This window comes from Nicotiana tomentosiformis, chromosome 7, assembly GCF_000390325.3.
Source record: "Nicotiana tomentosiformis chromosome 7, ASM39032v3, whole genome shotgun sequence".
NCBI classification, from domain to species: Eukaryota; Viridiplantae; Streptophyta; class Magnoliopsida; order Solanales; family Solanaceae; genus Nicotiana; species Nicotiana tomentosiformis.
Window position 1 is genome coordinate 34,278,494 of NC_090818.1, and position 288,358 is coordinate 34,566,851.

Here is a 288,358-nt window from a genome sequence, read left to right on the forward strand (position 1 = left end):
TATGAACATCAGAGGCCAGGAGGATTGCTTCAGAGACTTGAAATTTAGGAGCGGAAGTGGGAGCGTATTACCATGGACTTTGTAGTTGGGCTCCCACGGACTTTGAGAAAGTTTGATGCTGTTTGGGTGATAGTGGATCGGTTGACCAAATCCGCGCATTTTATTCCAGTTGGTACTAATTATTCTTTGGAATAGTTGGCTGAGATTTATATCCGCGAGATTGTTCGCCAACATGGTGTGCCGGTGTCCATCATTTCAGATCGGGGCACGCAGTTTACATCACAGTTTTGGAGAGCAGTGCAGCGAGAATTGGGCACACAGGTTCAGTTGAGTACAACATTTCACCCTCAGACAGACGGACAGTCCGAGCACACTATTCAAATATTGGAGGATATGCTACGCGCTTGTGTAATTGATTTTGGAGGTTCTTGAGATAAATTCCTGCCACTTGCGGAGTTTTCTGACAATAACAGCTACCAGTCGAGTATACAGATGGCTCCATATGAGGCATTATATGGGAGACGGTGTTGATATCCGGTTGGTTGGTTTGAGCCGGGTGAGGTTAGACTATTGAGTACTGACTTGGTTCAGGACGCTTTAGAGAAGGTCAAAGTAATTTAGGAATGGCTTCTCACGGTGCAGTCTAGGCAGAAGGGTTATGCCGACAGAAAGGTCCGCGATGTTACTTACATGGTTGGGGAGAAGGTTCTGCTCAAGATTTCACCCATGAAGGGTGTGTTGAGGTTCGGGAAGAAAGGCAAGTTAAGCCCTCAGTATATTAGGCCTTTGGAGATACTTAATAAAATTGGAGAGATGGCTTATGAACTTGCTTTGCCACCTAGTCTATCAGGTATTCATCCAGTGTTCCATGTATCCATGCTCCGAAAGTATGTCGGGGATCCATCTCATATTCTGGATTTCAGTACAGTATAGCTGGGTGATAATTTGACTTACGGTGTAGAGCCGGTGGCTATTTTAGAACGACAGGTTCGAAAGTTGAGGTCAAAGAGCATAGCATCAGTGAAGGTGCAGTGGAGAGACCAGCCAGCCGGAGAAGCTACTTGGGAGATTGAACAGGAGCTGCGGAGAAAATATCCACACTTATTTGAGACTCCAAGTATTGTTCTAAACCCGTTCGAGGACGAACTTTTGTTTAAGAGGGGGAGAATGTAACGACCCGGTCGGTCATTTTGAGTGTTATAACCCCGTTCCCCCATTTACTGTTCAATTTATGCTATATAGTTGTTTTATGACTTACCGGATTAGTTGGTTCGGGTCCGGAAAGAATTCGGAATGATATGAGACACTTATTCTCATAATTGAAAATTTAAGTTAGAAAACTGGACCGGATATGGACCTTGTCACACCTCCTTTTTTCCGAGGGGATAGGGGATAGGGAGTTTTTCCAATTTAAGTGATATTATTCGAAATGAGATTATTTATTTATTCAGTGTCGCCACTTGGAATAATTTATGGTGTCCCAAGTCACCGATTTATTTTAGAATCCCAAATCGATGAAATTTGACTCTTATTTATGGTCTGCGAACACAGAAGACCGGGTAAGGAATTCTGTTAACCCGAAAGAAGGTGTGAGGCACTCCCGAGTTTCGTGGTTTTAGCACGGTCCCTCAACTATTAATAATTGGCCTAGTTATCTGATTTAATACATGTTTTAAACCTATATGTGCATTTTTATTCCTTTTAACCGCTTTTAATTATTTATGAAACTTATTTGAACAAGTCGCGATGTCGTAAACTCATTTGTTTTTGTATATATTGTGAATCGCGTCACGTGAAATGCACCCGCGATTTACAACATGTTTATTTTTATTATTATTCGAAGTTAAAGTCAAGTCGCGTGAAACGCGCACTTGAGTTAGGATTTACGTATCGTGACCATGCCACGAGAACCATACCCATAGTACGATGATTTATTAATCGCGCCTAAAGCAACTAGCACGTGTTCATAATTTATTTTTCCTTACGGGTTTGAGATCCGTGTAAGGTCAAGAGCTATGGAAATCAATTGTGAAAAATGAGTCAGCTTTTGCTCTTACTAAATTGGGCATGACGGAAACTATTTTGGATCAGATAAATTAAATTGGATTGTAGTACAATTGGCCCTTTAAAGCCAATTAATGAGTATGCCTAGTTACTAGTTCATCAAGCTACTCCCCTATCAATTAGTCAATTCCAATAGTACATGTTTCATTTAGAAAAGCCCAACCACCGAGCCCAATCATTATTTTTTTTAAGTCCAAACCTCATTTTTCAATTTCAACTAGTAGACATAGATTTTATCCCTAAAGTTCAAACATTCTCTACGTGCCCAAAAATCATGTTTTTTTATCAATCTTCATGTTAATCATCAAGAAAATAGCAAAATTTAACAAAGCTAATAAGACCTAACAATTAATATAGAAAAAAAAAATTCCAATCTTCATGAATCTAAATAAGATCAAATTATATATTCAAGCATAATATCTTAATAAAACAATGATGAGAGAAATGGACCTTTACAAGATTGTTTTGAAGCTCGGACAATGGACAGGGATGTAAATGGAGCCTCGACCAAAATCGACAAATGGAGCTCGAACTCGACGACTCAACTTTGGAGCTGTTGTTTTCTATACAAAAGGGGACTGTTTCGCTGGGTTTTTGGCTCGTTTTTGTGGTGCTTTTTATCTTGGTTTCTAGTTGGTTTGGCGCTGGAGTTTAGGTGATGAATTACTGGATTTTTCGAAAGAAAGCCGAAGAAAGAATGACACGAGTAGAAATTCCCTTATCCTAGAAGAAGAAAAATAAATTTCTCTCAATTCCCTCCTCCCCCTTTTCTTTTCTCCTTCTCCCCCCCTTTTTGCCCTCACATTTCTCTTCTATTTATAGAAAAAATTTCAGAATTTTCAGATTCTATTTTTATTTATTTATTTTTATTTTTTTATTTTTAATTAAAAAGAATTTTCACTTCCCATTTTCTTATTTTTTTAAAAAATAATTTCCCACTTTCCTTTACTTTTATTTTTTAATTTCTCACTTTTTTTACTCTTCGTTTTTTATTTTTCACTTATTTTACTTTTTTTTTTAATTTCCACTTACTTTTACTTTTATTAAAAAAAAATCAGATACCATTACTTTTATTTTTTAATTCTAAATTTATTTTAGTTTTCATTTTTTTTAAATTTCCACATTCTTTTACTTTTAATTTTTTAATTTTTCACTTTTTTTACTTTTTTTATTAAACAATTTCTACCTACTTTTACTTTTACTTTTTAATTTTATATTTCTACTTTTACTATTTTTTAATTCCCATCCGCAATTTAAAAATAATAATAATAATAATAAATTTATTTAGTTTTGGTTTTTTAATTCATTTTATTTTAAAATAAAGATAAAAATAAAAATAAAAATAATACTAATAGTAATAATTGACCTTTTAGATTATTATTAATTTTTACCCTATATAAAAAAATGTAACAAAATTCTTTTACCCTAAAAAAAGGTAACAAAGCTAAAAAATATATATATTAAATTTCTTAAAATATTTACATAGTAGAAGGTGATAAAAATTCAAATATAGTCAAAAATTAGGTGCTCACAGCTTCCCCTCTTTGCTTGGAAACATGAAGAGTTTATAGGCAAAGACTAGGTGAGCCATGTGACTAATTTGTTACCAAACCATTATTCAAAAGAAAAAGAAATAAAAGATAGGGTGCAACCGAGTCCTGGTTTTGGACAGCCTACATATCCCGGGTTATAGGGGAATCAGGTTGTTGTAGTTCAAGGAGAATGGTGGAATGATGAGTTGAGGAGTCGGGTGAGGTTCCTTCGAGGCTCCGGTCCGCTGTCCTGCTATTATATCAAAATAAAAAAGAAACTAAACAAGCCTTTGAGTTATGAGTTACAAGATTCCTATCTATAAGTCTTCTGAAACTTGATCTTGAGTCTTGACTGGTTCTTCATGCAGACTCTGATCTAAACCTTGATGCTCACTAGCTGTGGGTTCCAGTTCATTGTTCCATAACTTCTTCTAATCAAACCGAGACTCCAATGCTTGTGGCTTCAGTCATGTCTTGAGCATTCCACATCTTTTCAACTGCTGTTGCATTTTGGATTCACTTATTTTTTTCTTTTCTTTTATTCTGAATTGAGACTTCTTCTTTTGGTCATCTCGAACACTGTACCTCGAGGTAAAACCTACTCAAACACCAAAACAAACAAACGAACGAAATTTTCTGCCCCAGTTTGCACTGGGAAAATTTTATGAGTTATTGTAATAAAATTCTAATCTACTTCTTTATTGAAAGCAATAAAAGGTTGGGAGTGGTGTACCCCAAAAAAGTCCCTTTTTTTTTGGATGGTGTTCCTTTATTGTCAAAAGTATATCTCAACTAAGGACTAGTGTACCTTATATTGGGGAAATGTAGCTAGGGAGTGGGATACCCTATATTGGCAAATATATCAAGGAGTGGTGTACCTTGCATTTAAGATAAAATTAACTAGGGAGTGGAGACCCTATATTGGAATGGAGACCACGGAGTGGAGACCCTATGTCTAAAATAACATCAACTAGGGAGTGGAGGCCCTATGTTGGAAAAGAGACTAGGGAGTGGAGACCCTATGTCCAAAATAACATCAACTAGGGAGTGGAGACCCTATGTCCAAAAATCATCAACTAGGGAGTGGAGACCTTATGTTGGAAAAGAGACTAGGGAGTGGAGACCCTATGTCCAAAAATCATCAACTAGGGAGTAGAGACCCTATGTATAAAAATCATCAACTAGGGAGTGGAGACCCTATGTTGGAAAAGCGACTAGGGAGTGGAGACCCTATGTCTAAATATATCAACTAGGGAGTGGAGACTCTATGTTGGAAAAAGAGACTAGTGAGTGGATACCCTATATCTAAAATAACATCAACTAGGGAGTGGAGACCTTATGTTGGAAAAGAGACTAGGGAGTGGAGACCCTATGTCTATAATAACATCAACTATGGAGTAGAGACCCTATATTGGAAAAGAGACTAGGGAGTAGAGACCCTATGTCTAAAATAACATCAACCGGGGAGTGGAGACCCTATGTACAAAATAATATCAACTAGGGAGTGGAGACCCTATGTACAAAATAACATCAACTAGGGAGTGGAGACCCTATGTTGGAAAAGAGACTAGGGAGTGGAGACCCTATGTCCAAAAATCATCAACTAGGAAGTGGAGACCCTTATGTTGGAAAAGAGACTAGGGAGCGGAGACCCTATGTCCAAAAATCATCAACTAGGGAGTGGAGACCCTATGTCCAAAAATCATCAAATAGGGAGTGGAGACCCTATGTTAGAAAAGCGACTAGGGAGTGGAGACCCTATGTCTAAAAATCATCAACTAGGGAGTGGAGACCCTATGTCGGAAAAGCGACTAGGGAGTGGAGACCCTATGTCTAAATATATCAACTAGGGAGTGGAGACCCTATGTTGGAAAAGAAAACTAGGGAGTGGATACCCTATATCTAAAATAATATCAACTAGGGAGTAGAAACCCTATGTTGGAAAAGAGACTAGGGAGTGGAGACCATATGTCTAAAATAACATCAACTAGGGAGTGGAGACCCTATGTTGGAAAAGAGACTAGGGAGTGGAGACCCTATGTCTAAAATATCATCAACTAGGGAGTACCCTATGTTGGAAAAGTGACTAGGGAGTAGAGACACTATGTCTAAAAATCATTAACTAGGGAGTGGAGACCCTATGTTGGTAAAGCGACTAGGGAGTGGAGAACCTATGTCTAAATATATCAACTAGGGAGTGGAGACCCTATGTTGGAAAAGCGATTAGGTAGTGGAGATCCTATACTGCCGTGATTTTGAACTTTTTTTCTTTTCTTTTTTTTTTCATCATCATTTTTTTTCTTTTTTATTTCAGAGAATGAGTAAATGCGGGAAAAAGGTTTTGGAGGAGACTTCCCTTTTGGAGTAGTTGCTGCAAAACTGTTTCTAGCCTTTGCGCAATTTCGTTTTGGTTGCACCTGCTTCTTGCAAGGTAGCTTTTGGATTGCAGCTGTTTCCTATTTTTTTCAAACAAAGAAATATTTGTCAATTTGAAACGGTAGTTGGTTTTGTGGCCTTGATTGTTTCAGTCACTTGGTCTCGGCCCTTTCAGCTACAACTGGTTGTTTCCTGAATATCGATTGCATTTCTAACCTCGGAGAACCTCTGGCTTTTCTGGACTTTGCCATGATGGTTAGTCACGTGGGACTTAACCTTTTCAACTTTTATTTTGCCCTTTGTGGGCATTTGACTTTGAATTTCTTCTTTCAAGAGTTTTTGATTTCGAAACATCGGCCAACATGGCTAGTTGGAGTCAGCTTGATGCCCCTGCCGAGATTTGGTGCCTTTTCTTTTGCATACTGGTTTGTATCAAGTGAGAACCCTGTAAATCAGTCCTGCCTTCCCTTCTTTGTCTTAGTTTTGGAACAGAGTTAAACCAAAAAGGATTCAAAGAAAAGCAAATAATGGAATGGACAAATGAATTTAGACAAGAGGTATCCCTTTCGGGGAAAAGAAAGAAGGACTTATCTGGAGTATATACGGACTTCAATGAACATGACATGCCTCTTGTACTAGATGCTTGATTTGTGTAAACCGTCCAACTCTCAGAAATTCAGCACAACCCTTGCCTTGAGACTTAGAAACTTTGCCCAGGACTGTGTTGATGCCAGTGATTGTGAGGATCCTCTTTTCGATCAGTGGCGCCCTTTGCGGGTTTTCACCATCTGGCCTCTCTCATTTCTCTTCTCAACATCACCTTATAGTGCTCTTTGCGAGTTTTCACTAACAAGACTCTCTCATTTTCGAATTTCTCTGCTTACCATCGCCTTACGGTGCCCGTGAGGGTTTTCACCGATAAGACTCTCTCATTTTATTTCTCTCATTTTGTTGTATCAGATCCGGGTAACTGTATCCTCTTATTTTGAATCTCTTTGCCGATTGGTCGGAAGGACTTGAAAAGGATTTGGATTTAATTACAACTTTGGAACCTTTCAGACAAAACCATCGCCAAACCATTATAACATCTGCCCCAGTTTCACTTTAGGGGGAATTTGGGTTTTTGTTTTGGTGTGGATGAACCCCAGAGAGAGGCTTCCTACATATCCTTTCGGAATCAAGTCGAACGTAGTTCAAGGAACTTTATTTATTTTTTTTATCTTTTTTTTTCCTTTTCGGTAGTAACTTCCAGGTTCCAAAGAGGGTGATCAAAGAAAGAAAAAAAAAGGAACTGGCTCAAAGGGTTTGCAAGGCTGGCAGTATTTGGGTAGCAAGAATGAAAGCCTTCCTCTTGACCGCATCTACATTGACAGTTGTTTTGGGGTCATTTCCTTCAATGTCTCCCAAGTACAACGCTCCTTTCGGCAACAGTTTTCTTATAATGTAAGAACCTTTCCAATTTGGAGAAAATTTTCCTTTTGCTTCCTCATGATGCGGGAAAATACGTCTCAGAATGAGTTGCCCCACTTCGAATTTCCTGGGCCGCACTTTCTTGTTGTAGGCACGGGCCATTCTTTGTTGGTACAACTGCCCGTGGCAAACTGCAGCCATTCGCTTTTCATCAATCATAGTTAATTTTTCCAACCGGGCCTTGAACCATTCATCATCCTCGATCTTGGCTTTAACAATGATCCGAAGAGAGGGAATTTCAACTTCTGCAGGTATTACGGCTTCAATGCCATAAACCCAATAAGTAAGGCATAGCCCCAACTGATGTGTGCACGGTTGTGCGATATCCCAATAATGTGAAAGGCAGCTTTTCATGCCACTGTCTAGAACTTTGAATCATTTTCCTGAGGATCTTCTTGATATTCTTATTTGCAGCTTCAACAACGCCATTAGCTTTGGGCCGATAAGGGGTAGAATTACGATGCGTAATCTTAAATTGTTCGCATACCTCCCTCATCAAGTAGTTGTTCAGATTTGCAGCATTGTCTGTAATGATAGTTTTAGGAATACCAAAATGACAAATAATGTTGGAATGCACGAAGTCCACCACCGCTTTCTTGGTGACGGCTTTGAAAGTGACTGCTTCAACCAACTTTGTGAAATAATCAATGGCAACCAAGATGAATATGTGCCCATTTGAAGATTTCGACTCAATTGGCCCAATGACATCCATACCTCAAGCAATGAACGGCCAAGGTGCTGACATAGGATGCAACTCTGAAGGCGGTGCATGAATCAGGTCACTGTGTATCTGACACTGATGACACTTCCGGACAAAACTAAAGCAATCCTTTTCCATGGTCATCCAGTAATAACCTGCCCGAATGATTTTCTTTGAAAGGACATATCCATTCATGTGAGGTCCACGTACTCCCGAATGCACTTTGTTCATGATCTTTTCAGCTTCTAGGGCATCTACACACCTCAAAAGATTCAGATCTGGAGTTCTTTTGTACAAGATTTCTCCGCTCAAGAAGAAACCGTTGGTAAGCCTTCAAATGGTTCTCTTTTGGTCTCCACTAGCCTGCTCGGGATATTTCTTTGTTTTCAAAAACCTTTTGATATCATGATGGCTTAACATCTGGTTCTATTTCAATTGTATTACAATAACCATACGTTTCTCGAATTTGGATTTCCAGCGGGTCAATATGGACATTGCCCGGATACGGCAGCATTGAGGCCAAAGTAGCTAATGCATCAGCTAACTCATTGTGGAATCGAGGAATATACCTGAACTCGATGGAATTGAATCATTTGCTAAGATCTTCCATATTTTGCCTATATGGGATAAGCTTGATATCTCGAGTTTCCCATTCACCTTGGGCTTGCCGAATGATCAAATCTGAATCTCCCATGATTAACAATTCTTCCACATCCAGATCAACTGCCATATTCATGCCCATAATGCAGGCTTTTTACTCAGCGGTGTTGTTGGTACAGAAGAACCGAAGATGGGTTGTGGCCGGAAAGTGCTGACCGGTGGGCAAAACCAAAATTGCCCCAATCCCGACATCTTTTGCATTTACAGCTCCATCAAAGAACATTTTCCAAGCATTGGTGTCTTCTGGAATTACTTCAACTGAATTTACTTCCTCGTCTGGAAAGTAAGTACTTAGGGGTTGGTATTCATCATCAACCGAGTTCTCAGCTAAATGATCCGCCAAGGCTTAAGCTTTCATCGTTGTACGGGTGACGTAGACAATGTCGAATTCAGTGAGCAGGATTTGCCATTTTGTTAACCTTCCCGTGGGCATTGGTTTCTGGAATATGTACTTTAGAGGATCCATTCTAGTTATGAGATATGTGGTGTAGGCCAAAAGATAATGTCTGAGCTTATGGGCGACCCAAGTTAGGGCGCAACAAGTTCTTTCCAACAAAGTATACTTGGCTTCATAAATGGTAAATTTCTTGCTCAAGTAGTATATGGCCTTCTCTCTCTTCCCGGTCACATCATGTTGCCCCAGGACACAGCCAAAGGAATTTTCCAAGACTGTCAGATACAAGAACAAAGGTCTTCCTGGCTCGAGTGGAACCAATACTGGCAGATTTGACAGATATTCTTTGATCTTATCAAAAGCCTCTTGACATTCATCTTTCCATTTGATCGCTGCATCTTTCTTCAACAACTTAAATATGGGCTCACACGTGGTAGTAAGTTGAGTAATGAACCTGCTGATGTAATTCAATCTCCTTAGCAAACTCATGACCTCTTTCTTGGTTCTCGGAGGTGGCAAATCCCAAATAGACTTTATCTTTGTTGGATCTAACTCAATACCCCTCCGGCTGACTATAAACCCCAGAAGTTTCCCATATGGAACTCTGAATGCACATTTGGCTGGATTCAATTTCAAGTCATACATGCGCAGACGCTCAAAGAACTTTCTCAGATCTCCCACATGGCCTTCTTGTGTTCTGGATTTAATGATCACATCATCCACATACACCTCAATTTCCCGGTGCATCATGTCATGGAAGATGGCAGTCATGGCACTCATGTAAGTTGCCCCGGCATTTTTCAAACCGAATGGCATGACTCTGTAACAATAAGTGCCCCACGGCATGGTGAAAGCCATCTTTTCTGCGTCGTCCTCATCCATCAGAACCTGGTGGTACCCAGCATAACAATCCACGAAAGACTGTATCTCATGTTTAGTACAGTTGTCAACAAGAATATGAATGTTTGGAAGTGGAAAGTTGTCCTTGGGACTTACTTTATTTAAATCCCGATAATCAACACACACTCGGGTTTTCCCATCTTTCTTCGGCACTGGGACCACATTAGCCAACCACGTGATGTATCGGACCACCCGAATCACACCAGCTTTTAATTGTTTGGTGACTTTTTCTTTGATCTTATCACTGATTTCCGTTTTAAACTTTCTTTGCTTTTGTTGTACGGGTGGGTAACCGGGATAAGTTGGCAATTTATGTACTACCAAATCAACGCTCAAACCTAGCATATCATCATAGGACCATGCAAACACATCCTTGAAATCAAACAAAAGTTAGATCAATGCATCCCTAGTTCTTTCATCGGCGTGAATGCTTATCATGGTTTCTCAGGCCTCTTCTGGACTGCCCAAATTAACTAGCTCAGTTTCATTTAAGTTTGGCTTAGGCTTATTCTCAAATTGTTCCAATTCTCGATTTATTTCCCTAAAAGCCTCATCTTCATCATATTCTGGATCTTGATTCATTATTTCATAGTTAGATAGTGTTTTAGGATCTGGGCATGACGTCCGCAAGCATGTCATGTTATTTAAGTCCGCATTATTAGAACTGAAAAGGAAAAGATAAGAAAAATAGAAAAATTAGAATAAAGAAAAAGGAAACATCCATTGACGATGAAATATTGATTTCATTTCATTGAATTGAAGATAATAGGGTTTACATCGAAATCAAAAGACAATAAAATAAAAACATTCGATTTACACCCTGAAATAACTCGTAATGTAAAAAAAATGGCAAGACTGGACTACCGGGATTCCCGCCTGACAGGGAATGGGGTAGCTTTCCAATTCTGAAGCTTGGCATTTGGCCCCATGTATAACACCTCAGCAGTGCTCGTTCTTTCTTCCGGATGGACCACGTGGGACTCATACAGCATTTGTTTCATGGCTTCACAAATATCCTCAATCTCTTTGGCCATGAAGGCCTCTTCTTCCTCTTCTTCTTCTACATATTTGGGATCAATAAATGACTTGGCGAGATGCAGAACGGGCTGAGGTAGGACCCACCTATTTTTCTTACGCTCATCAGCCCATTTTCTATCGGCCTCTGTAGCTTGGAAACCTATGCCGAAGAACTACTCATTGGCAATTAAAGTAACGGGCTCTATGATGCCTTATAGAGATACCCCGAGCCCCTTTCCGAGCTTGTACCCATGTTTAATCCTTTCAGCGGCGACCATGACCGAGGCATTAGATAAGCAAGGTTGAGGGAATGGGGCCCCTTCTTTGCATTGGTCGGCGACCACAATTTCGAAGGCTTGGTAGACAATGTGCTCACTTCCTTCTCTAGCTTCGAGACATGGGACTGAAGGGTCCCTGTAAATGGAATGTTCATCCTCCTCGTGGACAACAATTTCTTGGTTTTCATGTTCAAATTTGACCATTTGATGAAGAGTGGAGGGCACAGCTCCTGCAGCGTGATTCCATGGTCTTTCTAGGAGAAAATTATATGAAGTATCCATGTCCAGAACCTGGAAAGTTACTTCGAAATCCACAGGGCCAATGGTCAAAATCAAATCAATTTCCCTTATTGTGTCTCGCTTGACACCATCAAAAGCGCGCACATAGACATTGTTTGGTCGAATTCTTTCTGTTCCAATTTTCATCCTCTGGAGCATTGAGAGAGGGCAAATGTCGACCTCAGACCCTCCATCTAGCATGACTCTCTTCATATAATAACCTTCGCATTTGACAGTCAAGTGAAGGGCTTTGTTGTCGGCGGCTCCCTCTTGGGGCAAATCATCACGGCTGAAGGAAATCCTATTAACTTCAAAGAATCGTTCAGCCATTCTCTCCAGTTGTTCAATTGAAGTTTCAACCGGGACATATGCCTCATTCAATGTTTTCAATAGTACATTCTGATGTTCATTTGTGCTAATAAAAAGAGATAAAAGTGAAACCTGGGAAGGAGTCTTCCTGAGCTGGTCAATTATTGCATATTCCGAAGTTTTCATTTTTCGGAAAAACTCTTTTGCTTCCTCAGCGCTCACAGGCTTCTTGGGCGGAAATCGTTTATCCTTGCTCAGTTTTAATTTCTTTTTCTCTTCTGGGTTGTGGTACTTCCTAGGTTGGTTCATTTCGTTTACCTCTCCCATAATCTTTTTCCCCTTGTAAGTAACCATTGTTTTGCTCTAATTCCAGGGGACTGATGTGGGGTCTCTCATAGGGCTCTGTGGTGAGCGGCTAATAACCACAGGCTCAGTCAGCCTTGGTGAAATTACCGGATTACCGGCCCCCGCGCCACATAAGTCCCTTTTGGCACATACAACTTTGGCACATTTAGCGTGACTTTCCTCTGCTCAAATAGTTTGAAGTGTTGAACATGAATTGTTCTTTCCTTGGGGCCCTAGGAACATAGAGAATTGCGTCCTTAACAGGTCCTACCCCAGTATATGTTTCCATAGCTTTTTATGCAACTTGAGGAGTTGGAGTGATTTTCTTCTCATTTCTGGCTTGTTTCGCCGCCGCTTTAGATCTTGCCTCTAAATCGGCAATGTCGATGATAGCTTTCAAAGCTGGATAAAACTCTTTATCATCACAAATCATTCCAATGACCGGCCTGTTGTTGTGAGCCGGTAATGAATTGTTAGTCATATTGGGGACTTCCTCGTCCCTCAGCACCACTCGTTTTTGTTCTATCAAATTCTCAACGGCCCTCTTGAGAGTCCAACAATCCTCCATATCATGACCCTCTGCCCCCAAATTATAGGCACACCTGGTACCGGGCTGGTATGATGGAGATTCCGGATTTTGCCGGTTTGGAGGCACAAGTTGCAATAGACCCATCTGGACTAATTTTGGAAACAGGCTAGAGTAGGACTCACCAATAGGGGTGAGGTCATTTCTCCTAGGATGCTCACAGGGGCGTGTATTATGTTGGTAATTGTTTTGTGGGGGACGGGGGTTATATGGAGCTTGGTAAGGATGGTTATTTCTGGGAAGTGGAGCTCGGTTTTGGTTGTAGTGTTGTTGTGGCCATGTATAAAGTTGGGCATTCATCACCGCATAGGGAGGTGGTGCCACGGCATATGCTGCATCTTGATGTGGGTAGTAGTGTTGTGGGATTCTGGAAGGTAGGTAAGAATGATCGTGGGATCGATGGGGGCCTCTCAAACCTGAAGCCATCATGACTCCTTCTTCCCTCTTCTTTCGATTTGCTAAACCTCCCGAGCCGTTCTGGATGGCTTGGGAGGTGGCTCTCAAAGCAGATTGACTTATGATTCGGCCAGTTTCAGGCCATTTTCTACTATTTCTCCGATTTTTATGGCCTCTACAAAAGGTTTGCCCATGGCAAACATCATGTTTTGAAAGTAATCGGCCTCTTGGGCATGCAAGAAAACATTGACCATTTCTGTCTCATCCATAGGCGGTTTCACTCTGACTTCTTGCTCACGCCACTTGATAGCATATTCACGGAAGCTTTCCGTGGTTTTCTTCTTGAAATTGGTCAGAGAATTCCTATCTGGAGCTATATCAACATTGTATTGAAATTGCCTGACAAAATCTCGGGCCAAGTCATCCCATATATGCCAATGGGAGATGTCATGGTCTATGTACCATTCTGACGCAATTCCCGTCAAGCTCTCCCAGAAATAGGCCATCAAAAGTTCTTCTTTTCCACCTGCCCCTCTCAGCTGATTGCAATATCTTTTCAAATGAGCGATCGGGTCTCCGTGCCCGTCGTACTTTTCGAATTTTGGCATTTTAAAGCCAACGGGCAAAATGAACATGAGGAAAGATGCACAGATCGGAGTAGGAGACACTCTTTTGGCCACTCAGGCCTTGCATGTTCTTCAGACTTTGTTCGAGGCTTTTCATCTTCCGAACCATCTCTTCTTACTCGGGGTTTCTCATGGCTCTTTCCTGTTCCATAGGAGACTCAAACTACGGGTGCTGAGGGTAAGAGTTTGAGGTAACATGAGCGTTGTCTAGCTGAAATTGCGGGACTTGAAAAGTGAAAGGTGAAGGCTCGAAGCATGGCCTGGGAATTGTTGGTTGTGCCATAGTAGAGACTGGTGGTGCAGTGAAAAATGTAGAAGGTACCCCTGAAAACGGTGCTTGGGGGCGAACCTCAGAAGGCATACCGGTGAAATTGGCCGATATAGTGGGGTACCCAAACGGGATGAATGGGTTAGTTACGGGGATGGGGACATTGGAGGTTCCACTCGTCCTAGGAAGCAGTTCAGGAAATCCGGGGATTATACTGGGCGGTTCATTGCCATTAGACCAAGCGTCCCACATTTCTAACATGCGGATGCGCAGCCTCCTATTTTCTTCAGCGGCTGCGGACTCTGACTGTGGAATAGCCGATACCGGACTATCCTCAGGCTCAATAATTGGTAGATGACTTTCGGAGTCCATAAGAACACTGCCTTTAGATCTCGTGAAGTAAGGATGGAAAGCCAGATTACCACAAAACCAACCACCTAAACAGGACCTTTGATATTTGCACACACAACAACATGGTTAGTTTGAGATATTTAACAGATAAGGAATCGCATATTGGGGATGCAATGCACTTAAACAGTTAAATATTTCTAAATGTCTTTGCAACGGCTGTATATTTCATCCCGGCTTTACTATCTCTTTTCTCAAATTTCGAATCCTGATTTCTTTTTTCTTCCCTTATTGATGTTTTCGCTCTTTTCTTTTTCACTCTTTTTTCTTTCTTGTTCACTCAGTTTTCCTTCTTTTTCTCTCTTTTTCTTTATTTTTCACTCAGATTTTCTATAGCTACGATCGAATCCGATGGGGATTGCCTACGTATCATGACACCATATGAATCAGATCATTACGTAGTTCAGGAAATAAATGCAGAATAAAAGAAAAGAAAATTTTGGTTTTTTTTCAATATTTCATTAAATAAAATCTTTTTGGGATTTTCTATTACAAAGACTTTGGAAATACTGACGATTAAACATACATACTCAAAATAGAAAAAACAGATTTGAAAAGGTAAAATACAGACTCAAAGCCAAATATAATTAAAAAAACAAAAATCAGGAATACATAAGAGCCTCCAATACTACCCTGGGGGCCCGCGGTACATCAGTTGGTCTCGACGCGGGCCTGCGTGTAATCTCTTCTTGAAGGTACTCTAAATCATTCATCACCTGACGAGCAAAAGTCATCACAGAAGCAAAGAACATGGACCTGGTCATATCTTCGCATTCATGGCATTTCATTATGACATAATCAACGATTTCTTTAATCCTCATTCTAATGACGCCCTTTTCTCGGAGCACGAGTCTAATTTGCTGAGACCGGGCCTCCAACACCTGCGTGGCCATATGGTTTTGGTCTTGCAATTGTTGTATGTCCTCTTCTAATCGGGAAATCAATGTATAGTAATGCTCTCTTTCAGCTTTGAAATCCTTTGTCTGTTGGACCATTTTATTTTCGAGATTAGTCAGCTTTTCCCTTAAGATCGCGAACCCTCTATCATACTTTTTCTTTAAAAGCTTAACACACCTTGTCCATTCTTCTGCATTATTCGCCAATTTTGCCCAAGCTTTTGCCAATTCATCCCTGGCCATTGTCAAATCAACCCCATAATCATGAACTTTCCGCCTCAGATTGCTTATGAGTCTTTCATCTTTTTCGCTTCTTACCGGGTTTTCAGTGACTATTTTCATTTTCTGAATCTGAGCTCGGAGGGCTTCATTTTCTCGGGCCAACATTTTCTTTTCTCCTTCATCCTCGGCAGCCTGCAAACTACTGTTAAATTTGAGGTTTTTGATTTGATCCACTAGCTTGCTTATGGTGGTCCGGTATTCTTTCTCTTTAGCTAACCAACCCCACTGTTCTCGCGCTCCATCGGTGAATTGTTGGACATGGGGTCTTTTGGCGGGCTGTTCTGTCTCTTGATCGACTTAAACTCTCTTACCATACCAGGCTGTGTATTTAGATTCTACTTCACCCGAAGAAAAATCCTGTACTTGAGTCTGTGGCTCCAGAAACCTACATTGGTGCCAAATCTGGCGAACCTTTTCTTCTGGGAATGCGGCTTTTAGGCATAGTTCAATAACCTGTGGACTCAAATCTTCATCATAAGGGACTGATTGGTATCTCCCCAATTGGCATAGGACCCGATGCGAAGCATATGGCTGAATACTTCGAAGTCCCATCAATAAAAACAAAAAGCACACTCCGGCAGACATGTAAATAACCTCATTGACCGAGAGCCAACTGAAAGTCCACTCAATTCGATTTGCGGTCAAAGAACCCAAATAAGCAAACCAAGCCTCAGTACCCTCTGGTAACTCATGACCGTTTACCCGATTTTCGTATTCTTTAATGCAATCGAGTTCGGTCAGACCATAGTTCATGTACCTCTGGCGATGGCAAAGATGTTCCACCAGCCACATTTGCAAAAGCAAGTTGCAACCCTCAAAGAACTTTGTCCCAGCTCGACGGGCGGTTAGAGCTCGATATATTTCTGCGAGAATCATCGGTATAAGAGTGACGTTGGCCTTTCTGACTATAAAGTCGGTCATTCCTGCAAGTCCCAACTCTATATGTTTGTCAATTCTTAGGCATATCAGAGTGCCTAAAATGCAACTACGAAGGCTAAACCTCTACATGCTTCCCATTTGATTTTATTTCCCTGATGACTCAAACCAGTATCCGGAGCCTCAAATCCTCGGGGATCCCCATACCGGCTGTATAAGAAATGAAATGTTCAAAATCCTTTGGCCAAATTTCCATCTTTAACCTGCCGGCTAATGCTCAGAAGGTCCAAAAACTTATGAGGGATTACAGGTCTTGGTGCTACTAGATATCGGTGCCTGAGATTCCCGTCAAGACCAACATAACCTGCCATCTCCTCTAGTAAAGGGGTCAACTCAAAATCAGAGAAGTGGAAAACATTGTGCGTCGGGTCCCAAAACGGTATCAAAGCTTCAATTATATCAACCCTTGGTTTTATTTTCAGAAGCCCGGTGAGCCCACCTAAAGCCTTTGTCACATAACGCTTGCTGATCTCCCCTAGGTCATTCCACCACATGTAGAGTCCCAGTGGAATCTCATCTACGACCCGAAAAGGTACATTCTCAACAGTGCTCATTCTGCACACAAATTGAGGACAAAGATCAAAGCCGACACATTTTCCAAAAACACAAAGTGGTTAATTTTAAAAATCCAAATCAGTAAATTTCGTAACAAAAAGGTTTTTTTTCTTGCAAATACGGCCCTTCAGCACTTGAGGAAAGTTTTTAGGGTTGTTTCTGCCAACTGAGGTTAGTTATAGGAGAAAATACTGACTTGGGTTTACATTGTGGCTATTCTTGTGAAAACAGCCTTCCGACGCTCCAGGAGAATGTTTTAAGGCTATTTTGACAAGAACGGCCCTCGGTGATGATCATGTTTCAAAAGGTTCTTATTTTGGTTAGTTTTGAAAAAATATGGCCGGACCTGATAGGGGTTGTCTACGTATGTCACATCTGGTGAGAATCAGACCCGCGTAGTTAGGTAGGTTTTGGCACAATAGGAAAATACGACTTATTTTGAAAATGACTTTTTTTTCAAAATTTCGGCAGAGTTTCAGTACTTTTCAAATACCTGGATTTTCAAAACCAGGTAAATTTTTTTTTCTTACCTCACTCTTTGTTTTTTCTTGGTTCCCATTCCCTATTCTAGAAGCCAGTCAACATGCAAGCCGAAACAAACATATGCACAAGTAGCATGTAAAATGCATCAGGATGGTCTTTTATATTGGGTAAACCTGTCCTAGACGGACCCAACCCCTATGTTAAGTCCCCAAAGTCAAATGCACGTGATGCAAATAAACGTTCCTACTAGGGATCCGGCATGAGGCTATATTATTCTAGGTTTAGATCCTGGGTGTGTTATTCTAGACCTGGCTTACCCGAGCGGACAACTCGAGCTGAAGTGGGGCAGCGTACCGGGAATACAGAAGCTTTACCGGCTTTGCAACTTGTCCGATCCTCGTTCTAAAATTAGGGTATTACTCGAATAGAAAAGAAGCCACACGAAGCGCACGCTTCCCAGAAGATTTAGAAGACTCAGAGAGAATAAGGGTTTTCGTAACAGTTTATATACAGTTCACGGCAATATCAAAGCGGTAAAGAGCAGCAATTAGCACATTAGGCTCAAACACGTAAAAAATCAGATAATACACAAAAACCAAGTATAAAAGTCATCTAAGCTCGAATTCTGAACCCTGAACCAGAAGTTCTGGGTTCGTTTCCCCAGCAGAGTCGCCAGAGCTGTCACACCTCCTTTTTCCCGAGGGGATAGGAGATAGGGAGTTTTTTCAATTTAAGTGACATTATTCGAAATGAGATTATTTATTTATTCAGAGTCGCCACTTGGAATAATTTATGGTGTCCCAAGTCACCGATTTATTTTAGAATCCCAAATCGAGGAAATTTGACTCTTATTTATGGTCTGCGAACACAGAAGACCGGGTAAGGAATTTTGTTAACCCGAGAGAAGGTGTGAGGCATTCCCGAGTTCCGTGGTTTTAGCACGGTCGCTCAACTATTAATAATTAGCCTAGTTATCTGATTTAATACATGTTTTAAACCTATATGTGCATTTTTATTCCTTTTAACCGCTTTTAATTATTTATGGAACTTATTTGAACATGTCGCGATGTCGCAAACTCATTTGTTTTTGTACATATTGCAAATCACGTCACGTGAAACGTACCCGCGATTTACAACATGTTTATTTTTATTATTATTCGAAATTGAAGTCAAGTCGCGTGAAACGCGCACTTGAGTTGGGGTTTACGTATCGTGACCATGCCACGAGAACCATACCCATAGTCACGATGATTTATTAATCGCGCCTAAAGTAACTAGCACGTGTTCATGATTTGTTTTTCCTTACGGGTTTGAGATCTGTGTAAGGTCAAGAGCTATAGAAATCAATTGTGGAAAATGGGTCAGCTTTTGCTCTTACTAAATTGGGCCTCACAGAAAATATTTTGGACCAGATAAATTAAATTGGATTGTAGTACAATTGGCCTTTGAAAGCTAATTAATGAGTATGCCCAGTTACTAGTTTATCAAGCTACTCCCCTATCAATTAGTCAATTGATGTAGTACATGTTTCATTAACCAAAGCCCAACCACCGAGCCCAATCATTATTTTTTTTTAAAGTCCAAACCTCATTTTTCAATTTCAACTAGCAGACATAGATTTTATCCCCAAAGTTCAAACATTCACTACGTGCCCAAAAATCATGTTTTTATCAATCTTCATATTAATCATCAAGAAAGTAGCAAAATTTAACAAAGCTAATGAGACCTAACAATTAATGCAGAAAAAAAAACATTACAATCTTCATGAATCTAAATAAGATCAAATTATATATTCAAGCATAATATCTTAATAAAATAATGATGAGAGAAATGGACCTTTACAAGACTATTTTGAAGCTCGGGCAATGGACAAGAATGTAAATGGAGCCTCAACCAAAATCGACAAATGGAGCTCGAACTCGACGACTCAACTTTGGAGCTGTTGTATTCTATACAAAAGGGGACTGTTTCGCTGGATTTTCGGCTTGTATTTGTGATGCTTTTTAGCCTGGTTTCTAGTTGGTTAGGGGCTGGAGTTTAGGTGATTAATTGCTGAATTTTTCGAAAGAAAGCCGAAGAAAGAATGACACGAGTAGAAATTCCCTTATCCAAGAAGAATAAAAAAAATTCTCTCAATTCCCTCCTTCCTCTTTTTTTTCGCCTTCTCCCCCCCTTTTTTCCCTCACATTTCTCTTCTATTTATAGAAAAAATTTCGGAATTTTTAGATTTTATTTTTATTTTTATTATTTTTTAATTAAAAAGAATTTTCACTTCCCATTTTTCTTATTTTTTAAAAAATAATTCCCCACTTTTATTTACTTTTATTTTTTAATTTCTCAATTTTTTTACTTTTAATATATTTAAAATCCCACTTTTTTTACTTTTCTTTTTTTATTTTCAACTTATTTTACTTTTCTTTTCTTTTTTAAATTTCCACTTACTTTTACTTTTATTAAAAAAAAATCCGATACCATTACTTTTATTTTTTAATTCCTACTTTATTTTACTTTTCATTTTTTTAAATTTCCACATTCTTTTACTTTTAGTGTTTTAATTTTCCACTTTCTTTTACTTTTTTTTATTAAACAATTTCTACCTACTTTTACTTTTACTTTTTAATTTTATATTTCTAATTTTACTATTTTTTAATTCCCATCCGAAATTTACAATAAATAAATAAATAATAATAATAATAAAAAATTTATTTATTTTCGGTTTTTTAATTCATTTTATTTAAAAATAAAGATAAAAATAAAAATAAAAATAATACTAATAGTAATAATTGACCTTTTAAATTATTATTAATTTTTACCCTGTATAAAAAAAATGTAACAAAGCTAAAAAGAATGTATATATATTAAATTTCTGAAAATATTTACATAGTAGAAGGTGATAAAAATTCAAATATAGTCAAAAATTAGGTGCTCACAGACCTATGTGTAAACGACCTCGGATTAGAGTTTTTATGATTCCAATAGATCCGTATGGTAATTTTGGGCTTAGGAGCGTGTTCGGAATATTATTTGGAGGTCCGTAGTGGAATTAGGCTTGAAATGCCGAAAGTTTAATTTTTGGGAAGTTTGACCGGGAGGTTGACTTTTTGATATCGGGGTCGAAATTTGATTCCGAAAATTTGAGTACCTCTGTTATTTTATTTATGACTTGTGTGCAAAATTTGAGGTCAATCGGACGTGATTTGATAGGTTTCGGCGTTGTTTGTAGAAATAAAAAGTTTCAAAGTTCATAAGGCTTGAATCTATGTTTAATTCATATTTTTAGTATTGTTGGATGTGATTTGTAGACTCGACTAAGTTTGTATGATGTTTTAGGACCTGTTGGTATATTTGGTTGAGGTCCCGAGGGCCTCGGGTGAGTTTCAGATGGTTAACGGATCAAAAGGTGGACAAACATAGTTGCTGCAATTTCCTTGTGCTGCAATTTTCGTCTCCCAGAATCGAGCCCAGAATCTGCCAGAAATCGAGCCCACGATCGAAGCCATGATCGAGCTCAGGGTCGAGGGCCACGATTGAAGCCATGATCGAGCCCAGGGTCAAGGGCCATGACTAAAAGTAGGGTCGAAGACATGATCAAAGACATGATCGAAGGCCAAGGTCGAGGGCCATGATCGAGGACCAGGATAGAAGCCACGATCGAGTCCTGGGATCGAGGCCCAGGATCGAGGACCTCGATTGAAGGCCAAGATCGAGGTAGAATCGAGGCTGTCTAGGCAGAATTATAAAAGCAGGGACTTCGTCCCATTCGCCATTTTTGATAAATTGGAGCTTGAGGAGAGGCGATTTTTGGTAGATTTTCAAGGAAAAACTTGAGGTAAGTCCCTTGTGATCATTTCTACTCCATAATATTGAATTATCATTGAATAATCCGACTAGATTACGTGATTTTGAGGTGTAAATCGGAGATTAGAACTTAGAAATTTGGAAATAAGATTTGTAGATTTGAGGGTTGAGTTGAGGTCGGATTTTGGTAAAATTGATATGGGTAGACTCGTGATTGAATGGGCTTTCAGATTTTGTAACTTTTGTCGGGTTCCGAGACGTGGGCCCCACGAGCGATTTTTGAGCTAAATTTCAGATTTTTATGGAAAATTAGTATTTTCTTATGGAATTAATTCCAATGAATTTTATTGACTGAAACGAATTATTTATGGCTAGATTCGAGGCGTTTGGAGACAAATTCATGAGGAAAGGACATTGCAGAATAAGAATTTCACGGCTTGAGGTAAGTAACAGTTATAAATCTGGTCCTGAGGGTATGAAACCCCGGATTTGTGTCATGTGATTATTTTAGAGGTGACGCACATGCTAGGTGATGGGCGTGTGGGCATGCACCGAGGGGATTGTGACTTGATATGTCCCGTGAAATTGTAAAGTTGAATAATTTGTTGTTAGATATATGCTCTCTATGTGTTGAAGAAATTTGACTATAAATCATATTAGAAATCATGCTTAGGCTATGTGATAGTACTGTTGGGACCCACAGAGGATACGTACTTATTGATTTATTTGCTAATTTCTATCTTGTGCTCAGTTATGATTTTACTTGCGTATCATACCTCAGTCTTCCTTGATATTTGTTGATGCATTATGTTATCTTTGTTTGGGCTGATCTTTGTGATTTCTGAGAGCCCGAGAGACTAGAGAGGTTGAGGACTGAGTAAGGCTGAGGGCCTGTCGGTGAGGTAAGGATATTATGGCATGTGAGTTGTCCGTGCTGGATATTATAGCACCTGAGTTGTCCGTGCAGCACGTGATTTGTCCGTGCAAATTATGGCGCTTAGGCTGTAGAAGCCCCTCCGGAGTTTGTACACCCCCAGTGAGCGCGGGTACCCATTGAGTGTGAGTGCTGAGGACTGAGAGCCAAGTGATGAGTTGAGTGACTATTGCCTGCGAGGCTGTACTTGCTTTGTATTTGTTGTTGCACTTGGTTGCTATCTGTCATTGCTGTGAAATCTCTGAAAGATTTTATATCCGAATTATATGAAATTGAGCTGTATAAAATTGATTTGACTTAAACTGCCAGATTTGAAAGCATGTCTATTCTTTGTTGGAATTACTGAAAGTTAACTATAACTGTGTAGCTCGTCATTATCTTCAGTTCCTTAGTTATTGTTGTTACTTGATGAGTTGGCTGTACTCATACTACACCCTGCACTTCGTGTGCAGATTCAGGTGTTCCCGGACATAGCGGGTATTGATCCTTTCGTGCAGTTGACTTTCAAGAGATTTTGAGGTAGCTGGCGTGTTCCGCAGACCTTGTCTCTCCTCCTCTATCTCCTTGTTTACTGTATTTGGTCTCAGACTATTATAGACCATATTTTTCAGACTTGTATTCATATTAGGCGCTCATGTACTCAGTGACACCAGGTTTTGGGGAGTGTTCGTATCAGTATTTGTGGAATTTTGTATTGTATTAAATTATTGTATTTTCAAACTTAAGAGAAATTGTGGTTTATCGAGATTATTGGCTTGCCTAGTACCGAGATATGCGCCATCACGATAGGTTGGGATTTTGGGTCGTGACAAGTTGGTATCACACAGCTAAATGTAATATTTCAGTTGCGAATGCTCCAAATAGAATAATGTCCATGATGGACATAATATATAGAATGCATGAAGCGTAATGGACTAATCGGTTCCAAAGATAAAAGTCATTGAAGAAGGAGAGGAATAAATATTCAAGATAGTCATAATTAGGAAGCAAATGATCTATAAGAGCATCACGACATAACACTTTATAAGGCCTCATGGGTGAGGCTCAGGTACCTGAAACTAATGAGATCACGATAAGTTATGTCTTTATTGAGTGATGATAGAACCGATGTAAAATGATTTGTAACGACCCGACCGGTCTTTTTGAGTACTAATACCCTGTTCCCCCATTTACTTCTCAATTTGTGCTTTATAGTTGTTATTTGACTTGTCGGGGTAATTGGTTCGGGTCTGGGGAGGTTTAGGAATGAATTGGAACACTTAGTTCCAAGGTTTAAAACTTAAGTTGAAATAGTTGGTCGGAAATTGACTTATGTGTAAACGACCCCGGAATAGAGTTTTAATGATTCCAATAGCTCTGTGTGGTGATTTTAGACTTAGGAGCGTGTCCAGAAAATTATTTGGAAGCTTGTAGCTAAATTAGGCTTGAAATGGCGAAAATACGAAGTTTAAGTTTGGATGTTTGACCGGGGAGTTGAGTTTTTGATATCAGGGTCGGAATCCAGTTCTGAAAATTATCATAGGTCCGTTATGTTATTTATGACTTGTGTGCAAAATTTGAGGTCAATCGGACTTGATTCGATAGGTTTCGGCATCGAATGTAGAAATTGAAATTTCTTAGTTTCGTTAAGCTTGAATTTGGGTATGATTCGTGGTTTTGGTGTTGTGTGATGTGATTTGATGTTTCAACTAAGTTCGTTTGATGTTTTAGGACTTGTTGGTGTATTTTATTGACTTCCTGAGGGTCTCGGGTGAGTTTCAGATGATTAACGGATAAATTCGGACTTCGAACAAAATTGGAAACCTTCTGCCATCTGATGCAATCGCACTTGCGGAAATTGGCTCGCAGGTGCGAGCTCGCAGAAGCGAGCATGGAATTGTAGAAGCGTGTGGTCTGTGGATAAGTACGAAATGTTGCATAAGCACGACCGTAGAAGCGACAACCTAGTTGCAGATGCGGCCTGGGCTAGGATTATACTGGACCACAGAAGCGGATATTTTTTCGCAGAAGTGGACTCTTGTCCGCAGAATCGAGAACGGTGCATAAGCGGGAGGAAAATCTGCATAAGCGCTTGCATAGAAGAGGTTAAAATTCCGCAGGTGCGGAACCTATGGGCAGTGTACAAAAATGGAGGGGTCCGAGATTTTCTCATTTTTAAACATTCCAAACACGGGTTGAGGCAATATTTAAGAGAGAATTCACGGGAAAACTTGAGATAAATCACTTATGATCATTGTTAGTCAATAATATTTGATTAACATTGAGTATTTCGACTAGATTACGTGTTTTTGTGGTGAAATTAGAAGAATTGGGCCAAGGAATTTCAAAATAAGAATTTACGATTTGGAGGTCGAGTTGATGTCGGAATTTAGTAATCTTGGTATGGTCGGCCTCGTGGTTGAATGAGCGTTCATATTTTATAAATTTTTTCAAGTTCCGAGACATGTGCCCCACGAACGATTTTTTAATGAAATTTTGAATTTCGTTGGAAAATTAGTATTTTCATATGGAATTAATTCCTATAATTTGTATTGACTGAATCGAATTATTTGTGACTAGATTCGAGGCATTTGGAGACCAATTCGTGAGGCAAAGGCATAGCAGAATAAAGAATTACACGGTTTGAGGTAAGTAACAGTTCTAAATTTAGTCCTGAGGGTATGAAACCCCGGATTCTATGGTATGTGATTGGTTTTGAGGTGATGCACATGCTAGGTGACGGGCGCGTGGGCTTGCACCGTAGTAATTGTGACTTGATCAATTCCATGGATCTGCGTAGTTGAATAATCTATTGTTATCAGTACATTTTTCACGTATTAGAGAAATCGAACTATAAATCATGTTTGAAACATGTGTTGACACTGTAGGGACCCATATAGGTCGTGTACATGTTGAATTATCTGCTAAATTGATATTTTATACTCAGTCATAGTTTATATGTATATCATATCTCTGTCTTTATTGTTCCTTGTTGATACACTGCATCATTTCTGTTTGGGCTGATTTTCATGATTACTGAGAGCCTGAGAGACTGGAGAGGCTGAGTGAGGCCGAGGGCCTGATTGTGAGATATTTATACTATGGCATGTGAGTTGTCCGTGCGGATCCAGATATATATACTATGGCACGTGAGTTGTCAGTTCAGCACGTGAGTTGTCCGTGCAGATCCAGATATTTATACTATGGCACGTGAGTTGTCCGTGCAGCATATGAGTTGTCCGTGTGGATCCAGATATTATACTAGCATATGAGTTATCCGTGTAGCACGTGAGTTGTCCGTGCGGATTATAGCACTTGGGCTGAAGGAGCCCCTCCGGAGTCTGTACACACCCCCAGTGAGCGCAAGTACCTACTGAGTGCGAATGCCGAGTGTTGAGCGAGTGGAATGAATGAGTGATTGTTGCTCGTAGAGGATGCATTGATTTCATTATTGTTGTACTACATTTGTCATATATCACTATTTTGGAAATTTTTGAGAGATATTATATATGTTTTAGTTGAACTTGACATGAAATTATTGTTTTGGCCTTAAATGTTGAACTTGAAAGCATGCATACCTTCTTATGTTGGAAATTACTGTAATTGGACTTAGTTGTGAAGCTCGTCACTACTTTTAGTTCTTTATTTAGTATTGTTACTTGCTGAGTTGGTTGTACTCATACTACACCATGCACTTCGTGTGCAGATCCAGGTGTTCCCAGACACAGTGGGTGTTGATTACTTCGCGCAGTTGATTTTCCGAAGATTCCGAGGTAGCTGTCGGTGTTTAGCAGACCTTGTCTCTCTTTCCTTTCAGTTGATTGTACTGTTCTATATTTTCTATACAGTGTTTTATTAGTCGGACTATGTTATCATTTAGCTTCTCATGTACTCTGTGACACCGGGTTTTGGGAGTGTATTTTATATCAGTATGTGTAGGGGTTTTCTATTAAATTTACACATTATGTTTTCAAACGTAAAAGAAAATTATTGTTTATTGAGATTGTCGGCTTGCCTAGTACCACGATAGGCGCCATCACGATAGGATAGGATTTTGGATCGTGACAAGTTGGTATCAAAGCCTAGGTTACTTAGGTCTCACGAGTCATGAGCAGGTTTAGTCGAGTCTTGCGGATTGATATGGAGACGTCTGTACTTATCTTCGAGAGGCTGTCGAACCCTTAGGAAAATTTCACTTTCTTGTATTCTGTCTTGCGAATTTGTTGATTCCAGAAATTAATTTTATGATATTCTATTTTCTCACATATGGTGAGGACACGTACTACTGGATTGGATGGTCAGCCACCAGTGCCACCAGTTAGGGCCGCAAAAAGTCGGGGCCGAGGTAGAGGTCGGGGTATAGCTACATCAGTTGGAGCAGCACCTGTAGCACCTCCAGTTTCTCCAGCTCAGGAGTAGATTCTAGATATAGTTGAGCCAGTGGGACCAGTTCAGGCCCGAGTTGTGCCCATTGTAGTTCCATACCTCCAAGAGGCTTTGGCTTAGATATTGACAGTTTGCACTGGCCTTGCTCAGGTGGTTTCGGCTCAGGCCGCACTAGCCACTTCGCAGTCGGGGGGGAGGTACTCATACCCATGTTACCCGTACTCCAGAGCAGGTAGTGTAGGGACTTCAGATACCGGGGGAACTACCAGCCCAGCCGGTTGCAGCTTCTAAGGCCCTGGTAGTCCCCATTATGGCAGATGATGAGCAAAGGAGACTTGAGAGATTTGGCAGGCTTCGACCTCCATCATTTAGCGATGATGAGTCAGAGGATGCTCAGGGTTTTCTAGATAAGTGCCAGTAGATGTTTCGGACAGCAGGTATTCTGGAGACCAGTGGGGTCTCGTTCACCACTTTTCAGTTTTCTAGGGCTGCCTTTAGATGGTGGGAGGCTTATGAGAGGCGCAGGCCGGTCGGTGCAGCACCACTTACATGGCAAGAGTTTTTCGTTCTCTTTTTGGAGAAGTTCGTGTCGCAGACTCGTAGGCAGGAGCTGTGCAGACAGTTTGAGCAGCTTCGGCAGGATGGCATGTCTGTGACCCAGTAAGAGATGAGGTTTTCTGAGTTGGCTTGTCACACAGTTTGCTTGGTTCCCACTGATAGGGAAAGGATTATGAGGTTTATTGATGGCCTCGCGTATTAGCTACGGTTGCCTCGAGGTGGTTGACATTGCTCGGTAGATAGAGGTGGTCCAAAGCCAGGAGCATGGTGTGAGGGAGAACAAGAGGCCTCGAGGTTTGGGCGGTTTTGGTGGGGTACCTTCTGGGGATGTCCTACCACAACAGGGGTCACTCTTATAGGCACGCTCAGACGACTCGTCCATCTCATCACGGTGCATCAGCTAGCCACGGTTCTTACAGTGCTCACTCAGGCCAGTCTTCATTCAGTGCACTACTAGCACAGAGTTCTCACCATGCCTCGTCGACTCAGGCTTCTACGGGTAATTTATCGGGTTATTAGGAGCAGTAGTTTCGTCAGAGGAGGAGTTGTTTCGAGTGCGGAGAATTTGGTCATATCAAGAGAGATTGTCCTAGGTTGTTGAGTGGTGCTCGACAGCAGAGTTCTGGGCTAATGGCACCAACACCAGCAATTACACCACCCACCCAGCCAACTCGGGGTGGGGCTCAGTCAGCTAGGGGTCACCCAAGAGGAGAAAGGCCGATCATGTGGCGGTCAGGCCCGATTCTATGTTTTTCCTGTCATGCCAGATGTTGTTTCTTCAGATGCAGTAATCACAGGTATTGTCTCAGTGTGCCACAGGTAAGCCCTTAGTTTCACTCATTATCTGGATATGCCCCGTGAGTCCTTCATTTCACTAGTTTGTGTATCTACGCTGGTGGACGATACCATTACTGTGAACCGTGTGTATGGGTCGTGTGTGGTAACTATTGGGGGGTCTGGAGACTAGAGTTGATAGTTTATTGCTCACTATGGTTGATTTCGATGTAATCTTGGGTATGAATTAGTTGTCTTCATGTCATGCTATTCTGGATTGTCACGCAAAATCCGTGACGTTGGCGATGCCGGGGTTGCCAAAGGTCGAATGGAGAGGTTCTCTAAATTATGTTCCCAGCAGGGTAATTTCTTATTTGAAGGCCCAACGTATGGTTGGGAAGGGGTGTTTGTCATATTTGGCCTTTGTGAGAGATGTTGATGCAGACACTCCTACTATTGATTTAGTTCTGGTAGTGCGAGCTTTACCAGATGTATTTCCTGTAGACCTGCCGGGTATGCCACCCGACAGGGATATTGATTTTGGTATTGACTTGGTGCCGGGCACTCAACCTATTTCTATTCCTCCGTATCGTATGGCACCAGCTGAATTGAAAAAATTAAAAGAGAAACTTTAGGAACTTCTTGATAAGGGGTTTATTAGGCCTAGTGTGTCGCCTTGGGGTGCACCGATTCTGTTTGTGAAAAAGAAAGATGGTACTATGCGGATGTGCATCGACTACAGGCAGTTGAACAAAGTTACGATCAAGAAAAAGTATACTTTACCGCGTATTGATGATTTATTTGACCAACTTCAGGGAGCGAGGGTATTTTCCAAAATTGATTTGAGATCTGGGTATCACCAGTTGAAAATTTGGGATTCAGATATTCTAAAGATGGCATTCAGAACTCGTTATGGTCACAATGAATTTCTCGTGATGTCGTTTGGGCTGACGAACACCCCATCAACTGACACGACCCAAACCAATGGGCCATGACGAGTTCCCGAGCCTACCTGTCTTACACCCCTAAGCATACGTCTAAGATAAAACATGAAATAAGTGTAGGAAATGCATAATGTCTGGCACTAAACTACTAATTGTGTGAATAACATACGCGAGAAAATGTGCCCAAAAGACATATATATATATATATATATATATATATATATATATATATATATATATATATATATATATAGAATATGGTAGGGCGAGCCAACAAGGCCACATACTATCCAACTATACATTACTGTCTATAGACCTCTAATAGAGTGTACATCTGTATAAAGGACGGGACTGGGCCCCGCCATACCCATATATCTATACAAACATATCGTACCAAAACCCAAAAGTAACTCTGGATCAAATGGAGCACACCAACTCTCGTTGAGCAAGGATCCTAAGAAGGGGGGGCGTCAGCCTGTCTACCTGTACCTGTGGACATGAAATGCAGGCCCCAGGAAATAGGGGCTTCAGTACGAATAATGTACCGAGTATGTAAAGCATGAAAATCAGTACATAGAAGACATAAAGGAAGTATGGAGTAAAGGAATCCGCCTGTAAGCCTAAATAACTTTGTGAATCCAGAAATATTTATAATGTTATGCATATGCATCAGAAGACCAAGAACATAGGCACCCCTAGTGCTTTTATGAATAGAGGCATTTATGAAAGTTGTGTGTTTGCTCGTTTCATTTGTATCATTGGGATCATGCCAAAAGGAAAGAAGGGATAACCTTAACATACTTGAGCTGATTCTCTTAACAATACATCTAACCAACGTCTTTTGCGATAAAACACGTAATGGCGGATCGAAGTAGGGAAAAATACATATGATATTCTTGAGAAAGATTGTACCGTACTCCCTTAGAATTTACAACTCACGTTGCTATAGCATTATGTAGTTTCGTATGAATTCTTTTGTGGCTCCTTCCGTTACATAGCAAAACATAAACATCACACTTTAATGATGTAGGAAGATTTCTTATCATTGTGGTTTGTGGGCCCCGCTTTTGTGGATTACTTTGCCAAAAATCCCCTAAATATGCCACCTAGCCATATAAGCCAAAGATTCACTATTTGGTCTTATCAAATATAACCCCTTGCTGCCATGTGGGGGTGATGTTTCCACCAAATACTTATCCATCAATTTTTAATTAATTTGTTAACTTCCCACTAAAATCAATAATTAAGCCCTTACCAATATAATTAGGTACTATCCTAATTTACTTAAAATACTAATCACTTTTAACATATTTTATATACCTTACTATCATGGTCATGTGGTACATTGTATGGCACTAGTTCATAAATACGGGATATTATTTCTTGGACCATATTTTATCCCAAATTGTCAAACTTCAACTAAACTCATTTTCTTCGATTTGTTTACCCTCTAACGTTCACGATACTTACTTATCACCTATTATAAACAACATAATTACCTATATCCTCAAAATTAATCCCATTCCTGAGCTTATGTTGATCAACTTACGACGAAACTTTAACGTACAAAAATGCGAAATGTAACATCCTTCCCCCCTTACAAACATTCATTCTTGAATTTTAACTCTTAGAGACTTGCGAAAATTTTGCCAAAGTCTCTTCTGTAAACTGAACTACTTACTACCAACCTACCATGCAGCAAACCAACTAATATAAGGCCATAAAGGGTCATATTCATCAACAGCAACAATGGCCTCACACGACCAACGACAATAACTAACACGAGAATCCATACACGCACCTTAAGGCTGTGATGTCTCAGTCGGATCCTCCTATGGAAGAGGAAACAAGTGAGGATACCTAGACTTCATGTCTTCTTAATCTTCACAAGTCATTTCTTCCACATTATTGTTTCTCCAAAGTACTTTCACCGAAGCTACGTCTTTACTCCTCAATCTCCGATACATTTATGGAGCATAAACACATGAAAGACTGGATGTACAGACTCCAAGTCAGAAGGCAAGTCTAACTCATATGCTACCTGGCCTACCTTGCGTATGATCTTATATGGTCCAATGTACCGAGGGCTAGGTTTTCCTTTCTTACCGAACCTCATAATGCCTTTCATTGGTGATACCTGTAGGAATATCCAATCATCAACCTGAAACTCCAAGTCTCGTTGTCGATTATCCACATAAGACTTCTGACGGCTTTGAGCTGCTAATAGCCTTTCCTGTATAAGCTTAATCTTCTCAATTGCATGTTGTACAACTCTAGTCCTACTAACTTAGTTTCCCCAACATCGAAACATCCTATAGGCAACCTACACTTTCGTCCGTAAAGAGCTTCGTATGGATCCATCTGAATACTGAAATGATAGCTATTATTATACGCGAACTCAATAAGCAGCAAATGATCATTCTAGCTACCCTTGAAGTCTATCACACAAGACCGTAACATATCCTCAAGTTTCTAAATAGTACGCTCAGCCTATCCATCTATTTGGCGATGAAATATTGTACTAAGACTTACCTGAGTCCCCAATCCTTTTTGGAAGGACCTCTAGAAATTAGTTGTAAGTTGAGCACCTCTATTCGAGATAATAGATATAGGTAAACCATGAAGTCGTACTATCTCCTTAATGTAAAGCCTTGCATAATCCTCTGTTGAATACGTAGTCCCAACAGGCAAAAAATGGGCTGATTTTGTAAGTCTATCAACAATCGCACATATAGAATCGAACTTACACTGGGTACGAGGTTAGCCTATGATGAAATCCATATTAATTACTTCTCACTTCCAAGTCGGAATCTCTATAGCCTGCAATAATCCACCGGGTTTTTTATGCTCAATCTTAACCTACTGGCAGTTTGGGCACTGAACAACAAACTCCGCTATATCATTTTTCATTCCGTCCTACCAATATATTTCCTTGATATCATGATACATCTTTGTTGCTCCTGGATGAATAGAATAACTAGAATAGTGAGTCTCTTCCATAACCTGCCGACGCAACCCTGCAACATTAGGGACACATAATCATCCTCGATATCTGAGGACCCCATCTCCTGTAATCTCAAATGGTGTCTTCTCTTTCTGAGGGGATGTATCTCTGTAATGAGCTAACACATGATCCTCGTACTAGCGTCCCTTCACTTCAATTACTAGAGAGGATGTCATCGTGTTATGAATAGTAACTCCAGCATCACCTGAGTCCAGTAATTAAACTCTAAGACTAGCTAGATGATGAATCTCATGGACTATCCCATTCTTCTATGGTTGTAAATATGATAGGCTACCCATAGATGTACTACTGAGGGCATCGACTACTACATTAGCCTTCCCGGATGGTATAAAATATCAACGTCATAGTCTTTCAGTAGCTCTAACCATCTCCTTTGGCGTAAATTCAATTCCTTTTGCTTGAAGATATATTGAAGGCTCTTATGATCTGTATAGATATCAACATGAATGCCATACAAATAGTGCCTCCACATCTTTAGTGCATGAATCACCGCGGCTAACTCTAAATCGTGGGTCGGGTAATTCTTCTCGTGCTTTCTTAGTTGTCTAGAAGCATAAGCTTCAACCTTACCATGCTGCATCAGTACACAACCTAATCCAACGCCCGAAGCATCACAATAGATAGCATAACCATCGGTTCCCTCTATGAGTATTAGAACCGGTGATGAAGTTAATCTGCCCTTCAATGCCTGGAAACTCCGCTCGCAAGCATCAGTCCATTGAAACTTAGCTCCCTTCTGAGTCAACTTTGTCAATGGTGCTGAAAGAGAAGTTATCCCTCTACAAATCTCGTGTAATAACCTACCAAACCGAGGAAGCTACGAACCTCTATCGGTGTCGTAGGTCTAGGCCAAGTCTTCACTGCCTCAATCTTTTGGGTATCAACTCGGATACCCTCATCTGAAATAATATGCCCAAGGAAAGTTAAAGAATTCAACCAGAATTCACATTTAGAGAGTTTTGCATACAACTTCTCTTTTTGTAGAACTCTGAGCATCGTACGCAAATGATCTGCATGCTCAGCCTCTAAACGGGAATAAACCAATATATCATCGATAAATACAATAATGAAAAGATCTAGAAAGGGTCTGAACACATGGTTCATCAAGTCCATGAATATTGTTGGGGCATTGGTCAAACCGAATGACATAACACGAAACTCAAAGTTCCAATCGATCAAGGTAAGTTGTTAATGATGTTTTGGGTTGATTATTACTCAATATACAGACATACAATAAGGTGGAACCTAGATCAATCAATACATATACATCATATGAGGAGACTGATAATATACTTGTAGCAACATCAGGTGACTGATCATGTCGACCTGCTAATGCATAAATGTGGTTTTGAGGACCGCTTGAGCTAGATGCTCTACCTCTGCCTCTACTACGGCCCATTGGTGCTTGTGAACCTTGCCCAAGGGGTCGGACTGATGATGACGAACCAGCTATAGATCCCGCTGGCTGAACTATGCTTGCACCACCTCTCGTCGGACAATCTCTCATAACGTGTCTTGGATAACCACAAGTATAACAAACATCCAACCCCATAAGGCACTTCCCGGCATGCTGCTTACCACACTGAGCACATCGTTGCAAGGGCGGCCTCATCTGACTTGACTCACCCCTATACGGAGAACTAGAGGCCCTGGAGTTTTGACTAGGCCCTAAATATGTGGAATGATCAAATCTCCTATCGGCAAACTGAGGGGATGCATTAGCCGATGGTTGGGCTGGATACCTTGGGTATTATTGTCTCTGACTACCTCGAAACTCACCAGAAGGAACCAAAGATCTCTCTCTTACTCTGGCCCCTATCATGCTCATGATCGGCCCTCTACTTCTGCTTCTTCTTACGCTCTTCTACACCCTGAGCGTATGCCTGAATACAAGAAATATCCATGCATGGCTGAAGTGAGACCGACATATAGTCGTTAAGCAGGTGCGGCTCCAACCCCATCACCAACTGGTGAACCCGATCCTCCATACTATCTATAATAGTTGGAGCATACCTAGCCAAAGAATCAAACTGAAGGTTGTACTCCCGAACACTCATATTACCCTGCCGAAGGGTCTAGAACCTCTCAACTCTGGCCCGTCTAAGTTCTGGTAGCAGATAATAATGAAGAAAAGCCTCTGTAAACTCCTGCCATACGGCTGGAGTGGTAAACTCGTACCAATTAACTACGACATCACGAAGTCTATGGAAGCTAGCTCAACTTACTCAGTCGTAGTGGCCTTCATCACCCTTAAATTCCTCTGTATCCTATCGATAAATACCTGAGGGTCCTCGTTTGGATCTACTCAAGTGAATACCGGAGGGTCCAAATTAATGAATTCACAAACCCTCGCACTGATGGCCCTACCTGCATGACCAATACCTACTTCCTGACCCCAAGATTGTGCGGCTACTAATCAAGTCAATAGTTGGATAGCATATCTCATCTACTAACCTGGTGCATCTGGCTAAGGAGCTGGGTGTATAGGGGAAGGCGTTGGAACTGGTGCCCCTCGGAGCTCCTCTAGAGAGGGCGGGGTATGTGAAGTCTAAGATGGAATCTCACTATGAGACTCTCCCCGAGCCCTGGTAACTCATGGCGCTCGACTAGTAGTCTTAACAGCCACGGACTTGCCCTTCTGGGCTGCTGTAGCCTTTGGAGGTATCGCTGAAAACATAACATATAGTTAGGAAAATGAATCCTTATATCGCACGATCTAAGATAAGAAGAGAGGATAACATCATATATGTCATGTAGCCTCATGTTTATAAATGTGGTGCATAACACACTCATAAACAAGACTATACTAGACACGATCTGTAGACAACCATAGGACAGAACTGCTCGGATACCACTTTTTTCATGACCCAAACCGATGGGCCTTGACGAGTGTGCGAGCTTACCTGTCAAACACCCTTAAGCAAACATCTAAGATAAAACATGAAATAATGTAGGGAATGCATAGTGTCTGGCAGTAAACTACTGAATTGTGTGAATAACATATGCGAGAAAACGTGACTAAAAGACATATGTACATATATATACGAAATACGATAGGGCGAGCCAACAAGGCCACATACTATCCGACTTTGCATGACTGTCTACAAAACTCTAATAGAGTGTACATTTGTATAAAGGTCAGGACTGGGCCTCGTCATACATATATATGTATATAAACATATCGTACCAAAACCCAAAAGCAACTTCAGATCAAATGGAGCCCACCAATTCTCGCTGAGCAAAGATCCTAAGAAGGGGGACCGTCAGCCAGTCTACCTGCACCTACGGGCATGAAATGCAGGTCCCGGGAAATAAGGGCATCAGTACGAATAATGTATCGAGTATGTAAGGCATGAAAATTAGTACATAGAAGACATAAAAGAAGTATGGAGTAAAGGAACCTGCCTGTAAGCCTAAATAACTTTGTGAATCTTGAAATATTTATAATGCCATGCATGTGCATATAAATGTCATATCATGCATAGGTATATGTGTACATAACGTCATCAAGTCTCTGAGGGTATCCCATCATATCATCTCGGCCTCAATGGGCAAAATCATCCAACTGATCGGGTGGTGCTGCGTATATAACGTCGTAACCTTTCCTCATATCCCATATATATATATATATATATATATATATATATATATATATATATATATATATATATAATATGTGTGTGTGTGTATGTGTTTGTGTATGTGTGTGTACTTATTTAATGCCATTTGGTCATGGGTCAATGTACATGTATAAATGAATATATATATATATATATATATAATATGTGTGTGTGTGTGTGTGTTTGTGTATGTGTGTGTACTTATATAATGCCATTTGGTCATGGGTCAATGTACATGTATAAATGAATGCAATGAAAAGTAAGTCAATAAGATCTCTCGGAATGTCATAAAATCAATATGCCTTCGGATAAATTTCATTAACTACATATTTTTTTGAGACCCATGAACAAAAGATATAATAATAAGACACATGGGGAATCAAGAACATAGGCATCCTTAGTGCTTCTATGAATAGAGGCATTTATGAAAGTTGTGCATTTGCTCGTTTAATTTGTATCATAGGGATCATGCCAAAAAGAAAGAAGGGATAGCCTTAACATACCTGAGCCGATTCTCTTAATAATCCCTCTAACCCACGTCTTTTGCGATAAAACACATAACGGCATATCGAAGTAGGGAAAAATACATATGATATTCTTGAAAAAGATTGTACCGTACTCCCTTAGAATTTGCAACTCACGCTACTATAGCATTATGTAGTTTCATATGAATTCTTTTGTGGATCCATCCGTTACTTAGCAAATCATAAACATCACACTTTAATGATATATGAAGATTTCTTATCATTGTGGTTTGTGGGCCCCACTTTTGTGGATTACTTTGCCAAAAATCCCCTAAATATGCCACCTTGCCACATAAGCCAAAGAGTCACTATTTGGTCTTAGCAAATATAACCCCTTACTGCCATGTGGGGGTGATGTTTCCACCAAATACTTATCCATTAATTTCTAATTAATCTGTTAACTTACCACTAAAATCAATAATCAACCCTTTACCAACATAATTAGGTATTATCCTAACTTACTTAAAATACTAATCACTTTTAACATACTTTATATACCTTACTATCATGGTCATATGGTAAATTGTATGGCACTAGTCCATAAATACGGGATATTATAGCTTGGACCGTATTTTATCCCAAATTATTAAACATCAATGAAACTCATTTTCTTCGATTTGTTTACCCTCTAACCTTCACGACACGTACTTATCACCTGTTATAAATAATATAATTACCTATATCCTCAAAATTAATCTCATTCCCGAGCTTACGTTGATCAACTTACGACGAAACTTTAATGTACGAAAATGCAAAATGTAACAGCAACATTTATGCACTTGATGAATAGTGTATTCCAGCCATATCTTGATTCATTTTTTGTAGTATTTATTGATGATATTATGGTGTACTCACGTAGCCAGGAGGGGCATGCACAACACTTGGGTATTGTATTGCAGATGCTGAGAGATGAGAGACTTTATGCCAAATTCTCTAAGTGTGAGTTCTGGCTTAGTTCGATGGAATTCTTGGGACACATAGTGTCCAGTGAAGGGATTAAGGTGGATCCGAAGAAAATAGAGATAGTTCAGAGTTGGCCTAGGCCATCTTTAGCTACTGAGATTCGGAGTTTTCTCGATTTTGCCGGTTATTATCGTCGCTTTGTGGAGGGTTTCTCATCTATTGCACCGCCTTTGACTAAATTGACCCAGAAAGGTGCTCCGTTCAGAAGGTTGGATGAGTGTGAAGAGAGATTTCAGAAGCTCAATATAGCTTTGAGTACAGCCCCAGTATTGGTGTTGCCTACAGGTTCAGGGTCTTATACTGTGTATTATGATGCGTCACGTATTGGTCTCGGCATATTGCTGATGCAAGATGGTAGGGTGATTGCCTATGCGTCCAGATAATTAAATGTAGATGAGAAGAATTATCCGGTCCACGACCTTGAGTTAGCAGCTATTGTTCATGTCTTGAAGATTTGGCGGCATTATTTGTACGGTGTCCATTGTGAGGTTTATACTAATCAATGGAGTCTACATCATCTGTTTAAATAAAAGGATCTTAATTGCGACAGCGGAGGTGGTTAGAGTTGTTGAAGGATTATGATATCACCATTCTCTATCATCCCGGAAAGGCCAATATGGTGGTCGATGCCTTGAGTCGTAAGGCGGAGAGTTTGGGCAGCTTAGCATACTTACCAATAGCAGAGAGGCCTTTAGACTTGGATGTTCAGGCCTTGGCCAACCAGTTTGTCAGATTGGATATTTCCGAGGCGAGCCGAGTTTTGGCTTCTGTGGTTTCTCAGTCTTCTCTTTATGATCGTATCAGAGAACGTCAGTATGATGACCCCCATCTGTTTGTCATTAAGGACACGGTTTAGCACGGTGATGCCAAAGAGGTCACTATTGGGGATGACGGTGTATTACAGATGCAGGGCAAGCTATGTATGCCTAATGTAGATGGTTTGCGGGAGTTGATTCTCAGGGGCTCACAGTTCATGGTACTCCATTCATCTAGGTGTTGCGAAGATATATCAGGATTTGAGGCAGCACTATTGGTTGAGGCGAATGAAGAAAGATATAGTTGGGCTTGTAGCTCAGTGTTTAAATTGTCAATAGGTACGAGCATCAGAGGACGGGCGGATTGCTTCAGAGACTTGAAATTTCGGAGTGGAAGTGAGAGCATATTACCATGGACTTCGTAGTTGGGCTCCCATGGACTTTGAGAAAGTTTGATGTTGTTTGGGTGATTGTAGATCGGTTGACCAAGTTCGCGCATTTTATTCCAGTTGGTACTACTTATTCTTCGGAGCGGCTGGATAAAATTTATATCCGCGAGATTTTTCGCCTACATGGCGTGCCAGTGTCCATCATTTCAGATCGGGGCACGTATTTTACATCACAGTTTCGGAGAGCAGTGCAGCAAGAATTAGGTACACAGGTTCAGTTGAGTACATCATTTCACCCTCATACGGACGGACAGTCCGAGCACACTATTCAAATATTGGAGGATATGCTACGCGCTTATGTCATTGATTTTGGGGGTTCTTGGGATCTATTTCTACCACTCGCGGGGTTTACTTACAATAATAGCTACCAATCGAGCATTCAGATGGCTCCGTATGAGGCTTTATATGGGAGACAGTGTCGGCCTCCGGTGGGTTAGTTTGAGTTGGGTGAGGCTAGGCTATTGGGTACTGATTTGGTTTAGAATGCTTTGGAGAAGGTTAAATTGATTCAGGAGCGGCTTCGCACGGTAGAGTCTAAACAGAAGAGTTATGCAGACAGGAAGGTTCGTGATGTTACTTACATGGTTGGGGAGAAGGTTTTGCTAAAGATTTCACCCATGAAGGGTGTGTTGAGGTTTGGGAAGAAGGGCAAGTTGAGCCCTAGGTATATTGGGCATTTTGAAATACTTAAGAAGATTAGAGAGGTGGCTTATGAACTTGCATTGCCGCCTAATCTATCGAGTGTTCATCTAGTGTTTCATATATCTATGCTCTGGAAGTATGTCGGGGATGCGTCTCATGTTTTGGATTTCAGCACAGTGCAATTGGATGGTAATTTGACTTATGATATGGAGCCGGTGGCCATTTGATACTGGCAGGTTCGAAAGTTAAGATCAAAGAACATAGCTTTAGTGAAAGTGCAGTGGAGAGTCTAGCCAGTCGGAGAAGCTACTTGGGAGATTGAGCAGGATATGCGGAGAAATTATCCAGACCTATTTGAGGTTCCAGGTATGATTCTAATGTGTTCGAGGATGAACATTTGTTTAAGAGGGAGAGAATGTAACGATTCGGTCGGTCGTTTTGAGTACTACAATGTCGTTCCCCTATTTACTGCTCAATTTTTGCTTTATAGTTGTATAAGACTTGGTGGGGTAATTGGTTCGGGTCCAGGGAGGTTTTGGAATGAATTGGAATACTTAGTTCCAAGGTTTAAAGCTTAAGTTAAAATAGTTGACCGGAGGTTGACTTATGTGTAAATGACCTCGGAATAGGGTTTTAATGATTCCAATAGCACTGTATGGTGATTTTAGACTTAGGAGCGTGTCCGAAAAATTATTTGGAAGCTTGTAGCTAAATTAGGCTTGAAATGGCGAAAATACGAAGTTTAAGTTTGGATGTTTGACCGGGGAGTTGAATTTTTGATAACGGGGTTGGAATCTAGTTTTGAAAATTGTCATAGGTCCGTTATGTCATTTATGACTTTTGTGCAAAATTTGAGGTCAATCGGACTTGATTCGATAGGTTTCAGCATCGAATGTAGAAGTTGGAATTTCTTAGTTTCGTTAAGCTTGGGTTGGGGAATGATTCGTGGTTTGGTGCTGTTTGATGTGATTTGAGGTTTCGACTAAGTTCGTATGATGTTTTAGGACTTGTTGGTGTATTTGGTTGAGGTCCCGAGGGTCTCAAGTGAGTTTCGGATGGCTAACGGATCAAATTCGGACTTAGAACAAAACTGGAAACATTCTGCGCCATCTGATGCAATCGCACCTACGGAAATTGGCTCGCATGTGTGAGCTCGCAGAAGCGAGCTTGGAATCGCAGAAGCGTGTGGTCCGCAAATGCGGACAAAATGTCACAAAAGCGCGACCGTAGAAGCGACAACCTGGTCGTAGATGCGACCTGGGCTAGGAGTGCACTGGTCCGCAGAAGCGAGAATGGCGCAGAAGCGGGAGGAAAAACCGCATAAGCGATTAAAATTCCGCATGTGCGGAACCTCTGGGCAGTCTACAAAAACAGAGGGGTCCGAGATTTTCTCCTTTTTAGACATTCCAAACACGGGTTGAGGCGATTTTTCAGAGAGAATTCACGGGAAAACTTGAGGTAAGTCACTTATGATCATTGTTAGTCAATAATATTAGATAATCATTGAGTATTTCGACTAGATTGCGTGTTTTGTGGTGAAATAAGAGGAATTGGCCCTAGGAATTTCAAAAAAAGAATTTACGATTTGGAGGTCGAGTTGATGTAGGAATTTAGTAGTCTTGGTATGGTTGGACTCGTGGTTGAATGAGCGTTCATATTTTGTAACTTTTGTCGAGTTCTGAGACATGGGCCCCATGGATGATTTTTGAGTGCAATTTCGGATTTTATTGGAAAATTAGTATTTTTATATGGAATTAAGTCCTATAGTTTGCATTGACTGAATCAAATTATTTGTGACAAGATTCAAGACATTTGGAGGCCGATTTGCGAGGCAAAGGCATAGCAGAATAAAGAATTACACGGTTTGAGGTAAGTAACAGTTCTAAATTTGGTCCTGAGGGTATGAAACCCCGGATTTTGTGATGTGTGATTGTTTTTGAGGTGACACACATGCTAGGTGACGGGCATGTGGGCGTGCACAGTAGGAATTGTGACTTGATCAATTCCATGGATCTGCGTAGTTGAATAATCTGTTGTTATCAGTACATTTTTCCACGTATTAGAGAAATCGAACTATAAATCATGTTTAAACCATGTGTTGACACTGTAGCCCATAGAGGTCGTGTATATGTTGAATTATCTGCTAAATTATTATTTTGTACTCGGTCACAGTTTATTTGCATATCATATCTCAGTCTCTATTGTTCCTTGTTAATACATTGCATCATTTCTGTTTGGACTGATTTTCATGATTACTGAGAGCCCGAGAGACTGGAGAGATTGATGACTGAGTGAGGTCGAGGGCCTGATTGTGAGATATTTATACTATGGCACGTGAGTTGTCCGTGAAACACGTGAGTTATCTGTGCGGATCCAGATATATATACTATGGCACGTGAGCTGTCCGTGCAACACGTGAGTTGTCTGTGCGGATCCAGATATGTATACTATGGCACATAGGTTTTTCGTGCAGTACGTGAGTTGTCCGTGTAGATCTAGATATTATACTAGCACGTGAGTTGTCCGTGCAGCACGCGAGTTGTCCGTGCGAATTATAGCGCTTGGGCTGAAGGAGCCCCTATGGAGTCTGTACACATCCCCAGTGAGCGCAGGTACCTACTGAGTGCAAGTGTTGAGTGTTGAGCGAGTGGAAGGACTGAGTGACTGTTGCTATGAGAGAGTGCATTGATTTCATTATTGTTGTTCTACAATTGTCATATATTACTGATTTAGAAATTTTTGAGAGATATTATCTATGTTTCAGTTGAACTTGACATGAAATTACTATTTTGGCCTTAAATGTTGAACTTGAAAGCATGCATACTTTCTTATGTTGGAAATTACTGTAATTGGACTTAGTTATGAAGCCCGTCACTACTTTCAGTTCTTTATTTAGTAATGTTACTTGCTGAGTTGGTTGTACTCATACTACACCCTGTACTTCGTGTGCAAATCCAGGTATTTTCGGATACAGTGGGTGTTGATTTTTTCGTGCAATTGATTTTCCAGAGATTCCGAGGTAGATGTCAGTGTTTCGCAGACCTTGTCTCTATTTCCTTTCAGTTGATTGTACTGTTCTATATTTTCTAGACAGTGTTTTATCAGTCAGACTATGTTATCATTTAGATGCTCATGTACTCAGTGACACCGGGTTTTGGGAGTGTATTTTATATCAATATGTGTGGAGTTTTTCTATTAAATTTACACATTATGTTTTCAAACTTAAAGGAAATTGTAGTTTATTGAGATTGTCGACTTGCCTAATACCACGATATGCGCTATCATGACAGGATAGGATTTTGGGTCGTGACATGATCGTCGACGATATTGTTGATATAATGTAGCGCTCAATTTTATTAATATGTACGAGGATCTTGAGCTCAAATCTGTCATAGAATATTGACAAATAAATGATTGGTCAATAAAAAATATGCAATCAAGATTGACTTCACTTGAAAAACGTGAAGTTTTGGACTGATAGTCCCAATACCTAAAAGTATAAAGCCAGTGGGATGACACAAGATATTTTGTAAATATCCTAGCATTGATTATATGGAAACATGTTCTCTTATGGTGGACATAGTTGCTTTCAGATTTTAGTCTGGCAATACCTGAAAAATTTGATATGCGTATATAAAAATCATTGAAGGATTTAAACTATTCTGAAACATATCAAGGTTTCCAAGAAATATATTAAATAAAGTTTCGGCAAATCCTTATGTGGATTAAAGCAATCATGGCGTACATGTTTTATTTTTGTATCTAGTGCAATTGGTACACTAATGTATCTTGCTAAAACCATGAGTATAATAATATGCTTGCAAAATATAATTTTACTCATATGTGGAGATAGTGAAATATGATTAGTGTTATATTGCAAAAGGAATCCTTGATATAGATTTGTTTATTCTAACAAATAATGTCAAGATTTTGTTGGTTTTGCAAATACAGACATTTCTTGAAGATCGTTCTTCTAATAATCTATTTGCACGTGAGGGTACTACTATATTATGATATTCGACAAGACAATCAATTATTGATACTTATTCAAGTCATGCCAAGATACTAACAACTAATAAAGCAAGTACCTCAACACACAATGAATGTGTGATTTTTCTTTGAAAAAGAAGATTTCAATAATATTGAAGACAATGCTGCTTGCTTATCTCAATTGGAAGAAGGATACATTGAAAGCGACAAAATAAAGCATATTTCACCAAAGTTCTTTTTCAAACATGATCTTCGACAGATTGATGATACAGATGGTCAACAAATTTATTTGATTGATAATTTGGCGGATCTGTTCAATGAATCATTACCGATCTAAACATTTGAGAAGTTGGTATACGGGATTGGAATGCGTCATTTCCGAAAAGTAAAGTGATGTTTTCATCAGGGGGTAAGATACGCGCTGCACTCTTTTTTCCTTAGCTGAGATTTTATCCCACTGGGCTTTCCTAGCAAGTTTTTAACGAGACAACAAACAATGCGTATTACATATATGTGTACTCTCTTTCCTTCACTAAGATTTTTTCTTAGTAAGGTTTTAACGTGCACATTATCTATAGGCATCCATGGGGGAGTGTTATGAAATATTATATTATGTAGTGGATGTCTATAACTCCTAAAGAAGTTACTCCCACTACTCTTCTACATTAACCTCCCACTACTTCTTACCATTATGATTGTAACTCCTACACATCCATAACCTACTCCATGATCTTCCTTCATGATCTCAATAGTTAATACCATGTTCATGGAATCCCTTTGTATAATTACCTAAATATCATCATATAAATAGAGGGTTTGGACATCACATTATACACACATGAATACATGGAAGAAATAAGAATCTATCATCTCTTGCTTCCTACATTCTTGTCTATTTTCTTGATATTATTACTTTGAGTTAAATTTCTTAAATGATGAAATTGTAATTCAAGTATATTTACATGTTATCCTACGGCTCATGATTTGCTTATAATTCTCAAGAGTCAAGAGAAGCAAAAGTAAATAATAAAATACGGTAGCTCAATACAACGTTGTTGATGGTGGTTACAGGCTTCGGGTGATGTTTGGCATGATTGTTGCGTCTCTAGCAGTAATGTCTATAGTCATCTTCAATTGTGGAGAGTCCGGTGAGGACAAGCACAAGTCTCACACTGCTCATAAAGCTTTGCGGGTGGAGGTGGATGTTAAACATCTCAAGGGAGGACATATATATGGGCGGGGGGGGGGGGGGGGGGGGGGATAAAACCACTATTTACTCGGTTCACTTGCTTATCTTTCACTTAATTGTTGTGTTTGTGTCTTCTGTCATTAAAAGGCTATGAATTGCACTTTACTTTCTGTGTATCGACTTACTTTTTATTTGGGAAACGTTTGAGTTTAGTTCTCGCAGCTATGTTTTTAGTGGGGACATTCTGCCATTCTCATACTTTCCTGTCTAAACTCATGGTAAGACAAGAAAGTTTAATTATTTTCTGCATTAAATCGTAGTTATTCAATCAAATCTCTAGATCCTTCAAACACTCTATTTTTATTAAAACAAAAAGATGTATATAACTTGACTTGTTGCTTAAAGATTCTATTTATACTTGTTAAAACAAAAAGATGTATGGGCAATCAAAGATTCTTTCTCATATGGAGTCACTGCATCAAAGAAGCGTCCGCAATTGACTCAAAATTTTGCTTCTTTCCAGCATTGCACACCAAAACTTCTGAGATGAGTTAATGACTCGAAATAACTGGAATTTTGATGAGACAAGTATTTTGTTCGAGGATGGCCTTATTCTTATTGATTGACAACTTACAAAGAATTGTATGTTTTACGTACAAAAGAATATATGAACAGGAAGAAATAGTAAAACACAAATACAAGTATAGGAAGAGCATATGAATGACCAAATCAGTTGTATTCCTAAAAATACAAGTAGTTGGAGGAATCTGGACAGTTACTGGTGACTCTAAAGAGTATAGCTCGAGCTTCAACAATTGAACGAGGGGGCTCAATATCCTTCTCTTGTAGAGCATTTCCTTGCAATCTTTGCATTTGAGAAGCAAATATGTCATCCAGAATCTGTAAATTGAACCATGCTGAATATCATCAAGAAATATTTGCATAAATATTACATTATACATACTGAAATTTAGCTCCACTTACCCCAAGAGCATGGTAAAAACCACTATACCACACTCGGTTCTCTTTTCTTCCTTCTAAGAATTTCAGTATGATCTAGCATAAGAAAAAAGAACAAAACGCCATTGACTTAAAGGGAAAAGAAAAAGGTAAAATAATTAGTGTAGTTGAATAGCTCAAATTTGAGATGGTCACTAGATAAACCAACCTGTCCCATTTTGTCCCAAAATCCACGGCAGATTGCAACAAATATTCCAACTCCGGGTTCTAGCCTGGTGGGACTTAGGGTCGATCTTCAGTCCTTTATTTCCATGTTCTGAATCTGACCTACCATGTCGTAGGCGAGCTCGATATCGACCGTTTACAGATAGTCCCCTCATTTTTCGGAGAGTAGACGACGAGAAACGACATGAGCTTCCGGCTCTTACTTCGATACCCCGCGACAGAAACGACAAAACAAATGAAACGTCTCGCCAGTCAAGTCTTAATCGCCTTAAATGCATGTCAGCCACCGGTCGACCATTACTAGATGTGAACCGTCACTGAAATACTATAAATACATCTTTCTTTGTTAATTCGAACCGTACATTCAGACCTTCTACCCTCGTACCTTTAAAATTTCAATACTTTCTAACAGTTATACTTTGGTTATTTGAGATCCTTTGTGAGAACCCTTGTTCATTTCCATCTCAAGACATCAAGTGTACCCCTTTAACTTCCTCTTTTTCCTCTTTTTCCTATTTTTCCTCCATTTTTAAAGAAATGGCGAAGACTTCAAAAACCGTTCACCAAAAAGAAATTCCCTCTACCTCTCAGCCGGCTACTCAGGAGACCGTTTCGCGTACTGCTGTCGAGGAACCAGTAGCGGAACCCACATTGAAAATCTTTGTCCCTGGAGGTTGCTCGGTAACCGCCGATTTCAAGGTTGAAAAACCTTCCCCCGTACAAGGCCGATGTGAGGAGGTCTCGAGATACATATGCTCGATCACTGAAGAAGTCCTTCCTATGGTCAAAAAGAATTGCAATTGGGTTGAGAAGTACGTGGTGGTTCCCGGACCACATCAAGGGATACTTAAGTGTTTACACTTATCACTTTACACTGGGCCCATTGGATTAGGTCATCATCGACTTCTACAGAATTCATCCCTCATTCGTGTTTACACTTATGTCTCGGTCAAATTCACCCCTCATTCTGGAGGATCATGATCCTTCTTCGATTCTTCATGAGCAAGATCGATGGATGCTCGTTCACCGTCGACCACCTCATGCGCCTATGCAGTACCCGAATCTTTCGGGGGGGTGGGCTGATAAAGCTCGCGCGTCGGGCCAGTAAAGCCCCGTTCTCGAGTATTGATGATGATCAGGATCAAGGCTGGCTAGGCCGTTTCATCCTAGTGAGGACCTCAGACTTGATCCCAGCCAAGCGTACGCCGTTCTCCGAGAAGTGGAATATATCACGTAAATAAAATTTTGTTTTCAAAATCTTATTTTACGTTTTGTTTCCTTCCTTCTTATTGGTGCTTTGAGGTGGTGCAGCTATCGCTCAGGTCCCGAATGCATTCCCTCGACTCAAGGAGTGGGTCGAGGGCATTGTGTTACAAAGGCCATATTCCAAGAGATCATGGCACAAACTTTCGAAGGTTCGGTGGGAGGCCCGTTCTCATGGTGAGATTCCTTTCCCGAGTAAGTAATATTTGGGTTCCTCTTGTGTCATTAAGATCTCACTTGTTTCATTTCCTTTTGCAGGTTTATCCAAGGATGTCACATTGAGGCCTTCATCCCGTGGTGAGAACTTCCCCGCCGATTCCCCTGCTCTGAGACAGGGTGGTGAGAAGAAAAGAAAGAGAACTCCGAGTTCTCCGAGCTCGGAGAAGAAGAAACTAAGGAGAAGGTTGGTGCGCAAATCGAAAGAAAGCACAAGCGCTCGAGCACTATCTTCGGATTCACCCTATCGGTTGAGGGACGAATCAAAAGACTAAGGTGAAGCCTTCGATCTAATGGCCCGCATGTCATCGCAACCCGAAGAGCAAGGGGCCTCCAAACCAGAGAGAGGCGAGGCCGATTTTCCTCAAGTTAGGGAGGCCGACGAGCAGGTCGTGGCCGAAGCTTCTTGGGATGTGGGCAATGCCCCAAAGGAAGTACATGGTGTTATAGACATCACCGGGTTGCCCTCGTTCACCGAGTCTATGTATAACGAGGCTCAGACGGTAAAGGAACATCCCATCGAGGGGGCCCACAGAGCAGAAGACCCCTTCTGCGGTGTTTTTGATGGCGTGGATTCTACCGCCACGGAGGATGTCACAGGGTTGGGTGACTTGGAGGTGCCAAATAAAAGTCCATCTTCGGGAACAAGCGGGCCTTCCTCAAGCCCAAAACTGATCAACCGATTCCCAGCTCCGAGTGTGGATCCTGACCGGAAGCGATCGATCGTCATCTCCATTCCGGAGGATGCCTGGGTCCTCTCTGCCCCCGTAGGGGTGGCTAGCTACCTTTGGTGTCTGGTGACTGAGGAAGACCAAGCTAAGATGGCCGAGGTAGACGCGCCATGCATGTTCAATGAAGCATAACAAGCGCTAAGCCGGGTAACTTCAAATATCTCTTGATGACTGTAATTTGTACTTAGACTAATTTTTAGATGGTCCTAACATTTTTCTTTGTGTCTGCAGGCCTCGGTGCTCCATCATAAAACATTTCTTCGATATCGGGACGAGCTGAACCAACTTGAAGCAGAGGTCCGAGGGCTCACTGATAAGAGAGATACTTACAAATTTCTCAGTGAGTAGCATGAAGGGGAGGCTAAGAACCTCCGAGACGAGCTGGAGATGGATCAGAAGCAGCATGCCGACCTGGTCAATCATGTAAAAATGTTTGAGGTTAGTGTCGATGACCTAGACTCGGTGACTAATGGTCATAATCCGCAGGTCCAATAGAAAATTGATCGGATCGACCAACTTCAAGCTGAGATAGATGTTATCAAGGCCGAAACCGATGAATGGAGAGGTAGGATTGACCGTCTGACCTCAGAAAAGGAGATTGCTCGGGCGCAGCTAACTTCAGCTGAGACCCAACTTCGAGAAACAAAGGAAAAGGCTGAGATGCAGGCCAAAAGGGTTGAGGAGCTCCAGTCTTAACTAAGTGTGTCCGTCTCTGATCGAGAAAATCTTACCAAGGAGCTTAAAATGGCCAAGTCGGTGGTCTTGGTCATTAAAGCCGATGCCGATGAGATGGTGGCCCAATATAAGGCCAATGCCAAGGCGGCCCAGGATTGAATGAAGGATATCATCGATAAAATCCCGAAGGGAGGCCCTTGAGGAGATTCATGCTCGGGGTTTCGACTTGTCGACCGAAATCGAGAGTGCTAAAGGGCTCAAATCCCAGGCCAAGAAGTTGGCTTATCCCGAGGATGAAGAAGGCTCCGAGGATTCGAGCGGATCCGAGGGTGGAGGAGACTTCGAAGACCCTAGCGATGAGGAGAGCTCCGGAGAAGACCAGGCCGTTTATGTGCCTTGTACAATTTTCTTTGGTTTTTGTATTTTTGTACTTTTGTACTTTTTTGTCAAGGTCGTTTGGCCTTTGTAAAGACTATATGTATATATAATACTAGACTTCCTTTTCCCTTCGACAATTTCTGAGTTTTGTTTTCCTTTTCTTTATTCTTTATGTTTGCAAAGATCGAAATGCCTAAGCATGAAATAATTAAATCATGTTCGGAGGTTCGAACAAGCCTTGCCTTCGATATTATTTTGTTTAAGGCATCTTAGGGGTTCTGTATGACCAGAACCTTTCCCTAAAGTACTTATAATTTTTTAGATTAGAGTTTGTCGAGTGTAGCCTTTAGAACCGGTTAAGAAATTTTTCAAGGCCTTGTTTTTTGGTTACGCGTCTCGGACGTCTTTGAGCCGTTTTAATATGACTGTAGCCGTTTAGTTTGGGTGTTTCCAAGTGGACTTGTCACCTCGAGTTATCCGGACTTGCCTAAGATAATAGTCCCTGAATGGGGATGGCCATAGCCTTTAAGGTTCAGGCGCTGCCTAATAGGTCTTGTGCCCCCGGGCTGTCCGAGTTTGTTTCCGCATGGCAGTCCCCTAGTGGGAGTGATCATTTGAACTCGAATAAAGGCGGCCCTTGGGTTCGATACCTTTAGGGGATCAAATGTAAGAAATTCAAAAAGAAAAGAAATTTTTTCAGGGACAAGATGTTTATCCGCAAGGTAAAGACTTTCTTTTATTTCTGTGCGTAATATATACGATTACACATGTGTACAAACTTTATGTCAGGGTTCTAGCAATCTATGTGGGAACGGTTCATTTGACCGTTTGGCCCTCACAGTAAATCCTATCGATCAAACCGAGACCATTCAATCGTAAAGTGTCTTTCCTTGCTAAAGTCGTTATCCTAGGGTAATGCCCCCAGTGTTCGGGGCCGATCATAGAGAGGACTCAAATACTGTTGTCGTGATCTTCGATACTAGTTCGTAACCGGCTTTTGATTCTAAGTTAGCATGATTTACTGTTTCCTCGTTAAAAACCTTACCGGAAAACCCATTTGGGACAAAACCAGTTCAAGGAAAAAAAAGTGCAGCGCGGGCTTTCAGGCCTAAAAATTGTATCGTTCTTTGATGGTTGCCTGCAAGTGTTAGTTCGAAATGCAAATAATTAAAAGGAATGAATAGAGTTGTACTTTAGCAGTAGTATTGCCTCAAGTGAGTTATGTTCCAGTTGTTCGGTAGTTGTTCACCGTTCATTGCTCCGAGTTTGTATGATCACTTTTCGGTGATCTCGATAATTTGATATGGCCCTTCCCAGATCGGCCCCAGCTTCCCTTTGTTCAGGTTTTAGGTGCTTAGTGTGACCTTCCTTAACACTAAGTCCCCGACATTGAAGTGTCGAAGGTTGGCCCTTCGATTATAATACCTCTCGATCCGCTGTTTTTGGGCGGCTAATCGGACAAGGGAGGCTTCGCGCCTTTCATCTAATAGCTCCATGTTCGTGTTCATGGCCTCGTCGTTTGATTCCTTGGTTGCATATTGGAACCTGAGACTTGGTTCTCCGACTTCAACCAGTATTAGAGCTTGGGCGCCGTAAACCAGCGAGAACGGGGTGGCCTCGGTACTGGACTTCGAGGTCGTATAGTATGCCCATAGGACTTCAGGCAGGATTTCCTTCCATTTTCCTTTGGCGTCAGTTAACCTCTTTTTGAGGTTTTTGAGTATGGTTTTGTTGGTCGATTCTGCTTGTCCGTTTCCACTAGGGTGGTAGGGTGTTGATAGGATCCTTTTGATCTTATGGTCTTCGAGAAACTTGCTTTCTTTGCTGCCGATGAATTGTTTCTCGTTGTCGCACACGATCTCGGCCGACATTCCAAACCGGCATATGATGTGGTCCCAGATGAAATTGATGACTTTCCTTTCCCTGACCTTCTCGTATGCTTGGGCTTTCAAACATTTAGAAAAATAGTCAGTCATAAATAATATAAATTGAGCCTTACTGGGAGCCCATGGAAGGGGGCCAGCGATGTCTATTCCCCACTTCATGAACGGCCATGGTGACAAAACTGAATGCATCAGCTGCCCGGGTTGATGAATCATCTGAGCATGTCTTTGACATTCATCACATTTTTGTATGAACTCCTTCGCGTCCTTTTCCATGTCGATCCAGTTGTAGCCGCCTCTAATTACCTTTCGAACCAATGATTCAGCGCCTGAATGATTTCTGCAGGTGCCTTCGTGTATTTTCCTCAGAACATACTTGGTATCTCTTTGTCCTAGACATATCGCGAGTAGGCCATCGAATGTTCTACTGAACAAGGTTTCGTCTTTGGACAAGCTAAATCGGGCTGCCTTCGTATGTAGGGACCTCAATTCTTTTAGATCCGAGGGCGGTTTTTTGGTCTTTAGATATTCTATATATTTGTTTCTCCAGTCCCAAGTCAGGCTCATTGAGTCTTTCTCGGCGTGGCCTTCTTCCACTACCGATCTCATGAGTTGTACGACTGCCCCCGAGTTGAACGCATCGTCCTCGACCGCCGACCTTAGGTTAGCAAGGGTATCGGCCTCACTATTTTGATCATGAGGTACGTGTTGTAGAGTCCCCTCCTTGAATCGATATAATGTTACCTGTAACTTATCCATGTACCTTTGCATTCGTTCCTCTCTAACCTCGAACATCCCATTAACTTGGTTCACCACAAGGAGGTAATCTCACTTAGCTTCGATTACCTCCGTCCCCAAGCTTTTGGCTAGTTCGAGACCTGCAATCATGGCCTCATATTCGGCCTCGTTGTTATTCAATTTTGCAGTCCTAATAGATTATCTTACTACATTTCCTGTTGGCGGCTCAATACGATGCCAAGTACTAACCTTTTTGCATTTGAGGCACCATCCGTAAAGAGGGTCTATATCCCCGAAGAAGTCCCCAAGTTTACCAACAACTCTCTTTCGACTTCCGATATTAGGGCCGGCGTAAAATCTGCCACAGAGTCTGCTAAAATTTGAGATATAATGGCGATTCGACGTCGAGATTCAATATCGTACCTGCTGATTTCCATGATCTATTTAGCCAATCGTCCCGAGAGCTCGGGTTTATGCATTATATTTCCCAATGGGTAAGCAGTCACGACACATATAAGATGACATTGAAAATATGATTTTAGCTTCCTCGAGGCGCTTAGCAAAGCGGGCGCCAATTGTTCTAGGTGAGGGTACCTAGTTTTGGCCTTACCTAGAGTCCTGCTAACATACTAAATAGAAAATTGCATACCTTGCTCTTCCCGGACCAGGACTCCACTTACCGCTATCTCCGATACAGTCAAGTACAGGTATAGTTATTCTTCTGTCTTCGGCGTGTGAAGCAGCTACGGGCTCGATAGATACCGCTTGAGTTCCTCCAAGGCCTGTTGGCACTCCAGGGTCTATGAGAAGTTATTCTTCTTCTTCAATAGTGAGAAGAATCGATGGCTCTTATCGGAGAACCTCGAGATGAATCGCCCCAGGGCGGCTATGCATCCAATTAATCTTTGCATGGCCTTCACGTTGTCCACAACCGTGATATCTTCAATGGATTTGATCTTGTCAGGGTTGATCTCGATTCCATCGTTGGATACCATGAATCCAAGGAATTTACCTGATCCAACTCCGAACGCACACTTCTCCGGGTTCAGTTTCATATTGTATTTCTTCAGTATGTTGAAGGTTTTCTTCAAATGTTTTAAATGGTCCTCTTCTCGCAGGGACTTAACCAACATATCATCAATATAAACCTCCATTGATTTTCCTATTTGTTCCCCGAACATCTGATTTACTAGGTATTGGTAAGTGGCACCGGCGTTTTTTAATTCGAACGACATTACGTTATAGCAGTACATACCGTACTTTGTGATGAAGGAGGTTTTTTCTTGATTGTCCTGGTTCATCCGTATTTGGTTGTACCCGTAGTAGGCATTGAGAAAACTGAGGATCTCGTGGCTAACTGTGGCATCAATCATGCGATCGATGTTGAGCAGAGGGAAGGAGTCCTTGGGATATGCCTTATTCAAATTCTTATATTCTACACATATTCTTAATTTATTCCTTTTTTTAGGGACTACCACTACATTCCTTTTTTTAGATACCTCGTCCTTGATGAAAGCATGTTTGACCTCGGACTAAGGTCTCCTCTTTTGCTTGACCGGGTGGAACTTCGAGTCCAGGCTTATCTTGTGAGTGGTTATCTCCGGCGAGATCCCTATCATATCAAGGTGGGGCCAAGCAAAACAATCTTTGTTAGCTATAAGAAATTGGATGAGGTTTTTCCTCAGCTCGGGGATTAACCCGATACCAAGGTATACCATTCGATCTGGGTTTGGTTAATACCAATCGGTCCAGTTCCTCGACCGTTGATTTTATGGTGTCTGAATCGTCGGGGACTACGAAAGATCTGCCTCGTTCCTCCGATCCTGTCGATGATTACTATTTGGCCCCTCTTTTGACCATCCAACTCGGGTCCTCCGATGTTGAGAGTGTGGATGCCGGAATCAACTCATCAACCGCGAATATCTCCTTGATGGCTGGTTGTTCCCCATAAATTGTTTTGACTCCTCCGAGTGTTGGGACTTTCAGCACCTAGTGCATTGTCGAGGGTATTGCCCTCATGTTGTGAATCCATGGTCTCCCGAACAAAGCGTTGTATCTCATATCCCCTTCTATTATATAGAACTTGGCTTCCTGTATGGTTCCGGCGATGTTAACCGGTAATGTTATCTTCCCTTTAGTGGTCTCGCATGCCATGTTGAACCCGTTCAGGACTCAGGCCGCAGGTACGATCTGATCTTGTAGGCTGAGTTATTCTACGACCCTTGATCTGATGATGTTGGCTGAGCTACCTGGATCAATTAACACACGCTTAATTCGAGATTTATTTATGAGTACCGATATTATCAGTGCATCGTTGTGGGGCTACACTATCCCCTCATCATCTTCGTCATTGAAAGACAAGATTCCTTCCCGTACGTAATACCGAGTCCGTTTTTTCCTTATGATGGATACTTTGGTGCGCTTTAGCATCGGACCCAAGGGAATATCGACTCCACCAATAATCACGCTTATGACATGCTGAGGCTCTTCCTACTCGGTCTATTTATTAGAATCCATGTTCCTGAAGTGGTTCTTCGCCCGATCACTCAGGAATTCGTGGAGATGCCCGTTGTTGAACAGTCGGACCACCTCTTCCCTTAGTTGTCGGCAGTCTTCTGTTCTGTGGCCATGAGTTCTATGATATTTGGATATTAGGTTGGGATCCCTTTGGGATGGATCGGACTGTAAAGATCTAGGCTACTTGGTATCTTTGATGCGCCTGATGGAAGATACGATAGCGGCGACATCGATGTTAAACTTGTATTCCGATAATCTTGGTACTTCTTTAGGCCTGTCGAAGATGTTTTTGCTCATGAGTCCCCAGTTGCTCTGACCTCGATCCCTTCTCCTTACGTTTCTCATAGAGTTCCGTCCGGACCCACTGCTTCTTCGGTCCCTATTGTACGGCTGATACCGATCCCTGTTTGATCTCGGTTCACGATCGATGTCTCACTTGACTCTATCGATGGTTCTGATGGGATATACAGACCCGGAAGGGGCCCCAAGCTGATCATCATCGACCCTGATCTTCGATTGATACCTGTTATGGAAATCGGCGTAAGTGACAACTGGATATTCCACCAAGTTTTGTTTTAACTACTGTGAAGCCAACGAGCTCTGAATGTTGAGTCCTTGGGTGAAAGTCTGAACGACCCAATCATCAGCGACCGGTGGCAGGTCCATCCGTTTCATTTGAAACCGTTACACGAATTATCTAAGCATCTCATTATCCTTCTCTTTTACTTTAAAAAGGTCCTACTTCCTAGTCTCGACCTTGATAGCCCTGGCATGTGCTTTCATGAAAGAATCTGCAAGCATAGCAAATGAGTCAATAGAATTATGAAGTAAGTTGTAATACCATATCATAGCTCCTTTTGACAGGGTCTCTCCGATCGTTTTCAACAAGACAAACTCGATCTCAGCATCCTCCAAGTCGTTCCTTTTGATGGAATATGTGTAGGAAGTAACATGCTCGTTTGGGTCGGTCGTTCAATTGTACTTAGCAATCTCGGGCATGCAAAACTTCTTAGGGATCGGCTTTGGAGCCGCGCTCGGAGGAAAAGGTTTTTGCACGAACTTTTTGGAATCCAGTCCTTTCAATATCGCTGGCGCGCCTAGGATTTGGTCGACCCTGAAATTATAGATTTCTATCTTTTTATCATTAGCTTCAATTTTCTTCTCCCCTGATTCCACCAGTTTTGTCAGTTCTTCGAGTATCTTTATGATCTCAGGGTTAGTCCCCAATTCGTTTTCATTTGACCACTATGCGACCAGTTCATCCCTACGGGTGACTTCCCGGGACGGATGAGGTTCAATTTTACTCGGTGCGCGGTTCTGTAACTGAGCTATCGCCGCCTGTTGAGCCTGTAATATTTTGAAGATCATCCGTAAATTGATCCCGTCTCCTCCAATCTTTTGTGTATTTTGAGTTGCCGATCGGGCTCTACCACGGATGCTATTCTCGGGACCGGTAGACAGATTTGCGTTGATAGCCACATGTGAATTAGCATCAATCGGGTCCGCGACCGGAATTTCGATGGGATCAACGAGTGGTACCTCGTCACTGGGCACTATGTTGTTATTTTCACTGTGTTGGCCGAACTCATTGTCAACATGTAGGGGTATTGATTGAGAGTTCGACATTTCGAGCTTTAACTTGAAATTAGAGACACTTTAAAGAATAAGTGTAAAGTAGTGTATGTTACGGAAATTTGTATCAAATAACCACTATTATCATTAGCCCCACGGTGGGCGCCAAACTGTTTACCCTCAAAATCGGATAACAATTAAATTTGTAAGTATTTTTAAGGATACGTGGATTAACTTGAAAGAAAGTGATAAATTAAGTTGCAATTGAAATAATTAATGATAAAGTAAATTCAAACCACACGAATTGGACAGTTTCAATCTCGGAAGGTTAGCCACCCTCGAGCCAGACGCACTTTGAGCAGTATCTCGCTACAGAAGAACAACAACTTAAAGAGAAAAATAATAATTTATTGCTTTAGAATGTGTGTTACCATGTTCTAAATGAATTATCAGACCCCTTTTATATAGTAGAAGAGTCCTACTTTGGGTACAATTTTATAAAAGGTAAAAAATCTCTTGATTTGCTGATTGCCAGTTCCTCATTGATACGTGCCAAGATTCCTGCCGCAATATCCGACCGGTCACGGATATTTCGGTCTTCTATTATGCTAACAATGTTTCTTTGAGATCGTTCGGGGCTAGGATCGATTTCGGGATCACGGCCTCGATATTCTCGAAGGCGGGCATTCCAATCTCGGGTTCTAGCTTGATGGGACTTGGGGTCGATCTTTAGTCCTTTATTGCCATGTACCGAACCTGACCTACCATGTCGTAGGCGAGCTCGATTTCGACGTATACAAAAAGAAAAGTGAAAAGTCTAGCAAATTTCCCACTATCGATCGATTAGACTATTTCTAGAGAAACCAGCAATCGAAGTCTGAAAGTTACTTTCCAGGAAATTAAATATGTAACGCGGGAGAAAGATCATATTCGTAGTTGAAGCATAGAGCTCAAGCAACTTATAAAAACTATGACCAAATCAAAGTCGGTCTTTTGGATAAACTTGCAACTCTGTTGAACATGGCTAGAAGCCACACATGGTCAACTCATACGAAAAGTTTACAACCAATCACAAAAGGCCGCTTAAAGGCTATATATACATGTTGAGATATTGTTTCTTCAGAGAATTAATTAATTAAAGTCTAAACAGAAATATGGCACGATTAATCTATGGTGTGGGAGATGGTGGCTCAGCAATTGAGGGTTCGGGTCTTATGATAATGGTGGGAATGGTGGTTGTGTCTATTTTGATGATATCAATGGTCATTTTTGCTTGCGGAGACTCGTCGAACGGCCGCAAGAAGAGCCATTGGGTCAGCGGTGGGCATAACGGTGGGGGAGGCGGCTGCGGTGGCGATGGTGGTGGGGGAGGCGGCTGTGGAGGCGGTGGTGACGGTGGCGGTGGTGGAGGCGGCTGTGGAGGCGGTGGCGGTGGTGGAGGCGGCTGTGGAGGCGGTGGAGGCGGCTGTGGCGGATGCTGAGTTAGTCAATAATTCCTATGGTTGTGGAGTCATATTGCAATAGCTTATCTTTTGGCTCGTGTAGTCTGTAGATAAGAGGCCAAGTAATTCTTTTGAGAATATTAACTCTGCATGCATGGACTATCCAAGAAACATTATCACTATTTCTAGATCGTAAAAGTTATTGTTGTAAAACTTTGTATTGTAACTGTTTCAACTGTTTCAATTTAGACGAGGTAGTTTGATTTGGCATAAGTAAAAAAAGAAGATTTTTAAAACTTGTGGTCTAAAAAGTTTAAAGGGTAAAAGTTTTGTGGTGTCATGACATTTGTGTAGTTATAAAAATTTCTCATTAAGGGTAAAATGGATAAAATGAATAGTTTAAAATTAAATTATTTCTAAATTTAAAAATATGTCATTTATTTTGGAACAGACTAAAAAAAAATATCTGATCTGTTTGAAATGGAGTGAATAGTTAATAAAGTGGAGACACATTAATTTGTTTAAGATAATTTCTAGCGCTTCTTTAAGTTAATTATGTCTTCTTCTTGGTGATGCTTTATCTCCTGCTCCCAACATTTCAATTTATTTCAACATAGTATGATTCAGTATAGAGTTTAAAAAGAAAATGAATTTATGTGGCTATAAAATATTTGAAACTTATGTCATAAAAACTTTTCATTAAGGGTAAAGTGAGTAAAATAAAAAGTTTAAGAAAATTGAAATATATCTTTGTTTTGAAAAAGAAAATATTATACTCATTAAGGGTAAAGTGGGTAAAAGAAGGTTTTCTCTTATATACTCCCTCCGTTTCAATTTATATGAACTCATTTGACTGGACACGGAGTTTAAGAAAAGAGAGAAGACTTTTAAACTTGTAGTGTAAAATGAGGCACATATATTTTGTGTGGCTATAAATCATTGCATAAAGGTAAATTGTTTCCAAATAAGGAAAGAAGTCATTCTTTTTGGCACGGACTAAAAAGAAAATAGGTTCACATAAATTGAAACGGATGGAGTATTTAACATTGATCGGGCATTTTAAATTTTAATTAAAACCAAGGCCACCCTCGTCTAAACCTTGACTACTAGTCAAAATTTGCTACGAGTATCTATATATATATATATATATATATATATATATATATATATATATATAAAGTTAGGAATACACAAGGTAATGTGGCACCTCTCTATAGCTAGCTTTGGTATTTATCTTTTTTGTCAATATTTTGACATTTTCCTCTTAATTTCCCCTTAAAATATTTGTTGAAATACAAACGACACTCTTTTAGTTTCTATATTTAAATGTTTTTCATTAAGTTCTTTGTTATTACAAGACTTTAAATGCATATACGTTACAGTATAACCGAAGAAGGCAAAAGCTTGTATCAGTTACATTTGGAGCATTTGATATTGTCTTCTACTTTATTTATATATTCATATATTTTGCAAGTTTTCAGTTAAATTTGTTGGCAAATTTCATGACTTATGTGAGCATCCATGGGAAAGAAATTGTGATAATTTTACTACGTATCTTTTGGATTCTCAGTTCTCATATGCACCAATGAAATACAAGATAAAGATCTCTACTTCTTGAAAATTTTATGTGGTTTTCGACAAAAATAAGTGTTGTTATTTTGGCTTAGTACTTATTTTTATTTTGTCCCTCCTCTTATATAATTCTGTGTCTTCTTGGTAAAATATGATTGGGATAGCGAACCAAAAGCTATGGAACTTGGGTGTGGGTCTTTTGTCGAAATGGAATGGCTTTTCTTTCTCTTTTTATTTTGTTTATCCGAAAAACGGATAGAGTTGAATTTGTACGTAGTTCTAAGGATATATGATATAACTTGATACAAACCGTAGGGACAAATAGAAATATCGAATATGGATTGTAAAGAATGCGATATAAACAAGATAGAAAATGATTTTTAGGACTCAGCACAATGGATCAATTAATGAAGCTTAAAAGAATATTTTTTGAGTATGGAAGAATATGGTGCTTGAATTACAATGTAAGTAAAACCTTGGTCCTTACAGAAATAATAACCATGCCCTTTATAGTAGAGGGGTCTTACTTTAGATATAATTAAAAATACATAGTGGGAGACCCATGTTAAATCAGTTTTTTCATAATTCATGCCAAGATTCTCTCCTCTAGTGGGATTGCAACGGCTCTTGTCTATGAGCTCGATATTGACTCGAGCTCTCGATCTTGACTTGAGCCCGATTCTGACTTGGATCCTTGAATTGATTCTGGGTCAATGTTGGTCGGTCTCTGAATCATAAGCTCGATAACTTTACTTTGCATCATAGTTCGACTTGGATTCGAGCTTGATATTGATATCGAGCTCGACATTGATCGGTACCTCGGGCTCGAAGCTTGTTTATACCATCTTCGGAACCCATCTCGAAGTCTTACTTCGAACCATTATATTTTGACCTCGATCAATCGTACGAATGCCGAAATCTATTTCGACCGTATACAGATAGTCCCTTCATTTCTCGAGAAAGATATGGTGAGAAACGATATGATTTTTCAACGGCTCGATCGGATTATAAGCTGATGTTTACATTGGGCTCGACCATAACGCACGTGATAGCTGTCCCATCGATTTAGTTTTTCAAGGCATTTAATGCATGACAGACGGTGGTCGGCCACCGCTGATAATGAACCGCCATTGCTTTAACCTATAAATAGCCCTGCCTTTTATCATTTACCACTTTTACATCTTCAATCTTTCAAATTTCCCAAGTTGTTTTTCATACCCTCTTGAGTTTGTTCGCCAATCTGTGATTCCTCTTTGCAAAAGCCCTTCTTCAAAATTACCAAATCTTTGTCATTTTCTTCTATTCTTGACCTTCAAATTCGAAAATGGCAAAAACATCACAAACTATTCCTCAGAAACAGAAAGCTTCATCTTCACAACCTGCCACCGATGAAACACCGGTAGAGCCACGGCCTAAGGAGCGCGTTCCTGGGGCGTGTGTTCTTACCTCCTATTTTAAGGTCGATAAAGGCTCGTCGGTTCTTGTCCGATGTGAGCCAGTATCAATGTACATGTGTTCGATGACCGAGAGGCACCTCAAACAGCTGAAAAACGATTGCAATTGGGAGGGTAAAGAAATAATAATCCCTTCTTCTGACGAAGATATCACCACTTGCGTGAAAGAGTTTTTAAGTATGTATACTTACCCTTTCATGTTAGGTCCCCTCGATTCTGTTATTATTGACTTCTGTCGTCAATATCAAATAACCCTAGGTTAGGTCCATCCTTCTTTTTGGCAAATCGTTATTTTGATTCGGTACTTTGTCAACAAAATTGAGGGTATGCCGTTCACCCTCGACCACATCATCCGATTGTACCATCCTTGCCTTTTTCGAGGAGGGTTAATAAAACTTCAACGTCGGGCTACCAAGGATCTGTTCTCGAGCATTGATGAGGACATGGATCGAGGCTGAATGGTCAGGTTCATTCGAGTAAGGACATCGGACCTGATTCCGACTGAAAAGATGCCTTTTCCCTAGGAGTGAAATATGAAACGTAAGTGTGATTCCGCTGTTACTTCCTCCCATTTTGCCCTTTCATTTCTTTTCTCACCGATATTCCTCTTTCTGTGATGCAACGGTTCCCTGGATGCCCGGAGCAATTCTCGATCTCAAGAACTGGGTACGAGCTTTGGCTTCGACCTCCACATACTCCGAGCGCTCATGGCGCAATTTGTTAAAGGGCCGATGGGAGGCAAAAATCACGGTAAGCCCCTTTCTCGTACCTTTCGGTAGTTCGAACGAGACGCTTTCCATATACTTTAATAAAAATTTTCCATATGTATGTGTGGGCAAAGATGCGGTTTTGAGACCCTCGTCCATCATGGAAGAGGCTTCGGCCTCTGTCCCAAAGACGGTGAAAGATAATAAGAGGAAAAGAGCCTCCGTTCCTGAAAATCCAAAACCGAAGAAGAGGACGGCTCGTAAGCCGAGCAAGAATACCATTCCTTTGACCATAGAATCAGTTATGCGTCTAAGGGATGGAGACAAAGAAGAAGAAAATGATTAGTCTGCGCTGGCGGCCCGGACGAAGAAGACCACTGATGTTCCACAGGCAACTGGATCAATGGAGGTTCATAAGGCTCCGCTTAGAACTGAGGATATATCAGTTAAGGATTCGGGCACAGTCCCCGAGTTGTTGGAGATCGAAGATGCTTCCCATCGAAGCCAATAGATGGAGGATATCTCTAAAGGGGCTCTCCTCGAATCTCTTCGAACCGAAGAGAATGCTGCAAGTGATTCACTTGGGGCAGTAGCAATCAAGGACTCGCCCACCATCACTGGTTTTTCCGCAGGGGCGATTCGGGAAGCCCAAGCTTTGGGGGCCCTCGAACTAGATAGGCCTCATGATGGAGAGGATTATTTTTGTGACCTGTTTACCGGTGTCGAGGACGTTGCCGGTACAAGTGGCGCATCAGACCTTTTTCACGGGGTGCAGCGGGCTATGAATCAGGTAAGCCTTAAATTATTTTGTTGGTATTACTTTAATGTTCTCTTTTCTTTTCTAACTTAATTTCTTCTTTTTTTGCAGGCCGAGGCAGCTCATCGACAAGCATGTTCTCGGTCCCGAGCCGAGCTACGTCGATATGAGGCTTAACTTCAACGAGTTACTGAGGAGAGGAACTCCCTTAAACTCCTCTTAGGGAAAAGGGCAGAGGAAATAAAAGACCTCCGAGTTGAGTTGGCCAAGGCTCACCAAGATCAAACCGATCTGTCCGAGCAGGTAATGATACTTTTAAAAGCCTATGGGCTTGATACCGGAATGATGGCTAATTGTTTGGTCTCATAGCTGCAGCAGAAAATCGAGATGATCGGGAAACTCCGTGAAGAAGTCGATGAGATAAGAGTGGAGTCTTTTAAGTGGAAAGAAGGAATGGACCACTTTGCTACAGAGAAAGAAACTGCTCGAGCCCAATTTTCATCGGCCGAAAACCAACTTCAGAAAATGAAGGAGAAAATCTTGGTCAAAGTAAGAAGAATAGAGGAGCTCGAGGTTTGGTTGGCCTTTGAACTTGCTAAGGCCGAATCTGACGCCGAAAACGTAAAGGCCGATGCGGATGCACTCGTGGCCGTCTATCGGGCAGATGCTGAAGCTGCCCAGTTCCAAGCAAGAGAGTCAGCCAAGACCGCCGATACTTGAGCACATTGGGTCACTGAACTTACTAAGTGCCGATCTTGGAGGGAGAACCTCGAGGAGATCCATGATCGAGGTTTCGACCTCCCTAAAGAGATAAAAAGGGCCAAAGAACTCGAAGCCGATGCTGAAACCTTGGTTTCCGATGACGACGATGATGATAATGATAATGATGGGAGTAAGAGCAGGTCTAAGAACGGGGGGGAGCCCGATAGAGAAGAGACCGCTCCTGGGGATAACCAGGAAGCTTAGTCCTTAATTTTTATGTTGTAATCAATCATGTAAAAAAAATTGTATAAATAAAAAAATATCCCTTTTTGCAGACTTGCTTCTATTTTGTTTCCTGTCTTGTGAAGATTTTATTCACGTCTTATGAATATTTTTACAAGGATTTAGGCAACTTAATTAAGTTTGGACTTAGTAGCCTTTATAACCGAGTGAGCCCTTACTCAAACTTGAAATAAGGTAGCTCATATGCTTAGTAGTCGAGTTGAGTGATTGTTTGAACATAGGCTTACTCAAACTTGAAGTTATGTAGCCCTTAGGCTTATTAGTTGGGTGAGTGATTCGAACTTGAAGTAATATATCCCGTAGGCATAATGATCGAGTGAGTGCTTGCTTGAACTTGAAATAAAAATAGCTCGTAAGTTTAGTAGTCGAGTGAATGATTCGAACTCGAAGTAACGTAGCCCATAGGCATAATGGTCGAGTGAATGCTTGCTCGAACTAGAAATAAAAGTAGCCCGTAGGTTTAGTAGTCGAGTGAATGATTCGAACTCGAAGTAATGTAGCCCATAGGCGTAATGGTCGAGTGAGTGCTTGCTTGAACTCGAAATAAAAGTAGCATGTAGGCTTAGTAGTCGAGTGAATGATTCGAACTCGAAGTAATGTAGCCCATAGGCGTAATGATCGGGTGAGTGCTTGCTAGAACTCGAAATAGAAGTAGCCTGTAGGCTTAGTAGTCGAGTGAATGATTCGAACTCGAAGTAATGTAGCCCGTAGGCGTGATGATCGAGTGAGTGCTTGCTCGAACTCAATCCTGTTTGCATAATAAATCTCGAAATAGAGGAACTTTTCTTGGATATAAGATATCGGTAAAGAAGAGAACTTTCTTTGCAAGTCATTATACATGTTTTCATGTTTTGCGTCAGGGCTCAGGCCAATTACATGAGCATGGTTCGTTTTGACCATTTGACTTTTAGAGCTTCTCCTATTGGAACTATAATGTTATGAAATAACTTTCTTGCATCAGAACTTGATATATTTGAGGGCTAATGCCCCCCAGTATTCGAGGTTGATTGTAAAGAGGCATCGGATACTGTCGAATTGTTTCTAAGTTTAGCACGCTCATTGGTTTCCACATTAAAAACCTTGCCGAAAAACCATTTGGGATAAAACTAGTCTAAGGGAAAAAGAGTGCAACGCGTGCATTCAGACCTAGGGCTTCGTGTTGAAGGATCCATCCTAGCTCCTGATCGGACTCCTGCAGGGGTTAGTTTCGAAATGTAAATGAATATGGGAGGATCGTACCTTAGCAGTAGTATCGTTTTAGGTGCGACACATTCCAATTGCTTGATAGTTGTTTGTCGTTTATAATACCGAGCTTGTATGATCCTTTTCCGACGTTTTCGAGAACCTGATACGGTACTTCCCAGTTCGGTCCTAGTTTTCCTTCGTTTGGATTTCGGGTACTAAGTCCCCAATTTTAAAATGGCGAAGCTTGGTTCTTTGATTATAGTATCTTTCGATTCGCTACTTTTGGGCGGCCAATTGGATGAGAGCAACTTCTCATTTTTCATCCGATAATTCGAGGTTAGTGTTCATAGCCTCGTTATTTGACTCTTCTGTTGTATACCAAAACCTGGCACTGGGTTCCCCAACTTCGACTGGAATCAAGGCTTTGGAGCCATATACTAAGGAGAACGGGGTCGCCCCCATACTAGATTTTGATGTTGTTCGATATGCCCAAAGAACTTCGGGTAGGATTTCTCTCCATTTTCCTTTAGCGTAGTTCGGCATCTTCTTTAGGTTTTGAATGATAGTTTTGTTTGTTGATTCGGCTTGTCCGTTCCCACTGTGGTGATACGATGTTGATAATATCCTCTTTATTTTGTGATCTTCGAGGAATTTCGTCACTTTGCTGCCAACAAATTATTTCATATTGTCACACACTATTTCGGCGAGTATCCCGAATCAACATACGATATGATCCCAGATAAAGTCTATAACCTCTTTCTCTCTTACTTTTGCGAAAGCCTGTGCTTCAACCCATTTAGAGAAATAGTCAGTCATAAATAAAATGAATTTAGCTTTACCTGGGGTCGATGGCAGAGAGCCGACGATATCCATTCCCCATTTCATGAATGGCCATGGGGATAGGACTGAGTGAAGTTGCTCTCCGGGTTGATGGATCATTGGTGCAAACCTTTGACATTTATCACATTTTCGAACAAACTCCTTTGCATCTTTGCCCATATCGATCCAATAATATCCTTCCCTGATTACTTTTCGGACTAATGAATCGGCACCGGAGTGATTCCCACAAGTACCCTCGTGCACCTTACGTAGGATGTAATCGGTGTCTCCCGAACCTAAGCATAGTGCCAATGGCCCATCGAATGTCATTCGGTATAGCATTCCGTCTGTAGTTAACGTGAATTGAGCAGCTTTGGTTCGTAGGGCCCTCGAATCTTTAGGGTCCGACGGGAGCTTTCCATTCTTTAAGTATTCAATATACTTATTTCTCCAATCCCAGGTTAAGCTCATAGAATTTATCTCGGCATGACCTTCGACCACGGATCTCATGAGTCAAACGACAGTCCCCAAGCTTAACTCACCTTCCTCGACCGATGATCCCAAATTCGCAAGTGCATCAGCCTCACTGTTTTGCTCTCGTGGAACATACTATAAAGTCCATTCTTTGAAATGGCTCAAAGTGACCTATAGTTTGTCCAAATACCTTTGCATTCTATCTTCTCGAACTTCAAAGATTTTGTTTACTTGATTTACCACTAGCAAAGAATCACACTTGGCTTCAATGACTTCTGCTCCCAATCTTTTAGCTAGCTCGAGACCTGCAATCATGGCCTCATACTCGGCCTCGTTGTTATTCAACCTGGTAGTTTTGATAGATTGCCTAATAGTGTTACCCGTGGGTGGCTTTAAAATGATGCCTAGCCCGAACCCCTTCACGTTCGAAGCCCCGTCCATAAAAAGGGTCCATACCCCCAATGACGTACCCGATTTCAATAAGAGTTCTTTTTCGACTTCGGGTACGAGGGTTGGCATGAAATCGGCCACGAAGGCTGCTAAAATTTGAGACTTGATGGTCGTACGGGGTTGATATTCGATATCGTACCCACTGAGCCCATTTGGCCAATCGGCCTGATAGTTCGGGCTTGTGCAAAATATTACGAAGCGGGTAAGTGGTTAATACACATATGGGGTGACATTGAAAGTATGGTCTTAGCTTCCTAGAGGCGCTTATCAGTGCAAGTGCCAATTCTTCTAGGTGCAGATATCTAGTTTCTGCTTCTCCTAAGGTCCGACTTATATAATAAATGGGAAATTGCGTACCTTGCTCTTCTCGAACTAGGACACCGCTTACCACGATCTCTGACACTGCCAAGTACAAGCAAAGTTTTTTGTCTATTTTTGGAGTATGAGGTAGTGGTGGGCTCGATAGATATCGTTTTAATTCCTCTAATGCCTGTTGGCATTCCGGGGTCCAAGCGAAATCATTCTTCTTTTTGAGTAGAGAGAAAAATTTGTGACTTTGATCTGACGATCTCGAAATGAATCGGCCCAAAGCTGCAATCTGTCCCGTTAGCCTCTGTACGGATTTCACGCTGTCCACGATGGTGATGTCTTCGATGGCCTTGATTTTATCGGGGTTAATCTCGATCCCCCGATTTGACACCATGAAGCCGAGGAACTTGTCCGAACTGACCCCGAAAGCACGTTTCTCGGGGTTGAACTTCATGTTGTATTTTCTTAAATTCTCGAATGTTTCCTGCAAATGGGTCAAATGGTCCTCTCCGCGCAGGGACTTAACTAGCATGTCATCAATATAAACTTCCATCGAATTAACTATTTATTCTTCGAACATTTTATTTACTAGATGTTGGTAAGTAGCTACTGCATTTTTTAGCCCTAAAGGGTATCACATTATAACAATATGTTTCATATTTGGTGACAAATGAAGTCTTTTCCTGGTTTTCCGGGTTCATCTGGATTTGATTATACCCGGAATAGGCATCGAGAAAAGTAAGGATCTCGTGGCCGGCCGTGGCATCGATCATGCGATCGATGTTGGGCAGCGAAAGGAATATTTGGGGCATGCTTTGTTCAAATCCTTATAATCTACACACATTCTAAGTTTGTGCCCTTTTAGGCACTACAACTACATTGGCTAATCATTCGGGATATTTCACCTCCCGAATGGACCCTATCTTGAGAAGTTTGGTTACTTCGTCCTTTATGAATGCGTGTTTAACCTCAGACTGGGGTCTTCTCTTTTTCTTCACCGGTCTAAACCTAGGGTCCAAGATTAGCTGATGCATCGTTATGTCCGATGAGATCCCTGTTATATCTAAATGGGACCAAGCAAAGCAATCAATGTTATAGATAAGAAATTGAATAAGTTTTTTCCTGAGTTCGAGGGTCAACCCCGTTCCCAGGTATACCTTCCGTTCGGGCCAGTGCTCGATTAGTGTGACTTGCTCCAATTCCTCAATCGTTGATTTGGTAGCGTCGGAATCATCGGGAATCACGAAGGATCGAGGAATCCTCTGATCATCATCTTCTTCGATCTTCTGATTATCTGGTCGGGTTAAAGCCGATGTCTGTGATTGCTATTTGGTATCTCGTTCCACTTTTGAGCCCGATCCCTTTACTGGCGAAGGCGAGGATATTGGATTCCCTTCCTCGACGGCGAACATTTCTCTTGCGGCCGGTTGTTCTCCGTACACTATTTTGACTCCTCCCGATGTTGGGAATTTAAGGACCTGGTGTAGGGTCGAAGGTACAACTCTCATGTTGTGGATCCATGGCCTTCCAAAAAGGGCGTTGTACCTCATGTCGCCTTCGATTACGTGGAACTTTGTTTCTTGGATGGTCCCAGCCACGTTTGTCGGTAGAACTATCTCACCTTTGGTGGTTTTACATGCCGTATTGAATCCGTTTAGAACCAGGGTTACAGGTACGACCTGGTCCTGTAAACCGAGTTGTTCTATGACCTTCAATCTAATGATGTTGGCCGAGCTACCTGGATCAATTAGCACACGCTTAAATTTAGTTTTATTCATAAGTACGGATATTACCAGTGCATCTTTATGAGGTTGTATGACTCCTTCTGCATCTTCATCATTGAAGGACAAAGTTCCTATGGGTGTGTACTCCTGAGTTCGAGACCGCTTTTCTCTCACAATCGATGTCTTAGTGCGTTTAAGCACCGGTCCCTGACGGGTATCGGTGCCGCCGACGATCATGTGAATAACGTATTGTGGTTCTTCTTGTTCGCTTTGGTTGCCGAAATTCCTATTTTTAAAATGGTTCTTTGCCCTATCGCTCAAAAATTCTCGAAGGTGACCTTTGTTGAATAACCGGGCTACATCCTCTATTAGTTGCCCGCAATCTTCCATTCTGTGGCAATAAGTGCCATGATATTCGCACATTTGATTGGGATTCCTCTGGGAAGGATCGGTCTGCATGGGTCGAGGCCATTTAGTGTCTTTGATGCGTCCGATAGCCGAAATGATGGCGGATGCATCGATGCTGAAGTTGTACTCCGATAACCGAGGCGCTTCCTTAGGTCCGAGAGGCCTTTCGAACTTACCTCTTTTCATCATCCCTCGTGATCCTTGACCTCGATCACTTCTTTTGTTATTTTTTCCGGGGTTATGTCTCGATTCACCGATTCTGTGATCCGTTATACGGTCGGTATCTATCCTTGATCGGTTCTTGTTCTCGATTAATATCCCTTCGAGCAGCGGGTTCTGACCCCAACTGATCATCTTCGACCCTAATTTTTGATTGGTACCGATTATGCACGTCGGCCCACGTAATGGCTGGGTATTCGATCAGATTATGCTTCAACCTCCTTGAAGCCGTCGAATTTCGTTCGTTCAAACCTTGAGTGAAAGCCTGAACAACCCAATCATCTGTGACTAGTGGCAGATCCATTCGTTCCATTTGAAAACGAGATATGAACTCCCTTAGCATCTCGTTATCCTTTTGTCTTACCTTGAAGAGGTCCGATTTCCTTGTTGCGACTTTTATGGCGCCGGCATGTGCTTTCACAAAAGAATCTGCTAACATGGCGAACGAGTCAATGGAATTTGGTAGTAGGTTGTGATACCAAATCATTACTCCCTTCGAGAGGCTCTCCGAATTTTTTTAACAACACAGATTCGATTTCATCATCTTCTAAATCATTGCCTTTGATGGCACATGTGTAAGAAGTGACGTGCTCGTTGAGGTCGGTCGGTCATTTGGTTATATTTGGGAATCTCGGACATACGGAATTTTTTGGGGATTGGTTTTGGGGCTGCGCTCGAGGGAAAAGGTTTTTGCACAAATTGTTTTGAATCAAACCCTTTTATCATTAGTGGAGCTCCTGGGATCTGATCGACCCTGGAGTTATATGTTTCTACTTTTTTATCGTTGGCTTCGAGTCGCTTTGTGAGCTCCTCGAGTAATTTAGCAATTTCAGGAGTAGTCCCCGATTCTTGCTCGTTTGACTTCACTATGGCTGGCTTCATTCTGCGGGTGATTTCTCGAGGTGGATTGGGCTCCGGCCTGCTCTGTAGCTGGGTTTGGCTCTGCAACTGAGCTATTGCCGCCTGTTGAGCTTGCAACATTTCAAAAATCATACGCAAGCTGACGCCGTTTTCCTCGATGTTATGGGTATCTCGAGCTGCAGATCAAGTGCCACCATGAATGCTATTTTCGGGTTCAGAATGTAGGTTCGCCTCAATGGACACATGCAAATTGATATCTATCGGCACTTCGATTCTAGCTCCGACGGCATTGACAAGCGGTCTTTCGGTACTAGGTGTCAAGTTATTCTTCTCATCTTGAAGACCGGCTTCGTTGTCGATTGGTGAGGCCATTGATTGGTAGTTAGTCGTTGCTAATCCGAAATCCAAAATATTTTCGGAAACAAGCGCAAAACACAACGGTGTGTTTTTGCAGATTTGTATCAAATAACCACTGTTATCCATTTGATTGGTAGTTAGTCGTTGCTAATCCGAAATCTCGTTATCCTTTTAGTCGTTGTTGTTTACCCGAAAAACGGATAGAGTTGTATTTGTACGTAATTCTAAGGATATATGATATAACTTAATACAAATCATAGGGACAAATAGAAATATCGAATATGGATTGTAAAGAATGCGATATAAACAAGGTAGAAAATAATTTTTAGGACTCAGCACAATGGATCAATTAATGAAGCTTAAAAGAACAATTTTTGAGTATGGAAGAATATGGTGCTTGAATTACAATATAAGTAAAAACTTGGTCCTTACAGAAATAATAACCATGCCCTTTATAGTAGAGGGACCTTACTTTAGATATAATTAAAAATACATAGTGGGAGGCTCATGATAAATCAGTTTTTCAATAATTCCTGTCAAGATTCTCTCCTCTAGTGGGATTGCAACGGCTCTTGTCTATGAGCTCTTGACTTGAGCCCGATTCTCACTTGGATCCTTGAATTGATTCGGGGTCAATGTTGGTCGGTCTCTGAATCATAAGCTCGATAACTTTACTTTGCATCATAGTTCGACTTGGATTCTAGCTTGATAATAATATCGAGCTCGACATTGATCGGTACCTCAGGGCTCGAAGCTTGTTTATACCATCTTCGGAACCCATCTCGAAGTCTTACTTCGATCCATTATGTTTTGACCTCGATCAATCATACGAAGGCCGAAATCTATTTCGACCGTATACATATTTATTATTTATCGTGAATGGGGGAATCATTACACATAGTATGCCCGATGAGCGTATTTTTTTGTTTTATGCCCCGTAACTCTTCCTCAGCCAGGCTTAGGCAGAATAGCAGAGCAAGTATTAGTAGCATAACAAAAAAGCAACCTATTTTGCCTCGCTCAAAATTGACTGGTTAAATATTTTCATCGTTGAATTTTTTTGATTGTTTCATGACATGTTTACTTGCATCTACGTAATTGTGTTTCCTGTTGGAGCAAATTGCAGGACCTGCAAGGACAATGCATCTCTGCCCAATACTGCGGAGGGAGTTAAAAGAGATGTTCTGAAAATTACGGTCTATATCTAGACCACTATCTTTATTTCCTTTATAATCTATACAACTATGCCACTTAGGAGTTAAGGTCTAACGGCGCTAGACAATGAGATTATATTGCACTCAGCTGTCTCTGGCTCTCTGCTACATCGTCCATCCTTTTATATATATTTTATAAAATTCAATCATTCAATTTTCATATTTTGTGTCATTTCTGTTTTTGCAAAATTTATCATAGTAGTATTGCAGTGATACAATATTCAACAAAATAAAAGAAATTTTCAATATTCATAAGAGTTACCCAGAAATATACTATGTCTTAAGGAAAAGAGATCTAGAACATAATTGTATTATTGTACCTTTGTTTGGCTATTCGTACATTGCAACAAATGATTCGTGTTAATTTCATGATCTTGGTATTCATGTCTAGTGTTGATTAGGTATTAATGTCTACACATTTATGTTACTTATCAACAATAAAAAGTTTTTTCTGTATTTTTTTCTCTTTAAAGTAAATTTATAATTTGTTATTTATTATTTTACGTACGCGAGTAAGTTCACTAGTCTATATATATATATATATATATATTAGAAGGCCCTAAGCTCGGTGATGTGGCACTCTCAATAAACAGCAATTGAATTTTCCAGGCTCCATGTTTTTTCCGGCAATTTCAAACTGAAATTACAAAAAATAAAATAAAAACGCTTCGCATATTCTTCGGGCACCGCTTCTTCGCATCAAACAAACCTCATCTAAACTTTCAACTGCGCTTCCACTTTCCCTTCTTCCCGCGCCGCTTCTTCCTACCAAACAAACCCTCTTTAAATTTTCAATTCCGTTTCCCCTGCTCCAATTTACCCAGACCTAACAAACCCTTCTTTAAATTTACAATTCCCTTTCCCCTATTCAAATTCCCCCAGCCCTCTTAATTAGTGAATTAATTTCTATCAACTCAACTACATCTCCCTTCTTTGCCTTATTTCTGATTTGCAAGTGTTCTATCTATTCCGACAAAAAAGTTTATTTCCTTCGACGCCAATGAAGACATCTGAAGAACACCGCCCCCCAAACTGTTTCAGAGAAAAGTGATATTCGCTCCATAATTCCCGGTCTGTAATCCTTTTACAGTTATTTATCATTTATGCATTATTCTTACATATTTGCCTCTTACTAACTTCTATGGAACCTAATCTAATTGTATAGGTCTGGGCAAACAAGGATGTGAAAACACACACAAATAAGATTGAGGAACAGTCCGAACCTTCTTCGCATTTATGTTTTCCCTAAGAAATTATAACGTCACTATTCTTTGATACTATAATTTCTCCCCTAATCAAAAATTAAGGATGTAAAGAATATAACCAATCGTTGTTTACTCTTCCTCCTATTTCATTCACGCCACATCAAATCCCATCTTTTACTCCTAAATGTTCTGATGTATTTCTACCTTCCTTTTTGGATGCAAGCAATAATGAACACTCAACACTTAAACACAACTTTTGCTATCTTAGTGGTTGCTCAGAAGATCTTTATTCAATTGTTCTGTTTTAATACCTTTTGTTCGTCGTATGATACCACTGAATGTCATATTGGAATCCTTCTCATCATTCTGAACTGGACGAAAAATTATAATATATCATTTTTGTTCTTACTACTAAATCTCATCACATGATTCAGAGGCATATGATAATGTTGCTTTTCCACTTGGTAATATATGTCAGCTTCATCGGGACTGTATTGACTCATCAATCCAGGTTTTTCCTTTTCAAAATCCCTAACTTTTATTTTTAATGCATTCATGTGCCTTTAGGACACATATATATTTAGGGTCTGCTTAAATTTATGCATAAAATAGTATGGAACCTGCAATTATTTTTTGCTCATCAACCAGAAGAATTCTTATATCTATGGACAAAATCTATATCTACAAATGTTGTTTATATATAATTTAGTGTTATGGATTTTAGACTCTATTAGATTCTTATTATAGCCTTGGATTTTGGTATTGCATATTAGTTCAACTTCCTGTTACTTCTCTTCCTTCAAAACTCATTCATTCGAAAACAATATCTATAAAAAAGTTTGGTGATATGATGTGTAGATTATATTAGATATTCACCGTCACCGTATAAATTACTATTGGATAGTTGTTCAACTTCCTCCTCTGTTAGTAATTTCTACTTTATACTTTTAAAGCTTCCCACGTAACTACCCGAGTTACTGGAACATTGTAAGTTCAAACCACATTTTGCTCATTTTGGATCTACATTTGAGTGTTTATTGCTCATCATGTTGTTAATTACTTGACTTAATTACCTTATGACTAAATAGGATATCTTTCTCCATAATACGCCAATGGTGGACATTTAACTCGGAAATCAGATATTTATAGGTTCAGAGTTTTATTGCTAGAAATAGCCTAGACAAACCAAAATCCGCAATTTTGGGTGTAAAATTCTGATCAACAAGTATATCGTTGGCATTAGTATCTCTGCATACAATGTGGGGATTCACTTCTTCATGTAGATATGAAAGTCCCTTTGCTATTCCTTTTGAATTTCTCTCCTAACTGCCCATGTAAATTTACTTCTGTATTGCTCTTCCCGTGCTTGTCAAAACAATCAATTTAGGCCATCTCATTGTGATAGGAATCTTCCAAAAATTAAATATGAGAGATATATTAAAGAATGTGTTTTAAGTTATGTATACTATTAGCGTAACAAATTTCACACTACCGAATCTTTTACGCTGACAGTATATAAAACTGAAACTGTTTTAAAAAAATATAACCTATCAAAGATTGTGTTAGACTATTGTTTTCCCTGTAATCATAGACTAAGAGTCTGTTGGTCAATATCCTATGAGGGTGACAAGATTTTCATGTCTAATATCAGACAATGCAGCTATAAATTCCCTTTCACCTCACATTGTTTCTAATTCAATTGATAGAACCTTTACAGCCACACTGCTTCCATCTTCAACCCGACTCTTTTCAAGAAAAAAACCCAATGAACATTGGAAACGAATGCAGTCGGGAAAAAATAGCCATCCCCCTCTCCCCCAAATCCATGGTTATAGTTGGAGTCGGTTATATGAATCCTCCATATTCATGTCATTTCATTTATGCCTTCAGCTAACATATATTTTTAGAGTCTGCTGAAATTCATACATAAAATTGTATGGAACCTGCAATTATTTTTCGCTCATCAAACGGAAGAATGCTGATATCCATAGACAAAATCTATATCTACAAATGTTGTTTATATATAATTTAGTATTATGGAGTTTAGACTCTATTAGATTCTTATTATAGGCTTGGATTTTGGTATTGCATAGTAGTTTAACTTCCTGTTACTTCTCTTCCTTCAAAACTCACGCATTCGAAAATGCTATCTATACAATTTGTTAGTGTTATGGAGTTTAGACTATTCGATTCTTATTATAGGCTTGGATTTTGGTATTGCATAGTAGTTCAACTTCCTGTTACTTTTCTTCCTTCAAAACTCACGCATTCGAAAACACAATCTATAAAATTTGAAAAAAATTGATAATATGATGTTTAGACTATATTAGATATTCACCGTAACCGTATAAATTACTATTGGATAGTCATTCAACTTCCTTCTCTGTTAGAATTTCTACTTTACACTTTTATGTTCTACTTTAAGCAATATATGCATTAAACATAGAAACTGATATTCTTCCATTAAACCAGCAATTATTGATTTCCTACCTTCTTTCTGTAGAATTAAATCTTTTCCTTTCTATTGGTTTCCTTTTCTTTTGACATATGCAAAACCTGGTTCACAATATGTGATTTTCCCTCAATTATGCTGTTAAAAACTTGATTTTTTCATGCTCTACTCTTTTGTGTACAGCTTTAAGATCAACATATGCATTTAACACAACAGTTGAAGCGTAATGATCCGAAAAATACTTTTAGTTCCAGCAATATTAGACCTATCAGGAAATCTATTTTACCGATTTTCTCATCTCTTGCCATTTTGTCGTATGTAAGCGTTCTTTGTCTTCCATCAAAAGGCACGCCCTCTCTTTACTCCTTCAAAGGCCACGCCTCTTCTTCTACATCTTAATTTAAACCAAACGTTGACTATTGTTCCTTTTATTTCCTACACCCCACAATAAATCCCATCTTTCTTCCTTGATTATTTTTTACTCTGCTCTATGATGTGTTCGTTAGCTATCTCTGTTACGGATAATACCGAAGTATTTATTTATACTCTTAAATTGATGTGTGAACCCCATAATAAATTCCATCTTTCTTCCTTTAATTATTTTTACCCTGCTCTATGATGTGTTTGTTAGCTATCTCTCTTACGGATAATGATGATAAGCTTTTTTAATTACTAACCACATAAAACACCTCAATTTAACAGGTGCCTTAGAGTTCCAGATTTGTTTCCATGTCCATGAGTAGGTTAGTTAGCATCTTTAGGATATAGAGTAGTATCATCTTACTGTGTAGATGACATTTCCCTTCCTTTTCCATATCATTTAATCTTCTCTATTACTGTAACCTTGGAGTGAGGAGAGGATGATATAAAACTCTAAAATTCTATCCAGTTCCCAGTCATTTAAATTCCTTTTGAATATGATACTCCAAGAATTACCTTTCCTGTTGCATGCAACTGTGAGATAAATATCCTTTGCAAGTAATAAAGAGTACTGGAAACTTATTCCCTGAGAGGTGAATGGCCCAGCCAATTGTCCTACCAGAAAGAGACCTTTCTTCCATTGCCAATGAAAATTTTAATTTTGTGCAAGCCTCTTTTTTGTCTCACAACTTTGTAGTCCCAGAATTTTGTGGATCCAAATGTGCAAGATATATGTGAGATAAAAAGAGGTCTCACACAACTAATGATAGTTGTGCAATAAAAAAAACTTGATTTTTTCATGCTCTACTCTTTTGTGTTCAGCTTTAAGATCGACATATGCATTTAACACAACAGTTGAAGCCTAATGATCCGAAAAATACTTTTAGTTCTAGCAATATTAGACCTATCAGGAAATCTATTTTACCAATTTTCTCATATCTTGTCATTTTGTCGTATGTAAGCGTTCTTTGTCTTCCATCAAAAGGCACACCCTCCCTTTACTCCTTCAAAGGCCACACCTCTTCTTCTTCATCTTAATTTAAACCAAACGTTGACCACTGTTCCTCTTATTTTCTACACCCCACAATAAATCCCATCTTTCTTCCTTGATTATTTTTTACTCTGCTCTATGATATGTTCGTTAGCTATCTCTCTTACGGATAATGCCGAAGTATTTATTTATACTCTTAAATTGATGTGTGAACCCCACAATAAATCCCATCTTTCTTCCTTTAATTATTTTTTACCCTGTTCTATGATGTGTTCATTAGCTATCTCTCTTACGGATAATGCCAAAGTGGTTATTTATATTCTTAAATTGATGTGTGAATATAGAAAACTATAATACTGGTGTTCATAAGATTAGCAAAACCTTATACTTCTTCAATTCCAGTAGCACTTGCGAACTAATTTTTTCTCATCTTTTGTTTGTACCAACTGTAATCCCATCCGGATCCTTTAACCATGAATCCCAAATTGTGGTATTGTTGTAAATTGAAATGATCAGGTGAATATATGCTTTTCCTTGGCAATATTTTAAAGACTTTTTCCTGCTCTATTCAAATGTGTTGTGCTTGAAGATCGACATATGCATTAAACTTATGGTTTTTTCTGTGCTTATTGGATTGATTTTGCTTAGTCTTTATAAGCTTCCATTTGTTCCACGCATTTTCACTCACAAACTTCTTTTCCTACATGACCTTAGCAACCGGAGAACTCGACATCCCTTCACTTTCGGGCAATGAAATCACTGTCTCCTCGTCATTAAATGAGTCAAGTTCAGATTTTGACTCGATAACCTTTTTCGCCTTGCCCTTTCCCTTCACCTCAGCTACTTTCCACTTCTTAGCCGGTGGTGGCTTCGAAGATCCCTCTCTAATTTGGAGCGGAATCTCTCTTGGCCTAGACGGTCGTGATTGACGTGCCCTTATCTTTGTTTGTGCAGGCTGCTCAGTGCTCAGATTGGTGGCCTCAGTGTCCACCGCGGAAGTTCCAGTCTTTTCCTTATCATGCTTAGACTTTGTTCGTGCCTCTGTATTACAGGTTCTGCTAAAGAATATGAAGTTTTCACATATTTGAGTTATAGGGAAATCTCACAAATGCGGATTGAATATTTTATAAATAAACAAGTACAACTGAGAGCTGACATATATAAAGGAGTTTTACCAGATCATTCATGCAAAGAATGAGTTCAAATATATTTCTGTATGTAAAAATTTTCTATATGTTATTGTCTTTGTGACTTTTGAATCCAACAATGACTCCGGATATATTTATATATACAAAGATATTACATATGTTATTACATTTATGTATTTTGAATTAGATTGTTGCAGATAATTATATTGTTGAGGTAGGATTTTATTTGTTTCAATAGGTTTCCACAATTAACATTACGTTTATCACAGTTACAAGTACACCTGAATCTGTTTCCATATATTTGAGGTTGCGGATTAAATATTTTAAAGTTAAACAAGTTAGAACTGATACCTGACATATTTATAGGAGGTTACTAGATAATTCATGCAAAGAATGACTAGAATATATTTATTATATCATTTTTAAGCGCTAGAAATTAACGTTAACCAACAAATTTCTGATGCAACACCCATTGATTGTTTGATCTCATTTTCCGCATATGCTGAAAGATTGACATAAAGGGAAAAAATTGAAGTGCAAAAGAAGTTGACAATTAAAGGTACAATTTTAACTCTCCACCCCCAGCATATGAAGATTTTCACTTCTACCGACCTTCCCCGTGTGCCATCTCTATCATGATTCCCAGAAAACTGTAGATGGCTAACTTTTCGGTATTATGTAGTTGTCAACGGACAACCTATCTTTCTTACCTTCGGTGGTTTATTGCTATTTATTTCTATAAAAAATACAAATTATAATCAACTATAAAAGAGTTGGAATACTGATACCATATTTTCATTGGGAATAGTTGGATGATATACTTAATTCTTTGCAGTGAGATGACGATTTTGTAAACTTTTATATTTACTTTTACAATGGTGTGAAGGAACGAGGATTCATTTACAATTAAAAATATTACATCGGAAGCTTCAAAGATTACATGGGAAAGTGGATTGCCAATGTGATATGACAGCTCTCTATGACCATCAATTGAATATATCTTTTATCTCCAATTTTTTTTAAATCTTACCATTCATTCTTATAATTCACTATATTTAACACCCCACAACATCTCTAATCTCTTGTATCTAATCTCTTATCTCTATCTGTAATAATTAATAAATAAAAGCCCAACCAGATTGCCTAATGAGCCCCAAATATCCGTTTGTCTTAAAAAGCCCAACTATATCCGTTTGGTTGTCGCTATGAAACGGTTCCTTCATATATTCATATACGGAAAGTTAAACGACATAACGATGCCCTCTTCATCCTCATGTGCAAAACCTGCCTCCGTTATAGTGGCTTTTCTAAAGGGTTGTAACTTTCCAATTAACCGTTGCCATCGTTTAAATTTGTTAACCGAATCCTTTATATAAAAGCCACGCACACCATTGTCCTTAAACAATTTCTGCTATCCTTCTTAAACTCATCCTAAAACTGTTATATACAATATGGCGTATTCTCTTCTTACAGAATTGAATAGTACTAGAGACGATTGGACCGTGAGGGTTAGAGTTTGCCGGAAATGGAATTCTATTAATTTCAAGAGAAACAGAGAACTAATGAGTACAGACATGATCCTTATAGATGAAGAGGTAGTACATGTGTCTTACTCTTTTTTAATTAATATGCATTTGTAATTATTAATTTTGAAAACACTAACTGTTTTTCCTCCACCAGGAAACTTTGATACATGCTACAATCAACAAGAATTTAGTAAATAAGTACAAGAATTTGCTCAGTGAAGGATCAGTCTATGTTATTAAGAACTTCAAAGTTAGTGAGGCTTCTGGTGTATATAGACCAGTGACAAGTACTTTTAAAATTTCTTTCTTCCTGACAACTGCACTCCAGGAACTACGAGAAGGTATTGTTAGTATTCCTATAAATGGATTCCAGTTTATAAAACCCGACATGATCGACTCAAGGCTGAACAATAACACCGTGCTATCAGGTATACTGATTACGATTAATGTTTGCTGCTATATTTTCCGCAATAGCAATGTAATTATGAAATGACTACTTCTTTCAATTTGATATTGTAGATGTGGTTGGTTGTTTAGCTGCCATCGGTGACATGGAGAGTGTTGGAAGCAAGTGGAAAAAAAGGGACATCCAAGTTATAACTGATTAGTAAGCCACTTATCTTATTTTAAGTTCCTTTAGTTCGTTAACTTCCTAAAACCAGATTTATTGTGTGTACTTTTATTTTGTTATCCAAGTTGTTTATCCATATATCTTTAGATTACATATTAGATGGATCATATGGATTGTTACTCAATTAAATTTTGTTTCATCTTTTTCCCTGTATAGTTCTGCAAAATCAAAAATAACTTTGTGGGAAGAATTTGGAGAGAAGTTCGAACCATTTCTATACAACGACTCTGGCCCATACGTTGTCATAGTTACTTCTACAGCAGTTAAACAATTCCGTGGTAATTTTTTCCGTTTACTGTTCATTGCTATGTAATTTATTATTGATATTCTGAATTTATATTAAAGTTTGTTTTAAAATTGCATTCGCTATTAACAGGTGAGGTTACTTTCGCCACGACATATGCAAGCAAAATATATGTAAATCTAGAAATAGATTATATAACAACTTTGATTCAAAAGTTTGGTGCCACATTTCTTGGTGTACAAACTATCGGGAGCTCTAATGTCAATAACATTCCCATTGAGGAAGAGATGTTTATGAACAGGATGAACATTACTGAGTTGTTGGAGTCCGACTGGAGCGCCGATATACATGTTATTTCCCTATTTCTACTTCTTTGTAATTAAAATTCCAATTCTTCAAGATGCTTCTACTAATTAGAGTTTTTTATATGCTAGAAATACATTGTTACTGTGAGGGGCAACATTACAGAAATAGATAATTATTTTGATTGGTACTACATTTCATGCAACTCGTATTCGAAGAAGATTGTACCTTCAAATGGTGTCTATACATGTCACTTTTGTGCGAAAGAATGCAAGTTTCCTTTGGTGAAGTAAGGAAGCAACTAACAATGTAAATTTGATTATACTGTCGTTTATTTTAACTGATTGTATAATCATAGGTACAAAATACACGTCAAAGTAAATGACAAAACTGGAAAGACTACTCTGGTTCTATTTAATGCTGTAGCGGAGAAGCTCCTTGATACATCCGCCCACAAGTTGTTCAATAGGCTGTCATTGGAAAGCAATAATGTACCTCCACAAATCCAAAGCCTTTGCGGCAAGGAATTTATTTTCAAGCTACGATTAAACAATTACAATCTTAAAGAGGGGCTTGAAAATTATACGGTATCCAAGTTGTTCATTCCAGATGAGAATCTGGAATTGCAATACACAACAAGGAAAGAACAAAAGGTATTGTGATATAGATTATTTTAAATGGTAATCCAGATGTATATGTACATTGAAAGTATGCTTTATTTTTGTTTGTTATGCAGGGGAAAAAGAAGGTTGAGGATAACATTGAAACAAACGTTTTGTCGAAGGAAAGGTAAATTTCTTTACTGTTTTATTTAGCAAACTTTCAACTACAAAAGAAATTAGCATATTTAATAGATATGTAAATTATATTTCTTCTGAAAACTATTCAGGAATCTACTAATGTCTCTTTGGAGGACTTTGAAGACTCTCTAGAAGATCCACATGTCAATGACGGTGTTAACTGTAGGGGGAGAAGAACTTCATTAAGAAAGATTAGAAAGAGAAGAAACCTAATCATAAATGACGATGAAGTTATCGAGCAAACAACCAAAAAAAGCAAAAAGTAGAGTGTTTATTTGTTGGTTTTAGAACTTTTGATGTTGTTTAAGAGTAGGCAAAATTATTGTATCCTTTTGTGCTTTTCAGTATTAATGTAGAAATTGATCTATTGTTGCAGTTGTTTTTTGCTTAACTTATTGATGTAAACGTGTTTCAGAATAGTATTGTCTCCATGTTATGTCATTGTTCGAATTTAACTTTTAATATATGATCTTTTTTTCCCATATTGTTGTTATTACAAAACTGCATGAGAATCTAACCTTACATCATGAAATAACCACTGAGAAAAAAACTTGCAATAAAAAAGCAAGAACAAAGCGTACTAAAATAAGAAACACACCTTCTCTTTCGTTGTTCATGTGTATCTTTTTCAAATTTCCCCTATTCTAATTCCTGTTGTCGTACAACTTGAATGTAAGGTAAAAACTATGGAATATTAAAAGTTGTACTTCTAATGATTTGGAAACTTTACTAGCATATGTATATGGTTATTACTATGGAATGAAAGGAACTAAATATGTCTTCGACGCAAAAAAAAGAGAGTATATATGTGAGTTTTAAGTACAACAGTCATTGATTCAGCAATTTTATGTATGTTATCAACATGACATAGATACCTTTAGATACAAAAAACACTTATCAATTCAAATGACTTATTTTCCTTATTCTCTGGAAGGAAGCAAATTGAACGCATTCAGTAGCAAAAATCTACAACAATGTATTTTCTAATATAGGATTTTTTACTTTATTGAGCAATTCTTGCCTTTCTTGGGATTGCACCAAAAGGTACAGTTGATCTGCACAAGATGTTGTTCGTGACTGCTGATTATTTGTCTAAACGTGGTGAGAAAGGCATTTTTTCTCCTAAGCATATGATTCTCTGCAGAAAATCTGAAGAGTATGATGTGTAGACAGTATCACAGTTTGGCATACTTTGAAGAAAAATGTTCCCGCTTTGGTTGGAACATTTTAAGTGAAAGTTACATAAATACAAAATTACGTCAAACATTTTGAGTTTCATTTACTCATATAGGTAGTAGTTTCACCAACAACGCTAATTTATTTTCTTGCATCTATCATGTCACTACTTTTGCTGTTATTTTTTATTTTCATGAATTCTTGTATTTCCAAGCGCAAAGTGGTTTCTAAATAAATTTGGTCATATTTGGCCAATGCTAGCATTTCCGTATACTCTTACTTCACTACTCATTTGATTGAAATGTTTATCGAAATGTCGGCTCCATACTTTTACAATAAACTGATTGCAGATTTTATTTTTTTTAGCGTTTTGTTAATTGCAGAAAGATAAATAGTGACATAAGAAACAAGAGCGTATTTTTTTCAGGCAAGTTTCTGTTGTTATATACAATCCTTACTTTCAAGATTTAAATTTTCTAAATATCTTTTGCCATTCCTATCTTTACCGTCTTTCCACTGTTTCACCAATTGAGAAAGGACAAAAGAGAAATGGAAAAAACAGAACAACACATGTTGAAATCTCTTTCTTTAGCAGGATGCAGACATCTTTTGATCAATATGAAACTTAAGTTACTGTCTACCCTGTTAAGATTTCCGTCTGGTGATCTCTTTTTTAAAAACTTGGGCATCACTTTGATGAACTTGGGTTTATTACATCATGTTAACTTGCTTAAAAGCTGGAAACTAAACCATGTGAGTAAGAGTTTTATTTCAAATATTTTGGTTTACATTTCCATTTGCCATTGTTCTCTGCCATTCATTCACATATTTTCATAAGTTTTAACACACTCTTATCAAACAGAAGTTCTAACACCATCTCCTTTTCGCTAACCCACGAAGGTTGCTTCTTACTTGTATTCGCTGGATAATACCTAACCTTTATTTTCCAAATAAATACAGTATTAAATTTAATATTAATTAAATATTTATGAAACACCCAAATATTATATACAACAGTAGATGGTGATTCAGAGAAACATCACACAACTTCTCCCTGGCAGTTACTTTCTTGCAGAAAATCAATAACGGCTATCTCCTATTTTATACACTTCACACTTACTTTTATCTTTCCACCGATTCCCCAATGGTTGTCTCCTATTATATTCTTCACATTTCCTTTTCCCTCAATTATTTTGCGAGACAAACTCGATATCCTCCTTCTACTTTGGTTCAAACTCATGATAGCCATCTCTTCCTAATTCGCTAACCATTCAAACATCAATTCATTTTTTCCTGCTAAAAATTGAAAAAGGACAGCAGCAAAGAAGGAAAAGTTGAATTAGTATTTCAGAAAACATAAAGAAGAACACTTCACTTTTGTTAACATCATATGCTTAGTGTGTTTTACTTTACGTTGGCTTCCGAAATTTTCATTTTTGTTTTATTTGAAATACATTTATGTGATCAAAATTTTTATCTTTACGCAAGGTGTTTCTTCCTTTCTTTTGTTAGGCAGTCAGTCATTTCTTCATCGAAATTTTTATTTTTGTTCTATTTGAAATACATTTATGTGATTACAATTTTTAATTTTATGCAAGGTGTTTCTTTCTTTCTTTTGTTAAGCAGCCAGTCATTTCTTCGTCTCTTCTTAGATTTTATTACTTTGACTATTTACAAAGAAAGAATTGTTTGGATTTGCTCAAGTATAAACTGGGTATAATCCTTATTTATCATTTTGCCTTGGCATACTCTTGAGAATCTGTTTGCATTGAATATATCAACGCCACAAATGCAATTAATTTTCCGGAAATATCATATTTTACCTGTTAATAATAGCAATTACAAATTGTTCAAGATTACATGCTACATAGTCCTTATTGTCAATATTCCATTGTGTTTTTTTTGCACTGAATAATTTGATTTGCACATCCCATAACCATCTTTGTGACCTATTTGTTTTTAATATCTGACTTCACCAAACATTTCAAATTTTAATATATTCAATTTTTTCAATACTTTATAACAGGTTTAATGGAATTGGTATCTGCTATTGTTAAAAAAATTAATGTTTCAACGAATGTTCAGCCGGAAATTACACTACTGCGGCAGCTTCTACCAGTTTTAGCTCGACAAGAGAGGATGCTTAAAATAAAACTGAAGAGATATGCAACAACAGTTCGATGTAACCAGAAGAATGATGAATTGGTTGATATTAAAAAACGCAGATATCATTATGCCAGATTGAAGCGGAAGGTCGTATTAATTCAAAAGAAATATGCCAATCAGCCACAAAAGAAAATACTCCTGCTACTACGATTTGTGAAACGATTCACAAAATTGATGAAGTTACGACACTGCATAAGGAGACACATGTTCACTCAACAAAATGGTATGTTGTTACTCATCAAGATATCTCTCTTAACGATAATGCCTAAGTGGTTATTTATACTCTTAAATTGATGTGTGAATATAGAAAACTAGAATAGTGGTGTTCATAAGATTAGCAGGACCTTATGATGCTTCAATTCCAGTAGCACCATTGAACAAATTATGTCTCTTCTTTGGTTTGTACATAATCTAATCCCATCTGGATCCTTTCACCATGAATCCCAAATTGTGGTATTGTTGTACATCTAAATATTCTACGCATATTTGCTTTCGCGAAGCGACATCTCTTGCAGTTCGCATCTTACTTTATATACTAAAGAATAGTTGTAAATACATTGCAGGAGACCTATGTATCCTGCGACATCATACACCAAAAGACGAAGCAAATGAAGTATCGGTTTATATGTGTTCTCAAAGCAGTAGAACTATACAAAACAATCTTCAACATACAGGTACACATTATTGGGTACAATACAGGTACATATTTTTTGTTTGTTACGAAATTTTCAAACATAACAAAAGCAGGAGTTAAAGGGTAAAAGGCACATTATTATCTGTGCATAACATGTTCAAAGATATCATACTAAAATACTATAGAAAACAGTAAGTCTCCTGATATGGAAACACAAAGGGGAAAACAATTCTATACAATTTCTGCTTAAATAAACTAAATCCTACTTCAAAAGTACCAAATTGGAACAAATGTTGCATGTTGCTCAACTTAGCAGAAAATGCAATCAACGGGCTTCAGTTTGAATGTCCAGTGTTCTTTGCAATATAAATTGTCCTTGGTACACGAAAAGACTTGCTGGTGTGGCTATATAAATCCTCATTATCCATTTCACTCATTTCGGACCTGTTTCAATCCAATACTCAATAACATGGAGGTCTTTAACATTAGAGGTTCTCTGCACTTTCTACTGACATACAAATCTTAAATGACTTCAAAGACAGCTCGCAAACTCCTAATATATCTGCAAGACATATCAATAACATTAGACTTGAAAGACAATTCATATTGATATTGAAATTTCTATTTGGCAGGTCATAATACAACAAGTTGAAATTTTGGACCTCCTACAAACACCTGCTAATATTGTGGTGCCATTTTATGGTATGAAGAACGGACAAAAAAAACTAAACAGACAACACGGCCAAAATTCTCATTTTGTTGTATGGAAGGCCGTGTAAGACTACCGTTAATGAGCCAACCCCCGCCCTATCTCAAATATCTTTTAAGCACAGATTCTGGACAACTTGGTATCAGTTTTCGAAAAAATATCAGAGTTTATAACTCTATGTTCGCATTTACATCTATGGGAGGCCGAGTTGACAGAAGCATCAATCGTTCAAAGGGCCCATATGTTTTCAGGATGAGTGGTCAAAATTATCATCACATTGGCTCTCTGTTGCCGGAAAGTGGGAAAAAACCACAGTTTGCCCAGCTCTATATATATGATACTGAAAATGAGATACATAACAGAATGAATAGTCTGCTCCGTAAAGAAGTTGATCCTAAAATTGTTCAGGGCTTATCTGAAATGCCGGACGAGCATAATATTTTGGCAAAAACATTTCGAATGGCAAGGGATAGATATAAACAACATCCTGAATCTGTTTTTCGTCTACGGCTCCTATCTGATAGGACAAGAGATGGCCGACAATACATTATACCCACAACTTCTGAAGTTACGGGATTAATAATTGGTGATCTTACTGATGAAAATTTCCAGCGAGATGTTATAGTAGAACATCGGAAAAACGGACTTCAAAGAATCACAGATTTACACCCAAGTTTCATGTCTATGACTTACCCATTAATACACCCATATGGTGAAGATGGATATAGGCTTGGAATTCTTTTGACAGATGTAATCAACAAAACTTTCGCGAGAGAACAGTTGACAATGAGACAGTTCTACTGCTTCAGGATACAACAAAGACTTAACGAAGCGCACACTCTTCTACAAGCTGGTAGACTATTGCAGCAGTACATCGTGGATGGTTACATGGCAATTGGACAAGAGAGCGATGACAGCCGGGTTGATATCATATGCAGAGTTTTTCAAATAAAATTGTTCCAGCTAATGCAAGATCTAAAAAAGAAGCAGCCTTTTGGAAAAATAATTGCATGTAAGTAAACTCATTCAGTACATAATGCACACATTACTAATATCATAAATATGCATGAAAGAAGAGTTAGTAACAAGTCTTTTTAATGTTAGTAATTCTCATTGTTATGAAAACTATAATTTCTTAGTTTATATATCCTAAAGGCTAAATGTTTTAACAAGTTCGTCATAATCCAACAACTTAGTCGTACATAATTTTAATATACATGGCATTCACATCAATGTGTTCATCCGACTTTTGTAACAATATAATGCAGCGTGCATATGTGGGATAGTAAAGGATCTTGAAAAACTAAGCAAGAAAAATATTTAAACTGTTAATGATGCTATTTTCACAAAATCGAATCAGACGATTTTAGAAAATTCTATTATGAAATGTATTTATATGCATGTATAGAAGTTCTATTAGACTTATATTTGATAACTTTAAAAAAAATACATAGATGGCAAGTGAAAGCAAAAGAACCAAGGAATAACTACTAAGTTAGAAGGAAGTTACATAACTCTTTAGGAGCGATGATATTCGCAGGTACCTAATCGAGTTGGCGAGCACACAACGATACCAACTACCCCACCCCAGTCTGAATAGCAAGCCTAGCTACAAATCCAAGCATGAAAAATTATTTCACCACTAATACATAATTATAGGACTTAATAACAGAAGAGAATAGATTATTTAGAGTATATATTCATATACCATCCTAAGCTATAAGCCCACCATTAACCAGGATTGGCAATGGAGTAATTGTCAAGAGCCACTAAATGTCCTGCCAATGTTCAGATAAGAATCCTTGACGTATCATACATTTGTTGAGATTACTTTTTTTCTAGCACAAATGCACAGACAACAGTTTTTATTCTTATCACCAAATCCTTTTTATCATAGCAGATTGAATCTCAATCTTAATCCACGTGAACTTTTAATACTGAAAAACATAGAATAATTGCATAGTATAGCGTCTGCATATGTTGGCAAAAGAATGTCTATTGCATATCTTTTCTACCTGCATCCTAACCATAACCTTATACTATCCATTTACAGGTTTATATACAATTGAGTTTCATAAAAGAGGTTTACCTCATGCGCATATATTGCTATTCCTGCATCCCACATGAAAAAGCCCCTCCGCAGATCATATTGATAGAATAATAGCAGCAGAAATACCTGATTTGAAAGTTGATCCTAACGGTTATAATGCTGTTAAGAACTTTATGATGCATGGACCTTGCGGAGAACTGAATCCACATTGCCCATGTATGAGGCAAGGAAAGTGCACGAAGCATTTTCCGAAGAAATTCAATGATCGGACAACTTTTGATTCACATGGATTTCCTATTTATCGGAGAAGGAACACAGGTGTTCAAGTCAAGAAAAATGGTGCCAACTTAGACAATAGATATGTTGTCCCTTACAATAGGAATTTGCTTGTCAAATATGATGCACATATAAATGTCGAATTATGCAATTACTCAAGGTCTGTGAAGTACCTGTTCAAGTATGTCCATAAAGGGTCTGATAGAGCAACTTCAACTATAGAATCTACCAATACTGGTGCAGAAAATGATGAGATAAAAAAATATCTAGACTACAGATACATATCAGCTACAGAAGCTTGCTGGAGGATCTTTAAATTTGACATACATTATAGAAAGCCGTCAGTTGAGCGTTTGCCTTTCCATTTACAGGGAAAAAATACAATAATATTCGAAGAAGAAAAGTGAGTAGAAAGCGTGCTTAGCATACCGGACATAGAAAAAACAAAATTCACAGAATGGTTTGAGGCGAACAAAAGAAATGATGATGCACGAGAGCTGAAATATTCTGATTTTCCTACGCGTTGGGTCTGGAATGCAAAAGACAAAACTTGGAATATAAGGCAAAGTAGGAAGGCAGTTGGTAGAATTTACTTCGCACATCCTGCAAGTGGGGAACGTTTTTATATGAGAATTTTGCTTAACTTTGTGAAAGGAAGCATTTCCTTTGAAAGCATCAGAACAATAAATGGAGTGGAGTATAAAAATTATAGAGATGCATTCTACGCGTTAGGATTATTAGATGATGATAAAGAGTGGAATGACTGCTTAGTTGAGGCTGCACTTTGGGCGACAGGAAATGAATTGAGTCATCTATTTGTAACGATACTTATTCACTGCCAGGTATCTGATTCACCAAATTTTGGAAGAACAACTGTGGAATTTTATCAGACGATATAACATCATTGCAGAGCAAGAGATTTCAATTGAAAAATTTACAGTTAGCTGAAAACCAAGTAAAAGCATACACGTTATTTTAGATTGAAACCATCCTATTAAAGATGGGAAAAAGTTTGAAAGACATAGATGGAATGCCACTTCCAGATTCTGCATTACTGCGAGATGTGGTGTCACGACCCAAAATTTTACCACAGGCGTCGTGATGGCACCTAGTCTCTAAGACTAAGTAAGCCGATTTCAACGATATTTTTGAAGCCATTTTTTTTAAAGTAATCAAAACTAACAGCGGAAATAATTATGATATACAACCTCCCAAGACTGGTAGTACTGAGTCACGAACTCTAACTGGATACACAGAATGATCACGAGGACCGAATATACAATATTGTTTGATTACAAGTTAACAGTACAATGAAATGAAAAGACTCCAAGTGACTGCGACGACCAAGCAGCTCTAACTTGAATCCTTATGATCCCGCTTTAACTCCGCTCAAGTCCGTTATCTTCAATACATGACTCTGCACAAAAATGTGCAGAAGTGTAGTATGAGTACGCCACGGTCGGTACACGGTAAGTATCAAGACTAACCTCAATGGAGTAGAGATGAGGTACACTCAAGACACTCACTAGTCTAATAATTTGTGCAATATAATATACAAAATAATAGGAAACAAATAATAATAAGGGCAGAATAAAGCAATCAGTTATATGTACAACAGACAACAAGAATACCATTAATATCACTCAATAATTAATAAACACAATTACACCTAATTAAATCAAGTCTTTCAAATAAATGTCTTTCACATATAATTCTTCTAGATAACTCTCTTCTAAATATAATTTTCTAAAATAATTATTTTTCAAATATAATTCTTTCAACAAATCTTTTCAAATATAATTTTTTCAAATACAATTCTTTCATATAATACTTTCTAAGTAAAAATCCTTCCAAATAAATATTTTGAATATAATTCTTTTAATTAAAAAGTCACCATGTGACACCTCATTTCATAATCATAAAAATACGGGTCTCAGCCCATTTTCATATTTTCACGGCACCTAGTGCCCATAATTAAATTATCATATTTTTCCGGCACCTCGTGCCCTCATTTTATCTCACAACTGCACGGACAATTCACGTGCCAAATATCATTACCATTTCATCACAGCACCTCGTGCCCACATTTCATATCACAACTGCACGGATAATTCACGTGCCAAATATCATCATTATTTACTCACGGCATCTCGTGCCAACATTTTAATTTATAATCCGCCTGGCAATAGCCACAGGTTCTCAATTTCAACATAAAACAGATTGTTATCAATTTACTATCAACAAGACCAATTGCACAAGGCATAAAATTAAACACAAGAAAAATCACAACATCACATACAATTCATCAACACCACAACCACACATCATCACATATCGTCCCTGACAATAGCCACCATTATCGCTCATATTGCCACCCTTATCACTCCTATAGCCACCCTTATCGCTCAGTCCAGACAATATCAATAGCCACCCTTATCGCTCTTATTGCCACCCTTATCGCTCCTACAACTACCCTTATCTCTCCGCCCAGACAATATTCCAAAAAATACAACAACAGTGAAATGCCGCCCTTATAACCACATAATATCAACGGTGAAATGCCACTCTTATCTCCCCAAAATAACAACTCACACAACACAACAATTTACACGGAAAATTATCACAGCAACATAACAAAAATCAATTCATATCACAATTTGCCCAATGGCCACAACCAAATTCCAAAGCTACAACCAAGTCAATTAATTTCACAACAAATAGCCAAAAGCTCCAAACAATGCGTACAACACCCAAAAATAATCAATAGAGATAGAAATTACTCAACATAAAGCAAAGTCTTCATTAAAATTAAATTTTTAATAATTATATAAACACCTCTTCTTAAGCCCATTTTATTAAATGTTTGCAGAGGGGAAAATCCAAAATGAAATTAAATTCCAATAATTATCAAACCAGCAAATTCACAAAATTTCATAAATAATCAAATAACAATCATATCAAATTGCCATATAACAACAAAGTTAACAACAAGGATTTAGGCACGACAAGTAGATGATTAAATATATGCCAACAATTATCCAATTTACTACACAATATGCTCAAGACTTTAACTCAATAAAATTTGCACATAAAAACCAAGTACGTACTTGTCACCTCGCGTACATGGTTTTCAATTACACAAATTATACATAAGACTCAATGCCTAAGGGGAAACTCCCCCACTCGAGGTTAAGCAAGACACTTACCTCGACTTGCTCCAATTTAAATCAAGTAGTATGCCTTTTTCTCGATTTTTTCAACTCCGATCGACTCGAATCTAGTCATAATTAATTCGATACAGTCAACAAAAATTATAGAATCAATTCCATAAGAAAATACTACATTTTTCAATAAAAATCTGAAATTAACTCAAACATTCACACGTGGGCCCACGTCTCGGAATCCGGTGAAAGTTACAAAATACGAACATCCATTCACTCACGAGTTCAACCATACTAAAATTATCAAATTCCGATATCATTGCGTCCCTCAAATCGTGATTTTTTATTTTGAAAGTTTTCTTCAAAACTAACATTTTCCTCAATTCAAAACACAAATTAAATGATAAAAATAAAGATAAAAATCGTGGAATATATTAAATACTAAGTGAAGAACAGTTACCCAATTGAATATCTTGAAAAACCCACCAAGAATCGCTCAAAACCGAGCTCTATAAGTCAAAATGTGATAAAAATGGCCTAACCCTCGATTTGGAAATCTTATATTCTGCCCAGGTGATTGTGCATCGCGAATTCGGAGAAAGGATTGCGTTCGTGAAGAAGAAAAATGAACTGCCCAGTTGTGCTTCGCGAACTCACTGACGGGCTAACTCACTGAACCTGATAGCATATTCTGACACTGTCATAGTGCCCTGACGCAACCGTTCAAACTCTGCGCGCCACGCATCTCTGAGAGTCTGGGGAACAATCTCTTTCAAGAATATTTCCGAAAATTGAGCCCAAGTTGGTGGTGTGGCATCAGCTGGTCTACCTTCTTCATAGATTTTCCACCACCGATACGCTGCGCCTGACAGTTGAAATGTAGTAAAGGCAATTCCGCTCACCTCCACAATACCCATGGTGTGGAGAATACGGTGACAATTTTCCAAAAATTCTTAGGCATCCTCTGTAGTTGTGCCACTGAAAGTAGGTGGATTATACCTCTTACACCTTTCAAGTCTTTTTTGTTCTTCTTCTGATGCCTCGGGCCTGACCTCAAGTCGAACCGGAATAACAGGTTGTACCGGTACTAAACCTGGAACCTGACCAACACGAACCTACTGCTCTAGAGTTGTGATAGGAGTCTGATCTACTCCACCAATCTGCGGAATGTTTGGTGCAACAGAGATCAATCCCGCCTGAGTTAATGTACCAAACATACTGAGGAACTGTGCTAAGGTCTCCTGAAGTCCGGGGGTAACAACAGGTGCTTCTGGTACCTGTCCCTCAACTGGAGCTACTAGTGGCTCCTCAACTGTTGTTTTGACAGGTGCTCTAGTCGCAGCACATGCCCTTCCTCAACCTCTACCTCGGCCTCTACCTCGGCCCTGGCCTCTTGCAGCCCTAGCAGTATGTGCGGATGCCTGCTCAGCTAACCCAGCAGTACGTGTCCTCACCATCTGTGAGAGAATGGAGATACAAAGGTTCAAATTCCAAATTAAACAAATTCCGCACGACAGGAATGAAAGAAATGAAAATTTTCTAACAGTTCTGTAGCCTCTCGAAGATAAGTACAGACGTCTCCGTACCGATTCGCAAGACTCTACTAGACTCGTACGTGACTCATAGAACCTATAAACCTAGAGCTCTTATTCCAACTTGTCACGACCCAAAATCCCACCACAGGCGTCGTGATGGCACCTAGTCTCTAACACTAGGTAAGCCGATTTCAATTACATTTTTGAAGCCATTGTTTTTTTAAAGTCATCAAAACTTAAAATGGAAATAATTACGATATACAACCTCCCAAGACTGGTAGTACTGAGTCACGAACTCTAACTAGATAGATAGAATGATCACGAGGACCGAATATACAATACTGTTTGATTACAAGTTAACAGTATAATAAAATGAAAAGACTACAAGGGACTGCGACGACCAAGCAGCTCTACCTTGAATCCTTACGATCCCGCTTTAACTCCGCTCAAGTCCGTTATCTTCAATACCTGGCTCTGCACAAAAATGTGCAGAAGTGTAGTATGAGTACGCCATGGTCGGTACCCAGTAAGTATCAAGACTAACCTCAATGGAGTAGAGACGAGGTACAGTCAGGACACTCACTAGTCTAATAATCTGTGCAATATAATATACAAAATAATAGAAAACAAATAATAATAATAAGGGCAGGATAAAGCAACCAGTTATATTCACAACAAACAACAAGAATACCATTAATATCACTCCACAATTAATAAACACAATTACACCCAATTAAATCAAGTCTTTCAAATAAATATCTTTCACATATAATTCTTCCAGATAACTCTCTTTTAAATATAATTTTCTCAAATAATTATTTTTCAAATATAATTCTTTCAATAAATCTTTTCAAATATAATTTTCTCAAATAAATATCTTTCAAATACAATTCTTTCATATAATACTTTCTAAGTAAATATCCTTCCAAATAAATATTTTGAATATAATTCTTTCAATTATAAAGTCACCATGTGACACCTCATTTCATAATCATAAAAATACGGGTCTCAACCCATTTTCATATTTCCACGGCACCTGTTACCTCGTGCCCTCATTTCATCTCACAACTGCACGAACAATTCACGTGCCAAATATCATTACCATTTCATCACAGCACCTCGTGCCCACATTTTATATCACAACTGCACGGACAACTCACGTGCCAAATATCAACATTATTTACTCACGACATCTCGTGCCCACATTTCAATTTATAATCCACCTGACAATAGCCACAAGTTCTCAATTTCAACATAAAACAAATTGTTATCAATTTAATATCAACAAGACCAATTGCACAAGGCATAAAAATAAACACAAGAAAAGTCACAATATTACATAAAAATCATCAACACCACAACCCCACATCATCACATATCGTCCCTGCCAATAGCCACCCTTATCGCTCCTATTGCCACCCTTATCACTCTTATAGCCACCCTTATCGCTCTGCCCAGACAATATCAATTGCTACCCTTATCGCTCTTATTGCCACCCTTATCGCTCCTAAAACCACCCCTATCGCTCCGCCCAGAAAATATTCCAACAAACACAATAACAGTAAAATGCCACCCTTATAACCACATAATATCAACGGTGAAATGCCACTCTTATCTCCCCAAAATAAAAGCTCACACAACACAACAATTTACACGGGAAATTATCACAGCAACATAACAAAAATCAATTCATATCACAATTTTTCCAATGGCCACAACCAAATTTCAAAGCTACAACCAAGTCAATTAATTTCACAACAAATAACCAAAAGCTCCACACAATGCGTACAACATCCAAAAACAATCAATAGAGGTAGAAATTACTCAACATAAAGCAAAGTCTTCATAAAAATCAAATTTTCAATAATTATATAAACACCTCTTCTTAAGCTCATTTAATTAATTGTTTGCAGAGGGAAAAATTCAAAATGAAATTAAATTCCAATAATTATCAAACCAGCAAATTCACGAAATTTCATAAATAATAAAATAACAATCACATCAAATTGTCATATAACAACAAAGTCAACAACAAGAATTTAGGCACGACAAGTAGATGATTAAATATATGCCAACAATTATCCAATTTACTACACAATATGCTCAAGACTTTAACTCAATAAAATTTGCACATATAAACCAAGTACGTACTCGTCACCTCGCGTACATGATTTTCAATTACACAAATTACACATAAAACTCAATGCCTAAGGGGAAATTCCCCCACTCGAGGTTAAGTAAGAGACTTACCTCGACTTGCTCCAATTTAAATCAAGTAGTATGCCTTTTTCTCGATTTTTCCAACCCCGATTGACTCGAATCTGGCCATAATTAATTCTATACAGTCAACAAAAATTATAGAATCAATTCCATAAGAAAGTACTACATTTTTCAATAAAAATCTGGAATTAACTCAAAATTTTGCTTGTGGGGCCCACGCCTCGGAATCCGGCGAAAGTTACGAAATACGAACACTCATTCACTCACGAGTTCAACCATACTAAAATCATCAAATTCCGATATCATTTCATCCCTCAAATCATGATTTTCTATTTTGAAAGTTTTCTTCAAAACCAACATTTTCCTCAACTCAAAACACAAATTAAATGATAAAAATGAAGATACAAATCGTGGAATATATTAAATACTAAGTGAAGAACACTTACCCAATTGAATTGCTTGAAAAACCAACCAAGAATCGCTCAAACCCGAGCTCTATAAGTCAAAATGTGATAAAAATGGCCTAACCCTCGATTTGGAAATCTTATATTCTGCCCAGGTGATTGTGCATCGCGAACGAGGAGAAAGGATCGCGTTCGCGAAGAAGAAAAATGAACTGCCCAGTTGTGCTTCGCGAATGCGGAGAGGGAAAATCGAATGGCCCACCTCTGACTTACGCGAACACGAGCAAAGGGCCGCTCACGCGAAGAATAAGAACAGGAAACCTTCGCGAACGCGAAGAAGAAACATGAGGCTGCCATGAAGAGCTTCGCGAACGCGGGTGCTAATCGCGAACGCGGTGGAGGAAAAGACAAACCTTCGCGAACGCGATGGGCTGAACGCGAACGCGAAGAAGAAGTATAAGGTGGTCAGCAGTAACACTTCGCGAACGCGAAGAAGAACACCAGAAAACAGAAACAACAGTTCAAACAATAGAAGGAAATGGTCTGTAGCCCATCCGAAATACACCCGAGGCCCTCGAGACCCCATCTATACATACCAACAAGTTCCACAACCTAACATGGACTTGCTCGAGGTCTCAAATCACATCAAATAATGCCGAAAATATAAATCGCACCACGAATCAAACTTATGAACTTCGAAAACTCGTGCCGAAACCTATCAAAGCAACCCAGAATGATGTCAAATTTTGCAGGCACGTCTCAAATGAAATAACGGAGCTATTCCAACTCTCGAAATCATATTCCAACTATGATATCAAAAAGTCAACCCCCCTGTCAAACTTTCCAAAATTTTGAGTTTTGCCATTTCAAGCTTAGTTCCACTACGGACCTCTAAATAATTTTCCAGACACGCTCCCAAATCCAAAATTATCATACGGAGCTAACGGAACCGACGAAACTCCATTTCGGAGTCGTCCTCACACAGTTCCGACTACGGTCAGAATCCTAAGACTTAAGCTTCCTTTTTAGGGACTAAGTATCCCAAATCACTCTGAATCATCCGTAAATCAAACTCGACCACACACGCGGGTCATAATACATATTGTGAGGCTAATCGAGACCTTAAGTCACTGAACGGGACGTAAATTCTTAAAACGATAAGTCGGGTCGTTACATGTGGGAAAGCGTATGCTCAATTAGGAGCTAGACTATGACAAAGAGGAGCTAAATATACTGCATGACAAAGCATTCGCTCTCTTAAATGATTGCCAAAAGTGAGCTTATGATACAATAATAACATCAGTTGAGAATGAACAAGGACGATTATTTTTTATAAATGGACATGGTGGTACTAGAAAGACATTTGTGTGGAATACATTAATTTCAAAGCTCATATCACAATCAAAAATAGTTCTTCCCGTTGCTACTTCTCGAATAGCAACTTTGTTATTACCAAATGGTTGGAACGCTCGTTCATGCTTCTATATTCCTTTGGACGTTACTGTAGAGTCCATTTGTGAAATAAAATAAGGCACCCAGTTAGCTGAACATCTCAACAGAACTTCTTTAATCATTTGGGATGAAGCCCCAATGGCAAATAAGTTATGTTTTGAAGCATTAGATAAGACGTTGAGAGATATCCTGCGGGTGAGGTATGAAAATAGCTCTAACAAACCTTTTGGAGGCCTTACAGTCGTATGTGGTGGTGATTTTCGCCAGATATTACCTGTTATTCTAAAGGTTACCCGAGCTGATATTATTGATGAATCACTAAACTCCTCTTATTTGTGGCCATTTTTCACAATATATGAATTGAAGAAAAATATGCGACTATGCAATGGAAAAGTAAGAGATTACGAGGCTGATAAAATTGCTACTTTTGACAAATGGTTGCTACAGGTTGTGTAATATGGCCAAATTTTCATGACATTTTCCATGACATAATATCCATTATAACAAATTTGTAGTTCATGACATTTTCAATGACATAATATCCATTATAACAAATTTGTGGATCATGATATTTGTCATGACATAATATCCATTATTAGGACAAGGATTTCTTGCTATAAATAGAGGAGTTTCTCCTCATTTGTAAGCACACCAATTCAAGAGCTTTTCACTCTTGTCTTTCTTTCTCCTTCTTTATTTTATTATAGAGTATTTTGTAAGAGAGTGAGTGTTGGGAAACACTTGTGTGAACCCTTTCTTTGGAGTGATCTTGCGAGGTTATTCTCTTGGGGTATTTGGGATTAATTAGAGTATTTACTCTAATTTTGTACTCTTTTTTGTACTCTTGTTGGTATAGTGAAATTGCTCCTCTCTGCTGATGGACGTAGGTCACCTTGACCGAACCACGTTAAATTTGTGTCTTCTTTATATTCTTTAATTGTCGTTATTATCAACTTTCATTGTCTTTGTTATTGTCATTATACCGTTGTTTGGATAAATTTCGCACTACCCGAGTTCTCGATCCTAACAAATTGGTATTAGAGCCAGATCTAACCGGGTTAGTTTAAATAGCCAAAATGACTCTAACAAAGTCTTATGTTGAGAAATTTGACCGAAGTGCAAACTTCGAAATGTGGCAATTAAAGATGGAAGCTATCCTAATTCAGGATGGCTTAGATTTGGCATTGCAAGGAAAGGAGAAGATGCCGGATAAAATGACGGACGAGAAATTTGCCGTCATAGACAAAAAGGCAAAAGCAGGTATTATTTTAAATCTTTCAAATGAGGTTTTGCGTGAAGTTATAGCAGAAAGCTCAGCCAAAGGCATATGGGAAAAGCTTAAAACCCTATATATGAAAAGAACAGTAGAAAACAGGCTTTACCTAAAGCAAAAACTCTACACTTTTCGTATGGCTGAAGGTACTTCTATACTTACTCATCCTGATACTTTTGATTCTCTTCTTATGGATTTAAGTAACATAGATGCTGGTATCAAAGATGAGGATCAAGTTGTGTTATTGCTTGTTTCCTTACCCCTGTCGTTTAAACATATAAGAGATACTATGTTTTTTGGAAAGGATAATATCTCTTATAAAGATATCAAATCTATTTTGAAATCAAAAGAACAAATAGATAGAGATATTACTGGGGAAACTAGTAGGAACCAAAGGGAAGGCTTATTCATAAGAGGTAGATCCAATAAGAAAGATTCAAGTAGTGAGAAACCTAAATCAAGGTCAAAATCCAGATACAGAAATGTCATGTGCAAATATTGTCATAAGAAATGTCACATTATTTCTGAATGCTTTAAATTGAAAAACAAAGAAAAGCATACAGAAAAAAATATTGAACACAAAAATACTGACACTGCCGAAGCAAGTGTAGCTGCTGATGAGACTCAGGGAACTATTTTTTAGCAACTAATAATAGTTTCAAATCTAATAATGAGTGGATTTTAGATTCGGGTTGTTCTTATCATATGTATCCCAGTCGGAATTTATTTACCACATATGAATCTATTGGAGGTGGAGTTGTCTTGATGGGAAATAATGCTGCCTGCAAAGTTATTGGAAAAGGTACAGTCCGAATCAAAATGCACGATGGTGTGGTGAGAACTCTCACCGATGTTAGACATGTTCCTGACTTGAAGAAAAATCTCATCTCTTTGGGCACTCTAGAATCTCTTGGGTGCAAGTACACAGGTGAAGGTGGAATTTTGCAAATTTCTCATGGTGCTCTTGTGATCATGAAAGCACGGAGATCTGGTACGTTGTATACTCTTTTGGGATCTACTGTTACAGGTGCTGCTATAGTTTCAATATCGGATAAATCAGATTCTGACATCACCAAATTGTGGCATATGCGATTGGGGCATATGGGTGAAAAAGGTCTTTCCATCCTCAGCAAAAGAGGTCTCTTATGTGGCCAAAGTACCGAAAATATGGAGTTCTGTGAACATTGTGTGTCCGGGAAGCAGAAAATAGTCAGCTTCAAATCTCCAGCGATTCATAGACCAAAAGGTACTTTGGATTACATTCATTCAGATCTTTGGGGTCCTTCATGTACCCAATCAAAAGGTGGTGCCAGGTATATGTTAACTTTCATTGATGATTATTCAAGAAAAGTTTGGGTTTATTTCCTGAAAAATATAAATGATGTTTTCTTAAATTACAAACAATCGAAAATTTTGATTGAGAAGCAAACAGGAAAACAGGTTAAGCGGCTTAGAACAGATAATGGCTTGGAATTTTGTAATGATGAATTCAACGAATTTTGCAAGAATGAAGGAATTTCTCGACATCGTACTGTGAGAATGAAACCTCAGCAAAATGGTGTGGCAGAAAGGATGAATAGAACTCTTCTGGAAAGGGCTCGTTGCATGATTTCAAATGCTGGATTGACAAATGCCTTTTGGGCAGAAGCTATCTCTACAGCTTGTTATATTGTCAACCGTGCTGCTTCTGCACCTTTGAACTTTAAGACTCTAGAGGAAGTGTGGTCAGGTACTCCTGCTAATTATTCTGATTTAAAGATATTTGATTGCCCTGCATACATGCATGTAAATGATGGAAAATTAGAGCCAAGGGCTAAAAAGTGCATTTTCCTTGGGTATGCATCTGGGGTGAAAGGATACCGACTATGGTATTCTGATCCCATGGCACCAAAATTTATAATTAGCAGAGATGTAACCTTTGATGAATCCTCTATGTTACATTCTATAAAAGAGTCTTCTAGTTCTTATGATACAGATAATAAGGAAAGTGTACACAAAACCAGGTGGAGATTGAGATTGGCATTCTTTCTGAGCCAAGCTCATCAACTTTGGAGCAAAATACAGTTAAAACTCCTGAAGTTGAGACAGAAGCTGAAATTCCTGAAGTTGAGACAGAAGCTGAAATTCCTGAAGTTGAGACTCCTGAAGTTGAACCAGAAGGAGAGGATTATTCTATAGCCAAACATAGACCGAGAAGAGAAGGTAAACAACCATTAAGGTTTGGAGATTATGTTGCATTCGCTTTTTCAGTTGCACAGGAAACTGAAGAAATTGGAGAACCATCAAAATATTGAGAAGCAGTTTCTGGTGCTGACTCATCCAAGTGGTTGATTGCAATGAATGAATAAATTGAGTCTCTCCACAATAATGGTACTTGGTCTCTTGTGATGCCGCCATCAGGAAAAAGAATTGTTGGTTGCAAATGGGTCTTCAAGAAAAAGGATGGCATTCCAAGGGTTGAAGATGTGAGGTATAAGGCATGATTAGTTGCAAAGGGCTATAGTCAGGTACAAGGAGTTGATTTTTATGATATTTTCTCACCTGTTGTTAAACATAGATCTATTCGTGTCTTGCTTGCCTTCGTTGCCATGTATGATTTGGAATTAGAACAACTTGATGTTAAGACAGCTTTCTTACATGGAGAACTTGAGGAACAAATATACATGCATCAACCCGAAGGATTTGGAATTGAAGGAAAAGAAGATCATGTTTGTTTGTTGAAGAAATCCTTATACGGATTAAAGTAGTGTCCAAGACAATGGTATAAAAGGTTTGATTCCTTTATGTTGGGTCATGATTATTCGAGGAGCATGTATGATAGTTGTGTTTACTTCCGGAAGTTAAATGATGGTTCAATTGTGTACCTATTATTATATGTTGATGACATGCTCATTGCTGCTAAGGATTTAACAGAAATTCACAATTTGAAAAGTGAGCTGAAAAGTGAATTTGAGATGAAAGATATGGGAGCAGCTAAGAAAATCCTTGGCATGGAGATCAAAAGAGATCAGAAAGCCAACAAGCTATTCCTGACCCAGAAGAATTACTTGGAGAAAGTCTTGGAGAGGTTTGGCATGAAAGATGAAGAAGAGAGGTACATGGCACAGGTTCCTTATTCCAGTGCAGTCGGCAGTATTATGTATGCAATGGTTTGTACACGTCCAGACAATTCACAATCAGTGAGCTTGGTAAGCCGGTATATGGCTTGCCCTAGTAAAGCACATTGGCATGCTGTGAAATGGATTCTCAGATACTTGCGAGGTACTTCAAACATATGTTTGGAGTTTGGGAGAAATACTAACACTTTGGTTGATTTTGTAGACTCAGATTATGCAGGTGATCTTGACAAAAGAAGATCACTGACAGGCTATGTATTTTGCATCGGTGGTTGCGCTATTAGTTCGAAAGCTACATTACAACATGTAGTAGCTTTATCTACTACCGAATCAGAATATATGGCAGTGGCCGAGGTGACCAAAGAAGCTTTATGGTTCAAGGGTCTATTTGCGGAACTCAGTTTACACCAAAGTGGTATTACCATTTTCTGTGATCGTCAAAGTGCCATTCACTTAACTAAAGATCAAATGTATCATGAGAGGACAAAGCACATTGATATAAAATATCATTTCATTCGAGAAACCATTGCTGAAAGAAAAGTCTGTGTTCAGAAGATCAACACTAGAGACAATCCTACTGACATGTTCACAAAACCTCTTTCAGTGTCCAAGTTCAAGCTTTGCCTGAACTTGATTGGCATTTATGAAGAATGATTTTGCCCATTGGGGTTTTTGCGGAGAAGATGGAGCAAATTTACTATATATAAGCCAAAATTAGGCCAAGGTGGAGATTTGTAATATGGCCAAATTTTTATGACATTTGCCATGACATAATATCCATTATAATAAATTTGTGGTTCATGACATTTGCCATGACATAATATCCATTATAACAAATTTGTGGATCATGATATTTGTCATGACATAATATCTATTATTAGACCAAGGATTTCTTGCTATAAATAGAGGAGTTTCTCCTTATTTGTAAGCACACCAATTCAAGAGCTTTTGTAACGACCCGGCCGGTCGTTTCGAGAGTTATAATCCCGTTTTCCCAATTTCTACTTCTTTTTGTGTTATTCAGCTATATTATGTTATATCAGGTTAGTTGGTTCGGGACCAGAGTGGTTTCAGAGTGAATTGAGACACTTAGTCTCTTAAGTAGAAACTTAAGTTGGAAGAGGCCAACCGGATGTTGACCTATGTGTAAACGATCTCGGATTTGAATTTTGATGGTGCCGTTATCTTTGTTAGGTGATTTTGGACTTAGGAGTGCAACCGGAATATGATTTGGAGATCCGTGGTAGAATTAGGCTTGAATTGGTGAAATTATAATTTAGCGATTTCAGTCGGTAGTGGAAAATTTGATATCGGGGTCGGAATGGAATTCTGAAAGTTGGAGTAGGTTCGTAGTGTCATTTATGACGTGTGTGCAACATTTGAGACCATTTGTACGTGGTTTAGTTGGTTTCGGCATCCGAGGGCAATTTAGTGTTTGGATGTTGTTTTGAGTGATTCGAATGTTCGACTAAGTTTGTATGCTGATGTATGACTTGTTGGTATTTTTGGTTGAGGTCCCAAGGGCCTCGGGGTGATTCCGGGTGGTTAACGGATTTGTCGAAGTTCGACTTTGCAGCTGGAGCTGCTGCTTCTGTTATTTCCACACCTGCGGAAGAAAGGGTCGCAGGTACGAGGCCGCGGGTACGCATGTGGAGTGCGCAGGTGCGGGCGATGCTGGGCCAAGGCTGGGAATGCAGGTGCGAAGAATTGTCCGCATCTGTGAGCCCGCAGGTGTGAGGCCTTGAGCGCAGATGCGGAGATGAGGAGTTTGGGCTGATTTCGCAGATGCGAGTCCGCAGGTGCGAAGAAGGTGTCCGTAGGTGCAGAAGCTGGGTGATTAAGTGAGTTGCGGAGGTGCGGCTTCTTGGACCGTAGGTGCGGTCACGCGGGTGCGAGAAAATGGCCGCAGGTGAGAAAAACCTGGGCAGAAACCATAAATAGAACCCTTCGCGAATTTGGTTCATTTCCACCATTTCTATTCGGTTTTTGGAGCTTTTAGGAGAGATTTGAAGAGGGAATCAAGGGGATTTCGTTGAGATAAGTTACTTGAGCGCTAATATATGGTGATTTTTCGTTGTTTAATCATGGTAATTAGTGAAAATGAGGGGTTAGGGCTTGGAATTTTTGGAGAGTAATTTAAGGATTTGAAGGATCAAACGATGTCGGATTTTGATGAATTTGGTGTAGCTAGACTCGTGAGTGAATGAGCTTTCTAGTTTTGTAAATTTTGTCAGATTTTGAGACGTGGGCCTGGGTGCTGGGTTTGAGTCAATTTCGGGTTTTGGTCTAATTTTGCAGTTTTTCTTGTGGAATTCATTCCATTAGCGCGTATTGATGGTATTGTACTGATTGTGAATAGATTCGGAGCATTTGGGGGCCAAGTCAAGAAGCAAGAGCATTGCGGGTTAGAGATTTGACCGGTTTGAGGTAAGTAACGATTCTAAATCTAGTCTTGATGGTATGAAACCCAGGATTTCGTATCATTCTACTATTTTGAAGTGACGCACATGCTAGGTGACGGATGTGTGGGCGTGCACTGTTGGGGATTTGTGACTTGGTTCGTCCCGTAGCAACTGTAAAGTTGCATACTTTGTTGAAACTTCATGATACTTATAAGTTTTAGAAAGAGTTTTTTGTAAATTGGGTTGAATGCCATGTTTGGGCCTTGCGCCAATGCTGTTTTGACCCTTAGGGGCTTTTTCTTACTATCCTCTCATTGTTTTCAATTGAAAATTTATACTCAGTCATGTTTATACTTGTTTACCACATAACTCAGTTTTATGAATCTATTTTGATGCATATAAATGTTTTGGGCCGAATGCCCTGTTTTACTAAAATGCCCGAGGGGCTTAAGAGGTTTATGACTGAGTGAGGACGAGGGCCTGATTTTTTAGGATGAGTGTGGATCGGGGCTGCCCGCCTGCAGCATACTTTATTATTATAGCACGTGAGTTGTCCATGCAGATTATTAGCGCTTGGGCTGAATGAGCCCTCCGGAGTCTGTACACACCCCCAGTGAGCGCAGGTACCTACTGAGTGCGAGTGCCAAGTGCCGAGTGCTGAGTGACTGGGAGGCATGAGTGATTGTGAGGTATGCCCTAGTGGCAAAAGTGATTGTGAGGTATGCCCGAGTGGCAAGAGTGATTGTGAGGTATGCCCGAGTGGCACGAGTGACTATGAGGTTTGCCCGAGGGGCTGTATATGAGTGATATTTTGCCCGAGGGGCTGTTTATGATTTCATCATTTTTGCTCACCTTTGCATTGAGCCTTTGTTTGAAAACTGTTGGAAAAATATCTATTAATGATTTTTACTGGAACCGGGTTTAAACGAGATAATTTGATTCAAACACTGATTTATAAAGCATGTTGTACTTTACTAAGATTTCATGATATGAACGTTATATGCTTTATTGCTCATCACTACTGCTCAGTTTTTATTTATTGTTTTTACTTAGTGAGTTGGCTTACTCACGTTACTCCCTGCACCTTGTGTGCAGATTCAGGTGTAGCTGGACGCGGTAGCGGTTATAGAGTGTTCTGGTTGCAGATTTTTCTTGGAGATAGCAAGGTAGCTATTTGGCGATCACATCCCCTGCTCTTCTCCCTCTTATCTTCCTCTAGTTGTATTTAGCTATTTTCTAGGCTGACTTACCCTTGATATTGTTAGACAGATTGTAGTAGATGCTCATGACTAGTGACACCCCGATCTCGGGCTTTTTCTTTTCCGCACTTCTATTTTTCTTTGATTTGAACTCTTTAAATGGAGGTTTTATGTTAAATAACCTTGAAATTATCTTTGAAATGAAATATCGATTTGTTTTGGAAATGAGTCGTCTTGCCTAGTTCCATGATAGGCGCCATCACGACAGAGGTTAGTTTGGGTCGTGACAGATTGGTATCAAAGCCTAGGTTACATAGGTCTCACGAGTCATGAGCGGGTTTAGTAGAGTCTTGCGGATCGGTACGGAGACGTCTGTACTTATCTTCAGGATGCTGCATAACCTTTAGGAAACTTCACATTCTTGAATTCTTGTCGTCCGAATTTGTTGATTCTAGTAACTAAACATCTGTTATTTCATTCTCTCACAGATGGTGAGGACTCGTGCTACTGGTCAGGAGGGCCAACCACCAGTACCACCAGCCAGGGCTGTGAGAGGCTGAGGCCGTGGTAGAGGCCATGGTAGAGGCAGAGGTGCAGCCCGTACAGCTGTTGGGGCAGTACCTGCAGATCCACCGGTTGTCCCAGATTAGGACCAGGTTCCAGTTGTTGATGCACCAACTCAGGCACCACCTGTGCCTATTGTGATTCCAGGCCTTCAGGAGGCCCTAGCTCAAATTCGGATAGCGTGTACTGGCCTTGCTCAGGCGGTCTCTATTTCGATGGCCGCAGCCACTTCTCAGGCCAGGGGAGGCACTCAGACTCCCGTCGCTCGCACACCCAAGCAGGTTATTCAGGGACTTTAGACACCAGAGGCACCACCAGCCACAACCGATTGCTGTTGCTCAGGATTATGTGGTTCCTGCTATGCCTGAGGATGATCAGCATAGGTTGGAGAGGTTTGGGAGACTTCAGCCACCACCTTTCAGTGGCACAGAGAGAGAGGATGCTCGGAACTTTTTGAACAAACGTCAGAGGATACTCCGTACTGCTGGTATTTTGGAGACTTGTGGGGTCTCATTCACTACCTTTCAGTTTTCTGGGCTGCACTCAAATGGTGGGAGACTTACGAGAGGCGTAGGCTTGTTGGCGCAGCACGTCTTACTTGGCAGCAGTTCTCTGTGGTCTTTTTGGAGAGGTTCGTGCCTCGATCCCGCAGAGAGGAGCCGCGTAGACAGTTTGAGCCGCTTCGCCACGGCGATATGTCTGTGACACAGTATGAGATGCGATTCTCTGAGTTGGCCTATCATGCTATCTGGTAATTCCGCAAACGACGCCGAAACCTACCAAACCACGTCCAATAGACCTCAAATTTTGCACACAAGTCATATTCAATATTACGGACCTACTCCAACTTCCGAAATCGGAATCCGACCCCGATATCAAAAAGTCAACCCCCCGGTCAAACTTCCCAAAAATTCGACTTTCGCCATTTCAAGCCTAAATTAGCTACAAACCTCAAATTCACAGTTTGGGCACGCTTCTAAGTTCAAAATCACCCAACGGAGCTAACAAAACCGACGGAACTCCATTCCGGAGTCGTCTTCACATACTTTCGACTACGGTGAAAATTCTAAGACTTAAGTTTTTGTATTAGGGACTAAGTGTCCTGAAACACTACGAAACCAAAACAAGAATTCCCAACAAGTCACATAAGCAGAAACAGATACGGGGAATGCATTAAATAGGGGATCAGGGCTAATACGCTCAAAACGACCGGCTGGGTCATTACAATTTGCACGGCCACACCCTTCGTGCATTTATATTTTTCTCACTGTGCATACATATAACAGTACCAACTAGGTGGGAGAAATGCCAATAACAATAAAAGAAATAAAGTGGAGGCACATAGGAAGCAACAACGACTACAAGTCACATAGAAAACATAGGTGCACAATAACATCTCAAGATAAAGGCGTGAATGTATACATAATAAAACGATATCACAATATAATGTATGTCTCTTGTCCTCGCCTGCACGGAAACACCCTTCTTTCCATGAATATATGATAATATAAAAATAATGGCACGGCATCACCCTTCGTGCTTTTACTCTCATCCTCACCTGATAGTATAAATGAAATGGCACGGCATCACCCTTCGTGCTTTTACACTCTCAATGGCACGACATCACCCTTCGTGCTTTACACTCTCAAATGGCATGGCATCACCCTTCGTGCTTTACACTCTCCCTCACATGATAATATAATTCAAATGGCACGGCATCACCCTTTGTGCTTTACACTCTTCCTTACCAAGAACATGTATATCATTAACAAGCAAGGTAGGAAGCATAAATAACATCAAGGAGAGTGTTTAAATCACAATACAATACAACAATTCATATCACAATTTGCCACTGACCACAACCAAATTCCAAATATGTACCAGAATCAATAAATTTCTCAACAAATAGCTCAAGGCTCCACACAACGTATATAAAACCTCAAAACAATCAACAAAGGTGAAAAATACTCAGTATAGGGTAACGCCTTCATTAATCTAAATTCTTGATAATTATATTAACTCCTCAATTTAAACTTATTTAATAAATATTTGCAGATAAGTATTCCATCATGAATTTAATTCCAAGAAAAATATCAAGTCAACAAACACACGGAATTCACATAAAATCCAAGTGACAATAACACCAAATTATTATATAAAATACAAACTCGACAAATAAGGAATGGGGCGTGATAATTCAAGGATTTACCAAATGCCAACAATTATCCAATTTAATACATAAAAATGCCTAAAACTTTAAACTAATAAAATTTTCACATATAAGCCTGAGTATGTACTCGTCACCTCGCGTACATGACTTCCAATCACACAATTTCCACATAAGACTCAATGCCTAATGGGTAATTCCCCCACTCAAGGTTAGGCAAGATACTTATCTTTTTGAAGTTAGGCCGATATTCCAAAATATCCTTCTTACTTGAATTGACCTTCGGACAGCTCAAATCTATCCAAATTAATTGTATAACTTCATTAAAATTCATCGAAAATAATTTCGGATAATAAAACACCAACTTAAAATTTTATTCTAAAACCTCAGCGCAGGGCCCGCTCCTCGGAACCCGACAAAAGTTTTACGAAATCCGAACACCATTCCGATACGAGTTCAACCATACCAATTTTATCGAATTCCAATAACAAATCGTCCTCCAAATCTTCAATTTTCGTTTTTGGAAGATTTTGCCAAAATCTTGATTTCTTCCATTTAAATCCAAAATAAATGATGAATAAAACCATAGATTCATGAAACATAATCACTTTAGGATATAGAACACTTACCCCAACCAAGCTTGTGAAAACTCCTTCCAGAATCGCCCAAATTCGAGCTCCAAAAATATGATGACCCAAAATCATCATCTTTAATTTAAACGTTCATTTCTGTGTTCTATGAAGATATTGAGAGCTTACCTGTTATGAGTTATGTATCACCTGAATAGTTGATGTTAATGGCGTTCCTGTTCTAGTAATATATTGCTTGTGATGCCACTGTCAGTATTGTTTTCATGTTGTGTTAGGTTGATTGGACTATGTATGTGTTGTTAAGATTGGTTTATGAGATTCTCTGGCAGGTGGATAGGCCCAGTTACAAAGGAAACTCTGGCGAAATTTTTGAAAATTTTGGGAGTTAGTAAAAATTCGAAAAATTAAAATAGGTGAAAGAAGAGATAAGTTATGTTATGTGTTTGGGGGCGGACTCTACTTCTCATTTGAGGACAATTAATATTATGGATACCAATTGGATATGATAACAAGTGTACGATGTATATTATAAGCGATGTGAAGTCTAAGGAGAGGCCTAAGTCTAAGTCAAGTTTCATAATAGACAAAAGTTTCAAATAGGTACGCATAAGATCAAACTTTGAACGATCATATATACCTATATAAAAGGAATTATATGATGATCTACCTATCAAATGAAAGGCCTTCGAGTCTAGGTTCTAACGCTTTAAACCGTTTGTCATTTGGATACTCTTACAATAAGTTATGACCAAATTGCCAAAGGCTGCAAAAATGCAATTATGCGACCGCAGACCCGATTTCGGAGGGTTAATTTTTTTTAATTTCATAACCCGGCCCCATTTTGATATATAGACTTAGGGGCTTAATTTGGGGTAATTATCTGATGATTTTAGAGAGAAGTGAGAGTGTTTTAGAGAGAGAAAGAAGCTCAAGTGCTTTGTTCATCAAAAATCTCGTTCAAGCTTTGAAATCCAACAAGGAATTATCACAAGATCTTTCACCCAAGAGGTAAGGTTCTAACTCCTACTCTTCAATTTCGAGTTTGGGTAAAGATGGGTGATTGTGAGTGTGATTCTTGCATGTGAGAGTATTAGTTATACATGCTTGTACCAATAAGGTTATGGGAAGATTGTTGAGTTCAAATGGGTAAAGATTGGATTGAAAATGGTATAAATCTTCAAACAAAACTTTAATTGAGGATTTGAAAGCCAATCCGATGTCGGAATTCGATAATTTTTATATGGTTGAACTCGTATCGGAACGGGTGTTCTAATTCCTATAATTTTTTCGGGATTCGAGGTGTGGGTCCCACTGTTAGTTTTTTAAATAAATTTTGGATTTTTATCCAGAAAATTTATAAATTCATATGGAATTAATTCGCGAGGCAAGGGTTTATTGAATTCTTGAATTTGGTTGCAAAGTGAGGTAAGTGTCGTGGTTAACCTTGACTTGAGGGAGTAGGACTTATTTGTCTATTTGCTACGTGATTTAATGTGCGGGTACAACGTATATATGAGGTGACGAGTACTTATGCGTTGTGGTTGAGTCAAAGCATGCGGGTGGAATTTATTTATTATGAATAATTGCCTATTTAATTAAGATATTCTTGTTTAAGTTTATTATTGATTATTTGATCATTATTCATGAAATTATTATTCATTTAATTATTGTTGAATATTTTGGAAGGTAAAGTCGGTATTCTGGTATTGAATTGATTGATAAGTGCATATCCCCGCATTTAAATACTCTTCCAAATTTATATTATTATTTTCATGGTAAGGAAGAGTGTAAAAGCACGAAGGGTGATGCCGTACCATTTTTATTATTTATAATATCATTGTCATGGTAAAGAAGAGTGTAAAAGCACGAAGGGTGTTGCCGTGCCATTTATGAGTGTAAAAGCACGAAGGGTGTTGCCGTGCCATTTGTGAGTATAAAAGCACGAAGGGTGATATCGCGTCATTTTCATAAAGTGTAAAAGCACGAAGGGTGATGCCGTACCAAATGAGAGTAAAAGCACGAAGGGTGGTGCCGTGCCATTTTCATATTATCAATTGCTCATTTTATTGTTGATAAATTAAATGGTTGCTAAGTGATACATCTCTTGGTGAAATTATTATATCATTCCCCTTCGCATGTTCCCTCCCAGTTTATAAATGGTTATTTACGTGTCTTGTCATAGCCTCGTCACTACTTCGTCGAGGTTAGGCTCGGCACTTACCAGTACATGAGGTCGGTTGTACTGATATTACACTCTGCACTTCTTGTAAAGATTTCGGAGTTAGTCCCAACGGCGTACTGTAGAATTGCCCGGATACAGCTACCAGTGGAGACTTGAGGTATAACTGCATAGCTTTCGCAGTTCTGAAATCTCCTTCTATATTATCTCAGTTGTGTATTATATTTCAAACACCTTGAATTTTATTCAGACTTTTATTTGTATTATTCTAGAAGCGCGTGCGCTTGTGACTCCAGTTCTGGGATGGTATTTAGATATCGCGATTATTATGGATTATTCACTTTATTTCAGACTTTATTTCCGCATATGTTTTCTTGTTATTAATTAATTTAATTTTTTTTGTTAAAATGGCTAATTATATTCTAACTTTGGCTTACCTAGCAAGTGAAATGTTAGGCGCCATCACGGTCCCGAAGGTGGTAATTTCGGGTCGTGACAAAAAATCCCAATCGAAAATGGTAGAAAATGGGGCAAAATCCCATTTACAGAACTTAAGTTCTGTTTGCCCAGGTTTTTACCTTATGCGATCACGTACATTGCTTCGCGATTGCGAAGCACATTTTTAGGCTGCCCGGCTTTTGCTCTACGCGAACGCGGCAGTGCTCTCGCGAACGCGAAGCACAGTTTCTTAGCCTTCCACGTTCGCGGACTACCTTGTGCGATCGCGTAGTACAAATGTTTGTGCTTCAGCTTCTTCCTTATTCCTTCTTCACTAACGCGACTTGGCCCTCGCGTTCGCGGTGACTTAGTTACTGCAACTGTGTGATCGCGGACCTCACTATGCGATCGCATAGTACAAATTCATCCGTGACCATTAAGCCTTCGCGATCGCGGACACAGTCACGCGATCGCATAGAAGGAAACCAGTAGCAGCAGGTTCAGCAGTTTCATGGTTCTGAAATGCGTCGATCATGATCTGAATTACACCCGAGCCCTCGGGGTTCCAAACCATATATGTACACCAGTCCAAAAACTTAATACGAATTCGCTCACGCAATCAAAATACCAAAATAACATCTAGAACTACGAATCGGACACCAAATCAAATAAAATTTTAAAGAAAATTTTAGAATTTCTATTTTAACAACCGGACGTCTGAATCACGTTAACCAGCTTCGTTTCTCACCAAATTTGGCAGACAAGTCATAAATATAGTAATGGAGCTATACCAATTTCCGGAATCAAAATCCGACCTCGTTATCAAAAATTTCACCTTCAGTCAAAATTTTCAAAATCTTCTATTTTTCAACTTTTGTCAAAATGCGTCGAATTGCCCTACAGACTTCCAAATCCAAATTCGGACACACGCCTAAGTCCGAAATCACCATACGAATCTATTGACATCATCAAAGTTCCATTCCGGGATCGTTTTCTCAAAAGTCAACTCTCTGGTCAACTCTTTCTATTTAAGCTTATAAATAGGAATTGTTCTTTTAATTTAATTCTGAATCTTCCGAAAAATCAAACTCGACCACACCCGCAGGTCATAATACATATTACGAAGCTGCTCGAGACCTTAAGTCACTGAACAGGGCGTTAATTCTTAAAACGATAAGTCAAGTCGTTACAATGAGCTTCTAAGATTAGAAATTGCAAAGCTGGTATAAAATAAATACATCTTTTGTTCGAAATGTACATACACAGATTTTTATAAATCTAAGGCTACCATGAACAAGAGGAAGTTACGACCGGAATCCAGGTGTGTCTTCAAATCCAGCTCCCGTTGATCACAGCAACATCAACATCCAATATATGCACGCAAGGTGCAGAAGTGTAGTATGAGTACAACCGACCCCATATACTCAATAAGTAATAAACCTAACCTTAGGTTGAAAGTAGTGACGAGCTGGAACACAGGTCGCGGTCCAACACCAATAGCCAACAACAGTTCATAACAACATAATGGAAGTAATAAAAGAAGTAGCTTAGAGATAAAATGCTCAGCTCGTTCACAGTTCCAGAAAATAAACATTTTCTTTTCAAGTATATCAGTGAAAACCCAAATCTTTCCGAAATCACTAAAATATGAGTACATTTTGTAAAACTGTAATTTTTTTCCCAAACTTTCAACAGGTAAATATTTCATTTTCAAATGGCATAAGGAAAATATCTCTATGCCTACATGTCAATGAGTATGTGAAGTCATGAATGACGCAATATCCTATAGCATGAGAAAAATGCATCTCTATGCCTGTATGTCAAGTGTGCATGTCAATGAGATGCAACTCAGTGATAAAACCATGTGCATACTCTCAGTATATCAATTCACTCAATCCTCCCAATCACACAGTCCTTACAGTTACTAAATCCTCCCAATCGCTCGGCACTCAGCACTCGCACTCAGTAGGTACCTGCGCTTACTGGGGTGTGTATAGACTCTGGATGGACTCTTTTAGCCCAAGCGCTATAATCTGCACGGACAACTCACATGCTGCACGGATAACTCACGTGCTATAGTATCAATATCTTGATCCGCACGGACAACTCACGTGCTATAGTATCAATATCTTGATCCGCACGGAAAACTCACGTGCTATAGTATCAATAACCTCAAAATCAGGCCATCGACCTCACTTAGTCATCAATCTCTCCAATCTTTCGGGCTCACAATATCATGAAACTAACCCAAAATGATGATATGATGTATCAATAAATAACAACAGAGACTGAGATATTATATGCAACGAATGAATATGACTGAGTATGAAATTACAGTTTTAACATATAATTCAACAGCAGAAATGACCTTAGTGGGTCCCAATAATACCAACATTTGCCTAAGCATGATTTCTAATATGAGTCACAACTTAGTTTCTCTAACACATAAAAATACATGGAAAGATACTGGTTAATTGACTATACAGCTCTACGAAATCAACCGAGTCTCCATTTCTAGTGCACGCCCACACGCCTGTCACCTAGCATGTGCGTCACCTCCAGACAATTCACATAACACGTATAATCAGGGTTCATACCCTCAGCTCCAAGATTAGAGATGTTACTTACCTCGAATAAGCCGAATCCAATATCGAGCAAGCTAAACAATGCTCCACAAATTCCATTCTGCGCATATCAACTTCTGAACGACTCGAATCTAGTCACAATTAATTTCAGTCCACACAAATTATAGGAATTAATTCCATATCAAAATACTAATTTTCCCACAAAATCTGAAATTTCACTCAAACATCGCCCGTGGAGCCCACATCTCGGAACCCGACAAAAGTTATAAAATATGAACGCCCATTCAACCACGAGTTCAATTATATAAATTTTACTCAAATCTGACATCAACTCAACCCTCAAATCTTCAAATTAAACCAAGAGGGTTTTTCTAAATTTTTCAACTTAATTCATCAATTAAATGTTAAAAACAACTATGGATTCGGGTAATTTGACCAAAATTGAGTTAAGAACACTTACCCCATTATTTTCTTTGAAAGTTTCCCGAAAATCGCCTCTTCCCGAGCTCCAATTTGTCAAAAATGGAAAATGGGACAAAGTCCCAACTTCAAAACTTAAAGTTTCTGCCTATGCTTTTCTTCTTCGCGAACGCGGCCCTTGCCTCACGTTCGCGGAGCACAAAACATATGCTGCCATAATTTCCTCCTTCGCGTTCGTGACCTCCTTGTCGCGTTCGCGAAGCATTCCGATCTCTGTCCTACGCGTTCGCGATCCACGAGCTGCGTTCTCAAAGGCTTAACGCCAGGCAGGCCCCCAGCTCCCCTTCCTCTTCGCGTTCGTGATAGCTCACTCACGTTCACGTAGGCTTGCCCAACCTCTGCTCTGCGTTCGCGTCTACTGCATCGCGTTCGCGATGGGATAATTCCCAGCACCCCAAAATCCTTCTCCGCAAACGCATGACACCCTTCGCGTTCGTGAAGAACAACACTAGACACCAGCTCTGGCAGTTGCAAAATAAGGAAAAATGGTCCGAAACCACTACGAATCACACCCGAGGCCCTCGGGACCTCAACCAAACATACCAACAAGTCCCAAAATATCATACGAACTTAGTCAAAACCTCAAATCATATCAAACAACGCTAAAACATCGAATCATACATTCGATTTCAAGTCCAATTCAAGTTTAACGAAACTAAGAAATTCCAACTTCTACATTCGATGTCGAAACCTATCGAATCAAGTTCGATTGACCTTAAATTTTGCACACAAGTCATAAATGACATAACAGACCTATAAAAAGTTTTAGAACGTGATTCTGACCCCGATATCAAAAAGTCAACTCCCCGGTCTCACTTTCAACTTAAACTTTCTATTTTTTTCCATTTCAAGTCTAATTTAACTAGGGCTTCTAAATAATTTTTCGGGCACACTCCTAAGTCCAAAATCACCATACGAAACTATTGAAATCATCAAAACTCTATTTCGGAGTCGTTTACACATAAGTCAATATCCGGTCAACCTTTTCAACTTAAACTTTCATCCTTGAGACTAAGTGTATTAATTCATTCTGAAACCTCACCGGACCCAAACCAATTACCCTGGCAAGTCACATAACAGTTGTAAAGCAAAAATTGAGCAGCAAATGGGGGAAGGGGTTGTAATACTCAAAATGATTGACCGGATCATTACAGATAAGGTCGAGAATGGTTAGTAAAACCAGATAACTTGGTCTATATAGACATGCAATATTTTCATGGATTACTATCAATTATCAAAGATAATGGTAGATATTTCAAAATGGAAGTGAAAGCGAGTCTTGAAAATTTTTCAAACATGCTGACGTTCTATACAGTACACTAATTAATTGACCAATGTTAGGATGGGGGATCTGGGTAGTGCAAAATTTAGTCAAACAGCGTTATAATAAAAATAATAAAGACAATGCAAGTTGATAACAATGACAATTAAAGCAAATAAAGAAGGCACAAATTTCATGTGGTTCGATCAATGTGATCTGCATCTATAAGCAGAGAGAAGCAAATTCACTATACCAATAATAGTACAAAAGAGAGTACAAAATTAGAGTAAATACTCTAATTAATACCAAATACCCTCGAGAGAATAACCTCACAAGATTAATCAAAAGAAAGAGTTCACATAAGTATTTCCCAACACTCAACTCTCAGAATTACTCTTAATATATAGATAAAGGGTTTGAGAAAGACAAAGAACGGGAAACTTGAAGGTGTGTTCCCATGGTGAAAGGTACATCCTATTTATAGGAATTTGTGGCTAAGACTTGGCTATAATGAGATAACAAGTCTTAATTCACATGAAAGAGAATTGGTTAACAAGGCCTTAAATGAAAAGATAAAAAGGAAGGTCTGTTACGAAATATTATATTATGTAGTGAATGTATATAACTCCTAAAAAGGTTACTCCCATTACTCTTCTCCATTAACCTCTCACTACTTCTTACCATTATGATTGTAACTCCCACACCTCCATAACCTCATCCACGATCATCCCCCTTGATCTCAATAGTTAATACCATGTTCATGGAATCCCTTTGTATTACATAAATATCATCCTATAAATAGAGATTTTGGGTATCACATTGTACACACTTGAATACATGGAAGAAATAAGAATCTCTCATCTCGTTATCTTTATATTCTTATCTATTTTCTTGTTTTATATTATTGTTTTGAACTAAGTTTCTTAACACGTTATCAGCACGACTTCTCCAATTTTACTAAAGTTAAATTTCACTTCTTGCAAGTGATTTATGGGATGTTCACCAAGAATACTTTTACTTTTTAAATGACAAACTGGAATCATACAGTACATAGCAGGGATGGACAAGTTTTTCCACGAAAGTCTAGTATGTACTAAACAATTGCTACACTAACATGGTACATATATTCTCTTGATAGTATTGTGGTAAATCTTTCTTTCTCTAGAGATCCGGGGAGGTATAATCTTTATATACTTCTTGGTTCACTCATACCTCTATATGTCATATTTGATTTAGCAAATGAGCATGTAATAATTACTCTCTCTCTTTGAGTTTTTATGAAATTAACATGACAAATAGATTTGAGCAAAATAGTTTCAATCTGGTAAAGTGACTTACTAATTTATAATATTTATGTTACATGAATATGTTGGTGTACCATATTACTTGTTGGAATATAAATCGCATGTAAGCTTTCTAGAAATATATATATATATATATATATATATATATATATATATATATATATATATATATATATATATATATATATATGCTTAGATATTTATATTATTTCATGAAAAGATATTCTTTTGAACCCTCAGTTATATCTAGCCAAACTTTGCAAAGCTTTAAATATATTTTGTTCATGCTGGATGAATATTTTTGTTATTTTCTACAATTGTATGCATAATACAAGTGATCATTTTTTCTTTTAACAAACTTTTGATTGATTTTATGCATGCTAACTGATTTAATTTGCTCAGGTGTGTAAAAATACTTTCAAACATTCTGTCAGTTAACGTTATTAATTACAATTCATTGGAGCGAAAAATAATCAAGTCACGGTATATGTATTTATTATTTCTAACTTAGTTATTTTCTGTGATAATGATTATGGCTTGAAAGTGAGATCTAACATGCTTTGGCTTATTATGTCATTAGTTAAGGGTAAGACAATGGACACAAGTCCCAACACACCACGAGGGTAAGACATCGAGTTAAAGTCCTGATGCATTATGATGATAAGACGTTAGGTTTGAGTCCCAACATATTATGACATAACATGCCTTTATATGGGTAAGGCATTGGGTTTGAGTCTCAACATATTATGGCATAACATGCATTTATATGGGTAAGAAATTGGGTTTGAGCTCCAATGCACCATATTGATAATATAATGATGACTAATGAAAATAATATAATTTTCATGAAAAAGCATGAAGTTTGTCCCACTTTATTTGCTTCATTCTTGAAGTAAATGTGATAGTGATGCATAATAAGTCTAAATAGAGATAAGTGGTTGACCAATGAACGTGGGCGTGCCAAAGATTAAAATAATAATAGTCATCATTATAATAATTATAAAATGGAGAACAACAAGGGTTCTCAAAATTATCCTTCAAAGGCGAAGGAAATGTGTATCAATATGATTTGTAAATATGAGGCACGTTCAGATGATTATGGTTCATTCTATAAAAATGTGACTTGTGATAAGCATTGTAAATGCAAACTCATTCCCAAAAGTGAATGTGAAAATATATATTGATACAAATTATGCATAAGAATGTGATTATGCATGATTGAATAAATACTACAACTCACCTCTACGGGGGGTTTGAGAGAAAGACAGATAATAAACATTATTGTGTGGTTACATGAATACTTCATTGGTCGCGTACATGTGGTACGCCAAAAATATTTTGCCATGCCTTATAAATAATTATTAAAGGCAAAATTAAAGCAAGAATTTTTTTTGCTTCTGATGATTTTGACCATGACAATTATTATGATATGATTTTCTCCGTAAATGAGACATTCACCATATGAATAGTGTGACAAAAGATCTTATAGTACAAAATCAGTTAAGAGCTCTAGAAGAACTAATTTGTTACTATCCGCATGAATAAAATTGTTCATGACATTGATTTTGTAATAAGTCGCAAAAAACCTTTTTTTAGTTTCAAAGATATTAGTCAAAGTGGTTGAGATATTGAGACTATAAATGAAGGGAAGATTGAATATATTCATATTACTATAATCATACCGGATAAATATAAAAGGTTACTCGACTTTTCATCTATTTGTACTACACATGTATAAGCATGATGATAGAGTCACATACCACAAGTAAACTAAAGGTTTACTGAAACAAATATCAGTTGGCATGACTGGTTGGTCATTCCGATTCAATTATGATGCAAAAATTAATTGAGAATTTACATTGGCATATATTGAAGAAATACAAGATTCTTCAAGAATTCTCTTGTGCTGCTTATTCTAATGATATACCAGCTAATGTTGGAATTGAATCCCTTGATTTCTGGAACGAATAAAAAGTGATATATATATATATATATATATATATATATATATATATATATATATATACACACCCAGTCACCTGCCATATGGACCGTTTACTATTATATGATTTTAATAGATGTATCTATTATATGGTCACATATGCGTTAGTTAACAACTTACAGTTTGGATTTTTCCAGGTTGCTTGATCAAATTATTAGAGCACAGTTCTAGAATGTAAATTGTGATGATAATGTTGGTTTAAATCCAAGTTGGATTAGAAGAAATTGTATGCCTCCAATTATAGCTAAACTATTGGTTATGAGAATAAAACTCCCAAAAAGAAATTTGGTATGAGGTATATTATTTAATATACAACAACACTTGTACGCATCTAGCCAAGAAGTTAAGATAAATTCTCCTTATCACAATTGGTTCAGGGTCAAGAACAAAATAATTTTTATCTAAAAATATGGTTGTGCTATATGATTTAATTAGCCAACCATAATGCACAAAGATGGGTCCCCAAAGAAGGTTGGGATATGTGTTGATGATCCCAACATTAGGGGGAGAAAATGGGCAGCTGAAAAAGTGATACGTGGAATGAATTATTATGAGTACATCTAGATCCTCGTACAATAAAATGTGAACTTGAAATTCAAGTGATAATTCATTTGTAAAATATTACCGCGGGCATTTGCTAACCCAAAGCTAAATGTAATATTTCTGTTGTGAATGCTCCAAATAGAATAAAGTCCATGATGGACATAGTCTGAAGAATGCATGAAGCGTAATAGAATAATCGGTTCCAAAGATAAAAACCATTGAAGAAGGAGATGAGCAATTGTTCAAGATGGTCATAATTAGGAGGCAAATACTCTATAAGAGCACCACGACATAACACTTTATAAGACCTCATGGGAGAGGCTCAGGTACCTGAAACTAATGAGATCTCGATAAGTTATGTCTTTATTGAGTGATGATAGAACCGATGTAAAATGATCTTTAACGAGCCGGCCGGTCGTTTTGAGTACTATAACCTTGTTCCTCTATTTACTGCTCAATTTGTGCTTTACAGTTGTTATATTACTTGTTGGGGTAATTGGTTCGGGTCCGGGGAGATTTTGGAATGAATTGGAACACTTTGTTCCAAGGTTTAAAGCTTAAGTTAAAATAGTTGACCGGAGGTTGACTTATATGTAAACGACCTTGGAATAGAGTTTTGATGATTCTAATAGCTCCGTATGGTGATTTTTAACTTAGGAGCATGTTCGAAAAATTATTTAAAAGCATGTAGCTAAATTATGCTTGAAATGGCGAAAATAGGAAGTTTAAGTTTGGATGTTTGACCGCGGAGTTGACTTTTTGATATCGAGGTCGGAATCTAGTTCTAAAAATTGTCATAGGTCCATTATGTCATTTATGACGTGTGTGCAAAATTTGAGGTCAATCGGACTTGATTCGATAGGTTTCGGCATCGAATGTAGAAGTTGAAATTTCTTAGTTTCGTTAAGCTTGAATGGGGGTATGATTCGTGATTTTGGCATTGTTTGATTTGATTTGAGGTTTCGACTAAGTTCGTGTGATGTTGTAAGACTTGTTGGTGTATTTAGCTGAGGTCCCGAGGGTCTCGGGTGAGTTTCGGATGGTTAACGATCAAATTCGGACATAGAACAAAATTGGAAACCTTCTACCATCTGATACAATCACACTTGCGGAAATTGGCTCGCAGGTGCGAGCTCGCAGAAGTGAGCCTAGAATCGCAGAAGCGTGTGGTTCGCAGACGCGGACAAAATGTCGCAGAAGCGCGATAGCAGAAGCGACAACCAGGTCGCAGATGCGGCCTGGGCTAGGAGTGGACTGGACCGCAGAAGCGGACTCTTGTCCACAGAAGCGAGAATGGCGCAGAAGCGGGAGGAAAAACTGCAGAAGTGGTTAAAATTCCGCAGGTGCGAAACATCTAGGCAGTGTACAAAAACAGAGGGGTCCGAAATTTTCTCATTTTTAGACATTCCAAACACGGGTTGAGGCGATTCTTCAGAGATAATTCACGGGAAAACTTGAGGCAAGTCACTTATGATCATTATTAGTCAATAATATTAGATTATCATTTAGTATTTCGACTAGATTACGTGTTGTTGTGGTAAAATTAGAGGAATTGGGCCTAGGGATTTCAAAATAAGAATTTACGATTTGGAGGTCGAGTTGATGTTGGAATTTGGTAATTTTGATATGGTTGGACTCGTGGTTGAATGGGCGTTCATATTTTGTAATATTTTTCGAGTTCCAAGACATGGGCCCCAGGGACGATTTTTGAGTGCAATTTTAGATTTTGTTGGAAAATTAGTACTTTCATATGGAATTAATTCCTATAATTTGTATTGACTGAATCAAATTATTTGTGACTAGATTTGAGGCATTTGGAGGACGATTGACAAGGTAAAGGCATAGAAGAATAAAGAATTACACGGTTTGAGGTAAGTAACAGTTCTAAATTTGGTCCTGAGAGTATGAAACCCTGAATTCTGTGATATGTGATTGGTTTTGAGGTGACACACATGCTAGTAGCGGGTGTGTGGGCGTGCACCATAGGAATTGTGACTTGATCAATTCCATGGATCTGCGTAGTTGAGTAATCTGTTGTTATCCGTACATTTTTTCACGTATTAGAGAAATCAAACTATAAATCATGTTTAAACCATGTGTTGACACTGTAGGGACTTACAGAGGTCGTGTACATGCTGAATTATCTGCTAAATTATTATTTTGTACTCAGTCACAGTTTATTTGCATATCATATCTCAGACTCTATTGTTCCTTGTTGATACATTGCATCATTTCTGTTTGTACTGATTTTCATGATTATTGAGAGCCCGAGAGACTAGAAAGATTGATGACTGAGTGAGGCCGAGGACCTGATTGTGAGATATTTATACTATGGCACGTGAGTTATCCATGCAGCACGCGAGTTGTCCGTGCGGATCCAGATATATATATATAATATGGCACGCGAGTTGTCCGTGTAGCACACGAGTTGTCCGTACGGATTCAGATATTTATATTATGTCACGTGAGTTGTCTGTGCAGCACGTGAGTTATCCGTGCGGATCCAAATATTATACTAGCACGTGAGTTGTCCGTGCAGCATGAGAGTTGTCCGTGAGAATTATAACGCTTGAGTTGAAGGAGCCCCTCTGGAGTCTGTGCACACCCCTAGTGAGTGCAGGTACCTACTGAGTGCGAGTGTCGAGTGCTAAGCGAGTGAAAGGACTGAGTGACTATTACTCTGAGAGGATGCATTGATTTCATTATTATTGTACTACAGTTGTCATATATCACTGTTTGGAAATTTCTCAAAGATATTATCCATGTTTCAGTTGAACTTGACATGAAATTACTGTTTTGGCCTTAAATGTTGAACTTGAAAGCATGCCTACCTTCTTATGTTGGAAATTACTGTAATTGGACTTAGCTGTGAAGCTCGTCACTACTTCAGTTCTTTATTTAGTATTGTTACTTGCTGAGTTGGTTGTACTCATACTACACCCTGCATTTCGCGTGCAGATCCTGGTGTTCCTGGACACAGTGGGTATTGATTTCTTCGCGCAGTTGATTTTTCGGAGATTCCGAGGTAGCTGTTGGTGTTTCGCAGACCTTGTCTCTTTTTCCTTTCAGTTGATTGTATTGTTCTATATTTTCTAGATAGTGTTTTACCAGTGAGACTATATTATTATTTAGATGCTCATGTAGTCAGTGACACCAGATTTTGGGAGTGTATTCTATATCAGTATGTGTGGGGGTTTTTTATTAAATTTACACATTATGCTTTCAAACTTAAAGAAAATTGTAGTTTATTGAGATTGTCGGCATGCCTAGTACCATGATAGGCGCCATCACGACGGGATATGATTTTGGGTCGTGACAAGTTGGTATGAGAGCCTAGGTTACATAGGTCTCACGAGTCATGAGCAGGTTTAGTAGAGTCTTGCGGATCGGTACAGAGACATCTGTACTTATCTTCGAGAGGTTGTCGAACCCTTAGAAAAATTTCACTTTCTTGTATTCTGTCGTACGAATTTTTTGAACGGGGAAACTAAATTTCTGATATTCTATTCTCTCACAGATGGTGAGGACACGTACTACTGGATCAGACGGTCAGCCACTAGTGCAACCAGTTAGGGCCGCGAGAGGCCGGGGCCGTGGTAGAGGTCGGATTGTAGCTCGTACAGTAGTTGAAGAAGCACCTGTAGCACCACCAGTTTCTCCAGCTCAGGAGCAGATTCCAGATATAGTTGAGCCGACGGGACCAACTCAGGCCCCAGCTATGCCCATTGTGATTCTAGGCCTTTAGGAAGTTTTGGCCTAGATATTGATAGTTTGCACTGGCCTTGCTGAGGTAGTTTCGGCTGAGGCCACACCAACCACTTCTCAGGCCGGGGGAGGTACTCATACCCCTGTTGCCCGTACTCCAGAGAAGGTAGTGTAGGGACTTCAGATACCGAGGCACTACTAACCCAGTCAGTTGCAGCTTCTCAGGCCCCGGTAGTCCCCGTTATGGCAGATGATGAGCAGAGGAGACTTGATAGATTTGGGAGGCTTCGACCTCCATCATTTAGCGGTGCTAAGTTAGAGGATGCTCAGGGTTTTCTGGATAAGTACTAGTGGATGCTTCGGACAACATGTATTCTGGAGATCGGTGGGGTCTCGTTCACTTCTTTTCAGTTTTCTAGGGCTGCCTTTAGATGGTGGGAGGTTTATGAGAGGCACATGCCGGTCGGTGCAGCACCACTTACATGGAAGGAGTTTTTCGTTCTCTTTTTGGAGAAGTTCGTGCCGCAGTCTCGCATGGAGGAGCTGCGCAGATAGTTTGAGCAACTTCGGTAGGATGGCATGTATATGACCCAATACGAGATGAGGTTTTCTGAGTTCGCTCGTCATGCAGTTTGGTTGGTTCCCACTGATAAAGAGAGGATTAGGAGGTTCATTGATGGCCTCGTGTATCAGTTGCGGTTGCTTATGACTTGGGAGAGGGTATTTGGTGCCACTTTTGACGAGGTGGTTGACATTGCTCGGCAGATAGAGGTGGTCCATAGCCAGGAGCGTGGTGAGAGGGAGGCCAAGAGGCCTCGAGGTTCGGGCAGTTTTGGTGGGGTACCTTCTGAGGGGCTGTCCTACCACAACAGGGGTCGCCCTTATAAGCCCGCCCAGACGACTCGTCTAACTCATCGTAGTGTATCAGCTAGCCACGGTTCTTACAGTGCTCACTCAGGCCAATTGCCATTCAGTGCACTACTAGCGCAGAGTTCTCACCATGACTCGTCCGCTCAGGCTTCTACAGGTAATTCCTCGGGTTATCAGGAGCAGCAGTTCCATCAGAGGAGGGGTTGTTTCGAGTGCGGAGAATTTGGTCATATCAAGAGAGATTGTCCTAGGTTGTTGAGTGGTGCTCCACAGCATAGTTCTCGGCCGATGGCACCAGTAGTTACACCACCCGCCCATCCAGCTCGGGGTGGGGCTCAGTCATCTAGGGGTCTCCCAAGAGGTGGAGGCCGATCAGGTGGTAGTCAGGCCCGATTTTATGCTTTTCCTTCCAGGCCAGATGTTGTTACTTCAGATGCAGTGGTCACGGGTATTGTCTTAGTGTGACAAAGGAAGCTTCTATATTATTTGACCCTAGTTCCACTTATTCGTATGTATATTCGTACTTTACTCATTATCTGGATATGCCCGTGAGTCCTTAGTTTCACCTGTTCGTGTATCTACGCCAGTGGGCAATACCATTATTGTGGACCGTGTGTATCGGTTGTGTGTGGTAACTATTGGGGCTCTAGAAACTAGAGTTGATCTTTTATTGCTCAGTATGGTTGATTTCAATGTAATCTTGGGCATGGATTAGTTGTCTTCATGTCATGCTATTCTGTACTATCAAGCAAGAACCGTGATGATGGCGATGCCGGGGTTGCCAAAGGTCGAATTGAGAGGTTCTCTAGATTATGTTCCCAGCAGGGTAATTTCTTTTTTGAAGGCCCAACGTATGGTTGGGAAGGGGTGTTTGTCATATTTGGCCTTTGTGAGAGATGTTGATGCAGACACTCCTACTATTGATTCAGTACTGGTAGTGCGAGACTTTTCAGATGTATTTCCTGCAGAATACCCGATAGGGATATTGATTTCAGAATTGACTCAGTGTCGGGCACTCAGCCCATTTCTATTCTTCTGTATCGTATGGCACCAGCTGAATTGAAAGAATTAAAAGAGCAACTTAAGGAACTTCTTGATAAGGGGTTTATTAGGCCAAGTGTGTCACCTTGGGGTGTGATAAGTAGGGAATTTGACTACTTATTTGCACTCTTTTACTTTCATTTTAGCTCAAAATTGCATAAAGGTATTCTCGAAAACTGATGAAATGTGCTTTCTTGCATGAGTGTTGGAATATGAGTTAAAGAGATGAAAATCAACTCAAGAAGGAGTAATTGTGGACAAGGACCAAAACAAAGCTAAAAGGGCAAAATGCGGACCGCACAATATTGAGTGCGGCCGCAGAACATGAGGAAGCCTCTAACAAAATTTCTATGCAAAGTGCGGACCGCATAATTATTGTGCGGCCGCAGAAGATGAGGTTCAGAGAGATGGATTCTGGGGTCATGAAGAAGTGCGGACCGCACCATTATTGTGCAGCCATAGAATCAAAAGTGCGGTCGCACTCAGAAATGTGCGGTCCGTATAAATCTTGCATGTCAAAGCTAAAACTCGAGAGTGAGGTCGCACTCAGAAATGTGCGGTCCGCAGAAGTCTTTCATGTCAAAGCTAAAATTCGAGAGTGCGGCCGCACTCAGAAATCTGCGGACCACGAAATTTGAAGAAGTGCGGCTGCAACCCAGAATTGTGCGGCCACAGAAGTCCATCCTGTCAAGCTAGTGTCAAAGTACGGACCGCACACATAATTGTGCAGCCGCAAAATCTCCGCAGGGACAATTTTGTCCGATAATTTCAGTTGGGTATAAATAGCTCTTTTTGTCAAATTTAGGTTAAGCAGAGAATACCTGAGAATAGATAGTCGTTTTCTTTATTGATTTGGGTAACATTGTTATCATTTTAACATTAGATTTGCTTTCCCTAATCATCTATTATGAGTTTTATCTTAGTTTCTTTTTTAATTTCTTCATTTTCTATGAGTAGCTAAACTCTTAGCTAGGGCTGTGACCCAACCCTAGTATGGGTACTTAATGGGTGATTGATTTAGGGCTTATTTGTAACAACCCGACTTGCCGTTTTAAAATTTATGCCACGTACAACGACTTAAAGTCCCAAACAACTTTGTAATACGTATTATGACTTGCGTGTGTGGTTGAGTTTGGTTTCCGGACGATTTGGGATCAAATTGGGAGAACATTTCTTATTTAAGAAGCTTAAAAGAAAAAAGTTGACCAGAGAGTCGACTTTTGAGCAAACAACTCCGGAATGGAATTTTTATGATTTCAACAGCTCCGTATGGTGATTTTGGACTTAGGAGTGTATCCGGATATTTATTTGGAAGTCCGTAGTTGATTTTGGCTTGAAATGACGAAAGTCGGAAATGGAAGGTTTGGAAGTTTGATCGGTAGTCGACTTTATTGATATCGGGGTCGGAATCTAGTTATGAAAATTTTGATAGGTCAGTTATGTCATTTATGACTTGCGTGCAAAATATGAGGTCAATCGGACTTGATTTGCTATGTTTCGGCATCGAACCTAGAATGTTTCGACATCAATTCTTCAAAAATACGTGGTATCACATTACAAAAATGAGCTCAAAATTCAGTTTTGATTAAATCATTAGATCCTTATTGAAATTTCAGAGCCATAGCAAAAAGAATCGTCGAATTCGAACATTGTATGAGAGAGTTATGCCTTTTTTCGTGTCAGGAACTATTTTCCGTCGCCGTCAGCTAACCCTGGCAAGTGGGCCGGCCCGGGACCGCGGCCCATATGGGTAGTGGGCCTAAACGGTCCTAACCGTTTAAGACCGGGACCGGGGGAGGTGGGCCTGACAAGTGGGTCGGTCCTTTGCGCGAGGCCCGCGAGACCAGGCCGTTTGGGACCGGGACCGGACCGGTCCTAGCGGGCCTAAACGGTCCCAACGGCTCTAATTTTAAAAAAAACAAATCTGCACGTTGGGGCATTTAAAATGTAGTTGTTTCCTCTGCCAAAGTAGCTATTGGCTATTTACAAAATAGCCATTTAACCCCCTCCCCCAAACTTTGTTTTAACCCCAAACTTTTTATAATTATACTTTTTCCTTACTTTCAACTATAAATACCTCCTCATTTTTTTATTTTTCTCACAAAATCATCAATCTCTCTCTTATTTTCATCTATAATTGCTTACTTTATTGTTACAATTTATGAAAAATTGTGAAGTTGGTGAATTGAAGTCTTCAAGTCTTTAACGATAATTAATTTTCAACAAGTTGTTCGTCAATTCGGTAAACTCGTTCCCACTCTTAAGTTCTAATAATGTAGTTTTGTTTGTTTTATTTACTTTGTATTTCTTGATTAATTAAGATGGCTTATTCTTTAAAAAATATGTTTAGTAAAAATAAGGGAAAATCCAAGAGTGGTGAATCTAGTGGCCAATCTGTTCCTCCTCCACTTCCCCGGCTCCCCAACCCAAACCTGTTACCCGTCCTACACCTGCTATTCTTAATAGAGATAATAGTTTATTATAATTTACCGAGAGTCAATTTTTCCATAATATTGCACCCAGTGAACAACTAAACCATGAATATATGAATGCTCTTTATGGTAATCCAACTATTGATGAAAATGATGATAAAGAAATAGAGTTTGATGAAACGCAGCCGGATGACGATACACCCACTAGTCCTGCTCCTAAATTAACCCAACTAATAATAATCCACTAGTCCCTATTCCCCCTATTTATGGTGTTGCTGTCTTGTTAAATCCTACTATGAAATTAGGAGGTCCTCAATTTTGGTATGAAACTATTTATAATGGTTTAGCACTTGAAGATGAGGAGTTGTCTAAACTTTCGGACGCAATGCCTCAATAAAAATAAACGTTCAAACTATTTACAATGCTTGTCAAGTTGCATTAGATCATGCTAGACCAAATGTTCCAATTCCTTCTTCTTCTAGTTCTCAATCATCTAAAAGAACTGCGGGAGTAAGAGCACTTAGTGCTTGGGCGGGGTTCAGGGATTCTCAAAGTTCTAGTACTAGTGATTTTTTACAACTAAATGAGCTTGAAGTTTATTTGTCACAGGGAATTGAGGAAGTGAATCCTGACGGCTCCTTTAATATTTTGGAATGGTGGAAGGACAAAGAAAAACACTTTCTGATTCTTTCAAGGATGGCCCGAGACATTTTAACTATTCAAGCTTCAACAGTGGCATCAGAAAGCGCTTTCAGTCAAGCAAGACTTCAACTCGGTGATTATAGAGCGTCTATGAGGGAGAGCTTGAGAAAATCAGTACTTTTCAGAGATTGGATCTGTTCGGAAAGAAGAAATTTTGAACTTGTTGAATCACAACCAGAGGTAGACGAAGCTTACGAAGAAATGCTAGCTGAACTTGTGGAGGATGCTGCTTCGTCCGGAAGCGGTAATGACCAAGCTTCTTTTCCACCACCACCAACGGAAATTCCTCCGGACCTTGAAGGATTTATGAAATTTGTAAGAGATACCATGTAACTTGTATGAACAAAAATTAATATGTAACTTGTATTTTGGCATATCTTGATTAGTTTCTTTCTCTTCTCAATGGTGGTATTAGCACCTTGTTGTGCTCATTCCATAGGGGGGAGGAATACTAAGAAAGATATTGCCATATTTTTTTTGATGCTATAATAAAATTATAACGCATTGCTTTGAACATCTGATTATAATATTTTTGTCTTTAAATTTGAATTAAAATATTTAGGTCACAATTCTATAATATAATTTACAAGGAATTGCCTTAGATATTTTTATTACCATTTTTTCTCTCTAACTTCAATAAAATTTAAAAAAAAAATAGAAAGTATTTGTTGGGCCCACTTAGGACAGGCCCATGAAGCCGACTTAGGACCGGGCCCGGCCCACATGCCAGCCTTACCGTCAGCGCCCAGGGCAGCGTAGGGCTCTAGCCCTGGCGCTGGGATGCTTAAGGGTTCCGGAAACAGCACCACAGGCAGCGCCCCACGCCACCTGTGGCACCCGAACAGTAAAACCCCATAAAACGGGGAGTTTTGCCATTTTTACTCATTTTTGAGTTTGGGGAGCTCGGTTTAGGCAATCTTTGGGCGATTGTTACGGAAAAATATTGGTGTAAGTGTTCCTTATCCTATATTGATTATATTTTATGATTCCATACTTATTTACATCATGAATCCGTGAATTTATGCAAGAAAAATCAGATTTTTATAAAATCTTCCAAAAATGTAAAATGAAGATTTGAAGTTCAATCCGATGTCAGAATTCGATAATTTTTATATGGTTGGACTCGTGGTTGAATGGGATATTTTGTAACTTTTTTAGGGTTTCGTGACGTGGGCCCCACTATTGATTTTTGAATTAATTGCGGATTTATATTGTGAAATTTAGCAAATTCATATGGAATTATTTCCTACGATTCATGTTGAGTATATTGAATTGTTTGTGACTAGATTTGAAGCTTTTGGACACGAATTAGCGAGGCAAAGGTTTATTAGAATCTTGATATTGGTTGGAAAATGAGGTAAGTATCTTGCCTAACCTTAAGTGGGGGAATTACCCCTTAGGCATTGAGTCTTATGTGAAAATTGTGTACTTGAAAATTATGTACGCGAGGTGACGTGTACGTACTTGCTTTATATGTGCAAATTATATCGGTTGAAATTCGTAGACGCCCTTATGTATTAAATTGGAAAATTGTTGGAACTTAGTAAATCTTTGATTTGTCATGCCTCATTTCTTGTTTGTCGAATTTGTATTTTATATGATAATTTGGTGTTATTGTCACTTGGATTTTTATGTGAATTCCATGTGTTTTTAATTTGATATTTCTTGGAAATAATCACATTATGAATTTTTCATCTGCAAATAATTAATTAAATAAGTTTAAATTGAGGCATTTATATATTTATCAAAAGGTTGGATTAAAGAAGGTGTTGTCCTGTGATGAGTTATCTTCCCGTCCTTGTGGTTATTTTTGAGATTTTATATACATTGTGTTGAGCCATGAACTATCTATTGTGAAATTAATTGACTTTATTGTACCTTTGGAATGGTTGTGGCCTACGAGCAATACGAGTTGATGATGTTGTGCTGTAGTGATAATATTTTGTGTGAATTTTGTGTGATTTGGGTTACTGTTATGTGGCTATAAGGGTGGCATTCCATTGTTGACATTATACGGGCATAAGGGTGGCATTTCACTATTGTTATGTGTGTTGGGATATTGTCTGGGTGGAGTGATAAAGGAGACTATTAAACGGAGCGATAAGGGAGGATATTATAAGAGCGATAAGGGTGGCTATTGATATTGTCAAGGCGGAGGGATATGGGAGGTTATTATAGGAGTGATAAGGGTAGCTATAGGAGAGATAAGGGTGGCTATTATAAGGGATGATATGTGATGATGTGAGGTTATTGTGTTGTTAATTTTTATGCGATGATGTGGGGTTATTGCGTTGGAAATTTTCATGTGATGTTGTGATTTTCCTTGTGTTTATTTTATATATTATGCAGCTTATCTTGTTGTTTCGGTAAACTTGATAATAGTCTGATCTATGTTGAAATTGTGAGCCTGTGGCTATTGCCGGGCGGATTAGGTTATTGGCATGTGAACTGTCCGTTCAGATGTGATATGAAATATGGGCACGAGGTGCCAGGGAAATATAATGATTATGTTATTGGCATGTGAAGTATCCGTGCAAATGTGAAATAAAATGCAGGCACGAGGTTCCAGGGAACTATACTGATTATATTATTGGCACGTGAGTTGTCTGTGCGGTTATGAAAGAAATATGGGCATGAGGTGCTGGAAAAATATGATGATTTTTATTATTGGCACGTGAGTTATCCGTGCGGTTTTGATAGAAATATGGGCACAAGGTGCCATGGAAATATGAAAGTGGGTTGAGACCCGTGTTACGACAATATGAAAGTGGGCTGAGACCGTGTCTTATGATTATGAAATGAGGTGTCACAGAGTAAATTTTATTTGAAAGATATTTACTTGAAAGAATTTTATATTCGAAAGATATTTATTTGAAAGAATTTTATATTCGAAAGATATTTATTTGAAAGAAATATATTCGGAAGGTATTTATTCGAAAGAATTATATGTGAAAGATTTATATATGAAGGACCTGTTTAATTGGTTGTACTTGTGTTCTTTATTCGTTTGAGCAATAATTCTGGTGTTCTTGTTGCTTTGTTGTTTATATCACTGGGTGATTTTTGTTGCTATCACTGCTAGTTGTTTTTCAGTACTATTATATACTATTATTTTGCATATGTTATTTGACTAGTGAGTGTCTTGACTGTACCTCGTCACTACTCTACCGAGGTTAGTCTTGATACTTACTGGGTACTGACTGTGGTGTACTCATACTACACTTCTGCACATTTTTGTGCAGAGCCAAGTATTGGAGATATCGAATTCGGACAGAGATTAGAGTGTGATCGCAAGGATTCAAGGTAGAGCTGCTTGGTCGTCGCAGTCCCTTGGAGTCTTTCCATTTTATTGTACTGTCAACTCTTATTCGAACAGTGTTGTATATTCGATCCTTGAGATCACTGCATGTATTCAGTTAAAGTTTGTGACTCAGTATTACCAGTCTTGGGAGGTTGTTACATTTGTTTTTCCGCTTTTAGTTTCGACACTTGAATTGTTTCAAAAACAAAATGGCTCGAAATGTAATTGTAATCGGCTTACCTAGTCTTTAAGACTAGGTGCCATAACGACGCTTTTGGTGGGATTTTTGGGTCGTGACAAATTGGTATCAGAGCCCTAGGTTCATAGGTTCTACGAGTCACGAACGAGTCTAGTAGAGTCTTATTGATCGGTACGGAGACGTCTGTACTTATCTTCGAGAGGCTACAGAACAGTTAGGAAATTTCCACTTCTTCCATTCCTGTCTTGCGGAATTTGTTGATCTTGGAATTTGAGCCGTTGTATCTCTATTCCCTCACAAATTGTGAGGACACGTTCTACCGGCTCAATTAAGAAGACACCCGTGCATACTGCTAGGGCCGCAAGAGGTAGAGGCCGAGGTAGAGGCCGAGAAAGAGCACGTGCTGCGACTAGAGAACCTATCAAAGCAGCAGTTGAGGAGCCGCCAGTAGCTCTAGTTGGGGGACAGGTACCAGAAGCACCTATTGTTACCCCCGAACTTCAGGATGCTTTAGCATAGTTCTTGAATATGTTTGGTACATTAACTCAGACAGGATTGATCTCTGTTGCACCAAATATTTCACAGATTGGGGGAGTAACTCAGACTCCTACCACCCGCACTCCAGAGCAGCGGGTTCACATTGGTCAGGTTTCAGGTGTAGTACCTGTACAACCTATTATTCCGGTTCAGCCTGAGGTCAGGCTAGAGGCATCAGAAGAAGAACAAAAGAGACTTGAAAGGTTTAAGAGGTATAGTCCACCTACTTTCAGTGGCACAACTACAGAGGATGCCCAGGGATTTTTAGAAAAGTGTCATCGTATTCTTCGCACCATGGGTATTGTGGAAGTGAGCGGAGTTGCCTTTACTACATTTCAGTTGTCAGGCACAGCGTATCAGTGGTGGCAAATCTATGAAGAAGGTAGACCAGCCAATGCAACACCACCAACTTGGGCTCAATTTTCGGAAATGTTTTTGAAATAATTTGTTCCCCAGACTCTCCAGGATGCATGGCGCACAGATTTTGAATGGTAGCATCAGGTCACCATGACGGTGTCAAAATATGCTATTAGGTTCAGTGAGTTAGCCCGACACGCACCTATCTTGGTTCCTACAGTCAGAGAGCAGGTCTGTAGATTCATTGAGGGGCTCGATTATGATCTTAAAATATGCATGGCTTGAGAGTTGCAAACTGATACTCCATTTCAACAAGTAGTGGAGATTGCGAGGAGGATTGAGGGTGTTCTAGGTGAGGAAAGGGAGTCTAAGGAGTCTAAAAGATCTCGAAGCTTAGGAGGGTTCAGTGGATTTTACTCTTCTGTTATGACCCATTATGGTGGAGGCTCGAGCAGTCGTCCAGCTCAGTCCACACATCAAATTACTCGAGGTGCTCCAGTAAGATCTTATAGTACACCACCGACACGAAATTCTTACAGTGGTTATTCCAATTATCCGGCATAGACTCAGTACGAGTAGCCGCGACCTCAGAGGGGTTGTTATGAGTGTGGTGATATTAGACACATCATGAGAGATTGTCCTAGACTTGGGAGGGGTGAATTTCATCAGAACACTCAGGCTACGGGCCCCAATGCAGCTACTACCCCACGTGCATAACTAGTTAGGGGTGGAGGACAGGCGGGTAGAGGGCACCCTAGAGGGAGAGGCCAGCCCGTTGATATGTTTATTATGGTGTGGCCGGGGCCACCATACCATATGGTGTCGTTACAGGTACGATCCCGAATTGTTATAAAGGGATTTCTCTCCTTAATTTAATTCGGTTCTGAATATTGAGGCGAGTCCTCATATTATGCCTCGCTTATGGGTGAGCTTCATAATATTGTGACCCACTTATATGTCTATACCTGTCGAGAGATTTGATGATGTTAGGCTGTGTCTATCATTTTCATTTTGTACACTATTGAGGACTATAAGTCCAAAAGTGGCTTTCTATTACTCTCTATAGTGGGTTTTGATGTGATTTCGGAATAATTGATTTTAATTTTATGAATTATATGCCCTATTGGTATGGGGGCTCATTATGTGTTTTGAAAATTATTTACAGAATTTATTGAAAAGAAGAAAGAAAGGAAATGGAAAATTTTTGTAGGCACAATGTGCAAAATACTTGTGATTCAGAACTGAGGACGAGATCCTCGCATTTTAATATGATTTGATATGTTTAAACTGGGCTACGAGCCGCGGTGGAAGTTATATAAGGAAGAGATCCTTATGATGAAAATTTATGTGTTTAAATTCTCCTTTGTGAAACTAAATTTGTACTATAGTACTTATAGGGAGTCATGCCTGTGAGGTTTATTTGAAAATTCTAGTATGAATTTCTCTGTGCATAATTTGCCATATTTGTGTTGTAATTATCGCATTTTAGCCTACGAGGTAAGTGCACAAGTGGCGTTAAATATGACTCGTTAATTTGGGTAAATAATTATGAGGTCTTCATGCCTCGTGTCTCGTTGTTAGTAAAGTGGAGGTTTGAAATGAGATGTTGTTAACATGAGGTTAATTGGCGATGTTGTAATCGATTATGAACAACTATTAAGACCAGAGATGTGGTTATGGGCATACATATTATGTGCTTCATGTCTAGATATCATTATGATAATGCAGTGCTTATAATGCTGAGATTAGTGTTATTGATATATACATTATGGTGCTTTGTTGGGTTGTGGATATATTGTTAGGAGTTGTTTTGGTGTTACTCTGGCAGGTGGATAGGCCCAATTACAGGGGGGACTCTGCCGAAATTTCTGAAAATTTTGGGAGTTAGTAAAATTTGGGTTATTGAGACGTGCGAAAGAAGAGATATGTTATATTATGTGTTTGAGGGCGGATTCTACTTCTCATTCAAGGGCGAATGATCCTAAGTGGTGTAGAATGTAATACCCCAAAAACAATTTGAAGTACTTCAGCACTATAATGAAAGTTGATGTGTGCGTAGGCACGAGTTGCTATAGCCAGTTGAGACTAATGTCACGTGTTAATGTGAAAATCAGGCCTTTTGAAAATGTTTGGAGTGTAAGAAATTAGTTTTAAAGTTTATAAGTATGGATGAAACAAGTAATCTTCAACTGAGATGGCGTTGTCGGGTCCATATTAAATTTGCGGTGACGTAGAATCACCCGCAAGTGATGTGTGTAAGAATGCAATCAGTAATTTAATGTCCTCAGAATAATTCTTGGCACGTTTGAGGACGAACGTATGTTTAAGAGGGGGAGAATGTAATAACCCGACTTGTCATTTTAAGAATTTACGCCCCGTACAATGACTTAAGGTCCCGAACAACTTCGTAATACGTATTATGACTTGCGTGTGTGGTTGAGTTTGGTTTTCGGACAATTTGGGATCAAATTGGGAGAACATTTCTTATTTAAGAAGCTTAAAAGAAAAGAGTTGACCAGAGAGTCGACTTTTGAGCAAACGACTCTGAAATGAAATTTTTATGATTCCAATAGTTCCGTATAGTGATTTTGGACTTAGGAGTGTGTCCGGATATTTATTTGGAAGTCCGTAGTTGATTTTGGCTTGAAATGGCGAAAGTTGAAAATAGAAGGTTTGGAAGTTTGACTGGGAGTCGACTTTATTGATATCGGGGTCGTCCAAAGTACCCATGCTAATAGTCTAGAACTTGCCCCGAATATTTTTCTAGGCGAAATTCTAAGTTTGGCTTGGCTTGAGAAATGATTGTAGGCTCTCCTTGATCCAATTTGAAATCTTCCATAGCCTACCAATGTGATATCCTTAGTCAACCCATTTGAGCCTAAGCCCTTTTTCATTTAATAACGTTACAAGCTTGTAACCCGTTTATAATATCCCTCTCTTGGCACCCGATCTTTCCTTGTCATTCTCGAGAAACAATTGGCTAAAACATAAGTTTGGGGGAGAGACGAGGAGATGAAAGTGATATAAAGGTACAAAGAAGAGGAAAGAAATGAATAAAAGGGAAGGCAAAGAAAAGAAAGAAAGAACAAAATAAAAAATGCCAAAAAGAAAGTGAATAAAGTAAAGAGTTGAAGGGATTCAAAGAAAAACAAGGATGAAAGACATGGAGTAAATAAAGAAGGAGAAAATGAATATCATAACAAAGAAAGAGACGTTAAGTCTCTCTAGTTCCCCTGAGGAAAAAGAAAATGACTCAAAAAGTCGACAAAGTATGAACCAAAAAGAGAAAATAGAGTGCTTATGGAAAGATGATAATCCAACAAATCGTTCTTTAGTCCAAAAGCCTTTATTACATCCCGAAAAAGCCCTACATGATTTCAAGTCGAGTGAGTTTATATTAATGGTGATTTACATGAGGGGCAAGCATATGGTACTCAGAGCCGTACTTGTGAAATTCTTTTGAGAAAGATGAGCAAACTTTTCACAATCCTTGAATTGAGTGTTACATTCTAAAGTGAGATACGCTAACGGAGAGTAGAGGAGGAGGAGTTTGGGATCCACAGTGACCTACATGAAAGAGCGAGCTTCCTTGATGAATAAAGTCAATTGTTGATGCTCTAGTGTCACATTAGAACTATTGTACTTAAAAAGTCAAATCATTGTATTGTTGATAATTCATAAATGTGGTGGATAATTGTTGGTCCCAATTTATGTGTGTTTGATTCACCTTAGGCTAGCTGAAATAGCTCTTTTCTTGTGGAGGTGGGAATTACCTTATTTGCTTGAGGACAAGCAAAAGCTTAAGTTTGGGGGAGTTGATAAGTAGGGATTTTGACTACTTATTTGCACTCTTTTACTTTCATTTTAGCTCAAAATTGCTTTAAGGTTTTCTTGAAAACTGATGAAATGTGCTTTCTTGCGGGAGTGTTGAAATATGAGTCAAAGAGATGAAAATCAACTCAAGAAGGTGTAATTTTGGACAAGGACCAAAATAAAGCTAAAAGGGCAAAATGCGGACCGCACAATATTGAGTGCGGCTGCAGAACATGAGGAAGCCTCTGACAAAATTTCTATGCAAAGTGCGGACCGCACAATTATTCTGCGGCCGCAAAAGATGAGGTTCAGAGAGATGGATTCTGGGGTCATGAAGAAGTGTGGACCGCATCATTATTGTGCGGCCGCAGAATCAAAAGTGTGGCCGCACTCAGAAATGTGCGGTCCGCAGAAGTCTTGCATGTCAAAGCTAAAACTCAAGAGTGCGGCCGCACTCAGAAATGTGCGGTCCGCAGAAGTCTTGCATGTCAAAGCTAAAATTCGAGAGTGCGGCCGCACTCAGAAATGTGTTGACCACGGAATTTGAAGAAGTGCGGCCGCAACCCAGAATTGTGTGGCCGCAGAAGTCCATCATGTCAAGCTAGAGTCCAAGTGCGGACCGCACACATAATTGTGAGGCTGCAGAATCTCCGCAGCCTCACAATTATGTGTGCGGGTGCAGAATCTCCGCAAGGACAATTTTGTCCGATAATTTCAGCTGGATATAAATAGCTTTTTTTTTTCAAATTTAGGTTAAGCAGAGAACACCTAAGAATAGATAGCCGTTTTTATTTATTGTTTTGGGTAACTTTGTAATAGTTTCTCATTTTAACATCAGATTTTCTTCCCTTAATCATCTATTATGAGTTTTATCTTAGTTTCTTCTTTAATTTCTTCATTTTCTATGAGTAGCTAAACCCTTAGCTAGGGTTGTGACCCAATCCTAGTATGGCTACTTAATGGGTGATTGATTTAGGGCTTATTTATGATTGGGTATATGATATTTAGCCTAGTTCTTGCTTGAATTTGAGAATTGATGGTTGCAACTATTGATTCATGCCTAATTGACTTAGTCTCTACCTTAGGAAGAGAGACTAAGTCTAGAAAAACTTTGCTAATAAGAAATTGGGGTGAACTCAAGAAAGTGATAACCCCAATAAAAGGGTCGAATCTAGAGATAGTAAGACCCGACTTGAGCATCTATCACTTGTTTTGTGAAATACCCATTTGGACTTGAGAAAGCCAAATTGGGTAAAATCACTCAAACTACCGAGAGGTATAGAGTGAGTAATCGTGTGTGATTTCTATATTTTATCCCGACCAACCAAACATGCCCTAAAGCTCTCAATCTGTTATGTAACCAACTAGGTGGAAGTTACAACCCTAGATCTTTTATAACCTGAAAAACAACAATACCAAAAACATTGTCTCTTAGCTTTACAATTACAGCGTTAGCATAAGATTTAGGAGTAGAAAAGAAACAACCCAATATGTGAAAGTGCAATCTTGGGCATGTCATATACTTAGACTAGGTATATACCTAATCCAACATAAAGCTCTCTGTGGAATCGACCGCGACTCGCATTGGGTATTTATAATTGCATTGACCTCCTCACAATCCCAATTAGTGGTGTAAGTTTGGGCGACATCAATTTTTGGTTGCGGCCGCACTTCTTCAAATTCTGTGGTCCGCACATTTCTGAGTGCGTCCGCACTCTGGAATTTTAGCTTTGACATGCAAGACTTCTGCGGACCGCACATTTTTGAGTGGGGTCGCACTCTCGAGTTTTAGCTTTGACATGCAAGACTTCTGTGGACCGCACATTTCTGAGTGCGGCTGCACTTTTGATTCTGCAGCCGCACAATAATGGTGCGGTCCGCACTTCTTTATGACCCCAGAATCCATCTCTCTGAAGCTCATCTTATGCGGCTGTACAATTCTGGGTTGCGGTCGCACTTCTTCAAATTCCGCGGTCCGCATATTTTTGAGTGCAGCCGCACTCTCAAATTTTAGCTTTGACATGCAAGACTTCTGCGGACCGCACATTTCTGAGTGTTGCTGCACTCTGGAGTTTTAGCTTTGACATGCAAGATTTCTGCGGACCGCACATTTCTGAGTGCGGCCGCACTTTTGATTCTGCGGCCGCACAATAATGGTGCGGTTCGCACTTCTTTATGACCCCAGAATCCATCTCTCAAGAGGCGTACACCCAGCAATTCGGGGCGTACGCCCGGGCGTTTGAGGCGTAAGCCCCAGAGACTTTTTCAAATTAAAATAAATTTGTTGAATAAGTCCTTAATATAATACCCAAATTCTCAAAAGTCGGTTTGGTAATTACTCAAAAGTTTTAAAAAGGAACTAAAATGTATTAAATTTAAAAGTCGACCATTTTTATTGATTGAAGCCCTAAATCATGGTCTTTTCCAATTTTTTATCTTCTCCGCTAGTCTGCTAATATCTCCCAAAAGCAACAAATATTCAATTTTTTTACAAATACAAAGAGAATTCCATTCTCCTTCATAGATGCAAGTTCAAAGTTCAAATTGCAGGTTAGCCATCCTTTTTATTCCTCCATGTAGAAAACTTTATTCTTTTCGACTCAAGTTACTTGTGCTTCTAAGTAGCGTATAATAGATTGTTTTGACTAGTTTTTTGTGGGGATGAATCACATACACACACACACACATATATATATATATATATATATATACACACACACACACACACACATCACATATTTATAGTTTTCTTCAATTTTTATGCAATTTTACATGTTTATAAATATTTAATGTAATTATATTATTTTATAAAATATTAAAAAATAAATACATATGGGGCTTACGCCCAGCCTCGGGGCTTACTCCCCACTGAGGCATTTGTAAAATACCTCACCTTACGCCCACGCCTTTTAAAATACTGGATTGGATATTTTCGAGTCAAGCCGAGTTTTGGCTTGTGTGGTTTCTCAGTCTTCTCTTTATGATCGTATCAGAGAACGCCAGTATGATGACCCCCATCTGCTTGTCCTTAAGGACACGGTTCAGCACGGTGATGCCAATGGGTCACTATTGGGGATAACAGTGTATTACGGATGCAGGGCAGGCTATGTGTGCCTAATGTAGATAGTTTACGTGAGTTGATTCTCCAGGAGGCTCACAGTTCGCGGTACTCCATTCATCCAGGTGCCGCGAAGATGTATCAGGATTTGAGGCAGCACTATTGGTGGAGGCGAATGAAGAAAGATATAATTGGGTTTGTAGCTAGGTTTTTAAATTGTCAACAGGTGAAATACGAGCATCAGAGACCAGGCGGATTGCTTCAGAGACTTGATATTCCAGAGTGGAAGTTGGAGCGTATTACCATGGACTTCGTAGTTGGGCTCCCATGGACATTGAGAAAGTTTGATATTGTTTGGGTGATTGTAGATCGGTTGACCAAATCCGCACATTTTATTCCAGTTGGTACTACTTATTCCTCGGAGCGGTTGGCTGAGATTTATATCCACAAGATTGTTCGCTTACACGGTGTTCCAGTGTCCATCATTTCGGATCGGGACACGCAGTTTACATCACAGTTTTGGAGAGCAGTGCAGCGAGAATTAGGTACACAGGTTCAGTTGAGTACAATATTTCACCCTCAGATGGACGGACAGTCCGAGCGCACTATTCAGATATTGGAGGATATACTACGTGCTTGTGTCATTGGTTTTGGGTTTCTTGGGATCCGTTTCTGCCACTCGCGGAGTTTGCTTACAATAACAGCTACCAATCGAGCATTCAGATGGCTCTGTATGTGGCTTTATATGGTAGACGGTGTCGGTCTCCGGTGGGTTGGTTTGAGCCGGATGAAGCTAGGCTATTTGGTACTGACTTAGTTCAGGATTCTTTGGAGAAGGTTAAATTGATTCAGGAGCGGCTTCGCACTGCACAATCTAGACAGAAGAGTTATGTCGACAGGAAGGTTCGTGATGTTGCTTACATGGTTTGGGAGAAGGTTCTGCTCACGATTTCACCCATGAAGGGTGTGTTGAGGTTCGGGAAGAAGGGCAAGTTGAGCCTTAGGTATATTGGGCCTTTTGAAATACTTAAGAAGATTGGATATGTTGCTTATGAACTTGCATTGTCGCCTAGTCTATCGAGTGTTCATCTAGTGATTCATGTATCTATGCTTCGAAAGTATGTCGGGGATCCGTCTCATGTTTTGGATTTCAGCACAGTGTAGTTGGATGGTAATTTTACTTATGATGTGGAGCCGATGGCCATTTTAGACCGACAAGTTCGAAAATTGAGATCAAAGAACATAGCTTCAGTGAAAGTGCAGTGCAGAGGCCAGCCATTCGGAGAAGCTAACTGGGAGATTGAGCGGGAGAATAGAGCAAATATCCACACCTATTTGGGACTCCAGGTATGATTCTAACCCGTTCGAGGACGAACGTTTGTTTAAGAGGAGGAGAAAGTAACGACCCGATCGGTCGTTTTGAGTACTACAACCCTGTTCTCCCATTTACTGCTCAATTTGTGCCTTACATTTGTTATGTGACTTGCCGGGGTAATTGGTTCGGGTCCGGGGAGGTTTTGGAATGAATTGGAACACTTAGTTTCAATGTTTAAAGTTTAAGTTGAAATAGTTGACCGGAGGTTGACTTATGTGTAAACGACCCCGGAATAGAGTTTTGATGATTCCAATAGCTCTATATGGTGATTTTAGATTTAGGCGCGTGTCCGGAAAATTATTTGAAAGCATGTAGCTAAATTAGGCCTGAAATAGCGAAAATAGGAAGTTTAAGTTTAGAAGTTTGATCGGGGAGTTGACTTTTTGATATCGGGGTCAGAATCTAGTTCTGAAAATTGTCATAGGTCTGTTATGTCATTTATGACTTGTGTGCAAAATTTGAGGTCAATCGGACTTGATTCGATAGGTTTCGGCATCGAATGTAGAAGTTGGAATTTCTTAGTTTCGTTAAGCTTGAATTGGGGTATGATTCGCGGTTTTGGCATTGTTTGATGTGATTTGAGATTTTGACTAAGTTCGTATGATGTTTTAGGACTTGTTGGAGTATTTGATTGAAGTCCCGAGGGTCTCGGGTGAGTTTCGTATGGTGAACGGATCAAATTCGGACTTAGAACAAAATTAGAAACCTTCTGCCATCTGATGCAATCGCACCTACGGAAATTGGATCGCAAGTGCGAGCTCGCAGAAGCGAGCCTGGAATCGCAGAAGCATGTGGTCTGCAGACGCGGATGAAATGTCGCAAAAGCGCAACCGCAGAAGCAACAACCTGGTCGCAGATGCGGCCTAGGCTAGGAGTGCATTGGACCGCAGAAGCGGACTCTTGTCCGCAGAAGCGAGAATGGCCCAGAAGCGGGAGAAAAAATTGCAAAAGTGGTTGCGCAGAAGCGGTTAAAATTTCGCAGGTGCGGAACCTCTGGGCAGTGTATAAAAATAAAGGGGTCCGAGATTTTCTCATTTCTAGACATTCCAAACACGGGTTGAGGCGATTTTTCAGAGAGAATTCACAGGAAAACTTAAGTTAAGTCGGTTAAGTCACTTATAATCATTGTTAGTCAATAATATTGGATTATCATTGAGTATTTAGACTAGATTACGTATTTTTGTAGTAAAATTAGAGTTTGGTTGAGGTCATGGGAAAACCTAAGTATTTCGACTAGATTACATGTTGGTGTATTTGGTTGAGGTCATGGGAAAACCTAGGGATTTCAAAATAAGAATTTACGATTTGGGGGTCGAGTCGATGTCGGAATTTTATAATTTTGGTATGGTTGGACTCGTGGTTGAATGAGCATTCATATTTTGTAATGTTTTTCAAGTTCCAAGACATGGGGCCCACGAACGATTTTTGAGTGCAATTTCAGATTTTGTTGGAAAATTAGTATTTTCATATGGAATTAATTCCTATAATTTGTATTGACTGAATTGAATTATTTGTGACTAGATTCGAATCATTTGGAGGCCGATTCGCGAGGCAAAGGCATAGAAGAATAAAGAATTACATGGTTTGAGGTAAGTAATCTAAATTTGGTCCTGAGGGTATGAAACCCTGGATTCTGTGATATGTGATTGGTTTTGAGGTGACGCACATGCTAGGTGACGGGCGTGTGGGCGTGCACCGTAGGAATTATGACTTGATCAATTCCATGGATTTGCGTAGTTGAATAATCTATTGTTATCAGTACATTTTTCCACGTATTAGAGAAATCGAACTAAAAATCATGTTTAAACCATGTGTTGACACTGTAGAGACCCACAGAGGTCGTGTACATATTGAATTATCTGCTAAATTATTATTTTGTACTCAGTCATAATTTATTTATATATCATATCTCAGTCTCTATTGTTCCTTGTTGATACATTGCATCATTTCTGTTTGGGCTGATTTTCATGATTACTGAACTGAGTGAGGCCGAGGGCCTGATTGTGAGATATTTATACTATGGCACGTAAGTTGACCGTGCAGCACGTGAGTTGTCCATACAGATCCAGATATATACTATGGCACGTGAGTTATCCGTGTGGATCGAGATATTTATACTATGGCACGTGAGTTGTCCGTGCAACATGTGAGTTGTCCGTGCAAATCCAGATATTATACTAGCACATGAGTTGTCCGTGCAGCACGCGAGTTGTCCGTGCAGCACGCGAGTTGTCCATGCGGATTATAGCACTTAGGCTGAAGAAGCCCCTCCGGAGTCTGTACACACCCCAGTGAGCATAGGTACCTACTGAGTGCGAGTGCCGAGTGTTGAGCGAGTGGAAGGACTGAGTGACTGTTGCTCTGAGAGGATGCATTGATTTCATTATTGTTGTACTACAATTGTCATATATCACTGTTTTAGAAATGTTTGAGATATATTATCTATGTTTCAATTGAACTTGACATGAAATTTCTATTTTGGCCTTAAATGTTTAACTAGAAAGCATTCCTACCTTCTTATGTTAGAAATTACTGTAATTGTACTTAGTAGTGAAGCTCGTGACTACTTTTAATTCTTTATTTAGTATTATTACTTGCTGAGTTGGTTATACTCATACTATACCCTGTACTTCGCGTGCAGATCCAGGTGTTTTCGGATACATTGGGTGTTGATTTCTTCGCACAATTGATTTTTCGGAGATTCCAAGGTAGCCGCCGGTGTTTCGCAAACCTTGTCTCTCTTTCCTTTCAGTTGATTCTACTATTCTATATTTTCTAGACAGTGTTTTATCAGTCAGACTATGTTATCATCTAGATGCTCATGTACTCAGTGACACCGGATTTTGGATGTGTATTTTATATCAGTATGTGTGGGGGTTTTCTATTAAATTTACACATTATGTTTTCAAACTTAAAGGAAATTATAGTTTATTGAGATTGCCGGCTTGCCTAGTACCACGATGGCGTCATCACGATAGGATAGGATTTTGGGTCGTGACAAGATCGTCGATGATATTGTTGGTATAATATAGCGCTCAATTTTATTAATATTGACGAGGATCTTGAGCTCAAATCTGTCATAGAATATTGATAAATAAATGATTGGTCAATGAAAAATATACAATCAAGATTGACTTCACTTGAAAAACGTGAAGTTTTGGACTGATAGTCCCAACACCTAAAAGTATAAAGCCAGTGGGGTGACACAAGATATTTTGTAAATGTCCTGGCATTGATTATATGAAAACATGTTCTCTTATGGTGGATACAATTGCTTTCAGATTTTAGTCTGGCAATACCTAAAAATTTTCATATGCTTATATAAAAATCATTGAAGGATTTAAACTGTTCTGAAACATATTAAGGTTTTCAAAAAATATATTAAATAAAGCTTCGGTAAATCCTTATGTGGATTACACCAATCATGGCGTACATGATTTATTTTTGTATCTAGTGCAATTGGTGCACTAATGTATCTTGCTAGAACCATGAGTATAACAATATGCTTGCAAAATATAGTTTTACTCATATGTGGAGATACTGAAATACGATTAATGTTATATTGCAAAAGGAATCCTTGATAGAGATTTGTTTATTCTAACAAATATTGTCAAGATTTTACTGGTTTTGCAAATATAGGCATTTCTTGAAGTTCGTTCTTCTAACAATCTATTTGCACATGAGGGTACTACTATATTATGATATTCGACAAGACAGTCAATTATTAATATTTATTCAAGTCATGCCAAGATACTAGCAACTAATAAAGCAAGTACCTCAACACACAATGAATGTGTGATTTTTCTTTGACAAAGAAGATTTCAATAATATTGAACACAATGATGCTTGCTTATCTCAATTGGAAGAAGGATACATTGAAAGCGACAAAATAAAGCATATTTCACCAAAAAAAAATTCAAACATGATCTTCGACAGATTGATGATACAGATGGTCAACAAATTTATTTGATTGATAATTTGGTGGATCTATTCAATGAATCATTACCGACCTCAACATTTGAGAAGCTGGTATACGGGATTAGAATGAGTCATTTTCGAAAAGTAAAGTGATGTTTTCATCGGGGGGTAAGATACGAGCTGTACTCTTTTTTTCTTAGCTGAGGTTTTATCCCAATGGGTTTTCCTAGCAAGGTTTTTAAAGAGGCAACAATCAATGCGTATTACATATATGTGTACTCTTTTTCCTTTACTAAGATTTTTTTCTTAGTAAGGTTTTAACGAGGCACATTATCTATAGACATATATGGGGGAGTGTTATGAAATATTATATTATGTAGTGGATGTCTATAACTCCTAAAGAAGTTACTACCACTACTCTTGTACATTAACCTCCCACTATTTTCTTACCATTATGATTGTAAAGTCTCACACCTCCATAACTTCCTCTATGATCTTCCCTCATTATCTCAATAGTTAATACCATGTTCATGGAATCCCTTTGTATAATTACCTAAATATCATCCTATAAATAGAGGGTTTGGATATCACATTGTACACACTTGAATACATGGAAGAAATAAGAATCCGTCATCTCTTGCTCCCTACATTCTTGTCTATTTTCTTGATATTATTACTTTAAGCTAAATTTCTTAACAAGATCATGTTTTACAACCAACGGAAATGACCCCATGTAATTCAACTATATTTACATGTTATCCTACGGCTCTTGATTTGCTTATAATTCTCAAGAGTGAAGAGAAGCAAAAGTAAATAATAAAATATGGTGGTTCAATACAACGTTGTTGATGGTGGTTACAGGCTTCGGGTGATGTATGGCATGATTGTTGCGTCTCTAGCAGTAATGTCTATAGTCATCTTCAATTGTGGAGAGTCCGGTGAGGACAAGCACAAGTCTCACACTGCTCATAACGCTGAAACTCATGGTGCTACAGCTGCTGCTTTGAACACCGCCGGCATCGTATATTCTGCTAGCGCTGCGGGTGGAGGTGGAGGTCGAGCTGGATGTTAAACATCTCAAGGGAAGACGTATATATATATAGGGGGGAGGGGGGATAAAACTACTATTTACTCGATTCACTTGCTTATCTTTCACTTAATTGTTGTGTTTGTGTCTTCTGTCATTAAATGGCTATGAATTGCACATTACTTTCTGTGTATCGACTGTTGAGGTTTTTGTTTTTAAGATGAAATAGTCTTAAAATGAGGGTGAATGGGAAATGGAAGGAAAATGAAATTTTTGAGTAAAATTATAAGTTTTCTCCTCTTGACAATGAGACATTGTCCCATATTGAAAGAGGAAGAGATTTTTGGTGGGTATATATATAATTGCTCTTCTTGTAACTCTTAAAGAGTTAAGAAGAAAGCAAGCCTCGCGCCGTCGCCGTCGTCGTCGCTCGGCTTCGGCTTCGGATTCGGATTTGGTCAAATGATTTTTTTGGACCAAATTTATTTGTTAATAGTAAATATTAACGTAAGATTATCCGCATTTGTAACGGATATTTTTCAATCCGTGTATTGACCACAAGGCAGCCGCCTAATGCTCTTCCCACCATGATTGTGCTTGCTCCACAAACAAGCTAATGCTTGCTCCACCATGGAGGGTGGACGATTGTTCTTCTTCAACACTGGCTGCTATATATATGTGCAGCAGCTATTGAAGAAAGACACACAACACACAAGACACAAACTGAAATCGCTCAACAGATTTGGCTATACATTGCACTCCTTCCTCTCAGCATTTCCATACGATTTTCTGAGTTTCTACTCCCTCGTTCTGCATTGTTTTTAACTTCAAACAAAGCAACTGTAAGTGTGATTTGCTACCGAACTTTGTGTTCGCTGAAACACTGGGGTTTGAAGTACTGCTACACCAGTGTGTGATTCGTTCTATCCTAGGAGAAAATAATCCATTACCTTGGGTACTAGGGGGGATTAAATTCCTTAAGGAAACACTGTGAATTCAGTGGGCTCGAATTAATTACTGTTTTATTACGATAACTTATATTTTGCAGAATTATTATTTACAAATACAGCAATATTGGCGGGACTAACAATCTTAAGAAATTTAATATTTATTTCTGTATTTGTGTTATTCTTATTATTCTGCAAACTAAAACCTTTGTGGTTTTGTGTACTCCCGTTTTGGAGAGTAAAGCCTTTGTGGCGATTTATTGGAGATTAAAATCTACGTGATTTTTACTCCTATTTGAAAACGTGTATTAAACGTTTGTTTGTGTCATTTTTTTTAACAAAAAAAATGACGACTGAAAGCAAAAACCAAGTTGTTCCGATGGTGACTGCCAACGCATCGACAAGCCGAACACCGGCGTTGGCACCGGCAGAAAAACCTGAAAAATTTTTCGGGATTGATTTCAAGCGCTGGCAGCAGAAGATATTCTTCTACTTAACTACGTTATGTCTACAGAAGTTCATCAAGGAAGATGTTCTTGATCTGCCAGATAAAACTCCAGAGAATAAATGCGTTGTTGATAAGTTCTGGATTGCCACAAAACTTGTGAGGGGAAGCCATTCTTACGGTTAATCGAATATTAAATCGAGTGCCCCATAGCAAAACACAATCCATTCCATATGAAAAATAGAAAGGAAGGAAGCCCAACTTGAATTATTTTAAAGTATGGGGGTGTTTGGCAAAAGTGCAAGTTCCTAAACCCAAAAGGGTAAAGATAGGACCGAAAACCATTGATTGTGTTTTCATAGGATATGCGACAAATAGTAAAGCATATCGATTTCTGGTTCATAAATCAGAAAATTCCGACATTTATAATAATACGGTTATAGAATCAGATAATGCTGAGTTTTTTGAAAATATATATCCGTATAAAAAAGAATATGAGTCGTTTGGTGAAGGATCTAAATGACCTCGGGAAGAAACAAAAGAAAGTACATGTAATCAGGAGAATCCAAGACGTAGTAAACGTCAAAGAACGTCTACTTCATTTGGACTAGATTTAGTAACTTTCTTATTGGAAAATGATCCTCAAACATTTAAAGAAGCTATGACTTCTTCGGAATCATTGTTTTGAAAAGAGGCAGTCAATAGTGAAATAGAATCCATATTAAACAACCATACATGGGAATTGGTTGATCTTCCTCCTGGAAATAAACCTTTGGGTTCTAAATGGATTTTTAAGAGAAAAATCAAAGATGATGGCACTATTGATAAATTCAAGGCAAGACTCGTAGTCAAAGGGTATAGACAACGAGAAGGTCTAGACTACTTTGATACATACTCTCCAGTTACAAGAATTACGTCCATACGGATGTTAGTAGCATTAGCTGCAGTGTATGGTCTTGAAATTCATCAAATGGATGTTAAGAAGGCCTTCTTAAATGGAGAGTTGGAGGAAGAAATTTACATGGAACAACCTGAAGGGTTTGTGGTTCCAGGTAAAGAAAAGAAGGTATGTAGACTTGTTAAGTCTCTTTACGGACTAAAACAAGCACCCAAACAATGGCATGCGAAATTTGACCAAACAATATTGTAAAATGGTTTTAAGATAAATGAATGTGATAAATGTGTGTACATTAAAAATGTTCCAAATCACATAGTCATTGTTTGCCTATATGTGGATGATATGCTGATAATGAGTAATGACATTGCCAACATAAATGCTACTAAGCGTATGCTCAATAGCAAGTTTGATATGAAAGACTTGGGAGTTGCTGATTTAATTCTGGGAATTAAGATCCATAAGACTCCTCAAGGTCTGGCATTGTCACAATCTCATTATATTAAGACAGTACTTGAAAAATTCAAGCACTTGGGCTTTAAAGTTGCAAAGACTCCAATTGACGTGAATCTTGCATTAGCAAAGAATAAAGGCCAAAGCATATCACAATTGGATTATGCTCGTGTGTTGGGATGCTTAATGTATATCATGAATTGTACACGACCAGATATAGCTTGTGCTATAAGTAAACTGAGTCGATATACGAGCAATCCAGGCCAATCTCATTGGATGGCAATGAAACGAGTTTTGGGATATTTAGAACATACCCAGAACTTTGAATTGCACTACAGTAATTTCCCTGCGGTGATTGAGGGATACTGTGATGCAAATTGGATCACCGGTTCAACTGATTCTAAGTCCACAAGTGGATATGTATTCACTATTGGTGGAGGAGCGGTATCTTGGAAGTCGTCCAAACAAACATGTATTGCCCGCTCTACAATGGAGGCTGAATTCATAGCCTTAGATAAAGCCGGTGAAGAAGCTGAATGGCTCCGGAATTTCTTGGAAGACATTCCATTTTGGCCCAAACCGTTGGCACCAATATGCATACATTGTGATAGTCAAGCGCCAATTGGAAGGGCTGGGAGCGTTATGTATAACGGTAAATCTCGTCATATACGACGAAGACATAAAATCATTAGGCAATTACTCTCTAGAGGAATTATCACGATTGACTATGTAAAGTCAAGTGATAATGTGTCGGATCCACTTACAAAAGGCCTAACTAGAGAGGTAGTTGAGAAATCGTCAAGGGGAATGGGGCTATGGCCGAGAATAAGTCATTGTGGCGGTAACTCTACCTAGAAGACTGGAGATCCCAAGATCTAGGTTCAAGGAGATCAAACAAAGTCATTAATGACGGTTCAACATTGTCAAATAAAATTTTAGTCCGTTCTCGTGATGAGACAATGTTCAGTACCAAGGATAAAGCATTAAGGCTTTTTAATGATTTCTAAATTTGATACGGGGTATATCAAATAGTGTATCTACAGGATGACACGTTTAGGAATCACCTATGTAAGTGTGAAGTGTTAGCCGCTTCAAGGAGAACTTTGTAAGGCCAGTTCTCTACGCACTTATGAAACCAGGCGGTGTTCATGGCTGAAACGAACACAACAATGAGAACCAAAGACGGTTAAGGGTTGATTGTGTGACTTATGGTTGTCTAGGTATACACCAAAGATCGACGGTTCAAAGATATCAAATCTACCGATTGACCGAGTATATCCGACATAAGTTTACTACGGAAAGTTCAAAGGGAAACCTACTTATCCAGATGCGATTAATCCTTGCTTGTAAATCACACAGTTTTTCCATGCATACTTCCGTGATATAGCCATTCCCCATTCATGTGGGGGATTGTTGAGGTTTTTGTTTTTAAGATGAAATAGTCTTAAAATGAGGGTGAATGGGAAATAGAAGGAAAATGAAATTTTTGAGTAAAATTTTAAGTTTCCCCCTCTTGACAATGAGACATTGTCCCATATTGGAAGAGGAAGAGATTTTTGGTGGGTATATATATAATTGCTCTTCTTGTAGCTCTTAAAGAGTTAAGAAGAAAGCAAGTCTCGCGCCGTCGTCGTCGTCGCTCGCTCGACTCGGCTTCGGCTACGGCTACGGCTTCGGCTTCGGCTTCGGATTCGGATTCGGATTTGGATTTGGTCAGATGATCGATTGATTGATTAATTTTTTGGACCAAATTTATTTGTTAATAGTAAATATTAACGTAAGATTATCCGCATTTGTAACGGATATTTTCCAATCCGTGTATTGACTACAAGGCAGCCGCCTAATGCTCTTCCCACCATGATTGTGCTTGCTCCACAAACAAGCTAATGCTTGCTCCACCATGGAGGGTGGACGATTGTTCTTCTTCAACACTGGCTGCTATATATATGTGCAGCAACTGTTGAAGAAAGACACACAACACATAAGACACAAACTGAAATCGCTCAACAGATTTGGCTATACATTGCACTCCTTCCTCTCAGCATTTCCATACGATTTTCTGAGTTTCTACTCCCCCGTTCTGCATTGTTTTTAACTTCAAACAAAGCAACTGTAAGTGTGATTTGCTACCGAACTTTGTGTTCGCTGAAACACTGGGGTTTGAAGTACCGCTACACCAGTGTGTGATTCGTTCTATCCTGGGAGGAAATAATCCATTACCTTGGGTACTAGGAGGGGATTAAATTCCTTAAGGAAACACTGTGAATTCAGTGGGCTCGAATTAATTACTGTTTCATTACGATAACTTATATTTTGCAGAATTATTATTTACAAATACAGCAATATTGGCGGGACTAACAATCTTAAGGAATTTAATATTTATTTCTGTATTTGTGTTATTCTTATTATTCTGCAAACTAAAACCTTTGTGGTTTTGTGTACTCCCGTTTTGGAGAGTAAAGCCTTTGTGGCGATTTGTTGGAGATTAAAATCTACGTGGTTTTTACTCCTGTTTGAAAACGTGTATTAAACGTTTGTTTGTGTCATTTTTTTTAACAGAAAAAATGACGACTGAAAGCGAAAACCAAGCTATTCCGATGGTGACTGCCAACGCATCGACAAGCCGAACACCGGCGTTGGCACCGGCAGAAAAACCCGGAAAATTTTTCGGGATTGATTTCAAGCGCTGGCAGCAGAAGATGTTCTTCTACTTAACTACGTTATGTCTACAGAAGTTCATCAAGGAAGATGTTCCTGATCTGCCAGATAAAACTCCAGAGAATGAACGCTTTCTCGTGATTGAAGCGTGGAAGCATTCTGATTTTTTATGCAAGAATTATATTCTTAGCGGACTGGATGATAATCTGTATAATGTATACAGTAGCGTGGAGACGTCAAAAGAATTGTGGAATGCGCTTGAAAAGAAATATAAAACTGAAGATGCCGGGATGAAGAAATTCGTTGCCGCAAAATTTTTGGACTACAAAATGGTAGATAGCAAGTCTGTTATTACCCAAGTCCAGGAATTGCAAGTGATTATTCATGATCTACTTGCTGAAGGTCTTGTCATCAACGAAGCATTCCAAGTAGCAGCAATGATTAAGAAGTTGCCTCCGTTGTGGAAGGACTTCAAAAATTATTTGAAACACAAACGAAAGGAAATGTCCCTTGAAGATCTCATTGTTCGGTTGAGAATCGAAGAGGACAATAAAGCTGCTGAAAGGAGAGGCCGTAGAAATTCAACAATAATGGGAGCAAATATTGTTGAAGATAACAAAAAGAGAAAGAAGGCTTCTGGTCCGAAATACAACCCAAGCAAGAAGTGGTTCAGTGGAAACTGCTACAACTGTGGGAAAACCGGACACAAATCTACGGAGTGTCATGCTCCGAAGAAAGACAAGAAAAGGGGTCAAGCAAACATGGTAGTAAACCATGATGATGTTGATAACTTGTGTGCCATGCTTTCTGAATGTAACTTGGTGGGAAATCCTAAACTGTGGTGGTTTGATTCAGGAGCCACTCGCCATGTTTGTGCAGTTAGAAGAAGCTTTTGCTACTTATGCTCCTGCTGGACCCGGAGAGACAGTTTATATAGGAAATGCTTCAACAGCAAAAGTTGAAGGATATGGGAAGATATTTCTGAAAATGACTTCTGGCAAGGTCATGACTTTGAACAATGTCCTTCATGTTCCCGAAATGAGAAATAATTTAGTCTCTACTGGACTTCTTGTTAAGCACGGTTTTAAGTGCATTTTTGTGTCCAACAAGGTTGTCATTAGTAAGAATGAAATATTTGTAGGAAAAGGTTATCTCACTGAGGGCCTTTTCAATCTGAATGTAATGGTTGTGGAAAACAATAATAATATTTCAGCTTCTTCTTACTTACTTGAGTCAAATGATTTATGGTATGTACGTTTGGGTCATGTCAATTATAAAACCTTGCGGAAAATGATTAACTTGGAAGTACTGCCCAAGTTTGAATGCGAAAAATTAAAATGTCAAACATGTGTGGAATCTAAGTATGTTAAATATCCTTATAAGTCAGTTGAAAGGAATTCAAATCCTTTAGACTTAATTCACACAGATATTTGTGACATGAAGTCAATACCATCTCGCGGTGGAAAGAAGTATTTCATAACTTTTATTGACGATTGTATTCGATATTGCTATGTTTACTTACTGAATAGTAAAGATGAAGCAATAGACGTATTCAGGCAATACAAAAATGAAGTTGAAACGCAACTTAACAAGAAAGTAAAAATGATAAGAAGTGATAGGGGTGGTGAATATGAATCTCCTTTTGAAGAAATATGTTTAGAATATGGAATTATTCATCAAACAACAGCCCCTTACACGCCCTAATCTAATGGGATTGCGGAAAGAGAATCGCACATTAAAGGAGATGATGAATGCGTTGTTGATAAGTTTTGGATTGCCACAAAACTTGGGGGGAAGCCATTCTTACAGCTAATCGAATATTAAATCGAGTGCCCCATAGCAAAACACAATCCATTCCATATGAAAAATGGAAACGAAGGAAGCCCAACTTGAATTATTTTAAAGTGTGGGAGTGTTTGGCAAAAGTGCAAGTTCCTAAACCCAAAAGGGTAAAGATAGGACCGAAAACCATTGATTGTGTTTTCATAGGATATGCGACAAATAGTAAAGCATATCGATTTCTGGTTCATAAATCAGAAAATCCCGACATTCATAATAATACGGTTATAGAATCAGATAATGCTGAGTTTTTTGAAAATATATATCCGTATAAAAAAGAATGTGAGTCGTTTGGTGAAGGATCTAAACGACCTCGGGAAGAAACAAAAGAAAGTACATGTAATCAGGAGAATCCAAAACGTAGTAAACGTCAAAGAACGTCTACTTCATTTGGACCAGATTTTGTAACTTTCTTATTGGAAAATGATCCTCAAACATTTAAAGAAGCTATGACTTCTTCGGAATCATTGTTTTGGAAAGAGGCAGTCAATAGTGAAATAGAATCCATATTAAACAACCATACATGGGAATTGGTTGATCTTCCTCCTGGAAATAAACCTTTGGGTTCTAAATGGATTTTTAAGAGAAAAATCAAAGATGATGGCACTATTGATAAATTCAAGGCAAGACTCGTAGTCAAAGGGTATAGACAACGAGAAGGTCTAGACTACTTTGATACATACTCTCCAGTTACAAGAATTACGTCCATACGGATGTTAGTAGCATTAGCTGCAGTGTATGGTCTTGAAATTCATCAAATGGATGTTAAGAAGGCCTTCTTAAATGGAGAGTTGGAGGAAGAAATTTACATGGAACAACCTGAAGGGTTTGTGGTTCCAGGTAAAGAAAAGAAGGTATGTAGACTTGTTAAGTCTCTTTACGGACTAAAACAAGCACCCAAACAATGGCATGCGAAATTTGACCAAACAATGTTGTCAAATGGTTTTAAGATAAATGAATGTGATAAATGTGTGTACATTAAAAATGTTCCAAATCACATAGTCATTGTTTGCCTATATGTGGATGATATGCTGATAATGAGTAATGACATTGCCAACATAAATGCTACTAAGCGTATGCTCAATAGCAAGTTTGATATGAAAGACTTGGGAGTTGCTGATTTAATTCTGGGAATTAAGATCCATAAGACTCCTCAAGGTCTGGCATTGTCACAATCTCATTATATTAAGACAGTACTTGAAAAATTCAAGCACTTGGGCTTTAAAGTTGCAAAGACTCCAATTGACGTGAATCTTTCATTAGCAAAGAATAAAGGCCAAAGCATATCACAATTAGATTATGCTTGTGTGTTGGGATGCTTAATGTATATCATGAATTGTACACGACCAGATATAGCTTGTGCTATAAGTAAACTGAGTCGATATACGAGCAATCCAGGCCAATCTCATTGGATGGCAATGAAACGAGTTTTGGGATATTTAGAACATACCCAAAACTTTGAATTGCACTACAGTAATTTCCCTGCGGTGATTGAGGGATACTGTGATGCAAATTGGATCACCGGTTCAACTGATTCTAAGTCCACAAGTGGATATGTATTCACTATTGGTGGAGGAGCGGTATCTTGGAAGTCGTCCAAACAAACATGTATTGCCCGCTCTACAATGGAGGCTGAATTCATAGCCTTAGATAAAGCCGGTGAAGAAGCTGAATGGCTCCGGAATTTCTTGGAAGACATTCCATTTTGGCCCAAACCGTTGGCACCAATATGCATACATTGTGATAGTCAAGCGGCAATTGGAAGGGCTGGGAGCGTTATGTATAACGGTAAATCTCGTCATATACGACGAAGACATAAAACCGTTAGGCAATTACTCTCTAGAGGAATTATCACGATTGACTATGTAAAGTCAAGTGATAATGTGTCGGATCCACTTACAAAAGGCCTAACTAGAGAGGTAGTTGAGAAATCATCAAGGGGAATGGGGCTATGGCCGAGAACAAGTCATTGTGGCGGTAACTCTACCTAGAAGACTGGAGATCCCAAGATCTAGGTTCAAGGAGATCAAACAAAGTCATTAATGACGGTTCAACATTGTCAAATAAAATTTTAGTCCGTTCTCGTGATGAGACAATGTTCAGTACCAAGGATAAAGCATTAAGGCTTTTTAATGATTTCTAAATTTGATACGGGGTATATCAAATAGTGTATCTACAGGATGACACGTTTAGGAATCACCTATGTAAGTGTGAAGTGTTAGCCGCTTCAAGGAGAACTTTGTAAGGCCAGTTCTCTACGCACTTATAAAATCAGGCGGTGTTCATGGCTGAAACGAACACAACAATGAGAACCAAAGACGGTTAAGGGTTGATTGTGTGACTTATGGTTGTCTAGGTATACACCAAAGATCGACGGTTCAAAGATATCAAATCTACCGATTGACCGAGTATATCCGACATAAGTTTACTACGGAAAGTTCAAAGGGAAACCTACTTATCCAGATGCGATTAATCCTTGCTTGTAAATCACACAGTTTTTCCATGCATACTTCCGTGATATAGCCATTCCCCATTCATGTGGGGGATTGTTGAGGTTTTTGTTTTTAAGATGAAATAGTCTTAAAATGAGGGTGAATGGGAAATAGAAGGAAAATGAAATTTTTGAGTAAAATTTTAAGTTTCCCCCTCTTGACAATGAGACATTGTCCCATATTGGAAGAGGAAGAGATTTTTGGTGGGTATATATATAATTGCTCTTCTTGTAGCTCTTAAAGAGTTAAGAAGAAAGCAAGTCTCGCGCCGTCGTCGTCGTCGCTCGCTCGGCTCGGCTTCGGCTACGGCTACGGCTTCGGCTTCGGATTCGGATTCGGATTTGGATTTGGTCAGATGATCGATTGATTGATTAATTTTTTGGACCAAATTTATTTGTTAATAGTAAATATTAACGTAAGATTATCCGCATTTGTAACGGATATTTTTCAATCCGTGTATTGACCACAAGGCAGCCGCCTAATGCTCTTCCCACCATGATTGTGCTTGCTCCACAAACAAGCTAATGCTTGCTCCACCATGGAGGGTGGACGATTGTTCTTCTTCAACACTGGCTGTTATATATATGTGCAGCAGCTGTTGAAGAAAGACACACAACACACAAGACACAAACTGAAATCGCTCAACAGATTTGGCTATACATTGCACTCCTTTCTCTCAGCATTTCCATATGATTTTCTGAGTTTCTACTCCCTCGTTCTGCATTGTTTTTAACTTCAAATAAAGCAACTGTAAGTGTGATTTGCTACCGAACTTTGTGTTCGCTGAAACACTGGGGTTTGAAGTACCGCTACACCAGTGTGTGATTCGTTCTATCCTGGGAGGAAATAATCCATTACCTTGGGTACTAGGAGGGGATTAAATTCCTTAAGGAAACAGTGTGGATTCAGTGGGCTCGAATTAATTACCGTTTCATTACGATAACTTATATTTTGCAGAATTATTATTTACTAATACAGCAATATTGGCGGGACTAACATCGACTTGCTTTTTATTTGGGGAACGTTTGAGTTTAGTTCTCGCAGCTATGTTTTTAGTGGGGACATTCTGCCATTCTCATACTTTCCTGTCTAAACTCATGGCAAGACAAGAAAGTTTAATTATTTTCTGCATTAAATCGTAGTTATTCAATCAAATTTCTAGATCCTTCAAACACTCTATTTTTACTTGTTAAAACAAAAAGATGTATATAACTTGACTTGTTTCTTAAAGATTCTATTTATACTTGTTAAAACAAAAAGATGTATAGGCAATCAAAGATTCTTTCTCATATGGAGTCACTGCATCAGAGAAGCGTCCACAATTGACTCAAAATTTTGCTTCTTTCCAGCATTGCACACCAAAACTTCTGAGATGAGTTAATGACTTGAAATAACTGAAATTTGATGAGACGAGTATTTTGTTCGAGGATGGCTTTATTTTATTGATTGACAACTTACAAAGAATTGGATGTTTTACATACAAAAGAATATATGAACAGGAAGAAATAGTAGAGCACAAACACAAGTATACGAGACCAAATCAGTTGTATTCCTAGAAATACAAGTAGTTGGAGGAATCTGGACAGTTACTGGTGTCTCTACAGAGTATAGCTCGAGCTTCAACAATTGAACGAGGGGGCTCAATATCCTTCTCTTGTAGAGCATTTCCTTGCAATCTTTGCATTTGGGAAGCAAATATATCATCCAGAATCTGTAAATCAAACCATGCTGAATATGTCATCAAGAAATATTTGCATAAATATTACATTATATATACTGAATTTTAGCTCCACTTACCCCAAGAGCATGGTAAGAACCACTATACCACACTCGGTTCTCTTTTCTTCCTTCTAAAAATTTCAGTATGATCTAGCATAATAAGAAAAAATAACAAAATGCCATTAACTCAAGGGTAAAAAGAAAAAAAGGTTAATTAATCGTTGTAGTGAATAGCTCATATTTGAGATGGTCACTAGATAAACCAACCTGTCCCATTTTGTCCCAAAATCCACGGCAGATTGCAACAAATATTCCACTCGTAAAAACTTCTTTCAAGTTGCTTATGGAATCTGAGAGTTGTGAATTCAACAATTGCATTCTTTCACGGATTTCAGCCTCCCCATCTGCTTCCTTCGTTTCCTCCAAAATCCTTTGCAAACGTGTGCAACGATTTGCTTGCATCTGTTATCACATGGAGAAAAAGGTGAACCTCATTCCATGAATTAATGTTCCAATAAATAGTCGTGATTGATTGACAGTGAACGCATTAGATATCACATGGAGTAAACACATCACACATGGTTTACTCTCACCAATAAATAGCTAAATATGAGATAGTAGTTGCTTATCACATGGAGTAAACACATCACACATGGTTTACTCTCACCAATAAATAGCTAAATATGAGATAGTAGTTGCTTATCACATGGAGTAAACACATCACACATGGTTTACTCTCACCAATAAATAGCTAAATATGAGATAGTAGTTGCTTACATTAGTAGCAAGCTTGATTATTATTGCTTGCATGTAGTTTTTGTATTTAGTCCTCAGCAATACCGTAACTCCATTCAGTTGCTCCCCGAAAGTGGACTTCTTCTCTCCATTCGCTGGTAGATAGGATGCCCATGACTTCAATATGTCTTCTAGTTGACAGTGTAGAACGTCTAGAATTCTCTTGATTGTGTTCAAGAAAGTGCCCAACTGTCCAAAAAAAGCCCCAGCATATTTAGTTAGTTATGCTTCCTCTGCATTTGTGTGTATTAGCAGCTTATGCATCTCTTTGTTATGACACTAAATAACCTGTCCATCTATTACTAGCACTTACCTGATTAGGAATGCTATAGAGAGTAGTTGATTGCCTTCTTGCTAATTTCTGAACTTGCATGCCGAGCTTCTTTGGAATGCTATCCTTCAGTGGGGTCAAGATATCATTGTACTGTTTCTCTATGGCTTTTATAATTGCTCTTTCTACATTAGCAACAGCCTGTGATATCAACAGAAAGCTTTAATCAGCAAATGGAAGGGGTTCTCAGTTATTTATACATTTGCACAGCCATGAAACAGCATCAAGCATCTGTCTATATGTTTCCATGGATATGAAAATAGAGCTTACATTCTCCAAAATGACGGTGTACTGAGGCCAACGGTTGATTACTACTTCATACTCAGTTAACATTTGTTTGGTTTTCTCAAACATTTCTTCAGCAAAAGGAGAAGTAGAATAGTTCGTAATAACACCAGACCATAACACCTGATAGTTAGAATATGGAAAATCTTTAAGCCTCTCTTGCACAATATAACAAAACAAAAGGGGTTATTTCAAGTGAAGATTAAGAGCTGAGTTACCTTTTCTGCCTTGCAAAGCTCAAGTAAGTGAAGTTGCATATCCTCTATCCATACCATTATATAACTATGAAAGAGACCCCTCGAGTCTACACCACCTTGCACTCGACTGAATCATGGAAGAAAAGGAATAATAAATAACTTGTCTAAGAAAGCATAACGATTTCTTTGCTTCGATACAAATTTACTTGCGTTCAATATAACCTAATGTTCCATGAGTCTAGATTCCTCTCAAAATCAGCTGCTGCAATCAAAAGTTCATTCACATGTAGAGAAGGACTTGATGGAGGCCATGCAGCGAGAAAGTTCTTGAGCCTCTTACACAGTTCAGTGCTGTAAACTGAAGCCGTGATGCTTGTAAGGTCAATTGAACTGAAAAATGAATGTGCCCACTGTAAGACAATCTGAAGTTTTTGTTGGCAGTTTAAGTTGCACAACTGCAACAGCCAGCATAATACGAGAACTTAGAGCGGTAATTGTTGGCGTTTTTAGCCCTAACTTGACATGAATTTCATTGAAATGCATGACAATACAATCATGGATATGGACCAACAGATTGATGTCAAATGCATCTTATTTTTAGTTGCAACATACCTTGGAAGTATATGTTGATTGTGGATCTTAATATCTGCCTGGATTTCATTTGATATGCGGGAGCAAAGGTTCTTCATTTTCGAATAAGCAGTAGTTATTGTTACTGAATCCATGACAAAGCCGTCTAAGTTTGTTGACAAGAATTCATCAGTTTCAACCATGTGTTTTCGGCACCTCTTTGCTGCTGCTATCTGTTAAATCATATTTTCATTAGACTTATGATGAGACATCAACAAGTGTAAGCAAAACCAGACAACCAAATGCTCTACTCATTTACCTGTATATAGTTTCTAAGTGTCATCTGAGCATCTTGAGCAAGTATGTCATGGAGAAGAGTGTAAACTTGAACGGCAGGAGCAAGTGCTGGTGCTGCAGTTTCTGCTACAGGAGCCGAAATGTCTGCTAAACCTGTGGAACAGTTTTCATCCAAGGACTTGTAGTTTTCAAACACAGTGGCCAAGAGACTTCCAACTTCTGTTTCGCAATCCAGAAGCAAACTTTTCTGAAACAAGAAAAATTGTAAGTTTGCGTTCTCTGCTCAGGTGAACTTTTCGCCGGCTTACTGAAACTAGCATGTCCAGTTACAATGATTTTAACAATTCAAAAAGATAAGCCAGTATTGAAATAGTAAAAGGTAAAGGATCAACTAGATAGGCCACTTGTAAATGGTAACATATGCCTTCGCTTGAGTTTCTGAAAATGCTTTTACCTCCTCTTTAAATATATTGTTTTCTGTCTGAAAGAAGAAACTAATAACAAAATTAATATCACAGTTGAGAAGGGTAAGGTCGCATCATTGTTCTATGATACCATTTATCTACGACATCTCACTACTCGGGGAGGGATCCTGAAGAAATCATACTTAAGGATCCAACAAATCTTCTACATAGAGGAGCCAAATTTCAGGGTTCAAAGAAAATGTAAAGCAGGTCAAATAAAATGGCAGAAGAGAGTAAAATATTTGAAAGACAAAGGATGCGGCAATTAATTTAAGAAGGTTTGAAAATTTTTGCAATTACGGGAAACTAGATTAGCAATTACGGGAAACTAGATTAGAATTGGATTTTAAGAAATAATTCTGCAAAATGTCTAAATCTCCAGAATCACACCATCATCGAAGGTTTGAGAGTTCAGAGTTTGATACCTCTTGTCTTGTTAAACTTTTGTCGCTCCTTGCCTTCATCACTGGCACAAGCAACTCATGAATGAGCTCCAAACAATCTTTCGTTGGAGTGGCAACATCCATGACATATGAAAGGTACCTATTGAACTCTACTTAGTCAGCTTTGCTTAAAAGAGACATTAAGGGATATACCATTTGCATATATCACAAGCGTACCTTAATTTAGTATAGGTATCTGAGACCCCATAGTACTCAGAAAATTCTGTCAGTAACCAGTTCCAAGGTCCCTCAGACCTTAAACTTCGTGTACTGAATTGTTGAGCACGCATGGAAGCCTCCAGTAACAGATCATATGCAAGAGTCTCCGCAATAGGTCCACTCTGTTATAAATGGGAATCAAACACGTCACAAGTTTTTATTAACTCCTGCACCTATAAAATGAGCTAAGACACTATACACCAGCAGCAGTTTTGAGTATGTAGATTTTAATAATAATTGACAAATAATACTATTAGCTACAATCAAGAAAAATGCTTTTGTAGAAGAAATGCTGAGACCTCAAGTCAGAAAGGGCCAAAGGATAAAGACCTCGAGTTAAATGGCTTAAGGTTAAGTCTCCAGTCTGTAGCTGTTTTTTCTTCTTTTCTTTTATAAGCGAGAAAGAAAAAGATACATATTTAGCATGTCAAATGTTATGTGCTAGCTAGAAAATATGTATAAATCTCAAGAACGGAGATAGGCGATGAGGCCGATAGAATGTTACACTTACCAAAATGAATTAACAACCACTAGCTTAAGGGAAAGATAATGAATAAGCTTAGAAATCATACTTTTTGCAGATTCAAATTTAAATGTTACTCTTCTGACTTCAATTGAAAAATATATGATGTTACCTACTCATATTTAACTTAGATTACGACAAAAACATTCATATTCCACGGGACAGAAGTGAAATATGGTGGAGTGTCCATGTTAAAAACCTTGACTTGTGTTGTCTCATCAGTTGTCAATGTACAATTGATTGATAGCTGGACCTTCCCAACACATTCATTATCATCATGATAAATGGGCCACCAGCGAATCTTATCATTCTGGAACAATTACGAAACTGATGTAAGAAGGCAGTATAATGAGAATTTCAAAGCTGAATAAAATAGCCATAACAATATGACCTATTGCAGGATTAGACATACATTACTGTCAGTCACGGCTGAGATCGGTATTGAAGTTCGACCCAAAGTACTTCTCTTCATATCCTGTACTTCAAGCAAAAGAGCATCTCCTTGGTTCTCTGGGAAACTGTATTCGGAAATGTGTTAGATCTCTGTATGTATGCGCTGAGGAGCTATATCTCCCGGACGAAAGTATCTTGTCTGGAGAAATTAACATCTGAACACAACTGTTTGATATCAAATATAAAACTGAAGTACAGGACTATTCTTACATATGAGAATGCAAGCATCGGGACATGGTGTCACAAAAATCTAAATATAATCATCATATTTCCTAACTACTTATAAAGGTGACCATACAATTGGAATCTTGACACAAATGTTCTTTTTCCTCATCTTGCAAATTCTAATCAGCGAAAAGAAGTGAATCTCATAAAGCTTATTGTTGTAAGATAACCGCACAACTGGAAGTCTTCTCATTCCTAACAATATTCAGGACACAGTTCACTGGATTATTTAACTGGATTATAAGCATTATAGAACCAGTATGAAGTAAAATAACAACTTACAAGTCATGGTGATCACCACTTCCAGGCTGCAGCATAACAGCAGAATTTGGTTCAAATTTAGTATCTTCCATTGAACTCTTCAGGAGAACTAAGCATCTCAAGGATTCTGCAGACAACATCGTGGAAAACATCTATGTTATTTATGTACGAGGATCTTAAAACTCTACATGGTTTTTATTTGATTTTGATAGTTCTAGAAATCTACTTATTGTCAGAGCGTGCATGAATTCCTAACACGTACATAAGAACCAATGTAGATCATCAATACGTTACTAGTTAATGAATCAGCTAGGCCCCTATACCAAACTAGGTTGGATCAGTTGTATGAATCGGTGGGAACCATTACACACTATTCGGGCCATCTCATTCCAATATATTTTGTCTTTTAGAACAAGCTAGGAGTTCTTTAAAACTAGAGTGTTCCCAAGTCTCACACAAATCCATAACCACGTTAGAAAACCTCCTTACACAATCTAATACAGATGTAACAACTAGCTGGTATCGCCTATATGGTTTGATTGCTTCCATTTTATTAACTAGGCTGCCTTAATTGCGAGAGGTGGTAGTTCTTCATATGATTTTAGGTCTATATTGGCCCCATTTAGCACCCCTCAATCATCATATTGTCTCGCCTAGAGAAGACCATCACCATCAATGCCTTTATCAGGAAATAAGAAAAGAAAAAAAAAAGTCAATCAGGTCGCTATTTTATCATCTAGAATAATCATTCTAAGAGAATCAAGCAAGCCGTTCGTGTCAGAATTCTGTAAACCTTTTAAAAGACAATGTTTTTTCAACTCCACATGCATTTTTGGTACTTGTTTCCATGAGCCAATTGAAGAGAAAAGATCATTCAATAAGAAGTACTAACCTTCGGATGTCAGCAGAAATGAATGAATTTTAAGAGAATTGATTCCATTTTTAACCAGTGAAGAAACAACTATGTTATTATTTGATTTTGATAGTTCCAGAAATCTACTTATTGTCAGAGCGTGCATGAATTCCTAACACGTACATAAGAACCAATGTAGATCATCAATACGTTACTAGTTAATGAATCAGCTAGGCCCCTATACCAAACTAGGTTGGATCAGTTGTATGAATCGGTGGGAACCATTACACACTATTCGGGCCATCTCATTCCAATATATTTTGTCTTTTAGAACAAGCTAGGAGTTCTTTAAAACTAGAGTGTTCCCAAGTCTCACACAAATCCATAACCACGTTAGAAAACCTCCTTACTAACACAATCTAATACAGATGTAACAAGTAGCTGGTATCGCCTATATGGTTTGATTGCTTCCATTTTATTAACTAGGCTGCCTTAATTGCGAGAGGTAGTAGTTCTTTTGATACACTTCTCTTCATATGATTTTAGGTCTACATTGGCCCCATTTAGCACCCCTCAATCATCATATTGTCTCGCCTAGAGAAGACCATCACCATCAATGACTTTATCAGGAAATAAGAAAAGAAAAAAAAAAGTCAATCAGGTCGCTATTTTATCATCTAGAATAATCATTCTAAGAGAATCAAGCAAGCCGTTCGTGTCGAATTCTGTAAACCTTTTAAAAGACAATGTTTTTTCAACTCCACATGCATTTTTGGTACTTGTTTCCATGAGCCAATTGAAGAGAAAAGATCATTCAATAAGAAGTACTAACCTTCGGATGTCAGCAGAAATGAATGAATTTTAAGAGAATTGATTCCATTTTTCACCAGTGAAGAAACATGTCGGACATATTCTGCTCCTGCCTGCATGCTAATTGCACCTCGCATTGAGTTTGTGCTCTTAAGTTTCCTCTTTGGTATGATTCTTAACTTTCTTACTGCAATTGGTTTTGAGATGGTGTCAAGCATTATATACTATGCAAGTAAAAGATACACATTACATCACAGAATAAGATATCTGCTTGCAATATAGTGTCACGACTTTTATTTCACTTTCTTCATCTGGAACATCTAAAGGCTACATTCTAACACATCTTAGGCAAAAGATAAGTCAACCTGTCAAATTTTAGCTGGAAAATAATGTGCCTAGAAGGGAGCAAGACGTCACAGAGATTAGTAGATGAAACCATAACTTATTATTCAAATATGATTCACAGCTATTATTTAATGAACTACCCATTCTAACGCATCTTAGTCGAATAAGTGAACTATTTTACTTTAACCAGAAAGTAATGTGTCTAGAAGGGAACAAGATCATAGAAATTGCAGGATTAAACCATAACTTATTATTCAAATCTGTCTTCACAAACGGAAAAAAAAAAATAGCTCTGAACTATAAGTAATGTGTCTAGAAGGGAACAAGATTCATAGAAATTGCAGGATTAAACCATAACTTATTATTCAAATCTGTCTTCACAAAAGGAAAAAAAAAACTAGCCCTGAACTATAAATTACCTACCTTACCTCCGAGGCTCGGACACACACACACAAATAAAAACCAAGGACCTGCACTATCTATTACCTCAAAAATTAAGCATAAATAAGCGTTCTTGATGTATAAGCGTTCTTGATGTATACCTTCCACACGAACCTTCCCCACTAGTTTTCTCACTTTCAAGGGCAATGTTTGTCCATTATTGATCCTTTCTGTTGTCTGCATGCCTCGAGGTTGCAGCAACAGTTTCTGCAAGCTGCGAGTTGAATAAGATGGTGAGGGAAAAATTGTTGTAGCCATTAAAGCTGCTTTTAAAGTGATTCAATAGGAGAAAATACAAGCTAGCATACCAGAAAGCACTTCGAAGCAGCTGGCATTCATCGCGTAAAAATTCCGGTGCTTCAACACATCCTCTTGCCCAAGCATTTAGGCATAGACGAATGCAGGCATCATAAGCCAAGAGAACTTGCCATCCATTTTGACTGATGTTTCAAAGAAATGCTCAGTAGTTGCAATCTAATAAATAAGGTTTAGAAGAAGTACACATCTTTTATGAACCCTAATGTGGACTGACACCAAAGGAAAATGGCTATACGTAGAGCTACTTATAGTGGAGTAGTAAATAAGGTGCAGAGGGAAGCAGAAGTCTTTGGCTTTATCAATATGAGGGATGTGCAAATTAAGTTATTGCTAGATTCTGCTACCATTTCAATGAGAACCTACTCAACAAATCCTGCGGGTCAGACTAAACTTTTGCTAATGGTTCCACTCACCTAAAACCCTGTCCAAACCTTTTCTTTTTTCGGAAGAAGTGTGTCTGCGTCTTTTTTTTTTTTTTGGGAAGGGGGGGGTTGATTATCAAACATATTGAGTCAACATAAGGCCATGGCAAAACACAAACCCTTTATGCTCTTTAATTTATAAGTAACTTTCTTATTATTATTCAAAAACCCAAAGTTTTATGTGGACTTCTGCTTAGCCAAGGAACATGCTATAACCGGAGCAGGAAATGCCACAGTTCCGCACTAAATCATAAGCCTTCTCAAAAATATACTTCTTTTTATTCTCCTTTCTTTTTTGTTGTAAACTAGAGAGGCAGCAAGATAATTGAAGTAAAAAAGTAAAACCTGGTATCATAACGGCTTGGAAATCCCACAGAATTTCCTTGCTTGAAAGAGAGCACAGTGTTTGTTTCCACAAAAGTTGTTTTATCTTCCCTGTACCAAAATGAAACAGTCATTGAAATGAAAGACAAAAATGTTTCATATGCTGAATGTCATTTCACTTTTTCATACCCTCGGCTTTCAGTCTCTGAAAGAATTTGTTCACTTCTATGACAAGCCTCTTCTGGAATATTTTTCTTATTGCTGTCCTGAGTTGTATACCAGGCCTCTTCTGGGGTTTCTTGAATATGTTTCTTATTATTGTGCTCAGTTCCAGAAAACCCTCCAGAAGTGCTCAATCCACTTCCACTTTCTTGTTCAGAGTTCTCTTCATCTGCTCCAATATCCAATATGGGTGGTGCACTTGGGGTTCCTAAGTCATTTAGCCTACCAACAGGTGTTGCCTGCATTACATACAGTTAACCTCTTATCAAGAAAAACTCAACTTTGATCATATAACCAATCAATCAATGATGGGAAAGGCTAAAGATTACCCCTTCCTATAATACCTAAATATCTTAATTTTACCCTCCGTCATACTATATCCATTAGAAAGTTGTCTCATATTTGCCTTTGACCTTAACATACCTCCAAAATGAAGTATAACGGAAGGTAATTTTAAACCACAACAAAACGTAAGTGGTTAATTTAAACCTTTTATACCCAAAGTTTTTTAAGACGTGGAATCTACTAACAGTCCATGCTAGAGCCAACAACAACAACATCAACAACCCAGTATAATTCTACAAGTGCGGTCTGAGGAGGAAAGTGTGTACACAGACCTTACCTCTACCCTGGGGTAGAGAGGCTGTTTTCGAAAGACTCTCGGCTCAACAAGATGAAAAGATACAATAGTAACAACAACAAAGGCCAGAAAGATATACCAACAACCTAAGTACCAGAAAAATAGATGTAAAAAGCAATAGCAATATCCAGAAACAATGGCAAGATACTCGGAAACCGCAGCAGTCCATGCTAGAGCCACTTAAAGGAAAGGGCAAAGACCAAACTCTTTGCTAATCGCAAAGGTACAATAGATGGCCTCAAAGTATAAGGAATAGTAAAATTAAAATATATCAGATAGTAGATAATTGAACCTTTTCCTATAAATTGATGATACTCCAATATAGCAAACTAATTGAGAATGAAGAGTAATGTTGAACTTACGTAGGCACTATGTGGTTGAACTTTATCACGCAGATAGCTAGGAACACTACTCAAAGGTGTAGCTTTGTGTTCGCTTCCCATAAACTCCTGCTCATTAAATCTCCTAATTCCATTTTCTGGTACTTCAATTCTAAGATTCTCTTGTAAAATTCCTCTATTAAGTGTGGAGCCATGTCGATTGCTTAATCCAACTCCTTTAACTTCACATCCGTTTGTACTCAATGTTTCTTGTTCAGAGTAGTGGCCGTCGAGTTCATCTGAAGCTGAAGCCACACTCTCACTCTCATCACCATCAAAGTCGTAATCATAATCATCTTCATTGCTGTCTATACTAAGTGTTTTCACTGTGTTATGGGGTTTTAGAAGACCCGAGTGAAATTTCAAGGGTGGTAATATATGTGAATTTGGGGTGTAAGTGGCTAACGGAGATCTGGGAATTAAGTATCTATCATCAAATTTTTCAGATAATGGCGATCTTGCATTACATGATTGTTTTACTTCAGTCCCCTGCACCCAAAAAATTTACCATATCAAGAATCAATTAGGAAACAAAATTAACAAGAACTCAGATGTAAAAACGAGTGGATATTTACAAAGTCGCAAACTCAGAAATTTGGCTTACCTGTTTGATCCAGTTAATTGCAGACTCGTCCAAACCTTCTGTAAACATTTCTGTTTGTTGGTTTCTACAAAAAGCAAATGAAGGAATGAAAAGGGTAAATTTGAAGAGGAAAAAAAGGAAAGAAAGAAAGCTGAGGAGGTATAATGGGGGGAGAGAGAGAGAGAGAGAGAGAGAGAGAGAGAGAGAAGAAGAGCGGTCTTTTGCTGAGTTGGGAAGTCCACCTCCTTCTAACGGCTAGTTTGAAAAAGGCTGAGATGAATTTAATACTATTTGCTGTTGCTGCCTCCCAAATAATTCTTTTCTATTTGCCGTTCGAGGCTAAAGCCTTCCTCCTCGCGTATGATTTGTCAAGCAAAAATTTAATTAAAAATTAGAGGAATTTACACATAATACATATGCCATTTGTTTTGTATATAATGTTGAACTACCCGAAATGTTTTTTAGACAAAACTACTAAATATATACATATGATATTTGTTTTATATATATTTTTTATCAATTTATGATTGAGTAAAATTAAATATTAAAATATGAATGTTATAATAAATTATTCTAGAATTTCAATTAGTGATCAACAAAAGCAAAATACTCGTTGAAAAATGAAATTAATGTTAATTTCACTGCTTATAAAAGGGAATTTTAAAGAAGAATTAACCTAAATAGCCATTCACATAACCACTTAGACTAATATATATATATATATATATATATATATATATATATATATATATATATATATATATATATATATATATACATGTATAATCTATGTATATATGTTAGAAAAAATAAACAGAAAATCCAGTCGGCTATTTGTGTTAAATCCCAATTTGAAATCATACTCCGTAATAATAAAAACCTAAAAAGGAAATGAATCATACCTCATAATAAAAAACCTTTCTTAATTATTTAATATTATTCATTAAATAACGTTCTTGATTAGTTTAATATTGGTTTAAAGTCAAATTACCTAAGGTTGAAGTTGCTTAGTGGTCTCTATCAACTTGTGCAACTTGTGATGATCCTTTTAGTTTAATTTAACTCTTTCCGTCTTCCTTTTTGATCGTCCGTCCCTGCAACACCCTCATGCTCTTCTTCTGTGAAAAATCACCTAATCAAAGAGCGAAGTGGTTCGTTTAGTTTGTTTCAAATTATTGCGGAAAGAGAACGTTGTAATTTGCTTTTATCTCGTTAGTTAATTAGATCTTTTTCTTTAATCTTACAATAGTTGCAAATGGACAAGGTTATTTTATCAATTTTCATTTCTTTTCAAATATAACCTTCTCTTGTTTTTATGCAAGTCTAATAAACGTGTAAGACAAATCAAATATATTTTCTTAGTTATTATGTTAGTTGCTCGTTTGAATTTGAGTAATTTAGAACAAAATCAAACCAAATATTCACTTGGATATTTCAAATTGCATATAGTGTGAAATATTTCTTTGCGTTACTTATATTTACTGAAGTCTAAATAATTTTTACATTATTAGCTCATTTTATAGAGAATTACTTGCTGTCATAGATTAATTTACCATGGGGGTGATTATAGTAACACATTGTCGGTGCACAGAATTAATTAATGTCACTGGCCGCGTAGTCCAATCCGAGGACAAAGCGTTTTTGGTGGCTGAAAGAGTACTTCTAAAGCCTAAGTACTATTCCTTCAAACTCCATTTGCTCTTACAAAATTTACTCTAGATCTTATAAAAAATTTATCGAAATAGAGGTTGTCGAGGTAAGGTAACAATGACTGGTGTTTTAAAAGGCGTTTTCGGGACGAGTCCTGGACGAAGCGTATCAAAAATGCCTCGGGGCGATGGTGTGGAGCGAAAGTCTCAAAAGGCGTACGCCTAGCAATTCGGGGTATACACCCGGACGTTCGAGGCGCATTTTTTTAGTGAGGAGTAAGTCTTATAGACTTTTTCAAATTAAAACAAAATTTGTTGAATAAGTCCTTCATATAATACCCAAATTCTCAAAAGTCAGTTTGGTAATTACTCAAAAGGTTTAAAAAGGAACTCAAAAGTATTAAATTTAAAAGTGAGGACCTTTTTTATTGATTGAATCCCTAATTCATGGTCTTTCCCAATTCTTTATCTTGTCCGCTAGTCTGCTAATATCTCCCAAAAGCAATGAATATTTAAATTGTTTTACAAATACAAAGAGAACTTCATTCTTCTTTATAGCAGCAAGTTCAAAGTTTAAATTGAAGGTTAATCATCCTTTTTATTCCTCCATGTAGAAAACTTTATTCTTTTAGACTCAAGTTACTTGTGCTTGTAAATAGCGTATAATAGATTATTTTGACTAATTTTTTGTGGGGATGGAGCGCGCGCGCGCGCACACACATATATATATCGCATATTTATAGTTTTGTTCAATTTTTATGCAATTTTACATGTTTATAAATATTTACTGTTATTACATTATTTTATAAAATATTAAAAATTAAATATCTATGGAGCTTACGCCCCGTGCCTCGGGGCTTACGCCTCGTTGAGGCATATGTAAAACGTCTCGCCTTACGCTCGCGCTTTTTAAAATACTGATAATAACCACTCAAAAATACTAGCTTTCCAATTAATTCCTTGGTTTGAATCCAGAAATGCCACTCCCTCCCTGACAGTGTGTATACGGTTAAAACCGGGCCTATCCGATTTTACTATTTGACCGGGGACCGGGAGGTTGCATCGAATGATGGCCTCGTAACGGAACAGACTAAATCACGAGGATAAGATACTGAGTTCAGTATCGAGATATCTATCGAGATCGAGGCTAGTAGCAATCGAAGCCAAATGAGACAGACATCTAGCAAGATCAAAAATAGCACAATAACAGAAAGGCGAGATATCCATGACTGGTCGAGAATCATGGCGTAAATCTCGGAACGGATCAAATCAGAAACGGTTAATTAGCTAATCATGAGATTTCCTTCTGTAATTAGAATTATACCATAAGTGAAATTCCTTTACTATTTAAGGGGGGTTCTAATCATCTGTAAGACACATTGTTCACAGATATCAAAGCAATATAATTCTCTTTCTCGTTTATACTATTGTTCATCAGCTTGTTATATTTTAATTGTTCTTGCATCAACCAGTTCGAGGATATTCAAACTCGAGGGCTGAGTTCCATTCTAACACTAGTTTGTTTTACTTTATAGTTCATTTTTGTTATTAATCTTCATATTTATCAATTGGTAATAAGTGAAATCACGTATCATTAGAACCATATTATAAGTTTAATTGTTATCCAATTTTAAGTGTAAACGCAGCGTAAAATCAGTTCGTCATTCATGTTTGCAATATTATTTGTTACATCGATAGTGAGACGAAGTAACAAAAATTTATGGTCATGTACACTGAGAATTTTCTACGCTAACCTATTGGTGCCACCTTTGTTCTATGAGGGAACATAGCAATAAATCTTGATCAAAGTGTTCACCAAAAAAATATATATATATTGATCAAAGTGTGGGGCAAGTGAGAAACTCATAATTTGGATTTGAGAAATAGACCCTATGTCCATCTGTTAAACTGTTTCATGCCCTGAACCGGGTTGCTGATCTTCATGATTCAGACCAGTAGTTGTTACAAGGAAAATATTGAAAACAGGCATTGAGGGAGACATTCGTTCTAGCCAATCCAGGAACCTATAGAAAGTCTTGGCAAGCCAAGTATAATTCATGGAAATCAATAGGATCATGGGATAAGCAATGACAGAGTAAGAGTTGTGGAGAAATTTCCAACTCTTATACATATTTGCCACTGCTCGCTTCTGGCACGAATTTTTACGGAGGTGACGGAGAAGATGATGAACATGAAGAGAAGAATGCTAGCTTCCATTAAAGTAAACTCGTGAGAAACTGCTACAACGTTGAACGGATCCCATTGCCAGGGAGGTCCGATTCCAGATTTGAGAAGGTTTACTAACACTAAGATAGTGTGCCTAAGATCAAAATGATCAATGGTTACCATTTGGATATTGTAGAAGATGTTTTAACCTTTCCGAGTTTATATAGATCATAAAAGGCGCAATCCCAATTTTCCTACTAGCAGGCTAGGTGGTGGTAGGAATAACAGAGCATATGGGTCAAAACTTACAAATCCTATGATACTTACGGACATGTATATGTTGACTTGTGACTACTGACTACACACGTCAAGTCGCTGAAGCAAAATGTTAATTAAGAGCGGCTGGTCGACAGAAACTGCTACTACATTATATTGACTTTCATTCTGTGCGTCTTTGGGTTGTATAAATCTAAAATTAAGGGTTTAATACCTCCTCTCAGGTTGACTCCCACATCAAATGCTCCTAGCTTTTTGATACTCTCTTTTCAGTGACCTTCATAGGTAGACTTTCGCTATGTGCTTCTGACTTACCCAACAGTTAGTCTTCGCCTTCTGCTCTATATTTCCCTTTCCAAGTGCTGTAGCTGGCAAGAAAAAGATCAAATTTAAAAATGTAAAAAGAAGTCGCAACGGAGAGTCTGGAGTAATAAATAACTATGAGAGACCAGGGTTATGGTTCCAGCAGAGGCAGAAAATCCTAAAACAGTTATCTGATACCTATGGTGGGATTTAGCAAGTACCTAGTAATTATAATTATAATTAGAAAAGCCGAGCACAAGCTAACCCAAACAACATCATTTGAAAGAAAAAAAAAACATAAAAAGTACTGCAAACTAGTTATGAAGTAGTTGCAAAAACGGACTAATAAAATTGCAACCATGGGAAGCAGTATAAATGGAGACTGAATAAGGGCATCATAAGAAACACACATTCTGCATCCTGAAGACCTCTTATCCGAGACACGGTTCAGTATCAAGCGTCCAGCAACTGGTTCTCTATATTTCCAATAATTACAATTCAAGCAATGTCAGAACACAAGCTAGAAATCAGTTTGAATATCAATGGAGCTCAGAAAGAGTGCATTTGAGAAAATAAACTATCCAGCCGCATGACAAAATCCATGTAATTACTCATGAAGTAACCAACACATGATACGATATAGCAACAACCAAATCTATGCATGGGACTTTAATATGAACCCAAATATAACAAGAGTATTCGTTCCAAAAGTGAAATGGAACAAAATCACCGTAAACCTATCCTCGTTTCAATTACAAAGTAAGATAATCAGCTAAAATCAGTTCTCGGGTAATTTCTCCATTGAAAGTAGAGGTTGTCAAGATACAAGAAATATGGGAAAATGTGATTAAAACACAATGAAGGATGAAAAAGCTAAATCACAACTTTGAACTAACAAAATATCTAGCATCAGAATGACAGTAAAATAGGAAGTACAAAGGTCCTTGGCTGCAATTTAGATGCTCTTTATCGCAGGACTAGCCATCCAACAACAGTAATTACCCTGTGCACCTGATCAGTCAATCTTCACTGATGAGAACAGATAATGCACAAAGTAAAATGATGTGAGGAAGCCAATAGTGCCAGTTGACAGCATAATTGCAACTGCCATTATCAAAGAGTAACCAAGGTAAAGTATAGCTGATACTGGGCCACTCAAGCTCTGGAGGTCAAAAACCAAGTAATTGATGGAGTAAAGGAACACATAGAGAGCAACAGAGCCTGATGCATAGAATGCTTTCCACCACCACATCCAGTCCTCCACACAAAGATGCATATAAGTGAGCACAACTGAAACTTCAGCACAAACAGTAACCAACAGGAGGAGGACAATTAGCAGAAAACCAAAAACATAGTAGAACCGTCCAAGCCAAATACTAGAGAGGATGAAGAAGAGTTCAATAAAGAGGGTTCCAAATGGCAGAGTTCCAGCACCAAGAACAAGAAGCCAAGAGGGATACTTGCGCGCAGGGATCTCCCTAGGAATCTGGTTAGTCCGCACAGGATATGAAATAGGCTCAGCTCGTGTGCCGAGGTATCCTCCCAAGAGGGTGAGAGGCACTGAAATACAGAACCAGAGTGCTAACAGAGTGAAAAATAATGAGATGGGGAGTGCCCCAGTGCTCCTGCTTCCCCAAAGAATGAAATTCAGCACAGTGAGGATGACAAAGACAATCCCAGGAAAGAAGCATGCAGTTGACCAAGAAACCGATCTCCAACCTTCGGAAGTACCCTTTATTGTTCTCCAAGCACGCACGCTAACGTAACCAGCAGCAATCCCCAGGAAGAGATAAAGCAATATCATACCTGTCAGCAGCATGCCTCGTGAAGCTGGTGACATGAAACCAAATGCAGCAAAAACAATAGTGACAACTGCCATTCCAGTAATCTGAACCCCATCTCCAATCATAACACACAGTAAAGTCGAGTGATTTGGCTCTCTAAAAACATCACCAACCACAAGCTTCCAACCAGAAAGCTCCTCGTTCATCTGTGCCTGAGCCTCTTTGTCCAATTCCTCATACTTGGTCAAATCCCTTCTAACTGTTCTCAAAAAGATAACAAAAACGATACCAGCCAAGAAAAATATTACCATCAAGGAGTTGAGAATTGAGAACCAATGGACCCGAGCACCTTCCATCTTCAGATAAGCATCCCATCGAGATGGCCATCTAATATCACTTTTCACAAATTCAACCTCATATGTGAAAGACACTCTTTCTTGCTCTCTTATTATTTGAGACCTCTCAAGCTCCAGAGGACAACTTAAGGACGAAGAATTGTCGTACATATGGAGTTTTGTCATCTTTTCTGGCTCATACTTGACACTGCATGGAACCACCTCAAACCCAACAATCTCAAAACCAGATGCTTTACTCTTGTCAGTCTCTGAAATGACACCCATACCTTCTTCACCAGTACCAATTATCTGAATTCCAGCACCCTCATACTCGTGAATCAAAACCCTGAACTTAAGGTGGTTGATTATGTAATCTTCGTTACTGTTTTGTGGTGAGTAACCTACTGGAAACCCTGTCCACTGAATTTTGAGCCCATTTTGGTTGGCATATCTCAAAGCAGGCAAATTATCCAGAATCATGTTAACCTGGTACAGATCACGGGTCCTCTGCTTCAACAGCTTTACCTCATGCTCATTTAAGGGTGAGGTAGTACACAGGTAAATAGATTCATTGACATTCATCTTAAATCTATAGGGAGAGTTGTCGATCTGATCTCCCATGAGCAACTCTCCCAGATTCTCAGCACTTTTCTTGACTCCACCTGGGGGATTGCAGTAAGGAAGACTATAGTAGCTGAATGGAAGTTCAGTTTCAATCGAAGTCAAAGAATTCACTTTGACAATGATTTCTTCACCTGTTGAATATGTATGCATGTAGCTTCCAGGAAGATAAAACCCATTACAGGCATGAGAAACAAGAATGACATAAAGGAAAACAGCCCAATATCTCCTCGTTGAAATCAACGGGGAAGCCATTGCTCAACAAAAACACCGATAGCCTGAAAACTAGTTCAATGTAACCACAACAAATATAAGATCTCTGTAGATTACTCCAGGAACTCTGCAATAAGGATCAGTGTTAGTGATCTTCCTTATGATTGATCATGAAAAAACTACATATCCACATTGATCGCAGCTTAACGGAAACTCACACGTATTATCATACGTATTGAATTTGGCAGTAAGTTAAACACTCACTATGCAACTAATCACACATAAGATCTAGATGCTAGAGAAGCAGAAGAAAATGAAATCCAGAAGTAACTCAAATCAAGCTAACCCAAATCCAACTAATACTAGTAGTAGGACACCCACCAAATGGACATACTAGGCAGATCCACCTACAGCAAGTGAAAGTGTACAAATTCTCAGTCATTTATGTATAAACAACAATTACACCTCGACTCAAGTATATTTTTCTGCACTCATTATCACAAAGAAATAGTTAGTGTAAAGATAATCCCACACCTACTAAATTAAAATCCTAAATCCACCTCTACATATTGGATAAACTTTTCTGACTGTTAATAGAGCAAGAAACAACTTCATATCACTTAGATCGTATTACCGAACAGCCCAACAGCAACTCAAACATATTACTATACATATTGAACTTCATGATTTAAAAAGAAAAAACAAAACAACCATCATTCAAATCTAACTACACAAATGAAATAACTCAACTAACAAGAACGCAAATCTAATGCTAGCATGAGCAGATCCACCTTAGTGCAGCGGATACACGCACACACATAGAGCTGTCTTCACTCGAATTATATATACATGATTTTAATTAAGAAATACGTATATATTTATGCTATATCCTAACTCATTTTAACAACAAAACAAAAAGAAGGAATAGTGAGTCCAGTAGCCTCGGCAGCTACTAACTTAAAATCCTAGATCCGTTTCTCTGCATACTAAATAAAGTTTTCCTACTATTAATAGAACAAATCGAACAAGGCGTAACTGAAGAGCATTAATTGAAGTAGATCTATAAATAGAACAAGAAAGCAATAATAATAATCAATTAAATGGTTACCGGCGGAGTGAATGAGCGATCTTGAAAGTGAGAAATGACGGTGAAATCGAAGGGGATTTGCAAATTGGCAGGGGGGGTTGAAGAAAAGGGGGAAAAGGCAAAAGAGTCGTGAAGTGTAATCCAGAGGGGGCACTGGAGTTTGCAATAAAAACCGTTTGCGCGTGTTATATATGTGGACCTGTTATCGCGTGAGTTTCAATCAGGTTTTTAGATCTTGTTGTACTATCAGCCTTCATAATTCAGTAGATCTACTACTCCTGTACATTGGGGACAAAAGGGGAAATTTATTTTTTAACTCTCTACCGTGATTTGGGAACTGTAATGGGCTTTTTGTACTAAAGCCCACGGCCTCTTCTATTTTTCTCATGTATGGGCCTCTACCTTCAACTCTTCAATTGTTATGCTTCGTACTTTGGTTCACTTAATACCCGTTTGGACATATGAATTGTGAAATTCCGATAAAAGTAAAAAATAATAATAATAATTGAAAATGGTATTAAAAAATTAAACTTATATTTGGACATGAATATAATTTGGAGCTGTTTTTAAATTTTTATGAGTGATTTAAAGTAAAAATTTTGAAAAACTATTTTTTGGATTTTTTTAAATTTTCGAAAAATTCCGAAATTCAACTTCAAGTGAAATTTGAAATTTTCATGGTTAAACGCTGATTCCGACAAAAAGTAAAAAAAAAAAAAATCGAAAAAAAGTAACAAAAATTGTTATTTGGCCAAATGGGCCCTTATTTATGCGATGATAAATAACAAATTGATTGTTATGTGATTATTAATAATAAAAGAATTACTGTTCACAAATTACTTGTTTTAAAAAATAATAATTTTGTATTTAAATAGTTTAATTTTTGCATTGTTACACATGTATTCTATTCCGCATTTTTATCTCATATGAAATAATATATATAAATTCTCGTATAACTTAACAAGAGTATTATTTAATTTTTCTTATGTACCAACGAAATACTATATTATCATATGCAGGATTTTATGTTGGGATTATCCGCTCCAAAACTACAACCAAACGATCTGGACCCTTGGACAAAACAAAAGACAGTAAACCAACTAATGAAAAGAGGTGAAAAACATGAAAGGGAGTGCAAAATCGGCTAGAGCTAACGAGGAAAAGAACTACTAACACTGTGGTAGTTAGCGAGGTGACCTCATTCCAAACTTGAATTGGCCAAGTGACCTTCAAATTTTAATTATTATAAGATTGGCATTCATGTTTAATCAGTGCCAAAGTGGAATTATAAAGTGAAGGGAGAAATTCAGCCTTTATCCCTAAGGTTTCATTTATTACACTTTAGCTCCAACCTATATAATTCTATTATTACCATATTTTAAAAAAAGAAAATCTCATCCCTTCTCGCCTCATCTGCCGCCCCAATCCCCATTTTTCACGGTTGATTCCTCAATTGCAGCTTATTTTTATTGCATTCAACACACAAAGGTCGTCTCCCATCTTTCCCATTCCTCTCAAATCTTCATTCTATTGATTTATCATTTACTTTGAAGAAATCGAAAAATTGGGGGATTTTCGAATCTGTCGAATTTGGGGAAGAAATTGACTGTATATTGAGTTGATAATTCATTCCAGGTGGTATATTGTGTAACTCCTTCATCTGGTAAGTGTTTTCATCTCATCTTCTTCGTCATTATTAATTTGGATTTCTGCAAAAATATTTTGCACAGTGCTCGACCACTAGTGTACAATAGACCACTGTTAGAATAGACCACTTGTTCACAATAGACTGATGGGAGATTATATATTGGTATGCAGTTTATATTCTGGTAAATAGGTTGAGGGGCCAACTAATTGGAATTGGAATACATATACAAAGGTTACAGTACTTATCCGTATACCTAGCGATTGTACATTTGACGAATTTGTTGATGTCATCATTAAACGTGTAAAACTAACATGTTCCCCGAGGAATTTGAATATTACATATATGCTTAGGTCTGCACTAAAAAGAGAAAAGATTCCTCTTTCTTTCATTAAGAATGGCAATGATTTACAATTGTACCTCCTTGATATTACAATTGATGGTATGAGGCCTTGTTTGAAGATATTTGTGGCTGAAAATAAGTTTGAAGAAGGGGCTGAAGTTCATGTTGAAAGGTCTCATCAAGGTTCAAATGTCGCAGATGCACCACCAACACAGCCACCAATTTTAGAAGTAGAGGAGGAAAGAATGGCAAAAGATGGCTCCATTGGATTTAGTCATGACTTGCATGATTTTGGTGATAATGAAATGAACATGTATGGTCCAGAAGATGCAGATGGAGCGGAAGAGCTCCCAGATATTGTCAGGCGGGGCAGTTGGAGATGAAGTCTTGGTGGACTCGTTAGCTACACAACATAGCCACCCTGATGGTACAGTTTTTTTCCTTGAAAAATGCTTCGACAACAAATTAGATCTAATGAAACAGTTGGAGATTACTTCTGTGAAAATGCATTTTACATTTTGGATGAAGAAGTGTAGCAGTAAATTAGCTTCAGTGGCATGCCGAGATGTGAGTTGCCCGTGAAAGTTACGCTCTTAATGTAAGAGAGTTCTGATACGTTTTATATTACCAAGCACCATGGCGAGCACACATGCGGGGTACAACACATATCAAGCCGTCATCCTAACGCGTCGTCGAAGACTTTGGGTGCAAATTACCAAGAACGGTATGTTAATGGCGAAGGCTCATACCCATTATATTTGAAGGATACTATTTTTGCAGATTATAATCAAAATCTTACTCATTGGAGGAGCTGGAAGGTAGGTGAAATAGCTAAGGCTATGATCAGGGGTACTCAGGAAGAGGGGTATGCTTTGTTGGAAGTGTATCGCCATGTTATGATGTCATATAATGAAGGAAGTACTGTTGATTTGAAGGTTGATAATAAATTGCATTTTAGATATATTTTCTTATCTGTTGGAGCTTTCATTAAGGGATTCACGCATATGAGAAAGGTTATTGCTGATGATGGGACATTTGTGAGTGGCACGTATGGAGGTTGCTTGTTGTCTATTGTGGCACAAGATACAGAGAATCACATTTTTCTAATTATTTTATGTAATCGATAAAGAGTGCGGTAATTTCTTTGACTTGCTTTTTTGAACAGTTGCAGCACATTGTTGACGACAGTGATGAATTGTGCATTATCTCTGATCGGCATCTGTCTATTGGGAATGGCTTCAAAAAAGTTTTTACTGATGTTCATCATGGTTTTTGCATGCGTCACATTGCTGAAAATATACGCAAGAGGTTTCATTATGGAATTTTTATTATTCTGTCACATAATCATATAATACTGAGGAATTCTTTGACTATTTTCAGCAATTGCGTGATAAAAGTAGGGAAGTAGCTAACTGCCTCGCAAATGAAATTGGGTTCCAAAAGTTAAGCAGGACCTTCTTTCCAGGAAACTGATACGACGTGTTGACAACAAACATTGCAGAATCGCTTAACGCAATGCTTAAGGATCAATGAGACTTCCTGATCATTGGCATATTCCATCATATTGTTCGAAAGTTTGCATAAAAATTCGAGGAGAGGCGTAATGAAATGAAAAATATTTTGACCCTCTTTGTTCCTTTTGCTGAAAAGACGATTAGGAATAATATGATTGTCGACGACGCACTCAGGGTGCATCAATTAAAGACTAACCAGTTTAGCATCGTCGGTCACGGCAGGAATGCAGTAGTTGATATGAATTTGAACACATATTCGTGTTGTGAGTTTGATTTGGAAAAATACCCTGCCCACATACAATGGCAGCTCTGAGATTGAGCTTTGGGGATGGATATGGTTCCTCCATTTACGATCACTCCTCTCTGTTCAATAAGGTTTCAACATATTTTGCTGCATATGAAGGAAATATTCAAACAATACCTACAGAAGAGAAATGGGTTGTGTCTGACAAGATTCAATCCACAAAAATACTTTCACCCGATGTCGAACCTACAAAGAGTAGAAGGAAGTTTAAGAGATGATCAAGCATTTTAGAACCTAATTCTTCTGGCAGTAGGAAAAAAGGAAAAAATAAATATTCCATTTGCAAAGAACTTAGCCACAAGAAAATGACTTGTAAAGTATTGTTATAGGATTCTTGATCATATAGCTACTAGTGTTGTAATAAAGATAATTAACTCTTTTAATATTCTAACCTTGTTGTTTGTAATCACTTGTTGTTTCTACTATCAACTACTACATTGTACATCATAGACTATTGTTTTATGGTCAACCACCAACATTGTCTATTGCAGACCTATGATCTAGAGTCAACCCTCCTTTATTTTAAGAAGGAGTCACGTGACCAAGTTGTCTCATAGACTACTATTTTATGGTCAACCACCCACATTGTATATTGTAGACTTATGATCTAGAATCAACTCCCTTATTTTAAGGAGTCATGTGACCTTCTGTCGTAGACTACTGTTTTAGAATCAACCACCCGCATTGTCTGTTGTAGACCTATGATCTAAAATCGACCTCCTTATTTTAAGAAGGAGTCATGTGACATAGTTATTCCATAGAGTATTGTTTTATGATCAACCCTCTTATTCTATCTTCAACCACCTGTAATCAACCAATGTTCTATTGTCAACCCCCATTGATATTTTTAATTTAACCAAGACTTGTTGCGTTGGTTTAGGTAGTCTATTGACAACCACTACTTTAGATAGTTAATTTAATGTATAATGTTAATAATATATGAAAAGGACTTGTCTAATTAATTGAAATAAACTGGATACGCCGATTCAAAACATCAATTTATTTCTCAAAACTCTCAACAGTCACGTCATTTACGAGAAGTCATATGGAAAGGCACAATTTAGTGTTAAATTTTTCCTATAAATATACTAGATCTGATGAAATATTTATTCATCATTCTTCCAAATAGCCCAATCACTTAATAGAGAAATGCCTCTGAGGCCAAGTCCAAGCATGAAAGCTATTTTTATCAGGTAATCACTAGATAGACTCATCCGAGAGATCCAAGAAAATAGGGTGAGGCAAGAGAGGAACATTCGTTGTATCGCACGCATGTTATAGATTCTCCTTCGTAGGGCTGGTGCAAATATTCACCACTATGTTAGCCCAGAAAATTCTCCTCCCTATGTCCTTCTCCCCCTGCAGTTTAATTTTTTTTCTTTAGTTAATGGAAAAAAATGTATGCTGCTGTGAGGGGAGTTATTTAATAAAAATATTTAATTTAAGTTTTTGTCTATTTATTTTTCTGCCCTATTTTTTGAATTTTGTTGCCCTGTTTTTTATTTTTATGCTTTGGTTATTTTTTTTTTTTATTTGAAACATACAACTCAGGGGATATAAATTTCAGTCTTCCAAATATTTGAATTTCTTGCCAATGAATTGAAAATTTCACAAGAGTTGTTGAATGAACCTATAGTATATAGTCTACCCCACTGGTGGTCTATAGATCTATTGTAAATGTAAACAATAGAATTTCATAGTAAAAAATTAAGAACGGTATAACAGTCATAAATTGGACAAGAATAGGAGTGGGTCCTCGATTATTAGTTGTTCGTTAGTGTAAAGTATTAATTTAGTTATCTTAAATTAAAAAATAATAATTATTTGTGAATAACTTAAAGTTGTAAACATCTAATTCAACAAATTGTAAACTTTGAATTGGATAAAATGGATTAGTATAAAGTATAAATTATATCGGTATCAACCTAAGCCTATAATTGGTGAATTCCTCATCTTGATTGCAGAAATTGGAGCATTCCTCAATCTGCTTTGCTATCTTGTAATCATGTACCAAGATGACTCAACTACTTTAGAAGGGCTCTCATTCTCATTTTGCATCTCCCCCAAGGATCTTCAATACCTTATCTAATTTGTCATTCATAACATTCAACTCTTCGCACACATCTGTATCACTTGGCTGAGCATTGCACATCATATATGATCTTCCTCTACCAATATCAGAAAAAACTATCAACTAGTGGTGAATTAGGAATACTCCCACCCAAAGGGTCATCGTCAACAATTTCAACTTCATCATAAGTCTCTAAGCTCACTGCACCAGGTGTCGTTTTAATGGTAGTCACCCATTCCAAATCAACCGCTAGTTGGTCGATTATAGGATTTGCTACCTCATCGCCGTATGGTATCAAATTCTTCATGTAGTCCATATCCATCTCCTACTTGGTTGATTCTAATCTACTGTTGGAGTATTATTGCACTCCCTATATTACCACACCAGGGTCATCAAGTCTCTGCTTAAAGGAATCCCAATCAGGGTCAGATGTCACTTTCTTGTTGTGCCATCTAAACATCCTTGGCAGTGGCATCGATACGACCTTTGATTTCTCGGCACTACAACCAAATAGCGGAATTGCTCCATACGCCCATGCTTACAATTTTTCATCAACCAAAAAGTATTAATTTTTGTTTGCAGTAAATAAAATAATAGTACTCAACTGCAAAGAAATTTTGAGAAAGTTTTTTTAATACTTACCATGAATGCCCATGGGACATCGTACAGGACATAACTAGTCGATTTGGACTTTTTACCAAAGATTTTATTTTCCTTCCTTTTGCTCACATATGATTAGTACATTGGCAACATATCTTTCTTCAAGTACACAATTGTAAGCTCAAAACACTCCTTGGCCCATGGATATTTTATGAAAACTTTCAGATTGTTAGCCTTACGAATCCACTTCTTATCGACGCGCGTATGTTATCCGTTGCAAGCAAGACTGAATGGACAAACCACACCAATACAATCTTAAACCTCTCGGCTGTGTCAAACTTCTTGGACTTCAACTGTTTCAAAAGCAGCTCTGCATCCTCCCCTTCCTCCTAGACTGGCAAACTTTATCGCAAAATGCTTTGCCATCATCCATCACTTTCTTCATTTCTTCTTTACTGGGTTTGGCACCACAGTTCAATCCAGTCATCAGAATAAACTCCTTTAATCCAAAGTAAACATGCTTATCTCCAACTAAAAATCATAACTCGCGCTTAAATTTGGCGAATCAATAGGGAATGGACAAGCTGTCCATTGAAACATGTCTAGTGCTCTGAAAGTTTTGCAAACGGTACAAAACAACTACTATCAAACTTTTTCATTAATTTGATTATTCTAAGTTTATCTTTGAACTCATGGAATAAATTGATCCTAGACCTCACTCTAATCTTGGCCAGGAAACGTCTATATTTTCTTAGAAAAGTCCTGAATTTATATTTAGATATGTCGATCGCCCTTACAAACATAGGAATTGATAGAGCATCCTGGTCACCTTCAATTGCAGCATGTTTTTCACTTTCTAGCCCATCTTCACCATCTTCAAGTTGTTCATGATCTTCTTCATCTCCTTCTTCTGCTACATCTTCTTATGTTTCTTCTTCAGCATTTTTATCAACTTCCTGAGCATCACCATTTTCACCATCTTCTCCACCTAAAGCTTCATCATCATTGTCTTTTTCTTCTTCGACAATTATTTTTTCGAAAACTTGTTCTTCTATTTGAGTTTGTACTGAATTTATGTCCAAGTCTTCTTCCTCCTCCTCATCAACACCCTCTAATGCTAACTTCCTTGAAATAGATTTTTTACTAACATGTATGTCCTCATCAACTAATCTAGATCTTGATCTTGTTCTATTTTTACTGATATACTTTGATGGCTCTTTGTTCTTTTTCCTCCTATCACGCTTAAAAATCTCGGCATTTCCTTTAGGGGGAGCTTTAGAAGTATCTACATTTTGTTTTCTAGTAGCAGTTTTTAAAGGCTCAATATTTGCTTTACTTGGCGATGCTTCTTGTATTTCTGCATTTCATTTCATGTTTGAAGGCTTTGGAGTTTGTGCAATTGCCTTCTTTGTTGAAGGAATATGCGTCTTAGCAATTGATGTCTTCCTCATGTTACATATATACAAAAACACAATGTCACATTTAATAATTTCAAAATTATGATCAGAATAAAAAAAATAAGCCTAAATTCCAGCAAACATATATGAACAGAAAACAATTGACCACAGGTTTATTAATAAATATTAGGTCGCCAGTTACGACGAAATTCTAAAATACAGAGCACAGAGGTAGTCCAAGAAGCAAATATAATCACCCACGCCATATAAGATATAGTTATACACAATCCAATCAATCTTGAACATGCACATGAACGAATCACTCTACAAAATCCGAAATAAAAAAATGTAAGAAATGAAAAAAGAAGAATTTAGAATTTACCAAAATTGACGCGTTCTAAGCTTTAATACAGTGCTTGTTGGGTCTATAAAGATGATTCCACCCAAAATCAAAGCTTGATTCTTGTCCCTTCCCACCGAAAACCACTGTGGTCGAGGGGGTTGATTGAGAGAGAGCAGAGAGAGAGAGTAGAGAGATGAGAGAGAATTTGGGAGGAAAAATAAGAGAGAAATATTATTTTTCAAACCTTATAGGTGACCCACAAGTTTTTAAAATGTTAAAAAGGCTCCATCCACCTTAACCAACTCATTTAACCATTTTTCAACCCAAAAGAAATTGAGAAAGAAAATGGGAGGTCACTTGACCGATTTAAGTGTTGAAGAGGTCTTCTTGACAATTACTCTATACTAACACCTGTAAAAAGCACCCCTATAAAATAGTCACTAGAGAAAATCCACAAGTACATATCTTGTTTTCTTAAGGAGCCTAGTGTCAACGTTGTGGGAAGTAATAGAAGAATAATAGTTTGATACAATTTGATCTGGTTGTAATAGGGACAAATTGAACACGGAACCGAAAATAACTTATAAAGAAATGATATTTTATTGTAATTTATATATGGAATAATCTATGGAGTAAAAAAGAACCTTTTACTTTCTCAATAATAAGGTAGGAATCTTGTTAAATCTGAAAGGTTTCTAATTAAATTTTGAATTTACACAATTGGTAACCTGAAAGAATAAAGTTTCTTATGGTATTTATCAATTGCTTTAGATTCAGACCAAATTAAATATCTTTCTCACTATTGGTGTAGCCAAACAACGTATTATCCAAATCCTCTAGTTTGTTTTGATGAACTAGTTCTCAGATTTAATCGTATTGTACATCTTAGCTAGAAAAAATCCATAATAAATTTTCTCATAAGGAGGTCTGTAAGATTCTAATGTTTACTTTTGAATTTATTTGTCATGAGGACAATTAAGAAGTTTTTTTTTTTTTGGGTTAAAAGGAAAATTTTTATTTAACCAAGTATCAATATGTACATGTGACTCAGTTTGACTCATGAGTCAAATCTCAAGTGAATCAGAACTATGACTACTATAGAACTAACTTTAGATCACTAAAACTGTACATCACTATAACAACTCAAATCTATCTAGGGTAGTTATTCAAACAATCTAAGTGACTCTTCCAACTAGTATAAAATTTTTGACCATATATATGCAGCTGCTGTATGATTTCTCGAATCAGCTTCCCTTCACCCCTTTTTTGTTGTTTGAATCTTCTCGCATTTCTTTTTGCCCATACATGATGAACCATTACTGCAAATAAGAATCCAATGATACCTGCTCTTGGTCTCTTACTGCTGGTTTTCTTGGCTGTCCAGGCAACTTCCTCCTCCCAGCTTTTGACTTGTCTTTGTTCTTCTATCCATCGCAGGAATGCGCTCCATACTGAGCCAGAGTAGGGGCAGGCAAAGAAGAGATGAGCTAGTAATTCCACTTCATGAGAATTACACAAGACATATTCTTGTGGAACTCTTATACCCCATTTCATCAATCTATCAACTGTTGACAACCTCTTATGGACAGCTAGCCAAAGGATAAAGCGATGCCTAGGTAGGATGTGTTTGTCCGACACCAAAACTCGCCAAGGTTGCTAATCCTACTTATGTACAGGATTACAGGCATATTACATATTGCTCCACCATATACAAACTGATAGCAAAGGTGCTGACTGGTAGAATGAAAAGGGTAGTGGATTATTTGGTGGGACCAACACAATCTGCATTTATTGAGGGGAGGAATATACTTGATAATGTTATTGTTGCTCATGAATTAGTGAAGGGATATTCACAGAAAGGTGTGTCCCCCAGATGCATGGTTAAAGTAGATATAAGGAAAGCCTATGACTCAGTGAATTGGAATTTCTTAAAGATGGTATTACTGGAGTATGGCATTCCATTGAAAGTGGTGGAACTTATTATGACATGTGTCTCTACAATTAGTTACTCCTTGTTGATAAATGGTGGTTGGACTCCAATATTCCAGGCTAAGAAGGGATTAAGGCACGAAGAACCTATGTCTCCATATTTGTTTGTTTTGGCAATGGAGTACCTAAACAGGCCTCTCAAACAACTCAGGTATAATCCAGATTTCAACTACCATACCAGGTATGCAAGCAAAGGGTTAGTGCACATGTGTTTTGCTGATGACTTGCTAATATACTGTAGAGCAGACAGATTCTCCATACAATTGTTGTTGCAAGCTTTCCAGCACTTCTCTACTGTTTCTGGGCTAAAAGCAAATCTGGAGAAAAGTTCCTTCTACGTTGCTGGTGTATCCCCTGAATTCAAGACCTAGATCTACAAGACATGTACTTTTCCACAGGGGAGATGCCATTCAAGTATCTGGGAGTTCCATTAGCATCTAGAAAACTGTGAATGGCTCAATGTCTTCCATATTGAAAAGATCAATTTTAGAATTAAGTATTGGACTACAAAGTTCCTATATTACAGTGGAAGAGTCCAGCTTATAAAAAGTGTTATTTTCGAATGCAGACTTATTGGGCACAAGTATTCCTGCTTCTAAAAAAGATTCTCAAAATGGTAACAACTGTGTGTAGGAATTTTCTTTGGACAGGAAGCAATGAATTTTTTATAAAAGCATTAGTTGCCTGGAGTACACTATGTATGCCTAAGATTGTAGGAGGAGTGAGTATCTTAGATTTTTTTATATGGAACAAAGCTGCAATATGCAAGCTTCTTTAAGCAATCGATAAAAAGTACAAACTCTGGGTGCAATGGATTCATGCAATCTACAAAAAAGGCAAAGACCTGAAGAATATGGCCACGCCAGCACAAGCATGTTGGGTAGTCAGGAAAAGGAAAATATTTGGAGCAAGAGGTTAGGTGACAAATGCTGAAAATAATATGGTGGCTATTGAAGAGTTTGAAGATAAGGGGAAGTTCAGCATAAAAAAAACAATTAAGAAGTTGTAATTGCATAAAGTTTATCATCTTCTCTTTTCTGCTTTTTTGGTTATTTTAATTTTTCTCCGTTAGGTTGGTTGGGAATTTTTTTAAAACTGGGTTTCAAAATGTCTAAATTATTCAACCTTTATCTTGGTGGCGACAAATTTTACTTTGCGTGAAGGACAAATAAATTATTTTAGTTTATGTGATACTCATTGTTACATAGGTGGACATACTAGTGGAAAAAGTGAACAAGTGGATATTTTTGTAAAAATAACACGAGATAGCTATTTTTCGGACTGCTAATTCAAAAATAGTCACCGTTTGCAAAGTCATTGAAAAATAGCCACTATTTTGCTGCAATACAGACCGGTCCAGCATAATATACTGGAGATTTGTGCACTTGTGTATGAACTTCCAGCATATTATGCTGGAACTCCAACACGCGAAAAGTTCCAGCATAATACACTGGAGATTGGAGCACATGTGTATGAACTTCCAGCATATTATGCTGGACCGGTATATTATACTGGAGCTCCAGTATATTATGTTGGAGTTCCAGTATATTATACTGGAACTCCAGTATAATAATATACTGGAACTCCAGTATATTATGCTGGAATATTTTCCGTATTTTAAACAATGTTTTCGTTCAGATTTATCTTTACATGAAAAGTGGCTAAATTTCAATTATTTTTGAAACTGTGGCTATTTTTCAATTACCACTTATAAATCTGTCTATTTTTGAATTTCTCCTGATATTTTTGGACCGATGTAACAAACAAATCAAGCAAAGATCCAGTAGATTTGGAATACTTAGAACTTATATAACATAAAGATGCTCTTGCATAAGTCTAAAAAAGAACGCAAAAAACGGTATCAAGTTTAATATTCTTACGTTCAACTTCCAAGGTAAAAGAAAGAAGATTAAAATAACCAACAAATTAAATGAACACATTTGACGTGGATTGGATGATAACATATTCTAGATTTTTGTGTGCAGCGCTCAACATAGTCCAATTTTCCCTTAAATGATGAGTACTATAATTTTGGATTAATTCCACTTAAGCTCATCCAACTTATCATTTATTTCATAAAAGTCACTTATTTATTTTTCATCACTTAAAAATCACTCAATTTTACCTTTGTAACTTAAAAGTCATTCTAATTCAAAACCTATAAAATATCCAATAAAAAATATGACATTACATTACATTTAATTAAAAAATCTAATAATAATGCCACATAAGCTTAAATAGGCCATATCTAAGTTAGACTCATTTCTTCCTCAGCCCGATTTGACCTATAACCAAAATAGGTTATTAATATTTGAACAATTAACTGGACTAGCACTTTGATTTTGTGGTTAATTTGTAGAAAAAGAAGTCTAAGAAATTTAAGAAAAATTAGGTCTTTTGATTTATCTTTAAGTTTTGGTTGCACATTTACGGTCAATGACACAATACGTTGTCTCTTTCTTTTGTCCAAACTATCGCTATAGGTTGTCTATGATTGCGGTATGTATTAAAAACTTCTACTATGCAATTTCATTGTGGATGTTTCTTACTGAGCAGTATTTTTGTCTGTTAGTATTACTTAATAAGCAATATTTTGACTTTAATGGAATAGTAATATCACGACCCAAAATCTCACTTGTCGTGATGGCGCATATCTTAATACTAGGCAAGCCGAAAATCTCAATAAACCACAATTTCTCTTAAGTTTGAAAATATAATATTTCAATAAAATCCATAAATCCTACAATTACCGATACAATCACTCCCAAAACCTGGTGTCACTGAGTACATGAGCATCTAATATGAATACAAGTCTGGAAAATACGATCTATAATAGTTTGAGACCAAATACAATATACAAAGATATAGAGAAGGAGAGACAAGGTCTGCAGAACATGGCAGCTACCTAAAAATCTCCCAAAATTCGACTGCGCAAAATGATCAACACCCGCTATGTCCGAAAATACCTGGATCTATATACGAAGTGAAAGGTGTAGTATGAGTACAACCAACTCAGCAAGTAATAAAAATAACTAAGGAACTGAAGATAATGATGAGCTACACAGTTATAGTTCACTTTCAGTAATTTCAGCAAAGAATAGACGTGCTTTCAAATCCGGCAGTTTAAGTTAAATTATTTTTTTTATACAGTTCCTGTTCATGTAATCCGTATATCAACAATCTTTCAGAGATTTCACAACAATGACAAATAGCAACCAAGTGCAACAACAAATGCAAAGCAAGTACAGCCTCTCAGGCAACAATCACTCAACTCATCACTCGGCTCTCAGCCCTCAGCACTCACACTCAATGGGTACCCGCGCTCACTGGGGGTGTGTACAGATTCCGGAGGGGCTCCTACAGCCCAAGCGCCATAATCTGCACAGACAACTCACGTGCTGCACGGACAACTCACGTGCTATAATATCCTGCACGGACAACTCACGTGCAATAATATCATTACCTCACCGACAGGCCCTCGGCCTTACTCAGTCCTCAACCTCTCAAGTCTCTCGGGCTCTCAGAAATCACAAAGATCAGCCCAAACAAAGATAACATAGTATATTAACAAATATCCAGAAAGACCGAGGTATAATACGCAAGAAAAATCATGACTGAGTACAAGACAACAATTGACAAATAATTCAACAAGTATGCGACCTCTACGGGTCATAACAGTACTATAAGATAGCCTAAGCATGATTTCTAATATGATTTATTGTCAAATTTCTTCAACACATAGAGATCATATAGCTAACAATAAATTATTCAACTTTACAATTTTTCGGGACGGACCAAGTCACAATTTCCTCGGTGCACGCCCACACGCCTATCACCTAGCATGTGCGCCACCTCCAAAATAATCACATGATATCAAAATCTGGGGTTTCATACCATCAGGACCATATTTATAATTGTTACTTACCTCAACCCGTATAATTATTTATTCCGATAAGCCCTTGCCACGAGAATTGGTCTCCGAAAGCCTCGTATCTAGCCATAATTAATTCGATTCAGTCAATATAAATTCTTATAATTAATTCCATAAGGAAATACTAATTTTTCTAATAAAATCCGAAATTAACTCAAAAATCACCCGTAGGGCCCACATCTCGGAACCCGACAAAAGTTACATAATATGAACGCCCATCCAACCACGAGTCCAACCATATAAATTTTACCAAAATCCGATATCAACTCGACCCTCAAATCTTCAATTAAAGTCTATGAAGATTTCTACCATTTTCAACCCAATCCTTACCCATTTGAACTTAACAATCCTTTCACAACCTTATTGGTATGTATACATAATACTCTTACACCCAAGAATCATACTATTAATCACCAAACCCGAAATTGAAGAATTGAGGAAAGAAATTCTTACCTCTTTGAAGCCCTAGCAAGATCCTTAAGAAATCTTCAAACCTTGAACAAGAATTGATGGATAAATGATTAAGTCTTCACTTTCTCTCTCTAAAATGCTCTCACCTCTCTCTAAAACATCAGATGAAAACCCTTCAAAATGACCCTCAATAGTGTTTTATAAGAATGGGGTCGAGTTTATAAAACTAGAAAAATGAAGCTGCGGAACAGATTCTGCGGTCGCATATGCGATCGCATAACAGGTATGCGGTCTGCATACCTGCCGCATAATTTGGCCTCCAAAGCTGGGCGTTACTGACCTGGTCTGCGATCATTATGCGGTCCGCATACTTATTCTGCGGTCGCATAATGCACCGCAAAACAGGTCTGCGGTCGCTTAGTACACCGCAGATTTTTCTCAAATCTTGCCCCTCTCCTGGTCCACTTTGCGACCATTATGTGGTCCGCAGAGTGATTCTGCGACCGCATATTGGTCGCAGAAATGACCCTTTTCTGACAAAATTTTCCTTTACACATCGATGCATTGTTCAACCTAAAAAGTCCGAGCCAAATTTCTACAACCTTTATACTAATTGATTTACCTCGACACCACAAAATCTTGATTTCCTTAGCAAAAATTCTCCGGGTCACTACACATACGTCAATATCCGGTCAACCTTTTCAACTAAATTTCCAACATGAAAATTCATTCTTCCAAGCTAACTCCGAAATACCTTAAAAATTAAAACCGACAATTCACACAAGTCATAATACCTCGTTGAAATTTACTCAAGATTTTAAATAGTTGAAAGGAGCGTGAATGGTCAAAACGACCGGTCAGGTCGTTACAATTTTGTAAAAATAGCTTCTTATTAGCTTGTTGTTCTTGTCTGTTACTGGTATATTTATATGTTATGTGAGATTGATATGGTAGTATTTTAACTTCATGAAAAATTATAAAATGATATGAAGGATGCAAAAACTAGTTATGTGCTAGTTATGTTCATAATTTTAATAAAATTATAGGTGATGACATTAACGTTATTACGTAACAAATAAAGTAAGATATTTTTAGCACAAAATAATTGTTCTCTTCTTTTCCTTCTAATGTTTAAAATATTAAAACCCATTTGGGTTATGGATCAAATAAAATTATGGATGAAATGGGTCTAAATTGGGTATGGTCCATCTAAGCTTATGTGGCACTATATTTAGATTTTTAATTAAATTTAATGCCATGTCATATTTTTATAGGATATTTTATAGGTTTTGAAGTAGAATGACTTTTAAGTTACAAAAGTAAAGTTGAGTGACTTTTAAATGATAAAAAATAGATAAGTAACTTTTGTGAAATAAATGATAAGTTGGATAATTATCGGTGAATTTAACCCCTATAATTTTGTATTCATTACTTTGAAGAGACATAGCTAGCTTACAAAAGCTTGACAAACAAAATGGGAAAGAATGCGCAAAGCAAAGAGGTTTTTTTTTGGTAATGGGATTACAAAGCAGGAGTTGAGATTTTTTGGCCAAATGAAAAGAGCACATGTTGCGTCATTACTCGGATAAGAGATTAATTATATGCTCGTAGTCCCAGAATTGGAAAATCACAGATACTCTACTTGCCACCTGGTTCCTCTCACATTTTGCCTGCGCATTGTGTTTGGAATTTCAAGGATCTCTTTAGTTGAAATCATCAAATACTTGTTTACCCGTAAAATTGTACAGTTAAATTTATAGTGTGATTTATAGACAAGCGATCTGATTTGATCACAAAAAAATAATAAAATAGAATAAAAATAAGATTAACGACTAAAATTAAAGAGAAAAGGCAAACCTGATCTTGGGCTCGGTCTTTCTGAAAGCAAAGCAGAAACAAAGATAGGACATATGATAAAATTCATTAGATTTAGCGAAAATTAGTGAAGTACAGTTTTATGTGCAGAATGTTTCTTGTCCTTACAATGGCTGCTAATCCTATTATTTATAGCTCTACCGAGAGAGACAAGATCCTAAAATCAAGCTCCTCTTGAATGAAAATAAAAATGTCATTGATGGATGCATAACGGCTGACCTTGAATGCAAATATTCTTTTTAATGACTGCTCATTTAGTGATATCCGATGTCAAGCTTTTGAGTCTTTACTATCGATTATGCTTCCTTCGGGATCCGTCCTGTACCGATTACGTACTTTATAAAGGTATTGATTATTTGCCGATATAACTTTTATTTGTTCTCGATTTCACATGTCACCCGATGTTTAGCCACTTGTTATCAACCAATTTGAACTCATACAGTAAAAAAAAAAAAATATTTGGACCATAATTTCTTGTTACTCTGACAAGCCAATGTTTTTAGTTGTGGATATAAAGAAAATACTTAGTAAGTAATACTTTTCTATTCTTAGCTTTCCGTTGACCAAAAAGTCATTACTTTGCCTGATTAAAGTATTAAAGTAACACTCCTATCAACGTTTTCTCTTTTAACCTTACACTCGTCTATTTGGAAAGACACTCGATAATTGAAATTGGTATAATTATTAAGATAGTAATTAAACAGTTTAATAATTATACAGTCTAGTAATTACGACGGCTTGTTTGCTTGTCATAACATAATTACAGTGTAATTATAAGCATATTATTTGATTGGACAAATATAATTACACAGTAAGATTAAATTTTAAATGAAGTAATTATCGAAACTTAAAAGTTAATATAATAATTAAATGTCTATAAATGATTTTTTATGAGTATAAATGATATTAGATTTGGTATTTAAAATGCATATTTTTTCTTGAATATACACTAATTAGCAATCATATATTTATAACTAATATTGTAAAAATAACTGATATAAATTTTCTTTAATTAATAATATTTAGTTTAATTAATTATAAAAACAAAAAACATACGTTTTGCAAGAATATCATGGAATGCATGTTTGATAAAATAAATTAATATTTATAAATATAATGCCATAATATTATGCAAATGCTTCACAAAACTAATCTATCAATTCTAACTAAAAAATGAACAACATGCAATGTGAAATAACAAGCATATGCTACTAAAATAAGTAAATTGGAACCATAAATATAACACAATTTCAAAATCTCAAAAAAACAAAAAAAAATTTGACATATGTCAAATTCCAACATAATAAAAATAAGTTCCAATAAAATTTAAGATTAAGAAATATAATAAGTTTATAACCTCATTCAACAACGAAATTTTACTTTAATGACATCACTCATTATATGCCAAGTTTGTTAATGACTCATTGATTTTAATATTAGGAGGTGTAGTTTGAAAAACTACAATAATAATGCATTTACGCTAAATGAAGAAAATAAAATAAATAAGAAATAAAATATACGAGCAATTACATGGAATCACAAGAAGTAAAGGTAGAGAAATAAAAAATAAATAATGTACAAAGAAAATATATTTTAAAATTAAAAAAGAATTTTTTTAAAAAAAAATAATAATAAAAAATAACTGAAATAAATAGTTATAAAGAAAATAAATTAAAATAAAAATGAAAAGAAAAGAAATTAAAAAGTAACCTTATAATTACACAATGTAATTATTGTGAGCACCTAAATTTTGACTGAATTTAAATTTTATACTATTTTGACATTAATTATTTCTTTTAGGTAATATTAATATTTTAGCTTTTGTCTCACTTTTTATAGGTTTTAGTTAAGAAAATTAAAAAAATATAAAAAAAATTCACATTTTAGTGTAAGTTTTATTTGCATTTGCAAAAGAGAGAAAATATACAATAGTATATCTTTGTTTATTCGGTCCAAATTAGTAAGTTAGTACTTTTGCAATTTTCGTTAGTAGTTATTTTTATATACTTTTTGTTTCGTTGACGAGAAATAGTTTTTTTAGTTAGTTCATCTTATTATTTTGATTTAATAGTATTTTATTTTATCAATTTAATAGTATAGTTCATCTTATTACTTTTTTTTTTCTTCAAATACAACAACGTGCTCTTTTTTTTTTTAGTACCACGGTCCCCATTTAGGCATCTTCAAGTAAGTTGCCTGAGATGTTCATTTTACACCCCCAGTATATAACACACAACAAAAAGTAAAAAAGGGGGATTCTTTGGAAAAAGAAGAAAAATAACAAAAGTCAAAAGGGAAGGAGGAAAGAGGGGGACAACATGAGGAAAATGGGAATCTCTACTAAAAAAAATAAAGACACAACTTTGAAGAGTAAAAAGGGCAGCTGAACACCTAATAGTAAGCTGAAAATTGTGAGTTTTTCTGAGTGAAATCTTAGAGTGCAAAAATAAAAGGATCTCTTAGGTGATTCTTGAAATTACTAGAGGGATTAGTCTCATGTGCTTCTTGCTGGTTTTTCTGGGTTATTCTTGGATCACAAAGCTGGGTTTCTCTGCTGTTTTGCGGTTTAGCTGAGTTCGGTAGTCGAAGATTTTTCTAAGTCTTCATTGTTGTTTCTATATCTTTCTGCTACCAAGGTATTACTCTAACCATGTAGTGTAAATCATGTGCTAGATATGAATGAATAAAACCATGACTCATGAGTTTGTTTCAGATTTTCTTTTGTTTGTTTCTTTCATTCGTTTCCTTTCGCATGATTGATCAAAATGGTAAAATCCTTGTTTGCTCAAGAATCCTATGCTCTTGTTTGAAGTTTCAGTTTTGCTGTTTTGTACACATATGAAGTAGGGTATATTGTTAAGTAGTTTTAATGCCCATGATTTCAACTTCAAGTTCTCTGTTAAGTAGCATAGAGACTTAGCACATGACAAAGAGTTAAGAATGCCGCAACTTTAAAAAAGAAAAAGAGAAAGGAAAGTACTCACCATATTTTTCCAACACAATCCTTTCCCCAGTCATTGATTAGTTTCTGATGTTTATTTTAAAAGAGATTTTCTAGAGGACCATTCTCATGAAGGAGCTTTTGTAAAGATCTATTCTTTTATCTAATCTTTCAATATTACATTTGCTTTAACTGATTCCTTCCTTCTCAAATTAAATTCTTTGCTTCTTTCCGTCAGTAGGTTGCAAATACTTTTCTTGTTTTGATTTGTTCATCCTTTTTCTTTTATTTGCAATTAGTTTGAATAAATGCATGAAATATGGGTAATCCATGCTCTTAACGTCATCAGTTTAATCCTCTTGGAGTCATGTTAAATAATTAGAAGAATTGGAATTTTACTTGGTCTGATCTTACTTAGAATGGAAGGTTTGGTAGTGAATGAATTAAATGTAGTAGTGAAGGAAATAATCTGGAAACAAGAAAAGATTTCTCTTTCTAATTCAATGAGCACATGGCTTTAATATTTTGTGTTTAAGTTCGTTTGATGAAAAGTTGAGTTGAAATTGTTGAAAGCGATAAATGTGCTGCCATACTAATTAATCCAATAATTTGACTAAGGTGGCCCATATCCTTTCAAGGCAGCCCACTGCCAATTAAATCCAAGTGCTGGCCAGGTTTGTCAATAATTAAAATCAGCCTTTTTTTTTATTTGTTTTTACTAACAATGCTGGTTTTGTTCAATATACATAGTATCCATATGTTGTCTTACTACCATTAAGCTACAACGAGGCATTTTCTTTCACAATAAAGATGGATAAGCTTTTTTTTCGTAATCTAACTCAATATTAGATCTAACCAAGATTAATAATTTTGTCGTAATCAATGTCGGAAAAACACGCATCGGAATAAAGACATAAAAATGACAGGGTCATGAGGACATGTTGTGATGACCTGATAGGTCATCTCATGTTTTGAAACCTAATTCTGTGATCCGAAGCCTTAAAAATCATATTTTAACCTTTCTCGATTTGCATGTGCATTACGGGCGTCTTTCTGGAAAGCTTTTATGTTAATAACTAATAAAAATAAGAATTTTTGCCTTAAAAATTAATTTGAGCTGATTTCGGTCAACGTTTTGAGTAAACGGACCCAGATCCGTATTTTGATGGTCCCGATAGGTCCGTATCGTAATTTGGGACCTGGACGTATACCCGGAATCGAATTCCGAGGTTCCTAACTCGAGATATGGAGTTTTGATGAAAACTTAAAGTTTGAAAGTTTAATAATTTTTAGAATTGACTGATATTTGGTCTTGTTGATATCGGATCCGTATTTTGGTTCCGGATTCCGGTACAGGTCCATTATTATATTTATGACTTGTCTGTAAAATTTGATGAGAAACGGAATTAGTTTGACGTGATTCGGACGTTCGGTTGTGAAAATAGAAGTTTTAAAGTCTTCTTGAAAATTTCATTTGATTTGGTGTCCGATTCGTAGTTCTAGGCATTATTTTGGTGTTTTGTTCGCGCGAGCGAGTTCGTATGATATTTTTGGACTTGTGTGCATGTTTGGTTTGGAGCCTTGAGAGCTCGGGTGAGTTTTGGATAGGTTATGGGTGTTTTGAAACTTAGAAAAATCTGGTTTTTGGTTTCAACTGTTATCTGGTGTTTCCTTCATCGCGTTCGCGGAGGTACTCTCGCGAACGCGAAAGGTAAAATGGGACAGGATGATTTTCTTCTACGCGAACGCAGTAGCTAGGTCGCGAACGCGAAGCAATATGGGCTTACCCTTCGCGAACGTGACCAGCTTCTTGCGAAGCTTCAGGGACCTGGGGGAGGGGACACTCGTTCTTCTACGCGAACGCGAGCATTGGCTCACGAACGCGGAGACCAGGGGGAACAGCCTTCTCAAACGCGAAGAGGAACTCGCGAACGCGAAAGCCATTTGGGCTGCTGCACATCGCAAACGCGGCAGGCCCTTCGCGAACGCGAAGAAGGCCTGACGCCCAAACCTTAAAACATTTCAAAAACGGAATTTTTCCCATTTTTCATAAACTCTCCTTTAGAGCTCGGCCTAGATGAGATTTTGAAGGGAAAACTCAACACCAATTTATAGGTTTGTACTCTTTAACTCATTTTCTTCCATTTCTATCATCACCCATTAAATTCCTAGTCATAATCTTTGTTCTTTCGTGGTAGAAAACTAGGATTTAGGAAGCATTCGGGGTTTTTGCAAATTGGAAATTTAGACCTTAATTTGGGGTCGGATTTTAAAACTAATTATATAATCGGGCTCGGGGGTGAATGGGTAAATAGATTTTGGTCCGAACCTCAGGTTTTGACCAAGCGGGCCCGGGGTCAATTTTTGACTTTTTGGAGGAAAATTTGGGAAATCTAAATTTATGCATTGTAATTGATTCCTTTAGCAATAATTGATATTATTGAGTCATTTGTGGATAGATACGAGTGGTTTGGAGGTGGATTCTAAAGGAAAAACTGTGGTTGAGCTTTGAGTTTGGTCTTCAGAGCGAGGTAAGTGTCGTGGTTAACCTTGACTTGAGAGAATATGACTTGTTTGTCTATTTGATATATGTTTAAATGTTGGGGAACAACGTATACGTGAGGTGACGAGTACTTATGCGTTGTAGTCGGGTTAAAGCATGCGGGGAGGGAGGGGGCTTGGTTTCCTGCAATTATAGCTTCCATTGTTCATGTTATCCGTGTTTAGACTAGCATTGTTAAATTGATCATTTTTATCATATTTACGGATCATTTGGTGATAATTGAGTATTGATTCCGAAGTTGAGGTTGATATTGTGTAACCAAATATTGAAGTGAGGCTATACTTGTTATTCTATCTCCTTTTTATTATTTGTTCATTGTATTATGGTAAGGGAGAGCGTTAATGCACGAAGAGTAATGACGTACCATATTCTGAGTGTTAATGCACGAAGGGTGATGCCATGCCACATTGTTAGTGTTAATGAACAAAGGGTGATGTCGTGCTATGTTATGAGAGTTAATACACGAAGGGTGATGTCGTGCCGTTTCTATTGATTTTATGGTGAGGTTGAAAGTAAAAGCACGAAAGGTGATGCCGTGTATTTTTTTCTTTACTGTATTTACTTGTTCTTATTGGTTCATAGTATATTGGCTATTCAAGTTACCATTTTGTTGTAGTTCTCTATCTCGTATTCCCCTCAGCATGTTCCCCCTCCCAATAGTACATGTTTAGCTGTTATTTGTACATATACTGTTAAATTGCACAAGTTTGTTATGTAGGTGTCGTGTCATAGCCTCGTCACTACTTCGTCGAAGTTAGGCTCGACACTTACCAGTACATGGGATCGGTTGTACTGATACTGCACTCTTCACTTTCTGTACATATTTTGGTATTGGTCCCAGTTGATCGAGAGGCGTAGCAGCTCAGATTGGTTCATCGGAGTCTCGAGGTAGAACTGTTGGCGTTCGCAGACCTTGAAGTCCGTGTCTATATTTTTTTTCTTTATTGTTTCTTTCATTCAAATAGTTGTATTTCTTTCAGACTTGTACTTGTAGTAAAGCCTAGAAGTTCGTGAATTGTGACTCCAGATCCGGGTGGTAGTAATTAATGAAGTTCTTATATCATTTCGCACTCGCTGTATTTCATTTTATTTTATTTGCTGTTATTTACTGAATTGAATAAAGATTGGATTAATAATTCTCTAACGTCGGCTTGCCTAGTAAGTAGAATGTTAGGCGCCATCACGGTCCTAAAGGTGAGAATTTCAGGTCGTGACAAGTTGGTATCAGAGCACTAGGTTGCCTAGGTCTCACAATTCACGAGCAGACTTAGTAGAGTCTGGAGGATCGGTACGGAGACGTCTGTGCTTATCTTCCAGAGGCTATGAAGTTTAGGAACAAATTTCACTTCTATTCTTCTGTGTCATGCGATTTTTGTTCTCTCAATGCTAATTGAATTCTTCTACATTTATTCTCTCGCAGATGGAGAGGAAATGTACCGCATCTTCAGCTGAGCAGCCAGAGCCTCCAATGGCAGCTCCTACTAGGGGTAGAGGTCGAGGCCGTGCCAGAGGCCGAGGCAGGGGTAGAGCTCAGCCCAGAGCTCGAGCAGAAGCACTAGCGGTAGAGCCTCATATAGAGTTTGATGAGGAGGTTCCATCCCAGAATGTGCATGTCGGACCAGCTCAGGACCCAGAGGGGTTCATTACCACCCCAGTGCTTCAAGATGCTTTGGTTTGTTTGGTAGGCCTTATGGAGAATGTGGCCCACACTGGCACATTCCCCATGGCACCAGCCGTCTCTCAGGCTGGAGGAGGAGCACAGACTCCTGCTACTCACACTCCGGAGCAGATGGCTCCCCAGTATCAGACTACAACCGCTCATCCAGTTAGAGTAGTTCAGTCGGTTATTGCGGCACAGACCGGTGATGGGTCAGTTATGTCTTCTAAGGCTTTATGGAGATTGGACAGATTTACCAAGCTCTTTCCAGTTCACTTCAGTCGTGCTTCTTCAGAGGATCCCTAGGAGTATCTTGACAGCTGTCATGAGGTGCTACAGAACATGGGTATAATGGAGACCAATGGGGTCGATTTTGCTACATTTTAGATGACTGGTTCCGCCAAGAAATGGTGGAGAGATTATTTGTTGACCAGACCAGCTGGATCTCCTGCTCTTACTTGGGACCAGTTCTCTCAGCTCTTTCTAGAGAAGTTTCTTCCTATCACATTGAGAGAGGATCATCGTCGTCAGTTCGAGCGTCTCCAGCAGGGCAGTATGACTGTTACTCAGTATGAGACCCATTTTGTGGATTTGGCCCGTCATGCTCTTCTTCTGCTTCCTACCGAGAGAGAGAGAGAGAGGGGGGGTGGGGAGGTTTATTGACGGACTTTCTCAGCCTATCAGATTGTAGATGGCTAAGGAGACTGGGAGTGAGATTTCTTTTCAGGCGGCTGCCAATGTCGCCAGGCGAGTCGAGATGGTTCTTGCTCAGGGAGGTCAGGGGTCTGACAAGAGACCACGTCATTCCGGGGGGTTCAGCGGTGCCTCATCTAGAGGCAGGGGTACTTTTGGTAGAGGCCATCCTCCCAGGCCATTTCATTCGGCACTCTAGGCATCCCACGATGCCTCAGGTGGTCGTGGCCCTCATATGCCTTATTCCGACTAGCTAGCCTACAATGCACTACCAGCTCCTATTAGTGCACCTCCGCTTTAGAGTTTTCAGGGTGGTTACTCAAGTCGACAAAGTCAGTTTTAGGGTCAGCAGTCACAGTAGCCGAGGTCCTGTTATACTTGTAGTGATCCGAGGAACATTGCTAGATTTTTCCCTCGGGCATCGGGTAGCTCACAACATCAGGGCTTTCGTGCCATTGTTCCGGCACCAGTTACTGCACCACCTGCTCAGCCAGCCAGAGGCAGGGGTCAGGCAGCCAGAGGTAGAGGCCAGACTGTTAGAGGTGGAGGTCAGGCCGTTAGAGGTGGAAGCCAGCCAGCTAGAGGCCGTCCCGGGGACGTAGTTCAGGGTGATAGGGCCCAACCCCGGTGTTATACTTTTCCAGCTAAGCCCGAGGCTAATCATCTGACGCCATTATCACACGTACTGTTTCAGTTTGTAGTAGAGATGCTTCAGTTCTATTTGATCTGGGTTCTACTTATTCCTACATGTCATCCTATTTTGCTTCATATTTGGTTGTGCCTCGTGATTCTTTGAGTGCTCCTGTGTATGTGTCCACACCTGTGGGAGATGCTATTGTTGTAGATCTTGTTTATCGTTCGTGTTTGGTCACCATTGGGAGTCTTGAGACTAGTGTAGATCTTCTACTTCTCGATATAGTCGATTTTGATGTCATTTTGGGTATGGATTAGCTGTCACCTTATCATGCTATATTGTATTGTCACGCCAAGATGGTGACCTTAGCCTTGTCGGGGTTTCCTCGATTAGAGTGGAGAGAGACTCCTGGCCATTCTACCAGCAGGGTTATCTCTTATGTGAAGGCTCGGTATATGGTCGAGAAGGGGTGTCTGGGTTATTTGGCTTATGTTCACGATTCTAGTGCGGAGGTTCCTTCCATGGATTCGGTGCCAGTTGTTCGTGAGTTCCTAGAGGTATTTCCTGCAGACCTGCCGGGGATGCCACCCGACAGGGATATTGATTTCTATATTGACTTGGCTCCGGGTACTCAGCCCATTTCCATTCTGCCATACCGCATGGCCCCGCCAGAGTTGAAGGAACAATTGCAAGATTTGCTTGATAAGGGCTTCATTAGACCTAATGTCTCGCCCTGGGGGTGCACCCGTGTTGTTCGTGAAGAAGAAAGATGGATCGATGAGGATGTGTATAGATTATCGGTAGTTGAACTAAGTCACCATCAAGAACAAGTATCCATTGCCGATGATTGATGATTTATTTGATCAACTTCTGGGTGACAAGGTGTTTTCGAAGATTAATTTGAGATCTGGCTATCCTCAGTTAAGGATTAGGGCATCTGATGTCCCTAAGACAGCTTTTCGAACTCGTTATGGGCATTATGAGTTTCTGGTGATGTCATTTGGGTTGACAAATGCCCCATCAACATTCATGGATTTGATGAACCGAGTGTTCAAGCCTTATTTGGACTCCTTTGTGATCGTGTTTATTGATGATATCTTGATCTACTCCCGCAGTCGAGAGGAGTAGGAGCAACATCTCAGGATTGTACTTTAGACTCTGAGAGCCAGCCAGTTGTATGCTAAATTTTCAAAATGCGAGTTTTGGTAGGATTCAGTCGCTTTCTTGGAGCACATTGTATCAGCATAGGGCATTCAGGTAGATCCTAAGAAGATTGAGGCAGTTCAGAACCTTCCTAGACCAACTTCAGCTACGGAGATCAGGAGTTTCTTGGGTTTGGCGGGCTATTACCGTCGATTTGTGGAGGGGTTTTCACCTATAGCAACCCCATTGACCAGGTTGACCTAGAAGGGTGCCCCGTTCAGATGTTCAGGCGAGTGTGAGGCGAGCTTTCAGAAGCTCAAGACTGCTTTGACTATAGTGCCAGTGTTGGTGTTGCCCACAGGTTCAGGATCTTATATGGTATATTATGATGCGTCCCGTGTTGGGCTCGGTGCGGTATTGATGTAGGAGGGCAGGGTGATTGCATATGCGTCGCGGCAGTTGAAGGTTCATGAGAAGAATTACCCTATCCATGACTTAGAGTTGTCAGCCATTTTTTCATGCGCTCAAGATTTGGAGGCACTATCTTTACGGTGTGTCGTGTGAGGTTTTCACGGATCATCAGAGCCTTCAGTATTTGTTCAAGCAAAAGGATCTCAATTTGAGGCAGAGGAGGTGGTTGTAACTATTGAAAAACTATGATATTACTATTTTGTACCACCCCGGAAAGGCCAATGTGTTGGCCGATGCCTTGAGTACAAAGGCAGCGAGTATGGGCAGCCTTGCGTTCATTCCAGTCAGTGAGAGGCCGCTTGCATCATATGTTCAGACTTTAGCCAACCAGTTTGTGAGGTTGGATATTTCAGAGCCCAGCCGTGTTCTAGCTTGTACAGTCGCTCGGTCTTCTTTGTTTGAGCGCATCAGAGATCGGCAGTATGACGACCCTCATTTATTGGTCCTTAGGAATACAGTGCGGCATGGTGGTGCCAAGCAGGTTACTATTCGAGATGACAGAATTTTGAGGATGCAAGGTCTTGTCTGTGTGCCTAATGTGGATGGACTTCGTAAGTTGATTCCTGAGGAGGCCCACAGTTCCCAGTAGTCTATTGACCTAGGTGCCGCTAAGATGTATCAGGACTTACGGCAGCATTATTAGCGGAGGAGGATGAAGAAAGATATAGTTACATGTGTATCTCGGTGTCTAAATTATCAGCAATTAAATTACGAGCATCAGAGACTTGGTGGTTTGCTTCAAAAGATAGAGATTCCTGAGTGGAACTAGAAGTGGGAGCGTATCACTATGGATTTCGTTGTTGGACTCCCACGGACTCAGAGGAAGTTCGATGCAGTTTGGGTCATTGTGGACAGGCTGACTAAGTCAACGCATTTCCTTCCTGTGCCCGTGTCTATCATTTCTGATCGAAGTACGCAGTTCACCTTGCACTTCTGAAGGGCAGTACAGCGTAAGTTGGGCACGCGGGTTGACTTTGAGCACAAAGTTTTGTCCTCAGACGGATGGACAGTCCGAGCGCACTATTCAGATCTTGGAGGATATGCTCGGCGCATGTGTTGTAGACTTCGGAGGATCGTGGGATCAGTTCTTGCCCCTTGCAGAGTTCGCCTACACAACAATTACCAGTCGAGCATTCAGATGGCTCCCTTTGAGGCATTATACGGTAGGCGGTGCCGGTTGCCAGTTGGGTAGTTTGAGTCGGGGGAGGCTTGGTTGTTGGGTACAGATCTAGTACATGATGCCTCGGATAAGGTCAAGATTATTCAGGATCGATTTCGCACAGCTCAGTCCAGGCAGAAAAGTTATGCCGACCATAGAGTTCGTGATGTTTCATTCAGGGTCGGTGAGAGAGTGTTTCTTCGGGTATCACCCATGAAGGGTGTAATGAGATTCGGAAAGAAGGGCAAGTTGAGCCCTAGGTATATCAGACCTTTTGAGATTCTGGAGAGAGTGGGAGAGGTGGTTTACAGGCTTGTGTTGCCACCGGGATTATCAACAGTTCATCCGGTGTTCCACGTGTCCATGCTCCGGAAGTATCACGGCAATCCGTCCCGCGCGTTAGATTTCATCTCTGTCCAGTTGGACAAGGATTTAACTTACGAGGAGGAGACGGTGGCTATTCTAGCCCGGTAGGTTCGACAGCTGAAGTCTAAGAGTTACCCTTCAGTTCGAGTGCAGTGGAGAGGTCAGCCCATTGAGGCAGCTACTTGGGAGTCCAAGTCAGTTATACAGAGTAGATATCCACATCTTTTCACCAATTTAGGTACTTTTTTATGTCCGTTTGAGGACGAACGATTGTTTTAGAGGTGGAGAATGTGATGACCCGATAGGTCATCTCATGTTTTGAAACTTAATTCTGTGATTCGAAACCTTAAAAATTATATTTTAGCCTTCCTCGATTTGCGAGCACAGTCCGGACATCTTTCCGGAAAGCTTTTATGTTAAAAACTGATAAATTTTTTTTTGCCTTATAAATTAATTTGAGTTGACTTCGATTGACATTTTGAGTAAACGAACTCGGATCCGTATTTTGACGATCCCAGTAGGTCCGTATCATAATTTGGGATCTGGGCGTATGCCCGGAATCAAATTCCGAGGTCCCTAGCTCGAGATATGGAATTTTGATAAAAAATTAAAGTTTGAAAGTTTAATGATTTTTAGAATTGACTGATATTTGGTTTTGTTGATATCAGGTCCGTATTTTGGTTCAGGAGCCCGGTACAGGTCCATTATTATATTTATGACTTGTCAGTGAAATTTGGTGAGAAACGGAGTTAGTTTGATGTGATTCGGACGTTCGGTTGTGAAAATAGAAGTTTTAAAGTCTTCTTGAAAATTTCATTTGATTTGGTATCCGATTCGTAGTTCTAGGCGTTATTTTGGTATTTTGGCCACGTGAGCGAGTTCGTATGATATTTTTGGACTTGTGTGCATATTTGGTTTGGAGCCCCGAGGGCTCGGGTGAGTTTCGGATAGGCTATGGGTGTTTTGAAACTTAAAAAAATCTTGTTATTGGCTTCAGATGTTATCTGGTGTTTCCTTCATCGCGTTTGCGGAGGTACTCTCGCGAACGCGAAATGTAAAATGGGGCAGGATGATTTTCTTCTACGCGAATGCAACAACTTGGTCACGAACGCGAGGCAGTGGGGGCTTACCCTTCGCGAACGCGAAGCTTGAGGGACCTGGGGGAAGGGACACGCGTTCTTCTATGCGAACGCGAGCACTGGCTCGCAAACGCGGAGGCCAGAGGGAACAACCTTCGCGAACACGAAAGCCATTTGGGCTGCTGCACATTACGAACGCGGCAGGCCCTTTGCGAACGCGAAGAAGGCCTGACTCCCAGATCTTAAAACCTTTCAAAAACGTGATTTTTTTCATTTTTCATAAACTCTCCATTAGAGCTCGGCTAGGTGCGATTTTGAAGGGACAACTCAACCAATTCATAGGTTTGTACTCTTTAACCCATTTTCTTCCATTTCTATCATCACCAATTAAATTCCTAGCCCTAATCTTTGTTCTTTCACGGTAGAAAACTAGGGATTTAGGAAGAATTGGGGTTTTTTTGCAAATTGGGGATTTAGACCTCAATTTGAGGTCGGATTCTGAAACTAATTATATAATAGGGCTCGAGGGTGAATGGGTAAATGGATTTTGGTCCGAACCTCGGGTTTTGACCAAGCGGGTCCGGGGTCGATTTTTGACTTTCTGGGAAAAGTTTAAAAAATCTAAATTTATGGATTGTAATTGATTCATTTAGCAATAATTGATATTATTGAGTCATTTGTGGATAGATACGAGTAGTTTGGAGGTGAATTCGGAAGGAAAAATCGTGGTTGAGCTTTGAGTTTGGTCTTCAGAGCGATGTAAGTGTCGTGGTTAACCTTGACTTGAGGGAATAAGACTTGTTTTTCTATTTGGTATATGTTTAAATGTTGGGGAACAAAATATACATGAGGTGACAAGTACTTATGCTTTGTAGTCGGGTTAAAGCATGCGGGTGTGGCTTGGTTTCTTGCAATTATAGCTTCCTTTGTTCATGTTATCCGTGTTTAGACTTGTATTGTTAAATTGATCATTTTTATCATGTTTATGTATCTTTTGGTGATAATTGAGTATTCATTTCAAAGTTGAAGTTGATATTGTGGAACCAAATGTTGAAGTAAGGTTTGTACTTGTTATTCTATCTCCCTGTTGTTATATGTTCATTGTATTATGGTAAGGAAGAGCGTTAATGCACTAAGGGTGATGCCGTGCCTTATTGTGAGTGTTAATGCACGAAGGGTGATACTGTGCCACATTGTGAGTGTTAATGCACGAAGGGTGATGTCGTGTCATGTTATGAGAGTTAATGCACGAAGGGTGATGCCGTGCCATTTATATTTATTTTATAGTGAGGTTGAGAGTAAAAACACGAAGGATGATGCCGTGCATTTTTCCTTTACTGTATTTACTTGTTCTTATTGGTTCATAGTATATTGGCTGTTCAAGTTACCATTCTGCTATAGTTCTCTATCTCGTATTCCCCTCAGCATGTTCCCCCTCCCAATAATACATGTTTAACTGTTATTTGTATATATACTGTTAAATTGCACAGGTTTGTTATATAGGTGTCCTGTCATAGCCTCGTCACTACTTCGTCGAGGTTAGGTTCGACACTTACAGTATATGGGGTCAGTTGTATTGATACTGTACTCTGCACTACCTGCATAGATTTTGGTATTGGTCCCAGTCGATCCAGAGGCGTAGCAGCTCATACTAGTTAATTGGAGACTCAAGGTAGATCTGTTGGCGTTCGCAGACCTTGAAGTCCCCATCTATCTTTTTTTTTCTTTACTGTTTTTTTCGTTCAAACACTTGTATTTCTTTCAGACTTGTACTTGTAGCAAATCCTAGAAATTCGTGAATTGTGATTCCAGATCTGAGTGGTAGTAATTAATGAAGTTTTTATATCATTCTGCACTCGCTGTATTTCATTTTAGTTTATTTGTTGTTATTTACTGAATTGAATAAGGATTTGCTTAATAATTCTCTAACGTGGGCTTGCCTAGCAAGTGAAATGTTAGGCACCATCACGGTTCCGACGGTGAAAATTCCGGGTAGTGACACGCGTCTTATTCCAATTCTTTCAAATAAATAAAAGTTTGTTATTTAAACTAACTTCGAGTAGGTTCCAATTTTAGGTGTGACACACGAACTGAGGTCGGGAATACTCGTCTTGGTTAGTGTAAGCTAGGGTCGGGGATATTCATCCTAGTTTGAGATTAATAAAGTCATGAACAATAAAAGCGGACATAGAAAAAACATAAAAATCTAATAAGGCACAGTTTATCCAAAACTTAATTCAAGCCAATTTTAGTCAATAAAAGTGACCGTGCTAGAACCACGGGACTCGGGGAATGCCTTACACCTTCTCCTCGGTCAACAGAATTCCTTACCCAAAATTTTATTTTCGCAGACCAATAATATTAGAGTCAAACTTTCCTTTGACTAGGGATTCAAATAAAAGGTGACTTGGAACACCCAAAAATTCAATTCCAAGTGGCGACTCTAAACAATAAAATAATCTCTACTCAAGTTTGTCACTTCAAATGAAAAAACTCTTTTAACCTACAACAATCCATAACACATATCTTTTGGAGGTAAAAAGAGGTGTGACAATTACCACCAATTCTTACCTCCCCCTTGAGAATTGAAAAATGTAATTACACCTCTACAATTACACTTAATTCCATATTAATCAAGTAATTACTTGGCCAAACAAATATACTAAATTATGTAATTACACTCAATTACAACCAAATCCAAATTACTAGGTGGTTTTCGAAACAGGCTCTTAACGAAAATGACTAAATAAAAGTTGAGATGAATCCCAGCTCTCTGGGCAGGGCCGGCTCCAACCTTATGTGGAGTAACACCTTGTTTGGATGGTTGTTACCCGTTGTATCGTATCGTATCGTAACGTTATTATAATTACAATATTTGTTTTGATTGTTACTTAAAATTAGCTGTATTGTATTGTTAAATCCATTGTTACGTAACAACGAAAAGAGCCATTTTATGTAACGACCGATTTGGTGTGGTCGGATTGTTACGTATTTTTCTTTTCAATTATACCCTTATTTATTACTTATTAGTCCTATTTTACCCTTTCCTTTATTTTATTATTTTAATTCCAAATCTAACCTAGACCTACTGTCTTCGTTCATATCTCGCAAATGTTTGGTTAGTTCTGCCGCTTCTCTTTTTGTTTCTTCCATCGTTCTACTTTTTTTATTGTTAATAATTGTTAACTTTGTTCTTTAACTAGGTTTATGATATTGTTTTCACGGATTGAATAACTTTATATATATACAAAATAGAACGGGTGATAACTTAGTCTAAAGCAGTTGTCTTAAATCACTTTTATGAGTTATTGTTGATAAAATCTAAATTTTACTGAAATTAAAAATATTTTAGTAAATTTATCAGTTACAGTACAATACCATACAGTCAAATCAAATAATAAAATATTATTAAACAATATCAAACAATACAATCTATCCAAACATTGTATCCATAAAACAATACAATACAACACAACATATTATGAAACGATAGGTAACAACCATCCAAACAAGCTGTAAAGCTTGTGCCTTAGGCCCCCAAAATTACGGGGCCCCATCTTTTAAAAATAATAGGTTCATAGGTATTTAAAAAATAATATTAATATTTTTAATACAACACTAGAGTTTTAAATATAAAGGAAAAAAAAAACTTTTTAGATATATAAATAAAATAATAATATGACTTACTTAAAAATGGGTAGATGAACAGTTTTCATAACTTTTAGTTTTCCATTTTTTACTCTTTCATTAAAAGTTTGATCTCTCTTCCTTAATTTGTCCAAGTCAATCTTTTTTTTGTTCCAATCTCTTCATATTTCAGTTTTGTTCCAATCTCTTCATATTTCAGAAAACCCTACATATTATTTGTGTTTCTCTTTCATATTCTTACTCATATTTTTTCTCCAACATTTCACTAGTTGAAGTGTTCAACAATACTTTTAAGTTTCCAATAGTTTTATACTTCTATTGCTTTATAAAATCTAATCTAAGATTAACAATATTTCAAGAAAAATTAAATAAGTTGGCTATATTATCAATCGAGCAAGAATTATTAGAGAAAATCAATTATAAAATAAATTATTAACAACTTTATATCTCAAAAAGTTTGAAGATAGACTTCAAATAAACAATATCTTATAACTTTCTTTTAAAAATTTAGGCCTCATATTAAACTTTGACTTTATTATCGTATGTATATGCTTGAGCCGCCCTGGTGCTGAGATTTATGTCGTGAGTATTTAGGCCTGCCATTGTGAGTATTTAAGGAAAAAAGTCGACTCAAACTGGTTTATGTTAGTTTGGTAAAGATTATCATTTGATAAATCGATCGAGTTGATTTGATTTTTTTTTTCTAAATAAAATGCCAACTCAAATAGAACCACGTACACCCCTAATACTAATAGTAGATTCAGTTGTTCCCAGTGATGATTAAGGTCAAAAAATCTTTTCCACACTCAAAAGTGTAACAAACGAAATTGAGAGTATCACATTTATGTTAGATGGGGCCAAATTCGACCATAAAATCAGCAGCCCAATTATATTTATTTATTCGGTCCAGAATTTGGTCTGCCGAAGGACTAATGAGACGAATATCCTCCATTGGCATGTAAAAAGAAACGCCAGGCAAACGATTTTACTCTTTTCGAAATCCAGTTTGAAATATTGAGCTCATCTTCTATTGAAACGGCTCCTTTGTAATTAAACAAATCCTTTTATATTCATTTTGAAAAGAAAAAATAAAGAACTTTGTACTTCATAATGCATCTATTAAATTATTACTCCCTCCGGTCCACAATAAGTGATTAATTTATTTTGGGCACACCCATTAAAAAAATACAATATTCTAGACAAAAATAGTTATTGTGACTAAACTATCCTTAATTAAATATTCCGGCATAGTTAACGTGAGAAGTAAATTTTTTTTAGAAATATGTACATAAGAATAATTTTAAAAAAATACATTAAATTTTTTCTTAATTATATAAATTGATATTTATTTTAAATTAAAATAAAAAAACAAATGGATCGATGGATAGGGGAGTATAGTTGATTCATAGGGACACGATGGCTAATTAATTCGCAAGCATTATGATAAACGGGGACCACACAACGTTCATAAAAGCGACTTGATACATAAATTTTGACGTGCTCTGTAAAGTGATTGCTAAACAAAGCCTTTTCAATGAATGATTTGAATATTAAATTTGATTCCAATACATAAGTAGACCGTCGTTTTAGCAACTTACCTTACTTAACATTCACTCGGCACCGCCCATAATTTGCCATATGGTACATGTGGATATTAGAGTTTCGGCCAAAATTATTCCTTATATTTGAGGATAGCCATATTATTATTATTTAAATGTGACATTGAACACTATTTATCTTCAAAATTTGCAAAACTTGAACGCAAATAGCTCCAACTAGCATAATACATCAAACACAGACTGAAATAAACGGACCAAATGTTAAGTAAGGAGAGTTTTTGATAATTGGTTGTATAGTAATTTTAGTATATTGCAGCATACGTGCACTTTTCGGGGACCAAATGTTGAATAGTTATTCGTAAAATTGGTCTACTAATTGGGACCTTATTCTTATTTGTTCGTTTTCTTGGAAGGCTCATACTTGTACATGCGGCAGTGTGGCAAAGATGTCAGGATAGGGACATACACTTATGAAGAGAGAGTAAAATAGTTGATCAATTAGGGTAGCTAGGAGGATAGTTATCCATCACAATTTCCTTTGTTGCATGGGAAAGTGTGGCAAGCTTTGATGATCGCATTTAATTCCCAACTACTCAACTCCTTTAGCTATGTCCGTTATTAATAAGTAGATGCTACCTATCACTCATCATATCTCCCCTTACTTTCTCCTTTACTTATAATCTCTTTTGTACTGTAAAGAAAAAACAAAAGGAGGAGAATAGAATATTCATTCCAAAGATGGAGGATTCAAGACAGAAAATGGCCGGAAGTACTCCTCTACAGAAAGGGTCAGGAGAATTTGAAGATGAGAATGGAAGCAGCAGTATGCGAACGGCTGAGACTGTGCTGCGTTTGTTACCCATGGGGCTGTGTGTTGTCGCTCTTGTTATTATGCTCAAGAATTCCCAAACCAATGACTTTGGTTCCCTTTCCTACTCTGACCTTGGAACCTTCAGGTAACTATTTAACTCCTCTTCATTTATCTATTTCTTAGTTAGTTACTAATTTTTATTGAGTTACCAACTAATGTTAGTCATAGAATAAGCTGTAATTACTTTATAATTGACCTGAGTGGGTAAATTAGTGAATAGATTAAATTCTTTACACGCACCTTGAAAATTTGTGGAAAGTTTTAGTTGTCAAAAGAAAGGTGTGCATTTTGGTGGAAAATGAAGCCGATGGTTAGTGCATTTTGTAAGGAATTTGTAGTCGTGGCTGATGAGGTTAAAATCTTGAATCTGCTGCAGGTACTTGGTCCATGCAAATGGCATTTGTGCAGGTTATTCTCTTCTATCAGCTATAGTAGCAGCAGTTCCTCGTCCCATAACCATGTCTAGAGCCTGGACTTTCTTCCTCCTTGATCAGGTTCTTTTCCACACTATTGATCTTGATAAAGCTGTATTTCTAAGGCATCCTACATCAGAATTTGCATTTTACCATCACCCTAAACTAGGAGTGGCAAATGGGCAAGACGAGTCGGGTCGGATGTAGGTGGGTCTAAAACAGGTAATGTAAAAACGGATAAATTATCCGATCCAAACTCATATTTGATACGGATAGAAAATGGGTTAACCGGCGGGGCTTCTTGAATATGATCACATTTTGAGAGAATTTCTAGTCTATCAAACTTGAAGAACCTCTATTTGAGTCTTTGTAAATATATAAGTTAAATCCATAGGTTATCCATTTTTTAAGTGGATAATATAGATTTTATCTATATTTGACCCATTTTTAAAAAGATCATTATTCAATCCTTTTTTTTAGTGGATAATATGGATGGATAACTGATTTTTTTTTATCCATTTTGATACCACTACACTAAACTGAAAGGCTAGCTAACACTTGCAGAAGTGAATTCAGGATTTAGAATTAGTGAGTTCAAAATGAATTGATCTTATTATGTAAACACTATTTTTTTTCCGTATATGTATCTATAGTTCCGATCGAAAGCAATGAGTTCAATTGAACCTATCCACCGACCCTGATTCTGCCTCTGCTTGCAGATACTGACATACATAATACTGGCCGCCGGAGCTGCGTCAACCGAGGTGGTGTATCTGGCATATAAAGGGGACACAGCAGTTACTTGGAGTGAATCGTGCGGCTCTTTTGGAGGTTTTTGCCATAAAGCCACAGCATCTGTATCTGTTACTTTCATAGTAAGCCTTTGCTATGCAGGGCTTTCGCTGCTTTCATCTTACCGGCTTTTCAGCAAATATGATGCACCAGTTGAGTTGTATAATAACAAGGGGAGTATTGAGATTGCTACATATTGAGAGTTCCATACCGATCCATGATCAAAGACATCTGCATTTCCCTCTTTGTTTAGGCTAAGTGGTGCACTAGTTTTTGGTTCCACTATCTCATGTACACAGCAGATGTCAATAAAAGATGGCATTTAGGTGCAATAGAGGATGTTGCTTCACTTCAATATCATATCTGGTAAAATTGTGGTCTTCAAATCATTCTCTCGCCCCATGTGTTTTGCTTTTTTAACTAATTAATACCCTCATGTTCTTGTGATTGTAGCTGCTCTTAGGTGTTCTCTTAATGAAGGATAAAGAAAGGCAAACTAATCTCACAAAAGGTTTCTATTAAGTTGTAATGAAGCATAGCTCAATAGATGCCAAGTGCGAGGTGCATAATAAAAAATATACTCAATACACGCTAAATGCAAGGTGCATACTAAAAAATATACTCAATATATGCCAAAGGCAAGGTGCTTACTAAAACATATACTCCCTCCGTTCCAATTTATGTGAACATGTTTGACTGGGCACGGGGATTAAGAAAAAATAAAAACTTTTTAAATTTGTGGTTCTAAACAAAAGGGATCCGGAGTATTTATGTGGTTATAAAAGCTTCTCATTAAGGATAGATTGGAAGTATAAGCTAAATTGTTTCCAAATTTAGAAATGGATCATTTTTTTTGGAACGGACCAAAAAGAAAATAGGTTCACATAAACTGGAACGAAGGGAGTACTGTCAAGATGTAATCTATATGCTTAGAAAATTGCACATATGATTGGTTCATATCTCTACTTCGGGAGCGTAAGAATTTCAAGAATACCTCAAACATCAAACGGGTATTAAAAGCTTTACTATAAATGGTTAGTTGGTTACCAGTTTGCTTAGACACTATTGAGATTAGACTATTTGCTAATTGCATCCAAGACCTAATGCTAAGTTTGAACAAAGAAACCACTTATGTGAGTAACCTACACTTGTGTCCATTCCTGGACAATTCACAATATAGTTGACAATAAAATCCACATCCCAAAGCACTTCAAAAGCAACTCCATTTACATGCATCCTACTTAATTTGTGCGTCCAAACACTACAAGTACAACCATGCAAAATTGCCGCAAAAAAGATGCAAAATAAAAAATTTACAGCAGAAGAATCAGGATTGAGAAACGATAAACAGCATAAAATACTGAGGGGCTATGACCAACTGTCAAGAAAGAGAAATATAATGATAATGATATGCTTTATATCCTGATAGTTTGTAAATCTGTCAAGGGTAATCTTATCTTCAAAACCTTGTAGGAAGAAATGTTTTACTTGACTACTAGCATCGGTTCTTTTCAACCAGATAATGAATTCACTTCAGAATGTGCAACTCATCAATTCTCTGTCTTTGAAAGGACAAGCCAATAAGAGAATCACAACGATATAAGTCACAATTATTTTTTTGTCATAACAATGGTGCCTACTATCTCTCGCGCACAGGTATCGAATAACTATATCCATCAAGGATTAGACAGATGAGAAGAGATCACTCAACTGATAATTTTCACATTGATCTCGCATGGTATTTACTCACTTTTAATATTGATCACGCATGGTATTTATTCACTTCATTGAGTGCTAGACCATACTCTTGGGTGCTATAGGTTATTATTTTTTTGATAAAGATATAAATAAGATAAGAAAATATTTAGCTACCCCTTTGTTCTCCAAACACAATGAGAAAAAGGGTTATGAAGTGCAAATATAAAAGGAGTAACACACACACTATTGCTTCAAGGGAACGAGTTGGTCAAAAATGAATTGTTGCTTGCCTACCAGATTGAGAAGCTTTCAGAATCATAACTAAAACATGTATATGCAAACAGATAAGGATATGACCATTCTTGAAGATCGGGCCATTGAAATTCATCTGCAGAAGAACCCTAGGCTAAGGCAGAGGAGAATTCATATTGAACTTTCATTATTAGAACATCAACGCAAAGAAATTGTGATACCCTCCATAATTTTTAAGAAATTCCATTGTTCTCTTCCACACTAAGTAATATTTCTACCTCAAGCATCTCACTTACAAAAACTTACTAATCAAACGATACCCAATAAATTTTTCTTCCCTCCCCCTGATTTAAACTTGTGACATTGAGATTAGAAACTACATAGAAACACAATAATCCCATTGCTTATTATCCTAGTTAGGGCCAATATGGAGTAAAAGAGAATAACCCTTGAAATTTACTACTATATTGCTTCAAGCCTGAGGCAGAGTGAGAGTATCTTCCTTGCTAGAAATAAAAATGTCTATCACATCCGTAAGTCTACTTACATGACATATCTGAGATAGTTCATAAACTAGTAACTTATAGTAATAGAGTAAGCCCTTTCTCGCCTTTAAAGAAAGTAAAGTATGTTATAAAAGAACATGTTGAATTTCTCCACAAGACATATTGTGATTGCAAAGAATCAAGTCGAACCGATATATTATTAACAACGGAAAGTAAAACCAGAAATAAAAAATTACTTCTGCGAGTTCGCTTCTTATAGAGAATAAGATAGCCACATTCACGGCAGTGAAGCACATCGCCAGGTTTTAGGGTATTCTCCTGCCCACAATCTGCACGAAAACCAATCACTTTTCCCATCAATTCTCCAAAAACCCAAACACACACTCACAACTATCCATATAAAACATATGATATGAAGAGAATTATGAGTACCTCCACAGATGTAACTCACAGGCCCGACTCCATCGTATACCGAGAGAACAAGAACTTGCGCTGACTCTAAATGCCCAAATTGAAAGGGTTTAAAGGGGGGTTTGGGGGTACTTATAACCTACCCGGTAAAATTTCAAGGCCAATCCCTGTTTTGCTTCACTGGACTCAAGCTCATTATGTTCTTTACATATCTTTGGGCAATGAGAGTTGCAAATTGTTTTTGTATTATGAATGTCAACGCTCTACTTTCAACTAAGAGCTCGTGAGTAGTCAGCCAAGAGCAAGGTGAGTAGTTTTTGGAGGGAGGTAGCCGAACAGCCTCTCTAACTCAGGGTAGGGGTAAGGTCTGGATGCACACTAACCTCCCCAGACTCCACTAGGGTAATACTAAGGTCTGCGTACACACTACATTCCCCAGACCCCACTAATGAAATTATACTGGATTGTTGTTATTGTTGTTATTGAATATCCATAAGGTAACTCCCAATTCCTCATATGCACATGTAATACAAAGGTGGATTTAGAATTTTAACTTTAATAATACGGATAAGAGTCTCATTTGCCACTCTACTATTATAAATATGCCTTATTTACCCGCCGTTTACGTTTTCTATCAAAAATATCCATACAATTATACATTAGGTTCATATTTACCCCTTACACGTTAAAACAGGTTATATTTGCCCTTCGTTATACTTTAGGATCATATTTACCCATCTACTCTTCAAAAGGGTTACATTTTCCCTTCGTTACACTTTATTGATATATTTATCCTTACAATTATACTTTAGTATCATATTTGCTCCTCATCCGTTAGATCGTCATGTCCCACTTTTGTTTTCCTGCATGGCGCCTATGTGAATTTCTTTTTCTTCCAATTTAAATATGGTCACCTATTTAAGATAATTTAACCCGCCCACCCAATTTAAATAAGATTTCATTAACTCCATTATTGTGCAACTTCTCGTAATTTACTTTGGTTACTGCAATAATTGTGAGTTGTATTAGATTAGTGATTTTGAGTTCAAAATTATTGTTTGCCATTATGTTGTCGCTTCTATAACTATAGTATTTCGCACAATCTTCACAAATCTCGTATCGGAAAATTACTTTTCGTGGATCAATCATGGTCAATTGACCCAGTTTAGATTTTACAGAATTGTATCTCTACAAACACTTAAAAACATCATTGAGTGATTCATGTCTCCTAACTCCTAAGTATTAAAGGGAAACAAATTAACATAAACAAAGGTAAAATAATTAAATAAATCAATTAGAGATAACACTATAGTTTCGTTCACTCACAGTCCAAAATTTTCTCGCTCTCCAAAAAATATGGAGCTGACCCGGAGAAGAGAGATGGACGAGTGGGGTGGGGGTGGGGGGTGAGAGGGGACTGGGAATTATAATTTTCATTTATTTTAGTTAGTGTGTCATATTTAAATTGGGTGGGTAGGTTAAATTATCTTAAATAAGTGACCATATTTAAATTGGAAGAAAAAAAAATTCACATAGGCGCCATGTAGGAAAACAAAGGTGGGACATGGCGATCTAACGGGTGAGGGGCAAATATGATCCTAAAATATAATTGTAAGGATAAATATGTCAAGAAAGTGCAACGAAGGGCAAATGTAACCCCTTTTGAAGAGTAGAGGGGTAAATATGATCCTAAAGTATAACGAATGGCAAATGTAACCCTTTTTAACGTGTAAGGGTTAAATATGAACCTAATGTATAATAGTAAGGATATTTTTGATTAAAAACTTAAGCGCAGGGTAAATAAGGCCTATTTATGATAGTAGAGGGGCAAATCAGACCCTTATCCGTTAATAATATTAGCACTACATCCGCGCCTAACTCCTATAACTCCCAAATGATTAATCTTGTAACAGTCGGGTTAAATCTCACTCTCTATATTATTGCTTGCGGTGATTGAAGGCCTATAAGTTTATGAAGTTTCAAGTACATACAAGTTTGAATGAAAAAGCCCAAATTAAAAGGTTAAATTACCATTATACCCCTATTAATAAGTATATATTTGTATTTTATATTCTATAATAATAATTTAATACAAAATTGAAAAATATTATATATTTGTTATGAAATAAAAACTATAAAGTAAAGACAAGTGTAGAGAGAAACTAATATATTATTCAAACTTCAAACTTGTGTTCATAATGAACTGAAATCTCCTCTATTTATAGGAGAAAGGAAACTGTTATGTAAGCTACTTGTAAGCTGCTACTGCACCAGATATAGATAATCTTCTACCGGGGTGATGTTTATCCATAACGGAGTACCGAAAGGATAAGCTTCTTGAGGAAGCTTATTTCTAATAGAGTACTAAATAGATAAACATATTTACGGCGGAGTCTCATATAGATAAGCTTCTTCAGGAAGCTTATTTACAACGGAGTACTAAATGATCATCCATAATATAATATATTTATAACACTCCCCCTTGGATGTTCATTTAAAAGATAATGTACCTCATTAAAACCTTACTAGGAAAAATCCCGTGGGAAAAAAATTCTAGTGAAGGAAAAAGAGTACACATATTTAGTAATACGCATAATTAGTTGTCTCATTAAAAACCTTATAAGGAAAACCCTGTGGGAAAAATCTTAGTAAGAAAAAAAGAGTATAGCGCGTATTTTACTCTTCCTGATAAAAACCTTGTTTCACATATTTGAGTCTCTGCATTCTAACCTTGTATACCATCTTCCCAAAAGTTGAAGTTGGCAAAGATTTAGTGAATAAATCTGCTGGATTGTTACTTGAACGGATATGTTGCACATCAATGTCACCATTTTTTTAAAGATCATGTGTGTATAATAATTTTGGTGAAATGTGCTTCGTTCTATCTCATTTTATAAATCCTCCCTTTAATTGGGCGATGCATGTATCATTGTTTTCGTATAAAATTGTAAATCTTTTATCACATTCCAAACCACATTTTTCTTGAATAAAATGAATCATTGATCTCAACCATACTCATTCCCTACTTGCTTTATGAATAGTTATTTTCTCAGCATGATTTGAAGAAGTAGCAACAATAGATTGCTTTGTGGAGCGCCATGATATGACAGTACCTCCACATGTAAACACGTATCCCGTTTGAGATCGAGCTTTATGTGAATAAAATAAATAACCTGCATCTGCATAACCAACAAGATCTGCACTACCTTTGTTAGAATAAAATAAACCTATATTAAGTGTTCCCTTTAAATATCGCAATATATGCTTAATCCCGTTCCAATGTCTCAGTGTAGGAGAAGAGCTATATCTTGCTAGTAAATTAACAGAAAATGCTATGTGAGGCCTAAGATAAGTATTTCGGGACCAAGGAGTTCCTCATCCTCTTCTAGAGGTCGGAATTAATCCTTATTCACTTCAAGTGATCGAACAACCATTGGTGTACTCAATGGGTGCGCTTGTCCATGTAAAAACGTTTTAAGACCATTTCTATATAGGCAGATTGATGGATAAAGATCTCGTCTGCTAAATGTTTAATTTGCAGACCAAGACAAAGTTTTGTCTTTCTAAGATCTTTCATCTCAAATTCTTTCTTAAGATATTCAATTGCCTTTGGAGCTTTTTTGGAGTTCCAACAAGATTTATGTCATCAACATAAACAACAAGTATAACAAATTCCGATGCCATATTCTTTATAAAAATACATGGACAAATAACATCATTTATGTAACCCTTTTTCAACAAATATTCACTAAGGCGATTATACCACATACGCCCAGATTGCTTTAAACTGTACAAAGATCTTTGTAATCAGATTGAATACATTTTCCGAGATTTTGAATTTGCTTTAGGCATTTTAAATCCTTCGGGGATTTTCATATAAATTTCATTATCAAGTGAACCGTACAGATAAGCTGTAACTACATCCATTAGATGTATTTCAAGATTTTCATGTAGTGCTAAATTGATGAGATATCGAAATGTTATGACATCCATAACAGGTGAATATGGTTCATCAAAATTGACTCCAGGTCGTTGTGAGAATCCTTGTGCGACAAGGAGAGCTTTGAATCTTTCAATTGCATTTTTATCATTCCTTTTTCGCACAAAAACCCATTTATGACCAACTGGTTTTATACCAGCAGGTGTTTGGACTACTGGTCCAAAGACCTCTCTTTTAGCAAGTGCGTTTAATTCTGATTGAATTGTCTCTTGCCATTTTGGCCAACCAGATCTTTGTCTACATTCTTCGACAGATCGGGGTTCAAGATCCTCACTATCTTGCATAATGTTAAGTGCAACATTATATGCAAAAATATTATTCACCACTATTTCATATCGATTTAAATTAATCTCTTCACCAGCAGAACTTATTAAAAGCTTCTCACTCACTTGAGTCTCGGGTTCATTGATTTCTTTAGGAATCTCAGAACTAATAAGATCTTGGGTCTCTTTGTCGATTGTCGGATGTCAGAATTAATCTCAAAAGCTTCTCCTTCATAATATCGTTTTGATCATTTGTCGATTTTGTTTTTCGAGGATTTCGATCCGTAGAACCCAAAGTCCTACCACGCTTCAGGCGTGCTTTAGGTTTACTAGATCTCATGCTAGTAGATGGTCCTGCCGGGACATCAATTCGGATAGGCACATTTTCTGCAGGGATATGTGACTTAGTTTTCCTTTTCAAATCAGTAAACGCGTCTGGCATTTGATTTGCTATATTTTGTAAATGGATGATCTTCTAGACCTCCCTTATTACATATAGGGCTATGTGGATCAAAATGGGATAATGATGAAACTTTTCACACAATTTCTCTTTTGATTTCCTTTTTCTCACCCCCTAATTGTGGAAAATTTGCTTCATCAAACCGACAATCTACAAATCGAGCAGTAAATAAATCTCCCGTCAATGGTTCAAGATAGCGAATAATAGAGGGTGATTCAAACCCAACATATATTCCTAACCTTCTCTACGGGCCCATCTTACTGTGTTGTGGTGGTGCTACTGGCACATATACAACACATCCAAAAATTCGTAGATGGGCAATATTTGGTTCATACCCAAAAACTATTTGTGACGAAGAATATTTATTATAATGTGTCGGTATGAGACGGATAAGTAATGTTTCATGCAAGATAGCATAGCCCCAAACAGTAATGGGCAATTTTGTTTTCATAAGTAGTGGTCAAGCTATCAATTGCAGGCGTTTAATAAATGACTCTGCAAGGCCATTTTGAGTATGAACATAAGCTACAGGATGTTCAACTTTTATCCCAACTGATAGACAATAATTATCAAGAGCTTGAGATGAGAATTCTCCAGCATTATCAAGACGAACAACCTTTATAGGATAATCTGGGAATTGTGCCCTTAATCGAATTATTTAGGCTAATAGCTTTGCAAACGCCAGGTTGCGAGATGATAGTAGTCACACATGAGACCATCTAGAAGATGCATCTATTAGGACTATAAAATAACTAAATAGCCCACTTGGTAGGTGAATAGGTCCATATATATCCCCATGTATACGTTCTAAAAAGGCAGGGGATTCAATGCCAACCTTCATTGGTGATGGACTAGTGATCATTTTGCCTTGATAACAAGCATCACAAGAAAATTCATTATTTGTAAGAATCTTCAGGTTCTTTAATGGATGCCCACTCAAATTTTCAGTAATTCATCTCATTATTATTGATCCAGGATGGCCTAAACGGCCATGCCAAAGCACAAAAATATTTGAACCAGTAAACTTCTGGTTTACGATAGAGTGTGCTTCAACTGTACTAATCTTTGAATAATATAAGCCATAAGATAAAGTTGGTAACTTTTCTACAATGCACTTTTGGCTAGAAACATTCTTTGTAATATAAAGATATTCCATATTCATTTCATCTATCGTCTCAACATGATACCCATTTCAGCGGATATCTATAAAACTCAACAAGTTTCTTCGGGACTTAGAGGAGAATAATGCATTGTCAATTATAAGTTTTGTTCCCTTAGACAGAAATATAGTGGTTCTTTCGGAGCCTTCAATCAAACCTATATTACCAGCAATTGTTAAAACATTTGTCGTTTCCTTATGCAAATAAGAAAAGTATTTCTAATCTTTGAATATGGCATGAGTTATTCCACTATCAATTACACAAATATCTTCATGATTGGTCGTTGATCCTGTCACGACCCAAACCGATGATTCGCGATGGGCACCCGGTACCTTACTCAACCGAGTACCAACATAACATATCTTTTCGTATCATGCCATCATAGATAACTGAGCCGGAGAGGCTGCCGTGAAATAGGTGGAATACAACATGTAATACCAACTTATACATAGGGCATATGGGCCTCTAAGACCAAAATAACCACTCGTACACTGAACATAGGCCAACAAGGCCATACAATCTTTACGTACATGACATCTGTCTACAAGTCTCTAAGAATACATAATTATCATATTGCTAGTCCGGAGAAAATTGAGTGCGCCCACATTTTCCGCTAAGCTGATCGCTTACTTGGAGGACTCTCGACCTGTCTATCGAGACCTGCGGGCATGAAACGCAGCGTCCCCAGGCAAAAGGGACGTCAGTATAAATAATGTACCGAGTATGTAAGGAATGAAAATCAGTAAATAATAGACATGAGAGAAACATGGAGTAAAAGACTCGACATGTACATTTGCATAGCTCTGTGAATCGTTTCATTATTTTATAATGTCATACATATGCGTATAAATGTCATACCATGCATAGGTATATGCGTTCATAACATCATCAAGCCTCTGAGGGCATCCCATCGTATCATTTCGGCCACTGTGAGCAAATCATCAACGTATACCAGTTGATCAGGTGATGGTGCGTATATAACGCCATAACCTTTCCCATATCCCATATATATATATATATATATATATATATATATATATATATATATATATATATGTATATATATACGTGTATATAACGCCATCTGGTCATGGGTCAATGTACATGTATAAATACATGAAATGCATATGAAATACGTTAATAAAATCTCTCAGTACGTCATAAGACCATTATGCCTCTGATTAATATCATGAAATAAACTTTACCAACTTATGTATTTTTGAGACCCATGAACAGATGATAAAATAATATGACACATGGGGAATCAAGAACATAAGCATCTCTAGTATTTCTATGAATAGAGTTATTTATGGAAGTTGTGCATGTGTTCGTTTCGTTCGTGTCATATAGATCATGCCAAAAGAAAGAAGGGATAGCCTTAACATACCTGAGTCGATTCTCTTGACAATCCCTCTCACATACATTAACTTCGACAAAATACATGACGGCAAGATCGGAGTAGGGAAAAATCCGTTGCTTAAAATAATAAGAATTCTCGTTTGATTCCTTGGAGATGCTGTGAAATCTTGTATGAACAGTTGAAGATCCGTACTTAGCATTTTCTATATTACTTGCGTTTGAAACTTAGGTTTTGCAACATACAAACATTTCTGTTTTGAATGCATATCATAATGGAATTGTGATTTGTGTCTTTTAATAATGGACATGACTCACGTTTTACGTGTCTATCCATTATTAAATGGAAATGACTCACTTTCTTTAAGAATTGCCACATAACTTAGTTACTTTTGAGTCATAATTCTTTGATTCTTTAGCTGCCACGTTACTACACTTTCAACTAATCCAAATTTTCACCCCTTCTCCTTAATCAATTTATTAATCCTCCACTAAGTCAATAATGTCACGACCCAAAACTAACTTCTGTCGTGATGGCGCTTATCGTGGAACTAGGCAAGCCGACTCATTTCCAAAACAAAATGATATTGTCATTTCAAAGAAAATTTCAAGGTTATTTAACATAAAACCTCCATTTAAAGTGTTCAAATCAAAGAAAAACAGAAGTGCGGAAAAGAAAAGCCCGACATCGGGGTGTCACTAGTCATGAGCATCTACTATAATCTGTCTAACAATATCAAGGCTAACTCAGCCTGAAAAATAGCTAAATACAACTAGAGGAAGATAAGAGGGAGAAGAGCAGGGGCTGTGATCGCCAAACAGCTACCTTACTATCTCTAAGAAAAATTTGCAACCAGAACACTCAATAACTGCTACCGTGTCCAGCTACATCTGAATCTGCACACAAGGTGCAGGGAGTAACGTGAGTACGCCAACTCAGTAAGTAACAACAATAAATAAAGACTGAGCAGTAGTGACGGGCAATAAACCATATAACGTTCATATCATGAAATCTCAGTAAAGTACAACATGCTTTAAAAATCAGTGTTTGAATCGAATCATCTCGTTTAAAATCGGTTCCAGTAAGAATCATTTAAAGATAATTTTTCCAACAGCTTTTCAAACAAAGGCTCAATGTAAAGGTGGGCAAAAAATGATGAAATCATAAACAGCCTCTCGGGCAAAACATCACTCATAAACAGCCCCTCGGGCAAACCTCACAGTCACTCGTGCCACTCGGGCATACCTCACAATCACTATTTCCACTCGGGCATACCTCACAATCACTCATGCCTCCCAGTCACTCAGCACTCGGCACTCGCACTCAGTAGGTACCTGCACTCACTGGGGGTGTGTACAGACTCCGGAAGGGCTCCTTCAGCCCAAGCGCTATAATCTGCATGGACAACTCACGTGCTATAATAATAAAGTATGTTGCAGGTGGGTAACCCCGATCCACACTCATCCTCACAAATCAGGCTCTCGGCCTCACTCTGTCATAAATATGCTGCAGGCGGGCAGCCCGATCCACACTCATCCTCACAAATCAGGCCCTCGGCCTCACTCAGTCATAAATATGCTGCAGGCGGGCAGCCCCGCTCCACACTCATCCTCACAAATTAGGCCCTCGGCCTCACTCAGTCATAAACCTCTCAAGCCACTCGGGCATTTCAGTAAAACAGAGTATATGCATCAAAATAGAGTCATAAAATTGAGTTATGCAGTAAACAAGTATAAACATGACTGAGTATAGATTTTCAATCGAAAACAGTGAGAGGATGGTAAGAAACAGCCCCTAAGGGTCCAAATAGCATTGGCGCAAGGCCCAAACATGGCATTCAACCCAATTTACAGAAATGTTTTCTAAAACGTATAAGTATCAAATGGTTTCAACATAGTATGCAACTTTACAGTTGCTATGGGGCGGACCAAGTCACAATTCCCCAACAGTGCACGCCCACACGCCCGTCACCTAGCATGTGCGTCACTTCAAAATAGTAGAATGATACGAAATCCGGGGTTTCATACCCTCAGGACCAGATTTACAATCGTTACTTACCTCAAACCGCGAAATTCGTATTCTGCAATGTCCTTTCCTCGTGAATTGGTCTCCAAACGCCTCGAATCTGGTCATAAATAATTCGTTTCAGTCAATAAAATTTATTGGAATTAATTCCACAAGATAAAAATGATTTTCCATAAAAATCCAAAAATTAGCTCAAAAATCGCTCGTGGGGCCCACGTCTCGGAGCTCAACAAAAGTTACAAAATCCGGAAGCCTATTCAACCACGAGTCTAACCATACCAAATTTACCAAAATCCGACCCCAACTCGACCCCCAAATCTTCAATTTAAACCAAGAGGGTTTTTAAATTTTTCCAACTCAATTCACCAATTAAATGATAAAAACAACCATGAATTCGGGTAATTTAACCAATATTGAGTTAAGAACACTTACCCCGTTGTTTCCTCTAAAAATCACCCAAAATCGCCTCACTTCCGAGCTCCAAATCGCCAAAAACTGAAAATGAGACGAAGTCCCATTTTTAGAACTTAAACTCACTGCCCAGACTTTTCTTCTTCGCGAACGCGGTCAGTGCCTCGCGTTCGCGAAGCACAAAATAGCTCCCGTCCAAATTCCTCCTTCACGAACGCGACATCACCCTCACGTTCGCGAAGCACAAAAATGCCTCTGCCTCAATGCCTTCTACGCGAATGCGTTCAACCCATCGCAAACGCGATGCTTCATTCCCTCTCACTACGCGAACGTGACACCCCCCCTACGCGAACGCGTAGACCAATTGCCTGGGGTCTTTGGCTGTTTCCTCTCTTCTTCACAAACGCGTAACACCTCTCGCGTTCGCGATGCACACCTTGTCCACCCTTCGCGAATGCGTGCTTCTCTTCGCGAACATGAAGAGCAAATATGCCAGCCTCTTAGTTCCTCTTCGCGAACACGAGGCTCCACTCGCAAGCGCGATGAAGGAAACCAGATGGTGCATCAGAAAAATTCCAGTAGAGTTCCAAGTCCAAAATCCAACCCGTTAACCATCCGAAACTCACCCGAGCCCCTCGGGACCTCAAACAAATATACCAATAAATCCTAAAACATCTTACGGACTTAGTCGAACCCTCAAATCACCTCAAACAACACTAAAACCATGAATTACACCCCAATTCAAGCCTAATAAACTTTGAAATTTATAATTTCTACAAACAACTCCGGAACCTATCAAATCACGTCCGATTGACCTCAAATTTTGCACACAAGTCATAAATGACATAACAGAGGTATTCCAATTTTCAGAATCGGATTTCGAACCCGATATCAAAATGTCAAGCCCCAGTCAAACTTCTCAAAAATAAAACCTTTTGGCATTTCAAGCCTAATTCCTCTACGGACTTCCAAATAATATTCCGGACACGCTCCTAAGCCCAAAATCACCATACGGAGCTATTGGAATTATCAGAATTTGAATACGAGATCGTTTACACATAGGTCCATATCCGGTCCACTTTTCTAACTCAAATTTTCAATTATGAGACTAAGTGTCTCATTTCACTCCGAGTTCCTCCTTGATCCGAACCAACTAACCCGATATAACATAATATAGCTGAATAACACAAAAGAAGTAGAAATGGGGAAAACGGGGCCATAACTCCCGAAATGACCGGTCGGGTCATTACATCTTCCCCTTCTTAAACATACGTTCGTCCTCGAACGGGTCTAGAAACATACCTGGAGTCTCGAATAGGCGTGGATATCTGCTCTGCATCTCCCGCTCGGTCTCCCAGGTGGCCTCCTCCACAGGCTGACCTCTCCATTGCACCTTCACTAAAGCTATATCCTTTGACCTCAACCTTCGAACCTGCCGATCCAAAATAGCCACCGGCTCCACATCATAAGTCATATCACCCTCCAACTGAACCGTGCTAAAATCCAAAACATGGGACGGATCTCCAATATACTTCCGGAGCATGGAAACATGAAACACTGGATGCACACTCGACAAGCTGGTTGGCAAAGCAAGCTTATAAGCCACCTCCCCTATTCTCTGAAGCACCTCAAAAGGCCCAATGAACCGGGGGCTCAACTTGCCCCTCTTCCCAAACCTCATAACGCCCTTCATGGGTGATACCTTCAGCAAAACCTTCTCCCCAACCATAAAGGACACATCACGGACCTTCCTATCCACGTAGCTCTTCTGCCTGGACTATGTCCTGCGAAGCCGCTCCTGAATCAATTTTACCTTATCTAATGCGTCCTGGACTAAGTCTGTACCTAAGAGCCCAGCCTCACCCGGCTCAAACCATCCAACCGGAGATCTACACCTCCTCCCATATAAAGCCTCGTACGGAGCCATCTGAATACTTGACTGATAACTATTGTTATATGCAAACTCCGCGAGTGACAGAAACTGGTCCCATGAACCCCCAAAGTCAATGACATAAGCACGCAACATGTCCTCCAATATCTGAATAGTCCGCTCGGACTGCCTGTCCGTCTGAGGGTGAAAAGATGTGCTCAACTCAACCTGAGTACCCAACTCTCGCTGCACGGCCCTCCAAAACTGTGATGTGAACTGAGTACCCCTATCTGAAATGATGGAAACTGGGACACCGTGCAGGCGAACGATCTCTCGGATGTAAATCTTAGCCAACCGCTCTGAAGAGTAAGTAGTACCAACTAGAATGAAGTGCGCAGACTTGGTCAGCCGATCCACAATAACCCAAATAGTGTCGAACTTCCTCGAAGTCTGTGGGAGCCCAACTACAAAGTCCATAGTGATCCGCTCCCACTTCCATTCTGGGATCTCTAATCTCTGAAGCAAGCCACCCGGTCTCTGATGCTCGTACTTAACCTGCTGACAGTTTAGACACCGAGCCACAAACCTAACTATATCCTTCTTCATCCGCCTCTACCAATAGTGCTGCCTCAAATCCTGGTACATTTTCGCGGCACCCGGATGGATGGAATACCGCGAGCTGTGGGCCTCCTCAAGAATCAACTCTCGAAGCCCATCTACATTAGGCACACATATCCGGCCCTGCATTCTAAGCACACCGTCATCACCAATAGTCACATCCCTAGCATCACCTCTCCGAACCCTGTCCTGAAGAACGAGCAAGTGAGGGTCATCATACTGACGCTCCCTGATACGGTCATAAAGAGAAGACCTGGAGACCACACAAGCCAATACCCGACTAGGCTCCGAAATATCCAATCTGACAAGCTGGCCCGCTAAGGCCTGAACATCCAATGCCAAAGGTCTCTCTGCTACTGGAAGATATGCTAAACTCCCCAAACTCTCTGCCCGGCGACTCAAAGCATCAGCCACCACATTGGCCTTCCCCGGATGGTACAAAATAGTGATATCATAGTCCTTAAGAAGCTCCAACCATCTCCGCTGACGCAAATTAAGATCCTTCTGCTTTAACAGATACTGCAGACTCCGGTGATCAGTATAGATCTCACAATGAACCCCATACAAATAATGACGCCAAATCTTCAAGGCGTGAACAATGGCTGCTAACTCAAGATTATGGACAGGATAGTTCTTCTCATGGGTCTTCAATTGGCGTGAGGCATAGGCAATCACCCTACCCTCCTGCATCAAAACACAACCAATGCCTATCCTCGAGGCATCACAATACACGGTGTAAGAACCTAAAGCTGATGGCAGAACTAACACTGGAGCTGTGGTCAAAGCAGTCTTGAGCTTCTGAAAGCTCTCCTCACACTCATCCGACCACCTGAATGGAGCACCCTTTTGGGTCAATTTGGTCAAGGAAAATGCAATAGACGAGAAATCCCTCCACAAAGCGACGGTAGTAACCCGCCAAACCAAGAAAGCTCCTAATCTCCGTGGCTGAGGACGGTCTAGGCCAACTCTGCACCGCCTCTATCTTCTTCGGATCCACCTGAATACCCTCACTGGACACCACGTGCCCCAAGAATGCTACTGAACTGAGCCAAAACTCACATTTAGAGAACTTTGCATAAAGCTTCTCCTCCATCAATCTCTGTAATACAATCCTCAAATGCTGAGCGTGTTCCTCCTGGCTACGAGAGTACACCAGGATGTCATCAATGAATACAACGACGAATGAGTCCAAATAGGGCTGGAATACACTGTTCATCAAATGCATGAACGCTGTTGTGGCATTGGTCAGCCCAAAAGACATCACCAAGAACTCATAATAGCCATATCGGGTCCTGAAAGCTGTCTTGAGAATATCTGAATCCTGAATCTTTAGCTGGTGATAACCGGACCTCAAATCAATCTTGGAGAACACCTTCGCTCCCTGAAGCTGGTCGAATAAATCATCAATACGAGGCAAAGGATACTTGTTCTTGACTGTGACCTTGTTCAACTGCCTATAATCAATACACATTCTCATGGAACCATCCTTCTTCTTCACAAATAGAACCGGTGCACCCCAAGGTGACACACTAGGCCAAATAAACCCCTTATGAAGGAGTTCCTGAAGTTGTTCTTTCAATTCCTTCAACTCCGCCGGTGCGATACGATACGGTGGAATAGAAATGGGCTGAGTGCCCGGCTCCAAATCAATACCAGAGTCAATATCCCTGTCAGGCGGCATGCCCGGCAGGTCTGCAGGAAATACATCCGAAAAATCACGTACCACCGGAACAGAATCAATGACAGGAGTCTCTGCACTAACATCCCTCACAAAAGCCAAATAAGATAGGCAACCCTTCTCAACCATGCGCTGAGCCTTCAAATATGAAATCACCCTACTTGGTACATAATCTACAGAACCGCTCCACTCAACCCTCGAAATTCCCGGCATAGCCAACGCCACCGTCTTAGTATGACAATCTAGAACAGCATGACATGGAGATAACCAATCCATACCCAATATCACATCAAAGTCAACTATACTGAGCAACAATAGATCCACTAGGGTCTCCAGACCCCAATAGTCACCGCACATGACCGATATACGCGGTCCACAATAATAGTATCGCCCACAGGAGTAGATACACGTACAGATGAAACTAAGGATTCACGAGGCATATCTAGAAAATGGGCAAAATATGAGAAAACATATGAATACGTGGAACCAGGGTCAAATAATACCGAGGCATCTCTATGGAAAATTGAGACAATACATGTAATCACAGCATCTGAAGCAATAGCATCTGGTCTGGCAGGGAGAGCATAGAAACAGGCCTGACCACCCCCGATCTGCCTCCCCCTCTAGGGCAACCCCTAGCTGACTGGGCGGGTGGTGAGGTAGCTGGTGCGGTAGTCGGAGGCTGACTCCTCTACTAAGATAGAACTCCATGAAGACAAGGACACTGCCTTCACATATGCCCAAGCTCCCCACACTCAAAACAACTCCCTGGTGCTGGCGGCGGAAACTGAAGGGAACCCCTAGCACCGGGATGACTGGTAGAAGAACCTGGTATGGAAGATCCCTGAACAGGTAGAGCACGGGACGAACTCTGAACTGGAAGGGAACTAAGTGATGAGAGGCCATGATGAGAACTGTGAGAACCATGGCCAGCTGATGCACCCCGATGAAATGGCCTAGCTGACTGAGCTTGTCTGAAATGACGACCTCTACCGTGCTGAAACTGACCCCCAAAAGGAGCACCGCTGAATTCGCCCTGACCACGAGGCCTCTTGGCCTCCCTCTCAACCCTCTCCTGACCGCGAACCATCTCAATCTGCCGAGCAATGTTGACAACCTCATCAAAGGTAGCACCTGAAACCCGCTCCCTGGTCATGAGCAACTGTAGCTGATAAGTGAGGCCATCAATAAACCTCATGATCCTCTCTCTGTCCGTGGGAACCAACCAGATAGCATGACAAGCCAACTCAGAGAACCGCATCTCATACTGTGTCACAAATATATCACCCCGGCAAAGCCGCTCAAACTATCTGCACAGCTCTTCTCTACGAGATCGAGGCACGAACTTTTCTAAAAGATCACGGAGAACTGCTTTCAACTAAGGAGTGCTGCGCCAACAGGCCTACGCCTCTCGTAAGTCTCCCACCATCTGAGTACAGCCCCAGAAAACTGAAAGGTAGTGAATGAGACCCCACAAGTCTCCAAAATACCAGCAGTACGGAGTATCCTCTGACACCTGTCGAAAAAGTCCTGAGCATCCTCTCTCTTTGTGCCACTGAAAGGTGGTGGATAAAGTCTCCCAAAACTCTCCAACCTACGTTGATCATCCTCAGGCATAGCAGGAACCACATAATCCAGAGCAACAGCAATTGGCTGGGCTGGTGATGCCTCTGGTGTCTAAAGTCCCTGAATAACCTGCTCGGGTGTGCGAGCAACGGGAGTCTGAGTGCCTCCCCTAGCCTGAGAAGTGGCTACGGCCGTCGAAATAGAGACCGCCTGAGCAAGGCCAGTACACGTTGTCATAATCTGAGCTAGGGCCTCCTGAAAGCCTGGAATCACAATAGGCACAGGTGGTGCCTGAGCTGGTGCATCGACAACTGGAACCTGGTCCAGATCTGGGACAACCGGTGGATCTGCAGGCACTGCCCCAGCTGTTGTATGGGCTGTACCTCTGCCCCTACCACGGCCTCAGACTCTCGCGGCCCTGGCTGGTGGTACTGGTGGCTGGCCCTTCTGACCGGTAGTACGAGTCCTCACCATCTGTGAGAGAATGAAACAACAGATGTTTAATTACTAGAATCAACAAATTCGCATGACAAGAATTCAAAAATGTGAAGTTTCCTAAAGGTTCTGCAGCCTCTCGAAGATAAGTACAGAGGTCTCCGTACCGATCCGCAAGACTCTACAAAACTCGCTCATGACTCGTGAGACCTATGTAACCTAGGTTATGATACCAATCTGTCACGACCCAAAACTAACCCATGTCGTGATGGCGCCTATCGTGGAACTAGGCAAGCCGACTCATTTCCAAAACAAACCGATATTTTCATTTTAAAGATAATTCCAAGGTTATTAAACATAAAACTTCCATTTAAAGAGTTCAAATCAAAGAAAAATAGAAGTGCGGAAAAGAAAAGCCCGACATCGGGGTGTCACTAGTCATGAGCATCTACTACAATCTGTCTAACAATATCAAGGCTAACTCAGCCTGGAAAATAGCTAAATACAACTAGAGGAAGATAAGAGGGAGAAGAGCAGGGGCTGCGATCGCCAAACAGCTACCTTACTATCTCCAAGAAAACCTGCAACCAGAACACTCAATAACCGCTACCGTGTCCAGCTATACCTGAATCTGCACACAAGGTGCAGGGAGTAATGTGAGTACGCCAACTCAGTAAGTAACAACAATAAATAAAGTCTGAGCAGTAGTGACGAGCAATAAAGCATATAACGTTCATATCATGAAATCTCAGTAAAGTACAACATGCTTTAAAAATCAGTGTTTGAATCAAATCATCTCGTTTAAACCCGGTTCCAGTAAAAATTATTTAAAGATATTTTTTCCAACAGTTTTTCAAACAAAGGCTCAATGCAAAGGTGAGCAAAAATGATGAAATCATAAACAGCCCCTCGGGCAAACCTCACAGTCACTCTTGCCTCTCGGGCAAACCTCACAGTCACTCTTGCCACTCGGGCATACCTCACAATCACGCTTACCTCCCAGTCACTCGACACTCGGCACTCGCACTCAGTAGGTACCTGCGCTCACTGGGGGTGTGTACAGACTCCGGAGGGGCACCTTCAGCCCAAGCGCTATAATCTGCACGGACAACTCACGTGCTATAATAATAAAGTATGCTGCAGGCGGGCAGCCTCAATCCACATTCATCCTCACAAATCAAGCCCTCGGCCTTACTCTGTCATAAATATGCTGCAGGCTGGCAGCCCCGATCCACACTCATCCTCACAAATCATGCCCTCGGCCTCACTCAGTCATAAATATGCTACAGGCGGGCAGCCCCGATCCACACTCATCCTCACAAATCACGCCCTCGGCCTCATTCAGTCATAAACCTCTTAAGCCACTTGGGCATTTCAGTAAAACAAGGCATTCGGCCCAAAACATCATTTATATGCATCAAAATAGAGTCATAAAACTGAGTTATGCGGTAAACAAGTATAAACATGACTGAGTATAGATTTTCAATCGAAAACAATGAGAGGATGGTAAGAAACAGCCCCTAAGGGTCCAAACAGCATTGGCGCAAGGCCCAAACATGGCATTCAACCCAATTTACAGAAATTCTTTCTAAAACATATAAGTATCAAATGGTTTCAACAAAGTATGCAACTTTACAGTTGCTACGGGATGGACCAAGTCACAAATCCCCAACAGTGCACGCCCACACGCCCGTAACCAAGCATGTGCGTCATTTCAAAATAGTAGAATGATACGAAATTCGGGGTTTCATACCCTCAGTACTAGATTTACAATCGTTACTTACCTCAAACCGCGAAATTCTTATTCTGCAATGTCCTTTCCTCGTGAATTGGTCTCTAAACGCCTCGAATCTGGTCATAAATAATTCGTTTCAGTCAATAAAATTCATTGGAATTAATTCCACAAGATAAAAATGATTTTCCATAAAAATTCGAAAATTAGCTCAAAATTCGCCTGTGGGGCCCACATCTCGGAACTCAACAAAAGTTACAAAATCCGGAAGCCCATTCAACCATGAGTCTAACCATACCAATTTTACCAAAATCCGACCCCAACTCGACCCCCAAATCTTCAATTTAAACCAAGAGGGTTTCCAAATTTTCCCAACTCAATTCACCAATTAAATGATAAAAACAGCCATAGATTCGGGTAATTATTGAGTTAAGAACACTTACCCCGTTGTTTCCTCTGAAAATCACCCAAAATCGCCTCACTTCCGAGCTCCAAATCGCCAAAAACTGTTCAGAACTTAAACTCACTGCCCAGACTTTTCTTCTTCGCAAACGCGGTCAGTGCCTCGCGTTCGCGAAGCACAAAATAGCTCCCTTCCAAATTCTTCCTTCGCGAACGCGACATCACCCTCGCGTTCGCAAAGCACAAAAATGCCTCTTCCTCAATGCCTTCTACGCGAATGCATTCAACCCATCGCAAACGTGATGCTTCATTCCCTCTCACTACGCGAATGCGACACCCCCCTACGTGAATGCGTAGACCAATTGCCCGGGGTCTTCGACTGCTTCCTCTCTTCTTCGCGAACGCGTAACACCTCTCGCATTCGCGATGCACACCCAGTCCACCCTTCGCGAACGCGTGCTTCTCTTCGTGAACGCGAAGAGCAAATATTCCAGCCACTCAGTTCCTCTTCGCGAATGCGAAGCTCCACTCGTGAACGCGATGAAGGAAACTAGACGGTGCATCAACAAAATTCCAGCAGAGTTCCAAGTCCAAAATCCAACCCGTTAACCATCCAAAACTCACCCGAGCCATTCAGGACCTCAACCAAATATACTAACAAGTCCTTAAACATCATACGGACTTAGTCAAACACTCAAATCACCTCAAACAATACTAAAACCATGAATTACACCCCAATTCAAGCCTAATGAACTTTAAAATTTATAATTTCTACAAATAACTCCGGAACCTATCAAATCACGTCCGATTGACCTCAAATTTTACATACAAGTCATAAATGACATAAGAGAGGTATTCCAATTTTCAGAATCGAATTCCGGCCCCGATATCAGAAAGTCAACCCCCCGGTCAAACTTCTCAAAAATAAAACTTTCAGCATTTCAAGCCTAATTCCTCTACGGACTTCCAAACAATATTCCGGACACGCTCCTAAGCCCAAAATCACCATACGGAGCTATTGGAATTATCAGAATTCAAATACGAGATCGTTTACATATAGGTCCATATCCGGTCCACTTTTCTAACTCAATTTTTCAATTATGAGACTAAGTGTCTCATTTAACTCCGAGTTCCTCTCGGATCCGAACCAACTAACCCGATATAACATAATATAGCTGAATAACACAAAAGAAGTAAAAATAGGGAAAATGGGGCTATAACTCCCAAAACGACCGGCTGGGTCGTTACAAATAATTAACCAATTATCCACATAATTAAGAATTGTCTCAAATTACTTAAAATACTACTCACTTTTAACACACCTTATATACCTTACTATCATGGCCATGTGGTACCTTATATGGTACTAGTCCATAAATACCGGATATTTGAGCCCGGGTCGTATTTTATCCCAAAATGTCAAACTTTGACGAAACTTCAATGTACAAAAATGCGGGATGTAACATCATTCCCCCCTTTTTGAACATTCGTCCTCGAATGTTGACTGATGCACTTATCATTATCATAACCTATAGTTTTTGTAAATACTTTAATACTCTTTTTGCCATCTAGGCAACTGTTCTGTGGGTAAATCCAAAGTCCAGGGCTTTTCCCCCCTTTAGGCCTCTTACTCACACCACGACTTATGGTCGGAATCCTTACAATCTCGTAATTGTTGTTACCTTTTGTCATGCAGCCTGTACGACTTTTTCCTTGTATGTGCGCCTATGTGACTCTTTTCTCCTTTTTCCTCCAGCTTTTAGCCAATCTCTAGGCCTCACTTTGTAAACATATACAAAGCTTGATAAAATGTCTCTCTAGGCATCTATAGGTATACTGAAGTTCTTCGCTCAGTACTTTGTTGAACTTACGAATATTGCTATACCTTATTTCATAGATCCGTTTATCCATCCGTATGACTTTACTGCATCTAGCTGGGTCATACTATACCATGACTCTTACTTCAATTTATCGTTACTTAGGTCTGCTACCGAACTCTTGGTTACTTTTGTTGCTTATCCCATATGTATAAATCTAAGTCCTTTAATGCTTCCTCATTTCTGTTCATTTTAAGAATGACCGCCTAATATCATCTCATACTTTGTGACTTTTGTCCATCCATTGTTGATTCACCTTAATATTGATCTACAATATACCACTGATAACATGAAACTTCTTATGTAATACCTTGCCACTAGGGCTTACGTTGCCTCGAGGAATATTTGAAGTGATTTTCCTGATCCACTTAGCCGATACTGTACTTCAATAACCATATCTTATAGCTTCCCAATGCAATTCACTTATGTGGGTATTTTAATCCCGTACAATTCATGAAATCCTCCTCAAATCATTGCTCAGTCGAAGGCCCAAACGTCATCCTTTATCTTATCACAATTACACCCTCATTGTACTATCAGGGCAGCATTCCATCTCTTCTAAATGCCATTAGTCATAGACTCGTTTGAGTTGATTCAGGCTATACTGAGCTTTGTATAACTTAGAGAAACCATCAGTTCTCTTGTTTTTATGGGCTTAATCCTAAGGACTTTATCCATTCTCATCATATTCTCACTCGCCCTTTCTTATCGCTTTACCATACTTTAGCTTGTGACCTACACATATTCATTTATACTACTCGCAACCTTCCTTCAAATCGCTTGCACCACAGATTTCCTTATATCATTCTGGAACATCAAGGAGACATCATATCATCTCTAACTCTTCATTACTTTCTTAATTAGGCTTCTCGATACCTAGAAACTATATGCTGGAAGACATGCCACTGACGACGCTGCTATCATTCCTGGATATTGAATTCCAGCATTTCTAGCCTTCTGTCTGAAGTATGGACTATTCACGATCTTCTGCACTTGAGTATCGCGTACGTTATTCACCTTTATTTTACTTGCCTTAAAATCTCGCATCACATCTTTTATTTCTTTCATAACCTCCCTTCCACATAGGTATAATTCACATCCACAATTTGAAGCTCTATTATAATACTTGTACCTCTGGTACATACACAATCCGCTGGGAGCATCATACTGACTTCTTATGAGGTTGGTACTCTTCTAACAGGCTTTTGTAGAGCCATTATAAAATATGACTATTGTACTATCTCTCCTGTACCTCTGATATCAAGAGTGATTCTGCAATGTTCCCAATCATGATGTCTATATTTTTCTGGGTCAAATAATCAAACTCCTGATTTACTTGGTTGATGTAACTCTTTAGTTTCCTCTTTCTTCTGATCAGCCTTTATGTAGGCTTAAGCTATCTTCCGATCTACGGCTCATGGTATTAGTTATTACTTTAGCCTTTCATGGGCACTATGGAATATCCATGATTCAATCTTCTAGCAATTCAATCCTTTGTCTATGACCTGGACCCAATTCCTTTTTTTAACTCATACCGGAGTTTTTTTTTATGGCTGATCATTAATCGAATAATTCCTTTCGTTCCATTTTAACTTTCTTCAAATGTAAGCAATTGCTTTTCCTGGTTTTTTTGCCCCGTTGTTACGTGCATACTTAGCTTATCTGGGTTCTCACGCATGCCAAAATTTTTGTGCAACTCATATGGTCTCGAATATTACTTTTGGTTTTACTCCCCGCTCATTAGCCATGGTAGGTGCCACTTTCTTTTGTAGTGCATACAATTTTGTAGTGGGACTGTTGTTACACGACCATTTCCTCTTTAGGTCACTATGTTTAGGTTGAAGCCTTCTTCCTTATTTCCTTAGCTAGTCTTCCATTATAGTACTTAGGGAGGACCACCTGATTCTTGCAAGGCTGCGAGCTTATTACCTTGTTTACCCAACAGAATTTTTGATGTCCTTCCTCACCTATAATTATCCGTAGTTACTTACCTCCACGTCCTTGTGCTTGTAGGTTGCTTTTGAACTTGATATTTTGACTGTCTTCCCAGCGACATTCTCTTTTATTTCTGTAATACTCATACGGTACCTTTAACTATCCAACTCCTATCTGAGTATTTCTCAAGGATCACGATGTCATAACTACGAGGTTGAATCACTATCTTGGGTCTTACTATGTTTATTTTGCACGATCTGTTGATTTGTCTGTATCCTCTTGTCTAGCCATAACTAGGCCCTTCCTGAATCAACTAGTAACTACTCGTTGGCCCATTCTCATATCAATATTCAGCGTAATCTTTCTTGGATCATTTCCTTTGTATTAACTTACGTCCCGCACTGGCTCCTTATCTATCAATAACATCTCGAGAAGGAACCCTTACTTCCTCTCTTTGACGTCGTGTTTGCACAATGTTATGGAATCGTAGCATATCTGTAGGATTTGGATAAGTGCCATCTCATTCCTTTTTCATTTTTATCGCATTCTTCCTTTACCATTCCATAGTCACTAGAACCACTTAATTCCGACTTAATGCCACATCACTCCATATTCCCCCCTTTAGGGGAGTAATAATAATTGAATCCACGAGGATCTACCTATAGATGTTTTACCTCTTCATCTTTGGTGTCATTTCACAACATTAATGACCGTTACTCGCCTTGCGGCAATCCTTCTGTACCAAGGATAACAAATTCCCTTACTCGCAATGGTGACACTTAGTGCAACTGGCACATACAATCCCTTAAGCTTAACTTTGCTCATATTGCTTGCTTTATGGAAGCGTCTTCCTGAATGACCATTCTCTGAATTTCTCATGAATCGTCTTCTGTTGTCTATTCTATTATCGCCGGAACGCAAATCTGAAATTCTCATAATGCTGACTATTATGAAGTCACTCAGTCCCTAATTCATGTTCAGTTTGTCTTGTTCACCAGCCCATACTGATTTCTATTATTCTGGGGTCTAACTTTTCCTTCTGGTAGTTGTGTTGGAGTCACGAACTTATTTTTCGAAGTGAGGATATGACTTTATGGCCTATACTCTTTTGTTGTCTCAAGGCCTGTCACCTCTCGTTTTTCCCTTCACTTGACTATAGACTCTGTAATACTATTATTCTTTGCTCTACCGTTATCATCCATGTATCACATCTTACTCTTAATGCTTCAGTAGCTCTCTTCTTATTTCCTGCTAACATTTCTGTCTATCACTTTATCTGAAAACTTCAAGAAGATATTATTTTGCTTTTAGCTCCCTTTTGCTCCATCCACTGGCTCTTCGGGTTGTCTAGCATTATCTCTCTACTAAGGACGGGAGCCGTACTAAGATAATATTTATCCCTTCCAGGCTTCCAGTGCCCATCTTTGTGGTACTCATATCTAGCTGTACTGTTTTAGAGTGCACCATCTGGGTATCTCACAAGGAGATCTATTAGCACATTTGTAATATCTTTCAGAAAGGTAAAATAACGCAAACAATTCATCACCATTTTGGGTCACTCTAACCCCAGCCAGATCCTGATATCTCGTCCTTCCCTTGAACCATATCTGTTAGCTCCCATAGGGCATAACTAAGATCGACGTAGCCAATTGTACATACCTCTGTTACTGTTGAATGTAACTCAAAAAGCTTATATTCCTCTACCTGAATTGTAAATACTGTTAACCTTCATTAACTGGGCGCCTCGTACCCTTCTTCATCTTGCTTCTTTTGCTTGTTGAAACTTGTATTTATCTTCTTAATCTCCCATTGTCTTTCACCATAAAGGTGGATAGGTATTCTTGCCTCAAGGCTCCTTATCAAGAGGCTTACACATCTTAGTACACACATGATCTATTGAAGACCTTATATTTACTTATCATAAGCATCATGAAAAATCGAGTATCTCTAACTCAACTCTTCCATAGTCACATTCAATCTCTTACCAACTATCTTTCTGGATGTAGGTATCGTCTTATTGCAAATAAAATAGAAGTTAGGAATTTGAATTCTTACAACTGAGCTCTACCACACGATCTAGAGTAAGAAAAAAAGAGTGACAGCCTTAAATGCCCTGTAGCCTCCTGCTTATAAGTGTGGTGCACGACACACCTATAAACAAGACTCTACAAGACACGGCTTGTAGACTCCCTAGGACAGAACTACTCTGATACCACTTTTGTCACGACCCAAACCGATTAGCTGCGGCTGGCACCCGGTACCTTACTCAACCGAGTACCAATATAACGTATCTTTTCGTATCATGCCATCATAGATAACTGAGCCGGAGAGGCTTCCGTGATATAGGTGGAATACAACATGTAATACCAACTTATACATAAGGTATATGGGCCTCTAAGACCGAAATAACCACTCGTACACTAAACATAGGCCGACAAGGCCATACAATCTTTTACGTACATGACATCTGTCTACAAGCCTCAAAGAATACATAATTGTCATAAAGGTCGGGACAGAGCCCCGCCATACTAAACAATACACATCTAAATCATACTGACCAAACAAGTAACTCCGGAGCAAATGGAGTGCACCCACATTTTTCGCTGAGCTGATCGCCTACTTGGAGGACTCTCGACCTGTCTATCGAGACCTGCGGACATGAAACGCAGCGTCCCCAGGCAAAAGGGACGTCAGTACAAATAATGTACCGAGTATGTAAGGAATGAAAACCAATAAATAATAGACATGAGAGAAACATGGAGTAAAAGATACGACATGTACGTTTGCATAGCTCTGTGAATCATTTTATTTTTTTATAATGTCATACATATGCTTATAAATGTCATACCATGCATAGGTATATGCGTTCATAACATCATCAAGCCTCTGAGGGCATCCCATCATATCATTTCGGCAATTGTGGGCAAATCATCAATGTATACCAGTTGATCATGTGGAGGTGCGTATATAACGCCATAACCTTTCCCATATATCATATACATATATATACATATATATACGCGTATATAACGCCACCTGGTCATGGGTCAATATTCATATATAAATGCATGAAATGCATATGAAATACGTTAATAAAATCTCTTGGTACGTCATAAGACCATTATGCCTCTGATTAATATCATGAAATAAACTTAGCAACTTACGTATTTTTGAGACCCATGAACAGATGATAAAATAATATGACACATGGTGAATCAAGAACATAAGCATCTCTAGTATTTCTATGAATAGAATCATTTATGAAAGTTGTGCATTTGCTCGTTTCGTCCGTGTCGTATAGATCATGCCAAAAAAAAGAAGGGATAGCCTTAACATACCTGAGTCGATTCTCTTGACAATCCCTCTAATATAGGGGTGTTCGTCGGTCGGTACGGTACAGTATTTAGACATTTTGGTTCGGTATTTTCGGTATTCGATTTCGTAAAATACTATACCAATACCGTACCTAATTAAATTCGGTATGGTTCGGTTTTTCGCCTTTCGATTTCGGTTTATTCGGTTTGAATACTAACTAGTGCATAGAGTCATAGACGGTAATATTCTTAATTAAAGTACTCAAAAGTACAAAACTAAAAACGTTTGTTGACAAAAATTTTGTCCAAAACCAGCAAATTCTAAAGAGAGAAAACTTAAAAAAATATCTTGTTACTTGCTTAGAGTTAATTGATGAACTTAGAGAATAAAGGAAAGTAAAATTTTAGATTTCTTATATTTATGTTATAATTAATAAAATGTGTACTGTGTAATATAATATATATTTCGGTACGGTATCGGTATTTCGGTATTTCATTTTATAATACCATACCTAATACCAATTTTTTTTTAAAACTTAAACCAAATACCATACCGAATACCAAAATATCGAATACCGAATACCAAAATTTTCGGTTTCGGTACGGTAATTCGGTATTTACCAAATTATGCACAGCTCTACTCTAACATACGTTAACTTCGACAAAATACGTGACGGCAAGATCGGAGTAGGAAAAAATCCGTTACTTAAAATACTAAGAATTCTCGTTTGATTCCTCGGAGATGCTGTGAAATCTTGTATGAACAGTTGAAGATCCATACTTAGCATTTGCTATATGACTTGCGTTTGAAGCTTAGGTTTTGTAACATACAAACATTTCTGTTTTGAATGCACATCATAATGGAATTGTGACTTGTGTCTTTTAATAATGGACATGACTCACGTTTTATGTGTCTATCCATTATTAAATGGAAATGACTCACTTTCTTTAAGAATTGCCACAGAACTTAGTTACTTTTTAGTCATAATTCTTTAATTTTTTAGCTGCCACGTTACTACACTTTCAACTTATCCAAATTTTCACTCCTTCTCCTTAATTAATTTATTAATCCCCCACTAATTCAATAATTAATCAATTATCCACATAATTAAGAATTATCTCAAATTACTTAAAATACTACTCACTTTTAACACACCTTATATATCTTACTATCATGGCCATGTGGTACATTGTATGGTACTAGTCCATAAATATCGGATATTTTAGCTCGGGCCGTATTTTATCCCAAAATGTCAAACTTTGACGAAACTTCAACGTACAAAAATGCGGGATGTAACAGATCCAAATATAATTTGAGGATTATTCATATTCTTCAAAATGACATAAACAAAATAAATATGATAGTAAACATCACTATCAAAGTATAACTTTTATTTATGTATAACAATTACATTACCATACTATCTACTACAAATAATAAAAATTAAAATATTTAAATTTCTACAGATTCATCACCGATCACATGACTTGTTTTTCCTTCCGGGAGTGCAAAGTAATCAGCTATATCCAAATGCATGAAGTCTAAATTATCTTCAGAAATAAAATTTTCTTCAGCATTTTTCTGTCTTCTTCAGGGAGGCTTGATACAGCTCAACCAGGTATTTTGGCGTACGACAGGTATGTGACCAGTGCCCTTTTCTTTCACATCTATAGCATGCATTTTCTGCCTCTGTTACTTGCACCGTTTCATGCTTTTGTTCCTTCCTTTTCCCCTGCTGGTGGTGAGGAGGGTTCTTTGGTGCATTATTATTACCATGACTAGAGTTTCTTCCCCGACTACGGCCATGACCACGACTGGGGCCATGTCCTCTTCCACGCTTAGCTTGATGGAAGTTCGTCTCATTCACTTTAGGGAATGGACAAGAACTAGTAGGTCGGCTTTTATGGTTTTTCATTAATAGCCGATTATGTTGCTCGGCTACAAGAAGATGTGAGATAAGTTCAGAATACTTTTTGAATCCCATCTCTCGATATTGCTGTTGCAGGAGCATATTTGAAGCATGAAAAGTGGTGAAAGTTTTCTCCAATATATCATGATCAGTAATATTATTACCACATAATTTCAATTGGGAAATAATTTTGAACATAGTACAATTATACTCACTGATAGATTTAAAATCTTGTATCCTTAGATGAGTCCAATCATAACGTGTCTGTGGAAGAACGACCATCTTCAGGTGGTCATATCTATCTTTTAAATTATTCCAAAGTATGATTGTATCTTTAATAGCGAGATATTTCGTTTTCAAGCCTTCATCAAGGTGATGGGGTAGGAATATCATTGCTTTGGCACGGTCTTGGTTTGATGCTTGATTTTTGTCCTTGATGGTGTCTGCCAGACCCATCACATCAAGATGAATTTCAGCATCAAACACTCAAGACATGTAACTTTTGCCCGATATATCCAGGACTACAAATTCAAGTTTAGAAAGATTTGACATTATTTAGAAAAAGAAAGTTCGTACGTCTGATACTTTCAAAGTATTGCTCGAGATGGCAGAGTCTCGTGCTGATAACGTGTTATGAAATACAAACTGTAAAGTAAAGACAAGCGTAGAGAGAAACTGATATATTATTCAAACTTCAAACTTATGTACATAATGAACTAAAATCTCCTCTATTTATAGAAGAAAGGAAGTTGCTGTGTAAGTTGCTTCTGCAAACTGCTGTGTAAGCTGCTTGTAAGCTGCCACTGCATCAGATATAGATAATCTTCTACCGGGGGTAATATTTATCCATAATGGAGTACCGAAAGGATAAACTCGTTATACCAGATATAGATAATCTTCTACCGGGGGTGATGTTTATCCATATCGGAGTACCGAAAGGATAAACTCATTGTATCAGATATAGATAATTTTCTACCGGGGGTGATGTTTATCTATAACGGAGTACCGAAAGGATAAATTTTTTCATGAGGCTTATTTCCAATAGAGTACTAAATAGATAAACATATTTAATTTACGGCGGAGTCTCATATAGATAAATTTCTTCAGAAATCTTATTTACAACGAAATACTAAATGAACATCCATAATATAATATATTTATAACAACATTGTGCTTTTTCTAAATAGTTGTCTTCTTTCATTATTAACTATTTGTAAGAAAACTACTTTGCTGCTGGAAAGGAAAAGAACCATCACTTTTCCAGAATAACACCTTTAGGAGCTGCTTCTCAACCATTGCATCTGTTGAATTATATTTTCTTCTTGAAAAAAAAAAAGGAAGAACACAAGTGCAACTTACCAGTACACGAAGACATGCTAAAATTGATGGAGATGGCATTTGTCATATACGGCTGCTTATGAAACCTATAAATGTGCCATCAGGTCAGTGGCGGAGCCACGTTGAACCAAGGGGTGTCGCTTGACTCCCCTTCATCGGAAAATTATACTATATTATTAGATAATTTTTTTTATTTATGTATATATATAATACGTTGACTCCCCTTCACTTTTCGATATATTTAATTATTTATATTTTAACATTTTTTGATGAAAATTCTGACTCTGTCACGGGCTCAGACAATCATTTTTGCCTTAAACAGAAAAGGTCAATATCACGGATTGGCCTGGTTTACTTTTAAGTATTACTGTGAATTTTACCTTGCAAGTTTATCTTGATTTGAAAAAAAGGTAAAGATCCATGTGGACTAACATTTCACGTATTAATATTATTTCCTTCCTCTACGGGTTTTACAATGCGACGTAACAAATTAATATGATCTGAGGAAAAAACAATGCATGGTTGACATAAGAGAAAGTGGCTTTCTGCAGATTTGGTCCAACGAATGCGTCTAATCATCCAATTTTCTCAATGAATTCACCCCGTCGGAGTATAAACTATATATTCTTCTTGAAAATCTTTTTCTTTTAAAGAAAAGCTCGTGAGATTGAGAAGAAAAAATCCTGACCAAGATTTTCCAAGTCAAGGATTACTGGTTGAGAACTTTATGTGGTGGAATTCTACAAACTAATTACATGTGCATATTAGTCTACTTCTCTTTTTTTTTTTTTTTTTTACATGTGGAGGTTTAACAGGCTTGGTGAAGATGAGAAGTAATAGCAATATTTTTAACTCTCAGAATTAATTGGCCAAAGTTGTTGAATAAAAAAGTAGATAGTCTTACTCGATGATGCATTTACTAAGTGTGTACGGTCAGAACCGATTGAGTCAGTCGCACAGACTGATCGAGACGGCAATACTTCGATCGAAAGGTATCTACTTAAGGTCAGGTCAAGGTCCGAAAAAAGGGGCTTCAGGATTCGAGATCCAAGTCCGATCAAGGATCAGTTCGGTATCATTATCGGGCCCATGACTAAATCGAACCACGAGGCAAAAGGTTATCGGAGATGGACAGACCGACCAACACCCACCCCGAATATCAAGACTCCGAGTCAGGATCGAACTCGAGTCAAGGCCAATGGCTCGACCCGATATCGAGTTCAAGTCAGTATCGAAGCTCACAGACAAGGCCGTTACAGCCGCACTAAGGGAGAGAATCCTCGCGGGAAGTAGGGAAAAGACAATACATCATGGGCTCTCCACTACGTATTTTTTATTATTGTACATAAAGTAGGATCCCTCTACTATAAAAGGAGATTGAAAGATATCCCCTTGTGTTTATTTTCCCTTTATCTTATTCGTTCTTCTTCTCACTATTCTCATTCTCATAGTCAAGAATACACGTATTTCTATTTCTCTATACGATTTGTATCAAATTATATCACATATCCTTAGAACCATACAAAAATTTAACTCTATCCGTTTTTCGGGTAAACAGTTTGGCGCCCACCGTGGGGCTAAGGATAACAGTGATTATTTGATACGAATTTGAAAAAATACGTTATTGTGTTTTACCAAAATATCTTGAATTTCTGGTTAGCTACGACTAACCGTCAATCAAATGCCTTCGCTGATCGATAACGGGGCCGGTCTTCAAGACGAAAACAACAACTTGACACCCAGTACTGAAAGACCATCTGTGAATACCGTTGGAGCTCGAATCGGAGCGCCAATTGATATCAATTTGCATGTAGCCATTGAGGCGAACCTACATGCTGAACCCGAGAATAGCATCCATGGTGGCACTCGGTCTGCGGCTTGAGATACCCATAACATCGAGGAAAACGGCGTTAGCTTGCGTATGATTTTCGAAATGTTGCAAGCCCAACAGGCAGCAATAGCTCAGTTGCATAGCCAAACCCAGCTACAAAGCAGGCCGGAGCCCAATCCACCCCGAGAAATCACTCACAGAACAGAACCAGCCATAGTAAAGTCAAATAAGCAAGAATCGGGGACTACTCCCGATATTGCTAAATTGCTCGAGGAACTCACAAAGCGAGTCGAAGCCAACGATAAAAAAGTAAAAACTTATAACTCTAGGGTCGATCAGATCGCGGGAGCTCCACCAATGATAAAAGGGTTGGATTCGAAAAAATTCGTGCAAAAACCTTTTTCCTCGAGAGCAGCCCCGAAACAAATGTCCAAAAAATTCCGTATGCCCGAAATACCCAAATATAACGGAACGACTGACCCCAACGAGCACGTCACTTCTTACACGTGTGCCATCAAGGGCAATAATTTGGAAGATGATGAGATCGAATATGTACTATTGAAAATATTCGGTGAAACCCTGTCAAAGGGGGCAATGGTATGGTATCATAATTTACCATCTACCTCTATTGATTATTTTGCTATGCTTGCAGATTGCTTCGTAAAAGCACATGACGGAGCCATAAAGGTCGAAACCAGAAAGTCGGACCTGTTCAAGGTAATACAAAAGGATAACGAGATGCTAAGGGAGTTTGTATATCGTTTTCAAATGGAACGAATGGATCTGCCACCAGTCACAGACGATTGGGTTGTTCAAGCTTTCACTCAAGGTCTAAACGAGCGGAGCTCGATGGCTTCACGGTGGCTGAAGCAAAATCTGATCGACTACCCAGCTATTACTTGGACTGATGTGCACAATCGATATCAATCCAAAATAAGAGTCGAAGATGACCAGTTGATTTCTAGGTCCGTTACGAAAAGAACTACCAAGCAAAAGTCGACCAGAGATCGATACCAGCCATATAGCGGAAACGATACTACTGTTGAGTATCCGAGGCCTCTTTAAAATCAACCTCGTATACTGGGGGGCTTTATCATTGAACACATCTGTGATGATTATCAAGTTCGGTACAAAGGAAGTTACTTCGTTATTTCATGACAAATAGTGTCTCAACAGGAAACGTTGTAAGAGCCAAATGGTCAAAATAAACCATGCTTATGTAGTTGGCCCGAGCCCTGACGCAAAACATGAACACATGTATAATGACTTGCAAAGAAAGCCCTCTTCTTTACCGATATTCTATGTTCAAGATTTATTATGCAAACAGGATCGAGTTCGAGCAAGCGCTCACTCGACCACTAAGCCTACGGGCTACTTTTATTTCGAGTTCGAGCAAGCACTCACCCGACTATTACGCCTACTGGCTACATTGCATCGAGTTCGAACTCGACTGCTAAGCCTACGGGCTACTTTTATTTCGAGTTCAAGCAAGCACTCACTCAACCATTAAGCCTACGGGCTACTTTGACCATTACGCCTACGGGCTACATTATTTCGAGTTTGAATCATTCACTCGACTACTAAGCCTACGGGCTATTTTATTTCGAGTTCGAGCAAGCATTCACTCGACTATTATGCCTACGGGCTACATTGCATCGAGTTCGAATCATTCACTCGACTGCTAAGCCTACGGGCTACTTTTATTTCGAGTTCGAGCAAGCACTCACTCAACCATTAAGCCTACGGGCTACTTTGACCATTATGCCTACGGGCTACATTATTTCGAGTTCGAATAATTGACTCGACTACTAAGCCTACGGGATACTTTTATTTCGAGTTCGAGTAAGCACTCACTTGACAATTACGCCTACGGGCTATATTACATCGAGTTCGAATCATTCACTCGACTACTAAGCCTACGGGCTACTTTTATTTTGAGTTTAAGCAAGCACTCACTCGACCATTAAGCCTACGGGCTACATTATTTCGAGTTTAAATCATTCACTCGACTACTAAGCCTACGGGCTACTTTTATTTTGAGTTCAAGCAAGCACTCACTCGACCATTACGCCTACGGGCTACATTATTTTGAGCAAAACTACTCATTTCTTCGAATTCTAACGAACACTTGACTACTTAAGCTGAAGGATGTTCGAGCCCGACAAAGCAAAGAGGACTACCCACAAGGCCCGAAGGCAACAAAGATTAAAATTCAAACTATCTACTTAGTTTGAAAGGCTATTTTACTTCAAAAGGAAGAAAGATTTATATTTACAAATTTTTTGTACAGAGGCGGCTACTCTGCCAAAAGCAAGTTCTTTATACAAAAACTGAAAGCGGTATCAAAAGAACGTAGCAAACGACCTAAGGCCCTAAATGACTCAATCTTTATCGGAGGTCGTATTCTCGGCATCGTCCTCATCTTCAGACTCCCCCGAGTCATCGGAATCCTCCTTAGTAAAGTCCAACCTCCGAGCTTTGTTCTCCTCCGCCCTGGCGACTTCAATCTCGGCCCCAATATCGAAGCCCTAAGCTCTGACCTCCTCGAGAGCCTCTCTCCGAGCTTGCCATTTTTCATGTTCGACCATGCTCTCAGCTTTGGCTTGTTAACCTCGACATTGATCCTGAACTGAGGCACTTTGGCATCAGCTCTTTTATTGGCCTCGATCACCTCAGATCTGGCCACTTCAAGTTCTTTGGCCAAATCTGCTTTATCTGAAGTGGCCAAATCCAACCGATGCTGAAGCTCTTTCATCTTTTCAATCATCCCCAAAGCATTTTCTTTCGCAGATCGAAGTTGGGCATAAGACAGCTCCAACTGAGCTTCGACGGCTTCCTTTTTCGAGGCAAGGATATTCATACACTTTTTAAATTCTTCTGCCTCGGCAAGTAGCGCATCTACCTATGAGTTAAGCCATCTAATCTGCTCGATCCTCTGCCGAACCTGCACAATCGGATCATTAGTGGTTATCTCTTTTCATCTTCACTATCACGGAACATTCGAAATACCTGCTCAGCCATCTCCTCATGCTCTTCCCGAGCCGCTGTCAAATCTGCTCGAAGTTTTTCACTAAGGAGCTTGTACGAGTCACTCTTCTCAGTGAGGCTCTGAACCTCGACATCATGCTCCTCCCGAATTCGAAGAAAGACCTCGTGATGCAACACCGAAGCCTACAAACAAAAGAAAAAATATTACAATTACCTACAACTCTATGGGCAAAAGATGCAACGAAAACGCCATCAGAGTTACCCGATTCAAAGCATGTTGGGCCTCGTTGAAGAGACAGGCGGGCCCTGTCGCATTCATCACTGATTGATCTTCTTCGGTCACAAAGGACCGTAGGTAGCTGGCAATCCCCACAAGGGAAGAAAAAATTTGGGTATCCGCAGGTACGAAGAGCACTATCTTCCGCCTTCGGTCGGGATCGATGCTCGGGGCCGGAAATTGGTCCACCAGTTTATGAGTCGATGAAGGTTCGGTAAAACCCGACCATGATGCTTTTTTGGGTACCGGCATTCCACCAAATCCGGTAACCTCCTCCGAGGCACCTGACTCGAGCCCCTCCAGAAAATCATGGATATCGGCCGACTCCTGAATACCCTCATAGGACCGATCCTCCAACATGATGGCCTCTCAAATTGTGGCATCCAAAATCTAAGGGGATCAGCCAATGTCAACTATCCCAAACTCATCCCTTGAAATATCTTCTACTGCCCGAGAAGATCCACCCTCGGTGTCCCTTTTAATCATCTTAGTTCGAGAAGGGATAATCTCAGCTTCTTCTTACTCTGGGATTATGGCCAAGGTTACCTGATTTGCTTCCACCAAATTGGAAGACTGTTGAATCACAACATTAGCCCGTACGCAAGCTAAATTCTCCTCTCCTTCTTCGGGCTCGTCCCTTAAATGGCGGGCCATTTCCAAAGTCATAACACTAGAGCCCTCTTTCGGCTTTCGAGATCTCTTAGCCGGTTTCTTCTTCTCCGAGCTCGGGGAGCCCGATACGTCTTTTTTATTTTTTTTACCTGCTTCAGGACAGGAACTTCTTCGCCACCATATGGGGGACTTATGACTACATCTTTCCGGAGTCCTACAAAAGGGAAGAGGGATATTTACCATACAAAACGATGAAGAGACAAATCGACAAAACGATTTACCATGACTGCGGGCCTCCCATCGACCCTTTGATAATTCGACCCAAGCACGCTCGGAGTACGGTCTCTGCAACACCATACTTTCGACCCATTGTCTAAGATCCGAGATCGGTTCCGGCATTCAAGCTACAGCTGTGATAAGGAAAGAAAAATAGATCAACAAAATAAAAGGCAATCACAAAATCAAAACGGGAAAAGAGAAACGTTCACTCACGGCTCATATTCCATTTCTCGGAAAATGGCAAGTCATCGGCAGGGATCAGGTCCGAGGTTTTGATTCGAACAAAATGGCCCATCCAACCCCGAACCCGAGTCTCATCTATGCTCGAGAATGGCGCTTTGGTTGCTCGACGAGCAAGCTTGATCAACCCTCCTCGATAAAGTCAGGGACTGTAAAGGCGCATAAGATGATCGAGGGTGAAGATACGCCCATCGACCTTGCTCGAGAAAAATCGAAGAAGAATCACTATCCTCCAAAAGGAATGGTGAATTTGGCCGAGTGTCACATCGTACCTCTTACAAAAGGCAACGATGACAGGGTCTAAAGGTCCCAACGTGAAAGGATAAGTGTAAACACTTAAGAATCCTTCGACGTCGGTAGTAATTGATTCATCAGGCGATGGGATTACTACGAGTTTATTATCCCAGTTGCATTCTTGTATGACTTTATCGAGAACTTTTTCGGTAATTGAACATTGATACCTCGACATTGACTCACACAGACTCGATATTAGAGAAGGCTTTTCAATTTTAAAATCGCCTACAGTCGAACACCCTACCGGAATGTATTCCTCAGGGCGGGGCTCTTCCACATCCTCGCCACCAGCAGGTCGAGATGAAGAAGCGACCTCTTTTTGCAGAATAGTTTTAGACATTTTTTCCATTTAAAATTTCGTGAATAAAGAACGGAAGTATTTGGTGTTTTAAGAAAGAGTTTGCAGTAAAACTCACAGATTTACAGGCAGAAAACTCAGAAGAGACGAAAAGGAACTTAGAAAAATTAGAAGATTGAAGATATAAAGTTTGAATGATGGAAGGAGAGTCTATTTATAGATTGAAACAATGACGGTTCAATATCAGAGGTGGCCGACCACCGTCTGACACATTAAATGCCTTGGTAAAACCGAACCGATGGGACATCTATCACATACGTCATGATCGAGATCGATGTAAATGTCAGTATATATCTGATCGAGCTGTTGAAAAAGCATATCGTTTCTCGCCACATCCTTTTTCGAGAAACGAGGGGACTATCTGTATACGGTCAGAACAAATTGAGTCAGTCGTACGGACTGATCGAGACGGCAATACTTCGATCGAAAGGTATCTACTTAAGGTCAGGTCAAGGTCCGAAGAAAGGGGCTTCAGGATTCGAAATCCAAGTCCGATCAAGGATCAGTTCGGTATCATTATCGGGTCCATGACAAAATCAAACCACGAGGCAAAAGGTTGTCGGAGATGCACATACCGACCAACACCCACCCCGAATATCAAGACTCCGAGTTAGGATCGAACTCGAGTCAAGGCCAATGGCTCGACCCGATATAGAGTTCGAGTCAGTATCGAAGCTCACAGACAAGGCCGTTACAGCCGCACTAAGGGAGAGAATCCTCGCAAAAAGTAGGGAAAAGACAATACATCATGGGCTCTCCACTACGTATTTTTTATTGTTGTATATAAAGTAGGATCCCTCTACTATAAAAGGAGATTGAAAGATATCCCCTTGTATTTATTTTCCCTTTATCTTATTCGTTCTTCTTCCCACTAGTCTCATTCTCATAGTCAAGAATACACATATTTCTATTTCTCTATGCGATTTGTATCAAATTATATCACATATCCTTAGAACCATACACAAATTTAACTATATCCGTTTTTCGGGTAAACACTGAGTACACCATTTATTTTATCAGTTTTTCTAACCTTCTAAACATTTTCTATTTAACTGTGATAACACTTGAAAAGATGCGAATGGTTGAGAAGGTATTGAAAATGCCGTAGACAGAAAATTTTCTTCAGATTAGAGTAGTTTTGATTATTGAGATAATACAAAATGCAACGTCGAGGCGAAGACAAAACTTGGAGAGCTTGAGTATATTTGATGTTGGTTATACTTGGTTTTACTTTCTTAACTTCGCCTATTAATTGTTTACTATCCTATAGGTTTTTTCTATTTTGAAGTCTTAAATTTTGTGAATGATAGAGTAGACAACTCATAAAAGTGATAGTAACGACCCGACCGGTCATTTTGAGTTCTACCACATCGTTCAGCGGTATGAGGCCTTGAGTAGATTCATTTTATATTTTATGACTTGTACGCATAATCGGAATCAAATTTCGGGAAGTTCAGAATTGATTCATGTGGAAAATTCTCAATTCAGAAGCTTTAAGTTGGAAGAATTGACTAATGTTTGACTTTTGAGTAAACGACCTCCGAATTGGGATTTGAAGGCTCCAATAGGTTTGTGTGGTGATTTCAAACTTGGGCGTATGTTCGAGTTCAATATCGGGTGGTTCGGGAGCATTTCGGTGCTTATTGTGGAAAGTTGGCAATTCGAAGGTTTTAGAATTTCCTAAGTTTGGTTTGAAGTGTACTTTGGTATTATCGATGTCTGTTTGGGGTTCTGAGCCTTGATATAGGTTCTTGGCGTGATTTATGACTTGTACGTAAAGTTTGGCGTCATTCCGGAATGTTTAAGTGTAATCCGGACACGTTCGTCAAAGTTTGAAAGTTAAAAGGAGGATTTGATCATCGATTCATGATCTTGGTGTTGTTTGGTATGATTTGAGGCCTCAATCAGGTTCGTGTTATATTTTGGGACTGGTTTGTGCAATTGGACGGGGTCTTGGGGGCCTCGGGTGTGTTTCAGATGTAGTTGGGTTGTGTCGCGCTCTTATTTTGATGTTTCAGCATCGTTTTCTTGGGTATAAAGGATACTATATTGAGAAAACGACCTTTGATTTGTGATTGGATTGAACAATTAGATTCATATCATAACTACAGAGTCACATCAACAAGAATCATCGAATTCTGATGTCGTATGAGAGAGTTATGCACATTTCCGTGTCGGAAAAGATTGCTGGTTTCTGGTGCGGACATTGCTCTTCGCGAATGCGAGGGAGGTTCTGCGAACGCGAAGAAGGAAATTTGGGTTGACTGGTCAACGCAAAAAATTGCTCTTCGTGAACGCAAAGATGTCCCGCGAAGGTGAAGAACAAAAATCGTCTGGACAGCGTTTTAAATAGACAGACCGAGCATTTTAGTATTTTGAGCATATCTTGAGTTCTAGAGCTCCGTTTGAGGTGCTTTTTGCGGAATTATTCTCGTCTCAACAAGGGGGTAAGTATCGGATCTTTAGTTTGATGCGTTTCCATTATTAGTTTCGTTGGTTATCATTTTTATCCGTATTTGGATTGTAGAAATTGGGGTTTCAAGCCTCAAAGTTATGAGATGGTAAATCATTGATTTGAGGGTCAATTCATGGACGAAATTGAATAATTTTCGGAATATAAAATATATAATTTATGGGTAATAATTATTTTTGATAATTTTAGGAATTCGGGCACTTGGGCCCGAGAGTTGACTTTGTTGACTTTTCGAGCGAAGTTGGAAATTATTATGAATTGATTAATTATGAGTATTAGAGTGTAGTTTTATTGGTTTGCACATTGTTTGACTAGTTTCGGATCGATGAGCTTTGGTTTGAGGTGTTAGAGAGGCGCGAGAGCCGATTATGGAACTACGGAGCGAGGTAAGTCTCATGTCTAACCTTGTGAGAAGGAAACTACCTCCTAGGTGATGTAATTGTTATGTGCTACTAGTTGTGGGTGCTACGTGTGCACGAGGTGACGAGAGTCCGTACGTAACTAAAGCATGTTTATGTTCGGGTAGACTTAGGACTTTATCATGTAATATTTGAATTGTCTGGACTCATTTTGCTAGCTTAATTAATTAAAATTATAACTGAAATTAATTTAGAAACATATAAATATATTAGGCCGAGCTTTATCACCTTGAGTTGTTGCCAAGATATTTGATAAACGTAAAGGGGTATATTTATTATTATGCACCTGTATCTGTGTTGTAAGCATGTGACTCGTAATTCGATAAGTTTCTTCCTTTCTGTGGAGTAGGTCGAACGCCTCGGCAGTATAATAGATGCATCTATGGTTCGTGCCGCTCGACCCTCGACAGTGTACACATTATTCAGGATCGGGCCGTACGACCTCGGCATAATCGTGCGTTATATCGCTAGCCGTCCGAATATTCACGACATTATCCTTCCACTGATGTCTAGTATTTTATATGGTATTCCTTATCCGTTTGATACTGCACTTGATACATCTGAGTTGTTGAGATAGAATATGAGACAAAGAAAAAAATTAGACCTTTAAAAGAAATTTATGGAAGATTATGTAACTTACAGTTTTATCCCATTATTGTTGTTGTGCTTCATATCTGCTTATGATTTATCATATTGCTTTATTGGACCTCTAGTAAGTATCGATGTCGACCCCTCGTTACTACTTCTCCGGGGTTAGGCTAGATACTTACTGGGTACGCGTTGATTTACGTACTCATGCTATACTTCTGCACTAAATGTGCAAAATCTGACAAGTTCACTTGATGGTTATCTTAGCGAGTAGGCGCAGCTGCTGAGGAGACTTTATGGTGAGCTGCATTTCAGGCTACGTATTACAGCCCACATAGTCTCCATTGTACTATTTACTCTATCATGTCTTACTTACATTCCAGGCAGATATTGTATTATTATCATACTCCTTAGTAAATGCTCATGCACTTGTGACACCGGATTTTGGGATGTTCTAGATGTTGTTTGTGATTTTGCTTAGCATTTACACACTTTTATTATCTATTCTATTTAAAGTGTAAGTTTCCATGATTTTAAAGCTTTGATTTCTTTATCTAATAAAATTCACGATTTCGAAAATAATAATATGCACAATCAAGTTGGTAATTCACCGTTGATTTGCCTGACATTGACGTTGGGCGCACCACAACCTATAGTGAGTTTTGGGTCTTGACAAGTGATTACCTCAAAATATATCATGTATGTATCATGCTATGCTTAGGAATAATATATTTAATGGTTATAGTTATTATTATTCGGGAAAATACAAATAATTTGTTGACATATAGATACGTCACATACAGAGGCGGATCCAGTGTGAGAGTTACGGGTTCAATTGAACCCATAACTTTCGACGCTGAGTAGAAATTTATGTGTAAAAATTCATTAAAATTGCAAAAATAATAGATTTGAACCCATAACTTTAAATATATAATGGGTTCAATGTTAAAAATCTTAAAAATTGAACCCATAAAATTTAAATCCCGGATCCGCCTCTGGTCACATATATGAGATTATGTGCATTTTACTTTCAAGAAGTAAAGTGGTAAGAAGCATATTATTTGAAAAGAATTATCACTATATTTAAAAATTGTTATGTTGTTTTATGATTATAAAATAAAAAGATATTCTTAATTTAGACATTATTTTATTCCATTAAAGGTTGAAGACTTTTAATAAATTTGATATCGTTCTTGTGACGGAGAACGCAATTTCCTTGATCATTAGGTTCCATGTTGAAAAAAATGATAAATGTTATCATCTTAGATGTTCTTTATGACATGCTGAAATATGCATATGAAATATGCCATAGTGATACAACATTGTGAGTTACATATATAAGTAATAAATTGTGTGCGTATGCTTCAACAAGGTTAACTTTTATTGAAATTCATGTGTGGATGATATATAAAATGTGGAGTTATATTAAATGTCTGTGAATTATTTGTAACCTCAACAACTATGTTTTAATTAACTAGAGTAAATAAGCTTACAAAGTTATGTGTTATATGGTATAAAGTATTTGAGATTTATTTTCAGGTAATCTGGATATGAGGATATCAATCTTTAGTATGTGGGAGCATATGATCATACTTTTATATTGGTTGGATTATACGATGATATATGTGAAAATGATTTTTAACCCGGCAAGAAAGGTGATACCAACTTAATTTATTGTGTACAAGATGACCAGAGTAGAAAATAATACTACTAAAAACGTCTCTTTCTATTTAGATTTAGTACTTTAATTGTTCTTCTTTGTAGGTTAAGACAATATTCAGTCATTTTGATCTCGACAAAAAAAATATCATATGACAATCAACGTTGATCATCCAAAGAAACTTGTAATTTTTTCATGTATTTATATGTCAAAGCTTTGTTTCAATAATTTTGATATTATTTTACAAGATCGCAAATTACAGGACTCTACATTCACGTGCAACGCACGTGCCGAGAAACTAGTTATTATAAAAGTGGGAACTGATGTCGTATTATAATTCCATATATTTTGATGTTATTTACCCTACTTGCTTGTTGTTTGGATGCTAATTTATGCGATAATTGCGCTTAATAGAGCTTAATCACATGTAGGAATGCTTGTACATGAATTGGAGAAAAGTTGCACGAAATGGTACATCAAAGCTACAAAATGGAGCAAATAAAAGAAGACGTGCAAGGCAATGAAAAGTCATGGCCATAGACGGTGCAAGGCATTGTTCAGGGCACTGTCATTGGTGCCTCAGACAGTGCCTCACGCAGAAACATTTGCGCCATAGACAGTACCTCGCACAGAAATATTGGTGCCCCAGACAGTGCCTTGCGCCGACGATGCTATCCGAGCCAATTTTATTTCTTCCTTAGTTTTGGACGTAGACTTCGGCCCCAACCCTATAAATACCTCTTAAAGTTAGTTTTTCTAGGGAGAAGACATTATTGGAGAGGCAAAAGACTACGGAATACTTTGGAGCACGAATCACAAGAGTTTTTATCTCCGTTCTTCTTTAATCTATAGTTTAATGCTTTTGAATATTATTATGATTGTTTATACAATTATGAGTAGCTAAACTCTCTAATCTAGGGTTTGATGGAACCTTTTGGAGGATGAGTTCTTGTGACGTTTTAATATAATTTTGCCTTTGAATATCCCTATTTGTTCAACTACGTATTTATTGCTGTTGATTGAATGGTCATCAATTGACCGTGCCTATTTATTATGTATTGCTTGATAAAGAGTACATATTTAGGTTGTTGTCGAACAATGTCACATACCAAAGTATATGAGAGATCAATACGGTGGGTTTAAAAGCGGGATTAGAGATAACGAAGCTTTGACATGATTATAGTGAGCGGTGAAAAAGTGCGAGCTAGCGTAATTCGAGAGAATATGACTAGTACATTATTGTAATTGCTCGAGAGAGAATTACGATAAGCCGAGTGCTCATGATCAGTAGAAAATACTTAGGTATAATTGTAGGAGACGTAGCGGGAAGGATTCCGACAATTGGAAAAATCATAACTTTAGGCTTTTCCAGTCTTACCTCCAACCTTAGTATCCTATTTATTAATTTGCTACTTTAATTTGTTAGTTTATTAATTAGACATAAGAATTTTAATATTTATAACTTAGGAATTGTTCGACCTTGTATTCTTAGTGATAGTAAACAGTTGTAGCTAAACCTTAGTTCCCTGTGGGATTCGACTCCGGACTTTTAAACCGGATTATATTTGCAACGACCGCTTATCCTTTTTAGGACTAGAGTTGGGCATGATCAAATTTTGGCGCCATTGCCGGGGAACTAACGGTATAGTTGTAGCTGTATTTATTGCTAGGTTTCAAGTTTAAACTTTTATTTTATTTTGATTTGTTTTATTTTTAAAATTTTATTTTATTATGCTTGTTGATTTGAGAAACATGACATCTTGGAAATGGGAGTGTGAGTGTTGGTAATTCTACTATTGATCTTCATAAATATTATGAAGGAAACCACCCGTGGTAAAATTATCAAAATATTTTCGAGAGTGAGTTATGTGCACCAACTCAATCTTATATGTGGAATGTGTGTGATGTGTGTGGTGGTCAAAATAGTCACTTTCATGGTTGTACTTATATTTCTTATCCTCCCTCTCCTTCTTATCCTCCCCCACCCCTTATTATGATGGTTCTACTTGTGAAGTTAATAGGAACAAAGAACCTAGGGATACTAACCTTAAGGAGATCAAGGATATGTTAAAGTGCCTTCTGGAACAAAATAATGAGAAACAACTGCAGATAGAAAGTCAAGAGGCAACTATTCGCAACTTGGAGGCTCAAGTGAGTCAAATGGTTGAAGCTTTTAATGCTCAACAAGCCAATATTGGGGATAGTAGCCAAGAAAAGCAGGAGTTTGAGGTGCTAATGGAGAAGGTCAGAGTAGAACATCAACAACCTAGCCAACTGCAATTTGAGGATGTGGATGTTGAATATGTGAGACTAGAGTCAGTCAAGGATATTGAGGATATAAATTTTGTTGACTCTAGTATCCTTGATGTTGAGGATGTTGAATGTCCTGAAGTTCATATGTTTGAGCGCATTGGTCCTCACTCCAAATATTTTTTCACATTGTGTTTTGATGATTATATGGAAATAGAGTCATTCGAGTTGATTGAGGAGTCAAAGAATGAGGAGCAACGTGCCTATATTCTGGAATTTTTCTTGCCACAAAGACAGGACTACATACCTCATCTAAAAGACAAGAAGTGTAGAATAGTAAAATGGTTGCTTGGGCCAATTAGATTTGTTCCACCACCCCTGGAGCATAACCAAAAACTTGAAGTCTAATTGGGGGTTCAATTCATAAACTCAAGGTAGAGGCAGAAAATGGTTCACGTCGTACCGCGACGTTAAATCAGGCGCTTGTTGGGAGGCAACCCAACTTTACTACTTTCTTTTATTTTTTATTTTTTTAAAAAAAAAAATTTGTGTTATTTTTGTAGTGTCGTTTTTTATTTTTTAGGAGCATGGGAAGCATAGCTATTGGAAGGATGCAACAGCAAGTCAGATGGTTAGAACTAAGTGTGGGGTGCCGACACAAAGAAAAATACTCGGGAGAAGTCTGAGTACCCCATGAGCTGGTAGTGCCTTGGCCTTTAGCCTACTAGGGAGTTTCTTTTACCCTCTTATTATTTATGTTGTGCATTAAGGACAATGCACAATTTTAAGTGTGGGGTGAGAAGATTGTCTGGGTGACTTTCTATACTATTTTAGTTGTGTTAGTTTAATTGATAATTCTTTTTAGAATTTTTTTTTTGAATTTTTTCCAACGATGGATCTCCTAGACAATTTTTTTGAGGGATATAAGTCTAAACAAAAAATACAAAAAATGAGAAAATAGAAAAATTCAAAAACATATCTTTTATTTTTCTTAAGTAGTAATAATCCTTTATAGTTTTTCTTCGTGCATCGATTCTTTTCCATGGGATGTAACTTGAATCGGGTAGTAGTTTTAATTTTTATTTTCTTATTTTTACTTTAGAGTAGTATGTAGGAAATAAAGGAGAAGAACTGATGTGATTTGCACCTTTTGACTTATTTGATGGTTGCATACTTAGGTTCTGGCATGCGTTTCACCTTCCCTTAGTTTTAAATATATGATGATGCCTTGAACACAATGAAAAGCATGTGGTATGTCTCATATGTCTCGGTTGCTTGACTTGTGTTCACTTTATGCTTCATGCTTAATATATCTCTTGGTTGTGTGAATACTTATTTGATTGAGAGTCCGAATGAAACCGTCCTTAGGGAGTCATGTGATATGACTCATATGTCTCGGTTTCTTGACTTGTGTTCACTTTGTGCTTCATGCTTAATATATCTCTTGGCTGTGTGAATACTTATTTGATTGAGAGTCCGAATGAAATCGTCCTTAGGGAGTCATGTGCCATGTGTGAAGTGAGTTCTTTACATAGTCTGTGTTATTGCAATTGAGTCTAGAACTTGCCCGGAATGTGAATTAAATCAAAATCCTAGGTGTTGCTCGGTTTGAAAAGTAATGTTAGGCTTTCTTTGATCGTTTTTAGTTTTGTTGTCTATCACAAATAAAATCATCCCTAGTTACCCTTTTGAGCCTATAAGCCTTTTTTTGGCACCCGCATTACAAGCCTATCCCCTTTTGTTCTTAATTGAATCATTTTGATCCATATACCTCTTAAAATACTTGAATTGTAAAGAGAGCGCTAGAAAGAAGTAATGAGGAAACTTGGGGTAGCTTTTGAGTGGAACCAATAGAAGGAAGAAATAAACATCCACTAGCGGCAAGGTAAAAGTAAAAAAAAAGGAAAGAATAAATTAATAAATAAAGGTTTCTTATTTTTACTAGTGGATGTGATCTGAAGCAGTGCGTAAAGAAAAAGAAAAAACATTCTGGGGTGAGCTATCTTGTGATGATTGACGTGAATTGGAGGAATTTTGCGCTTAAAGTTGAATACGTGATGTGTTAAAGTTCTTAGGAGGGTTAGCCACTATATTCTAAATATATTCTACCCGTCCCTTAGCCCACATTATAACCATAATAAAGTCCTAGTTGATTTCAGACCGAGCAGGCCTACATTAGTAGAGATTTATAAAATGGGCAAGCCTATGGTACCGTTTGCGTGCATGTGACTTCTTTGAGAGAGTAAGTGATTTTTCTTTATATGTGTGAGTCCTTAAAATATATTCGATCATGTGATTTGGATGTGTGGACTGCTTACTCTTTGTTTTATTGTGAGGGCACATGGTTTCACAAAGGATAGGTAACATTATTAGACCTCTTTGTTAGATTAAATATTCAAGCCTCGGGTGCATTGTGACATTGAGTTAGTTTTCGAGGCTAGGATTGTTATAATCATGTTGTTCCTGTATTAGATATTTTGAAATTGGGCATAAGTACGGGAAGTATATTTTGACAGCATATGCTAGAGCTTAATTGTTGCTATCAACCACGGTCATAGGTATAGTGTGTTGTAAATGTGTGGCTTGTTGGGTCCTTGAAGAGGAAGTGTTTGGTTGGTTGACTCGAGGGCGAGCAACATTAATGTGTGGGGTGTTGATGCGTGCTATAATTTCATATATTTTGATGTTATTTACCCCTATTTGCTTGTTGTTTGGATGCTAATTTGTGCGACAATTGCACTTAATAGAGCTTATTTCACGTGTAGGATTGATTGGACATGAATTGGAGAAAAGTTGCATGAAATGGTACCTCAGAGCTACAAAATAGAGCAATAAAAGAAGACGTGCAAGGCAATGAAAAGTCAGTGCAAGGCATTTGTCACGACCCAAAATCCTAACCTGTTGTGATGGTGCCTAACGTGGTACTAGGCAAGCCGACATTATGAAATAATTTCAACACTTTTAACAGAAAATGAATTAAAGCAGTTTAAATAATAAAAGTTCTCATAAACAGAGATAGAAACCCAAAACTCAACGCGGAAGTTCCCAACTATCAGGGTGTCACAGAGTACATGAGCATCTATACATCACAAGCCTGAAAAATACTGTCTATGATAGTCTGAAATTAAATACAATGAGCGGAAAGATAGGGAAGGAGAGACAAGGTCTGCGAAATGTCGGGCAGCTACCTTTGAATCTCCAGAAGATCAACTGTGCGCTGGAATCAATACCCACCGTGTCCGGAAATACCTAGATCTGCATACGAAGTGCAGAGTGTAGCGTGAGTACAACAAACTCAGTAAGTGTCACGACCCAAAATATCCCACCAACGGGACCGTGATGGCACCTAACATTTCACTTGCTAGGCAAGCCAACGTTAGAGAATCATTAAACCAATTCCTTATTTCCATTTAGTAATTAACAATAATTAACTAAGATAAAATATAATAAGTGCGGAATATCATAAAACTGTATTAATTACCACCACCCGGATCTGGAGTCACAATTCACGAGCATTCTAGAATTTGCTACAAGTAATAGTCAGAAAAAAATACAACTGTCTGAATGAAAGAAACAGTAGAACAGAAAATATAGACGGGGACTTCAAGGTCTGTGAACGCCGACAGATCTATCTTGAGTCTCCGGATAGCGGACCAATAGCAAAATCTCGATCAACCCGAACCGGTATCAAAATCTGTACAGAAAGTGTAGAATGCAGTATCAGTACAACCGACCCCATGTATTGGTAAGTGTCAAGCCTAACCTCGACGAGGTAGTGACGAGGCTAAGGCAAGGCACCTACAAATCAACTTGTACAATTCAACAATGTATATGCAAATAACATAAATGAAGAACTAAACAGGAAATGTCGGGAAGGGAACATACTGAGGGGAATACAAGATAAAGAACTACAACAGAATGATCACCGGAGCAGTCAATATATCATGAATCAACAGGAATAGTGAATACAGTAAAGGAAAAATGCACGGCATCACCCTTCGTGCTTTTACTCTCAATCTCACCATAAAATTAATAGAAACGGCACGGCATCACCCTTCATGCATTAACTCTCATATCATGGCACGGCATCACCCTTCGTGCATTAACACTCATAATATGGCACGGAATCACCCTTCGTGCATTAACACTCACAATATGGCACGGCATCACCCTTCGTGCATTAACACTCACAATATGGCACGGCATCACCTTTCGTATTTTTACACTCTCCCTTACCATAATGCAATGCATAAATAACAACAAGGAGATAAAATAACAAGTACAAACCTTACTTCAGCATTTGGTTCCATAATATCAATCTCAACTTTGAAATAAAAACTCAATTATCACAAGAAAATCTGTAAACATGTTAAGAACGATAAATTTAACAACACTAGTATAACACATAGCAATTAGGCATAGGAATGAGACAATATAAGAAAAACAGAGAAACGTAAAAAACAGGTAAATTGGCGGTGCATAAGTACTCGTCACCTCACATATACGCCGCTCACATGGATTTTACTTAGCAAGTAATCTAAGGTTCCTAAATCCCTCAAGTCAGGGTTAGACACAACACTTACCTCGCTCTGAAGGCCACTTAATTCTCAATCATATCTTTTCCTTTGGAATTCACCTCCAAACCACTCGTATCTATTCAAAAATGACTCAATAATATCAAATATTGCTAAAGGAATTAATTATATTACATAAATTAAATTTTCCAAATTTTTCTCCAAAAAGTCAAAATATCGACCCCGGACCTGCTTGGTCAAAACCCGAGGTTCGGACAAAAATTCATTTACCCATTCATCCCCGAGCCCGAATATATAATTGGTTTTGGAATCTGACCTCAAATTGAGGTCTAAATCCCCAAATTCCCGAAATCCCTAGTTTCTACCCTAACCCCTAATTCTACCATGAGAACTCTAGATTTTAGGTTGAAAATTCAAGAAATATAATGGGTAATTGAAAGAAAATGATTTAGAATCACTTACCAACAATTTGGGGAAGAAATGACTCTTGAAAAATTGCCTCTCACCGTTTGGTTTTTGAAAAAAATAAAATTTTGTGTAAAATCCCGTTTTTGGATTCTGTTAAGTACTGGGCGACAGTGTTCATCGCGTTCGCGAGAGCACTGTCACGTTCGCGAAGGGTACTGACTGCCAAGCCTTCGCGTTCGCGAGATCCATCTCGCATTCGCGATGGTTAATCCCCCCTGGCCTTCGCGTTCGCGATGAAGGAACGGCTGACTCCCTCTCCCCAATGCCTAACACTACGCGTTCGCGATGGGCTTGTCGCGTTCGCGAAGGGTAACGCCCCCATCGCTTCGCGTTTGCGACTAAGCCTTCGCATTCGCGAAGAAGAAATCCCTGCCTCATCAGTTTACTCTTCGCGTTCGCGAGAGGATCTTCGCGAACGCGAAGAAGGACATGCCAGAACACCTGCTGCAGTAAAATACCAGATTTTCAAAGTCCAAAACATCTTGTGGCCTATCCGAAACTCACCCGAGCCTCGGGGATCCAAACCAAACATGCACACAAATCTAAAAATATCATACAAACTTGCTCGCGCGATCAAATCGCCAAAATAACACCTAGAACTACGAATTTAGCACCAAATCAAATGAAATTCTCAAGAACACTTTAAAATTTCTATTTTTTCAACTGGACGTCCAAATCACGCCAAATCAACTCCGTTTCTCACCAAATTTCACAGACAAGTCTTAAATATCATAATGAACCTGTACCGGGATCCGGAACCAAAATACAGACCCGGTACTAACAATGCCAAACATCAATCAATTCTTAAAAATAAATAATTTTTAGACTTTTAATTTTCATCAAAATTTCATAACTTGAGCTAGGGACCTCCGAATTCGATTCCGGGCATACGCCGAGGTCCCATAATTTAATACGGACCTACCGGGACCGTCAAAGCAAGGATTCGGGCCCGTTTACCAAAAATATTGACCAAAGTCAACTAAAATCAACTTTTAAGGTAAAAATTTTTATTTTCATTAGTTTTTAACATAAAAGCTTTTCGGAAACATGCCCGGACTGTGCACGCAAATTGAGGAGGGTAAAAATAAGATTTTTAAGGCTTAAGAGTGCATATTCGAGTTCTAAAACATAAGATGATCTTTTGGGTCATCACATTCTCCACCTCTAAAACAATCATTCGTCCTCGAATGGACATAGAAAAGTACATGGGCTGGTGAAAAGGTGGGGATATCTACTCCGCATATCGGACTCGAACTCCCAAGTAGCTGCCTCAATAGGCTGACCGCTCCACTGCACTCGAACTGAAGGGTAACTCTTTGATCTCAACTGGCGAACTTGCCGGGCTAGAATTGCCACTGGCACCTCCTTGTAAGTCAAATCCTTGTCCAACTGAACAGAGCTGAAATCTAACATATGGGACGGATCACCGTGATACTTTCGAAGCATGGACACATGGAATACCGGATGAACAGCTGCTAAACTAGGTGGCAACGCAAGCCTGTAAGCCACCTCTCCCACTCTCTCCAGAATCTCAAAAGGTCTCATATACCTAGGGCTAAACTTGCCCTTCTTTCCGAGCCTCATTACACCTTTCATGGGTGATACCTGAAGTAACACTCTCTCTCCGACCATGAATGCAACATCACGAACTCTACGGTCGGCATAACTTTTCTGCCTGGACTGAGCTGTGCAAAGTCGATCCTGAATAATCTTGACCTTATCCAAGGCATCCTATACTAAGTCTGTGCCCAACAACCGAGCCTCTCCCGGCTCGAACCACCCAACTGGCGACCGACACCGCCTACCATATAATGCCTCATAGGGAGCCATCTGAATGCTCGACTAGTAGCTGTTATTGTAGGCAAACTCTACAAGGGGCAAGAACTGATCCCACGATCCTCCGAAGTCTATAACACAAGCGCGGAGCATATACTCCAAGATCTAAATAGTACGCTCGGACTGCCCGTCCGTTTGAGGATGAAATGTTGTGCTCAACTCAACCCGCATACCCAACTCACGCTGAACTGCCCTACAAAAGTGCGAGGTAAAATGCGTACCTCGATCAGAAATGATAGACACGGGCACACCGTGAAGACGGACGATCTCACGAATGTAAATTTTTTCCAACCACTCTAAGGAATAGGTAACAGCCATAGGAATGAAATGCGCTGACTTAGTCAGCATGTCCACAATAACCTAGATTGCATTGAACTTCCTCTGAGTCCGTGGGAGTCCAACAAAAAAATCCATAGTGATACGCTCCCACTTCCATTCAGGAATATCTAACCTCTGAAGTAAACCACCAGGTCTCTGATGCTCACACTTTACCTGCTGGCAATTTAGGCACCGAGATACATAGGCAACTATGTCCTTCTTCATTCGCCTCCACCAATAATGCTGCCTCAAGTCCTGATACATCTTGGCAGCATACGAATAAATAGAATACAGGGAACTGTGGGACTCCTCAAGGATCAACTCACGAAGTCCATCCACATTAGGCACACAAATACGACCATGCATCCTCAAAACTCCGTCACCTCCAACAATAACCTTCTTGGCACCACTATGACGTACTGTGTCTCTAAGGATAAGTAAATGAGGATCGTCATCCTGCTGATCTCGGATGCGCTCAAACAAAGAAGACCGAGCAACTGTACAAGCTAGAACAGGGTTGGGCTCAGAAACATCTAACATCACGAACTGGTTGGCCAAGGCCTGAACATCCAATGCAAGCGGTCTCTCACCAACTGGAATATATGCAAGGCTACCCATACTTACTGACTTTCTACTCAAAGCATCGGCCACCACATTGGCTTTCCCGGGATGATACAATATGGTGATATCATAGTATTTCAATAGCTACAGCCACCTCCTCTGCCTCAAATTGAGTTCCTTCTGCTTGAACAAATACTGCAAGCTCTGATGATCAGTGAATACCTCACATGGCACGCCGTAAAGATAGTGCCTCCAAATCTTCAGCGTGTGAACAATGGATGCTAGCTCTAGATCATGAACAGGGTAATTCTTCTCGTGAACCTTTAGCTTCCGTGAAGCATATGCAATAACCTTGCCACCCTGTATCAATATAGCACCCAGACCAATACGAGATGCGTCACAATATACTATATAAGATCCTGAACCTGTGGGTAACACCAATACCGGTGTCGTGGTCAAAGCAGTCTTGAGCTTCTGAAAGCTCGTTTCACACTCGTCTGACCACCTGAATGGGGCACCCTTCTGGGTCAATCGGGTCAACGGGGCTGCTATGGATGAAAACCCCTCCACAAATCGACGGTAATAGCCCGCCAAACCCAAGAAACTACGGATCTATGTAGCTGATGTGGGTCTAGGCCAGTTGTGGACTGCCTCAATTTTCTTAGGATCTACCTGAATACCCTCTGCTGATACAACATGACCTAAGAAAGCAACTGAACTCAACCAAAACTTGCATTTTGAGAACTTAGCATATAACTGGCTGTCTTTCAGAGTTTGAAGAACGATCCGGAGGTGCTGCTCAGGCTCCTCTCGACTGTAGGAGTAGATCAAGATATCATCAATAAACACAACCACAAAGGAATCCAAGTAGGGTTTGAACACCCGGTTCATCAAATCCATGAATGCTACTAGGCATTTGTCAGCCCAAATGACATCACTAGAAACTCATAATGCCCATACCGAGTTCGAAAAGCTGTCTTAGGAACATCGGATGCCTAATCCTCAACTGATGGTAGCCAGATCTCAAATCAATCTTTGAAAACACCTTGGCACCCTGAAGCTGATCAAATAAATCATCTATCCTCGGCAATGGATATTTGTTCTTGGTGGTGACTTTGTTCAACTGTCGATAATCTATACACATCCTCATCGATCCATCTTTCTTCTTCACAAACAATACCGGTGCACCCCAGGGCGAGACACTAGGTCTAATGAAGCCCTTATCAAGCAAATATTCTAACTGCTCCTTTAATTCTTTCAACTCTGGCGGGGCCATGCGATATGGCGGAATGGAAATAGGCTGAGTACCCGGAGCCAAATCAATGCAGAAATCAATATCCATTTCAGGTGGCATCCCCGAGAGGTCTGCAGGAAACACCTCTAGAAACTCACGAACAACCGGCACCGAATCTATGGAAGAAACCTCCGCACTAGAATCGCGGACATAAGCCAAATAAGCTAGACACCCCTTCTCGACCATATGCCGAGCCTTCACATAAGAGATAACCCTGCTGGCAGAATGGCCAAGATTCCCTCTCCACTCTAATTGAGGCAACCCCTACAAGGCTAAGGTCACCGACTTGGCGTGATAATCTAATATAGCATGATAAGGTGATAGTCAATCCATACCCAGTATGACATCAAAATCAACTATGTCGAGAAGTAGAAGATCTACACGAGTCTCAAGACTCCCATTGGTGACCACACACGAATGATAAACACGATCTACAATAATAGCATCTCCCACTGGTATGGACACATACACAGGAGCACTCAAAGAATCATAGGGCACAAACAAATAGGAAGCAAAATAGGATGACACATAGGAGTAAGTAGATCCCGGATCAAATAGAACTGAAGTATCTCTACTGCAAATTGAAACAGTACCTGTGATAACAACGTCAGATGACCCAGCCTCAGGCCTGGCTGGGAAAGCATAACACCGGGGTTGGGCCCCACCACCCTGAACCACGTCCATAAGACGGCCTCTAACTGGCTGGTCTCCACCTCTAACGGCCTGACCTTCACCTCTAACAGTCTGGCATCTACCTCTGGTTGCCTGACCCCTGCCTCTGGCTGGCTGAGCAGGTGGTGCAGCAACTAGTGTCGGGACCATGGCACGTGAACTCTGATGTTGTGAGCTGCCTGTTTCTCGAGGGCAAAATCTAGTAATGTGCCTTGGATCACCACAAGTATAACATAACCTCGGCTGATATGACTGCTGACCCTGAAACTGATCATGTCGACCTGAATAACCACCCTGATAACTCTGGAGTGGAGGTGCACTAATATGAGCTGGTGGTGCACTGTAGGCTAGCTGGTCAGAATAATGCATCTGAGGGCCACGACTACCTGAGGCACCGTGGGATGCCTGGAGCGTTGAACGAAATGGCCTGGGAGGATGGCCTCTACCAAAAGTACTCCTAACTCTAGATGAGGCACCGCTGAACTCACCGGAATGACGAGGTCTCTTGTCAGACCCCTGACCTCCCTGAGTAAGAACCATTTCGACTCGTCTGGCGACATTAGTAGCCGCCTGAAAAAAATCTCACTCTTAGTCTCCTTAGCCATCTTCAATCTGATAGGCTGAGCAAGTCTATCAATAAACCTCCTCACCCTCTCTCTCTCTCTCGGTGGGAAGCAGAAAAATGGCATGACGGGCCAAATCCATAAAATAGGTCTCATACTAAGTAACAGTCATACTGCCCTGCTGGAGACGCTCAAACTGACGACGACGACGCTCCTCTCTCAATGTGATAGGCAGAAACTTCTCTATGAAGAGCTGAGAGAACTGATCCCAAGTAAGAGCAGGCGACCCAGCTGGTCTGGTCAACAAGTAATCTCTCCACCATTTCTTGGCGGAACCAGTCATCTGAAATGCAGCAAAATCGATCACATTGGTCTCCACTACACCCATGTTTCGTAGAACCTCGTGACAGCTGTCAAGATACTCCTGGGGATCCTCTGAAGGAGCACCACTGAAGTGAACAGGAAAGAGCTTGGTAAACCTATCCAATCTCCATAAAGCCTCAGAAGACATAGCTGGCCCATCTCCGACCTGTGCCGCAATAACCGGCTGAACTAATCCGACTGGCTGAGCTGTTGGAGCCTGATACTGGGGAGCTATCTGCTCTGGAGCGGGAGTGATAGGAGTCTGGGCTTCTCCTCCAGCCTGAGAGACTGCTGGTGCCATGGGAAATGCGCCAGTCTGGGCCACACTCTCATAAGGCCCACCAAACGGACCAAAGCTCCCTAAAGTATTGGGGTGGCAATGAACCCCTCCGGAACCTGAGCTGGTCCGATAGGAACAGTCTAGGCTGGAACCTCCTCGTCAAGCTCTATCTGAGGCTCCACTACTGGGGCTGCTGATCGGGCTCTAGGCTACGCCCTACCCCTGCCCCTGCCTCGGCCTCTGGCACGGCCTCGGCCTCGACCTCTTCCCTGCGTAGGAGCTGTCACTGGAGGCTCTGGCTGCTGCTCAGCTGAGGAAGCGGTACATTTTCTCGCCATCTGCGAGAGAATAAGAGTAGAAGAGTTCAATCAGTATTGAGAAAGCAAAATCGCACGACAGAGAAGAATAGAAGTGAAACTTGTTCCTAAACTTCATAGCCTCTAGAAGATAAGCACAGACGTCTACGTACCAATCCTCCAAACTCTACTAAGCTTGATCGTGAATCGTGAGACCTAGGCAACCTAGTGCTCTGATACCAACTTGTCACGACCCAAAATTTCCCACCAACGGGACCGTGATGGCGCCTAACATTTCACTTGCTAGGCAAGCCAAAGATAGAGAATCATTAAACCAATTCCTTATTCTCATTCAGTAATTAACAATAATTAACTAAGATAAAATATAATAAGTGCGGAATATCATAAAACTGTATTAATTACTACCACCCGGACTGGAGTCACAATTCACGAGCATTCTAGAATTTGCTACAAGTAATAGTCAGAAAGAAATACAACTGTCTGAATGAAAGAAACAGTAGTACAGAAAAGATAGACATGAACTTCAAGTTCTGTGAACGCCGACAGATCTACCTTGAGTCTCCGGACAACGGACCAATAGCAAAATCTCGATCAACCCGAGCTGGTATCAAAATCTGCACAGAAAGTGCAGAATGCAGTAACAATACAACCGACCCCATGTACTGGTAAGTGTCGAGCCTAACCTCGACGAAATAGTGATGAGGTTAAGGCAAGGCACCTACAAATCAACATGTACAATTCAACAGTGTATATGCAAATAACATAAATGAAGAACTAAACAGGAAATGTCGGGAGGGGAACATACTGAGGGGAATACAAGATAAAGAACTACAACAGAATGATCACCGGAGCAGTCAATATACCATGAATCAACAGGAATAGTGAATACAGAAAAGAAAAAATGTACGGCATCACCCTTCGTGCTTTTACTCTCAATCTCACCATAAAATTAATAGAAACGGCACGGTATCACCCTTCGTGCATTAACTCTCATATCATGGCACGGCATCACCCTTCGTGCATTAACACTCACAATATAGCACGGCATCACCCTTCGTGCATTAACACTCACAATGTGGCACGGCATCACCCTTCGCGCATTAACACTCACAATATGGCACGGCATCACCCTTCGTGATTTTACACTCTCCCTTACCATAATGCAATGCATAAATAACAACAGGGAGATAAAATAACAAGTAAAAACTTTACTTCAACATTTGGTTCCATAATATCAATCTCAACTTTAAAATAAAAACTCAATTATCACAAGAAAATCCATAAACATGATAAGAACGATAAATTTAACAATACTAGTATAACACATAGCAATTAGGCATAGGAATTCACCTCCAAACCACTCGTATCTATTCAAAAATGACTCAATAATATCAAATATTGCTAAAGGAATCAATTATATTGCATAAGTTAAATTTTCCAAATTTTTTTCCAAAATGTCAAAAAATCGACACCGGGCCCGCTTGGTCAAAACCCGAGGTTCGGACCAAAATCCATTTACCCATTCATCCCCGAGCCCGAATATATAATTGGTTTTGGAATCCGACCTCAAATTGAGGTCTAAATCCCCAAATTTCCGAAATCCCTAGTTTCTACCCTAACCCCTAATTCTACCATGAAAACTCTAGATTTTAGGTTGAAAATTCAAGAAATGTAATGGGTAATTGAAAGAAAATAGTTTAGAATCACTTACCAATAATTTGGGAAAGAAATGGCTCTTGAAAAATCTCCTCTCACCGTTTGGTTTTTGAGAAAAATGAATTTTTGGCTAAAATCCCGTTTTTGGATTCTGTTAAGTATTGGGCGGTGTTCATCGCGTTCGCGAGAGCACTTTCGCGTTCGCAAAGGGTACTGGCTGCCAAGCCTTCGCGTTCGTGAGACCCAGCTCGTGTTCGTGATGGTTACTCCCCCTGGCCTTCGCGTTCGCGAGGCATTGCTCGCATTCGCGATGAAGGAACGGCTGACTCCCCCTCCCCAATGTCTAACACTACGCGTTCGCGATGGGCTTGTCGTATTCGCGATGGGCTTGTCGCGTTCGCGAAGGGTAACGCCCCCATCGCTTCGCGTTCGCGACCAAGCCTCCGCGTTCACGAAGAAGAAATCCCTGCCTCATCAGTTTACTCTTCGCGTTCGCGAGAGGACGAAGAAGGACATGCCAGAACACCTGCTACAGCAAAATACCAGATTTTCAAAGTCCAAAACATCCTGTGGCCTATCCGAAACTCACCCAAGCCCTCGGAGCTCCAAACCAAACATGCACACAAGTCTAAATATATCATACGAACTTGCTCGCGCGATCAAATCGCCAAAATAACACCTAGAACTACGAATTTAGCACCAAATCAAATGAAATTCTCAAGAACACTTTAAAATTTCTATTTTCTCAACTGGACGTCCGAATCACGTCAAATCAACTCCGTTTCTCACCAAATTTCACAGACAAGTCTTAAATATCATAATGAACCTGTACCGGGTTCCGGAACCAAAATATGGACCCGATACTAACAATGCCAAACATCAATCAATTCTTAAAAATAAATAATTTTTAGACTTTTAATTTTCATCAAAATTTTATAACTTGAGTTAGGGACCTCCGAATTCGATTCCGGGCATACGCCCAGGTCCCATAATTTGATACGGACCTACCGGGACCGTTAAAGCACGGATCCGGACCCGTTTACCAAAAATATTGACCGAAGTCAACTAAAATCAACTTTTAAGGCAAAAATTCTTATTTTCATTAGTTTTCAACATAAAAGCTTTTCGGAAATATGCCCGGACTGTGTACGCAAATCGAGGAGGGTAAAAATGAGATTTTTAAGGCTTAAGAGCGCAGATTCGAATTCTAAAACATAAGATGACCTTTTGGATCATCACAGTAAGTAACAAGACTAAATACAGAACTGAAAGTAGTGACGAGTTTCACAGTTAAAGTCCAATTACAGTGATTTCAACATAGGAAGGTAGACATGCTTTCAAGTTCGACAATTGAGGCTAAAATAGTAAATTCATGTCAAGTTCAACTGAAACGGAAGATAATATCTCTCAGAAATTTCAAGACAGTGAAATATGACAGCGGAAGTGCAATAATAATGAAGTCAATGCATCCTCTCAGAGCAACAGTCACTCAGTCCTCCCATTCACTCCAACCTCACAATCACTCTTTCCTCACAGTCACTCATTCCTCTAAATCACTCAACACTCGGCACTCGCATTCAGTAGGTACATGCGCTCACTAAGGGTGTGTACAGACTCCGGAGGGGCTCATTCAACCCAAGCGTTATAACAAGCCAATCATGGCATATATCAGTGAAACATGCTGAGGCGTGCAGCCCGATCCCATAAATATCCTCACAATCAGGCCCTCGGCCCCACTCAGTCATCAACCTCTCCAGTCTCTCAGGCTCTCAGAAATCATGATAAGCAGCCCAAACAACAATGATATAATGCATCAATAATGAACAATAGAGATTGGGATGTAATATGTAAGTAAAACTGCAATTTAGCAGATAATTCAATATGTATACGACCTCTGTGGGTCCCTACAGTGTCAACACATGGTCTAAAGATGAATTCTAACATAATTTGCAGTTCAATTTCTCTAATATGTGGGGGTGTACAGACAGCAGCAGATTATTCAACTACACAGCTCCATGTAATTGACCAAGTCACAATTCCTACGGTGCACGCCTACACGCCCGTCACCTAGCATGTGTGTCACCTCAAAATCAAACACATGGCACAAAAATACGGGGTTTCGTACCCTCAGAACCAAATTTAGAATTATTACTTACCTCAATCCGAGCAAATCTCTACTCCAACATACTATTGCCTCGCCAAACGGCCTCTGAATGCCTCGAATCTATCCATAAATAATTTGATACAATCAATATGGGCTAAAGGAATCAACTCCATAGGAAAATACTAAGGTATAAATCGAAAGTCAAAAAACGACTCAAAAGGCAGTCCCCGGGCCCACGTCTCAAAATTTGATAAAAGTCACAAAACCCGAAAGTTCATTCCACCACGAGTTCAACCATACCAAATTTATCAAAATCCGACACCAAATCGTCACCCAAATCCCCAAATCAAACTCTCCAAATCCCTAGCCTCAAACTCTCAATTTACACCTTAAATACACACCAACTAGGTGAAAAATCCAATGGGGAAGCAAGACTATCGATTGAAAATGAGCACAAGGGACTTACCTCAATAATCCCTTCGAAAATCCTCTCAAGAATCGCCAAAACCCGAGCTCAAAATGTTTAAAATGAAGCAAAATCGCGAACCCTTGTATTTAAGTGTTCTGTCCAGCACTTCCGCTTTGCGGACATTTAGCCGCATATGCGGCGTTGCAGAAGCGACAATCCATCCGCTTATGCGGTGAACCACTGGAGTTGGGCCTCCGCTTATGCCGTCCTTCCCCCAGTATCTACGCAATCGTAGGTGCGGAATTCCCTATTGCACATGTGCGCCTTCCGCTTCTACGCACTTCTCGCCGCACCTGCGGCCACGCAGGTGCGGAAACCACCTGCACACTCCCCTCCAAACTCGCACCTGCGATCAAAGCTCTGCAGGTGCGGTTACACCAGTAGAGTCCAGCTTCAGCAATCTCGCAACTTCAACATTTGATCCGTTAACCATCCGTAATCAACCCGAAGCCCCCGGGACCTCAACCAAACATACCAACAAGTCCTAAAACACGATACGAACTTAGTCGAGCCCTCAAATCACATCAAACAACATCAAAAATACGAATCGCATCCCAATTCAAGCCTATTGAAACTAAGGAATTCCAACTTCTACAAATGACACTGAAACCTATCAAATCATGTCCGATTGACTCCAAATTTTGCACACAAGTTACAAATGATATTACGGACCTACTCCAACTTTCGGAATTGAAATCCGACCCCGATATCAAAAAGATCACTCCCGGTCAAACTTTTCAAAAATTTCAACTTTCGCCATTTCAAATCTATTCCACTACGGACCTCCAATTCACAATTCGGACACGCTCCTAAGTCCAAAATTACCCAACGGAGTTAACGGAATCATCAAAACTCCGTTCCGGAGTCGTTTACACATAACTCAACATCCGATCAACTATTTCAACTTAAGTTCCCAACTAAATACCTACCAATAAGTTAGTAACCCGAGGGGGAAATGAATGTTATTTATGTGTTTTTTCACATTAACATAGGTAGGTAGAGGAATGTAAAAAGATAACGATGAACTTTTTGTAAATCGATCCAGGATAAGAAGAAAAGGATCGCATCAAAAGAGGAATTGGGATTTAGGATTCAAAACTTAATCTATTTTGTGATTTTGTTGTGTGGGTGTAATAGTTTGCTAATGGGGTGATGGGTTCATTGAATGGAAATGTTAGGGGGCGGGTTTTATTACACAAGATATTGACGTGGACGTCATTTCACATAATATGTCTTATAATTGTTTGATAAAGTGGCTGAAAGAGAATCTTAAACACAATGACCCTCTATTTATTTTCTTTCCAAATATGCACTAAATTGTTTCTGTTAACATAAATTGACAAGCGACAGATGCATGTTTAGTTGAAAATATTATATTTAATGTAAATTTATTTTTTTTCTCTTCTAACAGATTATTTGGATTACTCGATCAATTAGTAATATTTTTACTTTTTGCTAAGTAGAATTATTTCAATGTCTATATTATTTTATAAGTAGAAATTTCAACGCTTAAAAGTTAAAATATCTTAATAACCCAAATATCCTACTTATACCAAGAAAAAAATAAATTTATTTGAAGGGATAAAATCCTTCAGATTAGTTGTTAATGTTCAAAATAATTTCTAATTAAAATTCCTATTTTTTTTTTGCTTCCAACCGTTGCTACCTTTTCAAATAAGAAGAAACAAAACTATTGCTGGTAGGTTTAGACGGTGTCCAATCATCTTAATCTTAATAAAATAAGTTATCATACGCCATTTATATTGATCATTCATAGAAATTTGTACTTTATTTTTTCATATATAATTATTTACTCAAACTTTAAATTTAATAATATTAATATTATTTACAAAATTATATATCACACAACTCGGTATACACGTGCAACGCACGCGCCGAGGAGCTAGTTTGTCAAAATAAGTGTACGTCTTAATTAACATTTTGAAATGTGATTTATTCATTTTGATATAAGAAAGTTGAATTTTATAGTTTTGTTTATCTTTGAATATCAAAGAAATTGGAATGGAGAAAGTAAGTGTTTCGTTTTATTTTCTAGAAGTGACACCGAATTGATTTGATATTTAAAAGATTTTCAGTTGAGAAAAGGAAAATCAAAACAAGATTAGCAGCACAAATACATTTGTGAAACAACTGGGATGAGAGAGACTTTGGCTAGATACTAACGAAGATTTATGTTGGACGGAGGCCGTGGGGAAGCAGCAATGTGTGGGTTGTTAAAAAATAAAGGTTAATTAAAGTAAACAAGCTCACTTAAGGTAATTGGGGGGAAGAAAGAATTTTGGCTATAGCAAATAACAAAAGTATATTTTGGCTGTAGCAAATAACAAAAGTGTTCTAATTTTCGTCGAAGTTTAAACTACTACAGAGAAACAACAAATTTTCGTCGATATTTAAACAATTACAGAGAAACAACAACAACAACAACAAAATTCGAAATTTAAACAATTACAACGAAACAACAAATTGACCACCAAATTATATTTTACCTCAAAGCAACTTCACAATGAAGGTTTGCTAGTTTCCTTCTAGAAAACCTTGGCACAAACACATAAAGACTGAGGCAGGAAAAGAAGAGGGCAAAGATCTTTCTTAATTATTAGCTTAAAAATGGAGACAGAAAGAAATCAATCACCAGAAAACTGATCTTTTAATGCAAAGAATTAAAATCAATCAAGAAATACTTGTGAAAATCCTAACAATCAAGACAAAGTATGCTAGGCAACTGCATCCTAAAGAAACAAAACAAACATCAGAATGGCACCGAGGATAAGTTTAGCACAATATCAAGTGAGACTAAAAGTTGGCCAAATGCTTTATATAAATAGGGCTTGAGGCATTTATAAGTTTACAGAATAACTGTCCAACCTTAATGTCTCAAATTTCAGGATGTCTCAAAAGCCAATCCTACTTAATCATTGAAAAGAAAAAGACCAATTCTTTTTTTCAACTGATGAGCTACAATAATGATAACTCAACCTTCCTTCAAGGAATTATTAGAGGTGTTCAAACTAAGAAAAGCAATGAGAAAGGAAATCCATGAAAATCCATAATATAGCCAGAAAATCCTTCACAACTCCACATATATAACAGCTAACAGAACTGCAACTTCAGTGAGACAATCAGCCACCATAAAAAAAACGTTCTCTTCCAGATAGTTTTGATATTGACCAGATATTCAAAGCCGACCATTGGCATAATTCAACATTTCTGGAACAGGCCCTGATCAAAAGAAGGATAAAATAGTCAAAAATGGTACAAGTAACACGATGCAACAGCCTTTCAAAGCACTATCTAGTTGCTATACAGTTAATGTGCCAACTCATAAAATCACCTCACAAGTTGCTCTAGCAACAACAAAAAATAGATAGTCTCGACTCAGATATACTAAATCAATTGGTTTTCTCATTAAGGAAAACTTTGTTTGTTGACCAATGAACTATGATTATATACGCTAAGAGAGGCAGGTTCCATGTTAAAATATATAAACAGGTTACCAGTTTGAACTCAATTATAGCTGCATCTTACAACTTCAACCCATTAAACAGGAGCTGTTGCTGGAGCAATTAGTTTTAGTAAGCTAAATCCACCAAATTGTGGTAAAACAGTAAAGGGATCGTCAATATGCTATAAAGAAGAATGCAAGCAACATAATGTACCAGATTTTATGTCTTGGGCCTAGATGCACCTTCAGTTTTGCCCATGACGTTTGCTAAAAGAGTGGTGTGCCAAGAGTTTCCTACCTGTTGCACGATGATCATCCTGCAAAAATTTGTATCAGATACTTGGCCTCAGAAATCAAGAATTGATCCAAAAAGAATCGGCCAAAAGGAAAAGAACTCCAGAAGCTAGAAATTTGAAAGGGGTGTTTCTTCAAACAGACAACTGATGGTTTTTTAAAAGATGGGGCAGCAAAAATATTAAAAATATTGATTGAAAATGTCTCTCAATAATTTTATTAAGCATAACAAGGCTTTAAATAGCCAATTTAAAAACAAAATCTGCAGAAAATCAGGAGAATAAATATTCAAATTCAAAAACCTAAACTATCTCAACTAGCTTATCCTATTAAATTTAAATTTAAACAAAGACTCCTCCTTCGACTAAACTACTTATTATTCTGGTAAATCAAATATCAGCAGTAACAAATGCAAAATCCAACACTCCTTGCTTTTGTTGCTGCAATAGGTTGATCCTCCTCAATTTCTGCTTTGGCAATTGTGCTTGTGCATTCTTTCAAGTGTTTTTGAACTTGCATCCATCTGCAATATGACTAGTTCTTTCTTTCTTTTTTTCTTTTTAGTTTTGCGCATAAAAAACACCCTTAGTAACCTTGTCTTATCTGAAATCTCTTTTGAAAGTATTTGATTCTGGACAATGATAGGATTTTCAGGGATTACTCGTAAGGATTGTTCTTCCATTACAACATTCAATAATAATAGGTTTTAAGATATGATTTTATTTTCACTGAACAAATCCGATAGTTTTCACCAGTGAAAGTTTGTGGGGCATTCAAATAGAGACTGTTGCTTGCCATATTTGAAAATGGGTTTAAAAATTGATATTGGTTAAAAATGATAAGAAAATAGTTCTTTGAAAAAACTCACAGATCCCGTAAGACCAATGAAGCTCTGATACCACTGTTGGTTTTTTAAAAGATGGGGCAGCAAAAATATTAAAAATATTGATTGAAAATGTCTCTCAATAATTTTATTAAGCATAACAAGGCTTTAAATAGCCAATTTAAAAACAGAATCTGCCGAAAATCAGGAGAATAAATATTCAAATTCAAAAACCTAAACTATCTCAACTAACTTATCTTACTAAATTTAAATTTAAACAAAGACTCCTCCTTAGACTAAACCACTTATTATTCTGGTAAATCAAATATCAGCAGTAACAAATGCAAAATCCAACAACAACAAATGCCATGGTCTGAGAGGACCACGTGAAGATATTTTCTCCACATTCCTCTCAGGGAATATTTATCAAAAAAACATTCATCTCGGAGAAACATACAAGAGATTTTATTCTACATACAGATTCAAAGAAAAGGAGATTTGAATCTTGTGAGTACGATGCACAAAAACTTATTATTTATTAAAGCAATCACTTGGCAGTGGGAGTTTCAAGGAACATCACATGATACTGCACCCATGCTATTGCCTTCTTTTCATCTGTTAATCAAGTTCATATATCATGTGCCAAAGATATCGAGCAAATTTACAATACCAAAATTATAACTCACATCATGTTAGAAATGACGAACAAAAATTTCTCCCCTTCACAAAGCCTAGAAAGAAGTCCTGCTGAGAATATCATGTGCAAAATCAATTACCTTATACAGAGATGCAGCTGATTCAGATTCAACAGTTTGGACTGGAACATGTCCGAGTGACTGGAAAGAATCCAAAGCATCTAACGTCAGCTGCCAACCACAGAGAGCAATAGCGCCAGCATTGGAAGAGGAACTGCCACTACTGCAGCCAGCAGCAGCAACATTTCCATTTACCCAAGGACAGAAAAAATTATGATGTTTAATTGGATCAAATTCAACAGCTTCGTCATAGTTGCTTTCTCCAATAGGAGGCCCTGCATAACATTTTCATTTTCATCATTTCAGAAAGGTAAAATATGAAAAACCAAATCAGCAAAACCTGAAAGAAGAAAAACATAATTAAAACAATAAAAGAAAAGATTTTTAAAATGGAAAAAGGTGAAGTCAACGTCAATTGTGGAACATCAAGAAAGTACCCAAAACAGTGCCTAAACCAATGTAAAGTTACAGCCAAGATGTGCTGAGGATTAACAGTTCTTTTAAAAGTAAAGTAGACATTAATATCCTGAAACTCAAGTAGAAAAGCTACCTGTCCCGTTCGCAAGCATATAGCCTGACTCGAAGAATCCACAATCATCAGTAGCTGGTGCATTATTTTGGGTTACTTCATCCTTGGATGCTTCATATGCAGAATATACAACAGCATTACAAGAAAGAGAAGGGTGTGGACTATTCGGAAGTGTAGGCTGCATGTGACGAGTCCTTTCACCACTTTCAATGGATTCTGCTTTGGCTGAGCCAACAATTTTTGAGCCACTATCAGCCCTTCCCACAGAACGAGATGTCAGATCTTGACTATCACCGTTAGGATCAACTCGGTCCACTTCTTCAGGAACATAGTCACCCATTAGTCCGGGGTCTGGAGCAAATTCACCTGTTTGCCCCTGATTTTCCGTAATTTCAGCAACTGCTTCTACATCACCAGCGACACTATCTGCTCTGTGCACAGAAGCATCTGTCCCATGGATTTCAGCTTCATGACTAGCACCCATTCCAATACTTCCTCCACTGATCCCGACGCTAGGGCCATCCCTCACATTGCCAGTGGCAGTATCTGCATTCACTACTTCTTCATCATTTGTGCTACTAACACCCATTTCACCAGCACTTCTGACCACAGCTGGACAAGTACTCTGTTGCGCTTGATTACTGTAGTTCAATTCTGAAGTTTCCACTGGATCTGCACTTCTTAACATAGATGTTGAAGGGAAATTAACATCATCAAAGTCTCCTGGGAGATTCTCAACACTTTCCATTGAATCATCATCTGCACTGTGAACAGTGTCCATTGCAATAACAGATGAAACATGTGTCGAGTCTCGAGTAGATGGCATACCAGTTAGCTGTTCCTGCCCTCGTCCAAAGGTATCATCTCTGGAAGCATCTCTGCCAATCTCAAAACCAAGCGAGAGGCTAGGACCAGCACCTGATGAATCCTTGCCATATGAGGTAAGCTGGGGCCCAAAGGCATCAGACTGGCATGCACGCTTTGATGGGCCAGCTGAGTACTGACTACCATCATTTACTTCATCTCCATCACGGTCTATTACAGTGCCTTCAACACTATCGGCCGGCTGTACTGGCAATTGTGGCCTATCAACTGTGCTTCCACCTTCCTCCAAGTTTCGTTTGCGAGAACTAGGGCCTCGCGATTCATATGAAGCTGCATGACCACCAACCTCACTGCTCGAAGGTTGACCAATAATTGGATGTCTTCGTTTATGGACATCTTGGAATTGTTCCGGCCTCATATCCATGTTCAACTGTGAAGAGGATAATCCACCAGCCATTGTGAGATTCAGATCTACTCCTATATTTGACAAAGACCTTCCCTCTTCAGTTGTTGCAGCTTCATCAAGGTCCTCTGTCTGCTCCTTTCCCATGCCATCAGCAGCAACCCATCCACTGATTCCACTAGCAGCACTTACTCCACGTGTCAATGCCATCTTCTTGCTTGTCTCAGGGATATCATTGGTATTTGGAGCAAAGCAAGCAGGACGGACAACAGTAAGGAAATCCCAGATTCTCACAGTGGCTCCACACAAGCTACAATCCAACAAAGGTGACCGAGATTCACCTTTAGTAGACCTGGTACCCACAGCTTTGTTCTTACTAGAATTTTTTTTCTTTGAAGCAGGTAATACATTTTCACCATGGCCAAAATCTTGCAAAGAAGTGTGATATTTTGTGGGACCAATGGAGTACCCACTCCTAGCTGATTGAGCAGAATGTTCTTCACAGTCTTGAATATTTGGAAGCCATCTTGGCTCCCATCCACACAGGCTTATCAACTTATGGGCCTAAAATGCAAAGAATTTTCTAATTTATTGAGTACTCGATAGTAGAGTGATAATATGTAGCAATTAAAAGAAATGAGACTCTTACATGAGAATAGACAAGGAAGACATCTTCTATGTTAGTTTCAGTTCCTGACATAATCTCTGACCTAAAGATGGGTTCCATGCCACCGAAAGCCTGCGACTGAGCTAGAAGACGATCAATTTCTGAACTTCGAGAGATCCTAATGTGCTCAATTGCAGATGCAGCCACAATGGGGAGTGAAGGAAATTGAAGTAATCCATCACATCGATCCTTGTAACCACCAATTAAGGCTGATGGTGGTGTAGGAGGGAACTGGACCAAGCTTTCTGCACAGGTGTTTCCTCTCCAAGGACAAGTGGCCTTATGCCCTTCGTCAAGTTTCTTCGCAAATTCCTCCCCCGCAATATCAGCTATCAAAAATAACTAACAGATGAGAAAACATTCCTCAGTATGTGGGAAGCAACAATTTCAGTACACCCACTGATTAATACAGAAGGCAGCTTTTCATAGAAACCAAACATGTTAAAAGGAAGTATTATAATGATAAATGAAAACAAGCATCATGCATAACCAGCTTCTTCTTTTCCAAGACGGTTGATCTTAGCAAAAAAGCCGAGAAAGGTATGGTTACTTTGAATGGTTCCTCTTCCAGCATATAGGCATAGAAAAGTGGTCTGCATGAATTTCAACAACAACAAAAGCCACTACCAGCTGCATCTGTGTATACATACTTGGGGTTGGGGTTAGCAGAAAAGCATATCCACTGGATCCACTTCCTTGCAAAGGAAGCAATACATGAACAGAAGCAGCAAACTGGAACTTAAGGTAAGGCAACTTTATCCCACATTAACAGCAATTACGGAGAGCTGAACAGATAACACGGGAAAAGGAAAGAAGAGTATGAAAAAACTGAATTTTTTTCACATAAAAAAGTGGATAGAGGCTGGACGAAACCAAAAAATCAAATACTAAACAAGGGTGTAATCGGCAATTGTCCATGCAGTATTGTGGCACAGTTGAGCCATGTAGCTTCCTAAAATACAATACAAACTTACAAACTTGCATTATATTCCCTTTAATTAAACAGTAAACTCAAGAGAAGCATGCAGGGAAAGTATGATATTACTGAAGGATATTCGAAGCACGCATGTAATAAAAATTATTTTTTAACTTTTACAAACGTGCATTATTTAAATTCCGATTAATTTAAAAAGTAAACTCAAAGAGAAATGGGCAGGGTCTACAAAATGTATTTAGTTTTCGAACCAAGTATTGCCCTTGTGATGAATGTCACTCTTGCACTAAAATCCTAGTTACTGCTGGAAGCAAAGTACGCTATTATCTTGCTCATTCATGTTTCATGATCCCCCTGGGAGTTCTTCCAACTGAAGTCTTTCCTTCTTGGAAAAACTTCAGTAATACTTCCTTCCTATGAAAGAACTGTTTGAATCTATCATAACCAGTATGAAAGAAAAGAATATTATCGCCAAAAATCAGAATTGCAACATATATCCAACCAAACAAAACAGAAAGTCTACCAGATATTTACACAAGAGAGTTCGCTAATCTGCCCTTGAGAGGATATAACTCCCTTTGTTCTTCATAAATACCCGACCCGGAGATAAAAAAATAATAATCAAATGTTCTGCTAGATCGCTTATTTTCCTCGGATTGTAGTTCAATTGGTCAAAGCACACCATGCCAAGGCAAAAAGCTGCGCGTTCGAGCCCCGGTTCGATTTGAAACTCTTATATGTCCACGGTTCAATATTGAAATAATTTTAGACGTCTGCCTGTGTCAACAAACAATTCGAAATAACTCGACTTTTTTAAAAAAGGTCGGTGCCCTTATAAAAAATAAAATAAAAAAGGGTCGGTGTCAAATAGCAATGATTCGAAGCACTTCTTTTTACCTGGGTAGCACCATGAATAACTCTAGAAAAGATAAAAAGATCCTTGGGGTTCCATGCAACTGAAGCAGGATCTTTCAACTTAAGATTAACTCGGGGGTGGATTGATTGATGGTATAGTAATAATAATCTCTACATAAGATATTACAGTGTTTGGTTGGTTGCATTAAGAATATCGCCGCAATTAATGCGGTGTTTGATTGGCGGTATTAACTAATACCCGCATTAAGTTATGCGAAAAATTATGTATTTTTTCTAATAACCGTGGTGTCGGGGCTAGCTTGGGCGCACCTCGACTAATTCCACGGGAACCTGCTACTTCCCACCAGCAACATATTTATGTATTATTTTATGCAGGATATAATGGAATAAGAGCACGAATATTAGCACTGCAGTGATCAAACTATTTTAAAGACAAAAAATCCCTTTTAGTGTAAGTAATTTATGTATAACAATCTCTTCATTATCCATCACCTCTCCACAATCCCTTCACTATTAATTTCACAAATGATCAACCTTCTTTGGTTTACCTCTACCCTTCCTCAGACCCGCCATGGTCAACCTCTCACACCTCCTAACCGGGGCATCGATGTCTCTCCTATCACGTGCCCGAACCATCTCAACCTCGATTCCCGCAATTTGTCTTTCACATGGGGGCCACTCCCACCTTGTCCCTAATAACTTCATTCCTAATCTTATCTTTCCTTGTATGCCCACACATCCATCTCAACATCCTCATTTCTGCTACTCTCATCTTCTGACATGGGATTTCTTGACTGGCCAACACTCAGCACCATACAAAATAGTCGGTCTAACTATCGCGGCGGCACATTCTTATCACACAAAGCACCAGATGCGCCTCCATTTCATCCACCCCGCTCCAATACAATGTGTAACATCCTCGTCAATGTTTCCTTAGTATATTTCAATATATGTATATAGGTTTTGCGTCGAGTTGGGTGGGGTCAGTCCTCTTTAATTGGTCAATATTTTTGTTAGATTGAAAATAAAAAATAAATTATGGAGTAAAGAAAATATTGCATCGGAAAGTTGACTTTCCGGCAAATGTGACTTTTGTGTGAATAGGTGAGTCTTGTGGTTTTTTTGGATGAAGAATGAAAGTCTTGTGATTTTTGTGTTAGAAAACATAGTTGTATGACCTAGATAGAAAAAAGTCATAGTTATATGACCATTTGTGAAATTTACACTTATTAATTACTGTAAAAACAATCCCTCCATTATAGGTTCGGCATATCTAATATGCGAAAACGACCCTTTTTTTATAGGGTAAATGATTTTATTAACAATTGGGAGAAACCCCGCACCCAAAAAAAGAGAACCTACACCAAAATATGGTTCTCAACAAAAGAGACTCAATCCTTAAGGAAAGGAAAAAAGCGAACCAAACGACTCCTTAAGGAAATAACTTCTTCTACAGTTGGACTAAATGCACATCAAAGTAAGGACGAAGCGAGTTAATATGGCAAAGACACGCTATTGAAACACCGCTTCTTTAATTGGAAAGCTAGAAAGATTATGGGGAGTAAAAACAAAGACAAACAAAATTTAAGAGTACTTAGAAAGAGAGAGAGAGATATAGGTGGTGAAGAGAGAGAGAGAGAGAGAGGAGAAAAATGTGTTGCAAGCATTTACGACATTTTCTTTATTCAATTCTCTTTCTCTCTCCATCCATCAAACACAAACACACGTATATATGCTGAAATAGGAAAAAATTGAAGAGAAGACGCGCAAACATCATATCTCATTGGCACATTTAGAGGATAATAGTCAAGATTTATCACATTCTTTTTTCAAGATTTCTTGCTCTCTAACTACACCATCTTCTCAACTAGAATGTAAATTTTTAAGATCCTTGTGGTCTAGTTGACTACCTAATGAGAATAAGCTAAACAACTTCAAATTGTAGTAACCCTCCTAAATAGTACTCCCATTTTATATGGCATGTGGCATTATTTCCTTGTTAGTCTGTTCCAAAAAAAAATGAACCTTTCTATATTTGGCAACAATTTGACGTTAAATTTTTCCTTTTGCCCTTAATGCCATGCTTTTATAGCCACAGAAATGTCATGGCAAATTCAAGACCACATGTTTCAAAAGTCTTTCTTTCTTAAACTCGGTGTCGAGTCAAATTAAGCCACAAAAATTGGAATGGAGAGAGTATATCATTATTTCAAATTCTTGTTGCATTGGTCATACTCGTTAAAATAATTTAGCATAATATACACATCAGCAATTTAATCATTTTGGGAAGCATCTTTTTGAAGCAAAATTTAATTAAAACACCTACCAATAAAGCCTCATATACAATGAACAATAATTCACCTTCATCAGGGGTCCAGGTTGCAGAAGAAACAAATCTCAGATTAGCACCACAAGCTTCGCACTCAATTGTATCAGCATCCACATTCACCCAGCCTCTTCTAGCACATGTCAGTGAACTTGAAGCCTGCATCAACAATTGCATTAGAAGAGTTGTGCAAAGTATGAACATGATGGAAAATTTATGAATCGATAAGAAAGGAAAAAAATAAACTGAAATACCAAAGGGAGAAGCAATATTGCATGTCATTGTCATGTTCAACCGATAAAGCACAAGGGAAAAGGCAGTTGTAGGACACACCACATTCAAGAGTGGAAGAAAAGAACTACTATGCCTCAATCCCAAAGAAGTTGAGGTTGGCTGTATAAATCCTCACTTCACTCTTTTAAGCTCAACTCATATCATCGTCATATCAAAATAAAATTAAAGTGAAAGTGAAAAATAAGTTAAGTAAATATATAAATAATACTCCTTCCATTCCGGTGTTTGACTCAGTATGAAGTTTAAGAAAGAAAAACTTTTGAAATGTGTGGTCTAAAACAAACCATAGATATGTGTGTGGCTGTAAATCAATTCATTAAGGGTAAAGTAGGAATTCTAAAGATAAATTATTTCTAAATAAGAAAAGATAACATTCTTTTTGGACTAATTGAAAAAGAAAAAGTGGCACATAAACTGGGACGAAAGTAGTAGTAGTGGTAATAATAATAATAATAATAATAATAATAATAATAATATTAGAAGTTCTGTAACAAGTCTAAAACATAATCTCAATTAGTAGGTATCACCTATATAGATCTTTTTCTTACATTGTATCCAATAATTAGTAAGTATTAGTTCCAAGAATTTATAGGTCTTTCAAAACAATTTCCTTCCATGTGATTTTAAGTTTGTCCCGTACCCTTTTAACACCTTCCCTCACCATAGTTTCACCTACAAACCGGTGCATCTATAGGTCGATGCAGTATCAAACCATCTCAAGCGACCTACTCTAAGTTCTTCCTCAATGTGCACTACTTGCACCTTATGGCTAATGCGGTCATTTCTAAACTTATCTAATCTTGTATGACCGAGCATCCATCTTAGGATCTGTATCTCCGCAACATTCATCTTGTGGATATGTTGGACTTTAGCAACCTAACATCCACTACCATATAACATTGACGGTCTTTCTTTCTTTCTTTTTTATGAAGTAATTTGTTGCATCAAAAGAAAAGGCATCACAAAAAAAATGCAAGATTACAAGAAATTACCTACAGGAAGCAGAAATAGAAAAGCAACAAAAGTGGGTTGCCAGCCCCTATACAATGTCTCAATCTAGGACAAGAGCGGTAACAAACTCCAAAAAGTGTTCAGTAGTACTGGGGACAACTTTGTCAAAAGATTGGTTAAACATTTGGCTTTAAGTGAGTTATGGAGTTGAGATGCCATCAAACATTTTTTGTTTCTCACTCCATAGACGCCAAAAAATAACTGCAGGGATCATAAGCCAGATCTTTTTTATGGACTTATCAACTTTCCAAAGACTCCAACTCAAGTCTGTCTCTGTTCTGGTTTTGATCCTATGAGTAACACCTTTATCCATCATTTCCTAGAGTGGAAAAAAAAACATTTAAACTTTTAAACAGGCCCGACAATTTATTATTTACAGGCTTGGCATCGGCGGTAAGCATAAGCTTCTCTTTCCGGGGGACACCTACAATCACATCAAAGACATGCTAATGGTTTGAAGTGTAAAAGAATTTTTCCAGAACCAATTGAATGTTTCACCTTTTTAATGCAGAGCGAATGATATTATCAGCTCTTCTTTATGCTTGATGAAATTAACTGCCTCCAGAATTCACAGTAAAATATAATAGTCAAAAATCTACTCTCCCCTACCCCGAAGGCCCAAACTAACTAGTGTGCAAGGATTTTCACATCCTAATCCTGGAACAAACTAACATAAAATGTGTCTCTTATCCATGTGATGCAATTTCTGCAACAAGCTCTCAATAACAATAAAAGCAAAACAAACCAGCCATCCTTGTTCATAGTGGTTGGGGACTTCTCTCCTACCTACTAGGTCAAGGGTTCAAGGCTAGGTAACAATGACAACAAACAATAAAGGCAAAACAAGCCAGGAAATGGGTACATCCAGGAAATTTGGGTTTGGGGTTTTTTCAATAGGAAAAACAGGGTTGACAGCAGAGGCGGATCAAGGATTTAAATCCTATGGATTCAGCTTTTAAAGTTTTTAGTATTAAACCCATTATATTTGTAAAGTTATGGGTTCATATCTACTATTTTTGCAAGTTTAATAAATTTCTACATGTAAATTTTTACTCTGTGTCAAAAGTTATGGGTTCAATTGAACCATCAGTAATACGCTAGGTCCGCCCCTGGTTGACAGGATCATGCAAGTGTCTTAAGAGATGATACAAAAGGAACCTTTCAGTCAGACCTTAGGCTTCCCAAACCAGTTTGTGGGTCGGAATGTGGACAGCCGCCTCAATAGATCACCCCTTTCCCATGGTCTACATGAAGGTTGTGATGATCCCAGAGCAGAACCACCAGCACTAGTGCTCATTGAAGTCCACATGGGCTGTGAACCAATACGGGAAAGTGCAGCTGCTTTTGAACCCTGCGGGTGTGCGAACCAATCCGTGCCCCCAGCATTTGCTGGAACAGCAGGAGATGATGCTCCTACAGAACTGCATCGAAAAATTAAGCTATTAATTCACTTCAGACCTAACAGATTGAAAATGTTGGAGGACAATGATTAACTTTGACCAGTAACTTCTGGGTCTACACTTTTTTTTTGTGACAAAGGCCTTCTAAATCTACACTTCTCATGCAGAAATCTGATTGATGCTCCTCAATCCCAAACTAATTGGGAGTGAACAAATGAAACCCACTCTATGTAGCCCCGTTTAATCACATGGAAATCAGATTAAGACAAACAAATATTACACTACTCTAAACTGTAGAATTCACCGTTATGCTAGCAAAACAAAGAAAGGCCAACAACCCAAATGCCAGTAATGGTAAATAGTAAATACAACAGATAGACAAGCAAAGCTCTTATTTAAAACTTTCTACGTGTATCGACTTCACACACTTCTAAAATTACTTTCTTCTCAGTGGCATGTAGACATAAATAAATAACCCATTACAATAACAACAAACCGAAAAAGTAAAAACCTTAATGTAATAGAAAAAATGAATTGACAAATGTAAGCTCTTTGTTCTCATAAATAACAAGACGAATTACAATTTCATACAGCATTGTTCAAATTTTGAACCCTAGAAACGAATTAAATCGAAAAACTAAGTACTAAAGTAAATAAGAAGCTCAATAAAGCACAAACGCAAGTAAAAATTGGGGAAATTGTAAAAGCTAGGGTTTTGGGGAGATGTGAATATATACCTAGCAGCAGGTGTATGGATAGGGTGAGGAGAAGAAGCTTTGGGGGGCAATTGAGGATCATGGGAAGAGCTTATGGCTTCTTCCTTCATAATTTTTCACCTTTTACTGTGTGAGAGTGCGTGTGTTTGGGAAACTCTGTTGAAGCTCGTTTTACTGGGACTAATTTCTGTATTTCAGTTTCGACTTTCGAGGATGCAGTCACATTTATGTTTCGTTGGATGGAGTTGTGCTGTGTGTGATGGGGTCTATTGTGCCTTAGCGTGAGCCTCCGGCCAAGTGGAATTGCCTTACAGGCTTACACCTTGCACTAACAACTGAGTCAACAAAACTTGCTAAGGGTCGTTTTGTTCATATGATTAGAAAATAAAATTTCAATATAAAATCTCGCTTAAAATAATACATGTGATTAAAATAAATAATTCTTGCATAACTAATTTAGTATTTGATTGGACATATAAGAAAAAATAATAAACACATAACCATGCAACATTTGGTTGGCTGCATAACAAAAGTTTAATCTTTGAATAACTAATATAGGATTCGGTTAGTCAGTGATACAGTAAAACATCTCTATAATAGCCTAATTATTTTGATTTTATAGTGAATGGTTGTTATACACCTATAACAGTATCTGACATTTAAATATTTTTTGGCTGTTATAGATAAAAATTATTCAGAAATTAATTATTTTTCCGTTTTTAGTGTTACATATAAAAAATTAGACAATTATTAAAATTTAAAATCTCAAAAGATATGCATATTTCACTAGTTAAATATTGAAGAAAGCTAATAAATTCATAGCTAAAAGTATAAAGATTTAAACTCTAAGGCGAACATTTTAAAGCTACCTAAAAAAATAAAAAAAAATCAAGATTGATGGAAGAACTTTATAATTTTAGCTTGTTTCGTAAATTTCATTCTCTTACTAGCGATATAATGCTTGAATTGGTAAAGATTTGTGTCCAAATTTTTAGCAGAAAGGTATCCAACAGCTTTTTCTTGAAAACAGTCTAAGAGCTTAGCATTTAATTTTCTATCTAAATATTTTTTGAAATTT

General features: G+C 38.7%; 7 protein-coding genes and 3 long non-coding RNA genes across 15 annotated transcripts; 4 read left to right on the plus strand and 6 right to left on the minus strand.

Annotated features, from left to right (window-relative positions):
• Window positions 1-13,425: 13,425 nt before the first annotated feature.
• On the minus strand, window positions 13,426-13,914 carry LOC117278669 (uncharacterized). Its single transcript, XM_033658139.1, has one exon. The coding sequence runs from the start codon at window positions 13,912-13,914 to the stop codon at window positions 13,426-13,428; it is 489 nt and encodes a 162-aa protein (XP_033514030.1).
• A 30,980-nt stretch (window positions 13,915-44,894) lies between these two features.
• On the minus strand, window positions 44,895-166,432 carry LOC104097776 (uncharacterized). Of its 2 annotated transcripts, none has more exons than XM_070181437.1 (22): window positions 166,217-166,432; window positions 165,595-166,101; window positions 164,560-164,831; window positions 164,392-164,481; window positions 163,615-163,746; window positions 163,408-163,520; window positions 162,543-162,707; window positions 160,879-160,984; window positions 160,331-160,436; window positions 160,118-160,228; window positions 159,354-159,517; window positions 159,159-159,276; window positions 158,292-158,516; window positions 158,015-158,205; window positions 157,625-157,792; window positions 157,424-157,529; window positions 157,191-157,328; window positions 156,903-157,061; window positions 156,572-156,778; window positions 156,062-156,256; window positions 45,275-45,346; window positions 44,895-45,190 (listed from the first exon to the last, which is right to left on the minus strand). In XM_070181437.1, exons 1-22 carry the CDS (start codon window positions 166,262-166,264, stop codon window positions 45,032-45,034), a joined length of 3,552 nt encoding a protein of 1,183 aa, XP_070037538.1. In that variant the 5' UTR covers window positions 166,265-166,432; the 3' UTR covers window positions 44,895-45,031. The 2 variants fall into 2 exon arrangements, with proteins under 2 accessions (XP_070037538.1, XP_009602687.1); XM_009604392.4 differs by lacking the exons at window positions 44,895-45,190; window positions 45,275-45,346 and adding exons at window positions 155,492-155,786; window positions 155,873-155,944 and having other exon boundaries at window positions 166,217-166,430.
• LOC104100691 (replication protein A 70 kDa DNA-binding subunit B-like) lies at window positions 71,086-80,607 on the plus strand. Of its 3 annotated transcripts, XM_070181434.1 has the most exons (12): window positions 71,086-71,476; window positions 71,571-72,121; window positions 76,428-76,525; window positions 78,095-78,216; window positions 78,302-78,575; window positions 78,667-78,754; window positions 78,935-79,056; window positions 79,155-79,372; window positions 79,457-79,614; window positions 79,684-79,978; window positions 80,062-80,114; window positions 80,215-80,607. In XM_070181434.1, the coding sequence occupies exons 2-12, from the start codon at window positions 72,036-72,038 to the stop codon at window positions 80,255-80,257; spliced, it is 1,557 nt and encodes a 518-aa protein (XP_070037535.1). In that variant the 5' UTR covers window positions 71,086-71,476; window positions 71,571-72,035; the 3' UTR covers window positions 80,258-80,607. The 3 variants fall into 3 exon arrangements, with proteins under 3 accessions (XP_070037535.1, XP_070037537.1, XP_070037536.1); XM_070181436.1 differs by lacking the exons at window positions 71,086-71,476; window positions 71,571-72,121 and adding an exon at window positions 72,482-75,653; XM_070181435.1 differs by lacking the exons at window positions 71,086-71,476; window positions 71,571-72,121 and adding an exon at window positions 75,660-75,989.
• LOC138895131 (uncharacterized) lies at window positions 82,865-84,065 on the plus strand. The gene is made up of 2 exons (XR_011409333.1): window positions 82,865-83,690; window positions 84,031-84,065. It is a non-coding gene; the product is annotated as an uncharacterized lncRNA (long non-coding RNA).
• A 4,922-nt stretch (window positions 166,433-171,354) lies between the features above and the next one.
• On the minus strand, window positions 171,355-174,781 carry LOC104097777 (transmembrane 9 superfamily member 12). Its single transcript, XM_009604393.3, has 2 exons — window positions 174,651-174,781; window positions 171,355-173,669 (listed from the first exon to the last, which is right to left on the minus strand). The coding sequence occupies exon 2, from the start codon at window positions 173,582-173,584 to the stop codon at window positions 171,605-171,607; it is 1,980 nt and encodes a 659-aa protein (XP_009602688.1). The 5' UTR covers window positions 173,585-173,669; window positions 174,651-174,781; the 3' UTR covers window positions 171,355-171,604.
• Window positions 174,782-193,266: 18,485 nt separating this feature from the next.
• On the plus strand, window positions 193,267-197,626 carry LOC138896461 (uncharacterized). The gene is made up of 2 exons (XR_011409624.1): window positions 193,267-193,688; window positions 194,612-197,626. It is a non-coding gene; the product is annotated as an uncharacterized lncRNA (long non-coding RNA).
• An 11,952-nt stretch (window positions 197,627-209,578) lies between these two features.
• On the plus strand, window positions 209,579-211,373 carry LOC104097778 (CASP-like protein 2A1). Its single transcript, XM_009604394.4, has 3 exons — window positions 209,579-209,921; window positions 210,213-210,330; window positions 210,969-211,373. Exons 1-3 carry the CDS (start codon window positions 209,704-209,706, stop codon window positions 211,239-211,241), a joined length of 609 nt encoding a protein of 202 aa, XP_009602689.1. The 5' UTR covers window positions 209,579-209,703; the 3' UTR covers window positions 211,242-211,373.
• A 2,046-nt stretch (window positions 211,374-213,419) lies between these two features.
• Window positions 213,420-214,372, minus strand: LOC104097779 (uncharacterized). The gene is made up of 2 exons (XR_686613.4): window positions 213,930-214,372; window positions 213,420-213,826 (listed from the first exon to the last, which is right to left on the minus strand). It is a non-coding gene; the product is annotated as an uncharacterized lncRNA (long non-coding RNA).
• A 32,014-nt stretch (window positions 214,373-246,386) lies between these two features.
• LOC138895463 (uncharacterized) lies at window positions 246,387-248,009 on the minus strand. The gene is made up of 3 exons (XM_070180150.1): window positions 247,902-248,009; window positions 247,100-247,261; window positions 246,387-246,992 (listed from the first exon to the last, which is right to left on the minus strand). The coding sequence occupies exons 1-3, from the start codon at window positions 248,007-248,009 to the stop codon at window positions 246,387-246,389; spliced, it is 876 nt and encodes a 291-aa protein (XP_070036251.1).
• A 26,776-nt stretch (window positions 248,010-274,785) lies between these two features.
• On the minus strand, window positions 274,786-287,482 carry LOC104096641 (uncharacterized). Of its 3 annotated transcripts, none has more exons than XM_009603042.4 (8): window positions 287,302-287,482; window positions 286,336-286,585; window positions 283,895-284,018; window positions 279,706-280,052; window positions 277,850-279,620; window positions 277,321-277,574; window positions 275,642-275,725; window positions 274,786-275,204 (listed from the first exon to the last, which is right to left on the minus strand). In XM_009603042.4, the coding sequence occupies exons 1-7, from the start codon at window positions 287,388-287,390 to the stop codon at window positions 275,648-275,650; spliced, it is 2,913 nt and encodes a 970-aa protein (XP_009601337.1). In that variant the 5' UTR covers window positions 287,391-287,482; the 3' UTR covers window positions 274,786-275,204; window positions 275,642-275,647. The 3 variants fall into 3 exon arrangements, with proteins under 3 accessions (XP_009601337.1, XP_009601339.1, XP_070037539.1); XM_009603044.4 differs by having other exon boundaries at window positions 275,642-275,744; window positions 287,302-287,481; XM_070181438.1 differs by lacking the exon at window positions 286,336-286,585 and having other exon boundaries at window positions 279,706-280,065; window positions 287,302-287,456.
• Between the last annotated feature and the right edge of the window lie 876 nt (window positions 287,483-288,358).

Bases quoted from the DNA above. Each gene is read 5' to 3' on its own strand.
- LOC104096641 (XM_009603042.4), bottom strand. From the start codon at position 287,390: ATGAAGGAAGAAGCCATAAGCTCTTCCCATGATCCTCAATTGCCCCCC. The intron at 284,019-286,335 runs GTCTGACTGAAA...TTGTTGATGCAG, and splicing joins ACTGGTTTGGGAAGCCTAAG to GCTTCAAGTTCACTGACATG. The intron at 279,621-279,705 runs GTAAGAGTCTCA...TTTGCATTTTAG, and splicing joins TCTTCCTTGTCTATTCTCAT to GCCCATAAGTTGATAAGCCT.
- LOC104097776 (XM_070181437.1), bottom strand. From the start codon at position 166,264: ATGTTTACAGAAGGTTTGGACGAGTCTGCAATTAACTGGATCAAACAG. The intron at 164,482-164,559 runs GTATGAAAAAGT...ATTTTGGTACAG, and splicing joins TCAGAGACTGAAAGCCGAGG to GGAAGATAAAACAACTTTTG. The intron at 157,530-157,624 runs GTTATATTGAAC...TCCATGATTCAG, and splicing joins CTAGACTCATGGAACATTAG to TCGAGTGCAAGGTGGTGTAG.
- LOC104097777 (XM_009604393.3), bottom strand. From the start codon at position 173,584: ATGGCTTCCCCGTTGATTTCAACGAGGAGATATTGGGCTGTTTTCCTT.
- LOC117278669 (XM_033658139.1), bottom strand. From the start codon at position 13,914: ATGCCAAAATTCGAAAAGTACGACGGGCACGGAGACCCGATCGCTCAT.
- LOC104100691 (XM_070181434.1), top strand. From the start codon at position 72,036: ATGATTCAGAGGCATATGATAATGTTGCTTTTCCACTTGGTAATATAT. The intron at 78,576-78,666 runs GTATACTGATTA...TTGATATTGTAG, and splicing joins CAATAACACCGTGCTATCAG to ATGTGGTTGGTTGTTTAGCT. The intron at 79,979-80,061 runs GTATTGTGATAT...TTTGTTATGCAG, and splicing joins CAACAAGGAAAGAACAAAAG to GGGAAAAAGAAGGTTGAGGA.
- LOC104097778 (XM_009604394.4), top strand. From the start codon at position 209,704: ATGGAGGATTCAAGACAGAAAATGGCCGGAAGTACTCCTCTACAGAAA. The intron at 209,922-210,212 runs GTAACTATTTAA...AATCTGCTGCAG, and splicing joins TCTGACCTTGGAACCTTCAG to GTACTTGGTCCATGCAAATG. The intron at 210,331-210,968 runs GTTCTTTTCCAC...CTCTGCTTGCAG, and splicing joins CTTTCTTCCTCCTTGATCAG to ATACTGACATACATAATACT.
- LOC138895463 (XM_070180150.1), bottom strand. From the start codon at position 248,009: ATGGCCCGCCATTTAAGGGACGAGCCCGAAGAAGGAGAGGAGAATTTA. The intron at 247,262-247,901 runs GTAACCTTGGCC...TTTTGTTTGTAG, and splicing joins ATTTGGTGGAAGCAAATCAG to GCTTCGGTGTTGCATCACGA. The intron at 246,993-247,099 runs GTATTTCGAATG...CTTAACTCATAG, and splicing joins ATGAGGAGATGGCTGAGCAG to GTAGATGCGCTACTTGCCGA.